At 35.2% G+C, this 238,741-nt stretch overlaps 4 protein-coding genes and 2 long non-coding RNA genes across 10 annotated transcripts; 5 read left to right on the top strand and 1 right to left on the bottom strand.

Annotated features, from left to right (window-relative positions):
* Positions 1-11,207: 11,207 nt before the first annotated feature.
* LOC123678239 lies at positions 11,208-13,824 on the top strand. The gene is made up of 2 exons (XM_045615145.1): positions 11,208-11,413; positions 11,756-13,824. Exons 1-2 carry the CDS (start codon positions 11,322-11,324, stop codon positions 13,707-13,709), a joined length of 2,046 nt encoding a protein of 681 aa, XP_045471101.1. The 5' UTR covers positions 11,208-11,321; the 3' UTR covers positions 13,710-13,824.
* A 41,741-nt stretch (positions 13,825-55,565) lies between these two features.
* On the top strand, positions 55,566-160,387 carry LOC123678079 (probable tubulin polyglutamylase TTLL2). Of its 5 annotated transcripts, none has more exons than XM_045614876.1 (12): positions 55,566-55,612; positions 60,264-60,358; positions 85,444-85,563; positions 85,792-85,895; positions 86,195-86,363; positions 102,453-102,729; positions 109,960-110,162; positions 141,519-141,676; positions 141,727-141,854; positions 143,359-143,432; positions 153,603-153,776; positions 160,099-160,387. In XM_045614876.1, the coding sequence occupies exons 2-12, from the start codon at positions 60,278-60,280 to the stop codon at positions 160,225-160,227; spliced, it is 1,617 nt and encodes a 538-aa protein (XP_045470832.1). In that variant the 5' UTR covers positions 55,566-55,612; positions 60,264-60,277; the 3' UTR covers positions 160,228-160,387. The 5 variants fall into 5 exon arrangements, with proteins under 5 accessions (XP_045470832.1, XP_045470829.1, XP_045470833.1 ...); XM_045614873.1 differs by lacking the exon at positions 55,566-55,612 and adding an exon at positions 60,067-60,222 and having other exon boundaries at positions 60,276-60,358; XM_045614874.1 differs by lacking the exon at positions 55,566-55,612 and adding an exon at positions 60,164-60,188.
* Positions 160,388-166,403: 6,016 nt separating this feature from the next.
* On the top strand, positions 166,404-225,355 carry LOC123677927 (probable cytochrome P450 4d14). Its single transcript, XM_045614667.1, has 8 exons — positions 166,404-166,658; positions 200,050-200,247; positions 200,346-200,531; positions 201,227-201,603; positions 201,663-201,731; positions 214,086-214,257; positions 223,642-223,815; positions 225,098-225,355. The coding sequence occupies exons 1-8, from the start codon at positions 166,514-166,516 to the stop codon at positions 225,253-225,255; spliced, it is 1,479 nt and encodes a 492-aa protein (XP_045470623.1). The 5' UTR covers positions 166,404-166,513; the 3' UTR covers positions 225,256-225,355.
* On the bottom strand, positions 175,842-176,121 carry LOC123677928. Its single transcript, XR_006747156.1, has 2 exons — positions 176,014-176,121; positions 175,842-175,954 (listed from the first exon to the last, which is right to left on the bottom strand). It is a non-coding gene; the product is annotated as an uncharacterized LOC123677928 (long non-coding RNA).
* On the top strand, positions 210,405-210,834 carry LOC123677929. Its single transcript, XR_006747157.1, has 2 exons — positions 210,405-210,690; positions 210,753-210,834. It is a non-coding gene; the product is annotated as an uncharacterized LOC123677929 (long non-coding RNA).
* Positions 225,356-226,601: 1,246 nt separating the features above from the next.
* LOC123678687 lies at positions 226,602-227,096 on the top strand. The gene has a single exon (XM_045615829.1). The coding sequence runs from the start codon at positions 226,602-226,604 to the stop codon at positions 227,094-227,096; it is 495 nt and encodes a 164-aa protein (XP_045471785.1).
* Positions 227,097-238,741: the final 11,645 nt, after the last annotated feature.

The following is a 238,741-nucleotide window of genomic DNA, read 5'->3' as shown; positions in this document are numbered from 1 at the left end:
TGCCTAGAACATATCGTTTCGCCCTTGCTCACATGAAAATATTTGATGCAAATAACTTTCCATGACGACAAACCAAGGGCGGTCCTAGCCTTAAATTTTGAGGGGGTTCGCCGTTAAGGGTTTCGAGTTTTTCTATGGGACCAAATCCCAGATTACACCGATATCGAGCTTAACCTATCAAAAATATTTATATTTAGATATTTATATGAATATTTATACAGGGTGTTTCAAGTTCGAAGGCCTATTAGACGTTTCTGGAGAACGAGGCCGATTTGAAATCTGAAAATTCAGAATATGACATTGTTCATGATGCCCTATTCAGCTAAAATATTTTAGAAGTTCTGGCACTTCCGGTTATACAAGAATTAAAAAAAAATTCTTCAAAAAAACCATTTTTTTTCATTTTATGTCTCAGATATTATGAAGATTTCCATTTTCAATTACTCTCTGCTAAAATTATTGCGTTAGTTCTCATAGTTTTCAAAATATCAAGAAAAAACCGTAAAAAAGAGAGAATTTCCATAGTCACTATCACGTGAATTATTTTCACTGTGAATATCCTATGCGTATACTCAATTCACTTTCACAAACTAGAATGATGTTGGAATATCGTGCATATCTTGAATTTGAAAAATATCATCACAGGGTGTTTCAAATATTGTGCCAAAAATTGTGAACAAAATTTGATCATAACTTTTGATTTTCAAATCAGAACCCTATTTTTTTGTGATTTCGTTGAATTCTACGGTAAAAATAAGGGTAGTGTTCAAACATGATTATGCTCTCAAATTCAATAATTCAAGAGTTATTCCAGATTTTATGAATTTATGTTATACGTAGGGTCAATTTCATTCAATCTGTTTCTAGAGTGCGTTTCAAATATTCAATTATTTCAAAGTGACAGGTGTACTCATTATTGAATCTAGTAGATTATAATTTGATGATATGAATCCCCGTTATTCAAATAATGAAATTCTGGATCTATTCCATATCCACGGTGAATGCAACAGAATTGTTTCGAGAACTTGTCGAGCATTCAATCAGAAATATCCACATTTACCACCAATTGACGAGAAGATAATTCGGAAGGATGTTTCAAACTTTCTGTTACTCCCTTTTCATCACCACGCTGATTTTTTCCTGAATTCATAAAATGTATTCTACCGCTTTTTCATATGAATAGAATTGGCACACAGGAGTCCTGCATGATTTTATTTCATTTGGTAGGTAGAGGTTTTTTTCTTCTAGGTAGGTACTCCATCCAGTATAATGGATATTCATGAAGTATGCAACATCCTTTCAAGTAGATGAGGAAATTTCTGATTTAAAATTTGATGAGTTCTACCAATAATTCTATTGCATTCATCGTGAATATGGAATTAGATATTTATAATACAAGTGCAGAACTTATTGATATTCTTCCAAGAGTTCAGAATGACCGAGTGGTAGAATGAGCCTTCTGTACGAGTTTTAAACATTATGTTCCCGAATTCACTGCCTTTTTATTGAAATTGACGGAAATTTCCATAAATATCTATTAGTGATTTTTGCATTGAAAAATGTTGGTTGGTAGAACAGTTTTCTGTATCACAAATTTGACAAATAATAGATAAATCCGTTCCAGTCTATTTTGTTCCACAAAATGTGCCGGAAAGAACTGATTTGCCACATAATTAGAGAAAAGTATATCCAGAATTTTGTCATTTGAATATCGGAAATTCAATTCGTGAAATCAAATTAGTGAAGCTTTGATAATGAAAATACCTGTCACATGTAAAGTAATTAGATATTTAACTTTCTATGGTCATAGAGTATTATTGCTAGTCTGTCTGGAAACAGATCGAATAAAATTGACCCTACGTATAACATAAATTCATAAAATCTCAAATAACTCTTGAATTATTGAATTTGAGAACATAATCACGTTTGGACACTACCCTTATTTTTTACCGTAGAATCCAGCGAAATCACAAAAAAATAGGGTTCTGATTTGAAAATCGAAAGTTATGATCAAATTTTGTTCACAATTTTTGGCACCCTGTGATGATATTTCTTAAATTCAAGATATGCACGATGTTCCAACATCATTTTAGTTTGAGAAAGTGAATTGAAATAGGCATAGGATATTCACAGTAAAAATAATTCAGGTAATTGTGAATAAGGAAATTCTCTCTTTTTTACGGTTTTTCCTTGATATTTTGAAAACTATGAGGATTAACACAATAATTTTAGCAAAGAGTAATTGAGAATGGAAATCTCGATAATATCTGAGACATAAAATGAAAAAAAAGTTTGTTTTGAAAAAAATTTTTTTAATTCTTATATAACCGGAAGCGCCTGAACTTCGAAAATATTTTAGCTGAACAATGTCATATTCCGAAATTTTAGATTTAGGCGTACAACTTTGCTCTTGCCGTTTTGCAATAGCTGGCTGTAACGGTAAGTGGTAGTCGAAATAAATATATCGTAGATGTCATACAATAAGTTTAGTTATTTGTGAACATTACGCCATCGACATGTTAGTCGATTTGTGTCTGCATCATAAAGATATTCACGATTAACCATGTCAGCTTACGAGTCAAATTCTCGTCATTTGAGGGAGGTTTTAATTTTCTACGGAAATATGAATAAATCTGCGGCTGAGGCTCATCGAATGCTCTCAAATACCTATGGTGAGGCCGCTATTAGTGAAAGAACGTGCCGAGAGTGGTTTCAACGCTTCAAGAATGGTGATTTTGATGTCGAAGACCAGCATCGCGGTGGAAGAGAGAAGGTTTTTGAAGATACAGAATTGGAGGCAATACTTGATCAAGACTCATTTCAAACGCAACAATAATTGACAGGATCATTAGGACTACAAGCCATTTCAAAACGCCTGAAAGTCATAGGAATGACACAGAAACAAGGAAATTGGGTGCGGTACGAGTTGAAGCCGCGAGGTGTTTGAACGACGTTTATTTACTTGTGAACAGCTGCTTGCAAGACAAAGACGGAAGGGGTTTCTGCATCGGATTGGGACTGGAGACGAAAAATGGGTTCATTACGATAATCCCAAGCGCATAAAATCATGAGGATATCCTGACAATGCTTCCACATCGACGGCCAAACCGAATATTCACGGTTCTAAGGTCATGCTCAGTATTTGGTGGGACCATTATTATTATTATTATCTCGGCGTAGTGTATTATGACTGAAAGAATCACAGGCGATCTTTATCGAACGCAATTAATGCGTTTGTACCGAGCATTGAAAAACAAACCGTCGCAATACAACGAGAAAGAAGATGAATTGATTTTACTGCATGACAATGTTCGACCCCATGTTGCGAAAGTAGTCAAGATATACTTGGAAACGTTAAAATGGGAATTCCTATCCCACAACCCTACCCGACGTATTCTCCAGACGTTGCTCCCACGGACTATCACTTGTTTCAATTAATAGCACACGGCCTGGCTGACCAACACTTCCGATCTTATGAAGAAGTAAAAACTTGAATCGATTCGTGGATCGCTTCAAAAGATGACCAGTTCTTTCAATTCGTACGCTGTCCGAAAGATGGGAGAAAGTAGTGACCAGCGTTGGCAATACTTTGAATTATAAATGTATAACCAGTTTTTTACAATAAAGCCTCGAATTTCGCAAAAAAAAAGTTGTACCCTTATGTATTTGTTGTATTATAATAGCATTATTTACTAATCAGGGTTTTAACCATTCGGGTAGAAATTTAAAAAAAATTAGATTGTTTAATATGAAAAAAAGAAGACAATTGGCAACTACATCACAAAATCTAATTTGGTCTTTGAAACTTTGAACCCTTTGAAAACCTTGTAATCACAGCGTCCTCGTCAACATCAATGTCCCTATAAATGTTCAGGACGACAAAATACTCCATAAAATTGGAAGCAAACTACTGAATATGTCGTTTTCCACTGAATCTTATTATTATCCTCTATGATAGAAAAACTTTATTCAAATCAACAGAATTTTCTCACACCAAAATATCACAGCGATATATATCGATATTTAACTTTTACATATTTCGATACATTTCGATAGTGTCAGAAAATATCGATACAATATATAGATATCGATAATTTTCTGACCTTTGCCCATCCCTAGTGTGGATTTGCCGAACGCAGTCATAACCATAAACAAAGATTTCTCTATGATCATAGTTGTCAGTCAAACGCATGTCTTAAAATTTTGTTCAAATATAAATCGTATATTGTATTCTTTAATAATGAATAAAAAATAACCGATATCAACCAAATTCTCAGATCTCATTTTTCCAGAAATGGCAATTTCTTTCTTTGAAGAATTTGGGAGAAATGAATAATCAAAATGTGAGCGTCAGTCTTTCAAGACAGTTATTCATGCTTATAGGTTTGTAAAAAATTTTTAGAGAATATTGAATAATAATATAATCCCAACATTAAGATTTTAAATTAGCACATTTCTTCTTTATAGAGACATGTATGATGCATAAGTCCAAATTTAATTGATGATTGGGTGGGAAAAATTGACAAATATTGATATTCTTGTAAGTCAATTCAAAATGAATAATAGATATATTTTAAGGGCTATCATTCCATTGGATATTTACTTGTGAGCCCTAAACTGAAGTTACATTCATTCCATTGACTCATTAATAGAAATACTACCTGAATTAAAGAAATTGCATTCAATGTTTATTTTCAGTTTTGACAAATATTGAATTTACATAATCGTTCGATAAGATCTATGAAAAGACCTACAGTGAGATTTTGTTTTAGGAATATTCAGTATAGCTGTAATAAACAAACTGAAAAGAGGCAGAATGAATAATAGATCTACCTTTCGGATACCCATATCTGAGAAATCAGGTTATAAGAAGTCCCTCATTTCCAAGGTTTATCAATACATTTTTCAGTTGAGCAGCAAATTATTCTTCTATTCCATATTTTGTGAAGAAATACAATATAATTGCAACAATTTGAAGGACCTATTGGAAATTCCTGAGGAACTAAGGAGTTTTTTAGTATCTGAAGATTGTATTGATGCTATGTTATAGAACGAGACTTGTGGCTCTGGGTTTTACTCAGAAGTGAATTAAACAGGGCAATTTATGTCCTATATAGTAAATAAAATTTTGATAGATATAAGTTTCAAAAGATCAACAATATTGATCATAGTATTTACATAAATCAAAAAATAACTGGCTTACTATTGTTGCATTGTACGTGGATGACTTTTTTGTTTTAACTAATGTTAATTCTGAATGAATTTTCTGATAGAAAATTTTATGAAAAAGAAATTAGGGGAAGCTAAAAAATGATTAGGGATGAATATTACTAGAAATTATGGAAAAGGTAGTAAAGCTATCGATTATATTCTTCAAATATGTATTGCAACAATTCAACATGTCTGATTGTGAACATGTGAAAACTAAATTGAATTTTGATTCAACAAAAAAGAGTTGTAATGATGAACCATATAAGAAATTAATAGGTTTATTAACATCTTTAGCAGTATTAACTAGTCCTGATATAGCATACTCTGTTAATTTCTTGAGTCAATTTAATAATTATCTCATTGTTGAACACTGGAAAATTGCAAAACTCATTTCAAGATACAAAGATCATTGTTCAAATTTTACTTCAGTCAAAAGGAACTGAGTATTTGAAATCGGTACTAAAATTGTATCGGTCAATACTATTGACCCATATTAGTGGGTTCGATGAAATGGCCATATAGCACCTATTCCTATAACGATTAAAAGATTGGAAACTTTAGTGAACAAATAGGTACCTATCTACATTTTTATACAAGTTTGATCATTCATTCATGACATGGAAATTTTCAATAAATAGTTGCTTTTTCAAGTATTCTATACCTTCATTGAATTGCTGGAAAATTGATACCAATTTCGAAAGTAACTGTCATGTTAAAATTCTTCATATTTCTTGAGTCAATTTAATAATTATCTCATTGTTGAACACTGGAAAAGTGCAAAATTCATTTCAAGATAGAAAGATCATTGTTCAATTTTTACTTCAGTCAAAAGTATTTGAACTGAGTATTTGAAATCGGTACTAAAATTGTATCGGTCAATACTATTGACCCATATTAGTGGGTTCGATGAAATGGCCATATAGCACCTATTCCTATAACGATTAAAAGATTGGAAACTTTAGTGAACAAATAGGTAGGTATCTACATTATACAAATTTGATCATTCATGAAATGGAAATTTTCAATAAATAGTTGCTTTTTAAAGTATTTTATACCTTCATTGAATTGCTGGAAAATTGATACCAATTTCGAAAGTGACTGCCATGTTAAAATTCTTCATATACTGAATGATCCTTCAAAATTTATTTCTGTCGTAACATTTTGACTAGTATTTCAACTGATATATTCCATACGTTATTGAAATCAATATCTTCAAAGTACTATTCAAAAGACTTATTATGGAATTTAGAAGAATATGTCTTTCTCAATTTCATAGTCATATATAATATGATGCATAAGTCCAAATTTAATTAATTCACATCTAAAGTGAATGTTATTTTTAGAAATATTCAGTATAGCTATAATAAACGAACTAAAAAGAGACATAATGAATAGACTTGCCTTTCAAATACCCATGGCCTATGTTACCTCATAAGCAATTACCTATAATATCTTATCTTGGTGAAACCTTTTTGAGAAATCAGGTTATAAGTTTGAGAGTCTCTAATTTCCAAGGTTTATTAATACATGTTTCAGTTGAGCGGAAAATAATATAACAGGGTATATATAGTTGAAATTATTAGTATGAAAGATTTGACTTATTCATTATAAATTCAACAGCACTGCACTCAAATTCTTCAAAAACGGAGTGGTCACTTATATTTTTGCACTCCTCTGTCGTAAAAGTGTATATTTTAGATATTCAAAAAACTCATGGAAACTTGACTGTTATCTGACTAACTTGGCTCTTTTTTTCCAGTAATAAAGCCAATTGTGAATTATCTATAAGGAGTCTTTCTATCTGTTTAATACTGTTTCATAGTAGCATAACTTTTACTCCAATCCAAGACTGAATTGATGAATGAAGCTTCTGTTCTCTTTGGTAGTTCCATCTTCTGTCGCAATAAATTCAAATTCTCACGAAAGGAAATGTAGTTTTATAGATTGTGGAAAATAAACGAAAAATTCCTGAAATAAAGTAACATTCATCCAATTAATTCCAAATAATACAAACCCTTCAAACAAACCTGAATTGAGGAAAATGCATTCGATGATATAAATGTTCATTTCCAAATTTTGACAAATATCTATCGAATTTTCGATTCGCCGAAGACTTTGCATTTTATCTGTCGGCATTTATTTAAATATTGAATAACAATTTTGGAAACTGCAAACTTTTTCAAGAACTTTCATATATCGAAATGGAATATTTATTATTAACATGACACTGACAGTCAAATTGTCCACAGATACCACAGAAATATGGGACTTGAAATGTCAAAATGATCCGAAACACCCCGTATACTCGAAAACCGCGGGGAGAATCGAAGGTTTGGGATTTTTCCCGGGATCTCCAGACGATTTTGAGGGGGGTCTTATTCTTGTCATTTTTGCTCTAGATGGTCCCGTTTGGGCTGTGATTTTACGTTTAAAGTTTGACGTATATGTGCAAGCGGTTTTATATATACTTAGACTCGCTCTGCTCGCCGAAGGGGCTCCGCCCCTTGGACCCCGTCACTATGCCGGTAGATCCTTCACTGGCTATCCGGCTAGAAAATAAAAGCTTTTTTTCCGAAACCTTGTATCGTTAGCTGATTTCAGACGATTCACTCGGTATACTATGCTGATTCTAGGTTGGAATTCTATATGATTTTTTTCCTAGAATATACCGTTTCGCCCTTGCTCACATGAAAATATTTGATGCAAATAACTTTTCATGACGACAAATCAAGGGCGGTCCTAGCCTTAAATTTTGAGGGGGTTCGCCATTTTGGGCTTCGAGTTTTTCTATGGGACCAAATCCCATATTACACCGATATCAAGCCTAACCTCTCAAAAATATTTATATTTAGATATTCATATAAATATTTATATAAGGCGTACAACTTTGCTTCCGCCGCGGCAACGGCGCGCCGTTTTGCAATAGATGGCTGTAACGGTAAGTGGTAGTAGAAATAAATATAACGTAGATGTCACACAATAAGCCATAATGAACTGAAAAGAGGCAGAATGAATAGATCTACCTTTCAAAAACCCATGGCTTATGTTGCCTTACAAGGGCAACATCTTTGAGAAATCAGGTTATAAGAAGTCCCTTATTTGCAAGGTTCATCAATACTTTTTTCAGTTGAGCAACAAATTATTCTTCTATTCCATAATTTATTAAGAAATACAATATATAATCAACAATTATATAGGGTGTATATATTTAGAATACAAGGAAGGACACCTTTTGAAATCTAAAAATTTGGTTAATAGTAGGTTATTTTCAATAATTTATAATACTGAAAGACCAATTGGACATTCCTGAAGAATTAAGGCGTTTTTAGAATCTGAAAATTGTATCGATGAATTTTGCATACTCTTCTGTTGCATATTTCTTGAAGGTATAGGGTTTTATGGGTTCTGGTGAATGATCAAAGGGATACAGGTAACAATTTCATTAATACCAGTCGAGATGTAGTTATCATAGATAAGGGATGATATAGAAATTTCACTAGATAATTCTGATTTAGTGGAGGACAGCTGAATGATGGTTCGCTACGTTATAGAGCAAGCTTGTAGCTCTGGGTTTTACTCAGAAGTAAATTGAACAGGGCAATATATATAGTAAATAAAATTTTGATAGATATTAGTTAAAAAAGATCAACAATTGAGCATTGTATCTACATAAAATCAAAAAATAACTTACTAACTGTTGTTGCATTGTACGTGGATTACTTTTTCGTTTTAACTAATGTTAATTCTGAATGAATATAATATCTGATAGAAAATTCAAATGATAATTTTATCATAAAGAATTTAGGGAAAGCTAAAAAATGTTTAGGGCTGAATATCACTCCTTTGAAAACTTAATTGAAATTTGATTCAACAAAAGAGAGTTGTAATGATGAACCATATAAGAAATTAATAGGTTTATTAACGTCTTTAGCAGTATTAACTAATCCTGATAAAGCATATTGTTAATCTCTTGAGTCAATTTAATAATTATCTCATTATTGAACACTGAAAAAGTGCAAAATTCATTTCAAGATGCAAGTAACAAAAGATCATTGTTCAAGTTTTACTTCAGTCAGAAGATGTGTTCAGTATTTGAAATGACTGCCTCGGTATCTACTAAAATTGTATCAGCCAATACTATTGACCCATGTTGGTGAGTTCGATAACTATACACTGAATTGATTTTCTTCAAATGTTAACTTTGGATCTGAATCAATTAATAATTTAATTTTTACCAAAATTAAAAGCAATGAATAAATCAGTAGGATAGCATTTTCGAACTGGCCATAGAGCAACTATTCCTATAACGATTGAAAACTTTAGTGAAATAGGTATCTACATGTTTATACGAGTTTAATCATTCATTCATTAAATGGAAAGTTTTAAAGAATAGTTACTTTTTAAAGTATTTTATACCTACATTGAATTGCTGGAAAATTGATACCAATTTCAAAAGTAACTGCCATGTTGGAATTCTTCATATACTGAATGATCCTTTAAATTTTATTTCTGTCGTAACATTTTGACTAGTATTTCAACTGATTTTTTATATGTATATCCTAGTATAGCTTTAATAAACAAACGAAAAAGAGACAGAATGAATAGACTTGCCTTTCAAATACCCATGGCTTATGTTACCTCATAAGAAATTTTAATATCTTGGTGGAACCTTTTTGAGAAATCAGGTAAAAAGTTTGAGTCTCTAATTTCCAAGGTTTATTAATACATGTTTCAGTTGAGCGGCAAATAATATAATAGATAATATACATATAGTTGAAATTATTCGTATGGAAGATTTCACAACGATTTGACTTATTCATTATAAATTCAACAGCACTGCACTCAAATTCTTCAAAAACGGATTGATCATTTATATTTTTGCACTCTTCTGTCGTAAAAGTGTATATTTTAGATATTCCAAAAACACATGGAAATTTTTGAATGTCATCTGACTAACTTGGCTCTTTTTCCAGTAATAAAGCCAATTGTGAATTATCTATAAGGAGTTTTTCTATCTGTTTAATACATGATCAGATGAAGCTTCTGTTCTCTTTTGTAGTTCCCTCTTCTATCGCAATAGATTCAAATTCTCACGAAAGAGAATGTAGTTTTATAGTTTGTGGAAAATAAACGAAAAATTCCTGAAATGAAGTAACATTCATATCCAATTGAATGATACAAACACTTAAAAAAACCTGAATTGGGGAAAATGCATTCGATGATATCAATGTTCATTTCAAAATTTTGACAAATATCTATCGAATTTTCGATTCGCCGAAGACTTTGCATTTTATCTGTCGGCATTTATTTAAATATTGAATAACAATTTTGGAAACTACAAACTTTTTCAAGAAGTTTCATATATGGAAATGAAATATTTATTATTAACATGACACTGACAGTCAAATTGTCCACAGATACCACAGAAATATGGGACTTGAAATGTCAAAATGATCCGAAACACCCCGTATACTCGAAAACCGCGAGGAGAATCGAAGGTTTGGGATTTTTCCCGGGATCTCCAGACGATTTTGAGGGGGGTCTTATTCTTGTCATTTTTGCTCTAGATGGTCCCGTTTGGGCTGTGATTTTACGTTTAAAGTTTGACGTAAATGTGCAAGCGGTTTTATATATACTTAGATACTGAAAATATAATAAAACTCAGTATGGCCAGATTTAGTAGAAATCTACTTTTTCAGTAGATTTTTCGCATTTTCATTTTTTGAAAAAAACGTATATTCAGAAATTTGGTAATGGGTTCAAACGTGAGCCTAAAAGGAGCCTAAAATTATGGTGTTGTCAGATTTTCCATAAGATATCGATTGGCTTGGTGGCTCTGCTAGCTTAGGGCTGCCATAAATGTTGAAACATCGACCGGGACAAAAATTAAAACCTCATCTGAGAGGTATTCATTTATTTTTTTCCAAGGTTTCTAGGATTATTGACTTATTTGCACGTTGAATCATAACACATTCCCCAATAAAATAAGATTTATTCGGACATATCAACTGTAGGGGAGAGCGGGGCTGAAAGTGCCGCGGGTAAATTGTGCCGACGCGAATATCTCGTAAACAGAAAGAGATAGATATAAGATAGCAGTTATTCACGTAATGCCTAACAGTCCGGGACATGCGCATGCCAGTTTAATTCCGTCCGCCGAAGGGACAGGGTGTCAGTGCATGTGTGTGTATTCGAGCTCTACGTAAGTAAATATTTTCGTCTCAATACTTTTTGGTCACAAGCTGGCATTTTTCGTCCTTTTAATATGAAAGTTTTAGTAAAATGTTTGTCGTTTATCCTAGTTTGTTATGCAGTATGATTATAATGCTTAGAGCGCTTTGATATTTATATGTAGGGCAAAATATCACACTCGCATAAACGGGGTAAAATGTGCCGTTCATGGGGGGCTGCTTGTGCCGCGGCACAACCAACCCCACGGCAACCTTCATTGTTTCTGTAATACTTAAGTTTATGCGAGCACTTGTGGAAGATATAAAATACTTTTTGCCATGATACTTCATCCTGTATTTATTGTCTTTGACAGAATGAGGAATTACAAGCGGAAAACTCAAAGGGGAACTACATCCCAAGATCTTCTAAAAAGAGCGGCTGATGCAGTCATCAAGGATGGACGTAAATTAAAAACAGTTGCACGTGAATTGGAAATTTGCCATACAACTCTTCAAAGGTATGTCAAAAAAATTAAAAGTGGACTTACTCCTTCGGTTGGTTTTAAATCTAGAATGGTGTTTAGTGAAGATCAAGAGGCACAACTGTCTGAGTACATTTTGAAAAGTGCCTCTATTTATTTTGGTCTTCTACCAGAAGAAGTACGACAACTTGCTTACCAGTGTGCCGTGAAGTTTAATGTTCAACACATCCCACCATCTTGGCATACCAATGGTAAGGCTGGCAAGGATTGGTTTACAAACTTCCTGAAGAGGAACTCTACTCTTGCAATAAGAACACCAGAAGCTACCAGTGCCGGACGCGCGAGCTCGTTCAACAGATATAATGTAAATCAATTTTTCGAAAAACTTGGCGACTTGATTACAAAATATAATCTTACTCCTTCACGTATATGGAATTTGGACGAGACTGGTGTCACAACTGTGTTAAAACCGAAAAAAATTTTGGCTGAAAAAGGAACAAAGCAAGTAGGAGCAATTGTTTCATCTGAACGTGGAACTTTAGTCACTGTTGAGCTAGCGGTGAGTGCTCTGGGAAACTCGATTCCGCCGATGTTTGTTTTCCCGCGTTTGAAATTTAAGGACCTGTTTATCCGAGGTGGTCCTCCTGAGTGTATTGGGGCTGGTAATCAATCCGGTTGGATGACAAACAAAGAGTTCTTAGTGTTTATGGATCATTTCATAAAGCATACTAAGCCTAGTCCTGATGAACCAGTGTTATTACTACTAGACAATCATTCATCTCATATTGATATTGATGTGATCGAAAAGGCCAAGAAAAACTCTGTTATATTATTATCATTCCCACCACACTGCACCCACCGTCTGCAACCCCTGGATGTTGGTGTCAACGGCCCATTCAAAGCATACTGTTCTAAAGCTCAAAACAACTGGCTGAGAACTAATCCCGGGAAAACTATGAGCATTTATGAAATACCAGGTATTGTAAAATACGCTTTGCCGCTTGCAGCAACTCCTATCAATATAAGCAACGCATTTAAAAAGGCTGGCATTTGGCCCTATGACCCAAATATCTTCACAGACAAAGATTATGCGCCGTCTTCTGTCACTGACCGCCCGATGCCAGAAAATCGACCCTCACAAGATACAGACCACTTTCCTGTCCCTCTAAACAATCAAGAAAGGACTGCTGAATATCTTAATGACTCAAATAATGTCGGCTGCAATATAGAGATTGAGACTACTCCATCAATTCTACAGCAAAGCGACTGCAGCGTTGAACCATCAGGTAATCCAGAACATGTGGGACGTCAATGCTCTCAGGAGACTACCCCTTGTTGCAGCTTCCAACTTCCTCAATCATCAGCTGATAACAACGCGGGAGATGAAAATACAATAATTTTCTCACCAGACCTCATAAGACCACTGCCTAAAGCACCTCCTCGATTAGTTGGACGCAATAAAGGACGTAAAAGAAAGACAGCTGTTCTTACGGACACTCCAGAGAAGGATGCTTTGGCCGAAGAACATGCTAATAAAAAGAAGAAAAAAGAGATTGAAACTACAAAGAAGGGTAAAGGAAAATGCACGGGACAAGGTAAACAAGCAAAAAGAACGACTAAGAACCCCGCTAAGAGAAGAGTCTTGCAAGATGATGACACTTCTGATGAGGAACAAGATTGGTATTGCATCATATGTTGTGACGCATATTCTAATTCTGCCCCTAGAGAAAAATGGATTCAATGCATAGAATGCAAGAATTGGGCCCATTCACAATGTATTGACGATGAAGAAAGCCCAGCATTTGTATGTCCAAATTGCTATTCTGATCAGTCATCTATAGAGTAACTGGTTTTGTTTTCTCTAAAAGACCAAATATAAGTTTTTTAATTTACAATTCGGAAGAAATCTTCTTTATTTTTTTTAATGTAGTCCTGAGAGACTGATATATTCAATAATTGATCTCATTTGTTCAAAAATAAGTTCAAATTGTTGACTGAAATGTGTTTTTATATTTGCAATAGCTAAATAAGTAAAGATATTATGTTTTTCTTTATTATTATGCTTATTGTTATATATAACTGAATTTTAAGTTATGTTGATTAGTTAAAAGTATAAGCAATAAATATATTGTTGAAAAAAATTGTGTTTTTAAATCCTAAATTAATTTTCATTCACGTAAAACACCTTTAATTATCAACGGCACAACCGACCTCAGCTACGGCACAACTCGCCCCAAAGTGGGGTTGGTAGTGCCTTCCCGACTTTGCTTAAAAAAATGACCTTTTCTTGAAAACCATTGAAATTGTGTCAAATCTGTGAGTGAATTCTTATTGTAGATTAAATTTGGCTTATGATGAACTACTTCTTTCAGAAATAGTACTTTTCTTATCCGAATCATATGAGAATTTGTCAAAATCGGCACGTTCAGCCCCGCTCTCCCCTAATAATTTATAAAGAAGAAAAATAATATCAACTCGCAATAAAATAAAATAAAGTCGCAACAATAAACAAGTAGGTATGGTACCCTTTTTTTTAGGCTTGAGCATCGGTGCCATTTTTTTAGCCCATTTATATATTTCAAAGTGCTGGCCTTCTCAAGTAATTTTTTCTGACATAATTATAAAATTCTACGTATGTCATTTTATAATTATGAATAACTTGAATTATGCTCTTCAATGTGCTTACTGTGCTTGAATCTTGATGCATTTCATTCTTAAACCACTGTGAAGATCTCATAGAAAAGAGAACACACGTTCCACATGAACATGGTGTTCCAGAATTGCGAGAATATATTGGCACATTTTGATGAGATTCGACCTTATTTCATGTTCTCTTGTTTTATTGAGAAATAACATCTATTTATCGTGTATGTTTTTAGCTTTCCACTCGTCTGAAATTTCTGCGAAAATGAAAGAATTCAATTAGGTAGGACTTAAATTTTTCATAGACGGAATTTTCGAGCGTGAAACCTTTCCCATTCAATATACAAAAGTTTCTTCTACTAGATTTCAGGAACAGCATTCAAAAACAGTCATACAAATATATGGAATTTTGTCATTGGCCGAGTCCATTATATTCGAGATATCGGGTGCTGTGAAAAAACTCCGACCACACTGTAAAATTTAACTTATTGCATTGTATATTCATCTTGCTTTAGTTTGTTATAGACTTATCTTGTTTGGTTCCCAAAATATTTATTTAGTAATCTTCCATTCAACTCTTTCTTAGTACCTATCCTCTCAATTAATTTTTACTTTAATAACAGTAATTAATGATTTTTCAATCCTTTCAATCGGTTTGTCAATCAGAAATGCTTGACTGTTTAGAAATAGAGTATAAAGTTCTAATAAAGAGTCAAAAAAAAATCAGCTTTTAAGGCCCTTTTTCAGCTAAGAAATTTTTTCAATGACACACATAGCTTTAGCAAGCGTTCAATAGCTAGAAGTAGTGAAAGCCATCGAATTCTAGAATGAATGCATATTCACGAAAACCTTTCATCATTCGACCCTTACAGAAAATATCGAAAAATATTTGAAAATTTTAAGACCAATAGACTGCACAGAAATTGATATCATATATCGGCGGAAGTGGAAACAGTATTGTGAAGGCACTGAACAATCGATAGTTTTGTTGTCTTCGGATAAAATCTCTTCTAATTAAAAAAAATCGCCTTTATTTTATTTCGATGTAAGTACCTATTTGTTTTATCGGCACTGACAGCGAAAATATTTTATATGGAAATATTAAGGTCCTCTAAGGATTCAATACGTAATGAAGTGATTATATAAGACGATTCATTTGGCCATTGGTCCAATTTTAATAATTTTATTTTCAATACTTCGGTTTCTGAAAAATAATGTTTGAGCAACGGAAACAGCATTTCAGATTTATGATTACTGGAATCCGTTGAGATTCTATGAAAACAAATTTCGTCTCACCTACTCTATATAAGGAAATATGAATCTCATAACGGTCAAATTACTGACCGGGACAATTGAATAACTAACCGGGACACGGGGACTCAATGGCCCATTCCGGGACATGTCCCGGTGTACCGGGACGTATGGCAGCCCTATGCTAGCTTAATGTTAAGCTAGCAGAACCCGCGATTTCTCCGACAATTAAGGAGCAAAAAATTTTTGAATAGGGTAATAAATTAGCCTAAAATGAGCCTAAAATTATGGCCAAAAAAAAAATCGAAAATTCGAAAGTGGTTCTGCTTTCTGCTAGCTTAACCGGGGTTTGAAAAGAGACTCTCAAACCAACCGGAAAAGTTCAATTCTCATCAAAACTTAATGACAGAGTATTTGAATCTTGGTCACATGTTCATTGCTACCTCCACTTCTTCGTATATAATCCCTCATCACGCTGTCATGAAAGAGACAAGTTCCACCAGAAAATTGAGAGTGGTGTTCAATGCTTCCGATCCAGACTCGTCAGGAATTCTTTGAATGATCGTCTTCTAAAAGGTCCAAAATTACAATCTGACATCCAAGATATCATTACCGAATTTTCTTTACAAGCAATTGCTTTATGTGCGGACATACAAAAAATGTATCGTCAGACCCTTCTTGCTCCGGATCACAGAATTTTCCAGCATATTTATTGGCATCCCCCGGGTTCGGATACAATCGTGGAGTTCGAACTGAATACCATTACCTACAGATTGACTCTTTCTACGTATTTGGCACAATGAGTCTCAAAACAATTGTCGAAAGATGAAGGTGAACGCTTCCCCCTGGCCTCGTATGCTATAACGAACCAGATATACATATATTGACGACGTAATATCCGGATCCCGAATTACTTTCGAGTCTCCCAATGGATCACAAAGAAAGTCCTATATGTTTCTCAGATGGCTACGAATCCCTAAAGATATTAGGATTATCTTGGGAACCTTTCATAGATGCATTCACTTTTCATACCAACCTTTCAATTCAACATGTACTAAACGTAATATATTGTCCTTCATTGCCAAAACTTTTGATCCCTTAAGCTAGGTTGATATGGGTAGTGCATTGCGTTCGATGATTTCACTACTTTTTCACGGGAACGAAATAACGTATATATTCGTATCTCCAGAACCTATTTGTCAAATTTATGTTGTTTCTTCGTCGGCACAAAGGGATGCCGACCAGCCCTGATGACTGCACATGTCTTTCTGCGTCAATCTAGATATTTATGACTATGATGCGGCTCCTTTTTGATGGGAATTAACTTTGTCGGTATTCCTGCCTGTTGTTTATCGCCGAATTAAATCTCATTCCGAACTTCTAAACATGTGATATTTGTTGATCAATCGCAAAACGTTTGTAGCTCTATTTTCATAGGACTTTCTTTAACCAAAGAATCTCGCTTTTTCGTTTTCTCTTGCCGTTAATATTTCCACAAAAGTTTTTGTCTGAGAATATTTTTATATAGTTAGGCTATATGCAAGGTATCCCGGGAAGAATGTGACAAATGGATGCATAAATGAAGGTCATCATGAAGGACTCGTTTCAAGATCGCCGTTTGCTATATACAGGGTGATGTTTACCTTATAAGTGAAATTTCATAGTTCAATAACTCTTCAACTAATCGACCGAATAATTTCAAATTTTGAACTGTAGTCACTCTACTATCGCCTCCCTTCAATATTTCTGAAATTGCGAACAAATCAGATCCTGACTTTGTCTATTTTCGGAAATATTGGATCACCCTGTATGTGTTTTATGATTTCATCTCGAATTCGTAACCACAAATAATTGATTCATAGAGAAAATTCAAAAATCATTATTGGCACTGTCATACAGGATGATCAATAAACATTGCCTTATGAGCGGATTTTCATTGTGCGATAAACTTATCAGTAGAATTAGATTCGAAATTTGCAGATCACAATTCCTGACGTCAAAGGAAATACTTTATTCTTGCACCATTTTTTCCGAAGCGGCTCGGTTGAAAAGATATGGACTGTTGAAAATCCATAAAAAGAATGTAATTTTCTCGCAAATGGAATGGAATCGGACATGTACAAGCAAAGACTCACCCTTAATAGTTGGACTTTATATTTCAGCTGACTAATGTCTGTCAGATTTTCAAAAAATTTACTGATTTCCATCCTTTGAAGGAAAAGTAGAGAGTTATTTCTGAAAATCTGACCAGAACAAAGCAACTGCACAAATGTAGCAAAAATATCTGAAGCAATTTTGGCCGAAGAAAAACGAAAATGCAGGAATAAATTTCTTCAATTTTTTTTTACGGAAATGTCAGGGGCACAACTTCCCATAAGTGCAGCACAAAATCGAAATATATATAAAAAAAATACACATGTGCTGGGATGAGTGTTTTTTTTTTAATTTTTGAGTATTCCTGTGAAACCCGAAAAATTTATGACATATGTGCTGACCTGGCTTTTAATTGAATTTTGTGATATTTAGTACAAGTACTAAAAATTTATTTCATCCGTTCAAACCCAATAAACATATTTTGGGAAATATTTTCATTAGATAAGTCGGTGACTGTTGGCCGTGTGTGTTGGACCTTAGCTAATGATTGTCCAATATTCAACCGCGAATAAATCTTTCATCACCGATCTCACTATGTTCAATTTTATTATTGAGAAAGCAATAAATGTGAAATGTAATCATGTACCTACCATTATGATTGTACTGATAAACTCAAATATTAATAATTAATCTACATACCTAACTGATGATCATCTGCATTTTGAATGAATTAGGATTGCGTAATGTTCTATTCCGCATCATAATGTTCTTTCTCCTTTATTCCCTTGCACTATGACTTATAAGGGAGTGTTGGTGCCCCTTTCTATCAATTTCAAATTCAGTAACTTTTTAGGATTCACACTACACGAATTCAAAATTCTTTATGAGGAAAAACAATTGAAATTGCAATTGAAACAGTTACTTCGAGTGATACGTAAGAAGACTTGTTTTCCTGTTCTCTTTCTGCATGAACTGTTTGGTTTGTTCTGTGGAATATACATTTTTAATATCTAAGGTTTTTCATTGAAGATTCTCAAAATGTAATTATTTTATTTTTGCTTTCCAAATGAATTATAAAAATAGAAAAACAAGTAGTATTAACGGTGCAAACTTCAAACAAATAATGAGGGAAATTAGAAATGTTACGCCCAGAAGAGCACTTTTTATGAATTGACTGTATGGTTGCAAGACATTTCACATTTTTATTTTTACATTGAACCCGATGATCAATTATGTGTTTGGTGACCCTCCAGGTGCGTATACTAATGTTCATGTTAGGCATCGCATACTTTGCTTCTGACATTTTACTTGAACTACTACACTATAGGACAGAGTCAGAGTCTGTGAAAAAAAAACGGTAGGTACGCTAAGTCTAAAAAGACGTATGGTCGATCAACTGTATACCGAAGCCAGTATAGATATTAAAATACTATTTAAGAGAAAGAGACTAGGTCACTATTAGGGGGATGTGGATGCCATAGGCAATAGCTCATCAAACCTACTGCAGTTTTTTGTCCAAACGTTGATGATACAAAAGGCCGAAGGCTCTAAAAGGTAATAGGTTTACCTTTTCCTATGCACCAATGATCAACGATCCAACATGTAAAAACAAAATAGTCTCGTAGAGCTATCAGGGCCGGCGTTAGGGGTGAAATAGTGAAGCGACTGTTTCAGGCGCCTCCATTCGAGGGGCGGCAATTTAGGCCAGTTTTGTGGCCGCATTTTCATATTTCTGAAAAAATATAGTCTTGATTCTTAAAAACAACATGAGGTTGGTCCGCTCAGCTGCGTTTATCGATATTCCATGCAATAAAAATCTCCAAACCGTCTTTACTAAGCCGCATGTTCAATAAATAACACATGGCAACCCAACCAATATAAGCAGCATTGCCTATTACCCTAATTGAAAGAGGGATAAAATGTGTTTCTCAAAGGCGAAAATCAACACTATCTTCGCTTTCGAATTATGTGGAAGTTGTTTACACATTGAACATATGGAAAATTCCTACGATTTTGCATTCGAAACTAGTTACTGTTAAATGCCAAATGTTTTCAGCGAAACACATGTTTGTAATCCCATTTAGTTTTCGAAGCTTTGCATGCCCTACCGCCTGAAAAAAATCCGGTATAATATTATATATCAAAAAATTCCAATGTTCTGCATTCACTAGAATTTAATTTTTTTTAAGGACGATTACAAGATTCTTTATCGGAAGTAGAATGTTCTGTATTATCATCGGAGCAGGTGATGTTCTTCGGTTGGTGGGAGGTTATGTTGTTGCTTTTTTAGCAGGGGCGCAAAAAATTCTTTGCTTCAGGCGACAAAATTTCTCGCGCCGGCCCTGAGAGCTAGTTATCTAAGAAGTTTATAATGACGCTCTATGATACGCCTAGGTTGATCACTTGGTTGTTTACTTCTATATTCTGTATCCTAGTTAAAGTGTATTTCTACCATTCTACTGCTGCCAAAGATACCAGCAAAGTGGAAGTGTAGACATACTCGAAGTGAGGGTATTTTCCAAGGCTCAACATTAGTAAAGGGAGTGAAAATAAATATTAAATATTGAAATAATATTTCAAATTTAGTTATTATGTTGCCAAAAACTATGTTCTATTGAGCTGTTCTCGACGTTAGTCGTCGTAGTCTACAGCTCGTTTTCCAGTTTCAGAGTTCTGATGAACTCCGATAACTGGGATGGCTTCAAGGAGTTTACTAACTTCTTCACTTCTACAAGTCTCTTGTATGGAGTATGTTTTGCACTGGCTAGCGATGGCAATTCCGTCACCAGGTAATCCGAAGTTTCTTCCTGCTGCCCACAGAATCTGCACTGGATATTTTCTGCTAGACTTATTCTCATGAGGTAGTTCCTGAGGGTGCAATGCTCTGTAAGGATTCTAGTGAGGAGGTGAAGCATATTTTTGCTAAGATCCAGATACTTCTTAGATCTCGCTGATCAAAGTTTCGAGGGAAATTTTTGGAATGATCCAACCCAGGAAGATTCCTCCAGAGTGTTTCTCTTTCGGTTTTTTTCCTTCTCCTAAAACTCTTGAAAGATGGTTGTGCTCCTTCTCTGGCAAGTGACTTCTTCAATTTCCGAGTGAATTAAAGGAAATTAAATATTTCATTATGATATGTGTTCCCAACAATTGTTGCAACAAGTTTTGTAGGTAATAAATGAATGATGTAGGAAAGAATATAGAACAAGCAGAAATTAATTAATTTTTGGATTAATAGGTACGATTTCGTGTAAAATATTATATTTTTCAGTGTTCGCTATTCTGATGTTGGTTCCTTACATGAAGTATTTGGAAAACGAATTCCAAAAATCATCCACTACCCTCAAACTGTTGGCTTTGGTGGATGGAATGCGAGTGTTGGGATGTATTGGCGTATTAATATCAGATCTGCACAATCAATTTTACCTAATCGAAGCCACAAAATACTTGAATCATGTTGATGAAGAGCTGCCAAATTGGGGCAAACCTATTTCTTACAAAATCTACTCTAGGCTTCTATTAATCGGCTGTTCTTCAGTGTTCATTTGCGTAATTTTTTCAAGAATAGGATTTGTCATAGCTGGTGAACCATTTTGGTCAATATTTATGGATTTTTTTATTACAGGATATCCATTTTTAATATTGAGTATGAATACTTTTTATCTTATGTTTTTTCTGGCCATCATACGACAGCGTTTTGCATCGCTCATATCGATAATGAGGCTTAATAGAAAAAAAATTGCTACAGAAAATGAAGACGAACTATTAAAAACCTTTTTGGCAGTAACCCGAATGTACAATAATTTATATAACTGTGCAACAAGCATTAATAAATTCGTATCTTTGTCAAGCTTCATCTGTGTCATGTGCAATTTACTGGAAGCTATGCTAGTTGCAAATTTAATGTATCAAGGAGAAGGCACCTTCAAACATGTATACTTGGTTGTGACATATTTATGGTTAACCTTGAGCACATTACTTGCACCGATGTTTGTAGAGAAAATGGTAAGATTGATTATTTCTTTTTGAAGACCATTTCACGTACTGGAATGTATTGATCCAAAAATTATATTTAATGAAAAAAAACTAGCTATTTCAACAGAAATTGAGATACAAATATCTGTTGCTATACTTTATTTAGCTTTCTGGGTCGAGAATCTGATCCATTCGAAGGTGAAAAATGAAATAAAAAATCCATTCCTGAAAAACTTTACATCTATACAGTGGTATAGTCTATATAGTTATACAATAGTGAAGTAGAAGTAGTAGAAAACATTTTTCTTCATTGAATAAAATCGATTCAAAAATGAGTAAGGGTGGTAAAAGAAAAAAGGAAAACTAAAGAGGTATTTCTTCAAATTCTTATTTGTCTAATATCTGTTGGCTAATCTTAAGAACCACATTCAAGGTATTTTCCTGTATTTTCACAGGTAGATTAAGCTTAATCTGAGACAAAATTGAAATCGGATCAAGTGAAATGTGACGAAGATGCAAAATCATTGTCAAAATTTTTTCACTTCAAAATCGAAAAAAAGAAGAATTCTCTATGATAGTGTGTAAGCTTAGATAAAATACATTTTTTAGCGCTTGTTCACATTCACAGATCGCAAATCATTTCGTCAAAATGTCTCCAATTTTAGAATTTCGAGCCAGAAATGGTCTCAAACGATAAGGTTTGACTCGCTCATGATGAATCTGATGTTCGGAAAAAATGAATAAGGAATGCAAGGTAGAGCAGAATGCACACCTTTGTTTCAAAAAAAAAAAAAAAGGGCAGGACAGTTGCTGTTAGCTCGGTAGAAAGCTCAGTTCTTCTTAAAAGAGTATTGTGACTAGATTTTATAGGAACTGCGTCTGTTCACCTTATAATAATAAAGTTTATTCATTTATAGCGAGAAATAAACATGGTTTGTGTTATAGAGATCATAGCAGGTCCAAATCACAGTACTTTCAGGGAGTCAGTTGGTATGGCTTGAAACTTGATTCATATAGAATAGACAAACTGGATGGTAGTTTATCTATATGTCTTGATTATGTTGCTATGATTGGTTGTTTCCATTGGTTTAATTCTACAAATGCATCGCGTGCCAGTCTTCACCAAATTGGAAGCAACCAAATCCAAAATACGGTGAATCTTTAGGCAGTGGAGTCTGTGGAAGCACTTTAAATCGAATCGAGTATATTGAAGAATTTAGTGTTTTTGATTATCACTGTATGAAGACTATTTTGGAATTATTGAAGTCACAATGAATATGCAGCATTTAGGTTATCTCGAATTTGTACGCAAAGATACACATATCAATTATTTATTTAATTTCTCATTTATGTAATTATTTAAATATTTATTTATTCATTAATTTATTCATTAATTTCAATATTCATTTACTCGTTCATTGATTCATTTATTCTATTATTCATTCATTTATTGTTATTTATTTATCCATTTATTTATATATTTATTATTCATTTTGTTGGAGTTCAGGTTTTGGAATACGCAGAGGATCACCAATACACAGTTTTAAGTTTTATAGTTTAATATAATCTCTAGGATATCTCTCTCAGAGCGGACTCGTGATCGAAGGACTGATGTTGTAGGTTAGACGTCAGTCGTACGCTCGAGATCATTGAAGATCTATTCTTGTTCTTCCTCTCGATAGCCTTCGATGGCCTCGTTAACCCGCGCAGCGCTGTGAGCGTTAAACGGAGGTGGGATGCAATGTTGGTCCTCTCTCGTAATTTGTTCGGATGAAGTACCTAATACTCTAACACTCCCTCCCTTCATCGAACTACAACCAGCATTATCCACTCTAAGATTAATCTATAAACTGATTTCAATTAGTTTGTACTCTAGTCTCCAAGAATAATCTGAAAACAAAGATTCAATGATTTTGTATTCTAAGATTATTGAATCATAAGTTAATCTCTTATGACCATCTGATGGTAAAGGTTTTGTCATTATGTCCACCACATTCTCTTTGGTTGGAATCTATCTCACCGTGGTTCTCTTATCTTCAACACATTGTTTTTGAAATCACCACGTGTTTGAGCCATATGTAGTCTAAGTCCAGATTTCTCTCTATGTAGTAGGTCGTCATTTATTACCTCTAAACGATCATCGAATACCTTTAGTTTGTGACTACCATCTCTCTTGGTGCAGTCTCCAGCGGATTCGTTATCACACCAGACTGTTATAGGAAACGTCATTTTTCCTATCACAAATCTAAGTGCCTTATCAAGAGAGATTAATACTTAACAGGCATCACTCATAGCTAGGTATTCAGCTTGACAAGTGGACAATGTGACATAGGTTTGTTTATGGCTCTCAAAGCATCTCCAAACAATCTGAAAACATACCCTCCAGTTGATGAAGAGTCTGTATGGTCTCTAAAAGTTGCATCGGTAAATGGCTCTAAGTCTTGAGTTTGAGCAGTGAATTTAAGGCCTAAATTCACAGTACTTTTCAAATACCCGAAGATTCTCTTTACATCTTTCCAATCAGCTTCGGTGGGTTTTTTTTGTTTTCCCGCTAAATAGTAAACGGCAAACGTAATGTCTGGCCGTGTACAGTTTGAGAGATACATTAAGCTACCAATCGCTTCTCTATAAGGAACTCTTTTCATCTCTTGTTTATCTGAGGCATCTTGTAGATTCTCTGATTGATTTCTCTTAATCCTATTTTCAACCTGGAGTATTTTGGACATTGTAGTAATTTATATTGAATCTCTCTAATATATTTATGGTAAAATTTGATTGATATATTTATACCTAGAAAGTTTTCAAGTTTTCCAAGATCCTTCATTTCAAATACTGCTATCGAGTGGTCTTTTATTTCTTGCAGCTTTTGTATGTTATTACTAGCTAGAAATATATCATCTACATATAAGACCAGTAGTGCCACTTTGCTATTTCTCCTCCAAGTATATAAGCAAGGTTCATGTAAATCATTCTCTAAACTAAGTTTCTTGATCTCTTCAGTGAATCTCTTATTCCACCTCTTTGGACTTATCTTCAGTCCATAGAGGGCCTTATGGAGTTTACATACATAGATGCTTAAGAGAATTATACCGGACTAGACGTGTGTGTATTACTGTGCAGATTAATAGCTGAAATTCTGGTAAATTACCATAAAACCTTACTATAACTTTTCAATTAGTGTTTCGAACTTCGCCAATAACCCTGTTAAATTTTGGATTTTTCGTTTACACAGAAACTGGGGGTCTAATTTATGATATAATTCATTGTTATTGTTTACGTTTCTTTCTGTTTCGTTTTCGCGTTGGGTGACCTTGAGTTGCTCCCGCTGCACTGTGGACTCGCTGCTTCCTAAAGGTGCGTACCCCTGGTCCAGCTTGTCACCGTTATCTGTGGGAGTTGTCTCCGTCAGCTGAAATTAGCTGGTATACCGGGTATTCATTTTTCAGATTTCAATATACTGTGTGTTAGCAGTGTGACTTGTCGGAATTCTGCAACACTATTCTATTTCGTGCTGGCATAACCTATCCTCCATTCTGTTTGTTATCCGTGGCCCTCTTGTTTGTCTGTTAGTCACCGGCTATCGGCCCAGCCGTTGTGAAGGGTGTCCCAGTTTAATCCTTTTAGCCAGTACGTTTTTGTTGTTAATGTTTGTTTGTTTTGTTCATAGTATATAACGTACACGTACACGAACAATATCAGCTCTGTGAAAAAACTATTTTTCTGGTGACAAAACTGAGAAACAAAATTTGGAATTTATATCAATGTGTTTATAAGTTAATAATCTATTCGATACCAAAAAAGAAACCAAGTGTGAAAGACCCAAAAACGGTAACAGAAGTAATAATCAATAAAAGTGCCAGGCTCGTGAAAAAAGGAGCTGAACAATACAAGTTTTTTTACGAGTGCGAGTGTAATTTGGATGAACCATAGGCGTGCCGGAAATAAATCATTCGAAGGATGGATAAATCAGAGGTTACCATAAAAGACGTCTGCATACTTATAAAAGAGGTAAATGTAAATCTTAGTCAGAGAATCGAGAGAATTGAAGAAGTTACAAACAATTTATCAACGGCTATATACGCAGAGGTTGAAACTGTCAAAACTAAAGTACACTATCTTGAAGAAGAAAATAAAGAAGTGAAAAACCTATTGTCTAAAATAGAGAAAAAGACTGTCGCTAACAACCTGATATTTTACTGTATACTCGAAGATCCTGAAGATCTCCCAGAAAATCTAGAGGAGAAAATTAGAGAACTGGTAATGAACAGATTGAAGGTTTCTCTGGAAAAGACAGAAATAAATAATATATTCAGATTGGGAAAACGAAGCAACCATACAAGACCAATCCTACTATCCCCCACAACCTACCTTAAAAAACGGGAAATACTGAAAAACGGCTCGAAACTGAAAGGAAGCAAGATATTTGTGAGTGAGGAGTTGCTTAAGGAAGAATTGAAAGAAAGAAAGATATTACTAGAAGGATTGAAAGAGGCGAGAAATAACTCTCAGAAAGCAAATATAAAAGGAAATAAACTGATTGTAGAAGACAAGATATACTCAGTTGCCGAAGTGAAAAATACCCTCAGAAATCCTAAAGACGATTTTTCCAATATATCAACAAGAGAGACTTCAAGTGAACCGAAGAAATACGAAATAGAGGAAGAAATTATAATATCAACACAACCATCACAGGTCGAAACCAAATTAGCAGAAGGATCCAAGTACAGGAACGAAGAAAGAGTTGGGAGAGAAAAACAGAAAGTACATTCGTATAAAACCCACCAAGTATCAACGAATGACACGCCCAAAAAACCAATGGCTATAACTCGGACACTAAGAACACAGAAAAAACAGTAGTTACATTATTCGCAGGTACATTTTTTGCATACATGATTTTTCTTTTTTTTTTCTGTTTGTGTCTATTTATGTCTGAATATGGACCAATACATAAGAGATTTCAGAATAGACTCGATAGAAACGTTTACTCTGAATAAACCCGATGAATGCAAAACAGTTTTGAAAGAAAACGAAAAAAAATCAAAATTTTAAAATTATTCATAATAATATTCGCAGTTTAAATAAGAATATTGATGACTTTAAAATAATGTTGGAGGAATTGGGCTCTGATTTCGATTGCGTTGTACTAACTGAGACCTGGCAATTACTGGACCCTTATATATACCGGGTACAAACCAATTTATAACGAGGGGGGATATAATCAAAACGATGGAATAATGATGTATATAAAGGAAGATCACGTATTTGACAGCGAAATTGTTGCGATAGAAAGAGTTAAATTTCTCAAAACAAAGATAAAAATCGGGAAACGAAACGATATACTTGTCACTAGCTGCTACCGATCACCTTCAATGAGCATTAATGAATTCAACCAAATCTTAATCAGATACTTTGAGAATATTGAAAAGGAGAAATATGATTTTTATCTCTTCATAGGCGACATAAATATAAATTTGTTAGTGGAAGATGACAACACAACCGAATATCTCAGTATATTGCATGCACTTGGGTACATATCCAGCATCAACGATCCCACAAGAATACATTATAACCAAATATCTTGTATCGATCACATTTTTATCAAGAGTAAATGGAATATACTGGATATGACAATACCCATTGTTCTGAAAAGCGACATCACCGATCATTTTACAACTATACTACAAATTGTTATGGACTACAAAATAACAAAAAGGGGGTATGAAATAAGATACAAAGAATTTGTGAATGTTGGAAAGCTGAATGATACATTGCAGCTGAAAAACTGGGAGTCTGTATACTCAACAGAAGATCCCAATTTGGCTATGGAAAACTTTATTGATGTTCTAACAAGGGCTATTGAACAATGTACTGAAAATAAACAATGCTCTAGGAAAAACACAAAATTTGCACCATGGTTGACGACTGCTCTATTGAAGTCCATCAACCAAAAAAACAATTTGTTGCGGAACTACACAGAAACCCGTACAACGAACAATTGAGAAATTATTACAAAAGATATAAAAATAAACTCACCAATTTAATAAATATAACCAAACGCGACTACTACAAACGACAAATTCAAATCAACGTGGGCAATAAAAAAAATCTCTGGAATATAATGCAGGATATCAGTGGCAAAAATCAATCAGACAAACAAATACAGGATATAAAAAGTGAAAATGGTGAATTACTGAACGAAAATATAGATATTGCGAACGAGTTCAATAATACATTCATTGAAACTGGTAAAAAACTTGCTGAAAAAATCAAAAGAAATCCGAAATTCAAATCAAACACTAAAAGACTAACAAATTCCATAGTTATCCTTCCTACCGACCCGGCTGAGTTGAAGGATCTTATTAATGACCTGAAAAACAAAAAATCTGTAGGTGAAGACCAAATTCGAGCTGAAACACTAAAACAAATTTCAGGCAACATCGTAATCCCTCTTGCTTATATCTTGAATCGATGTATAGATAAGGCAATATGGCCAACTTGTTTCAAAAACTCAGTTGTCATTCCAATACATAAAAATGGGGATGAATCCGCCGTTTCCAATTATAGACCCATTTCACTGATAACGAATCTATCAAAAGTATTCGAAAAATTATTAAAAGAAAGACTTTTATCTTTCATAAATAAATACGGCCTGTTTTCTCCCAGACAATTTGGCTTTAGAGAAAAAATTTCCACAGAAGATGCTATACTACATATCACAGAGAAAATACACCAAGCTCTTGAAATGGGAAATCCATGTTTATGCTTATTCGTCGACCTAAAAAAGGCATTCGATACTGTCAGCCATAAACTGCTCTTGGAGACACTAGAAAAAATTGGAATAAGAGGAAATGGTCATAAGCTCATGGAGAGCTATTTGGATAAAAGGACCCAGACAGTAAAAATTGGTGATGTCTCAAGTGACTCAAAAATCATAGAGTATGGAATACCCCAAGGAACAGTCCTAGGACCAGTGTTATTCAACTTATATGTAAATGAGCTGTTCTCAGTTGATAGTAAAGGTGACATCATAGGATATGCTGATGACACTGTTATTTTTTATCAGGCCCCCACGTGGCAAGAAATAAAAAGTACTGCAGAAAAAGACTTCGAATTTATCAAAGATTGGTTTGATGACAAATTATTAACAGTAAATTTTGAAAAAACCCACGTTTTACCTTTCAGTTGCAATAAATCAGGCGTCCCTCCTTTTCACCAACAAGAAATAAATACTGAGGGAAAAATATTGACATTAAAATCCGTAACTGCAACCAAATACCTCGGAATATACATTGACACACATCTCAAATGGTACTGCCATAAAAAATATGTAACTAGAAAGCTCCAAACCATTTTGTATAAATTTAAATATCTAAACAATTACTTACCTATTGGAGAAATGAGATTGATCTATTTCTCCCTCGTAGAAAGTCATATACGTTACGGTATTACAGCTTGGGGTGGTGCGCTTAAAACACATCTCAACCAATTGGAGGTAATACAAAGACGGTTTCTGAAGTTGATCCTACATAAAAACTCTAGATACAATTCCAATAGCCTCTATAAAGAGTTAAAAGTCATGGATATCAGGCAATTGTTCTACCTTTGTGTGAATATGAGGTACCACTTCCAGAAAAATAAAGCTGAGATTCCTAACCATGAGCACAACACACGGAATCGAAATAAACACATAATCCCGCTTGTTACAAAATCCAAAACGCAAAGGGCATATTCCTATATCTCAATAAAAATGTACAATTCGCTGCCTGAGGAGATAAAAAATTGCAAGACCACACAGAATTTTAAAGGAGAATTAAAGATATACATATATGAAAATGAAAGAGAATGGTTCTCCCAACTCACTGAAATCTAATGTATATGTTCGTTATATTTCGTTGTATTTCGTTGTATTTTATAATATTTTGATATGTTGTACTATATTGCATTTTATTGCAGTTTATTATTGTGAGTTCATTGTGATGCTGTTTTTTTTTATATTTTATATATTTTTTTATATTTTCATACTTAAACAGTGTCTCTTTAAGGTCATACATATTTTTGTCCTTAAATCCTCGTATGACTAATCTTGCCTTGTATCGTGTAATTTGTAACCATTTGCCTCTAATTATCTCTTAAATACCCATTCCGAGTCTATAATAATGTCCCGTTTTCCAGATATTTGAAGATCCTCTTTATCTACCAATATCTAAACCTTATTTTGTATCATGGAATCAATTTCTTCTTTTATAGTTCTCTTCCATAAGTGGCTTTCTCTAGAATTTATAGCTTCCTAGAAATTTATGGGTTCTCTATTCAATGAAGCAATAAGGCAAAGCCTCATTTCTTCTTCTCGGTTTTTTCATATTCCTCTAAAATATTAGTCTCTGAGTGTGAAAATGTGAGGAATTTTCAATAACAATAAGAACAATCAGCAACACTAATATTGTTTATTCCCTTTGTTTACCATCGTTACATCAACTCGTACATTTATGATATATTGACTTACGTCAACTTCACTACGGAACATAGAAGAACATAAATGTCATGCTTGAACCATAGAATACAAATTTACTTACAACTTGACACACCTCCTTAAATTTGTATTACAATAATAATTAAACTCTTATTTCAGGCCTAATGCCTTCCTAAATTTTTCAAATTTAACATAGCCTAGAGCTTTCGTCAATATGTCTGCAGTATTATTCTCTGAATCAATCTTTACTACATCTATAAGTCTGTTCAAATAATTCTCATTAACAAAATGAAAATGTGTTACAATATATTTAGAGTTTTTCGTAAAATTCCCATGTTTAGCTATACTAATAGCACCTGAATTATCTTCAAAAATTTTTATTGGTTCAGAGAATTCAACTCCAAAATCAAACAAAATATCTTTTACAATTTTTAACTCACTAACACATTCAGATAAAGCGACATACTCAGCAGACGTAGAGGATTTTGTTACACTACCTTGTTTCTTTGACTTCCAAAAAATTACATTGTCATACATTTTAATTAAGTAACCAGTTGTGGACTTTCTGTCATTTATATCGCCTGCCCAATCGGCATCTACATAACATTTTAATATTTCAGAATTTTCATTTTTATGATACATCAACTTTAAATTTTTTGTTAGCATTAAATACTTGAGAACTCTTAGGGCATATTTATAATGAGTATCATCATAACAGTTTTGGAATCTACTTAGGTAGTTAACACTGAAACTTATATCAGGTCTTGTACCTGAACTAATGTACAATAAAGCTCCTATAAATTTCTATATCTAATATTTTCATTTTCTGATTCTGCAGGTAACAATTTCAAATTTTGTTCCATTGGCGTTGCAAACAATTTAGAATTTTTTAGATCATACCTTTTCCCTGATGAATTCATATATTTGGTTTGGTCTAAAGACAGTTCTCCAATTTTGAAGTCATAATCTATATCTGTTCTCTTGTATCATACGTTGAAATGTATGATGCCCCGTTACATTTCCTCTGCTAATACTGAGATTCATCGAAACATATGCTTGATTGTTTGAAATTAATATTTTGTATTGCTCTTTCTCAAAAGAATATATATATATATATACCTAAATATGTCTTAATAATGCCTAAATCTTTCATCTTGAATCTCATTTGTAACAAGCATTTTATTTCATTCAACCTTTCTTTATCTCTACAACAAATCAGTAGGTCATCAACAAAAAGAATTATGTGAATATCATTTTCTTCTTTCAATATAAACAAACAGTTATCATTTTTGCTTCTTTCCAATTTCAAATCTCTTAAATATTCATCGAAACAGTCATACCATGCTCTTGGACTCTCCCTTAGACCGTATAAAGCTTTATCAAGTTTTAATACTTCATTCGTTCCATCCTCAAAACCTGGAGGTTGTTTTACATATACCTCAGATTTGACTTTGCCATTTAAAAACGCTGTTTCCACATCCATTTGATGAATAATTAACCCATTATTACAACAATACGATAGAAGTATTTTCAATGATTGCATTTTAGCAACTGGTGAATAAATATCATCAATAAACTCACTTTGTTGATATCCCCTGACAACTAATCTTGCTTTATAAACTTCACCATTTTTTATAGTATAAACCCATTTTGTATCAAGAATTTTTTTGTCTTTAGGTTTTTCAACAGATACCCATGTTTTATTATTCAGCAAACTATGCATTTTCCTAGTCATAGCTTCTGTCCATTTCTCATGATTTTCATTTGTCATGGCTTCATTATATGAATTTGGAATGTTCGCATTTACATAATTAACATAAACAAAATCATTATCATAGACAAAATTGTCATCGTTAAATTTAGCTGGTTTTCTTTTTTCCCTAGTTGACCGTCTTAAATCATTTTCCCTGTTAGTACTATCCTCAGAATGTTCACTTTCATTTAATCTAATTTCACTAATATTTTCAAACTTGTTTTCTGAATCAAAATCTATATATGTTGTTCCTTCTTCTATGAAATCAACATGTCTAGCCACTATTATTTTATTATTCACTAGAACTCTGTAACCAACATTTTCAAACCCTAACAAAATTCCTAAATCCGCTTTTCTATCCCATTTTGAATTTCTTTTTTGTTCTGGCACTCTCACAAAAACTCTACTGCCATAAAATTTCAAATATTTTACACTAGGTTTTTCTCCAAACATTATTTCATATGGAGTTTTATCTTTGACAACTGTATTAGTTAAAATTCTGTTTTTCAAATAAGTCGCAGTTTTGATTACCTCTGGCCAAAAACGATTATGTACTTTAGCTTCATCTAACAAACATCTTGCCATATCCATTATATCTCTATTGTATTTTTCTGCTGTACCATTCAATTCATGAACGTATACGGTGGACAAGGTTCAATATGAATCCCTTTCTCGCTCGCAAATTTAGATATGTTACTATTCAAGTATTCTGTACCGTTATCACATCGTAACTTTTTAATTTTCTTATTTGTCTTATTTTCAATCAAATTAACGTATTTGACAAAGCAATCATAAACTTCATTCTTTGACTTAATAACATAGACTTGAGCAACCTTACTGAAATCGTCAATGAATGTTAAAAAATATTTTTCGCCGTTTAAACCAGTAGTATAATGTGGGCCATTTAAGTCAGTATGTATAATTTCTAGAATTTCTTTTGCTCTGGTTCTTTCATTGTTAAATGATAAATTATGCATTTTATTTTTCAAACATATACCGCATTTAAAAATGTCACATTCTAAATCACTTGGTAGACCTTCTAATACTTGTTTTCTACACATAGCTTTCAAATAATTAAAATTTACATGTCCTAATGTTCTATGAAATCTTTCTTCTACAGAAATATTATTCTTCGATGTATAGTTTATTTCCACTTTAATTATTTGGCTTGTCATAATATGATATATACCATTTGTTCTGTATGCTACAGCAATAACATAACCCTTATCATTGTAAATTTTCGAGATATTACCAATTGATACAATTTTGTTTTTCTTTGTAACTTTTCCATAACTAATTAAATTTTTATCCATTTCTTTCACATAGAAAACATTCAACAATTTATTTTCAACTATGTTTCCAAAAACATTGAATCCATGTAAAATAGTACCTACTTTAGTTGCTTTCAATATACGACCATCAGCTACTTTGACACTAATTGGTGTTTTGAGAACAATACATTCATGAAAATATTCATCATTATTGACGATATGGTCTGAACATCCACTATCTAACAACCACTCGATTTTATCAGTGCAATTATTTGCTTCAAGTAAAGAGTATTCTGAATTAGATTTTACCTCAGTAACCTCTGTATTGAAACTGCTCATACCAGCTTCTGGATTTCTCTGTTGCCAACCACCTGTTCGATGATGTTGACCTGCACCTCGACTATTACTGTTGTAACGACTACCTCGACTACTACCATTTCCTTGGTTCTGCCAATATTGTTGAGAACCACCTCCTCGATATTGCATACCTTGGCTGCCAAGAATTTCCATCCGGCTTCATATTTGGGCATTGAGCTTTGAAATGTCCATACCTTCCACATTTGAAACAGTTTCGTTCTTTTTTTCTTTCGGTCTTGAATACGCTTGCACTGTGTTTACCAGTTTCTTCTTGTTCTTTTAGTTCCAACATTCTGATTTTACTTTTCACAAAATCTACATTTTGTTCATCTTCTTTCAACACATCGACTAAGTCTCCAACATAGCTCAATGAACTTGGTAACATTTTGATCATATTGCTCAGCTTCTCCTTCTCGGTAACAGTGGCCCCAGCACTCTTTAACTCATTTATAAGTTTTTCAAATTCGGTGAAAAATGTAGCAGTATCTTCAAAGTCTTTTAACCGCAATCTTTCTAATTTATTTCTCACACAAATTTGTAGAGCTGTCGATTCCTTCAAATACATCTCATCAAACTTCTTCATGATCTCGAATGAAGTTTCTTCATCTTGGATAAATTGTAATTGATCATTACTAATTCCGCTATATATTATATTGATAGCCTTCAAGTCCTTACCATTCCATTCATCTTCTTTGTCGGTCGTTCTAATTCTTCTGGATACGACGTCTTGACAATTCTTCATTTTCAGGATCATTTCAATTCTTCTCTTCCAGCATCCATAATCTTTTCCATCGAAAATGGGAATTTTTATAATTTCATCGGCCATTTTGTCGAAGCGTCCTTTTGGAATATTCTGATTCTTGAAATAAACTTAATCTGACTTTACCTTCAACTATTCGATTAATCGTAATGAAATTTTCAAACCACTGCCTGCTATCATGTGAAAATGTGAGGATTTTTCCGGGATTTTTCAATAATATCATAATAAGAACAATCAGCAACACTAATATTGTTTATTCCCTTTGTTTACCATCGTACATCAACTCGTACATTTATGATATATTGACTTACGTCAACTTCACTACGGAACATAGAAGAACATAAATGTCATGCTTGAACCATAGAATACAAATTTACTTACAACTTGACACTGAGTAATTACGAAACCTTGCATAGCTTACGTCCTCTACGGTTTCCTCTAAGTGTAGCCGGGTACTTGCCTTTTTATCGGCAGTTCCCTTATTTTAGGAATATTGATTTAGTTATTAAGCAATTTATCACAGGAATTTGGACAGAAATAATAAATAATCAACTATGATTTTGCCAACGTTTCGGAACTTCTTGTTCCTTTTTCAAGGCTGAAAATAAAGCATTTATTAATCTTAAATAGAAACATTGAACATAGGATTTCATACATCATTATACAATTAATAAAATATATATTTAAAATAGTTAGCCAAAGTTAAAAAGAAACCAACGGTTTCGACGTACGTCAGTCAATAGATTAAAAACAAAGGAACTGAATCGAAACTACATATGATGTGGTGCGATGTATCGTTGACACATCGTCGGTTGAATGCAGAACTATTACATGTCCATTTTTCCCGAAAATGGATTTATAGCTTAAAATGATACTTGATTTGGCTCTCTATCTCGTGCAGAAGTATTGCAAGTCCAAATGATATTCTTACCCCACTTTTTCAATTTTGACTAAACTCACGTGATAGTTCAATCGCGCTTCAGTTGAGTGCAGAACTATAACCAGTGTGGATGTATGATACTTTCTACCGATTGAGTGGACATAGCATAGTTCTGACCCATATCATAAGGACCTAGCTCTGATGATAGTGGACTTAGTATACTTCTGCGTATTACTGATATAACAGTATGGCTTGCAGCAGGGCTCAGAAAATTCTCAACCTCTTGGCAGCAGAGGATACCATCATTCATGGTTTGTAATTCAAGAAAAAATCAAAATTCGTACGAATAATCTAAATTTTTCAGATGCAGAAAATGATAGAACAAACATAATTAAGACGATTCCGGTTCAAAAACAAGTGATGGATTTTGTAGGTAAGTAGTCATGATAAATTTGGAGGTTTTTTCCTAAAAACACATAAGTTTCAGTGTTTGTAATATAAAATAATATATGAATCAATACATAAATATAAATTTCTATTACTTTTGCCTGCAGTTCCCGTAGGTCAAGATCCAGTGGATGCCGATAAAATGGAGCATCTGATGAAAAAATCTTCAGATCTTCAAATTCCTGATCATTTATTGCCATATGAAAGTCTCAATTTCAGTACAGACTCATATTATCTAACCAATTTCGATATTCTTAAAAGAAATGAATTCATTCCTCCAAAGTCCCAGTCAAACTTAACCATCCTGAAAAATGTGAATTACTATGGAGATAACATAGTATCTCCAGAACCAGATCCATATGCAACTGATCATGATAGCAGTGATCCAGATTTCATACCTATCCATGAAGAGATGGAAAGACATGAAGATAATGAGGAAGGTGAAAACCAGAACCATGGGAAGTTAACAAAAATAAAGCGAAGATGTGTTGAGACGTGGAGAAGATCTGAAATTAAAGAATCTAGGAATACCGGAAAAGAATATATCAACTGGAAAGGAAACCTGCAGTCTGAAAGGAAACTGAAACCACCTTGTAAAAACTGCCGAAAAAAGTGTGCAGAAAAATTGTCGGAGGAGGATCGGAGAAATATTTTCACAAATTTCTGGGAACTAGGAGACATTAATCGTCAACGTGATTTTATTTCCAAATTCGTAGCCACTGAAGAAAAAAAGAGACATCGCCAACGAAAGAAAACAAAAATTAATGTTGATGAGAATAGTGGCCAAGGTAAAAGAAACTATACTTTCAACTATTATTTGCCGTCAAAAGGAAAAAGTAGTTCTGTATGCAAAACGTTCTTCCTGAATACTTTGAGTATCAGTGGCCAAATGGTACGTACTGTGGTATCAAAATTGACTATGTCAGGAGTAGTAATAGCTGATAGAAGAGGAAGAGCTCGCAAAAATTCGGCTTTGGACGAATCAGTCAAAGACTCAGTTCGCCATCACATTAATGCCTTCGAAACAGTAGAGAGTCATTATTGCAGAAAAAGCACTCAAAAGAAATATTTGCCTGCCACACTCAATGTAGCAAGAATGTATAGTCTCTACTTGGAATACTGTCAAGAGAAAAATATGGAAAGTGTTGCTACTGAAAGTATTTATCGTCAAATATTCAACACAGAGTTTAATCTTTCGTTCTTTGTTCCAAAAAAAGATTTATGCGACTATTGCCATAATTATGAAAATGCAGAAAATAAAGCTGAGTTGGAAGAAGGGTATCAGCAGCATCAAAGGAACAAAGAATTGTCACGTAAATTGAAAAATGACGCCAAAGATTTTGCCAAAAACGAACCCCATTATTGTACTGCCGTCTTTGATTTGCAGCAGGTGCTCCCTGTTCCAAAATCTAATGTGGGTCTGACATATTATAAACTGAAATTATCGACTTATAATTTCACAGTTTATAATTTATCTTCAAAGGAATGTGATTGTTTCATGTGGTACGAATGCATTGCCCGAAGAGGTTCTTCAGAAATAGGTAGCTGCCTATTAAAATTTATAAAAGCTGGCATTGACAATTCTATCACCGAATTTTCATTTTTCTCTGACAATTGCTCGGGTCAGAACCGAAACAAATTCCTGTTTGCGTTTTATAGTTATGCATCTATGAAATTCAATATCAAAATACGACACACCTATTTGGAAGCAGGACACACCCAAAGTGAAGGAGATAGTGTTCACAGTGTGATTGAAAAAGCAGCACGAAATATTCCTATTTATACGCCAGAGCAGTGGTACTACAGAGTACCACTGCTCTACGAACTGCTAAAAAGAAACGTCCTTTATATACAGTTCATGAAATATCTCAAGAAGTTGTATTTGATTTAAAAAATCTTCAATCCAAAATTGCCATTAACTTCGACAAAGATGAAGATAATAACAAGGTTCTTATTAGCAAATTCAAAATAATCGAGTTCAATCCAGAATTTCCTTTTTTTTTGTTTTTCAAGACAGGATATGAAGATGACCAGTTCAGAAAGCTAAATTTAGCTCAACGTGGGAGAAAACGTTTATCCATCGGCAGTATAAACGATATTGATCTCGTGCGTCTCTATCCAACAAAGTTACCATTAACAAAAAAAAAGTATGACCATTTACAATTTCTCTGTGCCAAAGGTGTTATATCTCAAGTTTATCACGAGTTTTTCAAAGACTTACCATTTACAACTCACCAAATGGATGAAGAAGATAATGAGCAATGAAAGTTCCTAATCATATCTAGCTGATGCTCATCACTAAATAATGATCTCACAACAATTTTTTTGTTATTTTTAATATTTTTTTACTTTATGCAGAGTTTAATTTAAATTCCTTCAAATTTCAGATGAAATTTATTCTTTCTGATCTCACAAGATGTTTATTTAATATTTTCAAGACTGTTTCGTTAAAAGACTGAAATAATCCAAATGTATAGGATTTAGTTAATAAATTATATTTGAATCCTTTATTTCAACTTTACCATGACCATTACGTGAAAAATATTATATTCAACCAAAACTCTCCGTTTTCATCTTGTTCGTTTGTTCAAGAAGAAAACTATTCATAGTATTCTAATGATGGGTTTCACGAAGCTTTGACAGCTCATAATTGCCTAATTAGTGCGATTCTATGTCGATTCCCAGTTCATTTTTGATGGAACCTTCGAATTAAATCCACAATTAAGCTAATCGAGGCTTCGTGAAACCCGCTATAGGTGTATTATTGTGGACATAGAATAGTTCGAATATGAAGAACTAACGTATGTCCATACAAAACTATATTATGTCCCAATTTTTCAAAAATTACAATTTGAACGGATTTTGAAACTCACAAAACAATCAGGATATTGAAGGTGAATGTCTAAATGAAAGAATTTTTGAAGATTTTTAATCAGCTCTTGACTTATTCAAAATAATGTGTCTCCTGAAAAGTATGAATTTCGGACTTAGTATAGTTCTGCATTCAACCGACGACATATTCTCAAATTTAGTCTCGGCTTATTCAACTATTCCAACCAGCAAATATACAGCACAAAAAATAAAACAAACACAAACACAGGAGGCGAACATCAATCTGGCGACAAACACGAAATTACTATCCGTTAGGTACCGTTATCCTGGATATCATGTAATCATATACAGTACTTAAGTTATTTGTATCCTCTCTATAATTTACTGTCTTGTTTCTTCTTATGTATATCATTTCACTCAAACGACGTCTAATGTAATGCTGTTCTCTATCTAGGATAGTTACATTTTCAAAATTAAATCTGTGTCCCTCTCTATGTGTATGCTGTGTGAGGGCAGTTTTGTTCTCGGCTTCTAAAAGTTTTCCATCATTCTTGTGTTGTATAACCCTGTCTTTTAAGTATTGTTTTGTCTAGCCCACCTACACCTTATCACAATCCCGACATGGAATTTTATATACTAGGCCAGATTGCATGGAAGGGGGGGTTTTGTCTTTTATGTTGGTGAAAATTTTTTTATTATTGTCAACGATGTTGTAGAATGAGGTCTTGCAACCAAATCCCTTGAATACATTATGTAGGACAATCCAGGGAAAAATGCGAGCTTGAAATATTTCAACTTTGCTGTCACCTCAGTCTGTGAGACAATGTGTATGCTGTTCACCGTATTAGCCATTGTATTGACGTCTCCACTATTGTTAACAAGGCAAACCTGATCCTGCTTAAGTTTGTAGTTATTTACAAACAAAACCCCCCCTTCCATGCAATCTGGCCTAGTATATAAAATTCCATGTCGGGAGACTAAATTTGAGAATATGTGTCAACGATACATCGCACCACATCATATGTAGTTCCGATTCAGTTCCATTGTTTTTAATCTATTGACTGACATACGTCGAAACCGTTCGTATGTTTTTAACTTTGGCTAACTTTTTTAAATATATGTATATTTTATTAATTGTATAATGAGGTATGAAATCCAATGTTCAATGTTTCTATTTAAGATTAATATTTGGCGAGTCTTTCTCGAGCCAATATTTAGGTGCGCCCTCTCCCGGGGGTATTGTGTTTCGTCCCGAGATCGCTGATGGACTCATCGGTTAGGCTATCCAGCGATCTCTGCCTAAGACATACCTTCCCACACCATTTGGTGAGAAGTGAATCCACAGATTACGGATAACATAGATAGAACACTCGCCTTCCCCTACCCGAAATTAAGTTTAAGTTCTTGTCCCGGTTGCTTGAAACCGCTGCAAGTCATTTGTTTACGTTTGGTTTGCTCTTGCAATATTATTTCAACCTAGAAGCTGAAAATGGACGTTTGTCATTGAAGTTCTTCAACTAAGTACAATTCTCGTACGCCGTAGAAATTCATTTGAAGAAAAAAATATACTTCCAAATTTCGAGGTAAGTGCTTCAATCTAACAAGTTTCAATTGAATAAATAATGCATATATCATTTTATCAGAATGCCTAGACTAAAGAAATGTTGTGTACAAGGATGTACCGATGAGACAAGTACAAGAAATCATTTCCCTAAGAGTAATTTGGATTAATTCAATAACTGGCTCCAAATGATCCAACCAAGAAATTGGCAACAATTCAGTAGGCATCGAATTTATGAAGGTTATTTTGTGTGCCATTCACATTTTGATAAAAAATATCATCTTCCAGGAAGCCATCGTGGTCTTACTTACAATGCCATACCTACAATCAGTATTCCAGGAAATTTTATCGAATTACTCAATTTTATTCAAATTTAAACCCCTTAAATTTTTGTTCCATGTGTAATGTCCAATGGAGCTGTAGTATATTCTGGTTTAAACGATACTAAGAATTAGGCGTTACATAGTATATATTTCAGTAATAGTTATAGGATGTAGTATGTTTCTAGTTTGTTGGTTTTTGAATTCTGATGAACATTTGATTTTTTGTAGGTACTGTATGCACTGATTGATTCTCTCAATGTATCAAAGATTCGAAATACACAGGGTAAGTTTTTGAAGGAACCAATAACCACAAAATCAGAACATGAAATCTTTTGGAAAAAATCAATAAAATTTTTTGAAAACATGTATTTTTATGATGAAAAAAAAAATTGTGGTGGTACCTACCATAAAAAATTTTATTTTGACTTTGAAAGCTTTCGTTTACTTTAAGAGGAGGTTGTTAACTGAAAAAAGTTTCAAGTATATCTTGACTGGTGCTTTCAATCAAGATTGCCTTGAAATTTTTTTCAGTTATATCCGAGGGCATGGTGTAAGGAACACTAATCCAAATATTGGCCAGTTTATGTCCTCTTTTAAATGCCTTACTTTGAATAACTTCATGTCCTCCCATTCTGTAGGTTCCAACTGTGAAGATAATTTGGATAATCTAAAATCATTTGTTTTATCAAAATTTCCTTAACCTCTTCTTTACCTCAAAATGTTGTGCTTGAAGATTTAAATATAGTTATTCCGAAATTATTAGTCCTTGAACAAAAATCAAAATTTAGTAGATGTACTTTAGTTTATATGTGTGGATTCATTTGTAAAATTTCATTTAAAGATAAATTGATCAAACAATGTGATAAGTGTAAAAAAAATTTAACCTTTAACAGTGAAGAATTGGGGGACATGGATTTTATTCAGGTAAGGCAGTATAAACACGGAAAGTTGACAAAACCTGGGCAATGTGTATTATTTTTATTTCGGCACTCTCTGAATTACCTTTTCTATATTATTCCGCGAATTTGTGAAAAAAAAAACATTTCCCCCTATTTAAAACGTTTTTAATGAAATATTTGGACTTCAAAATGTTAAATTGTAATGAACATATGTTGGGGGAAAAGTATGTGAGACAATAATAAGGTGTTCCTTGCACTGGTGGTGCAAGCAGGTAAACGAAATTATGAGTGGTACCGACACAAAATTTTCCAAGTTCCTTCTAACTTCCCCTAGTGAAGAAGTAATTGATCCTATCAAAATAGGGGCAAAAAGGATCTTTGATACAAAGAGAAAAAAGAAATGATTTATTTATTCAATTTTATATTCATTTATTTATTTATTCATATATTTATTTATTTATTCAAATTAATTTATTCATGTTATTCATTTTTGTTGAAAGTAATTTTATTATTGTTGAAACTAATTTATTCTTTTATTGTTTGAACTAATTTATTTATTTAATGTTGATGCTCCTTTATTATTTCAATGTTGATATATTGATACATATATTGTTTTTTTTTATTTTGTTTACTGCTAATAAATTATATGTTTATTCTACTATCGACTTTTATTTGCACAAAATGTAATATCATCACATATTATACCAGTTATTTATAAAAAAATTCGAATGGTTTTTGGTTATCATAGCACCAAACTCCATTTGAATTGCTTAATATTTCGTTAATAAATTCAAAACAAGTATAGGAAAACCACTCACTTCAAATTTCCCGCGTTTGTCGAGTTTGTTCTTGTCCCGGTCGCCAGGGGGAGTTAATTTCAAATGATTCTACTTTAGGTAGGGGAGTGTCCCATCTATGTTATCCGTAATCTGTGAGTGAATCGGTTGCTTCGCGTCGACCCCTTTAAATACGCCGGGGCCGATGTTGTGTGGCGCATTACCACCATGGCGCCATCTCTGAGCAAACCGAGTCACTACAAATAAATGCTTTATTTTCAGCCTTGAAAAAGGAACAAGAAGTTCCGAAACGTTGGCAAAATCATAGTTGATTATTTATTATTTCTGTCCAAATTCCTGTGATAAATTGCTTAATTTTTAAACATGGACGTGAATAGTATGGAATATTTGATTTAGTTTCTTTTCTAGGACTGCCTCGTTTCCTCGGCTCAGCCTTCTCTATCTTTTGTTGTACCTCATTGATCTCTTTGGATTTTTTCATCCAATCCCAGTCAATTATATTCTTCTAGGTATCTAATTTTTCTCTATTGTCATAGTAGTTTTCTTTAAACATCTTTGTAGACAAGTTTCTCGTTAGATCTCACATGTCGAGATTCGAAGAGCTCTCCCGAGCTTGGATGCCACATCAATAATCCTGTAGCGGTGTAACCCACTAGGACAGCTTTCAGTGCACGTTCGCAAAATTTCAAGCTGAAACTACTTCTGAACTAGACGTATCAAACAAATTTCAGCTTCTTGAAACTCAATAGAGGATAGGAAACCTGGGCGAGGGAAAGATGGACTATGAGCATTTACCATCAAACGTCGACAAAAGGCAGTTACGCGCTTGAGTCGAAGATACGAAGAGAAACATTCTATCACAGTGGGTTCATTGGAGATGGCTGCTAACATTAAGGAGGAGATCGGCTTTGCTTCGTCGTCCACCTGTTCAGTTTGAGATGAATCGACAGAGGAAAGAGGCCACGAGGATGAGTCGAGAGACAACCAAGAAGGACCGCGCCACCACAATGGGTGGTGATGAATATCTGTGGGCATCAATCCTCGAGAGGCGCAATCAGCTGGATTGTCTTCAGATATAATATGCCTCCCGCAATTAGAAAGAATCAAATCCTGTATCTCAGCGACTCGATTGCCAACAAATGTCTTCCACCTGTGACTCTCACAACGGATCCACGACAAGGCAACGGAAGAATCGCAAAAGGCAATGCAGTCAGCACTGAGATTCTGAAAAACGCGGGTAGACAAATGATGCATGAGTTTTGCGAGAAGATGGGCACGCACAGTTCTAGGCAGGGAAATTGCCTCACAAGGAGAAATTTTGGATTTGGCCGCTAGAAGAGACACGTGGAATCGACTGGACGATGCAGGAGTGCTTAGGTAAACGACTGCAGCAAAGCCGGATTCAGAGGCATCACAGAAGCCGATGAAGCGATGAGCAGAAGAAGAAACGGCAGGGATGAATTGTGGTATGTGAAGCTCTGTCAGAGTGGGAAGCTGGGATTGAAACTGCAACCACCGGTTTTGAATCTCGGAAGTTGATCCCATTCTAGATGAAGTAGACAGAGCTGACGAAAGAAGATTTTGGCATAGAAGGTGACTGGAGTTAACCATCTCATAGGATCGAAGATTCTGGGCATCTGACTCAGCACATTCCGTTTGGTGACGTCGTTGAGTTTAAACGGACGGAATAAAAGAAGTGATCAGATGCAGGATTCCATCCAAGTCCCAGAATTTTGAGACTTGGTTCACGGTCAAGAAGAAGGGGGTCAAAAGAGGAGGATTCCCTACGATGATCAGATGGGATACCGTCTAGCAGAGGAAGATGATTAGTAGCCCATTTGCACAGCTCAAAACCAACCGCCATGAGCAGGTCTTGAACTTGCTTTCGCAATTCAAGAGCTTCAGATTCGGATGAACAGCCGGTCAAGATGTCATCGACATAAATCTCATTCAGTAAGACTTGCCTTGCCGGAGGAAATCTGAGTCCGTCGTCCGAAGCTAGCTGATGAAGGGTTCTAAGTGCTAGGTAAGGAGTCGAGGAAACTCCATAGGTGACTGTGTTCAGACGATAATATTGGAGGGGTTCCTGTTTGGAGAAACGCCAGACGATGCGTTGATAATCCCTTTGCTCAGGGCGTATCAGGATCTGTCGATACATCTGTCTAATATCGGCAGTAAAAACAAATTGATGTAGACGAAAACGAAGCAGAAGAGTGGAAATGTCCGCTTGCAACTTCGGGCCGGTAAGCAGAAGATCGTTGAGGGATTTGCCATTAGCAGATGCGCAAGAGGCGTTGAAGACAACTCGAATTTTATTAGCAGGATCATCTGGACGGTGTACAGGATGATGAGGAATATAATAAGGTTCATATCGAGGATGGTCAAATGTTTCAGAAACCAATTCCATGTGACCACTTGAGAGATAATCTCGCATAAACTTATGATAGGCGACACGAAGATCAGGGTTATTTTCTAGACGATGTTCTAATCGAAGAAACTGCCTAGTCGCCAGATTGATAGAGGTACCCAGACGACAAGATTACAAGGGCAAACCAACAGTGTATCTGCTAGTGGAGTCACTAGTGACTTCAGCGCGATACAGAACTTCACACTCCTTCTCGGCAGGGGTCAAAGGAAGCACGTCAGGTACTTTATCGAGTTCCCAAAAACGCCGAACGATGTTGACAAATTCCTGATCTGAATGAGGCGGGGAGCTCAGAGGGTCCGTGACAACAGGAGAACTTATCACATCAGATGATGAGATACGGGCAGAAGCATCAGAAGAATCAGTCTTGTCCGAAGGAACATGGCAGGCGGCCTCTGAGAAGGACTTTGGGCTGAGAAGGGGATGGAGAAGACACATCAGATGATGACCCTGCTGAAAATGAAGGAAAAGTGTTTTGACTAGAGGCCTGATGATAACAAGGTCGAATGCGATCATGAACAGTGGTCGGTGAAAAGGACACGTGTACTGCTGGCAGCCGGAATCCAGGAGAGCACGGCCGAACACGATATTCCGCTGGTTATCAAGACGTATCCCAGCGGTAGGCATGAGATAGTCAGATAATTGGTCTGACGCAAGGAAGACCGCGGAGATGAAGACAGATGATAAGAAGAGAACAGACGGGAAGACGAAGACAGATGTTTGTTTGACGGAGTGAGACAACCGCGAGATGACCAGTGCAGTCATTCGGAACCACTTCCAGAGGAGTGGGAAAAAAGAAGGAGTGGTGAAGCTGGCGAAGCTCGAGACGATACTGAACCTGCCGCCTCAGGGCTCCGGCGCATCGAAATCCTCGCTGATCGAGCAATTGGCTGCTCTGATGAAACAGAGGTCGACGAAGGACGTTCTTCCGTTGAAAGGGATTTCCTTCCAGAATGGGAAACGGAAGGGAATACAGTGGCAGCAGATGCCGCGGCAGCATTCATGGCCTTGAACTCACGACACCGGCGAACAGAATGATTCGCCGAGCAAAACACACACGCGGAAGACGACGAAGGGCACGCACAAGCGTAAGCAGGGCGGCGAGGGTAAACATCAGAGGATGAAGGCACAGACCATGGGGGAACAGATGCCCTGTCTGCTGGAGATTGAGGTCTCAATGATCCCTTCGGCGCACTGGATGAGGTGACGGAAGCGCTCTCCAACACTCGCAACTGTCGATTGGTGAATTCCAGCAATTGAGCGAGAGTGGGAAAGTCATCAGAGGATAACTGCCCCTCAAACAAGTGGCGACATGGTATATCGAGGTTGCGCAAAGCTAGAGAAAACAAGGGGAAGTCAGCCAGATCTGAAATGGGTAATGCCTTGATGGCATGAATGGCATTCTGATGCGTCGGTCGCGACGAATTTCTTCAACTGTGGCAAGGAAGACACATATGCTGGCCGTGAATCCAAGATCTGATTCACATAAAGATTCGCCAACCGACGAGGGTTTTGATACCGGGAGTGAAGGGCTTGATAGGCCAGAGGGTAATTCACCGAATTTAATTCGAAGCCAGAGATGACAGATGTTGCTTCACCAGAGATGGCAGATGCCAAGAGGTGGAACTTCTGAACGGGCACCAGGGAATTGTTTTGATGCACTAAGGCATCGAATAGAGTGATGAATCCGGGCCATTCCTCAACCTTGCCCTGAAAGCAAGGCAGGTCCACTCGCGGAATAGGTAGCTCAGCCGATAACAATGATGGCGCCTTAACAGACGTAGATGCGGTTAGACGACTATGGGCATGGTCCGCAAAAGGGGTTTGTGGTCAATTTCTGATGAATTTTGCTTATAATATTGAACAACCGAAAACTTGTGAAATGCAACTTACCCCAACGGGCTGCAGAAGAAACCTAGGCGAATCATCGCTAAGTTGGTTCCAAAAGGAAGGTTCCAAGGAAGGGAATTCAGGGGAATTTACCTCCCTTGAGTACCCTTGGCTTCACTTGGTTGATAACAAATTCAGGGCACTTCACGAAAAGTTGTTCAATATTTTTTTTCACTAACACTAGTAGATGACGATGCAGAAGATAGATGAAAATAAATTAAAATTAATTATGATGATTTATCAGAAGATTGATTGATTTGTCTCTTTTGAAACTTATCTATATTTATTAGCACGAACGATCGATATAAAATCTGTTTTAATTCTCTCCGCTGACAGGCGATACGAAATCATATTTTCATTCTACCGGGGTCGGTCGAGAAGAAATACGACCGCAGTTCACGACTGAACAATACAGATTCAGATAATTCACTCGGAAATATCGGATTTTAACGTCTGTGTTAATAAATATTAATATATGAAATTAATTTCACGGCATTCAGACAATTTTTCAATTATGGAAAAAGTACCTCCTTGGAGGATACGGGTTCGAGTCCCATTCGAGGAGGCACAATTTCCAGGATTGAAAAATCGCCTGAATCCCGTGAAATTAATTTCAGATGAAATAATGTTATGAATATGTTGAATTGAATTCAATTCATATTCAAAATCGCGAATACTCTCAATCCTTCGTAACTGAATTTGATTAAAAACAGATTCATCATCAGTTGAACCTTATGGTTTGAAACAGATTCAAAATTCTTAAATTAAAGATTCTCGGACGAGATTGCTCTTTTACCGAATATACTAAACAAGCTCTCAAAAAAGGTGTCATGTGTATTTTTGAGTTTGAAACAATTTTTTCAACCTACTCTTCAAATTGAGGATTCCATTCTGGTTCAACTAATAAATATTCGATCAACGCGAAAATAATTCCTGTGTAAAGATTGCAATCATTGTGTTGAATAATTTCAATAACTTTTTTGTTATAGCCTGGAAAACTTTGCAGAATGTTGACAGGCATTGAAATTCCTCATTACTATAAGGAAATTAAGGGAGTTGTAAGTATTGAATGCAGTTTTCCATCAGATCTTGAAAATTGAATTCAAATGTAATGATAATAATCTATCATTTTTTATCTATCACATTATATCGAATATATGTATAGAGTGACTTGAATTCATGGTTAATTGTAATTTTAATATAAAAATTTGCAATCCAAGTATGTTCTATATTTTCATATGTTTGAATGTAACTCAATTTGTTAAGAACTTTCATAAAAAAATCACAGGTATATTTGTTCATTTAGGAGTTAAATGGCCAACTTGATGTAATGTTTACAAATCTATATTGATTCGGAGTTGCCTTTTGGTCTCAGATTCAGGAATGCAGGATTAGTTTTTTTTTTACTAGAAAAAGATACATCTTTTTGGAAAAAATATTCGAACGAAAATTGTTGTTCATATAAAACCTGTAAATGAATTATGTATACAATGCACTATAAGTGCTTCCCTTACCTATTTTTATTATTTCCCCTCCGAGTGTTTTTCATTGTGGAAAAATGAAATTTCTGCAATCATTGAATGACAATTAAGGTGTAAACGATGAATTTTTTTCTGATATTCCTAATTTTTTTTCAGAAAAATACCTTTTTATACCAAGCTTTACATACCAAAATAGAATTCACTGTATGTGGAATGTTTCCCATGTCTATGTCATCTTTACCAGAGGTAAGAGATCAATAGGGAATTTTCAAAATTATAAAAGAAGTTCCACGATGGAAACATCAATACTCTGTAAAAGACTTGGTAAAAGACGTATGCCAGAAGTAGAAAAAACAAAATTAATGAGAATCACAGAGCTATAGGGAGTTAATAAAAGGACCTAGGAAAATGGAAATTGTGCATCGGATTTTTCTTTTCCTCAACACTGTTATTATTCATTTCAGCAACTACCTATGTCTTTCCTCGAATGTGATTGATTCTTTTTGATCATTTCAGCAATTTTCATTCTGCATATCTTTAGTTCTGGTTATGTATCAAATCGCTGGATGAATAATGAAAACACAACTGATGATAAAGGACCGATTTTAGACTATTCAGCAATTACCTATGACATTGCTATTGATAAATATGATAAAGATATCTGCCTGATATTGTTGTTTGAAATTTAAGTACATAATTGAAATATATATAAATTGTTCTTTGAAGATATTTTTCCTTACTTCTCCTTCATCTTCTCAGTAGATTTCCATGAAAATATTTTGTATATCACTGGGTGATTAAGAAAAATACTGCGAATTTCAAAAAATAATTTATGAGTGGAAATTCATCAGCCAAGAATGTAGCTTGATGAAGCCACAGTGTGGCGGAACAATTGTTACTATTTAGATTTATGTTGCTCTTTGAAAAAGGTCAATTCTGTAGTTGAAAAGAAGAAATGGGTAACACCAGAAATATTACAGAGTTAAAAAAGGCTGATCTTTACTGGCTTCACGTTAATATTGGTTCCAAGAACACCTACGAAAAGTATAAAAAACAGAAATACCAGCACAACTTACTAATAAAATTCACCAAATACAATGCTCACTGTTCGACTATAGCCTAGGGCTGCCATAAATGTTAGAACATCGACCGGGACAAGTGGCACAGAAATAGGTTAAAAAACATATAAAAATTAAAAACTCATCTGACAGGTATTCATTTAATAATAATCCGGGGTTTCTAGGATTATTGACTTTTTTGCACTTGGTAGTTGAATTATAACACATTCCCCAATAAAATAGGACTCATTCATTCAGACATATCCACTGAAATAATTCATAAAGAATAAAAACAATATCAACTCGCAATAAAAACAACATAAAGTCGCAACAATAAACAAGTAGGTTGGTACCTTTTTTAGGCTTGATCCTCGTTTCCATTTTTCTTAGCCCATTTATATATTTCAAAGTTTTGTCCTTCTCAAGTAATTTTTTCTAGCGTGAAACCTTTCCCATTCAAATATCCAACAGTTTTTTTCACTAGATTTCATTAAGGAACAGCAAATCAAAACCATTCATGCAAATATATCGAATTTTGTCATTGGCCGAGTCGATTATATTCGAGATATCGGGTGTTGTGAAAAATCTCTGACGTAACTGTCAAATTTAACTTATTGCACTGTAGTCATCGTGCCATCATTCTTTAGTTCGTTGTAGAGTTGTCTTGTTTGGTTCCCAAAATATTTATTTAGTAATCTTACATTCAACTGTTTCTTAGTATCCTCTCAATTAATTTTTTTCAAAAACAGTAATTAATGATTTTTCAATCCTTTAAATCTAATCGTCAATCAGAAATTCTTGACTGTGTAGAAATAGAGTATAAAGTTCGAATAAAGAGTCTAAACAAAATCGGTTACAGCTTTTGAGGCCCTTTTTTCAGCTAAGAAATTTTTTTCAATGGCACCCATTGCTTCAGCAAGCGTTCAATATATAGAATAAGTGAAAGCCATCCAATTCCTGAATGAGAGTACATTGCTGTAAGTTGTTTCTCCATTCTCATGAAAACCTTTTATCGGTCGACCTTACAGAAAATATCGAAAAATATTTTTAAATTTTAAGACCAATAGACTGCACAGAAATTGACATCATATCGGCGGAATTGGAAGCAGTATTGTGAAGTATGTGCGCTGGGCAACCGATAGTTCTGATGTCTTTGGAAAAAATCTCTTCTAATTCAAAAGAAACTCGGCTTTATTCTACTTCAAATTAAGTACCTTTTATTTATATTTGTGTTATCCGCGCTGACAGCGAAAATATTTTATATGGAAATATTAAGGTCCTCTCAGGATTCAATACAAAATGCAGTGATTGTATAAGGTGATTTATTTGGCAATGTTTCTAATTTCAATAATTATATTTTTAATCCTTCTGTTTCTGAAAAATAATGTTTGAGCAACGGAAACAGCTTTTCAGCTTCATGATTACTGGAATCCGTTGGGATTCCATGAAAACTATTTTTTTCTACATAAGAAAATATGAATCTCATAACGGTCAAATTACTGACCGGGACAAATTAATAACTGACCGGGACACGGGGACACAATGGTCCAAACCGGGACATGTCCCGGCGTACCGGGACGTATGGCAGCCCTACTATAGCCAAGAGTAAGGCGGTCTGGAATATTGTTAACAATACAATTGAAAAATCTCTGTAAGATGTCATAATCACATTTTCATTGAAGTAGATGGCACAACGTTCAATAACCCTCATGAAATTTCTGACTTTTTTGCGAATTATTTTGCCACTATACAGTAAAAAACAGACTGCATACGGTAACGATTTATCACTTGCTTGTACTGTCATATCATCCTTTTAGTAAGCAATTTCTTTTTTATCCTGTTTCTCATTCTGAGATTGAAGAAACCGTAAAAAATTTGAAAAATTAAAAGAGTGTAGGATCTGATCGCATTTCAGTTAGAATCCTCAAGGAGATTGCCCCAGCAATCAGCAGTCACTTTGCAAGTTTAATCAACTTATCCGTCACATCGGGTAAGTTTCGGAAGAGTTTCAAAAACTCTATTGTTGTAACGGTGTTCAAGAACGAAAATATACATTATATAACTAACTACCGTCCAATATCAATTTTGAGCGTTAATCCAAATTTTTCGAAAAAATCGTTTTTGCGAGAATGTTGGATTATCTTTAACAAGTTCAAAATATTGAACTCAGCTCAGTATGGCTTCAGAAACGGTCGCTCTACTCAATCGGCTGCACTTCGTGGAATCGATTTATCAATGCTTAGATGTGGGGGTGCAAGTGGCAGGGATTTTCTTTGACCTCTCTTGTACCTTCGACACTCTCAGCTTCAGTTTCATTCTTGAGAAGTGTTACAATGTAGGTTTCAGAGGAATATTCTTGGACTGGTTGCGCAGTTTTCTAAACGATAGAACCATGTCAGTTAGATTGGAAGAATGCTTTTCGAGAGAGAGAAATATAGAGCTGGGTGTTCCTCAGGGTTCCGTATTGGGACCCTTGCTCTTTTCGTTGTTCATAAATGATTTGCCCTATCATCTGGCTTGTCTTTTGTTGATACTTTTTGCCGACGTCACATCGGTGGTTGTTTCGGCGCGGAATCGTCGGGAGTTACAGCAGGCTTGTGAAAGCTTGATAGCAGAGTTTTTCAGGTAGTGTCGTGTCAACAACTTGATTGTGAATATCGGAAAGACCGATTGTCTGCATTTCGGCCTGAATAGCCTTGCTTCTGATCCTCTAAGATTGAGTTTTTTAAATAATGTTATAACCTCAGCTTATTGTACAAAATTTCTTGGAATCCATATTAACAGGAATCTCAGTTGGTCAACACATATTGACATTGTATGCGAAAAAGTTCACAGTTCATTCTTTGCAATTAGTAGGCTTAAAAACACTCTGCCTCATAGTTCTCTTCTTGACATTTATTATAGTCTTGTTCACAGCCACCTTATAAATAACATCTTGCTCTGGGGCAACAGCACTACTGTTTCAAGAGTGTTCATTATACAAAAAAGAGTTATACGGTTAATTTTCAATTTGACACCAGGTTCATCGTGCAAATCCATATTTGTATTGAATAAAATATTACCACTGCAATTGTAATTTAATTTTTCTTCTCTTTAACCTGTCCTATTCTTTTGTATTGTCTTACAGGATCAATAAAGTATGTTATGTTATCTTGTAAGCAATAACATGTCTGAATAGAGAATGAAGAATCAGGGCCGTCGCTAGCCAAAATGCCGCCCTAGACAGAGACCCATTTTGCCGCCCTAACAAAAGCCAACTCTGCAGAATGCTAAAAATTAATATTGGATAATCGGAGTCCAGCGCCTGCTCAAGCGTTTCTACAACCCTGCCAAAAATACAAATCGGCAGCCTTTCAGGTTTGGGATTTTGTTCTAAGCAAAAGAGGGGGAGGTGGTTTTTGGGTTGGATGTTGATTTGGTGAATTTGTTCTCAAAGATTCAGTATGGAAGTTTGAAAAACTTCGCACTTTATCATAAAAAGTATTTTACGGAGGAAAAAATGTATTTTAAGTGTAATTATTTTTTATGGATTCAAATTTCAATCCATTAGATGATTTAGGATAAGTGGAATGCAATAAACAATAAACGTGCTCAACTGAATTCTAATGAATAATAATAAAATATATGAATTGAATTCAGGTTTCAGATTCTTCTGCTGAGTTTTGACTACATATAACGCTCGAACATTACTTTTTTTTTCTTTGATATGTTTGAAGTAATCATATCTCATTTAAATTAATTCGAAGATTAATTGATAAGAGTAGTTTTCCTCCACGATTTCGTGCCAACATATAATTGAATTGAACAACCGGATGATGCAAATGAACAATTATTTAAAATTCGAATAGATGTTTCAGATATTCACGATGCAACTATGTTTAAGATTAGTAAATTTGATAAAAAAAAACAATAATCATAAATAATTGGTGAAATTCGTTTAAATAAAAAAAATTCGTCCTTCCAGTAATACAGATTCTCTAGAAAAAGTAGATAATGCCGCCCTCGGCGCCCTCCATTATTTGCCGCCCCTCTAGAGTGGGCCCTGCAGTTTCATGTTCTTAGCTCAGTTTCGATTTTAGAAAAAGCTCGAGATTTTGTTTTTTTTTAAAGATTATCGGATGATGCGGATGAACCATTATTTAATTCGAATGCGTTTACGTCCAACACTAGTTAATTTGATATCACCTGGATCTGGAGCTACCCGTCGGCAATGGGCAAAACACCACCAAGATTGGCTTTTACCATAAGGGCGCAACGTACTTTTATCGGACGATTCGAGATAAAGCGTATAAGTAAGTTACCTCAAATATTTTGTCAGAAAAATAAAAAGCTTAATTCTTAAGTTGGACTGTGCTGCGTTCATCTCTGTTGATAAGGGGAAACAATATTATGTGAGAAAAGAAAAATTATGAAAGCTGTTGAAATTAATAATTTAAATAGGTTCATGTATATTTATAAATTTTGTAACTATTGCTTAGAAATACAGGCACAAACTATATAGAAATGTCTGCTTTCCATATATGATTTGGCATCTTTTTTATCCATTGCGTTGATTTGGATTTCAAGTGAGGTGATATGATACCATCTTGTTTCCATAGATTGTAGTTTGATCTTCAGGAGTTCAATGTTCTTTGATTGTTCCAGCAAGCTTTCAATTTTTGCTAGCTGACTCATGAACATTTCGATGCTTGAAATTTGGTGTTTGATGATTGGACAATTGGTGTTCATCTTTTTCTTTTCTTCTGCATTCTCTTGTTCTTCTTGAAGTTCATCTTGTATTTTCGTGAGGTAGGCTAATGCCTGGTTGTATATCTTTTCTGCTTGCCCGTATATGTTTTTGGTGAAGTATTCATCAGTTTCTGGTATATTATCCTCTAAATTTTGATGCGTTTCATTGAAGTAATTTCATTCGTCTTCCAGTATTTCCATTTTCATTTGGTAGTATTCTTCGTTTCTTCTTTCTTCTTCCTTCTTCAAGTAATAAAGAATTCTTTCGGTGACTTCTGTCGTTCTGATCTGCTCTGCGACGAGATTCTCCATTTTGGATTAGGTGATTGGGTCTAGTTATATGAGGTTTGTTTTATAAGGTTAAAGGATCGGTTCGAATGATAAGGAATTTTGAACAACCAGGCTCAGAAGTTCAAGGGCAGTCTTAATTCCACAGCTTGTCAACAAGGTAAAAGGTTACAGAATCGGTTCGAATAAGAAGGAATTTTGTTCGACAAACTGAATAACCAGGCTCAGAAGTTCAAGGGCAGTCTTAATTCCACAGCTTGTCAACAAAATTGAAGGATTGGTTCGAAAGAATGATGGAATGTGATAGCAAAGATAACTACTGGTGATTATTGGTTATGGGGTGCAGTGGTTGTGGTTCCAAAGTCCCTGGTAGTTGGTGCCAATGGGTCGTAAATCCAATGACTGGTAGTTCTGGGGTGCAGTGGTTGTGGTTCCAAGGTCCCTGATAGTTGGTGCCAATGGGTCGTAAATCCAATGACTTGTAGTTCTGGGGTGCAGTGGTTGAAGTTCCAAAGTTCCTGGTAGTTGGTGCCAATGGGTCGTAAATCCAATGACTGGTAGTTCTGGGGTGCAGTGGTTGTATTTCCAAAGTCCCTGGTAGTTTTTGTGTTAGCTCGAAAGACCAATGTTGGGTTGTAATCCGGCTCGAAGGACCAATGTTGGGGTAGCGTCACGTTACCTTGAGTTTCAAGATAGAGGATTTGTTAAGGACTCAAAGGTTATGACTGAAAGGTAGATCGTGTGTAAAATGCACTTTATTTCTAAAACTAAAACCTATTTATAATATAATTCTAGTGACGTCAAGATAAAGCGTAAATATGATGACAATAGATTTATTGATACAATACAAATTCCACAGTTCACCGGAAATTGGTATTTCTCTGGTTAACGTACTTCGAACAGAAATGAAAATGCTGATTTTATAAACAAATTGAAGACACACATCCTTCAATCAACGTTTGATTGAGAAATATGAAATACCTTCTGAAATTATTTTGTATGAATATCATTAGAAAATAATGATATGAATAAGATTTTCTGTACACGTAGGTTTAATTAACAGTATCTCTAGAAAGTTACCGTACTTAATTTGGTAAAATAAATTTAATTGATTGATTGAATATATTCCCGCACGATTTTGTTGTATGAAGTATGACAAAATGAATTGTTTTATCACATAATTGAAGACTTTTTAATTGTTCCATTTTCCAATTTATACCTTCTGAGAATTTGCGCGAAACTTAATATCAGAAAAATCAGCCTGTATCGAAGCGTGCGACTCGAGACTTTTTCCAGATGCCTTTATCAGAGTCTAATCACCCTTTCAACAGATATAACTCCCCACTATCATTCCGTCACATTTCAGTCGGGGGTGTATCAGACCGACTACATCTGGAGACTGGTACACCGGAGTTATGAATGGTGAAACTCTGTCATTGGCGTAAAACGTTAGTCAACTTGGGAGGCACGAGTATCCTAGGGGGCTATTTCAGTTCCGTATTGTGCACGGTCTGAACAATTTACTCTCCTCCAAGTTCACGCTGCTGTTGCTGGTTATGTACCGTTGAGGTAATTTCTTTCACTGTTGTTATCCACACATTGAATTTGTGTATGAGTTTGAATATTTTTGACAGACGCCGTTTTCAGTTTCAACAAGTGATAATTTTGAAATTCAAACTTTCCGTATAGAAGTTTTAGAGCGCTGCCTGTCTTAATATAAAACCGCTTGTCCTTTGTCTTCAAAACGTGTATTCACAGTTACATTCTGTTCAGTTTGAATATGAAATACGAAAAATCGAAGAAAAGCGTTCTACAAAAGTTGTTGATTCATATTATTTTTCCATATGCTTTTTCAGAATTGAAATTGGCTAGATGTTTATTCGCGGAAGCAAATTTATACCCATTTATTCAAATTGGTACGATTCTGGGGTGAATCTTCATTGAATAACTTTTTAAAATAATACAATGGCCTTTATTAACAACTTTTCACTGAATTAACGCATTCCTTCAGATCTAAATTACACTTGTTTCTACTACTAGTCAACAACTACTGATTTCAACAATCTCTGATCTATATTATCCCCGACTTTAGCCTATCAGCGTAGAAGAGAAAACTCCCCTCGCAGTCGGCTTCCTCACTACACACTAAGGAGAACATTCACTCAATCCCGAATATTTGAAATATTAGAAGGATAGAGCTCGGTCGTGTCCGGTCTTTGTAGTATTTCTGGTCTTCATCGAGCTTCTTGTCCTCTTACTCGAGATCCCGCCGATCCTTGGACACGTCCATTGCCTCCTAGGAATTTTCTCACCATCCTTGCTGTACCTAAAAGAATAGTTTTTGCATTATATTACATATACAGGGCCCTGCAATAGTGCGTTAGGCTTTCATAGCTGCCAAATCAGATGTTTTAGGTATTCAGTTGAGAAACATTCCCTTTGTACTTTCGACGTTTCTGCATCTCTGGAAAGTATTTTCTGTTATACAGGATGTTCCCAAATAAAATTATTCAACAAATTAGTGATTTTTTAAATGGAACACCCCTTATATTTTTGCATATTTTCAATGCTCTTCAATACCTCTATCATGATGCGAAATATTAGGGATATTTTTCCAACGGTAGATACGGATCTTATTAAAAACAAACTGCAAAATTTCAACAAAACAGTAGTTCGGTAAAAGCGCTTTACCAATTTTCAGAAGCGATAGAAACATGAATTTGATTAGAATTTCTTTCAACTCAAGACTTTGCCTAGTCATCTTTCCTAAATGATCAACTTCTCTTATACAGGGTATCCGTTATCAATGTCCAAATATGAAGAATTCAAAATTTGTTTTTTCTCGAGTTTTTCAAATGTAACACCCTGCATTTTTTTCATGATGATGTACACAGTTTAAAACTTTTTCAGAATGAATTAGTCCTTATATGGTTGCAAATTCTTGGTGCTCGTGTCTATCCTTATATTCGTTTCCTGAAAAGATATGACATGCACCTGTGATAATTTGGATTGTTTCTACATCGATCGTCATTGTCATTTTTCATGATATGATGGCAGTAGTTTCTCATTGAAATCTCTTGGTCTTGGATGGCAAGAAGAAAACCTTCTGTTCCTGGATACATTCCACTTGATTCGAGCAAATAGTTCGATGCTTCAATCAATGTCGACATGATCTCGATTCATCTCGTTGAATTGTCGGCCATGTAGGGGATTCTTTCTCCATTTTTTGTAATTTTATAATTATTTCTATTTACGTATAAGTATAACAATTCTTATTCTTTGAGTTCCTCTTCTATCGAAGAAGTAAAATCATCATTGCGATACGAATTTTGCTAGCCACCGCCATGAACAATTCTACGCTTCTGCATCCAAATCACGTTCTCAAGTAAAACAATACCAATACGCAAAGGAATATTTTTATGTTCTGTTAATGTTTTTCTTTCCCGACTCAGACTAATAGATGGTAGTAAGGGTCCCGCAACATTAACATAACATCTCCCCCTCTCCCTTTAGTTTTGGTCGTCCAATTAAAAGTCATAGATTCACGATGCAGTGTTTCAATCTTTCAAAATGTACAACCTTCATCTTGGCCTTGGGGATGCGTTGTCTTCATGGATTCCATTGTCATGGTTGATTGGCGGCACTGATTTTCCAGGATTCCATTTTTTCTAGTGTCTTGAGTGTCTGTGATATACTCTTGCTCTGGTTATTTTTCTGGAGTAGATCTTCGATTGAAATCGCTCTCACTTCACGCCTTGTGAAGTTATTGAAATCTGCTTTCACCTCTAATGAGCGAACTAGACCATCACTGCATCTCTATAAGTGCGTTAGTCTCAGAGTCCTCTGAATTTTTATGTCCTTTAACCTATAATGAATTATTGTACTCTCAGCTGTTATTTGAAATCGTCTGGGGCTTTTGAGTATGCAAACTGGATAAATCTCTGAATATCTGCTGCAAACTGCAGGTGTTCACAAGATTTTTGGACTTGAGTTTTTAGTTGTGCTAAACATCAGCGAAATGATTTTTTCAAGTTTTTCTCTCACCTTCTTCGATACTACTCGTGCCACTAAAACTTTCATCTTCGCATACTCTTCTACCATCAAAACATCTTTCTTTGTTTCTTCCCGTATCATACTGATTTCTTCCTGCAGATTTTTACTTTGGCTTTCTGAAACACCTAATCGAGTTGCTCCCGTTATTCCTTCTCCTCTTGTTTTTCTTTTTCTCCTTGTTCCTTATCCTCTTATTTTTCTTTGAACATTTTTTTTTCATCAAACTATTGTTTGATCCTTTTCAATCAGAATTTTCTTTTCCAAAAAATTGCACTTGTTTTTACTACTGTCAGCAACTACTGATTTACTACTGATTTTCACAATTTCAGATGGCAGCAACAATATTCGTTAGCAGTAAAAGAATCAAACGCTCCGGTAGTTGATAATTTTTATTTTTAATGGCAGGATTGGCAAATTTTTGGACTAGATATAACTTAATCTACGATAGATGATTTCTCAAAAACATTTTAATATTGTTTTTCAAGCTATCTAAAATTACAACAGCAACAACGAGGATAGTTATCAATTCCATCCAAGATTCATCACACCATGTCACTTTATAGGTATATCGATACCAAATTCAGTAGAAAGTTCTGTTAATATTTAATATAGTTAATATTTCTGAAATTGTTGAAATAAGTTTTGCTCTTTACCAGCACAGAAAAAAAAGACTACTGTTTGATGGTTACCATTTATATTTCACCTGAAAAAAATCTTTAGAGATCTGCCTAGAAGAATATTCCACTAAAAATTTGACAATGTACCTAATATACTTGTAGTAGATAGTCATGTCAACATTAAATTTGCAGATCTAACATTAATCGATTCTTTTAACGAGCGTTCATTAAAATTCGTGGTCAAAAGTGCTGTGGAGAAATTAGAGTTGATTTTCTGTGATTACAAATAGCGCTTAGCTTAGGTAGGTATTCACCATAAAAATATTGAAAGGCGCGGGTAGTTTCCATGATTTTATGAAAGTATATATTATTACGCACAAGTAAATATTTCGCGAAAAAATACCTCTGTAATTTTTTTATGATTATTTTGAATAAACATTGTTATTATTATCATCACGGTACTCGGTAACCTTTTCTTGGCCAAATCAATGGCATTGATATCAGAATATCGAAAGCAAACTTGAAAATTAAAATCTATATTATAACAGAAAATTGTTTCTCATCATAACGTAACATTCAAGAAGGACCCACAGAACCTATTCACAGAGTAGAGAAGTATACTTCTCTATTCCGTGACCTATTGCTGTCAAGAAAAGGAGCAACCCGTCCAGCAGAGAATACTAACATTACCAAACTGATACCTATCAGTAGCGCCACCGATCTTTCTGCTATCTTCAATAAACAGCGTTGATTTCAACATTAAATATTCGAATCAGAAACTTGCTGGCGATTTTATTATTTGGCTTTTTTCTATGAAATATGCCAGCATATTTTTCCGATATTTTGGTTAATTGAATTCATTTTTATCGATTTCTATGCACCACTTTTTGAATCTCTTATATGCTGTTAAGTACCGTTTCTTTGAAGTCTCTAGTGAAAGGAGATCTCATACAGCATTTGTTGCTCCTTGAATTCCATTTTCTTTGGAATTGATTTTAGAGAAGGAAATGTAGTTTTGACACTTAATTGTACAGATGAAAACCTTAGTAACCTAAGGCAAATCGATATTTTGTTGGAAGTTAATAAATTACAGACTAAATTCAAAAACAGAAAAGAAATTAAAAATCAACTATCTTAGTGGAAAAAATATAATACACAATTCAAGAGGAAAGTTATTTGATCTGCCTCGAACTTCATTGCTTGCCCTCGCTATTGCTTGGGTGCAAACTACGTCCTCATCTAATAACTGATACTTGCATTCCTTATAGTGTAAACAACTATTAATTTCAATTCGTTTCCACGATATTGAAGTAACATCAATAGAAAACGATGAGTGAAAACCCCAACAGCGGCGGCAATGTGACCATAATTAAAAATATGCCATATTTATAAAATTTCATTTATGAAAATAATGTATTCTATACGTCATTAACCCAGTTGTCAGATCATAACTCAATAGTCGAACTCTAGTAGGAGTAAATATATTTAGATTAATTAAGTTTAATCTAGGTGAACATTCAAATTGACGTGCATTTGAAATTTTGTTTCAGATTCTATTTTAGGTATGTACGACAACTGCTTCGGAAATGGACCATTTTTGTTCAGATTGAATGACAATGGATGTGGCCCCAATTTATTAAGTCAGGTGAGTGATTCTTTAATTCTTCTGTGGTTCAGCTCAATTTTCTGAAATGTTGAATGTTGACGTTGTGTCGAAAAAGGAGATATGGGTATGCACATTCTGTCTATGATGGCAGCTATATACCAAAAGAATAGAATGATTAAACGATGAAATGACATAAAATATTTGAAGAAAACATCATTTTGAAAACGATATTATCGATGACAGTTGTTTTCATTTGTCCATTGTATATTATCTCTGACCATATTATCAGGAAACACCAAGCAGTAGTCTGTGTCTGTGGCGGAAGTCACACTTGTTCACTTGGAAGATACTTCAAGATATTGCTTAAAGTGTTACATAGATACAACCATTACGTTGAAATAAGACAATATACCTGTATGGTAGGACAACCGAGGTTTCGCAAAAATTATTTTGATTTTGATTCCCGCGTCAATATAAATGGCCTAATAATAGGGTGAATAACCCCAGTACATATTTTCGTAAGTAGTAAACACAGTTCCCGAGAGAGATTTATTTCTGGATAGCATTTTGAATTCTTCCTAGGATTCAATTATGGACGTTGAAATCATATTTCTACTCAATTATTCGACTATGTAGCTAACAAAGCAACTGCATACCTCCCTATGTAGAAATTGAGCCTATTTAAAACTGTTTGGTTTTCAGATTTTATAAAGTTTATTTTCTTTTCATACGGATTGACTTTATACCAGGAACTCATTTTATTGAAGCCTCATACACATAAATTTTGGCAAAATTTTTGCAGATAGAATGAATGATGCTCAGATAGAATTACCTACGAATATTACAGGATTAGTATTTCTTGAAATATTCGATGACTAACATAAATCACACTACCAGCTAAAAAACCGCACCAAACAGCGACACGTTGAGGATGGAGAGGATTTCCAACAATAATTCTTGAATTTTTGGAGTTCCAAATCTGACAGTTCTGCTTATTAACATAGCCTCCAGTCCAAGGTAGAGATGAACGATATCGTGATTTGAAAATCACATTGTGAATCGTGACTGTGATTTTTCAATATCAGTGATATTGAACATTGATGTGATCTCGGGTTCAAAATTATTTCTGATACAGATATGATGTTGCTGGTTGATCGGCCTGAGTTATTGTTAAACTGAATTTGAAAGATTTAAGTGTTCATGCAAAATACGGTGTCCTGTGGTTTGTGGAATGACTACTCGTTAATTCAACGAGGAATCGAAAAACCTGGGTTTTTGTCAATACTACGAGCTATAGCAGCAATATTCCCAATTATTCTTGACCGACCCAGACGGTTTCAATTCTAACTCTCTCACTAACTTGTCTCAAAATCTCAAATTTTTTCACTAGTTGCGCTCCAAGAAGGTGCTAGACGACGACTCAACAGTTTTGCGTTGATGTTGAAGCTTGTATCGTTCCATTTTTACTCATTCAATGTCAAAATTTAATAGCTTCAAAAGAGACAGCGTCCAGATAGCGGGCTATTCAAAATGAAACCTCTTATCAGAAAATCCTTTTCATGGATATGAAGAAATCAAGCTTATTCAATTTATTAACTATTTTGGAAAATTTATTTTTCTCTTGGTTGATTCAGATAAAGAGGAGATGTCTTGATTTTTGCAGTTCAACCACGCCCCATAAAATTAGGACCTTGCTTTTCGTTTCGAGAATTCGTGAGAACTACCCCTGCATTTCCGAATGCAGAATTATGTCCTGTTCGACGTAATTAATAACGACATAACCCGCTCGAGGAAATCATTTCGGAAATTATCATGCACATTCCAATGGTCCGCCTCGATTTATTGCCCTAAGATACTGATAAACGGGCCGCAGTCTATAAAGGGCAACCTTTTAATGGAAGTATGGAAAGACAGTAGTAAACTTAGAGAGTCCGATGCGGTTTTATTATTCCCGTTAATTCGAAGGAAATTCCGGGAAATTTATTCGCGAAATGCGTGACTTGTCAACAACGTAAGACGTGGAATTTAAATGGGGAACTCAGGGCCGTCGCTAGCCAAACTGCCGCCCTGATAGAAGTCAATTCTGCAGAATGCAACCAAATTAATATTGATTAATCGGGATCTTCTATCGAAAGATGAAACAATGGAAGGCATCTCTGAAAAATATTGATAATAACTAAGGGGAAAATATTCGGGATGGCCTATTAGACGTTTATGGAAAACCAATCATAATCTTGAGCTGAAAATTTGCACATTGGGGTTTCAAACAATGATCTTTCCCGCTAAAATATTTTCAGATCTCTACAACTTCCGGTTATACCGAAAACAGTTATCGAGGAAGTACATTTTTGGTCCAAACCGCAAACAGTCTTATAATACTACGTATTTGCAGAATCGAAAAAGGACATTTTTTTTTCGAAAAAAGCTCTTTCTGCCGAAAAATTCAAAAAAAGAATCCTATTATATTAACTCATGAACTGTTGAGTTTTCACCAAAGGTATGGAATATTGCCGGAATTGTCCCAAAAAAGCTTTCCAATGATGGAATAATATACTGGGTGTGTTATTTGAAATAAGGAAGTAGTAATCTGTTTCCAGTATAACCGAAAGTTATAGAGATCTGAAAATATTTCAGGTAGAAAGATCTTTTTCTCAAACCCCAATATGCAAATTTTCAGCTCAAAATTATAATTAGTTTTCCATAAACGTCTAATAGGCCATCCCGGTGAATCACCCTGAATATCCATGATAATTTTAGTTTGACAACTTATGAAATATCTGACAGTTTTTGGGAAAAATATCGGATATATTTATATTATAGTCACTGATAGTAGAGGTATTGATTGTAAGAAAATGCCGAATGTTACATTTCCATTGAGAATAATCACTTTGCTGCCTAGGCAAGAAAATAGTTACTTCGCTGCCTAGGCAGGAAAAGTAATTGCTGATTGATATAGAATAGAATCGAGTTTATTTAGTACAAATACAAAATAAACCGAAAATATAGCTGTGAGTTATTCACACTGAGGTAATACCCGTGTACAGCATTCAAATTATTATTTATTCTCTATTTCACGGCTACAAAAAAACTGGAAAACTAGCAACTATACATAATAAATGATATATTAGTTCCAACTCTAAGTGATCCCTGTCTCAGTCGGTATTGGTATGTCTCTTCATCAGTTTTATTTCGTCTTCATCGGTGAATCTTCTTTCTCGGATCTTCCCCCCCCCCCTCCTGTCGTTTTTAGCGGTGTGTTTTTTCTCTTCATCGTTTCTCCCCTCTTTTTCTCTTTTTAAGTGGAATTTATAATTTTATGTATCACAGTTCGGTCTTGTTCAATCCGCCATATATGTGTCTGCAAAATCAACCAATCAAAAAATATGTGTCTGCAAAATCAATATTTGCTGTCGATCAGAGAAAAACTATTTTTCCATCTAAAAACCATATGTAATTTAAAATTGAGCATTTGGGGGAAATTCATAAAATAACCAAATCGTCCCAAATTCGATTTCTTGTGAGGGAATCCCAGAATCCCTTTGAGCTAGAAAAAATTAATTGCATATTTTCAGGCTTGATTTTTGATTGATTTGGGGAAAGTCGCAACCGTACAGGTTCAACTGTTTTCAAGCTATTAGAGAAAATTGAAAAGTGGCTTGAAATGGTAAGTTCTCATAACACGTTTCATTTGTTTTATTTCGAAAAAAAATCACATATTCACTTGCCACCAGTAGATTATATGAAGGGCATCATGATTTCTTTTCTCTCCTATTTTTTAAGTCATTGATGAAAAAATGATTATTCTCAATGAGAATAAAACATTCCTTATTTTCTGACAATCAATATTTTTTGCAAACTCCCAAATTTCTGGAGGACTAAGTACTTTAAGTCGCTATCACTGACCATAATATGATGAATATATCCGATATTTTTTCAAAAAAACTGTCAGATATTTCATGAAATGTCAAACTATAATTATTATGGACATATACATTCCCATAGAAACCAATCATTCCAACAATTTCGTTTCAATTTATCACTAGAGGAAAAATAAAAAGATTGTGGGAATTGTTATAATTTGTAAATACAACATCTTACATATATCATTATAAACAATCGAAGAAAAAATTATATGTTCAACTCGGCAGCAAAGTAGATTTACTACTTTGCAGCAGTAAAACAAAATACTACAAAACCAAAAACTATTACAATCCCAATTACTGGTCCAAATAACGATCGGATATTCAACCAAAAAAAAATAATGACACTTTCACAAGCAATTTCTCACAAAGCTGTTTTCTTGCAGAGGTACAAGAAGAATAGCTGAATGAAAACGCTTTAAGAAAACTAGAATTCATTTTTCTCAACAGGGTTAGAGCTTGTATCCAAATAATAACTTCGGACAGTTTATGAGATAAAATGATATTGAAGAAATTGGTCAATGAATAACTTCTGGGGTCTTCTATTGTTTTTTTTTTTTTTTTGATAAATTACCATGACACATCTATGCCAGTGTGGAAACAGATTTTGTTTTTCAAAAAAGATTGATTACCCATTGGAGGGTTTCAACAACACCATAAACCCTGGAAGAAAGCAGCTTTGGAGAAAATATACAGGGTATTTCCTAAACATGCGGCAAAAATTCAGGGGGTTGTTCCTTGGACTATTCTAAGAATATTTTGTCCTTTGATGATTTTTGAAAAACCTCTTTGTTTCGAAGATACAGGGCGAACAACATTTTTCATATTTTTAAAATTAATAATAGTTTAAATAAAAATGCGTACAGCACTGTGTTTACTAAGTAGGTACAATTTATTTTTGAATTTGTTTAACAACATTCCAATTACTAAAAACGGCCAGTTTTTTGACTAAAAATTGATAAGTGCAGATGGTAAAGGAATACAGATTAAACACGGTTTTCATTTGAATTCGTTTTGTGATGTATTAGCAATTTTTAGTCAAAAAACTGGCCGTTTTTAGTAATTGGAATGTTGTTAAACAAATTTAAAAATAAATTGTACCTACTTAGTAAACACAGTGCGGTACGCATTTTTATTTAAACTATTATTAATTTTAAAAATATGAAAAATGTTGTTCGCCCTGTATCTTCGAAACAAAGAGGTTTTTCAAAAATCATCCAAGGACAAAACATGCTTAAAATAGTCCAAGGAACAACCCCCTGAATTTTTGCCGCATGTTTAGGAAACACCCTGTATATGTGCAAAAAGCAGCTTTGTTGAAAAAGTATATGTGATTATATGTGGAAGTGCCATTATTTTTTTGGTGAATATCCGATTGTTATTAGGATTATCAAATGTGGTAATAAAATCAATTTCTGCCGAACAAATTTTTTACTAGGTACCTACTAATGTGTTTGTATACTTGAAAGCGCAAATATTTTGAAAGCGGTTAGTTTTTCAGGATTCAAACATTATTCATTTTTTACTCAAAATTGAATGGGGAAATCGTGAAATGCATAATTCGTTTGATTTTACCAGTGACGTAAAAAAAGGGTAGAAAAACGGAAAATTATATCCTTTTTGTACGCCACTACTGGTAACTGATAATGTGATTGAATTCTTCCAAATTTAATTGAAAAATTTCGGAAATGGTGTGAGTTATGTATAGAAATTACTTTTAATTTTTCATATTCAACGCCCTGTATCTCTGCAACGAGCGAGATTTGAGAAACGAACTATTAGGAACGTCTTATTCATTTTTCAAGGAAAATCTCCTGTTTAAATTTGGCAGCACTGTATATAACAGTCACGTCATCCGACTTAATTTTTTCATGCACGTTAAATATGAAAAAACGTTCGGCCGAATGGACATCTTTTTTTTTTTAATGATTTATTCAATGAAATTATATACGTACAAAAAATCAACATTCATAATTTTCTAAATAAAACTTATTTGTGACATGAAAAACGCTTTGTGCACCTGAAGTTTACTTTTTTTTGATTAATAACATCAAACCTTACATATAGCTGAAACCATCGGTATTATCTTCTTGACCATGAAATCAATGTGGCTTTTCCAGCTCAAATTTGAGTCTAACATCAGACCCAAGTACCTCGCCTCGCAGACTTTGTGATGTTCAATATTACTAATGATTAAGTTCAAACTTGCTCGTTTTTTGTTCTTAAGCTTGAATACCATATACTTTTATCAATATTAATTTTCAATTTAATGTAAATACCGTTGTAGATCTTTATTAATTTGTTAATACAATTGATCCACGTTATTACCTGAATATATCAAGACAGTGTTGTGTGCAAAAGTGAAATACCCGGCCCGGATATCCGACTTACTCAAGTTAAGTACATTCAAAAAATAGATGAGAGGACTCAGAATCGACCCTTGGGGAACACCATACATAAATACATATTGACGGCGATCGGTTCAATAGGACTTAATCAAGTTATATGTTTTTCCTCTGAATCCCCTTCGTTGGAGCTTATTGATAAGAATATCTATGCTTATTGCGTCAAAATCCTTTCTCAAGGCTACCATACGGCTATTTTTCCATCTTGCCTCTATCTGAACATACATCCTGCCTACCCCCTAGCGACGGCCCTGGGCAAATTCCATTATTTATGCACAATAACAAGTCGCATATAACCGGCCTTGTGTTTATTCGAAACCGCGCGTGTGATTTTTTCCGGTTGTAATTCATTTCGATCGCCCCGTAGGTGAGGCGACTGATGCACGTGACCATCGCCGTCGGGACGACTTTCGGTTTATTATTTCTCGTAATTTATTCGGGGGATGGAGCTGGCGAAAAAAAATTCGATTCCGCACGAAGCTGTATTATTTTTATGCGGACGCCATAATATCTACGTCATACAGAGAGATTTATGGCGTCGACGTGGATCTATGATGATATAAAGTATGGGTAGGGTGTTAGTTAAAACCTCAGAGTAATAAACATAAATAGAGCGAGCATGTCATTTTCAGTAAGCAAATTTTGTCCCCAATATGAACTATCAAATTTGACAGGCAGCGCGCGGAAATGAATATATATCAGTGATACGATATTTCACTCAATTCGCAAGCTCCTCCAGAAAGAACGCACTTCTCATGTGTAATAGGGAATCGCTCAAATAAATATATTTCATTCAATATAAGATAAATTAATATCGATATAGTAAAATTGTGGATTTGAAAATATATATATATATATATATACAGGGTGAGTCTTTGACTTGTACATATATTTTAACCGAAGGTTCTTGAGGTCAAAAGAAACACTTTTTTCATTTACCATTTTTTCCGATTCGGCCCTGTTAAAAAGATATAGCCATTTTAAATTTTCAAAATGAGCTAATTCACCCCTGAAAACCGGAACACTGAAGTTTTCTCAAGCATAAGATATACCTCTTGAACCTTGGAAATAAGCTACTAAATTAGAAAAACCATCATAAACTCACGTTTAACATTCCATTTGTTGAACAAAGTAGTGTTTATAATCAAATAAATGAGTTATTCCAATTTCGTTGACGCTAAAGATTAAATATTCTTCTCTTGATTTCTATTTCATTTTCGATAATTATAACGAATTGAGCTCGCTACCACCCATATTAGCTCTGATACTCATATCCATTCATTCATTATATTTCATTTATATGATATCGTTGTTTATTTTTCGTGCAAGAATTAACCTTAAAATCTCAAATGAATAATATTCATCTATGAAAGATCTAACACAGACTATAGTAATCTGTGGTTTTAAGTTTGAATTTCAAATTTCGAGTGATGCCAAATATAAACACAGCAGTTCGGTTCGACTAATCTATGTTCTAAGTTCTAACCTAAAATTTTCATTTACAGTTTAGTTTACACTGTTATTGTTATAAGATATTTGTTATGAAATGAAGCATTTGATTTGTTCCAACTATCTCATAAAAATATTGAAATGCATCAATATTTTTGAAACCATCAGTATGAAAATATGGAAATATGTAAAATATTCTGGCTCTGTAATCAATGGAAAATGTTAGACTCCACTTGTAATCAAATTTGTTGTTAATGTGTACCTACATTATAGCCAACTTTACTACTTAATTCATCTTGATTTTGGCATTGAAAATAAATGAGAAGTATTCAATGTAAATATCCACAATAGAATATTTGGTTTCTTTCAACTCACCTAATTTGTTTTCACATTAAAACAATTATGGCCCTCTTAGAATGAATTTATGGAATAGCAAAAGAATAAAAGTATTCAATCTCAATCACATGAAAATTTGTCTAGTATGTACCTAGTCCTAGTGATATGTTTCGATGTGAGTTTGAATGAGCCGAAGAAGAATACAGTATTGTTCGATAGCAGCAGTCTTTAGTGGGATATTGATTGTTGTCATTATAATGAGACTATTTTGTGAAAACTTTTTTAAACATGGGTTTTATGAATGATCTGGACTTTTCAAAAAGAATGTTGATTTTAGTGAAGTATCTTCTTATTATCAGAGCTGTGCCAAAGCTCAGTGATTTTTAATCAAATCGAGGAGTTGAGGTGAGCTTATTCAAATAACTTCATTTTCAAACTAAGTTGGCTAGTACTTCAATTCTTAAATCTGAGACATGACTTCATAGTAAATATTCATTTCTGTGGTTTTTTTTTCCACAATAGAACAGAGTTGCATTCAGCCAAAGTACCCAATTTTTTGAATTTCACAGATATTTTTTTTTTTTTAAGATCAAGTTATTCGAAAACGGCGCTTTGTACGAGAAAATATGAAGAATACTTTTATTTTTCAAATTAGCCAAATATTCTTCAATGAACGTTCAAATTACTATTAAGAGTTGGTTTCTTCGAATTTCTGGTATTTTTATGGTATGTTATGTTCATAACAAAGAAACAGAAGAATGTGTATGGAATCTGGTGTTCGGAGAAGATGTATCACATCAAAAAAAAGCTATATTTCAAAAATCATTTCCTTCGATACAACCATTTACGAGATATAGCCGAAAATCACATTTTTTTAACGATTTTCAACAGCCTGTATCTTTTTAACCGGGCCGAATCGGAAAAAATGGTAAAGGAAAAAAGTGTTTCTTTTGACCTCAGGAATCTTGGGTTAAAATATATGTACAAGTCAAAGACTCACCCTGTATATCAAAATCCGACAACATAATCTAACCATGTTGGGGACGTGTAAAAATTGCGTATACTCTCTCTATCTATGTTTATTATTCTATGGTTAAAACGTTCCATATTCCCTTCTTCGTGTTCTCAGATTGAATAATAAATCTATGTTTTGAGGGCAGGCCAAATAAAAAAATCCTCATAGAATAGTCGACGTTTCGATTCCAAGTTTGTTCTTCTTGAAGAGTTTTCAAATGGATTTATGAAGTACTATGATGTGGATATGAAACAAATAGGTCACAACTTATGAAATTAATCACTTCATATTAAAATTCGAAAACAATATTTACTTTTGTCAATCTGAATGTAAACAATGTGATGGGACGGATGTAACATATTTTCGACCTCTTTTCGGCATATCTCGGGCGCTATGGTCCGGATTTCTTTGTTTATTCGTGCTTGAGTTTTGACAGGGCGTGTGGACGAAGTTTGAAGACCTAATATTTAAGGAAGAAGTCGCAGATGCTCAAGTCTGTTGAGCGCGCTGGCCAACCCTCGTCCCCTCTCAGCGAGACCAGTCTTCCTGGGAACATCTGTCTCAAAACAACTAATGAAGTTCAAGCTGTATGAGCTGCAGCGCCATCCTGCTGGAACCAGATATCACCCAGATTGTGTTCTTCAGCAAGTTCTTCCAATTCAGGCGCTAGGAAGGTTTCGAACATTGACACATAACGCTGGGAAGTTACTGTGACGGTGACATTTTCCTCCTCCAAAAAATAAGGGCCTTTCACTCCAAATTGGGACACAGCACAACAAACTGGTACTTTAGATGAATGAAATGGTCTTTCATGGAGTTGAAGAAGATTATATGCAGCCTGTACCGAAAATTTGCTCATTCACTGTTCCAGAAAAATGAAAATCCTCAAAAATCGGTATGACATTCCCAAAGCTATCGAAAGCCTTCATGCAGAACGTCTTGGAGAAAGCTCGATTGCTACTCGAACAGCTCTGCACATTTTCCGGTGTTCTTACCGTTCTCGGTTGTCCATGTCCTCGCCCTCGTCGTGTACTTCCTGTGTCCTCAAGTTGACGAGTCCAAGTTTTGATTGTGTTGGCAGAAGGGACTATATCGAATGCCGAATGCCCGATGGGTCGCGATCACAGAACGGTTATTTTCGTAAATCGTGCGTTCCGCAAAGCCTCGATGCACCCCGGTCCAAATCATGGTGCTGACCAAGAACCACTGACTCTAAGGAACACACAACATAAAGAACCCTTCTGCACCTACTGACCTGTCAAAACTTGTCAATCGTCTCTGCCGTATGTTTTATCTTAAAGTTTGGTTTTTATAACATTTTATTTTGTGTTGCTAAAGCAAGTACTTGGACACTATTGTATTGTTCGTAATTTTTATGTCAGAGTCAATATTTATAATAAATTAATGAATGTTCCAGTCTTGAAAAAGATCCAAAATTGGCATCAAAACGTTGACGATTCTATTAGAATTTGTCCTGTCATCAAGTCAAAAATGTATTATCCAATAAATAAAACTTACCTACTTGAGAATTCCACTCAAATGAAAATATTACTTTCAGAAAATATCAGGAATTGATTGAGGTTCCAAAGGTTAACGTAAATAAAACACATTCTTATTTAGGATGTAGATAAAATTATCGGACCTTGCTATTGAATTAAGAAGACTGTAACGTTACAATTGCCACATGAGACTCTAAAGACTAATTTCTAGGGGTGGTTTGGCTTATTTGGCAACAAAACTCCGATCCTTTTCACTCTAAACAAATAATGAAATAAAAACTTAACTTAAATCGGTTTTAAATGAGTTACTCTGCAAATAGGATGGAACCTCTTCTGTAAATTATTTTCAGTCTTCTGAACATCAGATCTTATCAGGAAGCTATAGTACTCCAATCCCCATTCAACGAAGTTGATGTGATAATGCCAGGTATTACGCAGGTATTCTTTCAGATTCAGGAACTAAAGTGGTTTAACATACGTACTATTCCAAATTCTGTATTTCAAGGGAGCACTTCTTGATATTTTTCAATTCGAAGAAAGGTTTCTGTTGTTCCAATTCCACGGGAGGTGCTTTGAGAAAATGAACAACGATATTAGAAAATGTTAACTGAATTTACAACTCCTTCTCGGATTTCTAACCAAGAAATTACAAAGAAATCATTACACTCATTATCAAATAAACCTGAGAAGGAGTTTTGTTGAAATTGTTTGACACAAAAAGAATCCCACCAAACTTGAAATACGTTTCGGCAAGATGGATGACTCTAAAAAAAAACGACTGTTTCAAATTAAATTAATTCGTTCTGGCGAGATTATCACTTGTTGAATACAAATATTCATGTGAACACTTACCGAGAATCCCGACACAATTCTCGCCGATAAATTAGATTCCAAATCTCAAATTAAATTAATAATGACTGAAATCTAAATCTTAGGTACGTATCCTTGCTGAAGTCTTGACAACAATTGAAAATCTCTGAATGGATTCTCTCTAGATCCGCGCATCCGCGCTCCGACCGATGGTACACGATCAACTGACAAATTACCGCGTCTTCGAAAATTCCAGTAGCGTAACATGAACCGAAGGGTGCAAAATCGTTGCAAGACAACATATTTCAAATGTCCTCAGCGTGATCTCTTAAAGGACTCGCTCCTTGTGAAGTAATTTGCGTTGACACGTCGACACATGGAAAACGATATCATCCAAATGGCCGTTACAACTATGGTTGCAGGTGCAGCACCATATCCTTTTTATGAAACTGTCCATAAAAATTCATACATTTGCGGCTGTGTCCCCGATAACTTCACGAATTCCATCTTTAAGGTTTTAAATCGATTGTGTAGTATTGGTATACTATCATTATTACCTTTCACATGGCCCCAAAAAAAGTCTTGAGGTATCAAATCACAAAATCTCGGTGGTCAATTAGGATGATCTCATCGAGAAATAATACAAAATTGCTTTTGCCTTGCGAAATGTGATAGCAGATTTTCAACCTTTTTAGTAGTGAATTTTAACGATTTTGATGTGTTATTGAAGTGTATATCTTTCATTTTTAGTAATGGCGTAGTTTTATTTCTCAAAATTCATAAGATGTAGACCTCTAATGTGATAGCTGACCAGATAGCCGCCAGACGTTTTGGCGCCCTGGAAAATACAATTTCGGCGCCCTTATTTATAGGCAATACTCAACAAAAAAAACCTATTTCTGGATATTGTTAGAATATTGTAGGTTTGGTTTTGAATGACCAAAGATGAAACTAACACGTAGACGTCCGATCAGTTCCCTATTTGTTATTAACATACCTACATAGCTAGAATGCTTATTTTAATAGATGAGTGAATAATTTAAGTTGATCCGGCCTTTTTGAATATTGTATCCAAAACCAACAATAGGAAATGAAACAAAACATTAGGTTACACGAGAGAACTTACCTTCATTTTGAATCCCTGAAATCCAAAGATACAAAAAATATTGAATAATTCAACTCTGAATACATACTCTCAACTTAGTTTCGCGTATTTATTTCTCTAGAATAGGAAATGAACTGAAAAGGTTGTGCAATATCAACCTCCTTTTCGGAAAACAATATCGTGATTGGATAATGGATAATTATTTAAGAAGCCGCCTTAAGAATATACCTTATTCTAAAGAGAATAATAAAGCAATCATCTGGTGAAGTTTAGTGAGATAACAGATAATGCCGACGATAATTTATGATCGTAAAACACATGTGTAAAAAGGAGAGCGCAGGGAGCGTAATGCCGACTGGAACTTGTAATTTTAAATATAATTGAGGAATATTTTCTCTATATTTCCCCTCCAATTAACTGCTATTGTTTTGAATTTTTATAACTAGTTGTGAGAGCCTATTCGATTTATTTTTACAACAAAGAGTGGTAATTTAATTAAGAAATTTTTAATTTTAATTGCGCCCCTAGAATTTGGCGCCCTGGCAAAATGTCCGGTATGTCGATCCTGGCGGCGGCCCTGAAGCCTCTTATTGGAGGCGCATTCGCCATTTTGCAATGGAAATACAATGAATCATATAATATTTCAACTTTTTTATTTCATTAATTTTTAATATATTTGATAATTATGAGGATGAATTGAAAAATTTGATGGTCTTCTTTGACAAACCCAAATTTGTCAAAAAAACTAACCTAAGAGATCTTGAATAGTACCAGATGCATAACGGCGCATCCAGTATTTTATTTTGGGGTAACATCAAACTAGTTAGGCGACAACAGTGGGTTGGGTTGTAAGCTATAGGTTGTCTGTTGTATAGAGAATTTAAATTAGGAAAAATTCATTCTATAGTTCGGAGATTGAATTGAAGGTCAAAGTAAATACGAAAGATAATAAAAATAAATAATTTTAAATATTCAATTTTCTTTCAGATATTCCTAGAATATTCAATACATTCTCAATATCGAATTCAGAATCATAATGAATATTCAACAGCGCAGTCAATCTCTCACTAAACATTGTACTTTTTGAATATGTTTTCTGTCCCTTGAGGGTAGAATAAAATCTTTGCGGCGTAGATACTGGTAACCTCGCTGGTAACGTACAAAATATTTCGCTTAATATAGATATTATTTTATTATTATTATGACTCAACAGAAAAGAGTTTTCTCAACTCATATGCAAATTTTAAAAGAAAAACTACAGAGTGTGAAACTTAAATTAATACAGAATTCAAAAACAAAAGAAACTAGTGAAATCACAAAAAAAAACCGAATGTCAACTCACACCGGTTCGCCACCAAGAGTCAAAATTTTTCTTGAAGGATTTGCGCCAACGACCTCATCAGGAAGACTGTTCCAATTATGGAATATTCTATTCCGAAAAGGCCATCCTGCTCAACTCGTATTGCTGATACGTCTGCAGCAATCGAAGAAATCTTCCTCATTAGTCTTTCAAACTCCACCATAGTGATCTGCTGCGATGTAGCCGAAGTTGAGTTGCTCGAAGTAGAACCAGATCGAGTGGAACAGGCATTCGAAGAACGTGGAGGACACTTCCACAGAATGGACTTGTCAGAGAGGCATTGATGATCAACCCCACTCAGGTTTACAGATCTTGAATGAAAAACACTGGAACCGTGAGTCGCAAGTGACGGAAAGCTGAGTCGCACCGAGCTTAGTTGAGCATATATGTTATATATGTTGAGAATATGTCACGAAATAACTGCACATATCGAAATGGTACTAATAGCGTATTCTCCGAATTGTTGGTATTTTTGGGGGAGGGGGGTCTGCAGTCCTCCCAAGCTGCTTCAGTGCAGATTCATAAAGAATAGGTTATCATTAGAATCTAGTTATGGCGTTCAGATAAATACCATGGGTCTGTGTATTACTTTACTCTTTCTACTGATACCAATGGGTATGCTATGTATGTGTATGTACTATGCTTTTTCGTTCAATTCTCCTAGTAAAAGCAGCTCTCTATCATAGGTACTTTATTATCGGTCTTGAAATACTAATAATTAATTATTAATTTTGATAGAAACAGTTGAAATTGCTGTATACAAATTCTTATATCTTATCAAACTCCATCAATACTTCATAAGTAGAATTAATCGAAATATTGAAGTCCGGGAAATTTCACATATATTGCAAAAAGCATATCCGAAAAGTTAAAATTCCATTAGTACCACTTATGAACGAAATTCCTTTACCAAAATCATAACATCCTTTATAAGTCTAATGTCAAGAAGTTGTCATATTTTCTTAGTATTTTTGTAAGGCTTTTTCTAAGGAATACAATCAGTATAAATCTATTGGAGACTCGATGGGAGATGATTCCTCAATATAAGGGACCTATAGTGATCCTGAGGATTCGAAACATAATCATTTGGAGAATTGGTGTTGGCTGAAGAACCCTCCCCCCCCCCGATTTTGGAGCAATTTGATATTATTTATTGGAATCTTAGACCCATACCGGATATCTATTTGAAGTTTTATTAAAATCAGATGATAATTGTAGAAGTTGAGAGTGTTGAAGAGAGTGTTGAAATCATTTATAGAACCAAGGGCGTAGAAATAGGGGGGGGGGGGGGTACTGGGGGTAATTAACCCCCCCCCCCCAAGATTTCCAAAATATGAAATTGCAATATTCTCGCAAAGACGAAGAACGAAAATTTTTCCATAAAATGATCCAATAATCATTTCACTTTTCTTCCAAAATCACACGGCAGTAAAAAATCGGACCCTTTAACGGTTTATGAGTTTATTATCGCTTTCAAGATGAGTACTTTTATTGCACTACGAGCTCGTATTTATTATAATTATATTATTATAATTAGGTTTATTATTTTCCTTCATCCATCCGCTTTATTGGCTTCTCATTTGCCATCTGCGATTTTTGCATTCGTCATCAGTATACACTTACCCGTTGTTTGCGGTTTTTTGTATCATTCTCCTCACAAAATTTCAATAGTGTTGTTATCAAAGAACTGAACTGAGTAATTCACATAGAAAAATTTGTGAATACATCAATTTTGAATTGGCTATATCTACACAGTGTTCCTCAATTGGAAGTAAAAATAAAAATGACAGATTTCTCGGATCATTTCAAGAAAAACAGTCCTATAACATGAGTCCTCAAACACTTGTTAAAGTTTAAGTTTTTGTTCTCATAGAACCTTCCTTTCACAAGATATTTAATTTGAATTGGCCATAGATATTCTAGTTCAATGTTTTCATAATGTTATATGCTAATTTTGAATGCAAATCCACAGGGTGATATTTTTTCTTGAAGAGTGCCTTGAGTACTGTTTTTTAGTTTAGAAAAATGTGAATAGAAACTCTGGTCCAGTACTACATTTTTTGGTTTGTTATGGTTGTATCGTATCTGCTATCGATTTCGAGAAAAACATTTCAAACAGCTCCGTAGTAATCCTCGGGAAAATTATTATAAAGATCCAGCTAAATTGATTATAAACTTTGGTACTTATTTACCCACTCTGTAGCAATTATTAATGAAGATTTGATAAACTGATTTAAGTATCACTAAAAAGTACGACACACTAGTATCTCAAAAGAAAGCTTTTGCGGGCTCTTATTCATGAGACTTTTGATTTTTAAAATTATCCAAGGAATCTTTTTTTTTTCCTCCGTAACTCTAATTAAGGAACATCCAGTATAAGGTAAGAACAATCGAATTGGTAATGAAAAAAATTATTTCGAGTAATTTAGTTCAAACTTCTTTTTCTCATATTACAGATATGAGTAAACGTTTTCGTCAAAAAAATTTTTTCTCAAGTCATTTAAGTGAGATATCTCTAAAGGTAAAGGACCAGGCACCTGAATGTATCATATTAAAATGGTTATCGGTTAATTTCAAATATTAGTATTGCTTTCTGTAGACCTTCAGGCCCCTAATAAGGACAGGTGGCTATGACAATAGCAGAAAGATAGTATTCATTAAATGAAGAATTTTTCATTGATCTATTGGATTCCATTACCTGCTAATGACCACCTCCATATAGTTGATAAATGTTGATATCAGTTGTTTATTAGTATTCTTACTTACACTCAACAGATTACATGGATTTCTACCTGATTGCAGTCAATTATGAATTTACTCAAATGAGAACTTTCTTATCTTCAAATCATCTATTCCGAAATCACGAACAATTCCTGTCGCCCAAGATCGATAATTACATTAATTCTGAATCTCATTTTATGGTCCCTGATCCTGATAATATTACGAACCGTTCTTCAAGACATGAAAATGCAACGGCGGGGAAAATAAATGAAACGACATTTTGGTAGTTAATAAATCCTTTCTCGAAGGGCCATAAACGGAATACAAAATCCCGAATCAACTTTACGTCATATCATGGTCGAATCCATCGAAAAACTAATAATAATTCTGCTGCCCGCCTCGAGTGAATGAGAATTACGTTCGATGCTCCGAAAACGGAAGTTTGGGAATTATTTGAGGTATAATTTATGTACAATTTCGGCAGTTACTTACACGATACCAGAAATGAATACCTTCCTGATCCATTCAGGAATTGCGTTCACTCTTTTGGAAACGCAGATGAAAATAGAACTTTGCGTGCCGAGAACGTTTTCAAGGTTGCTACAGGAGACTCCAAGAATGGCGAGAAATATGAGCCAGTTTGGTAGTTTATTTCTTCCACGATAATTCAGAATGAAATAACAAGGGGAGGTTTCATTAGGTCATGTTAGGTATTATGGAGGCCCAAAAGGCGATAATAACAGTGGATGTAAACCAGATCATATCGTAGAAACTTACTATTATAAGGTACAGCGGCAAACTTAGAGGAATGGACAAAATCACAACGAAGTTTGTAGTTGATTTTCTCTTGAACCCTTCCGCCCATTTGAGCAATTATTATTTGAATTGTAGCTTGATTTTTCGGCAGAATTGCTGTTCAAATGCCGTCCTCATTTACATCCAGGGTGTTTCAAGTTCGACTGCCTATTAGAAGTTTCTGGAGAACCGGGCCTATTTGAAATCTGAAAATTCGGAATATGATATTGTTCACGATTTCCTATATTCTGCTAAAATATTTCCGAAGCTCTGGCACTTCCGATTATTAATGAAAATATTACTTGTATGATAGGTTGAGTAAATTGAATCATTCAATTCATACATAAATTTTCACATACATATTCATAATAAACATTCATAATCTTGTATAATGACAATTAACTTAGTTCAGTATGCGTCATTGGCAGATGTCTCACGCTGAGCATGAAAGTACTATGAGGATTTCAGCTCGTGTTGTGAAACATTTGCCCATTTACAAACTGAAAAACGCAGATGCAAAAACACGGCGTCTGGGTAAAAGACGAGACAAGAGCCGCCAAACCAAAGAGCCAGGCGGAAAAGCGTGAAAGAGAGGAAAACCTCAAATATTGGTGAAACTATAAGTTATTATCGTATAATGACTTAGCAAGATCAAATACATCTTACTTACATAAGAGTAATGAAAGATATATAATGTTCCTGGATATATATTTGAGTTAGATTGTTGAATTTTTTTTGTTATTTATTGAGGATTTAATATTATCAGGAAGTATATTGAAGAATTTTGGAGCGAAGAATGTGACAACTCTTTGAGTATGGGACTTCATAAATAGTCGGGTTCTCAAAGATTCTGTTCTAATATTGTATTTAATGGTGTTATTAGGTAATAGTATTTTGATTCTAGATAGTTAAGACAACTACGGACATATAGGGCTCTCAGCGCTAGGATATTCGTCTCCCTATAGAGTGAGTCTGTAGGATATGTACGTTTTTTCCTATATGTAATTTTGAGACATAATTTTGAGTTATGAATACATTTCTCATAGCGTTTCTAAAACAGCCTCCCCATACAACCAAGCAATAGCGCAACACCGATTCCGCCAATGCCATGTAAATTGTCCCGAGCATCTTTGCATTTAAGATTTGCCTCAATTGATAAAATCTGAAGAGCAACCCTCTAATTTTCCCATTGAGGTAAGAACAGTGATCACTCCACCTCAGGTTGATCTACTATAATGCCCAAATATTTATTTTTTTTACATTTTTTATTGATTCACAATGACAGCTTGTATTCGAGCTTTGTTCTGTTGAGCACATCAGTGACGAAAAAAGTGATGTATTGAGTTTTCTTCAAATTAATGCTCAGTAAACTATTATTCGGCCAGTTATACAATGATCTAAGTCCCTCTTCCGCCTTCCTGAATACTTATTCCCAACCGTAATCTCTGAACACCACAACTGTATCATCAGCATATGAAATGACTACAGCGTTATCCAAAATTGATCCTATTTCATTCACATATATAGGGAATAAAAGAGGTCCCAAAACAGTACCCTGAGGTATACCAATAGTTATCTTCTCTGGTTTGCTGTAGGCATCTTCATTCCTTACCTTTTGCCTCCGGTCTAACAAATATATTTTGAGAAGTCAGTTCGTATCCCCTCTGAATCCTAGGTATTCCATTCTTTTTAAAATAGCTCATGAGGTATTGTATCGAATGCCTTAGCTAAGTCAACAGAGCCGTATCTAGGTACAATTGCGCCTGTGGCAATATGTTAGACAGCGCCCCCCATTTTGGAAGTTTTTTTTTCACCCATTATATTTTCTCATAGTATTTTTTTATTCATAATTTGAGTCATTTACTTTCGTTGAAGTTTCAAAATAATAAACAATATTATATATATGTATATGAAAAAATTCAGGGAGAAATTACTTGTCAAAAAATAGGTTTAGTTTTCAATTTGTAAAAAGTTTATAATTTGTTTTTTTTTGTTTCATTCATTTTATATTTGTACCATTTTTCGCTAAAAATATCGTTTTGACATCCGCCTATTGGATGAATTTGAGGTCGAAAATAATTCCAACCTCCACAACTCAGACGTATTATTTGTTGATGTTTTTTTTTCGAAAACTTTGAATAAAAGCAAAAAATTACAAGAGACATTATTTGTTAAGAATGGATTAGTCTATCCAAAATTAATTTACTCATTGTAATATATGAATAAAGAAAAAGTTATCGCATAACAAGTTTGGAGGGTGGCTTCTTCTACCCCTTGGAATCATAGAGAAACACCCCCAACAATTTTTTCGAATGCCTTCTCACTCGCATGAAATGTCAGCTCAACTTTATTTTTGTGAATTTTTTGGTTTTCAAGAGATAAATTATGTCAAAACGATATTTTCATTGAGAACTGGTACAAATTTAAAATGAATGTGACAAAAAAAAAACATTTGTCAACTTTTCACAAATTAAAAACTACTTTTCCCACTAAGCGGGAGAGAGCTCAACCCTATTATTTGAAAACGAATCTCCCCCTAATTTTTTCGCACCTAATCATAAACACCCTGTATATTTACTCCTTTCAATTGAAACCATCGATATTCATATAGGTACATATAAAGACTATAAAAAGATAACTCCTGAAGATCTAAAAAACCGATCCTTATAAATTGTATGAAAGAAAAAGAAGCCGCCGCACTTCATTCAAAAATAGATGGTACCGTTTGTCGAAGAAATACCGAGAAGTTTGATGAAGCGCAAAACATTCGTTAGAATAGGGGTAATAACACGAAGCTCGACCCAAATATTTATGATCTGAATGCGGCACCTTTGAACATACCGACGCTCAACAGATATATTTATGACTAGATTACGGCACGCTTGAACATAGCCATATTTATATTATTTCTTCCCTTAAATTAAAGTTTTGTTGATTTTGAGATCATTTTGGGCAAATTCTATGGAAGGCTAGCAATATTTTAAATGTTTCCAGATTTATTGGCATCGCTCGTTGCGAGGCGTATATAGGTTTAACATGAAAACCGAATTGTGATATTTCGAATTATTTCGCCTGGAGCTCCAATATTTTTTCTTTTGATATTTTTGGGCGCCCCTGTGGGCCTTGCGCCCGTGGCAAGTGCCACCTTTGCCACGCCCTAGATACGGTACTGTAAGTCAATAAATACTGCAAGGCTCTTTTCGTTTGAATTCAAGGTGTTGTTTATCTCATTAATTAAATTGAATACTGCGTCCTCTGTGCTTAGTTCAGATCTAAAACCGTATTGATTTTTATTTAGTAAATTGTTAGTTTCTAAAATTCATGATACGTTACTGCATCGGCCTCTCTGTGTCTTGAATCATTATTTACATTATTTACAAATTTCGGATACAAGTTAGAGGATGGTACTTTACTACCGTTATTTATGATCAAAAGCCCATTTCCAACTAATTTCAAAAAACCGTGTAATTGTAAAAAAGCTTGTAAAACGAAAGCTTGTTATTGTCAAAAAAATAACATTAGTTGCATACTAATGTGGTTGTGATTCAGAAGACTGTAAGAATATGATTTATAAAAAGGACGTTGATGATAAATAAATACTTATTTTTCGATCTTGTTTCATTATTTCATAATTCACCATCTATAACCTTCGTTTGAAAAAATTATTTAATGTAATTATTCTCTGTTTTACCATAAAAAAATAACATAAACTTATAAAAAAGTAATTTTAATTACATGTTCCGATTTATGCTTAAATAACTTTTGAAAAATTGATTTCAGAAAAAAATTTATACAAAACAAATTGTAGAAAATTTAATTAATAATAACATTGCTCTCCTTAAAAATCTTGATAAAGTTGATAGTTTTTAAGATAGATGATAAATAATGATTCAAGACACAGAGAGGCCGATGCAGCGCATGAGTCAGAGAGAGATGGCGATACTTAAAGGTAAGCGACGCATACTTGTGAGTGTGCGAAATTAAAAATTGAAAAACAGGTATAAACAATGAAATTTTTTAAGATCTCTATTTACAATATTATTAACTACTGTATGAAGAATTAATAAAAAAATATTATTAATATTTATTTTTTTTTTTAATATATTTTTCATGGGTCGAATGTACCCAAATTTGAGATTTTTCGAATCTTTAAAAATATTAATTTTATCGTAAAAAGTCAAAGGGCCTTCTTTATTTGTATTTGAATACAGAATATAAAAAAAAATTGTCCGGTTGAAAAATAACAATTACTTCCAATTGTTTAAACAATTTCGGTTTAAACAATATGGTCCGGGGTTGCCCCATGGCAACATGCATTTATATTATCAGTAGGACAATTTGAAGAGGATCACATACAAAAATTGAGGTGAAATAGTTTTCGGTACTCATGCGCCGATTCCTCCTGGACTACTTCCCTACTTTTTAAAAGTAGTTGTTGTGTTTTGATCTCATTTACCGAAAGAGAATTGTATCTGAACCAATTTCTATCTTCCATCAATACTTTTTCTTTAAACTGCTCAATCTCAAATTTGACACCCTGGGGACGTGGTGTCATCAGCAAAAATCAGTGTAATTAACAAAATAAAGAGATTATCTACAATTATTTGTAGGTCATTCATAAAAATTATAAACAATATGGGCCCCAAGATTGACCCCTGAGGAACCCCAAAGTTTACTTATGTTATTTAATTTTGCAATTGAACTTGCTGTTGTTCGTCGTCAAGGAATGACGTTATCATGAACAATAGTGGTCCATCCAGGCCATACCTATAGAGTTTCTCAATCAGTAATTCATGACTCATACTGTCGAATGCTATTGTTAGATCGCAAGACTCAATCTCAAACCCTCATTGTTGATCAATTGCTGAAATAATGTTCCTTATAAGCTCCAAAAGCATTGTTGTTGACAATCTGTTGACGAAACTCTTAATCAAAAGTTTCGTTGGCCATGTTGTTGCTCGCCGACGAATCTATTCTCTTCAAAATACTCAAAGAGTCTTTTCTTCACAATTTCTTCAAGAATTTTTGAAAAGGCTGACAGTATAGAAATTGGACGATAATTTGCCGGGTTACTCTTATTTCCTTTCTTGTATATGGGCAACACTTTTGCTATCTTTATTGTTTCTGGGAAGACGCCTACCCTAAAACATTTATTCAATATCTTTTAATATTTAAGTTGCATATTTGCATGCATATATTGCACGTTTTTAATGCATATTTATCCTAAACCTAGTAATTACTCTTATCTTAGTATCAATCACGAGGATAACAGCGATGACCTTAAAGATTCAGAACCACATCGGACCAAACCCCACGATAGCGAACAACGCAATGCATCCACGTCTAAATATAGAACGCAGTCTCGAAAGATTTCCGCGATAATCGCCATAGCGTGCTATTCTATATATCTCAGCCATCCTACCAGCTATATGGCATCCCTCAAGATTCACGTGCACGTACAACTTCATTTGCCGATGCCTGGCTGCATACTTCCTCATGTCCTTGCCGCCTGATTAGAACACGCAATTTTGGATTTATTGAATTCTTCCATCAAATACATAATAATATTCATTATGGTGCTGTGGGTACCGGTCTTCGGACTGTCGCGTGTCCCGTAGACTCTGGGTAGTTTTTGACAACAAATTAGTATAGGTAAGAACGCATCTCGCCTATATACGAAGTGAAATGTCAGATAATATACGTTTTTTGATGGCGAATTATAAAAAAATCAATGAAAACCAGTTTCAACATTCTCTTAGGTAAATGTAATTAGAATAGATTATATAAAAAGCTCAATTCTATCTGTTCATTCCAAGTGTATTTCAATGATTTTACTTCTTCTTCCTCTTATTGTGAGATTCATGTCCAGAAATCTTTCCATCTTTTGGGAGGTCTCCTCCTTTATCCGGGCTTGGGACCGTCTTCGGTGATTGCTGAGCTACTCACTCCACCCAGTTCACATCACAGGCGGAGTTCCTGATTTCACAATGGATTAAAATACAAAAAATATGTCTCACATTTTGTATTACGGATATAATATCGTGGGCATTCACTACGTTGCTGAATAGAAAAAAAGATTGGGAAATAGAGTCCACAATCCGAAATGTAATCAAATAAGGTCATTTTAAGACTATTCATAGAAAATAGTGTCTGATCCTCTCTGACCATCAGCGGACCTTTCCAGTGACGAGGTGGTTAATGCTAAATAGGAAAGACGATTGGGAAAGGGAACCCATAATCCCAACTCCGAAAATACCTAAGTATCCATTATTTTGAAAAAACCTGCAAAACCAAATTGCGAACGGCCAAAATTACGGAATCCTTAGTCGGATTATATCGAGATCTTACCCTGATTATTTTCCAGGATTTTCCGTTCGAGATTTATGGTGTTTACGGGCGGACATAATTGAATGTGAGAACGGAATTTTCATCAGTCATCCGAACCTTATCATTTGAGTCCATCCCAAGCATAAAATCTCTAATTTTAGACATCCCGACCGATCTGTTCGTCCTCCCAAAAAGCTCCGAGTCAAGATACAGGTTTGTTCGAAAGGGAAATTGATTGCTCTACATTGAACAGAGGCGGTTGTTTTTGTATGTAGTTTGTGAATGGTAGAACTTTGTGTAGTTGTACATGATGGCCGTAGAAGGTTAAGTAGCAACTGTAGAGAACGCATGTCATGAAACTCATTTAAATTAATTTCTATTGTGATTTCATACAATAGAGATTAATGATCAAAATGAGACCGCCCACCTTTATTATTTTTTTCTTCTTCCAGCGTCCAAATAGGCATGTTCTGGCATGTTCTCCTGACGGCCTCGCTTCTCTATCTATCTTATAAATTATTATTATATATTATAATTATATATTATATAAGGTTATTCTTCCAACTATTTTCATTTCTGACACATCCATTATCTGGCGTGTCTTCAATGTTTCAGGTCTTGTTTCTGCTGTATATGTTAGAATGAGTCTTATAGTGCTCTTGTAAATACATACAGCTTTTTGTGTCAATTCTTGGATGTTTGTTGCGGAACAACATTGAGTCATTGAGCTGTGAGGCTTCTGCACGTTTTCAACACAGTTGCTCAATCCCTTGGTGTGGTAATATCTACATCCAAGACTAGACGCATGATCAAAAGTGGTTAAGACAACCTATATTATCAAAAATTTTGTTTATCCAGTCTTCATAAGACAAGTGGAATAAATTCGATGAAAAAAAAATAGGAAATCACTGACTTCAAGTCATGCATGCGTGAATCGCTCTCTCGGAGACCACATAACTTTATTCAGGTATATATGTAGTTTTCAAGGGTGCAATTGGCTAATGAATAAACAGCGTTCAAAAACAACATTTACTTTCAACTTGATTTAACTGATAACTGAATAAAATGCTTAGGTTTGGAACTGACGTAATCATTTTTACAAATACAAAGATGATTATATGAATGATCTTATCCAACTAAGCTTAGGAACCTATTTCCTAGTTGATCATTGAATTATTGATTTCGGGTTAATCCTTTCACTTTTTTGCTTTAGCTTCCTGGAGCTATTTATAAGCGACCTGGTCACTGTTTTGAGTTCTCTGGACTATACATATACAAAACTTAACGAGGGAGCTCAGATCCTTTATTATTGTTCCATATTAATGTCTTCCATATTTCCTAATTATTAATTTGCAGTTGAACTGATTGACTTTTCTTTCCAGGTATGCTTGGAACGTGGATGGAGAGAATATAGTTCAGAAAATGGGGAAGAAAACTGGAATTTATGGTGGAAAACGAACAGCTTCACTGTGGCTCATACCAAATCACTTTCAGCATGGCAGGTTTGTTCTTTTCGTATTCTTCCTTTGTTCAGTTATACATATTCAAATTAAGGGTCTTTTAATCTAATCAATATCAGTATATTAGTTGATATACTGCAAGTAAGACATCTATCACTCCGTTTTACCTGTAGATGTATAGGCCTAATCAGTTTATGTGCCCTTCTTCTTCTAAATGTATACAATAATACATTTATTGGCAATTGATTCATTATTTTGTCATAATTTCAGTTCACGAACCACATACCAAAGGGTTCAGCAATATGTAGGAAGGATAATTTAGTTAGATACCTAAGATGTATGAAAAGTGTATACGGTTCAATTTATGATTTTAGGTAAGTTAGAAAATTTTCTTGCTGGTTTGGTGCAATTTGATTCAAATTTCTGAATTAATTATAACAATTTGAAGTTTTACTCATTGAAGTTCATCTATGACACAAATGCAGAAAAATGAATATTGCATGCTACATGAGATTGTGAAAATGTAATACTATCTCATAGAAAATGGTTCAATATGCCCTGGATTTGCTATAGTAGAATTACGAAAAATTGTAAATCTTTCATTCATTTATTAATACCCTGTTCAACACCGCAACTCAATATTAACGACAAAAAACATATATCTCTCCTTCAGTCCAGATGGTTATAATCTACCTTTGGAATACACGAAGTTAGCAGCTGAATGCAATCGGATAAAAATCATGCCCTACGACAAAAATTGCAACAAATATCCAGAAGATAAGCCAATCTGGATATGTAAACCTGTTTCGAAAAGTCAGGGAAGAGGAATATTTTTATTTCGAGTGAGTTTTTCCTGTATAAATACATCTTTGGTTCGATAGATATGTGCTTTTGTAATTTACTAATCATATTATAATTTTTCCACTACTGACATAGTAAGTAGTCTGTTACAACATTGATTTGATTGAAGTCAGTACCGCTTCCTGAGAATACTTGGGTTACATACGTACTATTCACATCAACGAGAAGTGAGTGAAAACTCCCCTAAAGAAGTGAGTAAAAACCGAGTTAAAATCTGAATCAGAACTTTAAAAATTCTGTATGAGCAATACGTATTTATTTACATTACTAAATGATATATCTGTTGATTTTCTCGATATTTTTGATATTAGGTCCGATGTATGATTACTATTATTGTACAAAATCCTATTGGCCATCTTATGTTTGTTAGAAAGGCTGTCTGCGACATAACTTTCTGAAATGGTATCCGATTTCCAGCCCCCATATCTCTTCAGTGCAAGGACTTTGACTCCAGTATTGGCTAACAAATTAGCTGAATTTCTCCTAAATTAATGCCCAATGTTAGTCTCACTATTCGGCAAACCCAGAAAACAATTTTTCATAGAATTGACGAGTCCTGATCATTCGCCATTTTGAATTTTTGTATTTTTTGAATCTGATATACTGATAATGGCTATATTAGGTGTAAAAGAGGAAATCCCTTATTTTTCCAAAAGATGGTTTTATTTATCTGTACCTCGTGTTGTTTGAGTCCGATGGGGTTGCATTTTTTCGTTTCCTATGTGGCTAGCGCAACCAGTTGCTCTAATCCATTATATGACAGTTGTCATATATTAGGGAAAGGAGACGCGCGAGACAACTCCGTTTTCTATGTGGCTAGCTCAACTCGTACATTAATTAACCATACTTTCTGCGTACATGCAAAAAAAAAATCCATATACACCTATATTGTTATATTTATGTTTAAAATGATAATTTAAATTTTTCCTTGAGATCAGGCTTATTTCAGTTGGGTTTTTATTTAATTTCTCAATTTGGCTCCCTCATTTAATAAGTTCTGCATTTATAATTCTCTAAATCTTTGGGCATTTAATTTCTCCCCACGTTACATTGGCAACACAATTTAATTTTTTATTCTTCTATGAATAGTTGGTTTATGCAAAAGTAATAAATAGTATTTGATATTGGGATTTCACGTTAACTTCAATAATATTTGATTTCAACTGTAGGTATAAATGTAAATGAAAGCCGGTATTCATAGTAAACAAGGTACCTGTGCAAAGTTATTTGAATATCTAATTTTTGAGAATAACAATCCTAATTATTATACTCTACCTACAGAAATTTTATTGAATAATTTAAAATCTCAAATTGATCCGTTCTTTTCCATAAAAATTTCATATTTGACGACAGTTAATTTGGGCTGTTTTAGTTGATAAAATTACTTGAAAAAAGTCAGTTCAAATAAATAAAATCTATCTGGCACCCCTTCTTATATTGTGCAATTATAAGACCTAATACCTTTCGACTGAAGTAAAGCACACTTCTGACTTAATATTTTTGATAAATAGGTAATCGTTTCCGTGACAATGCCATGACCTTATCGATGTGTTCATTTCGAATGTAGAGGATGTCCCGAATTCGAAGCTAACTGAAAGTATCTCGAGAACTAGAAAAGACTTAGGACCGGTTTTTTCACATGCGAATGAATAAATTTATATGATAGTCACAAAAGATAATAGAAATCAATTACCATTTTACAGGTATAAAGGAGAGTTGGCGTTTCTTAAATAGGAGACCTATATTTTTTAGAGCAGTTTTTCAACCAAGATTTTTCGAAAAGAATCGGGTTTTCAAAAATATCAGACGTTTCAGAGATATTGAGTTTTTCATTAAATTTTTGATGGGACACCTTATATATATATATATATATATATATATATATAAATATTTTTCATTTATTCCGATATTATTCCATATAAATTGAAAAATTAAATAAAAACCCAACTAAAATAAGCCTGATCTCAATAAAAAATTTGAATTATCATTTTAAAATTTCAAATCATATATAAAGATGTCGTCAAGCAAAAAGGTTGTGGCGAGCGGGTCTCTTCAAATTTCGATTCCCGAGTGCGCTTCTTGTAAACGAACAATAATTAAAAGTAATGCAAAATGTAATATTTGCAATAAAGTTTACCATCCTAGTTGTTCAAGTAGAATTAAGAAGTGTTGTGATAAAGATTTCTCCGATTGCACTTTTGGAAATGTATCTCCGATTGCCGAGATTGTAAATAAAAGTATATCTAGTGTTTGATTGTCTCAGTCTTTACTTGTCGGAAATTCATCTTGATGATAAAAAAGTAAAATAACTTATTTCTGCTTTATATATTTATTTTCACAACAATTGTTTCGTCATGATTACATGACTTCGTCAGGTGAGCATGGTAACTAACTACATATCTGGGATTCAGTTCTTTAAATAGTTGAAAAAATATGGTGTGAAATATAATAAAATCATGGAAATTCTTGGGTTTCAAAACAGGTTGAGTAAGTTGGACGTTGAGGAGAATCTGTTTTTTTATTTTTTATATAAAAAACAGATTCTCCTCAACGACCAAACGGACCTAAATAAATCTCCCTTACTCAACCTGTTTTGAAACCCAAGAATTTCCATGATTTTATTATATTTCACACCATATTTTTTCAACTATTTAAAGAACTGTATCCCAAATATGTAGTTAGTTACCATGCTCACCTGACGAAGTCATGTTATCATGAGGAAACAATTATTGTGAAAATAAATATATAAAGCGGAAATAAGTTATTTTACTTTTTAATCATAAAAGTATATCTAATGAGTCTACTCAACAAGAACTGCTTTTCGAGATTATATACGAATTGGAGGCGAAAAACACACTACTCATGGAAAATAATCACCTTTTGAAGTTCAGGATTTCCACCCTCGAGGCTGAAATTTCAAATAAGAACGCCGTGATTACTGATTTAAAGAAAAAACACAAAACAAACATAAATATGAGAACGGATTTAATTGCACCAGTTCAATCAAGTGCAGCAGGGAGCGAGAATGCTTCTGGTTCTGCAATTGGTGCTCTCACTGTTCCGGAGATTGTCAAAGTACCAGACGCGATTGCGGGTGCGACAACTTCTGGCGCTCCTGTGGCGAAGGCTAGAGCCAAATAATAATAATAATATAATAATAATAATTAGATTCCAGGAGCTCCCTGACCCGGGAAGCTGAAACCTGTCGAAGGGTCCCTGTCCAGGGTAACGGAAGAAGCCGTGTGGAAAGCAGCTCAAGAATTCTCCCACCGTAGCTCTGCGGATCGTAAAAAGCGATCAAAGGCCGTCTCCCCCACGACACGGGGAAACCCATGAATGATGGTGAATTTGAGGAATAGGAATATAGAGCCGCTGCCTGAGGTTCGTCAGGGCGTGTCTGGAGCCGGCGCTGGACATGACAGTATGCGGGACGTCGGTGACAGAGTGCTTAGGAGACGGGCGTCTGTCGAACAAAATGCTACGCCTCCACAATCTCAACATTCTAGGAGAAGAATAACACGAGTTTCTCCGACCGCTGAAGGTGCTGCGCAGGATCCCCAACCAGCACTCACCCAAGCAGGTCTACCAAGAAGACGCATGAAATGGACAAGTTCGATAAATGAAACGATCATGCGCATATACTATGAAGTGACTAATATGGAAGAGGATAAAATAGGCTACCGGCAAAAATTATTTGCAGAATTCCAAAGAAACTATCCCGAACTCCAAGTTTCTGAGCAAAGAGTAGCCGACCAATACCGGGTCATATTGAGAAATAAACTTGTACCCGATGAGAGACTTAACACCATAAAAAATGAAGTCCAACTGAGGCTACAGAATAGAGACCTCACTAACAACGAAAGGACAATTGAAGAAAACTACGATTGTGCTGAAAACCAACAGAACATCAATGCACAAATGAACACTGAGGAACAAAACAACGCAGATGTGATAGCAATAAGTGATGCTCAACGACGGAATATATATGCTGCACCCGTCGAAAATCCAGAAGAAGACCAAAGAGAACTACTGGAGCGATTATCTGCCACAATGAATAGATGCGTTATAGATTTTGAGGGCACAGATCCATTGAGACGACCGATTCTACCAAGATTGAGGACATCCAAGAAACTATCTCATCTTCTGGTCATGACCAACAAGGAGATTATACCAAAGTATCTTTCTGACTACCATGATCTCGAATCATTACACCTCATCATATACTGTGCAGCATTTTCAATAGCAACAGTGCTAGGTGTGAAGCCAAAACCTAAAAGTCAGCAACCAGCCAGAGAAAAACAACAAAATAAACCACATTGGCAAAAAAGGCTAGAAAATAAAGTGCACAGCATCCGCCAAGATATTGGAAGGCTCACCCAATTTGCAAAAGGTTCACCGTCTAGAAAATTACAAAAAATGGTGAATATAATAATGGATCGTCACCGGCAACATTCAACATATGATCCAAACAATGAAAATGCTCAACAAATTTTAGACACACTGAAACAAAAACTTAGTGTGTACTCCGAAAGACTCAGAAGATACAATGAGAGCTATAGAAGAAAACAGGATAATATGATTTTTGAAAACTCCGAAAGAAAATTCTATAGAATGTTAAACAACAATATGTCAGCAACACCAGGTAGTTATCCAATCGTCGAGGATATTGAGAATTTTTGGACAGATCAACTGGCTTCACCAACCCCCTACAACTCCCAGGCTGATTGGATAAGAAGTGAAGAGAAATCCTGTGAGACAATAGAACACATGCCGCATAACGCAGTTTCTATAGAAGAATTCCATGAAATATTGAAAAACGCACACAATTGGAAATCACCCGGCCCAGATGGAATCCACAACTTTTGGTTGAAGAGATTTTGGTGTATACACGGCAGGCTAGTTGAAACCATAAATGAGGTTATGAGGAATCCAACGGAAATGCCCAAATTTCTAACAACAGGGACCACTTATCTCCTACCGAAGGATCTGCAACACACAGCGGATCCATCGAAATACAGACCCATTACATGTCTACCAACAATATATAAAATCATCACATCATGTATAGCATCTCGTATCTACAAGCATTGCGAGACAAATAACATAATGACAGCACAGCAGAAAGGATGTTCCCAGAATGCACTAGGATCGAAGGAACTGCTGATCATAGATTCCATCATATGTAACCAAGCCTTCAAAAAACACAGAAATCTTTTTATGACATATTTTGACTATAAGAAGGCCTTCGACTCTATTCCACATGGGTGGCTGACAAAAATTTTGGAAATATACAAGATCGATCCAATTACAATAAACTTTCTGAGGTATGCAATGTGCAACTGGAGAACGAATATCGAACTCTCTACGGCGAACATAACTACTAAAGAGATTCCAATAAAAAGGGGAATTTTCCAAGGAGATTCATTGAGTCCCTTATGGTTCTGCTTGGCGCTGAACCCCCTTCTAAACAACTGAATGCTACTGAAAAAGGTTTCAATGTCAAAGGAAATAGAAATACCATTGCACTCAATCATTTGCTATACATGGATGACCTAAAACTTATAACAGGCAACAAAAACCACTTGCAAATTATGGTCAAACAAGTGGAAAATTTTTCGAAAGACGTGGGGATGAAATTCGGATTGGACAAGTGTCGTACGATTAGCGTAGTGCGTGGAAAAATCCAAGATGAACCGATAGCTCTCTCCAATGGACAGGAGATAGAAGCAATGAAATCGGACGATCTTTATAAATACTTAGGAATGAAACAGAACCGACGAATAAACCATCAAAGAATGAAGGAAGACTTAACAACTGAGTTCATTAGGAGAATCAACAAAATTTTAAAAACAAACCTCAACAGCAAGAACATGACGAGAGCAATCAACACATATGCATGTTCAATTCTCACATACTCTTTCGGTATCATTCCATGGAGCAAAACAGATATGGAAAACCTGCAGCGCAAAATGAGAACCTTGATGACAAAAGCACACAAGCACCATCCGAAAAGTAGCATTGAGAGGACGACACTGCCGAGGAATAAAGGAGGCAGAGGTCTGCTAGACATCATGGAACTTGCCCATGGTCAAATTGAATGCCTACGAACATACTTCAAAGACAAATCAGGCACGTCGGAGATCTACAAAGTACTGTGTGAAGCAGACGAATCAACACCTTTGCAACTGCACAAGGAGCAATTGTCATGCAACCACCAGACAATCCAAGAAAAAATGCAAAGATGGAGAGAAAAGCCCCTACATGGACGACATTTCAACGAGGTGAACCAGGATCATGTCGACATTGAAGCGTCGAACTATTGGCTCACATCAGGTGCGATGTATCCAGAAACGGAAGGATTTCTTTTAGCCATCCAAGATCAAGTGATCTCAACAAGAAATTACTGCAAGCATATCATAAAGGATCGAACTATTACTGACGATCGATGCCGTTATGGGTGTCCAACGAATGAGACAATCCAACATATCACGGGAGGATGTCAAATGTTTGCAGGAAATGAATATAAAGAGAGACACGATGCAGTAGGAAAGATACTACACCAAGAAATGGCAACTAAATTAACACTAATTCATTCTGAAAAAGTGCCATACTACAAATACCGACCGGAAACGATCCTGGAAAACGAACGCTATAAACTGTACTGGGATCGTACAGTTTTGACTGATAAAACAGTCCCTCACAACAGGCCAGATATATTGCTAGTTGATAAACATCAAAAGGCAGCAATACTCATCGACGTAGCAATACCCAATAACAACAACATGCGTCAAAAAGAGGTCGAAAAAATTTCAAAATATAGGGACCTCGAATTTCAGATAAAGCGCCAGTGGGGAATGATATCAACGAGAATTATTCCAATTATCATCTCAACAACAGGAATAGTACCCAAAAATCTCAAGAGAAATATCAAGCAACTAGGTCTTAGTGAGTATGTATGTAATATAATGCAAAAAGCTGTTCTTTTAGGTACTGCAAGGACGGTGAGAAAATTCCTAGGAAGCGAAGGACAGGTCCAAGGATCACGTGTGAGAGGACCAGAAGTTCGACGAGAACCAGGGGGACCACAACGACCGGACACGACCGAGCTCTGCCCTTCTGATATTTTAAATATCTGGGATTGAGTGAATGTTCCTCTTAGCGAGGAGTGAGAAGCCGACGGCGAGGAAAAATCCTACGCGTATAGGCAAAAGTCGGATAATAATAATAAGTTTATTCACCAAAAAAATATAATACAAGATCTATAGGTCAATTTTAACCATCTACGCGGCCAAAATTGGATTTTAGAAACTAACGATAATCATTTGAAACAAATTATCGTTGATTAGAAAACATTCCAGGTAATCCTAAATCACTCATTATAACCTCCCTAGGTACATCCTCAGCGTGCACAGATAGTTGGAACTTGACCATCAACCAGTGCGCCCTTCTTCGAGATCACAGAGTTAAAAACAACAACAAATTTGAACATAATTATTTCTTTACCAGTGTCAGTTTTTGGATTGAAAGTGATGGATTTCGATAACCCAGGATATATTCTTCATCTCTAATATAATTTACTTAGCCTCAATGCAAAATTAGTATATTTAGGTAGTATATAACAAAGAGTTTTTTCTTAAACAAATTTTGAAGTAACTTTGAGCTTCAAAAGTCAATTTGTTGTAGTCCTCCGTTAAACCCCGTAATTATTCTTTTTTATCATGAAGTTCCATCCTTTCCTTAGTGAATGTTACAAAAATTTCCTGCAGAAAGTTGCAGATGATAAAATTAGGGCGATTTTTAACGACATAGTTTTTTTCAACAAAAATTTCACTTTTCTTATTATTTCGCTAATCATTGTTTTTCGTTATGTTAGAAACTGCCGGAACATCAGGTGTGAAAACTGTTACCCGGAAATACCTTTATGCAATAATGAAAGACCAAAATTTACCAAATACTGAAGCAAAACTCGATTATCTGGAAAATCACTTACTATCGAACTATGGCACTAAAGATGATTTTTTTTTTTTTATACGCATCTCTCGGAAAAAGACTGAGCTTATAACGCCCTTTCAAGCGCCCCGAGATGAATTTAGAAGAAATCGGTTTGTGCGTGTCTTAAACTGCTGTAAGTTGATAATTTAAAAACAACGATTTTCTTCATTCAAAGCAAAATTAAAGGAAAGGTAACAGAAATAATTTCGAACGATATCAAATTTACATTTATCCAGACTTTTGAGATGATTATGGTGGACGAAAAAATATGTAAAGGTGCAACCGAAACTAAGTCTACTAGTCGGTGCTATATCTGTGGTGCAACATCGAAAGACTTCAACAAAATTGATAAAAAGGAGACATCAAGTTCAACCGGATTTAATTTTGGACTCTCGGTCTTGCACGCCAGAATTAGACTATTTGAAAGTGTTTTATATTTGGCGCATAAATTACCTGTTAAAAAATATAGAGAGAGAAGGACTGACCAAGAGAAAGAACAAGAAGCACAAACAAAAAAGCACATCCAAAAGAGGTTTCGGATTGAAACTGGATTACTCGTGGACATGCCTAAAACAAATTTTGGAAATACCAATGATGGTAATAACAGTAGAGGATTTTTCGCAAATCCCCAATTGGCGGCAGACATAACCAGTATAAACTACGAATTAATTTACAGATTAAAAGTTATATTAGAGACTATTTCAAGTGGCCATAGAATTGATACTCAAAAATACGAAAAATACGCAGAAGAAACTGCATTATAGACTTATATGGATGGCACCCTATGACACCGACTATGCATAAAATTTTAATACATGGAGCAACTATCATTGAAAAAGCTTTGCTACCAATAGGTCAATTATCGGAGGAGGCTGTAGAAGCGCGTAATAAATATTTCCGCGTGTATCGTGAGAAATTCGCTAGAAAATTTTTTAGAGAATAATGCAACCTTGATGTATATCACAGATTACTATTGACTTCGGCTCCATTGATAAGCAGTCTGAGGCCCAAAAAAAAATCAATATCAAAAAGTTTTTGTCCTGAAACAATAGAAATGCTATTGGCGGAAGATTCCAACTCGAACCCGATTCAGATTGCGAGGAAGATGACTCTTTAATAGAATAAAAATATTATTACTGTATAAAGATAATTATATGTATTTTTTATGTTATTTTGAGGAGAAATTGTTTCACTCAACGTGAAAATGAAATAAATCCAACATTTGTATTGAATATCACGGCTTTTTATTTACGGAATCCCAAGACGACTTTTTTTTTCTATTCCAATGTTTTTTTATTTATATTTTACGAGATGGACTGATTAAAAAATCTTTAATCAGACATATAATACTACATAGAAACGATAAATACCGAATATAAATGATAAAAGTGAGAAAATATTTTTGGCCGCGTAGATCGTTAAAATTGACCTATGTGCACCGTAGCTATTGTTTGATTTGATAAATTGTTATCATCTTAGTCTTTCCACACAAGATCCAACTAGGATGTTTACTGATATAACTGGTCATACGTCCATCTCCAAAGTCGACTATGTTCTTACCATTGCTAACCAATCTGATTTTGATGTAGAAGTTTTTGAACCTTGTATTAGTGTCCACCGAGCTATATTGTTGCGATTTCATGTTAGATTAAGTATAGATAGTCCAAGTTCGTTGAAATATTTTAGGAGCCAGGAAACCTCCACAACGTTGTATCTCAGATTTCAAATTGCGATTTTCATGCAATTTATGAAAATGTTGATGTTGATAAGTGTTTCGAAGCATTTGTTTCCACAATACGTGACACTTTTGAACTTTGTTGTCCCCTAATGAAGTCAACTATTTGCAATCACCAAGCGAAGAGATGGATTACTAAAGAGATAGTTCTTGCTAAACGCGAACTTATGAACATATACTGGTTACACTTGAATATCAAAAGTCAGATTTCTTTTAATACAAGCAGGCCAATTTGTCCTATATTTCAATGATCAAATATGCCAAACTTAAGTTTCATAGTGAAATAATCAATAATTCTGACAACAAGAATCGAACACTCTGATCGATTGTGAATAACTTAACAGGACGAGGTGGTAGAATCAAGCCTATCTCACTCAATATCGACGGCGTCCTACATGATGATGCTAGTGAATTGGCGGAGGTGTTCGCCGATTACTTTTCAACAATAACAGAAACCGCACTCCACCGTTATCACCAGGGCTCTTTGTCGTCTTCATGCACCACCTCATGTTTGTTGAATACAACATTTTTCTTTCATCCTGTGTTGCAGTGTGAGGTATTAGATGTGATAAAATCTCTGAAGAAAAATAAGGCCCGGTGCACACATCCGACTTTTGTAGTTGCAACACCGTTGCTGTGTCGTACTTGCGGCCTGTGGTACAAAGAATCAAATGGGAGCATGCACACTACCCGCCGTGCCGTTGCGACGTCGTAACTGCCATCATGCGGTCGTTTTTTCTTAGCATGTCCCTCTAGGCCGCAACTGGGCCGCAGTCGTACATGCGATCTCTCAGTACTCTTTTCTATATTGGGCCCGGTGCACACATCCGACTTTTGCAGTTACGACACCCGTTGCGGTGTCGTACCTATTCAATGCACACTACATACTAACCGTCGTGGTTGCGGAGCCGGATCAATTCAATGCGCACTAGTTTCCCATTCAGCATCGTGAATGTAATATTTTCTGGACTTATTTGATTATAATCAAATAAGTCCAGAAAGTATTACATTCACGATGCTGAATGGGAAACTAGTGCGCATTGTATTTGTTGGATCATAAAAATTTAAAACTTTTTCAGTTTTTCATGATTTCTACGAAACTGTCACTCATATGATCTTGAAATCTCTAGCTGTTTCAAAAATTGAATTTAAATTTTTATAAGAGTTTAAAATAAGACACTTTATTACTTTCGCAATAACTATAGACAATGATAAAATCGTTCGGAAGCAAATATATAGGCTACCAGCGGACTCACCGATCATGAGAAATAGAGATGAATTGTTGAAAATCCTGTTGTTCGAAGAATTGATGAGAACAACATAGTACTACCCAATAAATTTTTCTGATGACATCATCTCATCTTCAATGAAGAAATCGATATCCAATTCCCTCTCTGCCATTGTGCGAACTCACGACAAAAGTCGTATGTGTGCACAGGCCAATATAGAAAAGAGTACTGAGAGATCGCATGTACGACTGCGGCACAGTTGCGGCCTAGAGGGACATGCTACCAAAAAACGACCGTAGGCTGGCAGTTACGACGTCGCAACTGCACGGCGGGTAGTGTGCATGCTCCCATTTGATTCTTTGTACCACAGGTCGCAAGTACGACACAGCAACGGTGTCGTGACTGCAAAAGTCGGATGTGTGCACCGGGCCTTGATCTGTGCACACATACGATTTTAGTCGTGAGTTCGCACAATGGTATAGAGGAAATTGCAATATAAAATTCGATCTCTGAACTATGTGGAGTTCAAAAAATCTATCAACAACTTATCGATACAGAAGTGTTATTACAGAGTAAACGATTACTTTGATGATTGTATTGTTGAATGATTGTATTGTTGAATGATTGTATTTTGTTTCTATTTTATGACTTATCCTTTAGATGTAAGTTCATGTCACGAAGGATCTTCTTCTTCTTCTTCTTCATTCTTCATTTTAGGCGATTCGCCTGTTTCTTTCCGTCGAATCTCTGCCTACACTGACAAATTGTCGCTCCATCGCTTTCGAGGGCGTCCTAAACTTCTGCGACCTAGTGGTGATTTATCGCGTGCAATTCTGACCATCCTTTCCTCGTCCATTCTACTTATGTGGTCGTTCCATTCTCTCTTTCGACCCAATACCCACTCATTGATATTTTACACCCCGCATGTTCTCCTTATATTTTCACTTCTCTCCCGGTCGAATAGTGTCTTTCCAGCTATTCTGCGAAGTACCCTCATTTCGGTGGTCTCCAGTAGTTGTCTTGTCCTCGCTGTGTCTGGTCGAGTTTCAGCGGTGTATGTCATAGTTGGTCTTACTACTGCTTTATAAATTCTCGCCTTTGTTTCCACTTCGATATTTTTAATTCGCCATACCGTGTCACTCAAACATCCCGCAACTCTTGTTGCCCTCACAGTTTGTGCCCTCACTTTCTCCTCAACATCACCACAGCCTGATGGTGTTTTTGATGTTGTCATGCATTTGGTTTTCTGGGTTGATATTGTCATATTGAATGATTTGGCAGTGCAATTGAATCGATGTAACAGCCGTTGGAGGTCGTCTTCACTCTCAGCCACCAGTACGGCGTCGTCGGCATAGCAGAGAATTTTCATTTCACGGTCGCCCATTCCGTATCCCTTTAGTGTCCGTACATTCCCTATCACCTCGTCCATAATGATGTAAAAGAGGAGAGGGCTCAAGGAATCTCCCTGTCGAATGCCACGGCACTGCAATTGGCTCAGTCAAGGTCCCGTTTATTCTCGCCCGAATCCAATTTTCCTTGTATACGTTCTGAACGGTCTGAATGAGGTTATGCGGTATCTGCCTGTTGTAAAGTAGGTGCAAGACGTCCTTTAACTGCACACGATCGAACGCTTTTTCTAAGTCAACAAAGCACATATATGCTGGCCTGTTATATTCTATTGATTTTTCCTTGATTTGTCTTAAAACAAACACCGCATCCGTGAATCATCTACCCGTTCTGAATCCCTGCTGTTCGTCTGCTAAGGATGTTAAGCTGATAATTTTGTTGGCCATGACTTTAGTGGTAAGTTCCAGTGTGGTGCTGAGAAGATTAATACCTCTGTAATTCGAGGGCACTTTTTTGTCTCCTTTTTTAAATATCAGGATGGTGTCGCTTCTTCGCCATCGTCAGGTATTCTATGATGGTAGATGATACTTTTAATGAGTGATACTAACTGCTGAGTGAGATGTTGTCCCCCATATTTGAGTAATTCGTTAGGAATTCCATCCGGTCCTGGGCTCTTTCTGTTCTTCAATTTTCGGAGAGCTGTAAGTACATCGGCTGTCTCAATTTGAATGTTGTTGTCCATTACTATTTCGGGTACATTTAGTGCAGTCTCAATTTCTTCTGCCTTATACAATTCAGTTGGGTATTCAACCCAGGTTTGTCGTTCTATCTGATTCGTTTCGACCAGATCATTAATCTCTTTTCTCTGGGTTCGAATGAAACGCCAAATTTGTTTTTGTACTCCGTAAAAATCATCCTCCAAGCGTCTTGAGAAAATTTCCAGTGATGGGTTTTTATTCGTCTCACCAGTGCTGTGGTCTCATGTCGGATTTGTTTATATCTTTCGTAGGATTCTGATGTTTTCAATGTTCTTCAAGTCAGATGTGCTTTTTTCTTTTCTTTACATTTTTCTTTAATCTCTGGGCGAAAATATGGGGTCCTGTCTGTTCTAGTGTTCTTATTCCTTTTTAGAATTCGGGTGCCTAGGGCTTCATGGGCGGCTGATCTAATGTTGTTCTTTAGTTTCTCCCAGGAAGCGTTAATATTATCCTCTTCTCCTATTGGGTTTTCGAGAATTTTCTCTTTCAATCTATCTTCGTATAATTGCCTAATTGACGAGTCCCACAGTGATTCGATGTTTATTTTTGCTTCCTCATATACTTGTACTGGACTCTTTTTGGGTATGAATTTCATTCTGATCTTTGCAAGTAATAAACTGTGATCGCTGCCTACATTGACCGAATTCAGAGTTCTGACGTCCAGTATCTGAAGTGGGTGTATGCATCTGTTAGTAACAACATAATCAATTGTAGATCTCTGGCCCCTGGAGTTACAGAACGTGAATTTATATTGGTCTTTATGGTCATAAAAGGTGTTGTTGATTCGTAACTCGTTGAAAGTACATAGGTACATTAGGTCTCCATTATTATTCAAAATGGTTTCATTGAATTTCTGCTTGATTCCAGGCACTATCCCATTTCCGATGCGGGCGTTGAAATCACCAAGTATTACCAACGGTTGGTCAGTTGGAAGTGACTGAACTATATTTTGCAACTGATCATAGAAATTCTCCCTCTCTTCTCTAGGCTTGTTGTCCTCAGGAGAATAAATCGATAATATATTCAAGATTTGGCCTTCCGCTTCCATCCTTAAGACCAGAATTCTCGAAGACACGTAATTGCATTCTTTAATATTGCTTTGGTACCTCACAGATACTGCGATTGCCACTCCTTCCTTCCCCCTTGTTTGCTTTTCCACTCCACTGTAAATCATTATACAGGGTGGCCATTTGAAAACGAAACAGATGAGATAAAGTTTTTCGATAGAAATGCTCGGACAGGTCGATATTAATTTCAAACAACTGTCATTGGATCGAATTAGATTTTATTACCGTACAGAACACATACGACAACGTCAAGCGAAAAGGGTCGTGGTCGAAACGCGGTGAGCCGGTGAAATTAGCTACTATGAGCTGCTTCCCTACGGCACAATTGTTAACTCAGAACTGTACTGTCAATAATTAGACCGTTTGAAGGAAACAATCGCCCAGAAGCGGCCAGCTTTGGCCAATAGGAGAGAAATTGTGTTCACTCAGGATAATGCCAGGCCACACATAGATATAGTGACTCGCCAGAAGCTCCGGGAGCTTGGTTGGGAGGTTCTTATGCATCTACCTTATAGTTCGGACCTGGCACCAAGTGATTACCATCTGTTCCTGTCCATGGCGAACATGCTGGTGAAAAATTCGCTTCTACAGAGGCTTGTGTAAATCGACTGTGTCAATTTTTTCCCAATAGGGACGAGGGCTTCTATGAGAAAAGCATAATGTTATTACTTTCAAAATAGCAACAAGTTATCGAACAAAACAGCTCATATTTTACCTAACTATGGTTATTAAAGCGTTGTTTTTCATGCAAAATTAATGCATTTCTTTTTACTGCACCTTGTCATTCTCAAATTTTGAACATTATTCACAAACATGTAATATAGTACCTGAGAACAAAAAGCACCGGCTATTTCTATTATATAACTACCTTCATCAATAGAAAATTAGGTAATCTTGCCGAATCTACAAGTGACCGTGAGAGATCATTGGGCGTTACGTCGAATCATTGACATCAGTCTCCACAAAAAATCTATTTATTTCTTCACTGGTAAAAAAAATCGATTTTCTAGAATTATACTCTCATTCTTCAAAAAAGTTATTAGTTTTGCAAATTTCGAAATACTTATTCATATTGTCTTCAATGAACACCATTGACATCAACATGGAAAATTCGCACCTTAAACTTGCTGGCGACTTTAATTATTTGACCATGAACTAGGCCAGCATTATTGTACCTGATATAATCGCTTATAATATCACAAGAGCATAGACAATATTCGATTATACACCGATTCGCGAATTACGTCGAGTGAAGAGGTTCGTATAATCGAAAAATATTGTCTATGCTCATGTGGTATTCGTTACGATTATATAACGAATAATTTCAATAATTATAACCAAAGCACTGCATTTTGATGATTCAATGACATTTCACTAAGCTTGACTTCTATTTTTTGGCGAACGTCCAAGAATGGTACTATGGAAACCACAATATTGCAGGAGGCGAAACACCAAAACAATTAAGCCACATCTTCAAGTGGTATATTCACTTATCAATACGCCGTAACTATGGGAAATTTACGGATTCTATAGGTTTATCAGAACGTGAGTTGTATAATCTGTTGAATTCATTTATAGGCACCACATTTTAAAACATGCTGTTTGGTAACGTTTTTTAGAGTTCTCCGGTAAAAGGAATTCACATACAGTATTTGCTGCTTCTTGAATTTCATTTTCTTTGGAATTAAATGAAAGTATATGAATTCTTAAATGAATTAATCAAAAAGAAAGTAACTGAAAATCAATTTTCGTAGTGGAAAAAATATAATACACAACTCAAGATGCAAGTTTCTTGACCAGCCTTTAATTTCATTGCTTACACTAGCTATTGCTCGAGCACAAACAACGTCTGGTAACTGTCAGTTGCCTCTCTTATAGTGTATATAACTATCAATAAAATCGTATAATTCACTTACCACAATTACTATTATATTTTTTGAAGCGGTTGAGTGATCTCAACTACGATAACAACACTATCGTTCAGAAGTACATCGAGAAACCCCTTCTGATCGGTGGTTACAAATTCGACCTGAGATTGTATGTGTGCATACCATCGTATCATCCAATGACCATATACATGTACAAAGAGGGCTTGGCTAGGTTCGGAACTGACAAATTTAACTTGAAGGATTTGACGAACCCATTCCGACACCTCACGAACTGCTCCATAAACAAACTGGGACCAAACTACACGGAAATGAAGGATAGGATAGGAGCTGGTGAGAAGAAATATCTTTTTTTATAAATAAAATGTGTCGAAATAACATATTTTTTTTAAATGAGTTTTGGTGCTATCCATATTTCTGGATTACTTACGGTATCAGTCTTCAGGACGACAGGTCTTGTTTACCGGTTGATAGACCGAAGGCGTCTGTAAAATGATTTTCCAAAGCTTAAATCACTTACTGGCGTCTGCATAATAATATATTTCATTTGACCAAAATAAGAACCGAAAATTAACAAATTTTAATGAATTCTTTAAGGAAACGAATAATTATGCATTAAATAGTGCCTACCTACAGTTGGTACATAAGTCTACATAAGAACTGTTAACAGGCTGTTTCACCATTGTTCTCTATTACTGTTATGAGCTGAAATTTTCAATTTTTTTTTCGACATAGTATCGTTTGGCTCGTTCAAAACTCATCTGTGTTCATTTTTGACACTTCTATAGATTTCAAGCTACAATCATCGAGTTGATCGATCAATCAAAGTCTTATAAAACCCTTCGAAAATTGAACGAAAGCGTATTCATATTAGTGCTTTTCTCATTTGAACCGAAATTCTGCTTGGATTTTATGGTTCTTACTTCTGACGTCGCTACAGACACTAACTTTTACGCGAATGATTTTTGAGCGTCTGTTGTCCGAACGTGAATTCGTCCCAATGTCTATGATTTTCGAATTCTGAGCCGAGAATAGTCCTAAACGATAAATCTCAAACTTTGATTATCCGTCTGACTTTCTGTCTGTAACAAGATAACGGCCGAACGAAAAGAACTGAAAACTTGAAATTTTTGACATAAAGGTTCACATCTCAAAAGCGTTTTAAATATTGTTTACCTGATTATTTCGAAACTACATAACCGATCAACATGAAAATTCGCATTTGGATGAAGAATGGCAATTTCAAACTCAATGCAAAATTTCAGATTGATCGCGTAGCCAGAAACATAGAATTTTCTTCAAGAATATAAAAAAAGTACTGAATATTAACGTGAATACAACGTGTACACGCCGACAAATTTGAGCAGAATATCCTTACAAAAATCTAATATTAGTTACATTTTAAATTCTACATGTATAGACCGGGTGAATATTCCAAATTGAATCAGTAAAAAAAATCTCAAAAAGCATACATCTTACGGAAAAAAATTTCGAACAAAAGATTGATGGTTTTGAGGGGGAAGTCTACTTATGCTAAAACCTCTACCAATCAACCTTGTTGGGGGTCAACTTTGAAATTTCGAATGGGAATTCCGGTTTTTTTTTGTGTTTTTGTGTATATAGACGTGAGGGGACGAACAATTTTCACGATTTATCACAGACAGCTTTGCATAGAATTTAAATTTACCGCCTGAATGTCCCTAACGTACCTATCTATCATATTAATAATCATTCACATGAAATTTTGAAGTTTTCCAATGAACTGTTTGTTTTCACTACATGTTGGTACAATCATTGATCATGTGAAAATGGCGACATTAGTTGTTCTTTGTATTTTTTGTTCAAAACACCTCATCAATTAAAAATGATTTCTTTGGCTGATTCAACTCAAAACATTCAGCCGGTACAGAATAAAAATTCCAAGCTTCGAGCAAAATTTCATGTTAATAGTGGCGTCAGAATCAAAGAAAATTCAAACAGAATATAGAAAAAATTAGGAAATCACTAAAATAATGCCAGTAGCCTTCGTTCATTTATTGCGCCCTTGGATGCCACATACACCTATACATATAAAGTCATCTGGTACCCAAGAGTATACAATTGGTGCATGAATGAAAAAGCGCCCAAAAATTCAGGACCTCACGTCAGTGCTTCGCATTTTTCTTAATCTATCGAGCACTTCATTCACGCACCAAATGCGCCCATGAAGATCAGAGGTTTGTGTTTAAGGCCCAGTTTCACCAAACAGCACTTGATCCCAGATTGATTAAACTCCGCTTGTTACTAAAGCAGGCTTAACAGTGTTTTCTGTTTCACCAAGCATCAACCCGTCCGAAGATGATCGCGATTAACCAAATCGCGATTAAATAGTCAAACCATTTGGCAACGTTGTGAACAAAAAGTTATACAGTGTTCTGTATCGTATAAGCAGTGATGACCACCATTGGCGCTAGGTGTCAGGTGTCATTCATACATAACTCATAACATTTCAAATCATTTGTCATCTTGTAAACAAAAAACAAAGTTAATTTTTGCCGAAAATGTCGAGTGATGTGCTGCGAAATGTCGGAAACTTGCAGAAGTTAAAAAGAAATTATCCCATTTCACAAAACCACACAGTCTGGAAAAAAAACTATATAAGTAATTTTATTAACTTATTTATTTTGATTAACAAGTTTAACTGCTTCTTGAATAATATTTCAATCAAACATATCAATAAATTATTCTTTGCAATAAATTTCATAAAACACAAAAACAAAGTTTACGTGTATTTTGAATGGGAAATATTGAGCCTATACATATAGTCATATTTCGATAAAATTGACCCAAAAATTAGAAAATTCCAGAAAAATCATTACATAGACAAGAGTTCCATACTGATACATAATTATTAATCTCAACTTTAAAGGTTATAATCCTCCAAAAATGGCCGATTAGTGCTAAATCGCGATTGGTCGATTAAATGGCGCTTTGGAGTGTGGTGAAACGCTACATTACATTAATCGTGATCTAAGGCCTCACTTAAGAGCTAAGTCAAGATTAAAGCATTTGGTGAAACTGGGCCTAAGAGTATAAAAGAGCCTGCGGACTAACATGAGGAAAACAAAGACCAGACGTCAGGAGCTTTTGAACGCTCGTCATTCATGTGCGAATTGCACCCTTTGAGACTAAAGTAGTGTTTTCCTCATATTCAGTTCCAATAACGGAATCATAAGTGAAGAAAGAGGGTTTTAAAAGTGCTATATTTTCTTAAAAATTCATTTTAGAAGTATCTAATATTAATAGAAATTTTTTCTAATATAATATATCGATATATACAAGGTTTTTCAAGTTTTTCGACGGCCTATTAGACGTTTCTGGAGAATGGGGCCGATTTGGAATCTAAAAATTCGAAATATGACACATTGTTCATGATGCCCTATTCAGCTAAAATATTTTCGAAGTTCCGGCACTTCCGGTTATGGAAGAATTACAAATTTTTTTTCAAAAAGAACTTTCTTTTTCATTTTATGACTAAGATATTATCAAGATTCTTATTCTCAATTACTCTTTGCTAAAGTTATTGCGTTAGTCCTCATAGTTTTCAAAATATTAAGAAAAAACCGTAAAAAAGATCGAATTTCCTTAGTCAAACTTACGTGAATTATTTTTAATGTGAATATCCAATGCTTATTCTCAATTCACTTTCTCAAACAAGAATGTTGGAATATCGTGCATATATTGAATTTGAAAAATATCATAACAGGGTGTTTCAAATATAGTGCCAAAAATTGTGAACAAAATTTGATCATAACTTTCGATTTTCAAATTAGAACCCTATTTTTTGTGATTTCGTATGATTATGCTCTCAAATTCAATAATTCAAGAGTTATTCGAGATTTTATGAATTTATGGTATACGTAGGGTCAATTTCATTCAATTTGTTTCAAGAATGCGTTTCAAATCAGTATTCTATGATCATAGAAATTAAAATATGCAATTATTTCGAAGTGACAGGTGTACTTATTATTGAAGCTATAGTCCATTCAGGAATTATTGACATCGAAGTAGGCCTTGAACGTCTAGTCGCGGCTTTATTTCTATTTACAAAAATATCACTGAAAATTGCTATGATCCATCATAGAAATAATCAGTTTATATTATTTTCATAATTTTTTTATTCCAAAAATCCCATACTTTTTAAATTACGAAGGGGCGCATACAGTTATGATTCCATAAAATGGAATTCAGGTTCTATAATGTAAAAATTTAATGGAATGCTATCATATTTCAAGGAAATCCAATGAAGAGATATCAATTCTTTAAAGAATCGACAATGGAAGATCCCATTGAATATCATTAAATATGCATATTCCTTTTCACCAAAGGCTCTTCAATAATTGTTGCATTCTTGATGGGCACTGGATACCAACCTGCTTGCAAAATTCTAATCATATAACTCTTATGGATCATTTTAACTGTGGTGTCCAAACTGGTGAAGAAAACAGAAAAAACTGGTTGATAAATTTAAATAGTGTAGCTTAGTGAATGGAAGAGCCATATCATAATAAGACAGAAATAAAATTCAAAGAATTCATTTAGTATATAAAGAATTTTAACATCACAGTTATACTGTTACTTTTAAAATTGGAACCAATTTATCAGCCGATGTGTAAATTACTTTCTAAAGTCACTATTTATTGAATCTGGTCATGACATGAATGATTGATTAAAATTGTATGAAAATTATAGATACTATTTGTACACTCAAGTTTTTTATTGAAATGCTTTTATACCATTTACTAATCAATTACATCAAGTATTTTCCCCATAACAGCTTTGATTCACTCACTGAAAGCATTTTTGCAAATTATTTTTAATTTGTGAATTTTAAAATTTTATTGCATTCTGTTATTATCTTTAAGTTTTTACGATGTGAAGAAATTCTTAAATTTACTCTTCTGAATATATTTTTCAATTGAATACCAAAAAAATTCTATGAAGCAATTAGAATTTATTAGATTTTTGAATTACTCATTGAAGAACAAGAAACAGATAAAACAATACTTAATTTCAAAATATAATATAAATAAACTATAGAGGCAATGCCTTTGATCTTTTTCATGAAGCTTGGTATAATATAACTTCGGTCATATTCCATGAATTTTTGAAATTCATCATTTGAGCTGTGAACACATTATTTCAATTATATGCAGAAAAGGTATTAATTTAGCAATCCAATTATAAAATAATTCTCCCTTCATAAATTTATATAATGCTCATGATCACAACTGTCAAATCAAAACATCCAGGTAAAATCCATCAATCCGGCATTCAAAATAGTGTTCCTTCTACTTTGACCCTTGAATATACTCGAAAAACTTTTTGTTTTCTTTCTAGAGTTCACTGTTGAATAAGACTGCCATTTTCAATAAGTTTCCTCCAAATAAATGAATTTCACATTTTGTTGCAAATATTCTCTGTATTCGCCATAAAATCGTACTCAACTTATTATATTTTTCTGTTTATCAATAAGAATTTTCCTTTTATTAACTGTTTTGAATTTGTAACCCATTAATTTTATGTATGTTGTCTTTGATTGATTAAAATCCAGATGCTTTTTGGTCAAATTTTATCCAGACTAATATATTGGTAGCTTTTGGAAAAAATCAAATCATTCAATGATTCTTTGAATGTAAAATCGTATTGCACAGGTTTTCTTCAACTAATAATCCAGGCTGTAATAACTTGCCTTCTTCTTTTTTCAAACAGTACTGTGAGAAATACTCAAATAAACTAATCAATGTGTGTTTCAAATTGATACAACTTTTTAGTTTCAAAATTTCTTGGATCAAAACCAATAACACAAACAAACTCAACAATCTAACCTCCTGTATATGACATTTTCAATGCCAACCCGAAATCTGCAATTTAAAATGTTACTGAATGAGCCAGTAACAACTTTATTTCGATTTTCCACAGCCACCCGGGATGTCAATAATTCCTGAATGGACTATAGTAGATTATAATTTCACGATATGAATCCCCGTTATTCAAATAATGAAATTCTGGATCTATTCCATATCCACGGTGAATGCAACATAATTGTTTCGAGAACTTGTCGAGCATTCAATCAGAAATATCCACATTTACCACCAATTGACGAGAAGATATTTCGGAAGTATGTTTCAAACTTTCTGTTACTTCCTTTTCATCACCACTCTGATTTTCTCTGAATTCATAAAATGTATTCTACCACTTTTTATATGAATTGAATTGGCACAAAGAAGTCCTGCATGATTTTATCTCATTTGGTAGGTACAGGTTTTTATCTTCTAGGTAGGTAGTCCAGTATCTATAATGGATATTCATAAAGTATGAAACATCCTTTCAAGAAGATGAGGAAATTTCTGATTTAAAATTCGATGAGTTCTACCAATAATTCTATTGCATTCATCGTGAATATAGAATTAGATATTTATAATACAAGTGCAGAAGTTATTGATATTCTTCCAAGAGTTCAAAATGAACGAGTGGTAGAATAAGCCTTCTGTACGAGTTTTAAACATTATTTCCCGAATTCACTGCATTTTTATTGAAATTAACGTAAATTTCCATAAACATATATTAGTGATTTTTGCATTGAAAAATGTTGGGTGAGAACAGTTTTCTGTATAACAAATTTGACAGATAATAGATAAATCCGTTCCAGTCTATTTTGTTCCACAAGATGTGCCGAAATGAACTGGTTTGCCACATAATTGGAGAGAAGTATATCCAAAATGTTGTTAATTCATTATCGGAAATTCAATTCGTGAAATGAAATTAGTGTAGCTTTGAGAAAACACCTGTCACATGTAAAGTAATGAGATATTTAAATTTCTATGGTCATAGAGTATTTTTGCTAGTTTGTCTGGAAACAGATCGAAGGAAATTGAACCTACGTATTACATAAATTCATAAAATCTCGAATAACTCTTGAATTATTGAATTTGGGAGCATAATTTTGTTTGGACACTATCCTTATTTTTTACCGTAGAATCCAACGAAATCACAAAAAAATAGGGTTCTAATTGGAAAATCGAAAGTTATGATAAATTTTGTTCACAATTTTGGCACACTATTTGAAACACCCTGTGATAATATTTCTCAAGTTCAAGATATGCACGGTATTCCTACATCATTCTAGTCTGAGAAAGTAAATTGAGTATACGCATAGGATATTCACAGTAAAAATAATTCACGTGATAGTGACTATGGAAATTCTCCCTTTTTTTCGGTTTTTTCTTAATATTTTGAAAACTATAAGGACTAACGCAATAATTTTAGCAAAGTGTAATTGAGAATAGAAATTTTGATAATATCTAAGACATAAAATGAAAAAAAAAATTTTTGAGAAAATTTTTTTTAATTCTTGTATAACCGGAGGGGCCGGAACTTCGAAAATATTTTAGCTGGATAGAGCGTCATGAATGTCAATGTCATATTCCGAATTTGCAGATTTCAAATCGGCCCCGTTCTCCAGAAACGTCTAAAAGGCCGTCGAACTTGAAACACCCTCTATATGGACAAATTTTATTCTAGGTTGTAAATGGACTTTGAAACACCTGAGGAGATATTTCATCCAAGCCGGTATTCACGATTGGCTGTTGTGGCAGAAAATTTCAAATCTGGTAATATTGACTGTACTCAGCCACGCAACTCAAGTTCCGGAAACGGTCAACTGCTTCGACTTCTTTGGATTCGACGTCCTCATCGACGAGGATTTGAGACCTTGGCTGCTCGAAGTGAGTTTTTAAGTGTTTTCACGATTTTTCAGTGAAACTTGCTCCCATTATAAATAATTGATTAGATTCCCCTCGAAAAAAATCGATATTGCCACGTGTACGAAAAATGACGGAAAACCCAGAATATCGAGCTTTTTGGAAACTTCAGCATATTTTTTCGATTGAAATGTGCCAAACCCATAGAGTAATAAACATTGATAGAGGAAGTATACGCAATTTTCACAAGTTTCCAATATGGTTAGATTACGTTGTCGGATTGTGATATATTTTCAAATCTACAATTTTACTATGATAATAATAATAATAATATAATTTATTCTCTCAATCTAAATACAATTCGAAAAAAAAACATGTCTAACTAAATACAGATATGAAAATGAGATATGACCGAAAGAGACAGATCAGACTTGGCAATCGCAATACTCAGTTATAGAGCATGGTTCAATTCTTATCAAGAAAGTTCTTACAGCATCTTCGTACTTCTTTATATCAGACTGGATATCTCTTGGTAGATTGTTATAAAGCTTGAGGCACATATACTCTACATTTCTCTGAGACAACATGAGAGAATTTTTCGGAAGATGAAAGAAATTAATTCTTCTAGTGTTATTCATGTTATTATACTTTTCGAAGTAATGAATATTCTTTCGGAGAAAAACTAGACATTTCAATATATAAAGTCCCACTGTTGTTAATATTCTCTGAGCTCCAAATATCCCACGACACGAGGCTCTAAAAGATAGTCGGAGAATCACTCTCAATGCGCGTTTTTGTATGATAAATAGCTTATTGATATCAGAGTGTAACGAGTTCGCAAGCCCTACGCCACTGCCTCTTTCTAGAAGGTACCGGAAGCACCGGGAGCTGGATAGAAAGATCGAGACGCTTCTAGAGAGAGATGCGAGCGGTATATAACCAATCGAAGCCGCAGAGCAGGGCAGTGCGACGGAAAACGGCGGTCAGTGCCGTACACTCAATTAGATATAAGTTGTAGAAATAAATTAATATAGTAGTGAAAATAAATTAGTGTAATAGTTGAAATAAATCATCTGTAAATAGTTATTTATAGTTGTGTACCTGAAATAAATTAGTGTTAGCCAGAAGTACCGATTTAATTAACCGAAAAACGTTACAATTGGTGTCAGGTGTGGGGTTCGCGTGTGTTTTCGAACCGAGAGTTAATTAAATCGTGAACATTTCTGTGGACATTATCGTGGACATTTTTTTAGTGGACATTCTCGTCAAAATTTCTGTGGGCAGTAGTGTGAATATTTTTGTGACCATATTGTTGAATGCCATTTACGAGAATCGCAGTCAAGTAAAATGGATCAGACAACCTTGGATTTCTTTAAGCAAGCTTTTGAACAACTGACCAAGGAAGTGCAGGACTATACCACAGAAATAAAGGAAAGTTTCAAATCGTGTAGAAATGAAATAAAGGATAATTGTATAAGAATGATGGATAACACGAAAAGGTTAGAGAATACTAGGAATGAGGTTGAATCCAAGGAACTGAAGGACCATGAAAGGAACCAGAATAATCAGGAAGTGTCTATACCAGATAGAAAAAAAGAACGTTTGCAAATGACGGGAGCCAGAAGACTGAAACTAGAAGAATACAGGGCTTTTCAGAAATTCCTGAAGAATGTTTGCAGCGTGGAGATCTGGTTGAATCAAAAGCTTCATATAGCGGCAGATGAGAGCTATAGGGAACCTCATAACCTGGAAAGTGAAATCCAGAAGCATTCTTCATTCGAGGCAGAGGTTATGGACAGCGATGAAAGAGTGCAAAGCGTAATAAACGAGGGAGAACAGTTACTACATTCGAATCACTATGCCAAAGATGAAATAGTCATAAGGCTGGAAGAAATCAAAGAGGATTGGAAGAGACTGTTGGAACTCAAGCAGATCAAACGGGAAAAGCTGAACGAGGTATATCAAGCACTGCTCTTCAGGAGGTCCGTCGAAGAGTTTGAGGTTTGGCTAGGTGAAGTCGAGATTCAAGTTAGTAACGATTTCGGAAACGACTTGGCTTCAGACAACAACATCCTAAGATGCCACCCCGCTCTGGAAAATGACTACCAACAGCGCCTAGAGAAGTACGAGAGCATCAACGAGATAGACGGAGAGGTACAGTGGTTGAGCGACAGGAAATCGCTGGCAGCGTCTTTGGACCTGGATATCAGTCTTACCGTGGTCCAGAGCTTACAGAAAAAGTATCGGACGCTGGAGGTCGAGCTGAACTCGAGGGAACACATCGTAAAGAGTTTGATGGATAGGGCGGTCAACATGATGAGATCCGGTCATGAGTTCTCCAATGATATCAGTGTGAAGGTGAAGGAATTGGAGAATCGATTTGTGATGGTAAAGGATATGGCCAGTCTGAAGATGTTGAGGTTGCAAGATGCCCTGGAATCGGAAAAGTTTTACGAGGAGAGTTCAGAAGCTGAGGCCTGGATTGATGACAAGTTGTCGGCGTTGGCAACAAGTGAGGTTGGTAGAGATGAGATTTCCATTCAGATGTTGCAGGGAGAGCTGAGTATAATAACTGCTGAAGTTGAAGCTTACCAGGAAACGATCGATAAATTATCTCAGAGGTGTAGCAATCTTGTGAAAAGAGAGCACTACGATGCAGATAACATCAAGAAAAGAGAGGAAGAAATAGTGCACGAGTACAAGAAGTTACGTCAGCTAGTGGCTCAGAGGGAAGTATCCCTCTCTGAAGCCTTCCAGTATTTCGGATTCCTCCAAGAGTGCACCAAGCTTCAAGAATGGATCAAGGACCAGATGACCAATTCCAAAATTGAAAAGCATGGAGTTGATGTCGAGCATGCGGAACTTCTAATTCATGCCTTCGACACTTTTTACGCTAGTTTAATGAATAGCGAGGCAAGGCTCCAATCATGTTTAATCAGTGGAAATGCTCTGATAGAAGCTAAATGCAGATATAGCGCCAAGATCCAGGAGAAGATGATTGAGGTCCAGACTCAATGGAAGGATCTCTTGGAGCTGGTAAACGGTCTGAATGAACTCTTGGTCGGAGCAAAACAGGTGCATATGTTCGATAGAAGAGCTGAAGAAATAATCTCTTGGATAAGCGAGAAAGAGGTTGACTTATGCTACGATACCAATAGTCAAGACTCGGAAAGTAACCAAGATTTGCTCAGAAAATCTCAGACTTTCGAAGGCGAGTTGGAAGTGATCGAGGACAAGGCGAACTTTAGAGAGCAAGAGGCCAAGAAACTTGTCGAGGAATTCACAGAAATCAATGAGCACATTGACAGCAAGAGGGAAGATACGCTGGAAGCTTACAAATATCTTGCTGTGTGCGCAGAGAGGAAGAAATATAACTTGCAGCAATTGGAACCATCCCGAGGTTATATTAACCAAGACATTGCCGAGAAGTTAAAAATCCTGAAGCTTGGATTAGGGACTTGGAAGAAGCGAAAGGATATCTGCGATCAGAACCTGGACGTTCAGTTATTCAAGAAGGAGGTGTCCGTATTCGTGAATTGGCTGATAACGAGGGACGACGCTCTCAAGGAAGAGAAACTGGAAGATCTGATCGGGAGGTATTGCGACTTTGAGGAGAGGTTCAAAGTTCAAGAGAAGACTGTTAGGTGCTATTTCTGTGAACCAGGAAATTGCAGAAACGGAGAATCCTGTAGTTTCAGCCACCGTGCCGGATATGTTCAGGGACTGAACATCCTAGGAAGGGGGCAGTGTAACGAGTTCGCAAGCCCTACGCCACTGCCTCTTTCTAGAAGGTACCGGAAGCACCGGGAGCTGGATAGAAAGATCGAGACGCTTCTAGAGAGAGATGCGAGCGGTATATAACCAATCGAAGCCGCAGAGCAGGGCAGTGCGACGGAAAACGGCGGTCAGTGCCGTACACTCAATTAGATATAAGTTGTAGAAATAAATTAATATAGTAGTGAAAATAAATTAGTGTAATAGTTGAAATAAATCATCTGTAAATAGTTATTTATAGTTGTGTACCTGAAATAAATTAGTGTTAGCCAGAAGTACCGATTTAATTAACCGAAAAACGTTACAAGAGCTATTTAACCGAATAATAAAACCGTAAGACAGAATAGAGTTGAAGTTTATTTATATATTTTATTCGAAAAAAATATGTAAATTTGAATATTTGGAATACGATATTTTTCCTAATTGTCGAATTTATAATGAACCGAATATTTATTATTTTCTGAATCTACCTACTGAAATCAAAGATTTGGCAACTTTTGCTTTCCTAGTGTCATCGGTTCATACACATCGTTTGGCGCGCTTGAAGTTTGTTTTCTGAATTTCTGATATATAGGTATTTATATCATCATATTTTGATTTGATATGAAACGTTGATTCAGTGTTGGACATAATAAGTGCGTTCTTTGTGAAGAAACTCCCGAATTGAGTGAAATATCGTGTATCACTGATATGTTTTCATTTTCGCGCGCTTCATGTCAAATTTGATATTTCATGAAAATCACTGAAAATGAAATATGATCCCTCTATCTTTCTTTATTACTCTGAGGCCAAACCTGATCATTTTAATCAACTTTTATGTGGTTTGACATATAATATTTATTATTTGCTACAGAAAAATTTTGGAAATCGAGGGCTACCTATTTGAGCGCTCCTCTCCGAACAGATAAAATGATTTCGTCACAATGTCTGTTATTTTAGAATTTTGAACCGGGGATCTTCTCAAACAATATGATTCGGCTCAGTGATGAAGAATCCGTATTTAAATTGGTACCCAAGTTATGAGGTGTTCAATGTAGGCATAGCGATAAAAGATACAAATGTAATATTATCATACCTTTTTAACCAAGGAACATATTTGAGTAGTTTTTACGCTTCACAAGACGAACAAGCCATCAACTATGGATGAAGTACAGGTCAAGTCATGTCATCGATTATGACGAAATGGAAGATCTAGTTGAAGGTTTTTATTGAAGGAGCCAGAACGATGGGAATCTGGACTCATATCGCATTTATTTATGGTTTCTGGAATACGCGCGTCATCAACTGGACACGAAGTATCCTAACATTTGCTAACACAGCTTTGCAGAAAATATTCAAGATGCCCCCTCACGAAACACCGTGCAAGACCTTTAAGTTGATGACAATAATGTATGATAAAAAAGGAAAAAAGTAACTCATATCAACTTTGTAGCAGATGAAACTGACTGAATCCCGCTTCAGAGCAGATATAGTTGATGGATAGTATGGTATTCAAGAATGCTCTGTTATAATATACCTTTACCTTCAATATTCCAATATAAATAGCAGCATAATGTTGAAAATAAAACATTTAACATGCAAAACAGCTTAACATTTACGTTTTCCGCCTAGTTATGTAACTAAAACATAATAATTAAAAAGGATAATTACCCCTAAAAACCTTAGCGATCAATGAAAAATAGCCCTTTTAGCTGCAAATTAACGAAAATACTATTCAAATATGTTCCCTGGTTACAAATGATATGATGATAGTTTATTTGTAGCTTTTAACGTTTGTACGCCCTATAAATTGGAACCAGGGTTGATCAGCTTTTTTTATTGAGGGAATAAAGATCTACAAAAAATTATATTAACAATTAAATAAGCCGGTAACCATGTTACATTCAGGTGCTTGGACCTTTCAATTCGCATATATTATGACATATTATACAAATAAAGTGGACACCTTATTGAACGCTGGCAGACGCGAAGCAGTATGATTACTGCGATGCAGTGCGCCACCCAGTTAGGTTTTTGTCCGCTGGGTGGCGCACCGCAGTAATCATACTGCTTTGCGTCTGCCAGCGTTCAATGAGGTGCCTGCTATTTCGTTTGTTTGTCATCTTGGGGTGAGTTATGCGGTACTGATGATCCCAAACAGTGTCAGTGAGTAATGTGATTTAAAAGCTTGGTTCTATTGCCTAGACTTCAATTAGTGTCAGCACCGTAAGTGTAGTGTCGTGAGTAAGAAACAAAGACTTAAGTGTTTAAGTTTTTCGAAACCAGCCAATACAAAATGAGTGTGAGCCCTACGAAGAGGAAAAAAGTTAAACTCCGCGATGAGGAGAATCCTAACCAAACGCACCCAGGAGGAGAATTTCCGCCACTACCAATGGAAATTTCAAGTCCCCCGCGCATAACATTGAAGAATCGTTTCGAACCCCTAGGAAACGACATTCCCGAACCGTCAGCCCCTACAAAACCTAAATTGAGAATACCCCCAATAGTTGTAGATGGGATTTTCGAAAAACACTCCGAAACGGTGAATATAATCAAAAAAATTATTGGCGAAGAGACAAAATTCCATATCCGATATGGGAAAAATACATCGAACGTCTTTGTGGAAACCGAAGAGGCGTTCAACAACCTAAAGAAATATTTCTTATCCGACGACCTGGATTTCCACACATTTACCAGGAGGGACAAAAAATCCCATGCATTCGTCGTACGAGGCCTAAACGATGACCAAAACCTTGAAGACCTGAGAACAGATCTGTCGGAGAGTAACCTAAATATAAAAGACATCTTCAAAATGAAAGGAACCAGAAATCCAGCGTACTTGGTCATAACCGACAGAAAAACCACACTTCGATACCTGAAACAACATGTCAGGATTGTTAACTACACCGTCGTATCATGGGAACGACATTACTCTAACAGAAAGATCACGCAGTGTAGGAGATGTCAAAATTGGGGCCATGCTACCTCAAATTGTTTCAGATCCTATCAATGTCTGAAATGTGCAGAGGGACATCTGACGAAAGACTGTACGAAAACAATGGACACACCTGCGAAATGTGCGAACTGCGGTGGGGATCATCCAGCAAATTCCATAAAGTGTGAGGTATATATAAACCTTTTGGAGAAACTGCACAAAACCTCCAACAAGAAGCAAGAAGAACCAAAAAAATATATACCAGCGCCTTTGCCGAAAGAGAACCCTTGGGAGGAACGCCTGAGAAGACGGGAGGAGAAAGAGAACATCCGTCAAAATAGTTCAAAAGAAATAGAAGAACGCAAAATTCCAAAACAACCCACAGGTGAATTCGGTACATTTACAGAACTTAAAAATGAATTCAACAAATTGAATAACTTCATCAATATCTCAGACTTTCTGCAAAAAATTAGAACTTTAAACGAAAAATTGGCTAGATGCGAATCTGGCTATGAAAAATTCCAAACTTTTCATTCTTTTCTTGATAGCATATAATGACTAGTAAACCAGCACATAGACTTAATTTAGCTTCCTGGAACGCCAACGGAGTTCGTGATAAGGAGTACGAAATTTCGTATTTCTTAAAACAACATTCCATCAAAATTTTTCTTATAAACGAAACAAGGTTAACATCATCGGATAATTTTAAAATAAAAGGCTTCCACGTGGCTAGAATGGATCGTTCAAATAATACTCACAACGGAGGTGTTGCCATTCTCGTACATACTTCAATTCCATATAAAATTTTACCTAGTACTAGTTGTTCAATAGAGAATGTAGGTATACAAGTGGGAAATGGTCCTAAAATAATTTGTGTTTATAATAGCCCTTCGAATAAATTCAGAGAAACCTGCTTAGAAAGTCTTTTAAATAACAGAGAAACTCTTGTAATTGGAGACCTAAATGCCAAACATCGTGTTTGGGGAAATCTCAATAATAATACAAACGGAAGAACCCTGTTGGAATTCTTGGAAAAAAATCCAGACTGTAATCTACATTACTCACCCAGTCCTACCCTATTTCCGTATAACAGCACCACTCCCTCAACAATAGATATTTTATTAGCAAAATCCTTTACCCGTATTAGTGAACTCGAATCTTTACCTGAGTTAAATTCAGACCATAATGTCATAAAGTTTGAAATATTCGGAAACTTTCGTAACAATACTTCCAAAAACATCTTTGACTATTCAACTACAAACTGGAAGGAATTTCGGAGAATTCTCAATGAAAAAATAGTCATCAATAATGCCGTTAACTCCGCTGAATGTTTAGAGCAAGAACTATTGAAATTTTCAGAGTGTCTCACTTACGCACGGAACCGTACGACAAAATCCAAAAGAATCTATCCATTCGCCGAATCACTCCCCTCATATATTGTTGACTTAATTAGACTTAGGAATAGAACTCGCAAACGTTGGCAACGCTTTCGTGATCCCCTAGAAAAAATCAATTCTGAATCACTTTCCGCAATGATAAAAAGAGAAATCCAAATTTATAAAAATCAAGAATGGAATAATAAACTTCAAAAACTCAATCCATCGGACGGTTCCTTGTGGAAAGTAACAAAGACTCTGAAGAAAAAAGATACTACCATACCCCAATTGAATTACGATTCAAATTTCTTTGTCACAGACGGACAGAAAGCCGAGTTAATGGCCAAAACCTTCGAAAAAATTCACAATTTAGATCATTCTGATACTGATCGTCTCATAGAAAATACCGTGTCTGACTTTTTACGAAATTCCAACCAAAGTGACACCGAATCCAATAAATACCTAACAAATCCCTCAGATCTTCAAGAACTAATTAAAACCCTCCCACCCAATAAATCCCCAGGACTCGATGACATCGACAACAAATTAATAAAAAATCTTTCTAAAAAAGCTTTGGTACAATTGACCTATATAGTGAACGCTATCATAAAATTGAGTTATTGGCCCAGAATATGGAATACCGCAATGGTGATACCTATTCATAAAGCAGGTAAAGACAAACACTCGCCTTTAAGCTACAGGCCTATTAGTTTGTTGCCGATGTTGAGTAAACTTAAAGAAAAAGTAATTTTTAACATACTCAAAAAAACGCTTGAGAGGTCGGAAATGCGAGACTCATTTCAATTCGGATTCAAAGAAAAGCACAGTTCAACCCACCAATTAGCAAGAATCATAACCGACACCATCAATGCATTCAATAAAAAACAGAATACAGTGATGGTACTATTAGACATAGAAAAAGCGTTTGATCGAGTTTGGATCCAAGGACTACTATACAAAATGATCAAACTTAAACTCCCCACATTCATCATAAAATTAATTAATTCTTATCTATTAGAGAGAAAATTCATGGTCAAATTGAACCAAACATTATCAAATCCAATCACAATTTCGGCAGGTGTACCTCAAGGCTCCGTCCTTGGGCCCAAACTATTCAACTATACAACTATTGTATATACACGATCTCCCACCATTTCCCAATACGAAAACTGCACTTTTTGCGGATGATACCGCGATTTACGCTCATTCTTTCAGTGCAATAGTGGCTTCGAAATTATTACAATACCATTTACGAATATTGATGAACTACTATAATAGGTGGAAAATTAAAGTAAATGGAAATAAAACCGAAATGATCGTTTTCAGTAGGAAAATTAATGATAGAAATTTAGTTTCGCCTCTCACTTTTAATAATCACATCATCAAACAGAAAGAGTCTGTGAAATATCTAGGATTAACACTAGATTCAAGATTAAACTTCCACAAACACATCGATAATACATTAAGAAAAGCGTACGCCGTTAAAAGGACCCTACATTCTCTGTTGCACAAAAACAGTTTAGTAAATACAGAAAACAAGAAACTGATTTATACTGCACTGATCCGCCCAATTATTACATACGCAGCACCTACTTGGTGTCATTTAAAACCTACACCATTAAGCCCACTACAAAAATTCCAAAACCAAATACTGAGGATGGTTTTGAAGAAAAATAGGTAAAAAAGGGTGACAACACTCCATGACGCCTCAGGAATTGAAACTCTGAAGGAATACATAGATGGCATAGCCTCCAAATTTTATGAAAAATCCTGTTATGTGAGCGATCCGGTTAGTCGGATAACAAAAATTCGATTCTGTGATAAGAATCGAAATGGTCGGCATGTTCTTCCCTATGAACACCTACCAATTTTCTACGAAGAATATAAACAGTATTCTAAAAAATAGTCATAAAACCCCGAAAGGTAAAACTTAAAACCCCACATCAATAATTTATATTGAACAAATTAAAGCAGGTTTTTTCTTATTTTATTTCCCTGTAAAAACAATGAAAACTTAAATTTATAAAAGAATACTCGACTTGTATGAAATGTCAACTATTGTAAGGTAATATAATACCACATAAAAAGAAAGATAGGTAAACATCTTATGTAGGAACTATCATTGTATAAGAAAATATGAAAACAATTATGTATATTGTGTGTATTGTATATATTTTAATGTTTAATAAATGTTTTTCTGATTCTGATTCTGATTCTGATGATCCCAAATAAGAATGAGACCAGTATATCGCTACTCTCCCTCGATGACATGCAGTCCCTTGGGTTACTTTCGATTATGATTCCTACGTAATAACGTGGAGGTCTTCTGTTTGAAAATGGTTATATTGATGGCATTTGTGCTGATACATTAACCAGATAGATAATTAATATCGTATGATATTACAGGCTTGAAATTTTACTTCTTCTTTTTGTATTTTCTTCATTCATTACCAAGTATTTACTATATGGGGCATAAATTGACCTGTTCAATTCACTTCTGAGTAAAACCCAGAGCTACAAGTCTTGCTCTATAACGCAGCGAACCATCACTATTAAGCATTTTCTTAAACACCCAGTAATAGTCCATTACACTGCCACCTTCAATTTCCCAGGCATTATTCCTGATGAACGAATCATATCGCTGGCTTCCATTGCTCTCCGTGCCATCTAGATAAGTCTTCGTCAACAGTAACTAGATCTTCAATGTATTTCCTATCTTCTCAATTGTCTGAAACATACATGTACGTTATGTGATCTGGAGCTGTCTTTGTCTTTGATTCTCATGTCGATCTTCTCAAATCCTGATTAGTACTGGTGACTGGTATTTGGACATCTGATATATAGTCATTATCATGATTCATTTCATCACTAGCTTCTTCTATATCATTACCCGTACATACTAACTCTCCATTTTTCATCTCGACTGGTACTAATGACATTGTAACCTGTATTCTGTATCCCTTTGATCGTTCACCAGAAACCACAAAAATAATTTTTGTCCATATACCTTCAGAAATTTGCAAAAGGAGAGTATGCAAAATATATCGATACAATATTCAGATCCTGAAAACGCCTTAGATCTTCAGGAATGTCCGTTTGGTCCTTCGAATGAAGAATACCTTCTATTCAATAGGGGGCTCTCTCTAGAAATCACTATTTGGTATTCTAAATCTATGCAAATTGTATACAGGGTGAGTCTTTGACTTGTACATATATTTTAACCCAAGATTCCTGAGGTCAAAAGAAACACTTTTTTCCTTTACCATTTTTTCCGATTCGGCCCGGTTAAAAAGATACAGGCTGTTGAAAATCGTTAAAAAAATGTGATTTTCGGCTATATCTCGTAAATGGTTGTATCGAAGGAAATGATTTTTGAAATATAGCTTTTTTTTGATGTGATACATCTTATCCGAACACCAGATTCCATACACATTCTTCTGTTTCTTTGTTATGAACATAACATACCATAAAAATACCAGAAATTCGAAGAAACCAACTCTTAATAGTAATTTGAACCTTCATTGAAGAATATTTGGCTAATTTGAAAAATAAAAGTATTCTTCATATTTTCTCGTACAAAGCGCCGTTTTCGAATAACTTGATCTTAAAAAAAAAAAATTATCTGTGAAATTCAAAAAATTGGGTACTTTGGCTGAATGCAACTCTGTTCTATTGTGGAAAAAAAACCACAGAAATGAATATTTACTATGAAGTCATGTCTCAGATTTAAGAATTGAAGTACTAGCCAACTTAGTTTGAAAATGAAGTTATTTGAATAAGCTCACCTCAACTCCTCGATTTGATTAAAAATCTCTGAGCTTTGGCACAGCTCTGATAATAAGAAGATACTCCACTAAAATCAACATTCTTTTTGAAAAGTCCAGATTATTCATAAAACCCATGTTTAAAAAAGTTTTCACAAAATAGTCCCATTATAATGACAACAATCAATATCCCACTAAAGACTGCTGCTATCGAACAATACTGTATTCTTCTTCGGCTCATTCAAACTCACATCGAAACATATCACTAGGACTAGGTACATACTAGACAAATTTTCATGTGATTGAGATTGAATACTTTTATTCTTTTGCTATTCCATAAATTCATCCTAAGAGCTTATGATTGACATACTTCCAAGAGGGCCATAATTGTTTTAATGTGAAAACAAATTAGGTGAGTTGAAAGAAACCAAATATTCTATTGTGGATATTTACATTGAATACTTCTCATTTATTTTCAATGCCAAAATCAAGATGAATTAAGTAGTAAAGTTGGCTATAATGTAGGTACACATTAACAACAAATTTGATTACAAGTGGAGTCTAACATTTTCCATTGATTACAGAGCCAGAATATTTTACATATTTCCATATTTTCATACTGATGGTTTCAAAAATATTGATGCATTTCAATATTTTTATGAGATAGTTGGAACAAATCAAATGCTTCATTTCATAACAAATATCTTATAACAATAACAGTGTAAACTGTAAATGAAAATTTTAGGTTAGAACTTAGAACATAGATTATTCGAACCGAACTGCTGTGTTTATATTTCGCATCACTCGAAATTTGAAATTCAAACTTAAAACCACAGATTACTATAGTCTGTGTTAGATCTTTCATAGATGAATATTATTTATTTGAGATTTTAAGGTTAATTCTTGCACGAAAAATAAACAACGATATCATATAAATGAAATATAATGAATGAATGGATATGAGTATCAGAGCTAATATGGGTGGTAGCGAGCTCAATTCGTTATAATTATCGAAAATGAAATAGAAATCAAGAGAAGAATATTTAATCTTTAGCGTCAACGAAATTGGAATAACTCATTTATTTGATTATAAACACTACTTTGTTCAACAAATGGAATGTTAAACGTGAGTTTATGATGGTTTTTCTAATTTAGTAGCTTATTTCCAAGGTTCAAGAGGTATATCTTATGCTTGAGAAAACTTCAGTGTTCCGGTTTTCAGGGGTGAATTAGCTCATTTTGAAAATTTAAAATGGCTATATCTTTTTAACAGGGCCGAATCGGAAAAAATGGTAAATGAAAAAAGTGTTTCTTTTGACCTCAGGAATCTTGGGTTAAAATATATGTACAAGTCAAAGACTCACCCTGTATTGTATTATTTTATAAATTATGAAAAATAACCTATTATTAACCAAATTTTTAGATTTCAAAAGTGTCCTTCCTTGTTTTCTAAATATATACACCCTATATTATTGATCATATATTGCATTTCTTGAAAAATTATGGAATAGAAGAATAATTTGCTGCTCAACAGAAAAAAGTATTGATAAACCTTGGAATTGAGGGACTTCTTAGAACCTGATTTCTCAAAGATGTTAAACCTAGATATGATATTACGATTGCTTGTGAGGCAATATAAGCCATGGGTAGATCTATTCATTCTGCCTCTTTTCAGTTTGTTTATTATAGCTATACTGAATATTCCTTAAACAAAAATTTCACTGTAGGTCTTTTAATAGATCTTATCAAATAATTATGTAAATTCAATATTTGTCAAAACTGAAAATAAACATTGAATGCAGTTTCTTCATTTCAGGTAGTAATTCTATTGATTCAATTGAATAAATGTAACTTCATTTCAGGGCTTGAAAGTGAATATCGAATGGAATGATAGCCATTAAAATATATCTATTCTTCATTTTGAATTGACTTACTGACTTACAAGAATATCAATATTTTCATCGGCAAGACATAAAATGCCAAATTTTCTTTCAAAGTTGAAATTCAGAGAAAAATGTGCTAATAATTGTGTATTGTAACTATTGAATAAACAAAGAAAAGGGATCATACAAAGCATTACAACTTGACTAACAAACAGAAACTTATTTGGAAATTTTGCCCACCCAATCATTAATTATATTTGGACTTATGCATCATACATGACTCTATAATGAAGGAATGTGCTAATTTGAAATCTGATGATTGGGATTGTATTATTATTCATTCAATATTCTCTAAAATTTTTTTACAAACCTATAAGAATGAATAACCTTCTTGAAAGACTGATAATAACGCTCACATTTTGATTATGCATTTTTCCCCAATTTTTCAAAGAAGAAAGAAATTGCCATTTCTAGAGAAATGAGATCGGAGAATTTCAGATTTCAAAATGTCTCATTTCTCCAAAAATGACTAATTTATACTTCAAATATATGCACCCTGTATAATTGTTGATCAAATATTGTATTTCTTCACAAACTAGTTAATAACTTGAGGCTTTAATCTCAATTTTAAGACTTGAATTGGTCCAAGATCTCTAGATACTTCTAATTGATATTGGACAAATGAATATCCTGTATAATAATCCATCCAAACAAAAAAAATCCATCTTCCGAAAATTAAAACATAACAATGTGAGAAACCGAATAATTTTCACATCAAATCATCAAGTTTTAAGTGTTTCTGCATTCAGCTTTCCAGTTATTGAGAATATTCTCTACTTATGTTGTATATTTTGAATGAGTGAATTGAAAGTCTAAAATTATCATCAAAGACGATTCATGAAATATTTTTGTATTAGTTTAATTAGATTTCTTTTTATTTTCTGAATAAGAGAAAATTTTTTAAAACGCTTGACATGCGTCTGACTGACAGTTGTGATGGAATCGTTACAGCAACAACAGAACAGGTCAGAACTGTTTTCATTATACCTGTTCTTCAAATCTAGTCGCGGCATCATTTCAAGTTACAAATTTTCTACGGATAATTAGAGATATGGTCTGTGGAGAACTTTGAGTATATAATAACGGGAGGAAGCATAAGACCAGAAGACCAAAAAGGTTTCCGCATTTAACCGACTCAAGTTTACGTAAGCAGTGGGGTAGAAACTTTTTCAATAACGAATGTCAGCATTGAGTATCAAAGCAGATATATCAAAATCAAACTTAACTTAATGTTTATCATGGAAGAGGAAGATGAAGTTGGGTTGATATAGCAAAAGAGACTTTATGCAATCCAAAAAAATAATTTAACGTGTAATAAGAGGACAATGATTCTTTTCAAAAATCATTGATATGAATTGAAATACTAGTAAAATGAATTGACTGTCATTAAACTCGTAAATGATTTTTGAAATGAATAAACGGTAGTTCAAATAGTGTTATTCTGGTTTTTCCAAGATTGGCATCGGGTTCAGTTTAGTCCTCCTGAACATTCGGACATTGATGTTGACGAGTACGCTGTGATTACAAGGTTCTCAAAGGGTTCAAAGACCAAATTAGATTTTATTTTGTAGTTGCCAATTATCTTGTTTTTTTCATATTAAACAATCGATTTACTATTTAATTTTTTTAATTTCTACCTGAGTGGTTAAAACCATGATAAGTAAATAAATATATTATAATACAACAAATACATAAGCGTACAACTTTTTTTGCTAAATTCGAGGCTTTATTGTAAAAATCTAGTTATACATCTATGATTCAAAGTATTGTCCATCGCTGGCCACTATTTTATTCCATCTTTCGGGCAGCGTACGAATCCCTCGTTGACAAAGCTTGTCATCTTTTGAAGCGATCCACGAATCGATCCAATTTTTTACTTCTTCATAAGATCGGAAGTGTTGGTCAGCCTGGCCGTATGCAATTGATCGAAACAAATGATAGTCTGAGGAAGCAACGTCTGAAGAATACGGTGGGTGGGGTAGTAGTTCCCATTTCAACTTTTCAAGTATGTCTTGACTACTTTCGCAACATGGGGTCGAGCATTGTCATGCTGTAAAATCACTTTATCTTCTCTCTCGTTGTATTGCGGCCGTTTTTTTCAATGCTCGGTTCAAACGCATTAATTGCATTCGATAACGATCGCCTGTGATAGTTTCAGTCGGGTTTAACAACTCATAATACTCTACGCCGAGATGGTCCCACCAAATACTGAGCATGACCTTAGAACTGTGATTATTCGGTTTGGCAGTACACGTGGAAGCATGGCCGGGATATCCCGATGATTTTATGCGTTTGGGATTGACGTAATGAACCCATTTTTCGTCTCCAGTCCCAATCCAATGCAGAAATCCATTCCGTCTTTGCTTTGCAAGTAGCTGTTCACAAGCAAACAAACGCCGTTCAAACACCTCCCGGCTTCAATTCGTACGGCACCCATTTTTTTTCTGAATCATTCCCATGACTTTCAGGCGTTTTGGATTAGCTTGTAGTGTGACTTCTAATGATTCTGCCAATTATTGTTGCGTTTGACATGACTCTTGATCAAGTATTGCCTCCAATTCTGCATCTTCAAAAACCTTTTCTCTTCCACCGCGAAGCTGGTTTTCGACGACAAAATCACCATTCTTGAAGCGTTGAAACCACTCTCGGCATGTTCTTTCACTAGTAAATAGTAAAGCAGAAAATTAAAGCCTCCCGCAAATCACGAGGATTTGGCTCGTTAGCTGACATGGTTAATCGTGAATACCTTTATGATGCAGACACAAATCCAATAACATGTCGATGGAGTTATAGTCTAAGATCTCGATATAAAACGACCTTCACCGAGATGCTTATTTGATAAAACGTATTTTATATTTAATTTAACATGTCAATAAATATATCACATATGGGTTGCCTAACAAATTTTAGTCCAGAGTAGGTTTAATTAATAATTGAAAAAAATTTTTTTTTCGAACATTGCACCGGTTTGCTTATTAGATAAATTCTATACCAATCGAGAGTATGAAGCCCAAAGAAAGTGCAAACGTTAGGTTGCCTATTTTTTTCCGGTCACAACTCTCTGGTTGCCAGGTATAAACAGGTCAATCTATACTAGCATTTTGCAACGGTCTGACTATTTAATCAAAATCAATAAAATTAAAGATTATTTCATTATGAACACGGTGGTATAGGGTTGCCTGCGAAAAATCAGTCCAGAATCCCGGTTGTCGAATTTTAAAAAGTTGAATATTGCTGCGAGTGAGGACACAGCATAGCAGCTGTTTGAAGTCCGTCCAGTGAAAGAAAGAGAGTGCGCATGCTATTTGTTCTTGGAAATGAAAAGGATAGCGATAGACTCGTATACAGTGTGACCAGATTTAGTAGAAATCTACTTTTTTAGTAGATTTTTCGCATTTTCATGGAGTTTTTAGTAGGAAGAAATCCTTTGGTAGATTTTAGTAGATTTTGGTAGTTTTAAAAAATATAACCGAGACGATTGGGAATATGGAAATTCGGATGTCTAGACTGTTTCTGTGAAACAATTCATTGTTCATTCTCATTGACGTTCTACGTTCTACGTATTTCTAGAAGAACGTACCTACTTAAACATAATAAAATCATAAAACTTCTGTCGGCTGAGAATAAATACGAAGAATGATGGAATATCCGAAGGGTGCCTCATTGAAAACAGATGGTGTGTAAACTTCCGTTGAAAATATACCATTATCTTACATTTGGTATTCTATTCAGTGGAAAAAAATATGTCTAACTGGAATTTCATCGACAAATTTGGGTGGCTGCATATTTCAGATTTCGAATACCAAATGCAAGAGAATATTTTTGGCTATTAACCGCATCAAAACAAAAAATAGAAACAGATTTCTAAAAAAAAATATAGCATTATTATAACATGCTAAAGAAGGACTTAAAGAGATAGGTGATTGTTGTCGTTTTCAACCTACAAAAAATATGCTCGATTCGATGGATAGTGAAAATTTATGTATGGATGTTAAAGCATTGAAGTTAGGAATCAAATTATGCCAAAGTCTTCCTGCCTTCCATGCATTTACAGGTTGCGATTACACGGCAGCATTTTATAATAAAGGAAAAGTAAAACCTTTTCAGCTATGATATTTTCGAAAAATGAAAAATATCAATCAGTTTTCGCATCATTAACAGATGCTGCTGATATTTTCATTGATGAAAAAATGAAGACCGTTCAAGAAATTACGGCTAGTATGTATGGTATCAGGAACTGCACCAGTGTGAATGATGCGAGATATCGCATTTTTATGAAAAATTATTCTGCCAAAGAAGACAGCGAGCAATTCTTAGAAAAAATAAAAGGCTTCGACTCCAACTCTATACCACCATGCTGGATATCATTAATTCGAACAATTTCACAAACTATTTTTGTAAATTCCATGTGGCTTAATGCAACGGATCCAATATGCGTGAAACTTCAGCCTGAGAACTGCGGTTGGTCCTTAGATGAATATTTTAAACCAGTAGGATTCATTGGGGATCATACACCTTTGAAGATAGAAGACATTGTCGAAAGAACTGAAACGGAGAGTGATGATGACGAAGAAGATTCAGAAGTTGGAGATCATAGTTATATGTCCGATGACTCGGAACCTGAATGATTTAAAAAAAATTTTGTATTTATAACTTTTTATGATAAACAGAAGTAGGTATTTTTTTAATTGTTGTTTTTCATTTTGTCGTCTAATAATAAAGATGAAATTTGCAAGATTAGTATTATATATGTATTACTATAACCTTCTTTTTTAGTAAAGATACTTTAGTGTCACAAATATACACACATAAATAATTAATTGATTAAAAAAAAATTGAATAACTATTCCTCTATTTCAAAAATTATCTACTCCAAAATGATGCACGCATACACGAGTCTATCGCTATCCTTTTCATTTAGTGTCACATAAAAATATACACACATAAATAATTAATTGATTAAAAATAAATTAAATAACTATTCATCTATTTTGATAATTATCTGCTGCAAAATGATGCACGCATATACGAGTCTATCGCTATCCTTTTCATTTCCAAGAACAAATAGCATGCGCACTCTCTTTCTTTCACTGGACGGACTTCAAACAGCTGCTATGCTGTGTCCTCACTCGCAGCAATATTCAACTTTTTAAAATTCGACAACCGGGATTCTGGACTGATTTTTCGCAGGCAACCCTATACCACCGTGTTCATAATGAAATAATCTTTAATTTTATTGATTTTGATTAAATAGTCAGACCGTTGCAAAATGCTAGTATAGATTGACCTGTTTATACCTGGCAACCCGAGAGTTGTGACCGGAAAAAACTAGGCAACCTAACGTTTGCACATTCTTTGGGCTTCATACTTTCGATTGGTATAGAATTTATCTAATGAGCAAACCGGTGCAATGTTCGAAAAAAAAATTTTTTTAATTATTAATTAAACCTACTCTGGACTAAAATTTGGTCGGCAACCCATATGTGATATATTTATTGACATGTTAAATTAAATATAAAATACGTTTTATCAAATAAGCATCTCGGTGAAGGTCGTTTTATATCGGGATCCTATACTATTATGTTCACAAATACCTTAACTTATGATATGACATCTACGATATATTTATTTCGACTACCACTTACCGTTACAGTCATCTATTGCAAAACGGCGGAAGCAAAGTTGTAGGCCTTATTTTTGAGAGGTTAGGCTTGATATCGGTGTAATCTAGGAATTGGTTCCATAGAGAAACTCGAAGTCCATAACGCCACCCCTTCCAAAAGTTAGGTCTAGGACCGCCCTTGATTTGTCGTAATGGAAAGTTATTTGAATCAAATATTTTCATGTGAGCAAGAGCGAAACACCCCCGTTAAGCTAGCAGAACCAATTTCAAATTTTCGATTTTTTTTTGGCCATGATTTCAGGCTAATTTATTACCCTATTCAAAAATTTTTTGCTCCTGAATTGTCGGGAAAATTGCGGGTTCTGCTAGCTTAACGTTAAGCTAGCAGAACCACCAAGCTAATCGATATCTTATTGAAAATCTGATTACCCAATAATTTTTGGCTCTTTTTAGGCTCACGTTTGAACCCATTACCAAATTTCTGAATTTACGTTTTTTAAAAAGAACCCTGGGTTCTGCTAGCTTAACGGTTAAGCTAGCAGAACCCAATCGTAAATAAACACCTAAGAATAATTTGAATATCATAATAATTTTAGGCTCTATTCAAACTAATTAATTACCCTATTCTGGAATTTTTTGCTCCTCATATTACCGAGAACTCATGAGTACTTCTACAGCATTCATCCCATTCAGTCAGTACGTGAAAACAGCAAATCTCATATGAATATGAAAAAAATGATAACGCCATAATTTTAGGCTCTATTCAAACTAATTAATTACCCTATTCTGGAATTTTTTGCTCCTCAGATTACCGAGATCTCATGAGTTCTACTACTATATTCATCCAATTCCGTCAGTAGATGAAAACTGCAAATCTCATATGAATATGGAAAAAATTATTACGGCACAATTTTAGGCTCTATTCGAACTAATTAATTACCCTATTCCGGATTTTTTTGCTCCTCAGATTACCCAGATCTCATGAGTTCTACTACTACATTCATCCAATTCCGTCAGTACGTGAAAAACGCAAATCTCATATGAATATGGAGAAAATTATTATGGCATTATTAGGCTCTATTCAAACTAATTAATTACCCTATTCCAGAATGTTTTGCTTCTCAGATAACCGAGAACTCATGAGTTCTTCTACTGCATTCATCCCATTCCGTCAGTACGTGAAAACAGCAAATCTCATATGAATATGAAAAAAATGATTACGCCATAAGTTTAGGCTCTACTCAAACTAATTAATTACCCTATTCCGAAATTTTTTGCTCCTCAGATTACCGAGATCTCATGAGTTCTACTACTTCATTCATCCGATTCCGTCAGTAGATGAAAACTGCAAATCTCATATGAATATGGAAAAAATTATTACGGCACAATTTTAGGCTCTATTCAAACTAATAAATTACCCTATTCCGGCAATTTTTGCTCCTCAGAATACCGAGAACTCATGAGTTCTACTACTATATTCATGACTCGGTGTTTTATCGAATATTGTCTATGCTCTCATGATATAATAACTGATTATTCAGTTAATACTCATTCGAATATTCCACCCATGACCGGACTGGATCTTCGTTGATATCTAGCAAAAAAATATGCATAACTTTTTAACAGCTCTATTTAACGAACATATAATTCTGTTATCTGATGATAAATGTAAAAACGTTCGTTATTTTTGGAAAGTCCAAACCCCTGTTTTCACCGATAACATTGTGATATTTTCATAATCAAATTGTCGTTTGTAAAATCCAGAAATTAGTTTCATTACATGAGAACCTACAAAATATAATAGATTTTCAAATCATCATCATCATCATCAATCAGCCCTTTGTACCACTGCTGGATATAGGCCTCCCTCATTTCTGCCCACTGTCCTCTATTCTGAGCACTCCGCATCCAGTCTGTGGTCATCCTCTTGATGTCGTCAGTCCATCGCGTGGGAGGTCTTCCCCTGCTTCTTTTGTCGGCTCTTGGTCTCCACTCGAGCAGCCTCTTTGTCCATCGTCCATCTACCATTCGTGCTACATGCCCAGCCCAGTTCCACTTGAGCCTAGCTATCTGGTAAATAACATCTGTGACTCCTGTTCTCACCCGTAAGTCCTCATTTTTAACGTGGTCACGAAGTGACACACCGAGCATCGATCTTTCCATCTTACGTTGCGCAACTCTGAGCTTCTTAGCAGATGTGACGGTTAGAGTTAAGATTTCGGCGCCGTAGGTCATAACCGGCAAAATGCACTGATCAAATACCCTTCGCTTCAGACAAACCGGGAGGTTACTCTTAAACACACCCCCAAGTCTGCCATACGCAGCCCAAGAAAGCGTTATTCTTCTCTTCAACTCGCATGTTTGGTTGTCTCTCGAGATTCGTATTTCATGACCCAGATATATGTATCTATCCACCAAATTCACATCATGGTCACCAATGGCAATATTTGCACTAGGGACCAGATTCGTCATGAATTTTGTCTTGGAGATATTAATTTTCAGCCCGACCTGAACACATACTTCCTGAAGATCTTCCAACATTTTCCTGATATCTTGTAGGTTGTCAGCGAACAGAGCTATATCATCCGCGAAGCGCAGATCTGTTAAGTTCAAGCCATCTATATTTAAACCCCTTCCGCTCCATTCAAGCATTTTGAAGGCGCTCTCCAAAACAGTGATAAATAATTTGGGTGACATAGTATCCCCCTGTCGTACACCTCTACCGATTCTTATGGGGTTGGTGTTTTCGTGCAATCTAACCATCATGGTAGCATTTTTATATATATTATATATTAATTTTGTATAACGATAGTCCACCCTGCACTTTTGTATGGAGTCCAAGACTGCACTCAACTCAACAGTATCAAAGGCCTTGTGGAAGTCCAAAAAGGCAATGACTAGCGGCCTATTATATTCTATGGACTTCTCGATCACAGTTTTGATGCTCTGAAGATGGTCATTGGTTCCAAAACCTCTGCGGAACCCAGCCTGTTCTATGGGTTGATAAAAATCTAATTTGTTCTCTAAGCGTGCAGTTATAATTCTCGAGAAGAGTTTATAAAGATGGCTAAGTAAGCTTATTGGTCGATAGTTCTCCAGTTCCGCTGAATCTCCTTTCTTGTGAATCAAGATCACGATGGCGTTGTACCACTTTTCTGGTATGGTGCTGTTAAAGAGACAGAGATTAAAAAGCCTTGCTATTTTCCTGAGTAGACAGTGACCACCTATCTTAACTGCATCGGCAACCACACAGTCCTCTCCAGGGGCTTTGTTGTTTTTTGTTTTCCTCAGAGCCAGATTTATTTCGTCGAGAGTAATATCAGGCATTTCTTCTGACCCTTGATTAACGATGCCTTCTTTACTCGTCAGGAGCTCTAATTCTGTTCCCGAGTCTGAGTTAACTTCATTCTGGCTTGTATATAGTAGGTGGTAAAAGTCCTCAACTATCCTCAAAATATCCTCTCTGTTTGTTGTAATATGCCCGTTTTTGTCCTTTACCTTCGTCATTTGCTTTTTTCCAGCTTCCAATCCTCTACGTAAGACCTTCATGCTTTTGTTGTTTTCTATTGTTTTTTCGATCTTATCTTGGTTATACGCTCTAATGTCACGTCTGATAGCTTTTGATACCTCTCTGTTAATCTGTCTTAGTTCTTCAGCAGTAGTCATTTCTTCACTTCTCATGTCTCTTCTTTCTTTCATTTTCCGCATAGTGGCTTCGCTTAATTTCGATTCTTTCTTGGTTCTTGGGCAGTATATATTTTGACTCTCTATCAGGGCAGTAGTGATGGTCTCGTTCAGGACATTGATATCCTCTTCTGGTTTGGTGTCATCCAGCCTATTTGAGATGTATTGCTGGAAGCAGACCGTGTCCGGTGGGCTCCTCCATGGTCTGTCGCTGTTAGTCTTCTTGATCAGCCTATGCCGTTCTTTACCGACGTCAATCATTAATTTAGCTCTTACAATCCTGTGGTCACTTCCGGTTGATACCTTGTTCAATACTGACACGTCTTTAACTATGTGACTTCTGTCGGTGATTATGAAATCTATTTCATTTTTTGTTCGTCCATTCGGACTCCTCCATGTCCATCTCCTATTTGGTCTCTTAGGAAAGAAGCTATTCATTTGGAATAAGTTGTTCTGCAGCAGGAAACCAAGCAATGTTTCACCTCTATATTTCTTCCCTCCAGTCCATAGTTTCCCAGTGAGAACTCAGCAGCATCCGACCTCGTTCCCACCTTGGCATTGGAATCACCACATAGAATACTATAATGTGCCTGCTGATCGCTAAGAGCATTTTTGATGTCGTCATAAAACAAATCTACTTTTTCGTCAGTATGATCCGAGGTAGGCGCGTAAACTTGTATAATTTTTATATTGTATCTTGTGTTAAGTTTAAGGACAAGGCATATTACTCTTGTGGAGAATTTCTTCAGAGACAAAATGCTTGTTCTGTGACGCTTATGTATCAGAAAACCAGTTCCTCCCACTGAGCTATTTTCATCTCCTACGTAATAGAAACTGTGGCCAGATTTTAAAGTAATGAGTCGTTCTTCCGACAGCAATGACAGTACATTGTATGTTGCTATGTACAAAATTTTATTACTTTTACTTTTCTTAGGTTTCTTCGCCAAATAATTGTCCCCCCCAGAATCCATGGGACAGACTGATTTAACATCAGTGCGAGATTCTGAAGATAGTCTTCTACTCGCCTGGGGTACTTGAGTGTTTTTACCTGGCATTTTCATAAGGGGTATTTAGCCATAGAACACCACGTTGGCTAGACGTCTTGGTGAGCGCATATTTCAGCCGCCCAATCTGGGTCAGACGCTGTTTGCTGCCGCCCATTATGGGTCAGACGCCGCAATGCTAGTTTTGGTCCGCCCCGGCTATTTGATTTCACCGGTACCACCCATATCTGGGAGGCTTTCCCCTATCCGCCACCTGGGGAGGCGCCCGATGGAGGACTAGCAACCCCACACGGGCGATTTTCAAATAGACGCCAGAAAACCTTCGCTGGGACACTACAATCTACATAGACCCATTACAGGTATTTATTTATTTCACTTGGAATTCGGAGAAGTACAGATTTCTATACTTTCAACTTGAATTTGCTAGAAACCCAGAATAATCATGTTTATTAGTTTTTATTGCTCTGAGACTGAAAAAACCAGATGCGGACTGCTATTTTTTGTTATATAATGCGTAATACTCTATGTTAAAAAATTATCTTCAGTAGAAGTACTCATGAGATCTCGGTAATCTGAGGAGCAAAAAATTCCGGAATAGGGTAATTAATTAGTTTGAATAGAGCCTAAAATTATGCCATAATAATTTTCTCCATATTCATATAAGATTTGCATTTTTCACGTACTGACGAAATGGAATGAATGCAGTAGAAGTACTCGTGAGTTCTCGGTAATCTGAGCCTGAAATTATGCAGTAATAATTTTTTCCATATTCATATGAGATTTGCATTTTTCACGTACTGACGGAATTGGATGAATGTAGGAGTAGAACTCATGAGATCTCGGTAATTTGAGCAGCAAAAAATTCCGGAATGGGGTAATTAATTAGTTTGAATAGAGCCTAAAATCATTGCGTAATAAATTTTATCTACTCCTATTGAATTATATATTCATTATTCAACTGCTTTTGAGCAATTAATAGTATCAACATCGTGAGTTATAATAACTCACTGCTATAACTCACTATAATAAATCGAAAATATGGATCTGTGCTTCTATACTTCTCTGTTTCTATTCGATTGGCCGAAAGGGAACATTCCATTATTGTTATTGAGGGGAGGAATGTCCGAGGTAATGTCACTTTAATAATTTTGACGTTTTCAAATTAAGTTGATATCTGATTATTGTGAATGTTTTGCTGAAAACGATTAATTCAGATAGTGAAGATGAAATATTATATAGGTAAACATTTCCAAAAGACAAACAGCTAATGTTACCATACAGAATTACTTGCCCGAAAAAAATATAAAGGAGTTTGTAGCAGTAAGGTCATTAAGTCGTCGTTTACAGGGAATGTTTTTTGGTATATTTTAATGCATTTTTATAGGCAACTATTGAGGGTTTTCGATATAGTTCTATGTCTGTACTCTGTACTGGACTCGAGCTAGCCGAAGCTAGTTCGATTGTGATTGATGACACTAAGTTTCCATCTCTCTTGTAGTCGGGATCGAGCACATGTTTATTTCCCGTTCCTTCTGTCTATATTCTAAGTCTGTATTTTTTTCTTAGTATTTATTGATATAGTCGAAGATAAAGTATAGTATTCAACTTGCGGTAATGGTCATAACTCACTTGATGAATTACAGCACTCGCCTGCGGCTCGTGCTGCAAACTTCATCTGCGTGAGTTATGACCTACATTACCGCTCGTTGAATAATATACTATTTTCATATTCATATGAGATTTGCTGTTTTCACGTACTGACGGAATGGGATGAATGCAGTTGAAGTACTCATGAGTTCTCGGTTATCTGAGGAGCAAAAAATTCCGGAATAGGGTAATTAATTAGTTTGAATAGAGCCTAAAATTATTATGTTATTCAAATTATTCTGAGGAGTTTATTTACGAATGGGTTCTGATAGCTTAACCGTTAAGCTAGCAGAACCCAGGGTTTCAAAAAAAAAAAGTGAATTCAGAAATTTAGTAATGGGTTCAAACGTGAGCCTAAGAAGAGCCTAAAATTATGGTGTATTCAGATTTTCAATAAGATATCGATTAGCTTGGTGATTCTGTTAGCTTAACGTTAAGCTAGCAGAACCCGCAATTTCTCCGACAATTCAGGAGCAAAAAATTTTTGAATAGGGTAATAAATTAGACTAAAATGAGCCTAAAATTATGGCCAAAAAAAAAATCGAAAATTCGAAAGTGGTTCTGTTAGCTTAACGGGCACGGGCGAAACGGTATGTTCTAGGAAAAAAATGGCATGGACCCCTTAGAATCAGCATGGTATACCAAGTGAATCGTCTAAAATCAGCTAACGATACAAGGTTTCCGAAAGAATTCTTTCATTTTCTTATCGGATACCCAGTGAAGGATCTACCGGCATAGTGACGGGGTCCAAGGAGCGGAGCCACTTCGGCGAGCAAAGCGAGTACCTATACAGGATGTTTCAAGTTCGACGGCCTATTAGACGTTTCTGGAGAACGGGGCCGATTTGAAATCTGAAAATTCGGAATATGACATAGTTCATGATGCTCTATTCAGCTAAAATATTTTCGAAGCTCCGGAACTTTTTCGGTTATACGAGAATTGAAAAAAAAATGTTCAAAAAAAAATATTTTTTTTCATTTCATGTGTTAGATATTATCAAGATTTCCATTTTCAATTACACTTTTTTAATATTATTGCGTTAGTCCTCATAGATTTCAAAATATTAAGAAAAAACCGTAAAAAAGAGAGAATTTCCTCAGTCACACTTACGTGAATTATTTTGACTGTGAATATCCTATGCGTATACTCAATTAATTTTCTCAAACTAGAACGATGTAGGAATATCGTGCATATCTTGAATTTGAAAAATATCATCACAGGTTGTTTCAAATATTGTGCCAAAAATTGGGAACAAAATTTGATCATAACTTTCGATTTTCAAATTAGAACCTAATTTTTTTGTGATTTCGTTGGATTCTACGGTGAAAAATAAGGGTAGTGTCCAAACATGATTATGTTCTCAAATTCAATAATTCGAGAGTTATTCGAGATTTTATGATTTATGTTATACGTAGGGTCAATTTCATTCAATCTATTTCTAAAGTGCGTTTCAAATCAGTATTCTATGATCATAGAACTTAAAATATGCAATTATTTCAAAGTGACAGGTGTGCTCATTATTGAAGCTAGTAAATTATGATTTCACAATATGAATCCCCGTTATTCAAATAATGAAATTCTGGATCTATTGCATATCCACGGTGAATGCAATAGAATTGTTTCGAGAACTTGTCGAGCATTCAATCAGAAATATCCACATTTAACACCAATTGACAAGAAGATATTTCGGAAGTATGTTTCAAACATTCTGTCATTCCCTTTTCACACCACGCTGAATTTTTTCTGAATTCATAAAATGTATTATACCGTTTTTTATATGAATAGAAATGGCACACAGGAGTCCTGCATGATTTTATCTCATTTAGTCATTTGGTAGGTACAGGTTTTTTTCTTCTAGGTTTGATGGAGATTCATAAAGTATGAAACATCCTTTCAAGAAGATGAGGAAATTTCTGATTTGAAATTCGAAGAGTTCTACCAATAATTCTATTGCATTCATCGTGAATATGGAATTAGATATTTATAATATAAGTGCAGAAGTTATTGATATTCTTCCAAGAGTTCAAAATGAACGAGTGGTAGAATAAGCCTTCTGTACGAGTTTTAAACATTATTTTCCCGAATTCACTGCCTTTTTATTGAAATTAACGGAAATTTCCATAAATATCTATTAGTGATTTTTGTATTGAAAAATGTTGGTTGGCAGAGCAGTTCTCTGTATCACAAATTTGACAGATAATAGATAAATCCGTTCCAGTCTATTTTGTTCCACAGATGTGCCGGAATGAACTGATTTGCCACATAATTAGAGAAAAGTATATCCGGAATTTTGTTATTTGAATATCGGAAACTCAATTCGTGAAATCAAATTAGTGTAGCTTCGATAATGAAAACACCTGTCACATGTAAAGTAATTAGATATTCAAATTTCTATGGTCATAGAATATTATTGCTAGTCTGTCTAGAAACAGATGAATGAATTTGACCCTACGTATAACATAAATTCATACAATCTTGAATAACTCTTGAATTATTGAATTTGGGAGCATAATCATGTTTGGATACTACCCTTATTTTTTATCGTAGAATCCAACGAAATCTCAAAAAATAGGGTTCTAATTTGAAAATCGAAAGTTGTGATCAAATTTTGTTCACAATTTTTGGCACAATATTTGAAAAAAGTTTTTTTTGAGATTTTTTTTTCAATTCTTGTATAACCGGAAGTGCCGGAACTTCGAAAATATTTTAGCTGAATAGGGCATCATGAACAATGTCATATTCCGATTTTTCAAATTTCAAATCGGCCCCGTTCTCCAGAAACGTCTAATGGCCGTCGAACTTGAAACACCCTGTATAAAGCCTTTTGCAAAATTTCGTGCTGATAACGTATCATCACATACAAAAATTGAAAAATAAATAGTCAGGAACTTTTGAGCATTCATTCATTATTTGCACCATTGCACTATACAGGATGTTTGATTATAAAATGGACAAACATATTTATAGTCGTGTAGATGACACAAGGATAATCATTTTGCCTTATGACATATACCTCGATTTCAGAGCATAAGCGAGATTCAGGGTGTGCTACGTCATTTCTGATCAATATTCAATTGAGTGTGGTCAGTTATACAGGGTGGCAGGTTTTCAATACGGACCTGCATATTTTATGACACTTTTCGAAATAACTTTTAACGCTGAATTCAACGATATATCATACGATGTCATTAAAATTTGATTTTCAGGTGATTTTGACCCTTATCCAAATTTCTTTGGGTCAGATCTGTATAACATTTAGGTATTTTTAATTTAATTATTAACATGCAATACATTTCGATAAGAAAATCAACTAACTCATCTTGAACTGAATGGAACATATTAGAATCAAAGCAAGAAACAAGTAAAAATTATTTACATATTTCACTTCATACTTATTAAACGGAACTTTCATTTAATCAAAGAAAATCAAATGATTATTCGGAACTGAAATATGTAAATAATTTTTACTTGTTTCTTGCTTTGATTCTGATATGTTCCATTCAGTTCAAGATGAGTTAGTTGATTTTCTTATCGAAATGTATTGCATGTTGTTAATTAAACTAAAAGTAGGGTAGGGCGGGGCTAGTTGAGCAATTTTTTTTTTTTATTTGAGCGGATGTAGCTCCTCAATAAAAAGGCTCAATGAGTCGTTATGTGGCTTGATGGATTAGTAATTTATCCCTTAGCAAAAGTGTCCTTAGTATATTTTTTGTAACAAGTCGAATTTAAGAGTTACCGCTGTTTAAATGCAGAAAGTCAAGTATGCTCAATGTACCCCATAGGTGAGGTAAGTTGAGCAAGGGTATGGGGCAAGTTGAGCACTAAGAATGTCTTACCAAAGCATGGGTGCAATGTTGACTAGAGAAGTAAAATATGTGTTTGACGATCAGTTCTTTATTTATAGTATTTTAGTGACAGAACAACAAAACTTAAAGTAATTTTCTTTGACTAATTAACCAAAACTAGAATCAACAAAACATTAACGTATCTTAAGATAAACTTCAGCAATAGAACTTTGAAACTTAATGGTCATCAATGAAATTAAATTTATATATTCTTAGTGACAGAAAAACAAAACTTAACGTAATTTCTTTGGATAATTAACTAAAAATAGAATAAACAAAACATCAACGTATCTTAAGATTAACTTCAGGATTAGATTCAGTCTTTTTGTTTAAAATCAGACTTGAATATCTTAAAAAATATATATTAATAAGATCTTAGCAACTTAATCGTCATTGTCACTGTTGCAATTGACACAAACGAAAGTAAGACCAGCACCTGGAACACATTTTGTATGTGCCCATTCCCTGCAAGCTTGACACTGGGTCCAATTTTCTCCTGGTAAACTTTCAGCATAGCCTTCGCAACAAATCAGAAAGGAATAATCATTATCATCACTTTCATCACTTGACTGGAGTCTTCCTCTTGTAAGTCCGCATCCTAACAAAAAATAAAACATTCATTACTTTACTTGTTTGAGTCGTGGGGTAAGTTGAGCAACTATAGCTCAACTAACCCCAATCCGGAATTTTAAAACAAAAGTGAGGTTATAAAAAAATCGTAAGAATTACCCAGAACCTCTCTCTACATATCAAAAGTATAATAATTATATGGAAGATTAACACTTACCTGATTGAAAACAGACAACAATTGATTAATATAGACGAAAACTTGCGATAGACAACGTTTTTACTTTTTGGGCACAAAATAAACAAAACGCACGGGCGCTTCACTCGTTCGTCCAGCCGCCACTAGTGATCGCGTGGTGATTACCCCTCCCGCGACTTCTTCTTTCCGCCATACGATGCCTATGCGTATGGTGAATAGTTTGCGAGATATTTCGATTTCCCAACTTGCCCCTATGCCCAACTAGTCCCGCCCTACCCTACCTTAGTGTTATACAGATCCGACCCAAAGAAATTTGGATAAGGGTCAAAATCACCGGAAAATCAACTTTGAATGACATCGTATGATATATCGTTGAATTTAGCGTTAAAAGTTATTTCGAAAAGTGTCATAAAATATGCAGGTCCGTATTGAAAATAATGTGGTTGAGGGTGGATACGAAACGTTGGATACGAAATCTGATTACGTCAAATTGAGGATAATTTACTGTCGAATAAAAAATTCCTGAAACATTTTTTGATAATATTTGAAATAAAGTGGGGAAAAAAGAAAAATCAAAATGACAGAATTTACTTTTTATATGATATCTCAATAACCGGCCCTGATAATCTCGAATTGTTTGAACCGCTTGACAATGCTCCTATGAATGCAACTTTTTCTCCATTTGACCGACCTTCTAACTCTTATGGTTCGAAGTTACGATTTCTGGTCATATTAAAGTATATTTCAGTGCTCAATTCAGAAAAGGTGGAGAACTCTGAAAAGAAAATTAGAAAATGACGGAAAACCTGCAACGTTCGAGATTTTTCTCTCAGTTGCCAAATTGAATTGAATTTCTTATAAACCCAGTTTTCTAAGAATTTCTGTGAAATTATTTTTTCATAAATCCAAGAAAGCCCCCCTAGCTGCGCTAGTAATTATGTCGTCTCGAAGCGCGGAATTCGCGTCAGTGCTTTCCTAATTATTTTTCAGAACTAGTTAAATCATAGGATACTCAACATATTTCTCTGATTTCATATCAGGTCAATCTCAGTCCGGCTTTGAGCAACGATTGCGATGCAGATAGAGCCGTGAAGAAACCGATGTTACATGATATGTTTGATCTCCTGGGTTTGCCCATACATAACACTGGACTTGGCTCTTTTGATTTATGGCTGGGCACAGACCAAGGTTCAGAAGGGTGAGCAGTATTTTTTCCAAATAATTGCGAAATAACAAAATGCTTTGCAGAGAAGATAAGTCCGAAGATCTCCAAAAACAAAACCGATATTCGAGGACTGATATATCAAAGAAGCGGAAGAAGAAAACACCTAAGAAGACAAAATCCAGGGGAGCCAATGCCGCTAAAATCAGCGCAAGTATATAAAGTTTATTGAAACTATCTTTTTCGTGGTTTCCTTGGCCATATTATTGCGCAATATTTATATCTACAAATTTTTCGAGTAATTTGACATTGAGTCAGCAGATAAAAAGAAAAGAGATTTGAAATTAATTACGATTTCAAGAAAAATGGAAACAAACAACTGTTCACTTTTTACTATTTCAATAGACCATTCAACTTTTTTCTTGAAGAAACTCTACACTGAAACAGAATATCTGCTGAAAAAACAAAAAACTAGAAAAAATAGAACCTATAGATCACCTGAGGTCTACAAAATCTGCAAACCTTATTTGAAGAGAAGTCGGGCAAAATCTTGCATTTGATTCTTCCAACTGTTTTTATATTCTATTCACTTGTCTTCTCAATTTCAATGTAATAACAAAAATTTATTCATCTGATTTTACTACTCTCATAACCTTTCATTAGAATATCGGAAATACAAGGTGGAAAGTTATTATGTAAATTCAGATCAAAAAAATTATTTAGGGATAAGTTAAAATTACCTTGCTTCATCATTTGATCTATAATGAATTTCCTTTGATAAAAATAAATATAAGCACTTTTTAATTCCACAGATTTTTATTCGACAATTGTTTCCGCGTAGACGGCGAAACAATTGTTGAAAAATGGAAATTTAAAAGTGCTTTTATTTATGTTCATCAAGTCAAAATGACTTTGCATCAATTACATCAAATAATGAATTTCCATTAAGTAAGAACCGAATTAATTAAATAAAAATTGACCGTTTGTCGAAAAAATGTTCCTTAATTATTAAAAAGACACTATTAGCAAAATTATTTCTTGAATATACTGTCGTCCAAATGTCCCCCCTCAAGGAAATTCCACAGGTAAAAGTACATAGGTGTCGAATCAGGACTGCGATGGCTCAATTAATGTGCTGAAGATTAAAATGTCTGAAAAAATTTCACATGGCAGATAAACATTGGACCTGTGTGAATTCGTTCCATCCTGCTGGATACATATTTTGTGGTTATAGCAAGAAAAGTTCTGTTGTTCACGTAGTATGCTTCCGAATAGATAGGTCGAGATCATCATGTACAGACTGATTAACCCGTTTCAAGTTCTTTTTCGTTAACAATAACCTTGGGCGCTCGGGTTCATTTAGTGTTGAACCGGTCTTCCCAAACTTTTTATTCATTACCATTTTTGTAAAATTCGTGTTCACACAATGCGCGATTTACTCCCTAGAAACGCTCCAAAGCTTCTAAATTCCAAGCGCCTGGCTCATGCAGTAAGCTAAACAAATATAACTTTCTTTTGGGACACCTTGTATTTCATTAGCTTTTAGGTTGAATCTTCATATTATGTGTTTTTTCATTTACCATATGAACAATTATGGTTTTTATTTTAATATTTTATATCTTATAAAGAATAATATCAATCTGTCTCAGCTAACTTTATTCTCGACTGATATCGCCTTCCATAGTTTGAAATAGTTCACAAATTATCTAATCTTTCAGGTTTGACCGATTCCTTCTCGAAGAAGCCTTTAAATTTGGCCAGACATACACTTATCCTCGATAGTCATAAGATGGTAAGTTGGAATATACTAAGTTATATTTGAATAACTCATAATTCAACGAAGGGCATGAGCTTTTTGAGTAAATTTCAACCAAGTCCGATATATTATCAATTTTTTCGATCGTCGATGGTTCTGATAAGCACATATTACAGATACCATAGATGGGACACTCCCCTCCCTAAAGCGAATTATTTGTAACATAGCTCCCCCTGGCGTCTGGTTCTCGAACAAACTCGACAAACGCGGGAAGTTTGAAATGAGTGATTTTCCTATACTTGTTTTGAATTTGAAAGCAAATGGTTTTCGGTTATCGCAGCACCACACTCCATTTGAATTGCTCAATACAGATATTGAGCAATTCAAATAAAAAAAATATATTGAAATGGCAGTAATTAAAAATGAATAAATCAGTTTCAACAATAATATATAACAAATAAACAATATATATATATATATGTATAAATGTCGACAATGAATAAGTATCACCAACAAATAATTAACATAAACAAATAAATTAATATGAATCATTAAATAATTTTTTTTTTCTCATTGTATCAAAGATTCTTTTCGTCTTCAATTTGATGGGATCTAAAAATTTTTCACAAGGAGAAGTTTGAAGGAATTTACAAAATTTGTATTTCGGTACCATTCATAATTTCATTTACCTGCTTGCACCACCATTGAAAGGAACACCGTATAATGGTTTCACATACTTTTTCCCGCGAACTGTGTTCATTACAGTTTAAAATTATGAATTCTAAATTTTTCATTGAAAACGATTTTAAATAGAGGGAAATGTTTTTTTTCCACAAATTCGCGGAATAATATAAAAAAGGTAATTTTAAGAATGCCTAAATAAAAATGATACATACTGCCCAGGTTTTGTCAACTTTCCATATTTGTACTGCCGTACCTGAATAAAATCCATGTCCCCCAATTCTTGACCAAAATTTGTTTCCTACTTAATTTTTGCCAAATTTTTTGATAATTTGAAGCCAGTTATCGAAAATATCCAAATTTCTCTTAGGGAAACGATGTCTTAAACTTGTCTCATCGGTACATCCAGTGACACAACTTTATTTTCGGCATTCTGATAAAATAAAATATGCATTATTTATCATACTGAAACTTGTTTGATTGAAACACTCACCTACCTTGAAATTTGGAATTATATTTCTTTCTTGGAATTAATTCATACGAAGTGTGGCAATTCTACTTACTTCAACGAACAAAGTCTTGTTTCAGCTTCTAGTTTGAAATGAAAATGACAGCAAACGAAACGTAAACAAATTACTAAGATGCATAGAAAACCTGGTGTGTCTACTTATACCTGTAAAACTTTCAGACAAAACGGGAGATTTTTCAGATTTATATCTACTTGATTTCGAGAGATCGCGGTCTGTTTCAGATGGCGCATTCATCGTTTACATTTGACATTTCTCTTAAGATGTCTAAAAACCAGGTGTATGAACTGATTAGCTTTTGTTTTGCCAATTTTGAGAATATTAGTTAAGCTTCGTTATGTCAACTGTAGGTAGCGCTATCAACAAATTAACTCTCTCTCTCTCTCTATTACAAATATTTGAATTCATTCCAGCAAACGTTTCGTGTTTTGTTTCACGACTTTGCACGGTCATACTCGATTACACATCGCTTTTGATTGGTCAGTATCGGGTTTTAATTAATGTATCCAATCAAAATCAACGGAAATGACAAGTATGACATTGCGGCGCCGCCACGAACTAAAACTAATATTTTCAATTTGGTCGAATGTCATTGCATTCAAAATTTGACGAGTGCATTCACCATGTTTTTAGACATCTTAATTTCTCTCAATTCTCGACTCTTGTGAACCAAGAGCGTAGATCTTTTTTTTCTTGGGGAGGGATAATCGAAAAAAAAATTTTGACGACAACTTTTTTTCATATCTGTAATGTTATAAAAAGAAGTTTGATAATTAAGTTTGAACCAAATTACTCGAAATAATTTTTGTTGTTACTAATTCGGTTGTTCTTACCTTATACTGGGTGTTCTCAAATAAGAGTTACGAAGGAAAATGAGAAATTACTTGGATAAATTTGAAGGAAAAAAGTTTCATGAATATGAGCCCACAAACGCTTTGATTTCAATATACAGGTTGTTTTTAGTGTGTCGTACAGTTTATCAAATATTTATTAATCTTCGCAACAGATTGGGTAAATGAATACCAAAACTGATAATTAATGCATTCATTAGAGCTTACTAGCTGGATCTTTATAATAATTTGGATTTTCCTGAGGATTACTAGAGATTTTTTCTCGAAATCGATAGCAGATACGACAAAACTATAACAAACCAAAAATTGTAGTACTGGACCAAAGTTTTTTCCTACATTTTTCTAAGAGCCATTCACCAAAATATAGTTTTGGAGGAAGGAAGCAGGCATCCTTCCAGAAAAATTATCATCCAGTATATTTGCATTCAAAATTAGCATATCAAATGGTGAAAACTTTAAACTGGAATATCTATGGCCAATTCAAATTGAATATCTTGTGAAGGGAAGGTTATACGAGAAAAAAACTTAAACTTTAACATATGTATCTCAAAACATATGTTGTTGTTGTTTGTTGTTGAGTGCACACGTTTCAGTTAACTTCTCCATTCAATTTCAAATAAGTTGGTCAAAGTCTTAAAGCCGATCGTTGATTTGTGCGGTTTCTGCGGAGTTTTGTTTGTGAGATTTCTTCAAAAATGCCCTTAACACGAGAGCAGTTGAGCGAGGTGAAAAACGCGACCGATGTGATGGTGAAGACGATAAGTGGAGATAAGGCATTCATAAAAAGATTAGTCGATTCTGTTTCATCCGGCATATTAGAAATTCTGGGTGAAAAACTAGGTGTACTCGAAAAGAAGGTGGATACCTTAAACAATGAAATGCGTCATATGAGGCTGACTCATGAAAAGGAAATAAAAACCCTCAATGATAAAATCGAGCAGCTGAAGCAGATGATGTTGAATTCTCCGAGGGATTCCACACATACTATTCAGATATTGGAAGAAATCGAGGAAATTAAACGTAGAGAGAATAATGTTGTAATTTTTGGAGTTCCGGAGGACGAGGACGATCCGGTCGTGGTTGTACGTGATATAATTACCAATATTATCCCTAACGTCAATATGAATAACCCGCAAATGCATAGATTGGGTAAACGGTTTCCCGGGAAGTCAAGGCTGATAAAACTCACTATACCTAACAAAGCAGATATACCTCCTCTTATTAAGAATAATAAAACTCTGCAAAATAATGAAAAATTCCGAGGTGTATACATCACTCATCAGACCCGACCAAACGGTGAGACAGCGTGACTATACTTCTTGACACTTCGTCGAGAATTGATGGAACGTCAAAAAAGTGGAGAAAATGATGTTATGATAAAATATCGAAATGGAAACCCACATATAGTAAAGAAAAAAAACCTGTAAACTCATCCAGCAGACGTTCAGACGAGAAGACATATACCAGCGCACTAAAAATTTATTACCAAAACTGTAGGGGATTGAATACCAAGACGCACATATTTTTGCAAAATGTACTGACCAGTGTGGTTGCTATTACTGAGAGCTGGTTGGGGGAGGGTGTACTCGATGGTGAGTTATTTCCACAAAACTATGCAGTTTATCGTGAAGATCGTAGTACAGGAACTCGCGGAGGAGGAGTTTTGCTGGCAGTTAACAGTGATGAATACAATTCGGAAATCTACGAGATTGACTGTCCTATTCAGAAAATTGATGTCCTGGCGGTGAAAATTTCTGGAGCTTATTATATTTCAGTGATTATATTATTAGTATACATTCCACCAAATATTTCTATGAATGAGTATGATGAATTTTTTGAATCAATAGAAAATAAGGAAGATATAGGCAGGATAGCAATTATGGGTGACTTCAATATTCCAGAACTTCGGAATTTTTATAATTGTGATCTCCAAACTAACTTGACAGCCCGTTTCAACAGCTTTCTCAATTTTTGTGATATGAAGCAATGTAACGAGGTTAGGAACCATAATAATAGAATGCTGGATTTGGTTCTCACAAATAAAGAAGCAATTTGTGAAGTGCTACCTCATGACGATCTATTGGTGCCAGTTGATGCCTATCATCCAAGTTGTTGTGCAAGTTCCAGCATGCCCCACTGTCCCTAGAAATTTCTCCTCCAGAGCAAAACGGTATGATTTTAGAAATTTAGATGATCGAAAATTTTGTCGGCTTCTCAGTGAGGTGGACTGGTGTCAACAATTAGGTAAAATCAAAGATGTAAACTATGCTAGTGATATTTTTGACCATATTATTCAGAATATAATTGCAAAGTGTGTACCCTTAAAAAATGCTGCTCCCGTAATTATCCATTGTGGTATTCAAATGAATTAATTACTCAAATAAAGACGAAAAATCATTACCTAAAAATGTACAGAAAACACAAATTATCTTTTTATCTCGAGCGGTTCAAAAGTCTGAGACGTTCGGTTAAGCGCAGTGTTGGATTTTCTTACAGAGAGTTCATTCAAAGGTCTGAGAACGATTTGAAGGGGGATCCTCGGGGATTTTGGAACTACGTAAATTCTAAAAAACAATTCTCGAATTCCCGGACAAATGCACTTTGATGAGGAGACTTTAACAACTCCAGAGTCGATAGTCAATGCATTTGCAAAAAGTTTTAGAAGTGTATACGTCATGAATGACGATACTAATCTGTCAGATATCAACGGTGGAAATGAGAAACTTGTTAACTCCTACAGTTTTTTGGATATTTCTAACGTTTCCGAGCACCTCGTCATATCAGCATAAAAAAGGCTTAAGAACAAACTGACTGTGGGACCAGATGGTATCCCGGTTAGACTCGTAAAGTCTCATATAGATTTGTTCGCCCGACCTCTATGCATCATATATAATTTGATGATAAAATCCGGCATTTTTCCGAATATCTGGAAAATTTCGCAAATTTGTCCAATTTTAAAGTCGGGAAAGAATTCGGAGATTGTTAATTACAGGCCAATTGCTCTTATATCAGTTTTTTCTAAGTTGATCGAGGTAGTTTTGCCTGATATAATTTATGACCACGTTAGAACATCATTATCTGAGTAATAACACGGTTTTGTCAGGTCTTGGAGCACTGCATCGAATCTGTGTATTTTCACTCAATATGTTTCCAAGTCACTCGATTCTCGAAATCAGGTATATGTGGTTTATACGGACTTTAGCAAGGCGTTCGATCGTGTCTCGCATCAACAACTGCTGAGGAAGCTGTCCAACTTTGGTAGTAATAGTAATAGTAATTTATTAATTCCAAAAGATTACACATGTATAAAAATGGAACAAGTCAAATCAAAACAAAAAATTCAACAATTATTGATTCCTGCAATATGCTCTAAATTCCTCTAAATTATATTGTTATATTATAAATTCATTTCATCTCTCGTTGGTTCCTGAAAAAATTTGGTGAGAAATTGAAAGGTCTCAGTAATACACCTTCTGGCCAAAATGATGCATTGAAGACCTTAGAGAATGTAACCTCATCACTCAAGCATATGCTAAATGCAGAGTTACTACCCAAAGTCCTTAGTTTTTTTACTGATACTTGCTGAATCTCTTGGTCGCCAAGATAGTCTTCAATATCCTTTTCTGCTATGTCCTTGCCGACTATTCTACCAACATAGAGCCATTTCTTCTTAGAGGCACCCACAATTTTCATTTCCTCTTTTGTTTTCGTTCCATTACAAACAATCTGGTTTTTCGGTTTATTTTTTGATATACGCCTATGATTTTTAACTTCCTTCCAACCATTCCCCTCAGAAATCGATTTCTGTTCTCCAGGGATATCCTCATCATGTTTATTTTCCTCGATTTGTTTTTGTTTTTGTTCCAATTCCAGGTTAACAGCTTCATTTAATTTGACACTGCTGACATTTGTAACCGACTGTTGAGATACCGTCATTACCGACCAAGGTACTGTGTTCTTGATCTTTGAATTATCTCTATCAGAGATGGCACCGCTGTACTCTCCTGCATCAGAAGCTTTCTTTGTTGGGTGATGAACTTGTTTACGAAATTCATCTGGAAGTTTTGAATTTCTGTTATCAGAAACAACAATGTTTTTTTTAACGTTAGATTCAAGACGTTGGATTTTTTCCATAAGAAGTGCATTATTGTCTATCAAAATCGAATTTTTGCTACGGATTTCGGTAATTAATACATTCAGATACTCAACTTGCATTTTAAGGATTGTATTTTCGGTTTTGTGGTCGGGAACTTCCTCTACCATCTCGTCATTCTCATTTTCTTTACTGGCTACGTGGAAACATGGTGTTGTTTTTCTATTTGCAGCCATCGTAAGACACGAGGGATGAAAAATTCTTGCACATTTAGCGCACTTCACTGTATCTTTCACCTTTCTACCACAGTAATCGCAAATAATCTCAATATTTTCGTGAGATTTCTCACTATCGAGCGGGAGCTCATCGGATACGTCGTTACTTGTATTACGGGTGCTCTCCTGTCTCTGCTGGAATCTTATCTAAGAGATCGGAAACAATTTGTAGAATATGAGGGAGTAAGGTCGTTTTCATTTGTTTCGACCTCGGGCGTACCACAGGGTTCTAATTTAGGTCCACTGTTATTTCTCCTGTTCATCAATGACATTCCGGATATTTTTTGTTCTCAAAAATTACTTTTTGCGGAAGATTTAAAGGGAGATTGGGAACGCTGGGATTGTTTATTGTTGCAAGGTGACCTCGACAGATTGCATACATGGTGTGTGGAGAATAAGTTATTCCTAAACATAAATAAGTGTAAAACTATGACGTTCACTAGGAGGTTATCCCCTATTGTTTATGATTACCACCTTAATAACACGCTATTACGAAAAGTAAATGAGTCAAGGGACTTGGGTACAGTTTTCGATCCGAAACTCATGTTTTCTTCCCATATTGCAAATATAACGGCAAGTGCTATGAGGATGATGGGTTTTGTGATTCGTAATTGTAGGGAATTTTCATCCTTTGAAGCAATTTCCTCTGTGTACCAAGCTTTGGTGAGGAGTAAATTGACATATTGCAGTTCAGTGTGGAATCCTTGCCAGGCAAAATATGTAACTTGCATTGAGGGTGTACACAGGAGGTTTCTCAAATTCGGTTTTCAGAGAAAACATGGTTTTTATCCCGATAGAGGATACAGTTACGACTCTCTTTTGGATGAGTTCAGTTTCATTTCGCTCAGAAAGGTCCGCGAAATTAATGATTTGGTCTTCCTTTATAAAATAATTCTCGGACGGATTGATTCGACAATTCTTCTTTCGTCAATATATTTGAATGTTCCTCGATTTACATCCAGATCACATTTAACTTTTCATATTGATGTACCTACCTAATACTCAGCATCATTTTTATAGTCCACTTACGTCAATGTTCAGAGTGTGGATATATTTTTCTTGTCTTTATACCAATTTAGGCACTTATTGTTCAGTGCACTTCAGAATTAAATTATATTTTTGAATATTTTTTTGTAGTAGGCTTATCATAATTTGTTTCTTTTTGTTTTGATAGTATAATTATTGTATAATTTTATAAGATAGTTTAATTATGTACACCTGTAATTGGGCTTTACGGATGGTGGATGTATTATTTTCAAAATAAAATAAAATAAAAATAAATAAAACAAAATGTTTGAGGACTCATGTTATAGGACTTTTTTTCTTAAAATGATCCGGAAATCTGTCATTTTCATTTGTATCTCCAATTTAGGAACACCGCGTTATTACCCTCAGTATCCCTCCATTTCTACGCTCTTGTGGTGAACTTTGAGTATAGAACAATAATATTTTGATTTCTATGGTCTGACATTATATTCCATTCATTTGATTGAAAATTTGAAATGAACTGAATTGTAATTTATTGTGAATGTTTGCACTGTCTAAAATCAGTATTTCCTTTATAAACACCACCAGGCAGATGCGGGAATTCGAAAAATTTTAAAGAGCGCCACCTTACAGAACTCTGGTTAAGCTGCACACCAAAGCAACAGGTGGGTCTCTCAAAAAGTCTGAAACACAATTGAATCAGTAAACACACCAGGTATTCTATGCATCTTACAAATTACTAACAGCGCCACAGATTGGTATCTGTCTCAGAACATAAATAATATATATTCTAAGGTATCTGTAATCTGTGAACAGCGCCCACAGCGGTGCCAATCAACCGGTTCCTGAACTAAAACTTAATTTCGAGTGGGGGAAGGCGAGTGTTCTATCTATATTATCTATATTACATATCTGCAATCTGTGCTGATAAGACGATACTTATACTAAATATCAAGTCGGATGTTTCCTATTAACGAACTTAACCACGGCAATTTTGATCCGAACGTACCTTAAACTTTTCTATTTCGAGAATTCAAGATTTTAGATTAGGATATGTGGAAGAAGAAGAAGATTTTTTTTTGAAACCTTTTTCAATGTCCAGAAATACGTCTACTGTGCATATTAATATATTCTATTTCTCTCTCCTTCTCGTCTCCTAAATCTTCTATTAATCCGGTGGACCTTGGAGTGATTTTCCTGTAATCCGAATTGGTAGTGGGGAATTTTTTTTTTTCTCAAACGAACAATATGAACGTCATATTTTGACTGACAGGATCATCGAAAAGTTCTACTTCCATCTACCGGAGGGAAAAGTGTTGCTATGCCAATGATCAATTACTTTTGCGTCTGCCGGGGGGGAAAGTGTTTCCTAGCAATGATAACTATCAATATATTTCGTGTGTGTCAAAATTTCAAGCATGGCAACCGTAACTAGGCAAATTTTCCTTTGATCAATCAATTAATACGATCATTAATAAAATCTGATTCAAAGTTGAATTTTTATGAATTGGAAAAAGGTTTGAAAAAAATAACATATTTTATTCGCAGGAAAATGACTTTTCATGACTCGCCTTCAATCCTGTCTCACTACATTTGGCGGGTAAACACAGGCCCGCCATGAAACTTCTCTTTCTTATGAAATGATATACTACTCCGTATTTCAGAAGCACCAATTTTTCATTGATCGTATCAATAGAATCATCAAAAATTCAAGAAAAATATCGGAAAAACACTTTATATCTAAGTGATAACAGATTCAATCGGGTGGAGATTCTGCATGAAGATATAAAACAAACAATTTTGAACTTCGTGCGAAATCTCTTTGGTCGTCTTATTAGAACCATAGTATTAAATTCGATCAGAACGCTCGTTTATCATGCGCCAATTGCGCCCTTAGGAACCACAGACCGGTATATCTAGGTCTATTCAAGGGTGCATTCGGCGCATGAATTAACGAGCGCTCAAAAGTTCCTGACACTAGATCTTTCCTCATGATCGCATAATCATTCTCTTTATATTTTTTTCTTTCTATTTGGATAAACTGTGTTTGAGGATTAATTTTGGTATATAACTATTTTTGACATATTAATTCGTTTGGGTGGCAGTTCAAAAAGTTATTTCCATCTTGACCCGTTCAGAAAGTATTTTTCAGTTTGTTATGGATTCTCATGAAAATAACGAATAACGAAAGCTCTAAAATCGTGTTTTGTATTGGAATCATTATTGTTTATATGTTTATATTTGTTACACCCATTCTGTTTAATGTTTTCTTTTGAGATTTTCCTAGGCTTCTGGGAGATATCCAATAGTATGAGCTTTGACGAATCAGGAGAACCACAATTTGAAATTTTAGGTTTTTTTTTCAAAAAACCGTGAAAATTTTTGAAAAATCGCCTCCTTTGGAATAACTCTTGCAAGACGACCTTTTACATGTATTGCCTTATAAAAAGTTCACATATTTCACCACCCATCTTCGCATTATCGGTGGACTATCAGTCATTATCATTATCAAATATAATTTGAATTGTCACCAAACAGTCATATTAATTGCTGCTACTTCCAGCGTTGTCGTAGTCTGTGCAACAAGCAAATAGGTTTACATATGTTCATGAATGAAGGCTAACACTAAATAAAGATGGTATGACTATAGTATAAAGCTATTCGTACTGATATTATATAAAAAATGATCTTCTGATTAGCTTGTTACTGAAAACATTGGTATCGAAAATAATTTAAATAACTTAATGTATGGTGTGTCTCATTGATTGAGTATCTTTTTTTGTATTTCATAGAGAGATGAGGAATGGAAGAAATCTAAATCGAAAACTTGGGGAAATGGAACAGACTGGAGCTTTCCGAAGACATATGAAGGTGATTGGATAAGAATATGGCCTATAAAACCGATTTCCACCACCTTAAGACAATTTATGGAACCTCTCAAGGAAGTTAGAAACGTTGTTATGGAGGTGAGAAGAATGTCAGTGTCATGATTTTCATTTTGAGAATAAGCTACACAGTTATCGATTATGATGAAACCGATTTTTTAGCGTTTGTTTTCCGAATAGATCCCATTTCAGTTTCTACTCCTCCAGATGGGTATAGAATGAGATATACAGAGTTACATGAGTGGTTTATCATAGCCTAGTGCTCAATACAGGATACAGGTCATCCAGGCCTGTCAGAAAAGTAGCTCGTTGTGTATCCTAAAGCTACTATTATATTAGTTTCGAAGATACAGGTTGAATCATAAAAGGTTTTAGAGGAATGCCGTTATTGCCATGAAAAATACATAATAACTTTGAATGGTTCATTTTTCAAAAAAAGGAGCAAATAAAATATTTTATATCTTGTGTTGCGTCGAGTGAATTTCACGCAAACTTTACGGGCAGTTGAATATTCAGAAAAACGCATTTAGGTCGAAAAACCAACCCCAGCAGGTACAGCGATGGCTAAAAATAGAACAAGAGCATCCTTGGCGCCACATTGGCGCTACATATGGTCATCCTGAAGTCACATCTGAGGGCAAGGAACAAAGACGTGGACCAATCAGGGTACTTCGAGCCGGATAGTGAACATTGCGAAAGATTTCGATGGGTAGTGTTGTAAAATCGAAAAACAACGCTAAGGTGAACAAGTGCAAACGGTAGCAGAGTTCAGTGTATTCAAGGCATTTTGGTGTTCCACTTGGGGAGAACACAGCAACACAATCAAGCATAATCAAGGAAGTTTTTTGAAGTTCCACTTGGGGGACGACACAGCAACAAAAAACTTACAATAAAAACAACAGCGATTTCAAGGCATTTGTAGGAGTTCCACCTGGGGGACAATACAAACGGACACATAGGATTACTGGTTACCCAACAGCAGATTGGTAGCTAGCTATAATCATTCACGGTACAGAAAAAGGACGGATTGTGAGTACATTTTCCTTTCCTTCCTCATATACTTTGGCACAATTTACCAGTACATTGACTGGTTGAAATTATTAAATAACTTAGACTCTCATTATTTCACACAAAATGTCGGAATTGAATGTTTTAATTGAACGCAGAGGTGTAGTTGAAGCTCAATCAACTAGATTTGAAGCCTTTTTGAAGACTATCGATTCAGAAAAGGCAGGTCAAATCCCGGCACGGGTAGAAAGATGCAAGGAGTTGTGGAACGAATTCGAAAATTTGCAAATACAGATTGAAGAACTCGACATCAATCATCCTGACTTGCAGCAACAAGAGAGAATCACGTTTCAGGATGCGTATTTCGAATTGATTGCTCTCGCGGATACAAAGGTCTCGCAATTCATGAAGGGTTCACTTTTCTCAAGTGAAAATATCATTGCAGAAAGGAATGTTAAATTGCCCACAATGCAAATTCCAGAGTTTCAAGGTTCTTACAAAAACTGGTTAGAATTTTATAATAGTTTTAATGCGTTAATTCATTCAAACAAGGGATTAACGGACATCCAAAAATTCTACTATCTAAAGAATGCTCTTAAAGGCGATGCTGCGGAAGTCATTCGGTCTTTAGAAGTTTCGTCTAAAAACTATAATGAGGCCTGGTCATTGCTTAAGACCAGATTTGAGAACAAAAAGATGATCGCGTTAAACCACATAGAATCTCTCCATAAATTTCCGCCCATATTGAAGGAATCATATGGTCGAATCAGGAAATTTTTAGACGAAATCAGAAGGGATTTGAGGTCATTGGGTCAACCGGTAGACCATTAGGATACTTTACTGATTTTTACTCTCGAGGCCAAACTAGATCCTGTCACAAGGAGGGAATGGCAAAAATCGGGTTAACAAATTCGCAAGCATGGAAGACTTTTTACAATTTTTAGAGGAAAGGTGCGTTCTTCTTGAAACAATAGAGTCTGATAGAACAGGGGACAAAGCGATAAACCAAGGTTGGAAAGAACATCGAAGGCGTTCATGTCATCTTTCAAGTCATGTATAATTTGTAAGGAAAACCATTCTCTATTTATTTGTGAAAAATTTTTGGGACTATCAATCAGTGATAGGAGAAATGAAGTAAGACGGTCAAATTCTTGTTGGAACTGTCTTCAACAGGGACATAGGGCGCAAGACTGCAAACGCGGCGTTTGCAGGAACTGCAGAAATAAGCACAACACATTGTTGCATGCAATTACTCAACCACAAGTATCAAAACAAAATGAAGATATTCCGGAAATGGAAACTTCAGGGGGTACCTCTCACAATTATTCATGTGTGACGGTAAGGCATCCCTCAATTCAGGTTCTTAAAAATACAGATGGTCAAAGAGTTCCAAAGGTCGTTAAGGAAGAGTCGGTACACAATTTTATGGTCAGACAGGGATCAGACGTTCTATTGTCAACGGCAATTGTTTACTTTGCGGGTTCGGACGGAAATCTACATCGGGGTAGAATTCTTTTAGATTCGGGAAGTCAGTCGAATTTTATAACGAGAGAATTCGCTGAAAAACTAAACCCGTCACGGAATCGGGTGAATATACCAGTTGTTGGTATTGGAAACGTAACGTCTCAGAATAGATATTCGATTAACATGTTGGTTCATTCAAATTTCAAGAACTTTAAATTTAATTCTACGTTTCTAGTTATAGAAGAAATTTCTGGCAATATTCCATCAAGAAAAATCGATACAAGTCCATTCACCATTCCGAAAAATATCAACTTGGCAGATGAGTCTTTCGCAGAACCCGATAAAATGGATGGGGTATTGGGTGGCTCTATATTTTGGGATTTAATCTGTGCGGGTCATACCAATTTTGGCAGGGAAAAACCAACATTACAAAAAACGAAGTTGGGATGGATAATAGCAGGGCAAATATATGGAAAAAAGGGGAATTCAAAGACGAAGAAAGTGGTTTGCAATTTTTCAACAAATGTTGCTGTAAAGGAGCGAATTCAACAAATTTGGGAACCTGAGGAATTCGGTCATTCGATGAAGCACAAGATGACAAATCTTAACTTCAAGCATGAGCATAACGGGAATATGCATTTGGGAGCACAAGCTCTTCTTTCATTGAAACGAATTAAATATAGGGTGTTATCAGGACACAGTACGGTCAGAAAGAGAGAGATATAAATTTCTAACTTGTTTCTGCATCAAACCTTCAAGATGGAATTACATTATGGGCGATCTATCGGGGAAAAAATACGTTAATTCATATTTATACTTATTTGTTTACATTTCGACAAAGGCAGTTCATTTGGAACTAGCTCCGGACTTGAGCAGAGAACCATTTATGAAGGGTTTCAGGCGATTTATTTCAAGCAGAGGTTTGATTCAAAACATATATTCGGATAACGGGACGAATTTTATTGGAGCAAATAGGGAACTCCGGGAGTTATACGATTTTTTTAAATCGGATAAAAATTTTCGGAGTATTTTTCAAGTGAAATGATAAAATGGCATTTTATTCCACTACGAGCACCTCACTTTGGCGGTATGTGGGAAGCGGCAGTAAAATCAGCTGAATTTCATATTAAAAGAGTTTTAGGTAATGAGAGGCTAACTTATGATGAGTTTCAGACAGCCATTGTACAGGTAGAGGAGTGCTTAAACTCTCGACCTTTAACACCTCTATCCTATGATCCTTTGGACCTGAATGTATTCACATTAGGTCATTTTCGTGTATCGCCACTATCAACACCGCAATAAGATCTACGATTCGAGACTACAAATCGAATCAAGAAGTTTCTTCAGGTGGCGATCGAGTCAAGGAACTAGCAACCAGGGACAATGGTATTATTGAAGGAGAACAACTCACCTCCTAGAAAATGGGACTTAGCCAGAAGCACCGAAACGCACCATAGTAAGGGAAGTATAGTGCATGTCGTGACAGTGGAACCTGCTAAAGGGTTATTTAAATGACCGGTATCGAGGCTTTGTGTTTCACCGATCGAAAATTGATATTTTTTTTGAGTGCTAGGGATCTCTGCCTGCAATTTCGGACGTTGTTGAAAGGCAGAGCTTTCAAGGGGGGCGGTATGTTGCGTCAAGTGAATTTCACGCAAACTTTATGGGCAGTTGAATATTCAGAAAGACGCATTTAGGTCGAAAAACAAACCCCAGCAGGTACAGCGAGGGCTAAAAATAGAACAAGAGCATCCTTGGCGCCACATTGGCGCTACATATGGTCATCCTGAAGTCACATCTAAGGGCAAGGAACGAAGACGTGGACCAAACAGGGACCTGGATTGCGCTTTGGTATGGAAAATCCTTAGCGACGCTCAACATCCCCAGGAAATGTGGGTACCATATTGAGTACGCTCGTAGCTGTTACCTTGTAAACACATAACTTGTACAGCCAAATTCAATATATTAGTTAAGAAATCCGGTGTTTCATGATCCCAATTTAATAGAATTAAAGTTGATCGATTCAACCAAAAACATCTTGTTTCAGAAGAATTCACAATTTTATCATGCATACTTCTAAATTCTAATTAATATTCTACAGAACTTGGTATCTACAACAAACAGTAGGTGCTGAGGTTTTCAGTTTGAGGAGAAGTTGAACAGAAAGCTATACAATCCAAAATTTCAGCTGATAACATCAAATATAATCACGGAAGAAATAAAAACAGGACCGTATTTCAAGAAGTTACATGTACGATTTACTTAATTTCGAAAATTAACCGGTGAGAGGATTTTCCTCAAAAATTATTTGTACAATAATTATGGCCTGATTGCAGTATTCTCCAATCACAAATTGTCAATTTCTTCCTTATGTTTAAATAAAAGATTTTATCTGCACCGGGGTAATCGAATGACCTTTCATTTGACATATCACAATCCATATTTCCATTTGAAAAAAAGCTATGGGATGTTGAGAGTGGTTGTAAGAAATATCGAATTAATAAAAAATTCTAAATAATTCGTACAAGAATTTTGAGCTTGTTGCGTACTTTGTTGGCATGTTGTATGTCGAATAATTTTTTAGTATGAGGTAGACGATCTATGTTTTTTCTGAAAAAAATGAAAGCAATGTACCTCTTGTAGCATGCTACATTTCAACTTTAATATATTCAACGAAACAAAAAAGTTGACAAAAATCTGGGCGTACGCCAATGAGTATCTTCGTGCATGTGTATCCGATACAGTGAAACTGTCATATCATTTATATTCCTGGTTTTTTGGAATGATAATTATCGCAGCGAAATTTATATAATTGTTTTCCTCTATTATATTTGTAAAACCCTCAAAAAAGGTTTTTTTTTTCTATACTGAATTCCCGATTGGAGTTCCTGATAAAAGCAGAAAGTTAGTTATTACATTGAGATTCAAAAGACAGCCCAACATCATTGTCAATTGTCAGCTTACAAGCCGCAGTATTTACTCTCCTTGCTATTTAAGAACTGTCAGACCTAAGTTCTTATCAACTTCGGTGGAGGAAGATTGGCTCAGTATAGAGCTAGGACTTTTATCTCTTCAGGGAAGTAAATTGTGAATTTGAAAAATTTTTTTACATACATTTATAAATTTCGGATTCACTTATATATATTTCCATTTTGTAATATATTGTATCTCAATTTTTCTGGTACCAGATATTTTAAAGATTCAGATTGTGAAATAGGTACTTGTGTGAATATAAGAAGTGTTTGATCGACCTGGGTTTTCATCTCTTTCATTTGGTGAATTCAGAGATCAGAACCACAACTCAAAACAAACGACTCTGCTCGGGCATTTTGAGTTGTAACAAAGAGCTTACACTATATGGTTTTTTTCCTTTATATGTGCTTGGCTACTAAAGCCATCTACACAGCGAATATTTCATTTTCTCTATCGAGTTCATAAACCACCAGCAGACATTCACAACATCCATGACCTAGCCAGGATTCGAACCCGATACCTTCGGCACCACAGCCAACTTTTCAGTCCACTGTACTACCGAGGTAGTCTATACTATATGACTATATATCATTCGTAGGTACTTAGGCAAGACAAATTTATTGACCCCTTTTCGAACACGAAGATCTTGCCTGGCGCAAATCTAAATGATTTATACACTGCCGAAGTGAAAGTAATGGGTATCAAGAAAATTGAGGCATCATCTGCAAAGCGAAATTCATAACCTTCAAGACAAAAATTGCCTCACTAAAATGAAATTTTCTCATCATATTTTATGAAGATATATGTCATGAAATATCGCTTATTTCTTATTTCATATATGTATATGTATAGTCGTAGGATATTCAATCAACACTAGAGGAAGTAATAATATTCTGAATAACATAAAAATAGAAAAACCATACGATACACAGATGCACTTTATATTTATTCATTGCAGGTGTCCAAGTACTCCAAGGTGGCAAAAGAACTCACAAGAAAGCACTCAACGGCCTCTGATAAATTTCTGAATCAACGTCTTGCTGAACAACTAAACATCACCGGGGAAGTATGGTTGCCACCATCATGATTCCAGGTTTTCTGCCAGCTGATATGAAATTCAATTCTGAACTGCCATTTTCGCCAAATCTGATCAGCATCTTTTACGTATTTACAATGCTTTAAACTCGCTCTATTCGTTTTATTATGAAGTATTCTTCAACATATACATAAACACATCTTTTTACGATTACACGTGTATGAATTACTTTTAAGTATGGTTTGCGGTACTATGTTTCGACAACATTATTAGCAATCAGGATGAAGGAATAACATATCCCAGTTCTTCAAAAAATATCCAAGATTTTCCTCATTCGAAGTAAACAATAGAATTATGTTAAGGGGATTTATACCTAGTGGCATTATTGTGATCTGCCAAAATTTAACTACTTCTCAGCGTTTCTGAGATCTCACCACTTTTCAGGATTAATGAAGCAATCTCAAACGTTCCTCTGATTTGCAGTCCTTTTCTTATAGGTAGGTACAAGCAAGAATTCAAAATACGTTTTTTTTTGTGTCAAAAAGAATACTAAAGCGACTTAATAATGGGCCTTACATTTTGAATAAATCCCAAAAATCAGATGAACTGAGAATGTAAACAATAGCCGCCATATTCAGGCTCAGTCAATCAAAAACGAGTCCACGAGTGTCGCCACTGTGGTTTATAATGTCACTGTACATTCAAGTACCTGGTGATGTGATCTCCAAGGATGTAATTGGTATACATGAACAAACGAGCGTTGAAAAACTATATATTTTACATCAGAGCTTTTTTCATTTTGTTAATCTTATTCGTTGATGCTGTGCAATAAACAATAATTCATTTAGTTTCCAGGTGTAGGTACCTAATTTTCATTGGAAAAATAGCATTCAATTATCCATCCATAGTTCAAATCAAAACTAATTAAATATCAACTTTGACAATGGAAGAAAATTATTCTCTAATTTCAAGAATTTAAGAATAATAAATAATAAAACATTGCCTTCAATTGAAATGATTTTATCTAGATAGCATTTCCAAAGAGTATATTAGCGATACATGAAAAATTGACGCAACGTTCACAAAGAAACTCCTTTGTAGTTTGTATTTTCAATAATAAGTACTTACTCAAATTCTTCCCGATTCTGTGTATAGTCTAATTTATCCAGGAAAATATTTCCGGTTAGTTTTCCAGAATAATTGAATATGCTTTCTAGATCATAATCTTTTTACGATGGTTTCATATTTCAACTAGTGTGAGCCCGCGACTTCGCTCACCTTAAAGTCTTTTTTAAATGACAATTAGTTTTTTCTATTTCATCCGATTTCAATGAAACAATGCCTAAATATGTCGACACATCGGTTTCTACTTCTTCATTATGTGTATAAATTGACATTTCTTTTTTTTTGTGGGACATGATATTTTTCATATTATTAACACATAATTAGTTATTCCTTGCATCGACAGAGAGGTCGAATAATGATGTTGTCACGATATGGTACCTGCAAACAAATTAAACCCATTCAAAATAATTATCAGAAAAAAAATAACCGTTGAACTTTCAATCCTTCTCCTGGCTTAAATGCGAAATATCTTTCACCTTTACAATTAATTAAGCTTTCATCGTAATTGAAAGAAGAATGAAAACACTCATTAGCTAATGTTCAAAATAATGGATTTTCAGGTTTTCTTGCAATCTTCAATGTCATTTGAATAATTGTGAATTTCAACTCTGACATACCCAAATATACTTATCTATAAGTAAATATGCTTTCATTTCCATCACCTTATAGTAACATTTAAGGCATATTTAATATACTTCAGAAAGAAGTACTAGCTATCCAATGGAATATGTGAATAAAAGTAAATGATTGTACCAAAATGAATGTACTAATTTTGTTAACTAGGCACGCCTATTGGAGGATTTGTAGAAATAAACAGAATTTAGTATGTCTCACCTAAGGCATGTAATTTTATGTGATAACAATAGCAACCTCATTTTTAATAAGTAGAAAAAGTTTTCTATATGCATGATACAATTCCTAAAATTGTCTAGTTTGCGTTCACGAGAGCAATAATTATTGCTTCATTGTACTAGAAAATATATGTAATAGGGTTTAAAGGCATCAATATAATTGATCATGTGATTTGTTTAAAATTTGACACGGGGTTTTTCAGTATTTTGGTCATGAATTGACAAAATTGGGCGCATTCAGCAGAAAGATCGGTAGCGTAAGTAGCTTCGCTAATGATAGGTATCAGTTTGGTAACGTTAGTATTCTCTACTGCACTGAAAAAAATGTACACTGTAACATAGACTCATATATCCGCATATATCATATATCCGCAGAGATAACTCTACTCAATTCAAAGAGCACCTTATTCTAATACCTAATTGAAACTCACATTTGTTTGCATGAAAAATAATATTGGATAAAGTAGAGTACTTTTCGTTTCACAATCTGAAAATACTTCAATTACAAATGAGTTTCATTGAAATGCATATAACATAGTCTTCAAGCAAAACTTCCCTGAGTTTCTGATTGAATTATGAATACTCCAAATAAGTATAAGAGTAAAAACAGCTTCACTTCAAACAAGAATAAGTATGTTTAAAAGAACCCTAGTTACATTTGTATTGAATTATCTCTCTTCTCAAGGCGAAGATAGGAATACTTCAATTGAGTATACTCTTTCTCTGAACAACTTCATTATACTTTCAGAACAATAGTCAATAGGGTTGAAATAAGAATATATAGAATTAAAACAATACTTTCCATGAATTGAATGGAAATTGAATTCCATTTGTTTGAAAATCATCTAATTTCGGCCCAAGCATAGCAAAACTCAAATCAATCCATAAGTGCTCTTAGAAAATGAAATATCTATTCTTAGTTGAACTCTTATTTTGTTTTCAACGTACAAATATGGAACAAGAACTATATTGAGTGATATCACCAATATTACTTTCTGAAATGAACAACATTGTACTGGCTTGATATTTAAAGGGTATCTAATGAAGTCATTTTTGATGTTTAAATATCAGTATTCAAGTATCACATTGTTGAACAAATTGGAAGAAGTTACATTTTACCCAATTATCATTAAAACTTTTCAATGCAGTATATAAAGTCGCTATAGTTGTACCACCAACTGTCAAGCAATCACATTCAGTCAGTTATTCCAAAAAGTAGAATCGGTTATGTCACTCAATGGAATCTATTCCATTTCTGTTTTCTGTGAATTGAATTTTAAACAGAAGAAAAAAGTTGGACTGTATACTGATCAGTAATGTAGGTGTGTATAAATACTGCATTATGGAGTATTATTATTATGAGAAAATTCTTGATATCTCTGCAACCGGAAAACAGCTAAAAATACATTTTTATGAGTGATACACATTTTGAGAGGTATGGATAGGAGGGTTTCAATGAAATAAGACAAAGGTTAATTTTCAACTTCTTTCTATTTTGAAAATCAGAAATCCACTCATGAATAATACTGTTTTGTTAGAAAATATAAAATAACTAAATTAAATCAATAATTTTGAGGCTATTACCGACAAATTATATTGGAACTAAATAAGAATCTCCAATGTAATGCACTATTGCGGGAAAGACTTGCTTAATATCATCTAGTGGAAATATCAAATAATTTCCTGTTTTTTTTACCTCAAAGGATTGGAAGTGCTTGTTGATATGAGTGATTTCGAATGCCTCATATATAATTCCCATTCTTGAAGAAGGCTTTCCATGATTCACACAAATAATTATTACACAAGAAACTTAACACATGTTGTTGGTCATGCACATGCCCAGTGAAGAATGGCGTATTGCGTTTGTGCAAGACGCACGCTCAGTTTCAATATGAATTCTGAAAATCTGCGATCTTGGCCGACATCGACCGACGAGAGTTACGATCGTTCCACTATACTTACAATAAGTAAAGTAAGACTTCATCTAACTATAAAATATTTCTTATAATAATTGCTTATTCTTCAACGAAACAATAGCTGTTCTCAACATAATTATTAGAAATATAACATTAAGAGTATGTTTGCTGCAATGAAGAATTGGTATTTTGAATTTGAGGATATGTATTTCTTTTCATTCAACATTAAAATTATAAACGATCTTGACGTAAATGTCGCATTTTCTTGAAGAAATACAAAATAACTTTCAATTGAAAATTATACTGAATCTTGCTCTGAAACGAGAGGTCCTGTTAAAAGGAGATTACTACATATCAAATAAAATATTTCCTAATCATGGAGATAAGTATATGACCCGTTTGGAGATGAGAATAGGATTTTCTCCTTTCAAAAATATGATAATTTTCTGTTATAATATAGATTTTTTTTTCTAAGTTTGCTTACGGTATTAAAACTTTTTATTCTTCAATAGAGGTATGGGAAATTTAGTAGTATTATTTCAGATTGTTAATGAACGTATCTGTTTCAGTTTCCATTATTGCTATACTTGAAATTTGAATTTCATCCCAGAATCACTGTCACTAATGTCGGTTACTCATCATATTACCAAAAAGTAGCATAAAATAAATTCACTACCAAAGATGGCGACCGCTCCGTAGCGGAAACTGATAAAATGCGTTCAGCAGAAAATTCATAGAATATTGACAACTGTTCCCCAACTGTTGAGTCTGCTGAACGCACCCATATTATAATTGACAAAAAATGTATTATGTTTCGGCCTCATGTTGAGGTATTGTCGAATTATTTTTAAAAGAGTCACTCCTTCGCAAAGTTTGTCTGTAACTTTAAAAACTGATTACAAGCATGTTGCTTTGATCAATAATCAATAACTTTGGTAGTCATTTTACGTAGTTCATATCTACGACAAGCCCCCAACAAATCCATTAATTAAACAGAGCTGTAATAATATAATGATAAATACATAAGCGAAATAAATTAAAACATTTTACAATTTTTACTTTGTGCAAAAGATAAGATACCTTCATCTGGGGGCATCACAAAGAAATTTGTTTAAGTATTTCATTTCGACTAAATACTCTAGATATTTTCGCTTTGTATTCAACGTTTTATTTTTTCAAAAATGCATTGGGTTTCTGAAATGTTGATATGTTAACATTCTCTTTATTGGATAATGTGGATTTGGGCATAGAGTATATTGATCATAAGTTTCATGACTTGTAATATTGCTAGAAAAATAGGACAGAAGAACAATTCCCGAGTTAAGTTCGCCAGTTCTTGAACGTGTTTTATTATTTTTCGAATATAGGGGAGGGTGAAAAGACAAGAGTTTTATTACCATAAATCTCCATATCTACTTGAGTGTCACCATTTATCATAAGATTTTTCATTGACACCCAGTGGCGTACCCAGACATAAGCCTTGGGCGGGAATAAAAAAAAAAAAATTCACATTTTCCTTCTTTTGAAGAAGTTTCCCAAAGAATGTTGCATAATTAGATTGCGATATATAAGGTTGTTACATATAATGGATATTCCTTCTGGGGGGGGATATATCCCCCTTATCCCCCCTTGGGTACGCCACTGTTGACACCACGAGTTAATTGATCACTCGTGAACTGTATTCATGGTTGCCGGTTATATTGCCGGTCAAGGGAGATATTGCGAAAGACGCACAAGCCCCCTCAGAACATAAAATTATTCTATACTCTAAGCAAGCCCACTGCCCAGTATGGCTCACTTACCCCACTCACGCCGAATTCGTGATTTCTGGGGGAGTAAGTCCAATATCTAATCACACTACAGTCTCATTCAAGCGTAAAATTTCGTGATTAATTAATTTGAAAACAGCAAATCGTGAAAGGAGTTTCCGAACGAAGAATACTATTATAAATAATTTCAATAAAAGTCGATTTTTCAGCCGACCATTAGAATGAAAAATGTCACTCTTTTCAGAGGTCGTCGAAAAAAGTTATTCTCATATGTGTGAATCAGAATAACCTTATTCAACTCTGAACTATGAATTGAAAATTTAATTTTTTGTTACCTGAGAAACTTCACTCGAATCAAAACCTGAATCTGAACTTACCCATGAATAACGACTACTTTGCTAAATAAGATTAATTTTATTGAATATTCGATTTTTTGTTATAAAGAATTTCATTCAAATTAATGAATCTGAACCTATCTATATAGAATGAATAACCAAGATTGGGAATTCCTAATCGACCTTGGATCAAATCTATAGACACTGTGCGAGATTTATTTATATTTCCAAAGTGCTACGATAATGATACAGTCTATGCGCTACATGGAATTCAGTAAACAATTCATTATTTCATCGAACTTGCTATGAGAAATTAAAAGTGCGGTTAGCTCTGTTCAAAAATGATTCTAGAAGCGCTTGTAGTGATTGCGATAGTTTGTGTCTGTTATTGGTACACCAGTTCTCCCAAGTATAGAATAGGAAATTTTCCAAAACCCCCTGGATATTTTTTAATAGGACACGCTCCTTACATCAACTCTTCTGAAAGTAAGTTAATCGCAGAAAATAGGTATATGTATATACATATATCAGATAACGAAATATAAGATCCTCATATTTTCTACATATATCAGATAACGAAATACAAGATCCTCACATTTTCTACCCTTTTTTTCGTTATGAAATTTTCAAAATTGAAAATGACATTACAGAATTCAGACCATCAGCATTGGCGGAAAGATCTTACGTCATATGATACTGATATTTAATTCGTTGGAATTTGAAAATTAATAAATACACGTGACGACTTAGTACTGTGGGCCATACCACTATGTCATTGATCTAGCCAAAACAAATCTGCAGCCAATAACATTAGAAATTTCTTGAAATGTCAGTCACTCGAAATTTCAGAACGTTTTCATTCATAAAGATAGAGAAATAAGTGGAGGATATGAAAAGGATAGATCAGATATTTCAACGATGGCTTACAATGTAATTATAAAAAAAAAATCGAAAATTATATAAATTTCGTTATTTCATTCAATTTTACAAAATTTATCAACAAATTGTCTAAAACGAAAAATCACAAAAAACCTAATAATAACATAGGGGAACAGCTGTTTTGGTGTCTAGGTTTTTTGAGCTGAGTAATATCAATTTTATGTCCTGAATTCAAATAACGTATTCATTTTCACCTATTAAACACCTGAAAATCAACTTTGAATGACATTGTATGATATATCGTTGAAATCAGCGTTGGAAGTTATTTCGAAAAGTGTCATAAAATATGCAGGTCCGTATTGAAAAAAATGAGGTTGAGGGTGGCCCAGAGAGTACGAAACGTTGGATACGAAATCTGATTACGTCAAATTGAGGATAATTTACTGTCGAATAAAAAATTCTTGTAACATTTTTTGATAATATTCGAAATAAATTGGGAAAAAAAGAAAAATCAAAATGACAAAATTTACATTTCTTATGATATCTCAATAATCGGCCCTGATTATCTCGATTTGTTCGAACTGCTTGATGATGCTTCTATGCATGCAACTTTTTCTCCATTTGACCGACCTTCTAACTGTTATCGTTTAAAAGTTACCAATACAATCCCATTAAAAAAGTTAACACTCTGTATATGGCATTTGCCATTCAGTTTTAAGATGCACACGGTATATTGTGTATAAACTATCTTGACAAAAAAAAACCGTCAAAAATGAATATCACATAACGTTATTGGATCGATTGAGTGTAGGAATTAATCAAAAACGTCCTCAAATCCTAAAGAAATAAATTCTTTCACCAAGACAATGCTCGATGAAAATCGACGAAACGAAAAAACGATGTTAAAAGAAAAGAATAGCTCTTTCTATTGCTTGACAACCCTGCTTTTACTTCAGATCTGATCCCCAGTGATTACTTTCTTTTTGCAGACCTCAAAAAATTCCTGAACCAATAATCCAAGTATTAATCAAGTTTCAAATTGTGCTAGATCAGGTCTTTCGTTGAATAACGTTTGAAGGTGGGTCTTTCTATAAAGTCAGAGCTGAAAGCGTAATGTCGTGTTATTGGAGATGTTTAAAGGAAGTAGGTACCCCCAAGTACTCATAAGAGGCTCAACATCAGAATACCCTTAGGTATTACTTATAGCACTGAACTAGTAAGATTTTCAGCATTTTATTTTAAACAATTAGCCATCCAATTCTCAAGTAATGGTAGAATTAACCTTCTGTGAGAGTATTATAATTTTTTTTTCTCTAAATTTCAATTGAAATTAATGAAATATTTCCACTATTTGATATCGTTTAGTGATTTTTGCATTGCAAAATTTGGGTTGGCAGAACAGTTTGACAGATAATTGATAAATCCGTGGCAGGAAAGTTCCGAGTATGTACCAACATATAATAATAAACTTCACGATTTGTAGGTGGTGTAGGATCAGAGAAACAGGAAAATGATACTCAGTTAGTTCGCCGACGTTTCGGAAAAATTTATTTCCATCCTCAGGGCTCTACAAAATTCATGGAAAACATCATTTGTAACATTGATGAAGGTGTTCACAAAAATAAAGGAAAGATGAGCATTACTAAATGTTATTGACTAGAAAATATCACAGAAAAGATGGTATAATTTAGATATACAAGGAAACATTATATAATTCGAAACATTTTAAGTTCAAAACAAGAATAAAAATAAAAAGCAATATACACACATATAGGTACAAACAGAGTACTTACAACCTAGAACTAAATGTTATTGACTAGAAAATATCACAGAAAAGATGGTATAATTTAGATATACAAGGAAACATTATATAATTCGAAACATTTTAAGTTCAAAACAAGAATAAAAATAAAAAGCAATATACACACATATAGGTACAAACAGAGTACTTACAACCTAGACAAATGTATCTTCCCAAAATCATCTCATTAAAATTCAAATCAATTCTCCAATATTTCACTTAAAAAGAAATCATAATAAGTTAAAAAGCAGGGACAAACAATGCGACCGATGCATAGACAGTACGCCGACAGACGGAGGTGAAATCAAAGAACAGCGGACTCGAAACAAATTAGGGTAAAAAACTTAGATGTATGTATGTGATGCGCTGAAGTAATGAAGTCGATAGGGGCTAGAAATCTTTATTTCATTTTATTTTTATTCATTCCGCAGTTGGATATTTGTTTTTAATAAGGAATAATAAAATAGGCTTAGTTGTTGGATGTCAGCTCTAGAATTTACTGAGTCATGGATACTTATTTGTAACATTTCAAAAATTAGCCGATTGCTCAAGTATGGCTCCCTCTTCAATATTTTGACGTCTTCAAAATTAAAGCTGTGATTTTCGTTCAGGCAATGTTCGGCCAAGGCTGTTTTAGGGTTGGAGATCGGCAAACGGACAGACCTAATTGGTTCCTGTATTCTGGATTTCAGATATCGGCCCGTCTGTCCTATGTAAACGCGAGAACAATTTAGACAACTGATTTTATAAACAACGTTGGAGTTCAGAAGAGTTGGTGTCGGGTTTTTGACAATACTGAAAAAATATTGCCTAAGGTATTTGAATTTTGAAAGACACCCTGACGTTCTCCTTTTGAAAAATCTTGGATAGTCTCTCTGAGAGGCCTTTGATATATATGAGTTTGTACTCGAAAGTTCCCCAAATGAAATGATCTGTGGTGGAGAGGGTTTGAGAGACTCCCTAATATTTTGTTTATGAGAAGCGCCGGATAGCTGTTGCTTAGTAAAATGGATCTGATCTCTTTCAGGTTTTTTCATGATACCTTTTGTCAGAGAGGTTCAAGGCTCTGAACTGAGATTTCGTATGATGTTAACTTTATGTATCATGGCATGATGAGAGTGAAAACCTATATACCTTCCAGAAAAAGTAGGTTTATGATACCAATCAACGTACAAAACATTTCCATCCATGCGTTCAACTCTCATGTCAAGGAAATTCAGAGCGCTTTTTGATTCCAATTCTAAAGTGAACTGTAATTTTGGGTGGAAAGAGTTGAAAGTGTCCCACACGAGTTGTTCAGTGTTAACAGGAATAGAAGTGAAAATATCATCGACATAACTTTTGAAAATTGGTATACTAAAAGGCAACCGAGAGAGACAATAATCTTGAAGCTTCTCCATTACAATGTCACAGCAAATCTGCGAAACACAATTCCCCATCCCGAAACCAAAGATCTGCCGAACAAATTGTCCGTTGAAACAGAAATAACTGATAGTTATCAAAAAATTATATATCTTCTTGAAGGTTTCGAAATCAAATGAGGGGTCAGAAACCAAGGGGTCAGAAACCATATTCCAATTTTCTTCAATGATTTGTAGTGCTAAATCTGTAGGCGTGTTAGTGTGAAGAGAAACGACATCAAGTGATAGTAATACATACTCAGGTGGCAATCTGGTCTTATTGATTGAATTGAAGAAGTCGAAAGAATTCCGGACATAGTGTTCGTCGGCTTTAATAGATCAGCGATGAACTTTGATAGCTCATATAGGGGAACCAACAAAGCTTAAAAGAGGTCTCAGCGGTATGCCTGTTTTTTGTATTTTTGGTAGAAAGTACATCTTAGGCAAAATGCAATCATTAGAAGTCAATTTCTTTGCAACAGGTTCCGGTACTAGGTCCTTGTTCAACAGGACTTTGACGAATCTGTTGTTCTTGTTTTGGACGCGAACAGTGGGGTCAGATTCCAATTTTTCATAGGTTTGCGAATCGTCAAGAAGTTCTGTACACTTTTTAGAATATTCATCCTTATTCATAACAACAGGATCGTTCCCTTTATCAGCTCTCAAAATAACTACATGATCTTTATTGTTCAAGAGGAACGCCCGAGTATCTCTCATATCCCGATACAAGGAGGGACTAAAAGATTTTGAATATTGATTCGAATTCAAAAAATTCATGATAGTGTTGACAACTCTTCCCCTGACTAAATCTCTATTCTCAAAATCATGTCTACGGATAACTCTCTCACAGTCAACAATTATGTTCATCACCGGTATTTAGTTGGTGTAAGGAAGATTAAACTGATGACCCAAGCTAAGAAAACACTCTACATTATTAGGTATGGAGATGTTGCCGATCTCCAACCCTAAAACAGCCTTGGCCGAACATTGCCTGAACGAAAATCACAGCTTTAATTTTGAAGACGTCAAAATATTGAAGAGGGAGCCATACTTGAGCAATCGGCTAATTGTTGAAATGTTACAAATAAGTATCCATGACTCAGTAAATTCTAGAGCTGACATCCAACAACTAAGCCGATTTTATTATTTCTTATTAAAAATAAATATCCAACTATGGAATGAATAAAAATAAAATAAAATAAAGATTTTTAGCCCCTACCGACTTCATTACTTCAGCGCATCACATACATACATTTAAGTTCTTTACCCTAATTTGTTTCGAGTCCGCTGTTCTTTGATTTCACCTCCGTCTGTCGGCGTACTGTCTATGCATCGGTCGCATTGTTTGTCCCCGCTTTTTAACTTATTATGATTTCTTTTTACGTGAAATATTGGAGAATTGATTTGAATTTTAATGAGATCATTTTGGAAAGATACATTTGTCTAGCTTGTTGATGATGTTTTCCATAAATTTTGTAGAGCCCTGAGGATGGAAATAAATTTTTCCGAAACGTCGGCGAACTAACAGAGTATCATTTTCCTGTTTCTCTGATCCTACACCACCAATCTATCGTGAAGAAAATTTTTTGGATCACCACTTCAGATTTTGTATAATAATAAAATATAACCATGAAATATTTGTGAATCTGAGATATTTTCGCACGATTTTGTTCTACAAGATGTGGCAGAGTGAACACGATAGCCACAGAATTATAGAAAATTTATTCTCGCGTGCAAGGTTACCTATTGAACAGGAAACGTCGTTGATTTGATCACTGGTGCCAAACCATTTTCTGAAGCATTTACGTTGAAAAATAAATAGTTGAAATACTAGAGGCAGGAATAAATTTCTATTGTGTAAATCACTCGGGGTCTTTAATGAATTCGGAAACCTGTCTGATTATAAAATATCCAAAGATGAAACTGCTGAAACGCTAGAACACGTATCATAATAATCATAATAGTGGTTTATTCTCATTCACAATTGATATAGGTAATATAAATCTATAAAACGACTGGGTTACTAAAGGTGCAATTTTGTCAACCATAAGATTTTCGATCCATTAGGTTTAGTGAGCCCTTTGGTGATCCAATCATCGTCGTAGAAAATTGCTTCTTCAATAGTTTTGGTACCTACGTTGTATTTGGGATTAATCAATTTAGATTTGGACAGCACTTGCTAACAACTCTTTCAGTAATTTCCTAGAATCCATAAAATTCCTATTCTTTGTGTAAGCAAGAGCTAGGGGAAGGGGTACTGGGGGTAATTACCCATCCCAAGATTTCCAAAATATAAAATTTCATAATTCTTTCAAAGAAGAAGAAGGAAAAATCCATAAAATGAACCAATATATTGTTTATACTTTTCTTTAAAATCGACACGTCAGCAAAAAATCGGGCCCGTTTACGGTTTATGAGTTTATTGTCGCGATCAAGATGATTACTTTTATTGCACTACGAGCACGTCTATGTTCGAGGTTTATTATTTTTCGTTATCAACCCCTTTTGTCGGCGTCCCCCTTGTTTTGCCATCTGCATGTTTTGCATTCGTCATCGGTATACACTTACCCGTTGTTTTCAGTTTTTGTATGATTTTCCTCACAAAATTTTGATACGACAGTTATCAAAGAACTGAACTGAGTTATTATAGCGTGAAAAAGTTGTCTGTGCTGTGTTTTACAATTTGATGTATTTAATTCAAATTGCAATTTATTTTTAAAGACATCAGTTTTGAATTGACTGTACCTACAGAGTATTCCTATATTGGAGGTACAAACGAAAATGACAAATTCCTCTGATCATTTTAAGAAATAAAGTCCTATAACATGGGTCCGGAAATGATTTGATTTCGAAATACAAATTCTAAAGTTTAAGTATTTTTTCCGTAGCACCTTCTTCAAAAGATATTTCAAATTTAAATTTTAAATTTGGCATAGATATTACAATTTTAAGTTTTCATTATGTGATATGCTCATTTTGAATGCAAATCTACAGGGTGATATTTTTTCTGGGAGAGTGCCCGCTTCTTTCCACCAGAACTAGTTTTGGTGAACTACTGGTAGTTTAGAGAAGTGTAAATAGAAACTGTGGTCCAGAACTACACTTTATGGTTTTTTGTCTGTTCTTGTCAAACAATTCTTCAATAATCCTTAGGAAAATTAAAATGATTATGAGATCCAGTGAGTTGTGATGAATAAATAATTAATTATAAGTTTTGGTACTTATTTATATTTACCCAATTTTTAGAAAAGATCAATAAAGATTAGTTAAACTGTTATATGCATCACAAAATAGTAGGACTACAAGAAACACCCTGCATCTCGAAAACAAAGCATTTGCGGGCCCATGAAGAGGACATTCCATTCTTAAGATTATTCAAGGAAGTTTTCATTTTTCTTTGTACCTCCAATTTAGGAACAATTGAATGGTATGAACAATCGAATCAAAAATGCTACTATTTCGAGTCATTTTTGGTTTTAACTTCGTTATGAAACTTTTCTTTAGCATATTACAGATATAAGTAAACGTTGTCTTAAAAAAAAAGTTTTTTTATTACCCCCCGCAGGAAAAAAAAAAGATTTACCCCTTTGTGTGAATGAGTTTCTTGGAGAGTGAGGTAGGTATGTCTGTGTTAAGTAATAACCGTCCGTTCATTCATTGATATTCAAATGCACGGCTCTTGCAAAATTTTAAAAATGGCATGCGGTGCATTATGGTGTTCAATACTCGAAATTATTTTGCACAAATTTTACAACCTCTCAAGAATATTACACTAACACGTTTGGAGCATTTATGGTATGTTACTTGTACGATTAGCCCAACTAAGTATTAGTTATTATATAATCAATTATAATTGTTATGCAAATTGTATCAACAAATTATTCGGAGGTCAACCAGTTCGTATTTACATTTATTTAATGTGAACTCAATATTGGTCATTGTCCTATATATAGATGTTGATAAGAGAAGTATTGTGGTCTTGATAACAATTTCTTGTCTTCTCTTGTTAACAGCTTCTTGTCTTGTCTTGATAAAGGGTCAAGAAATTTTAAAAATTTTGTCTTGTGTTTTCTTGACCAATTATATCATGCCTTGAATCAAGAAATTTCAAGATCTGTAAAATTCTTGATCAAACGGTGATACCGTAGGTATATAATGTTTCTCCGACTAACTTTTTATGACTTTCCATGCTTACACGGCCATCTGGTGATTCCCCCATCTCTATTTGAAATTCTGTGATTATACTTGATAGGAGGAGAAGATACGAAAATATCTACCCATCGTTGTCGAAATGAAGAAGGATTTTCTTGGAACGCTAGCAATATTCGTACTTGGAGATAGCCTTGACAAGACCTTGACATTTTCAAGAACTTATCTTAATTTTGTCTTCAAATGAAGACAAGCTCTTATAATTTTCAAGAACTGATCCTAAACCTACTTAATTCTTGAAAATTTTATTGAATCTATGAAAATTTTCAAGACTCCTACCGTTGAAATTCTATGATAAAATGAATAAAACGCCATATACAGGGTGTTTCAAGTTCGACGGCCTATTAGACGTTTCTGGAGAACGGGGGCGATTTGAAATCTGAAAATTCGGAATATGACATTGTTCATGATGCTCTATTCAGCTAAAATATTTTCCGGCACTTCCGGTTATACAATAATTGAAAAAAAAATTTTCAAAAAAAACTTTTTTTTTCTTTTTATGTCTTAGATATTATCAAGATTTTTATTTTCAATTACTCTTTTCTGAAATTATTGCGTTAGTCCTCATAGTTTTTAAAATATTAAGGAAAAACCGAAAAAAAAGAAAGAATTTCCATAGTCACTATTACGTGAATTATTTTTACTGTATGCGTATACTCAATTCGCTTTCTCAAAGTAGAATGATGTAGGAATATCGTGCATATCTTGAACTTGAGAAATATCATCACAGGGTGTTTCAAATATTGTGCCAAAAATTGTGAACAAAATTTGATCATAACATGATTATGCTCTCAAATTCAATAATTCAAGAGTTATTCAAGATTTTATGAATTTATGTTATACGTAGGGTCAATTTCATTCGATCTGTTTCCAGACGGACTAGCAATAATACTCTATGACCATAGAAATTTAAATATCTAATTACTTTACATGTGACAGGTATTTTCATTATCAAAGCTACTTTAATTTGATTTCACGAATTGAATTTCCGATATTCAAATAACAAAATTCTGGATATACTTTTCTCTAATTATGTGGCAAATCAGTTCATTCCGGCACTTCTTGTGGAACAAAATAGACTGGAACGGATTTATCTATTATTTACGTGAGATGATCTGTTCGATATATCGCAATATTTTAAAGCCTGCCATTTGGCGCGCATTTCTGCCGTGGAATACTGGAGGCTGGGTGGAGAGTCCATGAATGAGGTGTACTATCGACAAATATAGAGCACTTTTTTCTGAGCAATATTTTATTTGTTTCTTCTGATTTTTTGGTTGACAGTAAAGAGAGAAAATTAGTGGAAAATTCATTCGTAGCTTTTGGTTTCAGGAAAAGTTTCAGTGAAGGATCGAGAGTAAGCATCTATAAAACAAAAACTTGTATTGATAATGTATTTCTAAATACAGTTTATCAGAAATGCACGACAATAGAGCTCCATATGTCGGATCACCTGGCACAGGTACTTGCTTTTCCGGCTTCCATCAATGGACCTGAAAATAACAGAAAAATTACTACCATAAAGAGAAAAATAACAGAGGAAAATATCTACCAGCTTAAACAGGATATCTTGGAATGAGGTTTTGGGCCAGAAGGATGCGGAAGAAGCTTTCTCTTGGTTTCATCAATACTTCTTAAAGGCTATAGACCAAAGAATGCCAATGAAAGAAAACGTTGTAAAATTAGGAAATTATAAAAAATTAAGATGGAAAACTGAGAAAATCAGTTTGGAGGCAGGGAAAATCGAGCTTCTGTGAAGTTTTTAGGAGTTATAATGGACAATAAATTGAATTGGGCTGTGCATGTTGATTATGTTTGTGGTAAATTGTCTAAGTGTATCTTTTGAGAAGACTGAAGAAATGTGGTACTGAAGAATTTGTCAAAATAGCGTATTTTGCAAATTTCCAGAGCATACTTCTATATGGTATCCTTCTATATGGGGAAATGCTTCAGATGCTTCTAAAGTTTTCATTCTGCGAGAAAAAAGCAATACGTATTATGAATGGAGTGACAAGTAGAATTTCATGTAAAACATACTTCAAAGATCATCAAATATTAACTTTAACATGTCTACTCATCAGAGAATGTTTGAAATATGTGTATCACAGAGAAAATAATATGCCAAGAAATGGAACTTATCACAGGTTCAACACTCGACACGGAACAAACTTCTCACTCCACTCCACAGAAAAAAGAACACTCAGAATATTTCGAGTAATTGGGAAATAAAGATTTTCAATAGGCTTCCAAATGAAATAAAGAAGTTACCGGAAAAAAATTCGAAAGCAAAATTAATGAAATATTGGTGAAGGGTGCATTTTATTCATTAGAAGAATTTTATGTTTCAAATTTTAATATTATTGTTATTTTTGACGAACCATGTATAATTTGATGGTGAATAAATATTATTATTATTATATCCCGACTTTTGCCTATACGCATAGGATTTCTCCTCGCCGTCGGCTTCTCACTTCTCGCTAAGAGGAACATTCACTCAATCCCAGATATTTAAAATATCAGAAGGGTAGAGCTCGGTCGTGTCCGGCCTTTGTGGTCCGCCTGGTTCTTGTCGAACTTCTGGTCCTCTTACACGCGATCCTTGGACCTGTCCTTCGCTTCCTAGGAATTTTCTCACCGTCCTTGCAGTACCTAAAAGAACAGCTTTTTGCATTATATTACATATATACTCACTAAGTCCTAGTTGCTTGATATTTCTCTTGAGATTTTTGGGTACTATTTCTGTTGTTGAGATGATAATTGGAATAGTTCTCGTTGATATCATTCCCCACTGGCGCTTTATCTGAAATTCGAGGTCCCTATATTTTGAAATTTTTTCGACCTCTTTTTGACGCATGTTGTTGTTATTAGGTATTGCTACGTCGATGAGTATTGCTGCCTTTTGATGTTTATCAACTAGCAATATATCTGGTCTGTTGTGAGCCACTGTTTTATCAGTCAAAACTGTACGATCCAAGAACATTTTATAGCGTTCGTTTTCCAGGATGGTTTCCGGTCGGTACTTGTAGTATGGCACTTTTTCAGAATGAATTAGTGTTAATTTAGTTGCCATTTCTTAGTGTAATATCTTTCCTACTGCATCGTGTCTCTCTTTATATTCATTTCCTGCAAACATTTGACATCCTCCCGTGATATGTTGGATTGTCTCATTCGTTGGACACCCATAACGGCATCGATCGTCAGTAATAGTTCCTTTATGATATGCTTGCAGTAATTTTTTGTTGAGATCACTTGATCTTGGATGGCTAAAAGAAATCCTTCCGTTTCTGGATACATCGCACCTGATGTGAGCCAATAGTTCGACGCTTCAATGTCGACATGATCCTGGTTCACCTCGTTGAAATGTCGTCCATGTAGGGGCTTTTCTCTCCATCTTTGCAGTTTTTCTTGGATTGTCTGGTGGTTGTATGACAATTGCTCAATTGCTCCTTGTGCAGTTGTAAAGGTGTTGATTCGTCTGCTTCACACAGTACTGTGTAGGTTTATGACATGTCTGATTTGTCTTTGAAGTATGTTCGTAGACATTCATTGTAGTAGATGTTGTAGTGTTGGTAGTGTTTTAGTCAGCTCTCGTGAGAAGTTCGAATTCAAGTTTGATAAAATCGAAGGAAAATATTCAGAGTTGATATTTAGTTGGAATAATAGTAAAGGTACCCTGTGATACATAAGAAGCGTGCAAATATTACACCTGAATGAAACCAACTGCTCACACTTTCAGCAGTGTAAATCAGAATTCACCCACAAAAAACGTAAACAACGATTCATACAGAAGAACAACAATCGATTTATAAAGGTGACCATACACTACGTCTAACGGCACTGAGTAAAATGCTAGAATTGGATGCTGCGGTCAAAAACATCAAAGAGGAGATCCTAAATACCCGCATCGACATAAAAAACTGTATAAAAGCTAGTGAGGCTCGACTTCAGCTGAAAATAGAGCAACTTAAAAAAACAGTGTCAAAACTTGAGAAAGAGAATACGGAACTTAAAGAAGAAGTGGAAAACCTCAAAAGAGTTCAGAACAAGAAAAATATATTGATATTCGGACTAAAAAAAAAGCGAGAAGAGATTACGGCGGAAGGTCTATGTAAGGATCTGAGGGAGTTGCTTGGTGTTGATCTGAAAGGTAGTGATTTTGGTGACTTCTATCCACTGGGAAAATCAAAATCAATCAAAATTGTCCCATAAAAATTGAATTTAACTCAAATCCCAAGAAGAGAGAGGTTCTCAAGAGTTGCAACAAGTTGAAGGGAAAAAATATATCTATAGCTAACAACCTAACCCATAACCAAAGACAAGAATTTAAAATATTGAGGAAGCATCTCTTTCTTGCCAAGCAAGAGGAGAAATATAAGGATTGTTTCATAAGAGGAAACAAACTCATCGTTAACGGAATTGCATATGGAATTGAAGACCTCGAGAGAGACGAAAACTTGAAGCCTAGACACAACAGTGCACCTTCCACTCCCACGATCGATGCTTTGAAGAAAGTGGTTCCTGAACAAGCGAAAGCTCCCAGTACCCCCAAGGCCTCAACAACAAAAAAACCGATTCCAAACCTAGAAGCGACACAGGATAAGCCAAGAACAAGGTCAGTAAACAAAAATTCCTCTACAGTACTAAGACTTCAGTTTTCTGTTCCGTGGTTGATTTCTCTCATAATTTCTCACTATCTGTGAATATTTTCTGTCGAAAGATGAACCCATACATACGCGATTACGAATATAGAGTGAAGGTAGCTAAAGAGTTTGATTCTTTCAGTGAATTTAACTTACATTCGGAGCAACTGGAAAATATTCCAGAATTTAATATAATACATCAAAATATCTGCAGTCTTTCCAAAAATTTGGATGAATTCAAGATCTATTTAGCTCAAGTTCATAAGCAGTTTGACTGTATCATCTTAACAGAGACGTTCAAGCTACCCTGCCTGGGAGTGTTCGGTTTGGATGATTATTATATGATTTACAATGAAGGTGATGTTAACAGAAACGATGGCGTGGTTGTGTATATAAAAAATGGCTACGACTTCAACTATTCAATAGTAAATATTGGAGGATGCAAGTCTGTAGAATTGGAGGTAAAATCCAAGGCTGAACAAAATATTTTAATTTCAGCTATTTATAGATCGCCTGCAAATGATGTGAATGACTTCGTTGTGGAACTCAGGGACTATCTGTTAAAAACGTCATCTAGGAATTGCAGTTACCATGTTTTTGCGGGTGAAATAAATGTGAATATTTCAGAGGAAGATCAAGCGGTTGCCGAATATTTGAATATTTTTTACGAGTTTGATTTTATGTCGTACATCAATAACGTTACGAGACCAAGAAGCGGAACCTGCTTGGATCATTTCTTTATTAAAGCAAAACGAGAAAACGGTAATATCAATTCATACGTGATAAAAACTAACGTAACCGATCATTACACTATCATGGCGAAAATACAAATGAATAAAGATTTTCAGCGAAACCACCGTAAACAAATGACAAAATGTATCAATTATCCAGGTTTGAAACAAGACCTACAGGATTTCGATTGGAAACAGTTCGTGTCAATTGATAACATAGATGATGCAACAGTATTCTTTCTCGACGTGTTGAAGAAAAAAATTGAGAAAAATACAAAACACAAAAAAATCAAACACAAATTTATCAAAAGGAAAGCTTGGATTACTGATGGCCTAGTGCGGTCCATTAACAAAAGGGATAGATTACTGAGGGAGTACAAAGATAACATGTCTGATACAGTTTTGAGGGGGGAATATTTGAACTATAGAAATACACTGAATTGTTTGATAAAAACCAGAAAAAAAAAATACTATAGGGAAAAAATTGAAAACAATAAAAATAGTAGTAAAGCATTGTGGAACACAATAAAAACATTTGATGAAAAGCAAAATAATGGGGGGATAGCACAGATAATGGATGAAAATGGCCAACTCACAGATGATAGAGAAGAAATTTCTGATGTTTTTAACAACTGTTATATAAATGTCGGTGAAAATCTTGCCAGGCAGGTCATACTTCCGGAGACTCCTCCTCTGAATAGATATTCGTCCCGTCAATCTATGTTTTTTCGGCCAACCGATGAAGGAGAAGTTATTAATCTAACCAACTCCCTTAAATCCAATAAAGCACCAGGAATTGATGGAATCAAATCGGAAACATTAAAAGAGATAAGAAATGAAATTGCAATTCCGCTGACACATCTGATAAACAAAGTATTAATAGAGGGCCATTTTCCATCAATTTTCAAAGAAGGTGTTGTCCAACCTCTATTTAAAAAAGCCCTGGTAACTATCGCCCAATTTCTCTTATAAGTAATCTATCGAAAATACTGGAAAAGGTTATAAAAATAAGAATGATGCAGTATATAGAAAAAAATGATTTGATATCAAATAGACAATTCGGGTTTCGGGATGGTAAATCTGCAGAAGATGCAATTCACTTACTTACAACTAAAATCTATGAAGATTTGGATAGAGGCAGACCATCCTTATGTGTTTTTTAGATCTTGCAAAAGCCTTCGACACTGTCAATCACACACAGTTGTTGGAGGTATTGCAGGATCTAGGGTTTAGAGGAAAAGCCCTTGAATTGTTGGAAACTTACCTTCTTAATAGAGAACAATGTGTTAAAATTGATGAAACATTGAGCAAAAAACTAAAAATAAGATATGGAGTACCACAAGGAACTGTACTAGGTCCAGTACTTTTTATAATTTATATAAACTCCATACTTACCTTCAATAGCTCCGGTACGGTTTCCAGTTTTGCAGACGACACTATCGTCATATATGAGGATGAAACTTGGAACGGGTTGAAAGAAAAAGCAGAAAGAGATATGGGAAATTTAATCAAGTGTTTTGGCCAAAAAGTGCTTTCAATAAATTATGAGAAAACCTGTTTCGTTCCCTTTTCTTGTTACGCCAGTGGCCTTCCTGAATATGACACTTTACAGATTGATATAAGTTCTGAGGAAACCATTACGATACAAAGAGCCAATAACGTGAAATATCTGGGCATTATAGTTGATAGTCATCTTCGGTGGGATAAACATCTGGTGCAGGTCTGCAAAACTCTTCGTTCGCTACTTTATAAGTTCAAACACTTCCAGCAAATATTGGAATTCAAATATCTTAAAATTCTCTTTCAAGCATTGGTGGAAACACGACTTACCTATGGTATTTTGGCTTGGGGGGCAGCAGCAGATGCACACTTGCACAATCTCGAAGTTATTCAAAAAAGATTTTTGAAAATTATATCATCCAAACCAATCAGGTACTCATCCGACCGGATATTTGCGGAGGCGGAAGTTCTTGATTTGCGTCAGCACTATTTCCATAAAGTTGTGATAAGACAATTCAAAAGCAGATTTAATCTACCACTCATCAGCCACAACTACCAAACTCGTCTAAAAACGAATAACTCTCTGAGAATGATATCATCTAGAACGAAAATAGGACAGAGAAATCATATTTTTTTGGCTAGTAGATTTTATAACTTTCTCCCGACTGAAATCAAAGAAGTCTCAAACATATACTCCTTCAAAAAAAGGACTAGATGTTATCTTCTTTCTTTAGAACGTATGGTTGTCCATTCATTGTTTAAATGTTAGAATAATACAATATCTTATAGATCTGTTTATCGTTGTTGTTCGTTACCTGCATTGTGATATTTATGTTTCAATATTTACATGTATCTCTTTATCCCTGTTTTATTATATTTAGTAGACTTTCATTATGTTATGATTATATTAGCAAATTTTACACCATAATTTTAGATATATTTTCTACATGGAAATTTAACTGAACCCCATTTTGAAGTGTCCTGTACAGGTGTTTATAGGTGTTTTAGAATGGGTAACTCGCCCACGCACAGGCTCTGCCTTAGTGGATACTTGTTTATTCGAGAATATCTTTTACCAGATTATACTTGACATGTAAAAAACATTACTTACTCAAATTTGAAATTTTTGAATAAACTTATTATTATTATTATTATTCAATTTGCCTATAGGCAAGTTCCATGATGTCTAGCAGACCTCTGCCTCCTTTATTCCTCGGCAGTGTCGTCCTTTCAATGCTACTTTTTGGGTGGTGCTTGTGTGCTTTCGTCATCCAGGGTCTCATTTTGCGTTGCAGGTTTTCTATATCTGTTTTGTTCCATGGAATGATACCGAAAGAGTATGTAAGAATTGAACATGCATATGTATTGATAGCTCTCGTCATGTTCTTGCTGTTGAGGTTTGTTTTTAAAATTTTGTTGATTCTCCTAATGAACTCAGTTGTTAAGTCTTCCTTCATTCTTTGATGGTTTATTCGTCTGTTTTGTTTCATTCCTAGGTATTTATAAAGATCGTCCGATTTCATTGCTTCTATCTCCTGTCCATTGGAGAGAGCTATCGGTTCATCTTGCGCACTACGCTACTACGCTAATAGTACGACACTTGTCCAATCCGAATTTCATCCCCACGTCTTTCGAAAAATTTTCCACCAGTTTGACCATAATTTGCAAGTGGATTTGTTGCCTGTTATAAGTTTTAGGTCATCCATGTATAGCAAATGATTGAGTGCAATAGTATTTCTATTTCCTTCGACATTGAAACCTTTTTCAGTAGCATTCAGTTGTTTAGAAAGGGGGTCCAACGCCAAGCAGAACCATAAGCGACTCAATGAATCTATTTGGAAAATTCCCCTTTTTATTGGAATCTCTTTAGTAGTTATGTTCGCCGTAGAGAGTTCGATATTCATTCTCCAGTTGCACATTGCATACTTCAGAAAGTTTATTGTAATTGGATCGATCTTGTATCTTGTATATTTCCAAAATTTTTATCAGCCACCCATGTGGAATAGAGTCGAAGGCCTTCTTATAATCAAAATATGTCATAAAAAGATTTCTGTGTTTTTTGAAGGCTTGGTTGCATCTGATGGAATCTATTATCAGCAGTTCCTTCGATCCTAGTGCATTCTTGGAACATCCTTTCTGCTGTGCTGTCATTATATTATTTGTCTCGCAATGTTTGTAGATACGAGATGCTATATATGATGTGATGATTTTATATATTGTTGGTAGACATGTAATTAGTCTGTATTTTGATGGATCCGCTGTATGTTGCAGATCCTTCGGTAAGAGGTAAGTGGTCCCTGTTGTTAAAAATTTGTGCATTTCCATTGGATTACTTATAACACCATTTATGGTTTCAACTAGCCTGCCGTGTATATACCAAAATTTTTTCAACCAAAAGTTGTGGATTCTATCTGGGCCGGGTGATTTCCAATTGTGTGTTTTTCAATATTTCATAGAATTCTTCTATAGAAACTGCGTTATGCGGCATGTGTTCCATTGTCTCACAGGATTTCTCTTCACTTCTTTTCCAATCAGTCTGGGAGTTGTAGGGGGTTGGTGTAGCCAATTGATCTGTCCAAAAATTCTCAATATCCTCGACTGTTGGGTAACTTCCTGGTGTTGCTGACATATTATTGTTTAACATTCTATAGAATTTTCTTTCGGAGTTTTCAAAAATCATATTATCCTGTTTTCTTCTATAGCTCTCATTGTATCTTCTGAGTCTTTCGGAGTACAAACTTAGTTTTTGTTTTAGTGTGTCTAAAATTTTTTGAGCATTTTCATTGTTTGGATGCCGGTGACGTTCCATTATTATATTCACCATTTTTTGTAATTTTCTAGTCGGCGAACCTTTTGCAAATTGGGTGAGCCTCCCAATATCTTGGCGGATGCTATGAACTTTGTCTTCTAGCCTTTTTTGCCGATGTGGTTTATTTTGTTGTTTTTCTCTGGCTGGTTGCTGACTTTCAGGTTTTGGCTTCACACCTAGCACTGTTGCTATTGAAAATGCTGCACAGTATATGATGAGGTGTAATGATTCGAGATCATGGTAGTCAGAAAGATACTTGGGTATAATCTCCTTGTTGGTCATGACCAGAAGATGAGATAGTTTCTTGGATGTCATCAATCTTGGCAGAATCGGTCGTCTCAATGGATCTGTGCCCTCAAAATCTTTAACGCATCTATTCATTTTGGCAGATAATCGCTCCAGTAGTTCTCTTTGGTCTTCTTTTGGATTTTCGATGGGTGCAGCATATATATTCTGTCGTTGAGCATCACTTATTGCTATCACACCTGCGTTGTTTTGTTCCTCAGAGTTCATTTGTGCATTGATGTTGTGTTGGTTTTCAGCACAATCATAGTTTTCTTCAATTGTCGTTTCGTTGTTAGTGAGGTTCCTATTCTGTAACCTCAGTTGGACTTCATTTTTTATGGTGTTAAGTCTTTCATCGGGTACAAGTTTATTTCTCAATGTGACCCGGTATTGGTCGGCTACTCTTTGCTCAGAAACTTGGAGTTCGGGATAGTTTCTGTGGAATTCTGCAAATAATTTTTGCCGGTAGCCCATTTTATCCTCTTCCATATTAGTCACTTCATTATATATGCGCATGATCGTTTCATTTATCGAACTTGTCCATTTCTTGGTAGACCTGCTTGGGTCAGTGCTGGTTGGGGATCCTACGCAGCACCTTCAGCGGTCGGAGATACTCGTGTTATACTTCTCCTAGAATGTTGAGATTGTGGAGGAGTAGCATTTTGTTCGACAGACGCCCGTCTCCTTAGCACTCTGTCACCGACGTCCCGCATACTGTCATGTCCTGCGCCGGCTACAGACACGCCCTGACGAACCTCAGGCAGCGGTTCTATATTTCTATTCCTCAAATTCACCATCATTCATGGGTTTCTCCGTGTCGTGAGGGAGACGGTCTTTGATCGCTTTTTACGATCCGCAGAGCTACGGGAGAAGAATTCTTGAGCTGCTTTCCACACGGCTTCGTCCGTTACCCTGAACAGGGACCCTTCGACAGGTTCCAGCTTCCCGGGTCAGGGAGCTCCTGGAATCTGCGGTGGGCACGAGTCGATTCAACTCTCCTGATAGGTGAATCGCTAGGGATTCACCTACCGCTACCTGAGTACCGAAGGATTTATTTCTTGATATTTCGAATCCTCGGTAATTTTTATTTTTCAGTACAGTATTTATTGCTATTTGCAGATAATCTTCTGTCTCTTGAATAATAGTTGTGGAAAGAAAGATAGCCAAGTCGTCTACAAACATACTCTTTCCTATTATCGAATCCAAGTTATCAAGGATTGGATTCATTGCTACCAAAAACAAACTGACGCTTAGAGTGGATCCCTGTACTATTCCGTTCTCAAGGGTGAATGTTTCTGAAACATGTTCGCCCACCTTTAAACTGCCTTCTGGTTAGAAAACTGCTGACGAACTTGAGCAATCTTTCCTTCAATCCCCATTCTTGCAAAGTATGTAAGATACCATATCATCATGTGAGATCATATGCACACTCCAGGTCGAAAAATACGGCGACTAGGTGTTTTCTCTCTGCGAAGCTATTTTGAATTGCATTTTCAAGCATACACAAATTATCCATAGTTGACCTATTTTTACGAAAGCCCATTTGGAATTCATTCAACAATTGATTTTTTCTGTAGATACCATACAACCGAACATTTACCATTTTTTCAAGTATCTGTCTCAAACAGGAAGTCAGGGATATCGGTCTGTAACTAGTTGCACATGTTGGGTCTTTGCCTGGTTTCAGTATGGGTATCACTAGTGTTTCCCTCCAGGTATCTGGGTAATCAGATGTTTGCCATATTTTGTTGTAAATATTTAATAATTTTTGTTTTATTTATATGATGATATTTCATATTATTTTACTATTGTCGAAAATTTTATTTTCAAATATTATTTTTACAATTTGGTGATAAATAATTAAATTTCAATAATATAAAATTCTAACAGTATTGAAATATTCCATTTTTTTCATAAACAATTTATGAGCCTACGGTAATTTTTTTTTGAGTTCAATTTCAATGAATCTATAAATCAAACTAGAACTTCATGAAACGTTATTTCTTAGAATATATAAGAAAAGATATTTGTAGATAATTCACTGTTGAAGGCATAACTCATTCCATTTATGAAAAGGAACTGTGTCATTAGTATATTTTCTATATGATGAGTACCTATATATTCGAATGGATGATACAAACAATATTAGTTTACCTGTGGCTGTTCAACTTGAAGCTATAAGCTATTCGAAAAACGTGTGAAGAACAGTGCATTTATTTGTGATATTTTTTATATTATGATATTATTTTCTACCTCAATTATGGCGAAGCGCCCTAATTCATCAAGAGTGCATAACGCGTAGGGCATACCAAAAAAAAGTTCTTGAAATTTAAATACACATGTAAAATATTTTTTCTCCGATTGACAGCAAATATTAATTTTGCAGTCACATATAATCAGTAAAGTATTACTTTTCCTGTCTAGGAAGCAAAGTAAGTACTTTCATGCCTAGGCATCATCAGAATTGATTAATGGGAATAAAACATTCCATAAAGTCGTTAAACTATAATTATTATGGACATAGAGGAGAGTTGCCAAAATCGTACCGCCTATGGTACTTTAGCACTGGTTTTTCATATAAGGTAGAAAAAAAATAAAATGTAAAAAGTGGTACGATTTAGGCAACCTTCCTATATACATTTCCATAGCAACCAACCATACCAACAATTGCAATTTGTATCAAATTTTATTATTAATTTATCACTAAAAAAAAATGAAAAGATCAATATTCAAACTTTGTTTCATCGAAATCGGATGAAAATAGTTATTGTCAAATAAAAGTTACTTTCAATAGTTATTTATTTCACTATAGGTAGCAAAGTAGTAGATTGATTGCCGCGGCTGATAGTTCATAGCCGAGTCATAGTATAAAAAATACTTATACATGGCTGAGCGTAGCGTGGCTAGGAATTCAGCTGAGGTAGTCAATCTAATACTCTGTCGCCTAGAAAAACAAATTATTGTGTGTTTTTCATTTGACAATAACCCTTTTCATCCGATTTCGATTAAACAAAGCTTAAACATTGAACTTAGATGAGCTGAATATATCTGTAAAAACCCCAAGTGACACCCGATAGACAGAACAAAATACAAATTTTTATTCCTATTCTGTTACTCTTTCTTATTGCCCTCACATATGTTTTTTTACGACTTATAATACGTGTCAAATGTCAAATAATCATTCTGAATTTACATATTTACATATAATGGATATTCCTCCTGGGGGGGATATATCCCCCCTTTAAACCCCCCCCCTTTGGGTACGTCACTGTATTTATACTGAACTGAATTTCTCAAGTTTAGAGAAACACAAATTTACACTTTGCTGGGCTTCATCGAGAGTTGAGATTTTATTAGGGGCAATAAATACCAAGCAGGCGGTTTCTTCAAGTATAATGGGTGTGTCAGGTACAAATCTACCAGAAATTTTTAGGTATCTATTCGAGGGGCGACAATTCAGCCCAGAGTGTGGCCGCCTTTTCATATTTTTAAAAAAATATAGTCGTGATTCTTAAAAACACTTGAGTTTGTTCCGCTCCGCTGCGTTCATCAACATTCCCTGCAATAAGAATCCCCAGACCGTCTTTATCAAGCCGCCTGTTCAATAAGTAACACATGGCAACCCAACCAATATACGCAGCATTGACTATTACCCTAATTGAAAGAGGGATGAAATGTATTTCACAAAGATGAAAAACAACACTATCTTCGCTTTCGAATTATGTGGAAGTTGTTTACACATTTAACATATTGAAAATTGCTACGATTCTGCATTCGAAACTAGTTACTAATAATAGTAACTAGTTTCGAATGCAGAATCGCACTTGACTGGAAAGCAGCTATAAAGCTGCTTTCCAGTCAGGTGCGTGTCACCCCGGGGCTCAGCGCACTAGAGCTTCGAGCCCTTGCTATGAGTGGAACGCGCTAAAACGAAACTGTCAAATTCAACGTAAACAAACCAGTGTTCTACAGCTGTCTCGTACTTTATGCGAAGTAACGGTCTTCTTTCTCTCTCACACCTGTCAGGGCTCAAAGCCCCGCAAATGCGGGGGGTGCTTCAGGGAAAAGGGGAAGGTAACGCGAGGGCTCGACGTCCTGTTTACTGGAACACTACAAGTGCGCTTCGGTACGCTTCGGAGCTGTACCGAGGAGCTCTGGACGTTGGCTGGAAAGCACCTTATATGCCTAATGTTTTCGGCGGAACATATGTTTTCACATTTAGTTTTCGCTTTGCGTGCGATCGTACGCAGTTAATATTTCTTGTGTCTTGTGAATGTGAAAATCAGATATATTACTTACAAGGGCGTAGATCTTTTTTTTTCCTGGGGGGGGGGGGTAATCGAAAAAAAATTTTTTGAAGACATTGCTTACTCATATCTATAATGTGGGAAAAAGAGGTTTGATAACGAAGTTGGAACCAAATTACTCGAAATATTTTTTTTTATTAATTATTGGAGAAATTTTAGTTCTTCGTCTTTGCGAGATTTCTGAAATTTTATATTTCGAAAATCTTGGGTGGGGGGAAATAATCCTCAGACCCCTCCCCCCCATTTCGGTTCGATTGATACTTTTTCAGCAGGGACGCTTAAAAATTCTTTGCTTCAGGCGCCAAAAATTTTAGCGCCGGCCCTATTCAGAGACTCCACTATTTGATAACTTCACTCGAAACCGATGAAAAACTTTTTATCTAATCTTCAGAAATCACTTCAGAAATTCACGAACGATTTGATAATAATGAACTTATCATTTATAATCATCAATTATAATATCACAAGAGCATAGACAATATTCGATTATCCACTGAGTCACGAGACGTAATTCACGAAACGTAATTCACGAAACGCTGTTTAAGATAATGTATATAGTTAAGTGTAAGTCTTAGGTCGAGTTGTACGAAACAACGTTCATCAGAAGATCAACAGAACTGTTAGTTATTGGTGATATCAGTTCAAAAGAACGTGCGTTGTTCCAACTCGTATCGACTTTAGTTCAACTGATCGGCGATTTCTAGTGACATTTCTATTGTTTCTTGGCAGTTGGTGTTATTTAAGATGTCTAAAAACATGGTGTATGCACTCCTCAAATTTTGAATGCAATGACATTCGACCAAATTGAAAATATTAGTTTTAGTTCGTGGAGGCGCCGCAATGTCATACTTGTCATTTCGATCTTTTTCCGTTGATTTTGATTGGATACATTAATTAAAACCCGATACTGACCAATCGAAAGCGATGTGTAACCGAGTATGATAGTGCAAAGTCGTGAAACAAAACACGAAACGTTTACTGGAATGAATTCAAATATTTGAAATAGAGAGAGAGAAAGAGAGTTTATTGGTATTTTAATTACAAGAATTGCTTCCATGGATCATAACGAAAGATATAGTTATATAGGTACATAATGGCACAAAACTCTTAAATGATAAATAACAAGAATTTTAATTTGTTGATAGTTGACATAACGAAGCTTAACTAATATTCTCAAAATTGGCAAAACAAAAGCTAATCAGTCCATACACCTGGTTTTTAGACATCTTAGTGTGACTGTTACGAAAATTGACAGATTACGAAATATAAATTTGAATCAAACGTTTCGGATTTTGAAATAATTTATAATTACGCATTAAATTCGTGAATTATGTCTGCCGAAATTGATTTAACAACAGAATCAAGAGAAATTGCGAATAATGCCGCAAAACATTTTACTTGATCCAAATCATATTATATTGAATATTTCCCTCCTGTCAAAAATTCTATGTAAATGGAGAACAATTATCGAAAATTACAGCGAATATTTCCCTCATGTCAAAAATTCTATGTAAATAGAATGCAATTATCGAAAATTACAGCGAATATTTCCCTCCTGTCAAAAATTCTATGTATATGGAGAACAATTATCGAAAATTACAGCGATAATTGCATTGTAGGAAGCGAAACTGCACTGCGATAATTGTTCTGTTCATAGATGCATAGTTTCTATGCATCTTACACAGTTCGAATCTATGGCAATTCCATTCTACATCAGTTTGACAAGTGATGTAACAGTTTATTCGGGAAATATTCCCCCAAATTACACTCGTGCATCAAAATTACCGGATAATTTCGCATTCCAGCGTGTTTTCTTTGAAAAACTGCATTCGGTCATTTTCATTTTTGGAGAAAGAGCCCGACACCGAAGGTGGAGGGCTCTTTCTCCAAAAATGAAAATGAACTCATGCAGTTTTTATGACAACACGCTGTCATGCAAAATTATCGGTAATTTTGATGCACTTGTGCAATTACCTACGATAATTGCATTGTAGGAAGCGAAATAGCACTGCGATAATTGTTCTGTTCATAGATGCATAGTTTCTATGAATCTTACACAGTTCGAATCTATGGCAGCTATAGTATCTATGTCACTTTGACAAGTTAACAGTTTATTCGGGAAATATTCCCCCGAATTACACTCGTTCATCAAAATGACCGGATAATTTCGCATTCCAGCGTGTTTTCTTTGGAAAACTGCATTCGGCCATTTTCATTTTTGGAGAAAGAGCCCGAGACCGAAGATGGAGGGCTCTTTCTTCAAAAATAAAAATGAACTCTGCTGTAATGAGTTCATTACAGCACTGTTTTTAGAACTGTAATGAACTCATTACGATACTGAAATAGAAAGAATAACTTCTTTGCTTGTCATATAAATCATAGGTCAGGATAATATAAACGTTGTCATGAACATATGGAGTATTTTAAAAAATTTAGCAAGAACCACAAATTTCACTGCAAGAGGAGAAAATGTGTTGTTAAGTTTGGTGAAGAAATATAAGGAATTAATCGAAACTAAGAAAACAGATAAGAACAATAACAAAATAAAAGGTGATTCCACTTTGTAAAATGATTTGAGCGTTCTATATACGTCTGTATCAATCTCGGATTTTGTATGTTATCAATTGGCTCCAAAAAATCTTCATTTTCAGTTAATTCTATATAATATATAAATATGAATAACTTATGAGTAAAATACCAATAATGTCAAAAAATATATAAAGGTCAATAAAATGAAGGATCAAGCCACATATTACGGATAAAATATTATCCGTAATCTGTGGATCAAGCTTTGAACCGACAAGGTATCAGCCTTCAACTGATCTTGGTTATGAACTGTCGATCAATAGTGAACGAGGTTGGTATAACTGAATTTTGTCATTAAACCACAATCAACATTGAACTGTTGGTGAACTTGAAATGTACAACTGGCCCTTAGATAAGTTGAAAATTTTTTTATTACCAAAGAAACAACTTTTTTTTCAAGTGGGAGAGGTGTAATATAGGACAAATTCCAATATCCATGTCAATAGCGATATTTCCGCAAGGTAGCTACAATTGGAATTCATTGTTGAATTACCAATATTTTGTTACTACTAGGCCAATTGAAAAGTCCCTGGTCTGATGCACAGATGGCGGTGCAAGTATTGAATCCATTTAATTTTCAGTTGTACAATAGACCTATAATAACATGGACTAGCCCTCACGTGACTTCTACTCGCTTCGCTCTGCAGACTATCAAAGAGACAGAGGTATTGTGAAGGATGGAAATCAGAAAGGCAGTAAATGCGAATTTACTATAGGAATAACGCGTTTTTAATTTTTTTTGGAGGAATATTGAGTTTTTCGCATTAGTTGATTATTGAAATAGCTGAATGGCTATGGGAATAAAGCGTTTTTTAATTTTTTTAATGAGAAATATTGAGTTATTCGGATGGAAAAAGTATTGAAATTACTCTATATGGCTATGGTAATAACGCGCTTTTAATTTTTTTTTGAGAAAAATATTGAGATATTCGGATGAGAACAGTATTGAAATTGCTAAATGAATTACATTTAGGATACCGAAACAGATTATGAACTGGAGTCCATTGGAGCGACGAAAACAGGGAAGACCGAAGATAACTTGGATACAGGGGGTGAGCAAAGCAATGTCCGAGAGAGATCTCAGACCAGGAGATTGGGAGAATTGACAGAGATGGTGACTGGACTCCGCAAGGCGTACAAAGCTATAGAGCGGATATATATAATTACATTTAGGAATTGTATGATACAGATTTTCATGTTATCTAAAATTTCTTTCAGAAAAGGGTGGATTTTATTGAGAGCTACCTTAAAGAAAATATTTTTTAATATCTATTCAAAAGTTTTAGATAGTTCAGTATATCAATAATATATATTATATGTATAATCTGATGTATTGGGTATTTGATCTGTAGGGGAAAGAAAGTGCTATATTTTTCCTATCAAAGGACAATTCAGCCTTACGTTCCAAAAGGAAACATCTTCCTCTACTTTAACGGTTTAAAAAAGTAGTGCAAATTTCATACATGTTTTTATTATATTACCTTTTATCATCAAATATGTAAGCACATATAAAAAAAAATTAATAAATATCAATATAAAAAAATTATGATTAACATCAGACGAAGAGATTCGAATCAGGGCTTCGAAACTGGAATAACATGGTCAAAAATTCATAAATCCGTATCTATGAAGGGCAGGAATTTGCTGTATAGTATTCATTATTATTGTAGTAACACATGTTCTCAATATCGTAATTGTATGGCTCTTTCCTTCAAAACTTTGGTTCCATATAGGGATTGGCATAATAGTCCTCTGTTTTGAAGTGATTACTACATATTACTGTTGTGAGAGAAGGTTTTTTGTCTTTACTCCATATTTCCACCACCCATTCAATTTAATTATTATTATTATTATTAATTACATGATATGAGTTGAGGTAATCCTATATAACTCATTTAATACAAAAAATTAACAGTAAGCAACAAACAACACTCAGCCAAAGTTATCATAATTATTCTTGAAAGAGTTCACGCTTTGGGATGCAATGATCTCGACGGGCAGTCTGTTCCACTCTTAAAAAACTCTGTTGGACAAAAATTGTTGACGGGCTCTTGTCCTGAACTGCTCTCTGTATAGTTTCAGATGGTGACCTCTCAGGTGACTATGAGGATTCAGGACAAAAAGACTGGACAGGTCAACACCGAAAAATCCGTTAGTTAGAATGGACCTGCCAGGGACAAAACCATGTTGTGCTGGAGGTATTAACCCGTTCTCCAGGGCAAACTTAAGTAGTTGTTTTTGTATAATCCGCTCTAATACCTTACATGGAACCGATGTCAAGCTTATAGGTCGATAATTTGCTGCAGATTCTCTATCGCCCTTCTTATAAATTGGTGTTACAGAGGCTGAGACCCAGGAAGATGGCAGACAATGCGAGCGGAGCGACTCCTGATAAATAATAGATAGAGGTAACTCAAGTGAACTCGCACATTTTCGTAAAATGGCAGGAGATAATCCATCGCGCCCTGGTGAGGAATCCTTGAGGGCAGAGAGATGTCTCAACACCATATCCTGAGAAATCTCCACGAAATCAAAGGTGGGAACACACCTGGGGATCCCTAGCCCCGGCATTGGTCCGTCTGGTTCTCGGGAGAAAGAAGCCTCGAAACTATCTGCAAAAACTTCCGCGGATTCTTGATGCAGCTCACACAGTGTTCCATCAGCTCTACGAATCCTGGGCGTCGAAACCTTCGTCTTGATGGTGGACCTCACGAATTTATAGAATTTCCTTCTGTCTCGTGATGAAGCTATCTTATCTTCGAACTGCCCTTTCGACGACTTTAACATACTCTTGAGCTCCCTAGAGTAAATCCGGTGATTCTCATAATCTTGAGAACGGAGGTGACGTCTATATTTCTGCCATAATGCTTTTTTGTGACGAATCATTTGCAATATATCCCTGCCGATCCAAGGCTTCAAGGGGTTCCGTTTAGATGTTTTTATTGAGGTGTTAGTAGACATTGAACTGTTGAGAACCTCCAAGAATGCCCCCCACATGCTCTCAACATTTCCGACCAACAAGTTTCGCCAATCTATTTTCTCCAGATCTCGATTGAGGTCGTGATAGTTTATTTATTTGAAGGTTTTATTCGTACATTTTGGAGGATTGGTTGTGAATAAATGGAGGTTTGATTTCAGCACCAAATGATCAGACTTACCAAATGGTGGTAAATATTCCAAATCAGAGAGGATGTTCTCATCTGTCGTCATTAAAAGGTCTAGTAAGGAAGGCCGCTGTCCCATACGAATTCGGGTTGGCTCAGTCACAATTCGTGAAAAACTGGAACTAATGATAACATTCACAAACTCTGATGCGGGTGAGTTTACAGGTGGTAATGTTGTTAAAGGCCAGGAAATGTCAGGAAAGTTGAAATCACCTGCTACTACAACAGATTGCTTAGTGTTGGATAAATGAGAAAGATGCCGAAATAATGTATCATCGTGGCTGGACTGACGAGAGCGATATATGCAGGCCAGTGTTACTGATATTCCTAGTCCACAAATATCCAGAAAAATATTATCAATTCCAGGTGTATTGATACTAGATACAGACAGATGAAAGTCAAGTAAATTCTCATCTCTCACGAAAACACAGACTCCAGCATGTCCCGGGGTTACAACACTATCGCTGCGGAAAATAGAATAACCAGGTATTGATACAGCTACATCAGGAATAGATGGTTTGAGCCAAGTCTCAATAAACAGCAAAAATGTAGGAGAATTAAGTTGGACGAATGCTAAGATTTCATTTAATTTAGATGGTAAACTTTGCACATTAGAGTATACAATATTCCAGTACAAATTGATATTTAGTTTTTTGATGCCACAGTAGGTTGAACGGGAACAATCTTCGGCGAACCTTTAACATATTTTATGGTAATTCCTTTCTCTCCAGCAGCTTCTCTACGCTTTAGATCCTCCCTCACTTTTTTGATCTCATTCAACTGGGTTGGTGTCATATCATCAGAGATTTTTATTTTAGAATATGTAGTATTTTGAGTAAGTTTGATTTTATTTCGCAAAATCTTGGAAGGAATACTCGAACTAGAGAACTCGACCTTTATTGGCCTGTCTCCTTTGGCTTGTTTTCGCCCCAATCGTGATATACCAGTTATATGATCACCTGCTCCAACGGTCACACACTCAACTATATTTCTAACTGTAGATGAATTAGATTCGACATTTATGTCCTCGGAAATTCCTCTTATTTTAATATTATTGAATCTTTTGACTCTTTCTAAAATTTCATTGGGCGCCAAATAAGTAGCAAGATCGGAGTTCGACGACGACCTCTCGGAGCACACAGACTGCAATTTCTTCACCTCTCTCTCGATAGATGCAACACTTGACACAAGTGACCCATGCGAAGATTGCAGATCGTTAATTTCTGCTCTCTGGCGAGCTATGAAAGAATTATGCTCTGATAATAACTCAGAATGCTCGTCAAGTCTTGTCACACATCCATCAAGACGAGTAGACATATCTTGCTGGGATTTCTTTATAGCTGAAATATCCTCTCCAATTAACGTTATCTTTTCCATAATCATTCTAAAGTACTCAGCAGTGGCTGCAGCACTAGATGTTGAACTAGCAGAATTGCTACGGAGCCTTCTTGTGTTGGATAAGCAATTTGGACAATTCCACTTATTATTGCTGTCGGAAAAAAGTTGAGTTCAGTCGATGTTAAATTTACGCACCGACCATGATACACCTTATTACAAGAAGAACACGAGAAGGTGTTATGTGCGCTTGAGATATCCTTATGACAAACTTCGCATTCTGCCGAAATTTTGACTCAAAAATTATAGGAATTGAGGATTTGGAAAAAAAACAATGGTCACACGCTTCACTCTGTACGGGTCTTTGTAAGAGACTTCAGTTTACGAACACGGGCAGACCACGGAGAAAAAGGAAAAACAAGGAATGGTCAAATACAGAGGAAACAAAAATGTATTTCGAAATATCGAATTGATTAATTTCTCGGAAACTTGTGAAAATATTCAATAAAATAAACGATAAATCCCTTCTTGTTTTTTTACCAATGAAATGTTACGACCAACCCTTTTTTGGATATAACAACACAATTATAAGCTACACACGAAGCAGAGATACTTAAAATTGTTTCTTCTTCTTCTTCTAGTTCCATCTCCTATCGGAGGTTGGAAACCATCATAACAATGCGGATTTTGTTAACCACCGCTCTAAATAGTTCTGAGCTGCTAAAATTGTTTATTAGTACTAAGATAAGCACCAGAACACCAAAAAACTCAGTGAATTGTTTAAAAATCAGTAATCACTACAAGAAAACACATACAATCAGTTCAGAAAACCAATGTTTTGCCATTAAAGCTTCCATCCTTGTCACAATACACCGATATCAATGGTCTCTCTCTAACATCCAGTCCATATTATTATAGGTCTATGGTATCAACCTTCAAACGATACGTGTCAAAATTTGACAGCAGTCCAACCATTAGTTTGTGAGGTATTGCGTTGTGAGTGTAGCTATTTTTGTTATTTGAAAAAGATGAAAAAAAAAGAATTTCGTGTGCTGATAAAATAATCCTTTTTGAAGGGAAAAATACAGTTGAAGCAAAATTTTGGCTTGATGAAGGGTTTCCGGGGTCTGCACGTGGTGAACTGAGCACCGAAGACGGCGAACGGAGTGGACGCCCAAAAGAAGCTGTCACCGACGAAAAAATAAAAAAAGTTCACGAAAGTTTCCAATCGACAGTCATCTGAGTGGACTGCACACGATGAACCGAATCCAAATCTAGGAAAAACATAACAGTCAGCTGACAAGGTCATGACAACAGTATTCTGGGATGCGCAAGGTATAATATTGATTGAATCCTCCAAGTGGGCCAGTCCATCAATAACAATTATTATATAACGTTATTGGATCGTTTAAAGGATGAAATCATTAAAAAAGGCCACATTTGAAGAAAAAAAAGTGCTATTTCATCAAGACAATGAGTCGTGTCACAAATCAATGAAAACAATGGCAAAATTGCATGAATTGGGCTTCGAATTGCTTCTGCATCCACCGCATTCGCCAGATCTGGCCCCCAGCGACTTTTTCCTGTTCTCAGACCTCGAAAAAAATTTAGCGCCAATGAAGAAGTAATCGCCGAAACTGAGGCCTATTTTGAAGCGAGAGACAAATCGTAATATACAAAAATGGTATCGAAAAGTTGGAAGATCGCTATAATCGCTGTATCGCCCTTGAAGGCAACTATGTTGAATGATAAAATTGAATTTTGCGAAAAAATTATGTGTTTTACTATGGTAGAACGGGGACTTTTCAATGTCGTCATTGATTATTTGTAAACTACATCCTGATATTAATAACAACTATCCATATAAGCCGATGTAGACAGTTCCATAATGAATGTGCTAGTGAGTTCTAGATTTGGCATTATTGTTCTTTACTAGATAACAGATAACTTATGTATCTCGTGTAATGTACAAGTTGGTGATTCTATGAATAAACCTTCATCTGATCCTCCCATGAGTGTGCGTCTTATTTTCAACCTGCATGTAAGATAAGACTGGAACCTGGTAAAAACATCAAAGTTCCCCGCATTTAGGTCGTCTGTGGGAGACAGGCGTCAAGAGTAGGAAAAATCACTTGTGTTTGTAAACGAATGATTCAATACCTATTTACTTTCGAATAAAGGAGCACTTCACTCTTAGAAATAGAGGTCATTTTCTCTTTACCTTTGACATTCATATGATTCATCCTACTTTCCTTAACCCTACCACATTTCCTCATCATGATCGTCATTCTCGATAAAAGAACAAGATTGAATACATGTGTTAGCCGACAGAATGTCGCTATATCAGCATTCTACCCAAGCAGCACATCTGGGAAAGATGGTGCAAGGAATACGTCAGCGAACTACAACAGCGGTAATGCCGTAACCAGGAGTTATCAACAGGAATAAAAAAAGATTATATACACACATCATCAAAAGTCTTGTCCCTCCTATCAACTCTCAACTTGTTGAAAGTAACATGACAATTTTGTGTGTGGAATCTTCACTATCTTATCACTTTAATGAAAACAATAAACCTGCAAACAATATTTCTGGTTCAGGAGAATACAGTAGGTTTATTCGAAGTTGAGAATATTCCTTGTAAAACATCCAATTTCTCAGTTTGAGCGGACAAGAATAGTAGCCCTATATCAAGAAGCTTTGTCAAACTACTATATTGCGCACCGTTCGAAAATTTCACGGACTTCAGTAAGACGCATAGTAGCCCTTTTCCTGGAAACCGGCAGCGTTGCCCGCAGACCGATGCCTGGTCGACCCAGAGCAAATTTTACTCGAAGGAATATAACGGTTTCGGTACCTATAGATGGGTAGTCTCAACCAGTACCATAAGGAGACGGTTGCATTTTTTAAATTTAAGGGCAAGAAGACCCCTAAGCCCCGACTATCACCTAGACATAGAACTACCCGTCGGCAAATGGCCAGAGCAAACCAAGACTGTCCAACTAGACTAGAGCGACTCACTTTTGCCTGGGAAGTTGTGCCCTTTCAAAGCGGATCAATTATGTGCTGGGAGTATAATGTTCCATCGCCGTACCCCTCTTATTATTGCACGAACAATGACTGGTGCTATCTACGTAGAAAACATCATTGAACCAATCATTGCTCTTCTGCGCAACGAATTTGGGGATAATTTCATTTATCATGATGATAACGAAGGGTTCAAAATATTCTTCAAAAGATTGATATGGGATTACTTAGGGAGAGCAATATCCAATCGCCAAAACTCACCTTCAATTGTTCAGGAATTGAGTTTAGCCCTTCAGGAAGAATGGAACGATATGCCTGAAAATTTAATTGATGACTTGATTCGTGAGATGCCTAGGCGTATTGGACAGCTGATTGGAAAAATAAGCAATGCGGACTAATGAATACAGATTCAGTTCCTATTTTGTCTCATTCTGCATAAAGCAAAGAGTAACAAACAAATATTTTCTATCAAATACATTGCAATTGAAATACAGAAAAATTTTCATCTCATTTCCAGAAAATAGATTGTTTATTTCTTGAGAAACCTAGGGGAACCAATATTTTTGACGATGTGTGTATATTGAGTGCACCAATCTCGCTCTGCAGTTAAAGGGCTTTCACACGAACAAAATTTTTGATAGTGTAAGGACAAATATTGTGCAATATGTTGGTGCACTTTTGAAGATAAAAAAATATAAACAGATATTTCGAAAAGAAAATATTTTCATCAGAACCTAGTGAGTCTACCTGTGTATTGAAAGATATATGTAGATAACGTATTTTATATTTTGACTGGCTTATCTTCAGAAATAGAATCGCTTTTACAAATAATTGATTCATTTTATCACTCTTTTCCAAAGGCAATGCTAGAGGTGGGAGAGCGGAAGCCTAATTTTTTTTTGCTACCCCCTCGTGAAATATCGCGTAAGCAAAAAAATATAACATGAATTTAACGTAAACTAGATGAACCTCCTTAAAAAATCCTTGACCCCTCTATTGATGAAAGGTGGCGAGTTATTAGAACCCTGAACTTACCTTCGACATTTCAAGAGTTCACCTCATTATTCATCAAGTCAAATCTTATCATTTAATACCGCTCTAAACTTAAAATTCGGAAATCAAATTTGAACAAAATATGTGCAAAAAGTATTCTTTGTCAACTGATTGTTGAACTCATTTATAATTTTGAATTTATGATTCCTAGAATTACTACCTTATCTTCATAAACAACTCGACAAGTTCGATGGACTTATGCAGATTCATATTGGAACAGAAGTGATGCTCACTGCTTCCAACTACAAATTCGTGCAATGGCTCATGACCAGCACAACAATAATTACCAAATCACTTCAATACTCTTTCTTTAATGAATGGCTTGGTCATGCTCTTCTGATCACATCAGGTGAGTCCTTCTATGAGTTCTTTGTCTTTAGGACAAATACACATTCTTCAAATAAAGCTACCCTTATTTACTAACAACTCTATGCAAATTTGTTTTAGGTTCTCGCTGGAAGTCATACAGGAAAATTTTGACTCCGGCCTTTCATTTCAAGAGAATAGAAAATCTCATCAGTGTATGCCAGAAAGCCAGTGATGACCTTATAAAGAAAATGTCAAATAATCTGGACAAAGATTGTTTCGATGTCTACCCTATAATATCCAATTTTTCTTTAGATGTTTTATGTGGTAAGTATTGTCAAAATTAAGTTGAAACTTCATTAATCAGAAGCAGATGAAATATACAGTTTCGGCTATATTATGATTGTACCTTCAAGTTATGAGAGCTAACAAAATCCCAGGCTGCCTCAGCTACGATATGAAGGGATAAACATGTGAACATGAAAACAAAGGCAAGAATCTACATTCAATCGATAATTATCTACTTGGCCGAAACTAGACCCGTCACATCTAAGGCAAGGAATAAATATTTTGGAATCAGCGATAGAATAAGGAGTGAAGTTATATGTGTAGTGCAAAACCTCCTGGAGTGGATAACCAACAGAGAAAATGGAACGCGCATATAGAGAGAATGAGGCAGGATATCAGAGTAATCAAAGGAAGACATAATTTTTGACACAAAAATGTTTTCTTAGTGATACCACTTTGAAGTAAAATTAAAAATTTGCCAAGCGCCAATTTTATTGAAGAAATCGAACAAGCGCTCTCATCTAGTTATACATAGAACATCTGTATGGCCTTTTACTACAGTATCGCTTAGTTATTAGGTAAAATCTTGGCTTATATTCTTTATGAGTGCCTATGTGATATTTATCCTTTGCGAAGATCATTAACCGAACTCAATCAGGCGTTCACAAATTCAAATATCTACATATTTTAAAGTCGAAGAATCGGTGGATATTTCATTTTATTTTTGCTTTCAGAAAGCTCAATGGCAACATCTATCAATGCTCAAGAAGAAGAGTCCGAATACCGTAGCTGCATCCGAACATTGTGTCAAATTATATTAGAAAGGGCAATGGATCCACTGTACATGCACGATTTACTATTTTACTTTCATCCACAATACCAAAATTTCCAAAAATCAATTAAAACCATCCACGAGTTCGATCAGACTGTGATAGAGAAGAGAAGAAAACTTCTTCAGAATGTTCATGAGAAAAATGATGATGATCTTGAGAATGTTTACGGGAAAAAGAAAACGCCATTTTTGGACATACTTCTGAAAGCGAGAGATGAGGATGGAAATCCCTTATCTAATAAAGATATAAGAGATCAAGTAGACGGAATCATGTTTGCTGTAAATGAACTGAATACCTATATACTCTTGTTTCGATATTTTCAATTGGCTGTTTTCAGGGTCACGATACAACTGCATCCGCTATAAGCTTCATTTTATATAATTTATCCGTCCATCCTGATGTTCAGGTATGTACTACAGAAATGCCGAAAAAGCATGATAATTTTTGCACGTTTATCGTAGAAAACAAAACGCTAAATTTTTTTCCGTTAATTTCGAATTTTTTAGGTTAGACTAATTGCCCTTACTGAAGTTCGCATTAGTGGGCAAAACCCGCAAGGAGGTCATTTTTATTGATGATTCGAAAAATGCGCCAATCTTTATCATATTCCACTCCGCAGAAATTTCGTGTAATCAGAGAAACATATAACTCTTCCACTCAAGTTATTATTATCAAATATTATTTTCCAAAAAGAAGTTTTATCTTAAATAGGCCGCTATCTTGGCATATGTCCCTTATGGAGCTGTAATCTTTTGACATTTGACAAGTGAAACCTATGCGATTACTAAAAATGGAAGATACCTGATTTAACAATGCTTTGAATTTGTTCATTTTTACAGCCACATTTCGCAAAACTAATGAATTTTTGGGTAGTCGTGAAGTACCTTTTCAGCCGGCAAAAGTGAAAATGGTGGAAAAATGTTAGCTGTTGGCATGTTAGGGATGTGTGCATGGCTCAAAAACAACTGGAATATTGCTGCTGTAACCCTAAGGCGAAAAACAATAGAAAGCAACAAAAGCATAAAGGTCTTACGTAGAGGATTGGAAGCTGGAAAAAAAGCAAATGACGAAGATAAAGAACAAAAACAGGAGTATTACAACAAACAGAGAGGATATTTTGAGGATGGTTGAGGACTTTTACCACCTACTATATAACAGCCAGAATGAAGTTAACTCAGACTCGGGAACAGAATTAGAGATACTGACGAGTAAAGAAGGCATCGTTAATCAAGGGTCAGAAGAAATGCCTGATATTACTCTCGACTAAATAAAGTTGGCTCTGAGGAAAACAAAAAACAACAAAGCCCCTGGAGAGGACTGTGTGGTTGCCGATGCAGTTAAGATAGGTGGTCACTGTCTACTCAAGAAAATAGAGAAGCTTTTTAATCTCTGTCTCTTTAATAGCATCATACCAGAGAAGTGATACAACGCCATCGTGATCTCGATTCACAAGAAAGGAGATTCAGCGGAACTGGAAAACTATCGACCAATAAACTTACTCAGTCATCTTTATAAACTCTTCACGAGAATTATTACTGCACGCTTAGAGAACAACTAAGATTTTTATCAACCCATAGGACAGGCTGGGTTCCGCAGAGGTTTTGGAACCAATGACCATCTTCAGAGCATCAAAACTGTGATCGAGAAATCCATAGAAGACTTCCACAAGGTCTTTGATACTGTTGAGTTGAGTGCAGTCTTGGACTCCTTACAAAAGTGCAGGGTGGACTATCGTTATACAAAACTAATATATAATATATAAAATGCCACCATGATGGTTAGATTGCACGAAAACACCAACCCCATAAGAATCGGTAGACGAGTACGACAGAGGGATACTATGTCACCCAAATTATTTATCGCTGTTTTGGAGAGCGCCTTCAAGATGCTCGAATGGAGTGCAAAGGTTTTAAATATAGATGGCTTGAACTTAACAGATCTGCGCTTAGCGGATGATATAGCTCTGTTCGCTGATAACCTACAAGATATTAGGAAAATGTTGGAAGATCTTCGGGAAGTATGTGCTCAGGTCGGGCAGAAAATTAATATATCCAAAACAAAATTCATGACGAATCTGGTCCCTAGTGCAAATATTGCCATTGGTGACCATGATGTCGATATGGTGGATTGATACATATATCTGGTTCATGAAATACGAATCTCGAGAGACAACCAAACATGCGAGTTGAAAAGAAGATAACGCTTTCTTTGGCTGCATATGGCAGACTTGGGGATGTGTTTAAGAGTAACCTCCCAGTTTGTCTGAAGCGAAGGGTATTTGATAATTGCATTTTACCGGTTATGACCTACGGCGCCGAAACCTTAACTCTAACTGTCACATTTGCTAAAAAGCTCAGAGTTGCGCAACGTAAGATGGAAAGATCGATGCTCGGTGTGTCACTGCGTGACCACGTTAGAAAGAGCCGACAAAAGTAACAGGGGAAGACCTCCCACGCGATGGACTGACGACATCAAAAGGATGACCACAAACTGTGTGCATAGTGCTCAGAATAGAGGACAGTGGGCAGAAATGAGGGAGGCCTATATCCAGTAGTGGATGCAAAGGGCTGGTTGATGATGATGATGATGAACCCTAAGGCTAGCCCCACATTGAGGGCAGCGTAGCCTAGCAAATCAGAGCGGAGTTACTACTACTAGTTACACTAGTTCCTGTGCTCTGCCTGAACGATGCCCGCATATTGAGAGTAGTGAAACCTAGCACAGCACATGGGAGAAGCACCGCAACTATAAAAAACTAATTTATGCGATCCAAATGCGCGCATACTGCACCTAGACAGTTAGTTGTTTCTGTGTGTTTTGGTTTGTTTCTTACAAAAATATGTTAAACTATATTTTGGAGTCGAAAATAGAAAATATTTTGTTTTTATATAGTTTGTCCGAAAAGCATAAAAAATCAATATATAAAAATGATTATTTGAGGAAAAGATATAGCCATTTTAAATTTTCATAATGAGCTAATTCACCCCTGGAAACCGGAACACTGAAGTTTTTGCAAGTATAAGATATACCATTTGATCCTTGGAAATAAGCTACTAAATTAGAAAAACCATCATAAACTCACTTTTAACATTCCGTTTGTTGAACAAAGTATCGTTGTTTATTTCATTTCGTACAAGAATTGCCATTTAACCTTACATTTTCAAATGAATAATATTCATCTGTCATTCATCGACACATATGTTTCATTGTTTGAAATTAATAATTTGTATTGCTCTTCCTCACAAGAATATATATTCCATATATATATATATATATATATATATATATATATATATATTTCGTAAGAAAATTATTGATCGCAATATATCTAATAGATAAGAATGTTAGGATGTTTCGATCTAGGAAATTCAGTGATACACTTTTATATCATCCAAGCTTTCGGTAAGACTTCCTACCTTTCTCAAGGATCTGCAATATATATTAAATATAAACATTACAAAAAGCAAGTTCACAAAACTAACGTACATATATTGTGGTTTTATTCCTTCCTGTTGATCTTATTTCAAAATATTCAAAAAACAAAATAGTTCAACCCAACTACTCTCTCACAGTAATAAAGATTAAACAAGTAACTAATATTATTGATAACACTCATATATTCTGTCAGACATCAATACGTGTAAGGTAAACAAACCATGACACCATCCGTCAAAGAGAGATATAAATGACAACTGTTTAGTTCCACAGAATTATATTCACTTTCTTAATTTTGTTTATTATTTTCAGGTGTTGAAACTACGAATTGGTGTATGCGAAATTTTTAGATAATTCTATCAAGTAGGAGTAGATGTTATTAAGATTGTTAGTATCTTGTTTTGTATTCATAGTATTGTCAGTCACTGCTATTGATAACATCTCCAAGAATAATCTTTTATGGTAATGGGGTTCCTTAAAGAGTAGTTTTGTGTTAGAATAATCTATTACATGGTCATTGTTGTTCACATGTATAGCCAAGGCACAAGTTCTTAAATTTCTTCTTGCATCACTCTTATGAGATGTTATTCTTTCTTTGATCCATCTGGAAGTCTGTCCTATGTATGTTCTCTCACAACTGCCACAAGGTACTATACACGACTCCAGATTCATATTCTTCTTTTTCTTTGTCTTTCAAGCGGCTGAATACTAACTTAAATAATGGATGTTTCATAGTTTTAACAATCTTGATATGTTTGTAGTCTTTGAAAATCAGGGAAATCTTATCAGAGAGTACTGGTATGTATGGTATAGTGGCGTAAACGATGTCAGCTCGGTCTATCATGGCATCGGTGTTTAATGACATGGTGACTTCGACTGGGGGTGAAGATGATGTATTGCAAAGTAACTTATTAAGTAATTTTATCGGGTATCCATTCATTACAAATAGCTTTTTCAGTTTGAAAATACATTGACTATGAAAAGTTGGATGTGTCAACCTTAAGACTCTAGTTTTCATCTGTGTGACTAGATTTAGCTTCATATTTTGTGGATGGCAAGATCTATAATGCAAATATCTGCCAGAGCTACTAGGCTTGTTATACCAATCAGTCCTCAACACTTCTCCCCACCCTGATGTCTAAAAAAGGTATGGAGTTGTCAACCTCTTCTTCTGCCGTGAATTGTAGGTGGGTGTTATAACTGTTGAAATGTTCCAGAACTGTAGCAAGTGATCCCTCTGGAATCATAGATATCAGATCGTCGACATACTTTTTTAAAAAGGGCATAACAAAAGGCAAACCGGGCAGTACCGAAGTCAAAAGATCATCCAGCACGTATTGTGCCAAAATAGGGGAAAGTTTACCTCCCATTGGAGCACCTAAGGTCTGCCTGTAATATCTTCCTTGATATGTGAAATAGGTGTTGTCGAAGATGAACCTTACTAATTCCAACAGGTCGCTCTGTGACATCTGAGTATGCCGAGAAATTTCATTCCAATGTCTGACAACGCTCAGCTCTATCCATCAAAACCGTAACATAGCCTTTATCAGCCCGTAACACAAGCAATTCTTGATGTTCATTTAGGTATCTCTTACAGTGGTAAAATTCTCTGTGGAAAACATTATTAGTCCTTTTTCCAGGTTTGATGTAGTTTGTTATAATATTAACAGCTTGGGAACGTTTGATGTTCTTTCCCTCATCAAACGTTCCCATCAAACGTTCCCTCATCAAACGTTCCCTCATCAAACGTTTCCCTCAACAAACGTTCCCAAGCTGTTAATATTATAACAAACTACATCAAACCTGGAAAAAGGACTAATAATGTTTTCCAGAGAGAATTTTACCACTGTAAGAGATACCTAAATGAACATCAAGAATTGCTTGTGTTACGGGCTGATAAAGGCAATGTTACGGTTTTGATGGATAAGGATCAGTACATAGAGCTCTCCAACGAAATTTTACTTAATGAACAATATTACCAACTTCTTACTAACAGAGATCCAACCGTTACAATACAAGGTAAATGTAATGCATTGATTAAACGATGGGTCAGTGAGGGCCACATAACACAAATACAAGGTAAATCACTGTACATTTACAATTCAGTTCCAGCTAGATTCTACGGTTTACCAAAAATCCACAAACCCATTCTTGCCTTGAGACCAATAATATCATCTGTTAACACCCCCACATCCAAACTGTCAGTTTTTGTTTCAGACATCCTGTCTAAATATCTTTCTTCTACCAGAAGTAGATATTTTATTGAAGATTCCTTTGCTTTTGCCCAGTATGTGAATGATTTCCAGTTACCTGTTGATTATGTCCTGATCAGCCTGGACGTTGTATCTCTTTTCACCAACATTCCTGTCGAGTTGGCAGTTTCAGCTGTTGAGAACAAGTGGGATACTATCAGAAACCACACAAGTCTACCGAAAGAAGAATTCATCCATGCCATCAAATTCCTGTTTTCTTCAAACTATTTTCTTTTTAATGGTAGGTTCTTCAAGCAGGTGCTCGGTTCCCCTATGGGTTCCAACTTCAGTCCATCCATTGCTGAATTAGTAATGGATTTCCTTCTGGACAGCATTCTTGTTAGTATTCCTTTTGACATTCCTTTCATCAAGAAATATGTTGATGATCTAATATGTGCTGTACCTAAAGACCAGGTTGCTTTCGTTCTAGACAAGTTTAACAGTGAACATGAAAGTATACAGTTTACTTTGGAGGAAGAAACAGCGAATGGAGTCCCATTCCTGGATACAAGGGTGATTCGAACACTGGAAAATAGGCTGATTCTAGATTGGTACCGAAAACCAACAAGTTCAGGGAGATACATACACTATTTTTCTAATCATTCACATGGACAAAAAGGTAAACATGATTTTAGGATTGAAGAATCGCATAGAAAAGGTTGCCCATCCAAGTCTAAGGCGGCAGAATCTGAGGTTGTTGATGCAGTTGATGCTAGAGAATGGATACCCAAAAAGGTTATTGTCCAGATTGATTTATAATACCACTCCTTCGACACGGCCAACGAATGGAGAGAGGAGCGCATCCACCACTGTGGACACTGAGAACACGGGTAGAATTCTTTACTTGTCTATTCCCCTAATTAATGGTATGACAAACGCATTAATTAACCTCTTAAAGACCACAGAAATTATGTTGATTCAGAAATCTTATTTTAAAATTGACAGATTATACAGTCGAGTGAAAGATAGGATGACTGTTGATAACATGAGTGGTGTGGTATATTGTATTCCTTGTTCAATATGCAGTGAGGTGTACATTGGTCAGACGTCTCAGCTTCTGAAGAGAAGGATTGCTCAACACAAAAGCGACATCAAAAATTCAAGTAAGATTTGTGCCCTAGCAGACCATACCCGGGACAAAGATCATCCAATGAATTATGATTCCACCAAAATCCTAGAAATTGAAGTTAGTGGAAGAAAGAGATGTTTCTTAGAGATGTATCATATTAAACGTCAAACCTGTTCGATGAACTACAGAAGGGATGTAAATAATATCAGCTCCATCTATTCTTATTTGATTCATTATGACCGTTTCGGTGGGAGAGAATTGAATGGATCACATACAGAAAGAATTTCAACAAGTTCAGCAGTCGTAGGGATAACGTGAAAATGAATTTTGTGTTCTAGGCCATTTCTGTGAGAGGGGATTGGTTTCGGTTCATGGAATCTTTCAAAAAATCGCATTTGTTCTGAGTTCGGTGAGAGTGAATTGATGCGACCAATGTGATTTAATGCTACTCTATGTTTCATCTGTCATGTGCGTGTATTCTGTGGCAAGTCTGGTTGACAACATTTTTGACAACCTCTCATTTTGTTGATTATTCTGTTTACCTTATTTACTTATTATAATTGATTTCTACTCCTTTACTAACGAAGTATCAGATCTTTTTTCGCTGAGGTTGTTGATGTTCTTGCTAGTTGCTTTCTTGAGAGCTATTGATTTGTGTTCAAATAAGATCTTTACAACTCTGTATTTCGGTATGTACTATTTTTACATGTTTCGTGATTGCCTTATTTTGACTGTTTTTTATTGCTATTGTAGAGTCCTGAAGAAGGTCCCCATCGGGATCGAAACGTCGACTAAATGAAATAAAGAAGAGTGACATTATAACACTTATCAATTTTCCCACACCCCTTATCTAACTTATAACTATTGTTGTATATTGGGAATTAAAATTGTTGATATATATATATATATATAATGTTCAAGATAATGATCGTTGAAAATGATAATATATACTATATAAGGGATATCGATCAGCAATTAACGAGATATATTTACTCTTTATTCATGTAAAGCCTAGCTTTCGAAGCTTATTTTGCTTCTTCCTCAGGGCAACTGTAAAATACAACAAAACACATCATCAACAATAAAACAAAAAACAGAGTACAACAACTTACTGAATGCGAGGTTAATCTCTAAGTCTAAGAAATGTACAAAATCAGACACAAGCATCAAACAGGGTAATATCAAATGATTATCAATTAAGAAACGCAATATCATAATACGCAATAAACAAAGTTAGGTTAAATGTCATTCATCAACTGGACCATCGAAAAATGGTCTGTTAGAAAATTCTATGAGATATGCATATATTGGACTTAATCTTTGCGTGTCCGTTTTTTTGTTAATTTTACTTTTTTGAGTTTGTATGTGGATCATTTCTAGTATACATCTTTTTTTATAATTTACATTTACATCTAGAATTTTTACGTTATTAAAATCGACACTGTGTGAGTACTTATTAGCATGAACAGATAATGCACATCTCAGGTTATTTGTTCTAATATCACTTTTATGTAAGTTCATGCGATTTCTAAGCCACTGAGAGGTTTGACCTACGTAGGTTTCATGACAGTCAGTACATTCCAGTTCGTACACCACATTCGATTTTATTTCTTTTGGTATAGGGTCCTTCAGTTTTGAATATAAATTTGCCACTTTCTTTTTGCACTGTGCTACTATTTTCACTTTTTTATTATAATCTTTAAAACAATTCTTAATTTTGTAGGTAAGGTAAGGGATGTTAGGGATGCTTCTATATTTCACAACTTCTGTTTCTCCCACCATATCAGGTTGTGTTTGACTTTCAGTCGAAGGCAACATTGAAGTAGAATATAGAAGTTTTTTCAACATTGTTTTAGGATAGGCATTCTCAACTAAAAGATCAAACAGTATTTTCATGCTTCCATCTCTGAATGTTGGATCACAGATTTTATAAATCCTGTTTTTTTGTTCTTTAATGAAATTTAATTTTATGCTCATTGGATGGTCAGATAAAAAATGTATAAACTTTCCTGCAGAAGTCGTCTTTCTATACCAATTTAATTTTACTTTATTATCCACTCGGCATACCTTGGTATCTAAGAACGGAACAGAGTTGTAACAATCTTCTGTTTCAATCGTGAACTTTAATTTAGGGTCGAAGCTGTTGAAAACTTGCAATATCTCCTCAGTTCCCGTTGATGGTAGGGATATTATAACATAACATAACTTACATAAAAGTGATATTAGAACAAATAACCTGAGATGTGCATTATCTGTTCATGCTAATAAGTACTCACACAGTGTCGATTTTAATAACGTAAAAATTCTAGATGTAAATGTAAATTATAAAAAAAGATGTATACTAGAAATGATCCACATACAAACTCAAAAAAGTAAAATTAACAAAAAAACGGACACGCAAAGATTAAGTCCAATATATGCATATCTCATAGAATTTTCTAACAGACCATTTTTCGATGGTCCAGTTGATGAATGACATTTAACCTAACTTTGTTTATTGCGTATTATGATATTGCGTTTCTTAATTGATAATCATTTGATATTACCCTGTTTGATGCTTGTGTCTGATTTTGTACATTTCTTAGACTTAGAGATTAACCTCGCATTCAGTAAGTTGTTGTACTCTGTTTTTTGTTTTATTGTTGATGATGTGTTTTGTTGTATTTTACAGTTGCCCTGAGGAAGAAGCAAAATAAGCTTCGAAAGCTAGGCTTTACATGAATAAAGAGTAAATATATCTCGTTAATTGCTGATCGATATCCCTTATATAGTATATATTATATATATATATATATATATATATATATCATATTTCACAAACTGGAGAACAAGGTCACAATAATAGACGTCACCATTCCGGCGGATGACAACATCGAGAAAGCCTATGCTGAAAAAAGGATGAAGTACCATGATCTTGCATTCGAGCTGAAAGAAATTTATAAACTTACCAACACGACGATACTCCCACTGATCATAAGCACCAAGGGAATGGTTGAAGGACATTTGGATGAGCATACTTACCAGCTCGGATTAGAGGAGAGGCTTGTCACAGACGCACAGAGAGAGGTTATCCTGTGGACGACGAGGATCGTTCGGGCGTTTCTGACCAGTGCGTGAGGATGCCTTGGCCCACCATAGCCCGGAATTCTCACTACGAAACCCTATAAAGGTGGTACAAAAAAAAAAAAATATATATATATATATATATTCTTTTGAGGAAGATCAATACAAATTATTAATTTCAACAATGAAGCATACAGAGGAAATCTAATGGGCATCATAGTATGTATCAGTATGAAGAACCTGTTTATTTTCAATACTTGAGACGACAAGATCCGTATAACCAAACACCATCTTAAAATATAAATATATTTACTATGTTTACCCTTGTCGATCGTGTTGTATTTATCAACTCGCAAGGTTGTTGTGAATATACAATATAAATACTAAATATATATCATGTCGATAGATACATAAAGCGAGAATGATTTTATTCGGTAGTAGTCTGTAATTCATTCATTTGATGCTCACATTCTTGAATTATATCATGCAAGTTTTCATCTGTGATCAGTACAGTGTGCAGTAAGAAATAAATACCCTTTGATGAGTCTGGAGAGTATTAATTAACCATTCCTTCAACTGTATAACGATTGACCGAACCTACCCTAGCTGGGTACATCACATGGCGATCCTGCCAGTCCTATACAGTTAGAGGACTATGGTTCTTATCAACATATGGGTATGTGACTCCAGTAGAAGATCCTAGTTCCACCGCCAATCCAAGATGGGATCTTCAGAGATTCCAGCCAAGTTCCTGTCAGTACCAGACATCCTGGGAGTTGGAGGCGTCCTGTATGTATATTGGAAAGTGAAATGGGCCATCAAGAAGAAGATCAGGAGAAGCCATCAAGATTTGGTATAAAACCGTAAGAAAAATGTAGTCCCCTCATTGTTATCTCCGATTGTGGAAAAGTGATAAACTATTTGCGGAGTTACGTGGTGAACGTAGGGAACCACAACCGTCACAGGGCAGACAGAGTACTCCGTTACTACGTCGCATAGGTATCTGCTCTGCTACGTCCAATATGGGTCGTTCTCTTTAATTACATTTGTTACAAAATCCTCTACTAGGCTAGGGTCTGTGGTGTTGTGCTGGGCTGCCCTCAATGTGCGGCTAGCGTTAATGTTGACGGAAACACAGGTTTGTCGATTCCTCGTCGATCTTAGGAAATATGATTAATGATTTTTATGGCCGGAATTGAAAGATATTGATATGAACAACGTTGAAGACGGCGCTACGTTCCACACAAACAACGAAATAATCGCAATTTTGCAATAAAAGTTTCCTGGATGTATTATTTCTCAAAGAGGTGATCACAATTGGCCATCGCAATCTTGTGATTTGACACGTTCAGACTTTTATTTTTTGGAGCCACGTGAAAGATAAGATCTCCACAAACGATTCAAAACTTTAAAGATGGAATTCGTGAAGTTATCAAGGTCATATGGAAAATTTCATAAAAAGCATAGATATGGTGCTACTGCTGCAACCATAGCCGTGGCAGCCATTTGGCTGATACCATTTTCTATAGTTAATGACGCACCTTCCTCTTGACAATGAAATAAACATTCATTGATTTCTTTCAAAATAGACTCGTTCATTTTCAATATGCGAAGAATGATCACTGGAAATTTCCTCGAAAAAGATGGAGTCAGATTTTTCGGTCTACAAAAGCAAATGTGGAGATTTATGAGGCATCAGAGAAAAGAAGTTAGCGAACTCGAAGAAAAGAATCCAACGACAAAAATACCTGGGTACACTATCTCACGAAATCGTTCCAAGATGACGGTATACAAGAAAATGAACCAGAGAACGTTAAAATAAACGACGATATAACAGTTGAATAGCAAGATATTAGAGCGGTACTGCGGAGGGTGAAAAACAGATAGTGTAAAAATCAACGGAAAATAATAGACCCGCGTTCATATGTTTCGTTGACCTACACAAATCATTTGATAAAGTACTACTAAGGGACGTCATATACCTTCTGAAAAACCGTGTATAACGACGACTCTGATTGAGGCCATCAAGAACATATATGCAGAATATAGCGTACAAATCCAAATAAATGGCAAACTGTCTAGACAAACACCTGTCAACAGCGGAATCCAACAGGGCGACTCCTTAGGCCCAATCCTTTTTAACATTATAATGTTATAATGATGAGATTATATAAAAGGTGAAAACTGGAAGGGGTTACAGATTGGGTGACCTCTGTTATGCCGATGGTGTACTCTTCGCGGAAAATGATGACCTTCAGAGAATCCTCCAACTCTCCTTCAATATCGCGAAGCAATTAAATATGGACATAGCTACTGAAAAAACTGAATGCATGACAACAGCAAAAGAAGCTCTCCGATGTAAACTGGAAGTGAATCAGAAGATAATAGAACAAATAATGTCATTCAAATACTTGGGGGTCGAATTATCCAGTTTCGGCTGACCCACACGGCTGAAACCAGACCAGACACTTCGAAGACAAGGCGTATGCTGTAAACAGCGGAAATGAAGATTCTCTGCAGAATTTCCGAAAAAACTCGATATGACAGAGAAAGGAGTGATGACATCAGAAAGCTTTGTGAAGTGGAGAAAAACGGGGAGTGGATAGACAACAGAAAGGAAGAATGGAACGCGCACATAGAAAGAATGGGGCAAGACAGTATGGTGAGGAAGGCAAGAGATAAATCCCCTCTAGGAAGGATGAGAAGTATCGGTCGACACAGAAAGAGACTGAGCTATAACTTACGCACCGAATAGACATCATCGATGAAGAACAGGCTCCAAGCCTATGTGGAAGAGGGAAGAAGAACATGATTATCAATATGAAAATGAGACATCTTACTGGAAAACCCTTTATTCACTTGATCTGAATACATCCAAAAGCTAAACAGTTATCTTTATACCTTTTCTTGCCAAAATATCAACTATATTATTTATTTCCAGGAGAAAGTTTTCAACGAACAAAGTGAAATATATTCGAAAAAAACTGATGCGCAGATTACATATGCCGACTTGGTTGAAATGAAGTATTTGGAAATGGTGATAAAGGAGTCTCTGAGGATACACACCCCAATTCCATTCTTTGCTAGGAAATTAGAGGAAGATACATATTATGGTGAGATTTCTTTTACGGTTTTGATAGCTTTTCAAATTAACTCATTAATGCCCAGAACTATCAACTCGTTTTAAAATGATAAAGTTTTGTCAGAAAATGATTGAATATGACCTAGAAAAATGCGAGGAAAAATGTTTAAAAAAATCTTCGACTTGTCATTTATGATTTAGAACATGAGTCGTTAATGACCCCTTGGGCACTTACAGGACAAAAAAAGTATATAATATATTTTTTATTCAGATGATTCAAAGTGAAAATAAGAAGGAAAAATCATTCAAATTCATGAAAGTCAAAAAAATTATCATGTAGTGGATATTTACTTCTTCCACATGCCTTAGTTAATTTTTTTTACAAAGCGAGCATCTTACTTGGCGACAGATTATCATGGGGAGGTCCATCCAAAGTAGTAAAAAATTTCGAAGCCCTCCTCGGTTTCATTATATGCCTATAATAAATTTTTTTCTCTACAAATCATATGAGTTCTACTTCTGCTCTAAGCTGTTGGCAGCTCAATCTAGCTGAATATGTTTCCTCCTCGTCTCCTGAATCACAATCTGTAGTTTTGCCATTATTTGCAGGGGAAGTTATATGTATATATTTCATCAGGAAGAATTGGTGGAACTTTGATATCCAAATTCTCCACGTCTTCTAGAAGTTCAGTCAATCTTCCTGAAAATAAATCAGAAATATGAATAGTTTGATAGATGCCCAAGGGGTCGTTAACGATCCATAAGACCAAAATGACTTGTCATCCACGTATAACGAACTCAAATCAAATCAATTAAAAACATATATTCACAAAAACATCTGACAGATATACAGGGTGCTGCAATAGTGCGTTAGGCTTCCATTACTGCCAAACCAGACGTTTTAGGAATTTAGTTGAAAAGCGATATCTCATGCTCAAAATCAATCGCTTCGTTTTTTCATCATTCATACTGAGTCTATTCGCAGTAAACCACTCCAATGCTGCTGACTTAGCCCTCTCAGAGATACTGCCCAACTCGGTTATATCGGGACCCAACTGCAATGGTAGTGTCATCTACAAACAAAGTCGTTTTAGCATCAGGCACAAAATCAGGAAAATCATTAACATATACCAAGAACAGTAAAGGTCCCAATATGGACCCCTGGGGTACACCGAATTTTATTGGTTTCAGTTCCGAATACTTGCCATCAACAAACACCGTTTGATATCTACCACTCAAAAATGAATGGATAAGTTTCACCGCATTATGTTCCAATCCGTATTTCTTCATTTTCATTATTAGTTCTTCATGCGGGACTCAGTCGAAGGCCCTCGATAAATCAATAAATAAAGAAAGACAATGTTCTCCTTTCTCGAAGCAATCCACAACAAAGTCTAGAAACTCCATCACTGCTTTGGTAGTACTCATATTCTTTCTATATCCAAGTTGCCTGCCCGAAAATAGACCATTCTCCTCAAAATATGTTACCAGTTGCTTTGAAATTATTTTTTCGTATATTTTTGATATGACAGGTGTCAACGAAATTGGCCGATAATTTTTTATATTTTTTCTGTCCCCTTTCTTTAGTACTGGGATTACTTTAGATATCTTCAATGTTTAGGGAAAACAACCAGTGAATAGGCATCGATTGATCAATTTGGTCAATGGTGATATAATAGAGCTTATGTTCGCTTCTATGGCCTTAACATAGAAGTCAGTTGATTTACTTGGATTAAGTTTCCTCACTACGCCTCTTACCTCAACAGAACTAATCTCATGGAATCACATACTGATACTATTTGATACGTTCTTTCTAAAAGTATCCTCAGAACTCAACAAGAAATGTGGCAGTTTTTGTGATGTATTTTCAGCTATAGTAAAAATGTTCATTAAAAGTACCCGAATCAATTCTAATTTTTGTATTTATGTTTTTTTTTCTTGGAATGACTACTTACAAGCTGCCAAGCAGTCCTGGATTCAGTTGCTGACTTTTCTATAATGTTATTGAAATATTCAGTTTTCGAATTTCTAAAAGCCATTTTATAGCACTTCGTTAAGTGGTTTTTGAGCGAATACAAACTTTCTGACTCATATTTACCACCCATTGCTCTCACCAGAAGAAGTTGTTCTCTCATTCTTCTATGCTCATCAGTAAACCAACCACCCTGAGACCCCGATTTCGTAGGCTTCACCTGTCTTTCCGGCAAAGGGAATCGAAACACATCCACCAATGCTCGATGGAACATGTTAAAACAAGCATTCTCATCCAAATCACTGTCATCCATGAAAGCCCATTCCACCTTTCCATGCAGCTGATGCATCGTATTGAAACCATTTATGGTAAGAGGTCTAATCACTCTGCTGGTTTGAATAGAACGACCAGGCACACTCACCTGAAAAAACTGTGCGTCATGATCAGAAAAATCAGTCAAAACAACACCGGCACTCTCTTTTCCCGCACGTTTAGTATGGAAAATGGCTTTCCGTGAATTTGGCTGAATTTTTGATATGTTGTAGTTCTTGATGAACTGATCAGAAAAGTCCTCAGCCATAAAGCTCAAAAATGGACAGTTTTCGAGATATGGAGCTTTGAAAATGGATTTTTTGCAATTTTCGGGGTTTTTGCTCATCAATCAGGGAGCTCTCATTTCTGGTTTTGATGGAATTTGGATGTTCGGCGGCCAGAACCCGACTGAGAAAAGATCTCCCTTGGTTATATTAGGCACCGCCATCGATAATTTTTTATACACTGCCCCACATTGGCTATGAAATGAGATACAAAATCCAAGATCTTCCATACATCTTTCCATGTCACAAAATGACGCCAGAATAATTCACATGACCGAGAAACGACATATTGTGAGATTTTTTTAAGAGAGACCATAATAACTGAATCTTCATATATCTGATGTCCAATAATATCAAATATGTCAGCCGAAATGTTCATAACCAGGCATTCCGAGCTGTAATGGGGGAAAATGGGAAAATAATTATCATATATCCTCAGGGATAACAATTGTGATCATTATTGATGTCATTTACATATGATATGTGATTTGTTTCTCACAAATCTCGATAATCTGACAATGGGGTGCCAAGACATTTTCCTCAGAATGTCTCGAAATTGATGATAGCATCTCACAGACAAACGAATCCGTGAAAATGTCTGCAGTTTTGATGCAATATAGTACTATACGGGTAGAATATAGAAGTCCAAGTGTTGGAAGCTAACTATGAATGGAACTTCCGATATTAACCCACGAATTCTTGAAAATATTTTTTTTTTCTATGAACTTTTTGAACTTCACACATACGAATGAATACTATCTAATAATATGATCGTTGGCAAAATGAATGAGAAGATCAATCAAAAACAATATAATAATGAGAGTAACATTCATAATAATAATAACAATAATGATAATAAACAAAAAACTTTCAAAATCATATTAGCAATCGCAAGAAATCATTTAGAATATTATGAATCGAATCGGGGGCAAAATTAATGATTTGATAACATAAAACTATATCAACGAACGTAACACAATCACAAATCATCTCAAAAATAAGAAGAAAAATCAAGCCTTTCACGCCATGTAAACTCCTATCTAACTACCCGATCTTTGGTTGGGTGGATACTACCTCATCAAATCATAATATCATTCTGTTGGCAGCATCGATCACATAGTTCAATAAATCGGAATTTGGATACTTGACTCCTTGGTTATGGCGAGCATAACCAAGGAACCATAAAACGCTAGCAATGTGAGCACAGCATCCTACGTTGATATAGTTTTATGTTATCAAATCATTAATTTTGCCCCCAATTCGATTCATAATATTCTGAATGATTTCTTGCGATTGCTAATATGATTTTGAAAGTTTTTTGTTTATTATCATTATTGTTATTATTATTATGAATGTTACTCTCATTATTATATTGTTTTTGATTGATCTTCTCATTCATTTTGCCAACGATCATATTATTAGATAGTATTCATTCGTATGTGTGAAGTTCAAAAAGTTCATAGAAAAAAAAAATATTTTCAAGAATTCGTGGGTTAATATCGGAAGTTCCATTCATAGTTAGCTTCCAACACTTGGACTTCTATATTCTACCCGTATAGTACTATATTGCATCAAAACTGCAGACATTTTCACGGATTCGTTTGTCTGTGAGATGCTATCATCAATTTCGAGACATTCTGAGGAAAATGTCTTGGCACCCCATTGTCAGATTATCGAGATTTGTGAGAAACAAATCACATATCATATGTAAATGACATCAATAGTGATCACAATTGTTATCCCTGAGGATATATGATATTGATTTTCCCATTTTCCCCCATTACAGCTCGGAATGCCTGGTTATGAACATTTCGGCTGACATATTTGATATTATTGGACATCAGATATATGAGGATTCAGTTATTATGGTCTCTCTTAAAAAGATCTCACAATATGTCGTTTCTCGGTCATGTGAATTATTCTGGCGTCATTTTGTGGCATGGAAAGATGTATGGAAGATCTTGGATTTTGTATCTCATTTCATAGCCAATGTGGAGCAGTGTATAAAAAATTATATTGATGGCGTTGCCTAATATAACCAACGGAGATCATTTCTCAGTCGGGTTCTGGCCGCCGAACATCCAAATTCCATCAAAACCAGAAATGAGAGCTCCCTGATTGATGAGCAAAAACCCCGAAAATTGCAAAAAATCCATTTTCAAGGCTCCATATCTCGAAAACTGTCCATTTTTGAGCTTAATGGCTGAGGACTTTTCTGATCAGTTCATCAAGAACAACAACATATCAAAAATTCAGCCAAATTCACGGAAAGCCATTTTCCATACTAAACGTGCGGGGTCCTTTGTAAAAATATTGTCAAGACAATTGATATTATTATACTGGGTGTTCCCAAATAAAATTATTCAACAAATGAGTTATTTTTTAAATGGAATACTCCTTATATGTTTGCATGTTTTCAATGCTCTTCAATACCTCTATCATGATATTATGGATATTTTTTCAACGGTACTGATTTTATTCAGAAAAAACTGCAAAATTTCGACGAAACAGTAGTTCGGTAAAAGCCCTTTACCGATTTCCAGAAGCGATAGAAACATGAATTTGATCAGAATTTCTTTTAACTTAAAAATTTGCTTAGTCATCGTTCCTAAATGATCAACGTCTCTTAAACAGGGTGTCCGTTATCAATGTCCACATATGAAGAATTTAAAATTGTTTGTTCTCGAGTTTTCCAAATGTAACACCCTGTATTTTTTTTCATCACACTCACACAGTTTGAAACCATAAATTTTTTCAGAAGTAACCAAAGGGCTAGTTTCACTCCTGCGTCCAGCAGGCACGAAAAATGAAATCAGAACGGAAAATTCTATTCAAATATTTGATATAAAAACAAACGGACGTTGAAGAAGACAAAGAAAAATTGTGTTAATGATCTAAGAGATGTTAAAAGTGTCGTCCGCCTTCTCTGGAACACAAAGCGATCCGATCGTTTAATGACCCACCAACCTTCATCAGCATGGCTGAAGTAATGCTTCGGAAGGCAGTCACAATTCTCTCTTGCATATTGGAAGCTGTTGTTCAAACTTCATCATACACGATTCCCTTTATGTATCCCCACAAAAAATAATCTATTTTGGTGAGATCCGGTGATCTAGCAGGCCATCTTGTCGGTCCGCACCTACCAATCCATCTTTTTGGAAACTATTGGTCCAGTAAATCCCTCACAGGACGAGAATAATGAGCGGGTGCTTTATAATGCTCAAACCATATTTCATTTCGTATTTCCGTAGATAACACTGCCTACATTCCGGGAAGAATGTTCTGAATGAAATTCAAATATGCAGCTCCATCAAATGCACTGCAAAAAACCAAATTGTGTCCTCAAATTCTGACAGAAACAGAAATCCCATCAAATTTGTATGAAAAAACCAAAAGGTCGCAAAGCGATAGCTTCAGGCGTTCTGGAGTTATGGCCGAAAAAAGATATTTTTGATGCACTGAAAAACTAAATTGTGTCTCCTTTCGGCAATAACTCCAGAACGCCTGAAGCTATCGCTTAGCGACCTTTTGATTTTTTTGTACAAATTTGATGGGATTTCTGTTTCTGTCAGAACACAATTTGGTTTTTCGCAGTGCATCAGTTGAAGAATATCTTCTTTCGGCCATTACTTCAGAACGCCTGAAACTATCGCTTTGCGACCTTCAGGTTTTTTCATGCAAATTTGATGGAATTTCTGTTTCCTATCATTAAATTTGAAATTTCGGAGTAAAATGAACAAAACAATGAACTTCTGACTCAGCGCCCCCTATCGAAAGTAGCAAAAACAAATTTATCATGAGTATATTTTGTACTCAATCAACAAGATATTATCTTTCAGACGACATCTAATTTGCACAAAAATGTTGAGCTAAAGTGAAGTTACAGGCATTTCAATCAGTCAGATCTCCCTTATTTGATATCGTAAAATCGAAAGTGACAATTCAAAAAGAAATAGAATTTTCCAAGGATTACAGTGATGATATTTTTTCTTCAACTTCTTATGAAACATTTTCGAGTAAAATTCATTTTTCTACTCGACGGTAGCTATTACGCCCCCTAGCGGTAGAGGTATGAACTTCAAAACAATTTCTAGTATGTTTTCTTGTACACTTTAGTGTTAAAATTGTTTACCGCAAGTCTCTACGATGAGTGGATCCTGAGATATAGCCGCTTACCTCGCTTATTGGCCCACCCTGCACCAGGCGCGGATCCACGGGGGGGGAACTGGGGAAACGTTCCCCCCCCCAAATGGCCCAGGCACCTCTTAAATTTTGCCGTCCCTCCTAGAATTTGACATACTAAGGTTCAAATAATTACAAGATCAGCAAAAATTTCACCTTCAATACATTTTGGGAAGACCCATATCTACGGCAAAAAAATGACGTCCCAAAATGGCGCAAGTGTCTGGGGTCCACATTTTCAGTATTTTGAGTATCTAAAAGTTCCCCCCCCAAAAGTTGCGCCTGGATCCGCGCCTGCCCTGCACAATCATATTTGATTGATGTAATTTTACTACAACGTTTCCTTTTCTGTAAATACTTGTAAATATTTTATAAAAATTGTTACCTGTAATGGAATAGTATACATTGTTCCATATGTCGAGACACGTTAATTTAAATTGAAAGAAAAATAGAATGAAAACATATTTGAAAAGAGGACTCGCGACTAAATATGGTAGGTTGAATTTGTATGTATTTATTCCAACCACGTTGAATACATATTCCTATTGTATAGAATTCTTCGAATAGTCAGGTACCGGGTTTTTCACCATAAATTGACCCCCCCTTTAACTTTGTTACTGGGAGAGGTACAAAAAAATAAATAGTAAAAAAATGTTTACTACAAAAGTTTCACGAAATCAACTAGTGTTTTTTAAAATGATTTCACAAAACGAAATATATACAGAGTGGGCAACATATTGATAGCAACTTCATTTTTTCAAATGGAACACCCTGTATATTCTTTTATATTTGACTAGCTCTTTTTCCCCTGATTTCTTATATATAACATATGTTTGGCTTATTTCTCTCATTCTGAGTACCACAGAGTTTCAAATTTTAAGAACCACCTGGCAAAAGTAATCAATGTGGAAGGCTGCGATAACTCAAAATGCCCATTTTTTGAGTTATCTCGTTGGCAACGATATGACATACGTTTTTCACTATAAATTGGAATTGGATCATTTGGATGCAACTCCATATATTCTCTCCTTGTAGCTTTATTATTTTTATTGGTCTCCACATAAAGCGAAAATATTTCAAATTTTTCCGCTTCTGTGTAGTGCATATTCGGTGAATAGTTTTATCCAATGACAAACGTATGTGTGACACCGTGATAATAAAATCTCACAAAAGTTGAATGTAAAACCGGAAAAGGCTCTCGCTTATGTGCGAGAGCCGTACGTCTCACCGTGTGAAAGGATTGCATGTATGAGCAGAAAACGCTCTCGCTCATGAGCGAGAGCCGTACGGCTCACCTTGTGAAAGGAACCTTAGAATACACAATCTGCCAATAATACCTATGTATGTGTTACTTATTCGGTCAAATATTATAATTTTCATGTTTTGAACTTCAATGATTATGGTTTTGGAAGAGTTTTAAAGTTTTTCAAAAATTGGTCTCTCAGTTTGGTTTCATTGTGTGACTCATTTAAAATATCCCTTAGTTATTATGTTCATTATTCCTGAAATTTTTGGTTGAAATCTACGTTTTCGTGTCTGCTGGATACAGTAGTGAAAATAATCCTAAGGTTACTTCTGAAAAAATGTAAGGTTTTAAACTGTGTACATCATCATGGAAAAAAATACAGGGTGTTACATTTGAAAAAATCGAAAAAAAATAATTTGAAATTCTTCATATTTGGACATTGATAACGGATACCCTGTATAAAAGAGGTTGATTATTTACGAACGATGACTAGGCAAATTCTTAAGTTAAAAGAAATCCTGATCAAATTCATATTTCTATCGCTTCCGGAAAATGGGTAAAGGGCTTTCACCGAACTACTGTTCCGTCGAAATTTTGCAGTTTTTTCTGAATAAGATCCGTACCGTTGGAAAAATATCCCTAATATTTTGCATCAAGTTAGAGGTTTTGAAGAGCATTGAAAATATCCAAAAATATAAGTGGTGTTCCATTCAAAAAAATCACTCATTTGTTGAATGACTTCATTTGGGAATTAATTAATTTCCAGAGATGCAGAATTGAAAGTACAAAGGGAATGCTTTTCAACTAAATTTCTAAAACGTCTGGTTTGGTTTGGCAGCTATGGAAGCCTAACGCACTATTGTTTTCGTTTATTTCAATGAGAACGAATAAACTATCTATCTATCCTTTGCAGGACCCTGTATAAGTAAAAATTAAACAAAAAAGTAATAACATGGATCAACTTACCAATAATAATTCGTACACCTGATCACTTTTCTCATTTTCGTCTTTGTTTACAAGCACCTAGAAAAAACGAAGTATAATTTGTTTATATCAATGCAATAGTCGCACCATCTACCACAGCGTGATAGAATAATTCCTAATTCATGGGTCATTAACGACCCCTTGGGCATTAATGGGTTGAAGATCTGGTTAATTATTTCCTTTAATAAACTTCTGGAATCATTCGGAAAAGAATATTTTTTCACGTTCATATTTGGCCCAAAAAATTTCAAGATTTTATCAATTACCCGGTAGTAGACTTTTTCTATTAAGTTAATAATAACCTTAAAAAAATGCAAAAAAAAAAACTGAAAGAAAAAACTGCATATTTCGCATGAAATTAATAATAACCTTCATGCGGAATATGCAGTTTTTTTTTCAACAAGCACATAGCTAGACGAGATTTCAATTTTTCAGATGGCAAACTGATTCCGAAGAATACAACGATCTTGATATTATTGCATCATCTCCATAGAAATGCAGAGGTGTTCCCTGATCCTGAAAAATTTGACCCAACAAGATTCGATGATAATTCAAAAATTCCTAATTTCGCCTTTTTACCATTTAGTGCTGGACTGAGGAACTGTATTGGTAAGCTGAAAATTAAATGGTTTTTTATGGGACCATTATATTCTTAGAATTGAATTAAGTGCTCCATTATACTTATCTAGTTCATGAATTATTTTTCGACTTTTTTGTTCGATTCCCAGCATATTTCTTACGAAAATATAATAATAATTATTCAATAATCAATGAAAAAAATTTTATACTATCGTTTATTACCTATTTTGTCTTTCGAAGCAAAATATATTACGACGTGAGAAAACATTTGAAAAATATCAATTTAAAAATTTATATGGCAGTGGAATTTGAACTTGAGTCAGTTCAAAATCCAAATCAAAATGTCATTACCCTAAAACTATGAAAGATAAAACTTTGCCGTAATTTGGTGAGGCATTATCCAGCTAATTTCGAAGGTGCCCTCTCTCTCTGATGATTGCGGTGTTTCATCCTTAGATCACCGATAGAATCATCAGTTTGGTTCTCAGAGATCTCTGCCAAATACACGTTACTCCTCGCCTTGCTTCCATAGTGGAGCATGGTGACTCTGCCGTAGTGCAGTGGGTTTATATACCCAGCGGTGACAAATTAGAGAGTGATGCCAGCCCACGATGCCATTTCTCGGTCAAGCACAGAGTCACTACTGTAAAATATTGTATAATGAGAAATGACTTTTGTTTCAATTCGATTCCTCAATTTTGCCTTCACAACTAATTGATAAATTTCTGGAAATAGGAGAATCAAGGCGGTATAGCACCTGAATGTATGAAAAATGATTGATGGTTGATTTCTAATGTTAGTATTGTTTATTATAGACTTTTATCATTATTAATTATTATTATTATTATTTAATCATAAAGGCTGATCAGAAGACTTTGGTTTCCAAGTTATATGGTGTTCTAAGTGAACTTATCGGTAAAAGCTACAAATATACCAAATATTATCATAACTTTTCAACAAAGGAACATACTTTGAATTAATTTTTCGCTACTTTATAGCTGAAAAGACTATTCTTCTTTGATCCGTTAGATTTTTCTGATTTTTTCATGGGTACTCATCGTATTTACTTATGAGTTACATGACTAGGCAGAAAACGTATCTGCTTATAATCACCAAATCAACACTTTATTGAGCATATAGCGAATCAATTTTAATCGTTTGTTCACTACAAGATAGGTGTAAATTATTTCTGAAATAAAATCATATCTAATGGGTGTTTTTATATCACTAAGTATATTGCAAAAGTCAAATAAATTCATGGAGCTTGTGAAAAGGTATGAATAATAAATCATTATGCGTTTCGTTATTATAGGACAAAGATTTGCCATGCTCGAGATAAAAGTTGCAGTTGCAGAACTAGTGAGGAATTTTGAGTTTCTACCAGCCCCCAACTATAAACCCAACGTGATTTCAGAAATATCTCTGAAATCTTCAAATGGAATTTGCATAAGACTGAAGAAAAGGCAGTAGTGAATACACCCATAGTAGGGACATCCTGGAAAATAAAGTAAAAACAGGAAAACTATATTGTGAACAATTCTGAATCAATAAAGCCGGATATATTAAATAATTACTGATGTATCATATCACCATTCTTATTCAAAATGATTAGACCAAAAAAAATGAACTAATCGCCATACCTAAACTATTCTCATAACTAAAATAAAACTATAGAAAATATTTGATCAAAAATTGAATTCTCTCAAATACAGGCTTACTCATATCGATATTACTCTCTACTCATATTCTCAGTATTAGCAGAATAAATGTAAGCGAATCATCATACATTTCAACGAATAATAAAAGAATACAGATAAAAACCACAGCAAAAACTCTGTCCCCCCGATTAGGCGTATAGTGATTGGTTTGTGTATTTTTTTGCAGAATAAGCTGACATCATTTCCTAGGATCTACATCAAATATCCTGCTCAGAATTGCTCAAGGCATAATAAGCTTGTAAAAATAAGACTGTTAATTTTAGGGAAAACAACTTTATAACTTCTATGTTCTATGTTCTATGATCTATGTTCTATGATCTACGTTCTATGTCTGAGATTCTAACCTAAGACTAGTTCATGTGGTATTTGTGAGTTATTTTAGAATCCCGAAGAAGTGGCATTGTTTTTGATTTCTTACAGGTTAGTAAGCTATTTCTTTTTATTTATTTTTATTTTATTTCTTTGTATTACTTTGTATAATATTATTTCTTTTTTGTATGTTATTATGTTATATTTTAAACTAAACAAAATAAATCTTACAGATTCAAGACATTGTAGGGAATCTATCGATTCCCTCGAAAATATTCTGTCCGAGAACGAAAATCTTAAAAACAGAAGAATTCGGTGTAAAAGCTTGGAATAATTAAAGCCACACCCCTTAGGGATCCGTAGAAAGGCGTTGTGAATGGCGAATAGAAAACTGCCTGAATGCCCATAAAACTCGGCATTTCAGGGAGAATAATTCAATAGAGTCCAGACCATTCTACAAGAAACTACGACTTCCCCAGATGTTCCACACTTGCAGCGACAACCAGAAGATTGAAGAATATCACATCTGTTCCCGACCGGCGAAAAACTACCTGCAACCGAGCCACAACGACCCAAGCGTCCAGCGACCCTAAGAATCTAGACAAATACTCATCTTCTTCAAACTCTTTTAGTGGGTTGAAATAAATCGAATACGTTTTTTTTTATCCCGTTCTTTTATTTCCCTAAATTCCTTGGCAGTGAACTACTTGATAGTCACCGTATAAGGACCACAGCCCACAAATTGGTGACCCCGACGTGATTTGAAGAAGAAGCGAATCCCGAAGAAAAATGCCACAAGAAACCGAGGTATCAAGAGTCGCCGTACGGATGCCAGAATTTGTCGTCACCGATCCTGAGTTATGGTTCGCTATGGCTGAAGGAAGTTTCCACAGCGCGGGGGTGACACAGGACCGGACTAAGTTTGGATATATTGTGGGTGCCCTACCAGCTAAGTACGCAACGGAGGTGAAGGACATTATATTGAATCCACCTACCGACGAGGCCTTCCACAAATTGAAGACGGAGCTAATTCGACGTTTAAGTGCCACGCAAGAGGAGAAGACCCGACGCCTTCTGGAGCGAGAAGAAATGGGAGACCGTAAGCCCTCACAGTTTCTTCGTCATTTACAGAACCTTGCTGATCCAGCCGTTCCGGAGAGCCTCATGAAATCCCTCTGGATGAACCGTCTACCCAGAAGTGTCCAGGTGTCGTTGGCCATTGTGCAAGACAGCAGCCTCCAAGAGTTAGCTGTCCATGCAGACCACATCATAGAAGCAATCTGACCTCCCGTACAACTGGTGAACGAGACCACCAGCATCGAGGCCATCCTCAGTGCCAAGTTTGCCCAGCTCACACTCGGACTCAACCAGGAGATAGCAACCCTGAGAGCTGAACTGGCAACCCAATCCAACCGATCCCGGAGAGACAGGAGCAGAGGCCAATCCCAGCATCGCCCAAGAAGTCTTAGTCGAGGCCGACAGCCAATCGACGGTAAGTGCTGGTATCATTGGAGATTTGGAGCCAGGTCCACTAGATGCAGACAGCCCTGCAACTACGCATCGGGAAACGAGGGGGGCCTTCACTAGAAGCGGCCAGTGATCCCAGCCCATCGACGCGCCGCCTGTTCATCACCGATAGGGACTCCAAGCTGCAGTTCCTGGTCGACACTGGAGCAGATCTGTGCGTCTTCCCACGAAGTGCAGTCCACGGTAGAAGAGAGAAGTCTGACTACGTCCTATCAGCAGCCAATGGTACTCCCATCGCAACGTATGGTACAATTACCCTCACGCTGAACTTAGGACTACGCCGAGATTTCACCTGGAGGTTTGTCATAGCAGATGTATCCAAACCCATCATCGGTGTCGACTTCCTGAGCTTCTACAACCTACTCGTGGACGTAAGAAACCAAAGACTTTTGGACGGAACCACCCAACTCACTACTCGAGGAGAAGTGACTGAGTGCAACATCCCAGAAGTCAAGACAGTCAACGGATCATCCAGATACCATCAGCTATTAATGGCTTTCCCAGAAATCACTCGACCAGAAGGAGCCCCCGGACGAATCACACACCAGATCAGGCATCACATCAAAACGACCAATGGACCACCAGTTGCATCGAGACCACGGCGTTTGGCACCGGAGAAGTTCAAGGCAGCCAAAAAGGAGTTCGAAGCAATGCTCCGGCTAGGAATCGCCCGTCCATCCAACAGTCCATGGTCGTCCCCGCTACACCTCGCACCGAAGAAGGGATCAGAAAAATGGAGACCATGCGGAGATTACCGAGCTTTGAACGCCCGGACTATCCCCGACCAGTATCCTGTTAGGCACATACAGGACTATGCTCACATCTTCCAAGGGAAGAAGATCTTCTCTACCCTCGATCTAGTACGAGCGTACAACCAGATTCCCCTAGCCGAAGAAGACATACTTAAGACCGCCATCACGACTCCATTTGGGTTATTCGAGTTCCCATTCATGACTTTTGGACTCAGGAACGCTGCACAGACCTTCCAGAGATTCATCGATGGAGTTCTACGAGGACTAGACTTCTGCTTCAGTTACATCGATGACGTGCTGATCGCCTCATCGTCCGAAGAGGAGCATATGGAACACCTTCGCACCATATTCGAAAGATTCCGAGAATACTCCATCGTCCTCAATCCAGCAAAGTGTAGTTTCGGACAACAAGAAGTGAAGTTCCTAGGCTACCTTGTCTCTGCTGAAGGTACGAAACCACTTCCAGATAGAGTCCGAGACATTCTGGAGTACAGCCAACCGTCAACCGCCAAAGACCTTCGAAGATTCTTGGGTATGTTAAACTTCTATCGTCATTTCATACCCAGAGCATCACAGACATTGGCGCCACTCAACGATCTACTAGTTCCAACGTTGAAAGGAAAAGCGAAAATCCAGTGGACCCCAGAAGCCACTACAGCATTTGCAGAAGGGAAGAAGATGCTAGCCTCAGCAACATTGCTGGCGCACCCCAAGGATGGTGCACCTTTAGCCCTGGTGACCGACGCATCAGACATTGCAGTCGGAGCTACCCTTCAGCAAATGGTCAACAGCGAATGGCAACCACTGGCATTCTTTTCGAAGAAGCTGTCACCACCAGAAACTCGATATGGAGCCTACGACCGAGAACTGTTAGCCATATACCTAGCTATCAAACATTTCAGGCACATGGTAGAAGCACGAAACTTTACGATCTTCACGGATCACAAACCCCTAACATTTGCCTTCAAGCAGAAGCCAGAGAAGTGCTCGCCCAGACAGTTCAGACATCTGGACTACATCTCCCAGTTCTCCACCGACATACGCTACGTCCCAGGAGATCAGAACGTCGTCGCCGATGCCCTTTCAAGAGTGGATGAAATTACTCCCACCTTGGACTATGCAGCATTAGCCAGATCACAAGAGGACGACGACGAGCTACGGAGATATCTGCGAGGCGATACAGGTTTGCTGATCCGGAAGATGAAGCCGCACGGATCAACCATCTTGGTGTACTGCGACACGTCGACCCCCCAAGCACGTCCATTCCTGACGAAGCCATTCCGGAGAGTAGCATTCGACACGATCCACAGACTGGCACACCCTGGCACCAATGCGACTACGAAGATGGTGAAGCAACGTTTCGTTTGGCCTTCAGTTAACGCAGATTGCAGGAAATGGTCCCGCACCTGCTTAGAGTGTCAGCGATCCAAAGTTACTCGTCACGTCATCACTCCACCAGGGTCATTTACGCCACCGGTACGTCGATTCGATCATGTACACATGGACATTATCACCATGCCATACGCCGAAGGCTACCGATACTGCCTCACCTGTGTCGACCGATTTACCAGATGGCCAGAAGCAATTCCCCTGCAGAACCAGGAAGCATCCACCATCGCTAAGGAGTTCTACACGAATTGGATAGCGAGGTTCGGCACTCCACTCCGGATCACCACAGATCAAGGGAGACAATTCGAGTCAAGCCTGTTCAACGAGCTATGTAAGTTGACTGGCACGAACCACATCCGAACCACCGCCTACCACCCAGCAGCCAACGGTATGGTAGAAAGAATCCATCGACAGTTTAAGGCAGCAATCAAATGCCACAACAACGACAGATGGACCGAAACGCTTCCCAGTGTCCTCCTAGGGATGAGAGCAGCCTGGCGGGAAGACATGAAAGCAACCGCTGCAGAAATGGTATACGGAGAGCCATTAAGATTGCCTGGAGAATTTCTATCTACAAGTACGGATGACGGTGCGGATACAGCCGACTTCGTAGTGGATCTGAGGCAACAAATAAGAAGAATTAGACCTATCAACGCCAACCACCACGGAGAACGACCCAGCTTCGTGTTCAAGGAATTGGATACGTCACCGTTCGTTTTCGTCCGACATGAGGGCCCAAAGTTAGGCTTGCAGAAACCCTACGACGGACCATACGAAGTTTTGAGGAGAGACCCAAAACATTTCATCATCAAGATCAATAACAAGGAAACGACGGTGACCATCGACCGATTAAAACCAGCCTACATATTTGACAATCTCGAAAATGAAGAGCATGAGGAAGATCACACAGAAGATCCAGTAGAAAACGAAGCCAATGATCAATCTATATCCCCGGAAACGAGGAAAACCAGATCCGGTAGGAAGGTACATTTCCCAAAGAAGTACCTAACAATGATTTCGTAACTTCGTTACTGGTGGGTGACTGTGTAGGGAATCTATCGATTCCCTCGAAAATATTCTGTCCGAGAACGAAAATCTTAAAAACAGAAGAATTCGGTGTAAAAGCTTGGAATAATTAAAGCCACACCCCTTAGGGATCCGTAGAAAGGCGTTGTGAATGGCGAATAGAAAACTGCCTGAATGCCCATAAAACTCGGCATTTCAGGGAGAATAATTCAATAGAGTCCAGACCATTCTACAAGAAACTACGACTTCCCCAGATGTTCCACACTTGCAGCGACAACCAGAAGATTGAAGAATATCACATCTGTTCCCGACCGGCGAAAAACTACCTGCGACCGAGCCACAACGACCCAAGCGTCCAGCGACCCTAAGAATCTAGACAAATACTCATCTTCTTCAAACTCTTTTAGTGGGTTGAAATAAATCGAATACGTATTTTTTTATCCCGTTCTTTTATTTCCCTAAATTCCTTGGCAGCATGGGCGCCCGCAGGGGAGGGCCAGGGGGGGCCATGGCCCCCCCTGAGATTTTGATTACATCATTTTTCAGCACATCACCCTCAATATTACTTTATCAATCCATAGAGCAAGGAAAAAAGGAAAGTAATGGATCCACAACAATTTTCCGGTTTTCAATGGAATGACTATACATATATTCATAATATACATATCCATAATCGGCAGAAGTATTTTTTGAATTGAAAACTTTTTTGGGCGCGTTGAGTACTTCTTGGGTGCAGAAAAATCGTGGAACCGAACGCGATCCATGCGTCTCAATTCTTTTAAAAAACCTTATATATACTCTCCTATTGTCTTTAATAGATGAAGGTAATAAAAAAAGTGTTGCAGAAAATAGAAAAAAAAAATTACAGGTTATAAAACAATATTCCTTTGTTTTGTGGAACTCGTTGGTCAGCTAAATATAAATCTTTGCGAGTTTTCGCTGAGAACTTTAATACTATATTCAAAACTCTCTTTGCTATAATATCTGGAGAAATTTCAATGAATTCTTCAAGAACAAAAAGAACTGCTCAGTTATGGGCTGCAATAAACTCTTTCACTTTTGTGATTTGTTTGACGGTAGTAAGTAAATATTCAAATATATTGGAACCAATAGCAAATACACTACAAGGTGTGTTTCTATTAATTTTGTAAATTTTCACCGTCTTATAAACTTAATTATAGAAATATGTGGAAAATATCGCTCAGATGATGCATGCTTCACAGAAATTTTTACCAAAGCATCATCTATTGCTTAGAGTATCAATATAGAGATTGGAACCACGAATTTGCGGTAGACAAATGTATAGATCTAACTATGAAGCAGATTCAGCTGAAGATTACTTCAAAAATATTCATCCCATATTTAGATCATTTGATTTCAGCCCTTGAAACGAGATTCTCGAAAGAACATGTACCTAATGCTTTTTTCTTTGTTCAATTTTTTGCCAAAGAATCTTTTGCATCTTAAAGTCAGCAATATGTATAATATTGAAAATTTAGAAAGTGAATTGAACATTTGGAATGAGTATTTATCTGAATCACAAATGGATGAAAACATAAAAATTGAAGATCTTATCGGACAATGTAAATTTTTGTCCTGCTGTCAAAGAATGCCTTATTCTTCTCCTTACAATTCCATGTACTACTTGTACTATAGAGCGTAGTTTCAGCACTTTGCGCAGAATTATATTTTAGTTTAGAATAAAATATGCCGTCTCTGTTGTATAGCGATTAAGTATTTTGTCTTCAGAATTAATATTGTTTTTATGAGTTGTTTTTTGCAATTAATGATTTGTTAATTTTGATAATATGCTTATTTGTTGTTTTTACAATCTAGCATTCTGTGTTATTTTGAATCATATTTTAGTATTAAATTTTGAACTTCATTGTTTGCGTGTATATTTCAAGAATTATTATCTTTATAAACATAGTTTTATCGAGCGTTTATGTATATATTTTTTATTTCGTTATTACTCGTTGATTTTTCTTTATTTATCAGCAATTATAATAATTAATTTATTCCGTTCTCCAAATTTTTTATATTTTATTTTTTTGTGAATTGTTCCGTTGAATGTGACTCGTTTTGAAAAGAGTTACCGTATTATTTTACATCACCCTATGTTGATGTTTTAAAAAAAATGTTGAAGTGGAAAACTTCATAATTTTCATTTTGCACAGTCCCCCCCCACTTATGAATATAAATACAGGAATAGAAAGAAACGGAATACTAATATCGCCTACGACAATCATGGACGCCTTATCGTTTTTCAATAATTTTCATTTTGCCCCCCCTGAGAAAAATTTCTGCGGGCGCCCATGCTTGGCAGTGAACTACTTGATAGTCACCTTATAAGGACCACAGCCCACAACATCAAATCGTCTATTTCTTTGATTATAAAAATAAGAATTGATTACATTCTTATAAATCAAAAACGTAAGCTATAATGACGACAACCATGAAAATTTGCATCGCTTTGGAAGCATCAAATACTGATAAGAAGAAAAATACATACCAATTCAAATGGATCCAAACTACGGGAACAGAAAAAACATATTATGAAATACCAGAGGACAAACAGGATATATCTGACCATCATGAACTTTTGGCTCTACCGAAGGTGAAGAATATCTTGAAATCGATTAAAGCAAGAGGTTCATTTCGTACGAGCGTCATTTCATTAACCCCGGAGTTGAAAGAAATATATTTTGATGCCGAAGAAGATGTGATGTTTAAGGATGAATATTTACAACTGATTTATTCACCCGCATACGTGAGAACAGTATTTGGACAAGAATCATCAGAACCACAGGATACGGTAGAACTTCCAAGAAAAAGCAAGGAGAATAAAAAGGATTTCAAGAAGATAAAGGAGGATTTTGTGCTGAATAATTTTGATGGTAAGAGTGTTTCAGTTAATTTATGGTTAGAAAAATTCGAGACGGAATGCACGCGTTGTGAAGTAGAAGAAGATAGAGACATAATTTTGATTTTACGGTTGTTTATGAATGGAATAGCGAAAGAATGGTTTGATTCTAAATTAATTAGATTAGGTTTAGACAAAAGTTTTCAAATATGGAAAGAAAATTGCTTAGAGAGTTTTTGTGAAACGACTTGGCATAAATATAGAGAGGCGTATTCATTTAGGTATATAGGAGGAAGTTTAGTGGACTATGCTTTTAGGAAAGAAAATTTGTTGTTAAATCTCCGAAATGATTTTTCAACTGACATATTAATTGATTTAATTGTCACGAGTTTGCCAGATATCTTACAAGATAGAATTAATCGATCAAAAGTAACAACTTTCGAGAAATTATTGCTTGAATTGCGAAAGCTAGAAAGTTCAAAAAAATATGATAACGGTCGAAATAAAGATAATCATAGAATGACTAAATCTGCCGAACAAATTCCTTCCTATTCACAAACAAATAGAAAACCAATTAAGAAGGAACCATGCTCAATTTGTGAGAAGAAGGGCTTCTCAGGTAGATTTCACCTAAAAACAGTCTGTCGGCTAAGGAATAAATCCAATAATGTCGAACAAAAGAACATACCTGGAAACATAAGAACGGTAAACAATGTTGGGATACAGGATGAATTGAATGAGACCATTTCAAACCAAAAAAACTAAGACTGTTGCCATTGATAAAATTGAAGGTGTTTATAAATAATAATGAATTATGTGGAATTTATGATTCGGGCTCAAATGTTAGTCTTCTGAATTCCAAAGTAGCAGAAAAGTTATGTCTACAAATTCAAGAGAATAGAAACACATTCAAAACAGTCAGTGGCAGGGCAAATTTTTCAGGAAAAATAATTACAAAAATGAGAATCGATAATATCGAAAAAGAAGTTGTACTTTTTGTGGTTAATGAGAAAAATTTCGAGTATGATATTCTACTCGGACTAGATTCTATTTCCAATTTTCAATTAAAACAAGATTTTGATTTGAATATTTATCAAAGATTAGATATGAATGAAGAGAGAAAGATCGATTATCTCAATAATAATAATAATAATGATTACACCATCAATTTCAATGAAGGGATACCAACAGAACTTTTCGAAGCAAAATTAGACCATTTGGAAACAAATCAGAGAAGTAAAATTGAAGTTTTAATAAATAAATATGACCATATTTTTGCAAAACACAAGTTTGATATTGGTCAGGTGCAAAATAATGAGGCACATATAAAACTTTTAGAACACAAATTTATAGCAAAAAAACCGTACAGATGCTCAATGGAGGATCAAAAAGAGATAGAATTCCAAATAGGAAGATTGTCGAAAGCGAATCTGATTGAGGAGTCCTCCTCACCTTTTGCATCACCAGTCACTTAGCATATAAGAGAGATGAAGGGTCTAAAACCAGATTGTGTGTCGATTTTCGTGAACTCAATAAATTAATTGTTCCCGAACCACAGCCTTTGCTATTAATTGATGAAATCTTAGCCAAGACCCGAAATGCAAAATTCTTTACAACATTAGATGTAAATTCTGCCTTTTGGTCGATTCCTATTCGCATCAAAGATAGATATAAGACTGCTTTTGTGACACAGAATGGTCACTGGCAATGGACATGTTTACCTTTCGGACTTAAAACATCCCCGGCCATATTTCAACGTATATTGAATAATATAATCAGAAAATATAACCTGAATTTATTCTGCCTAAATTATATAGATGATATTCTAATATTTTCTTCAACATTTGACGAACATATAGAACATTTGGACAATCTCTTGAATGCAATATGTAATGAAGGATTCAGACTTAAATTTATCAAGTGTAATTTTGCAGAAGAAGAAGTCAAATATTTAGGACATATTGTAGGAAACAATACAGTACGACCTATAAATGACAATTTAATTTCCATTAGGAATTTTTCACCACCAGATACTCGGAAGAAGATAAGGCAATTTTTGGGTAAAGTTAATTTTTATCACAAATATATAAAAGATTCAGCTAGATTATTAAAACCGTTGCATAATTTACTGAGAAAAGATGTAAATTTCAATTGGTCATTGGCTTGTCAGGAAGCTTTCAATAAGGTTAAGGACATCCTTTGTTCTGAGCCAATTCTTGCAATTTTCGACCCAAGTGCCTATACTACTATATATACTGATGCCAGTATTCAAGGAGTAGGAGCTGTTCTTAAACAAAAACAGATTAATGGTGAAATGAAACCCGTAGCGTATTTTTCTAAAAAACTGAATAAATATCAAAAAAAAGAGAAAGCAATATTCCTAGAATGTCTGGCAATTGAAGAGGCAATTAAATTTTGGAAATATTGGCTAATGGGACATAAATTTATTGTTGTTACTGACCATAAGTCATTAGAAGGGAAAGAATTTCGTACAAGACCAGATGAAGAGCTGGGTGACATGATGAATTTTCTATCACAATTCGATTTTGAGATTAGATATGAACCAGGAAAAGGAAATGTGGAAGCAGATTGCCTTTCTAGAAACCCAGTTCTGGAAGAAACGGAGAATATGGACGAATGTATAAGAACAGTTAATTTGGTAGAATTAAATGAAATAAAAAACGATCAACAGAATAATCTCTTAAAGATAAATAGTATGAGAAAAACGGTTGTAGAGAAAGAGATACATTACAAATTGTACAAAAATAACAAAAAAATAATTTTGTCGAATGATTTTGGAAAAGATTCGATTAGAAAAGTGCACAAGCATTATGGCCATATTTGTGCTAGTAAGATAAATAATAAAATCAGGAAGTTTTATTACATTCAGAACATGGATTCACTCACAAAAGAGGTTTGTGGATCATGTGACATATGTTGTAAAAATAAAACGAGAGTAGGTCAAAAGTATGGTCTCCTTTCTCAACTGGGCCCAGCAAAGGAACCATTTGAAATAATGTCATTAGACACAATTGGAGGTTTTGCTGGAAACCGCTCTTCAAAAAGATACCTTCATCTCCTAGTCGATCATTTTACTAGATATGCATTTGCGAGCACTTCAAAACACCAAACAACCGAAGATTTCATCAAATTAATTAATAAAATTCAAGATAAACGACCGATCAAAACATTATTAACAGATCAATACCCAGGAATAAATTCGGAAAAATTCAGACCACATATGAGAAGTTTAAATATACAATTGATTTTCACAACAGTAGATTGTCCTTCTTCTAATGGTCTGAATGAACGACTGAATCAGACATTAGTGAACAGAATAAGGTGCAAACAAAACGAAACGAAAACTAGGGCATGGACGAAAATAGCCGATGAATGTATTGAAGAATACAATAGAACAGACCATTCTACAACGGGATATAGCCCAGAATATTTACTTTGTGGCAGAACTGATCCCATTGCTCCAGAAGAACTTATAGAAGAGAGAAATTTACCAAAAGATAGGGAAATAGCATATAAAAATTCTTTACGCTATCATGAATACAATAAAAAACTGATCGACAAGAATAGGAAACATTATGATTTTAAAATTGGAGACTATGTTCACGTTGAAAATAAATCAAAATTAAATAGAAAAAAAATTGATGAAATAAGAATAGGACCTTTTCCAATAGTGAAAAAAATTTCTAACACTATATATGAGATAAATATTGGAAATAAAAGAAAGGACAATAATTATTTTCATGTAACTAAGTTGCTCCCATGTGAAAACGCAAACATGTAATGTAACATGTAATATACTTTGTGTGGGGGGATGTAAAAATAAGACTGTTATTTTTAGGGAAAACAACTTTATAACTTCTATGTTCTATGATCTATGTTCTATGATCTACGTTCTATGTCTGAGATTCTAACCTAAGACTAGTTCATGTGGTATTTGTGAGTTATTTTAGAATCCCGAAGAAGTGGCATTGTTTTTGATTTCTTACAGGTTAGTAAGCTATTTCTTTTTATTTATTTTTATTTTATTTCTTAGTATTACTTTGTATAATATTATTTCTTTTTTGTATGTTATTATGTTATATTTTAAACTAAACAAAATAAATCTTACAGATTCAAGACATCAAATCGTCTATTACTCTGATTATAAAAATAAGAATTGATTACATTCTTATATACTTAACATGTTAATTTCCAGTACTTTCTTCATGACAATATTTCCAAATCGGTTCTGCTTTTTTGTTGAAGAGCTTTTATGAGGAATTGGTATTTATAATATGGAATTATAGAGGAATAGAATTACTTGAAAATAATTCATCAAATATTAGTTGCAAGCCAAATGTTAATAATAAAAGTTTCATTGATTTATTGAAAAGTATTTTAGAGGAAAAAATTGCATTTTGTATGAGATAATTATGAAATACATCCTTATTTCTAGTGTCATTATAATAAATACAACTAACCATTGGAACATGAAATCTAAAAATACTGAAAAAAGACTTCTAAAGCCACTCTCCTTATTGAATATCTTAAGCTATCTACGACAATTCTAATATACTTTTGAATTCCCGCTCAAATGAATGAAGATCCTAATGGCTTCTTCCTGCGCTGGGAGAAATGCGCGAATTCTCGATTTGAACAAAATTTCAGTTCATTTTATCGAGAGTGTTACTACTGTGTAGTTCCTATACTGTGGAACTAGTTTATCTATGTTCTAAGGTTGCCATATATATATTTAGTATTCTGTCGTTGCCAGGATACATTAATTCATCCCTGGAATAGACCAATCACAAGAGGATAAAAAATCAACCAATCAAAGACAAGTATCATCCGTCTGGCGGGAAGTATATCTTCTTCTTCCTTTGTTAATATGCCATGGCTGTTCACCAGTTACACATCTAACAAACCCGTTGTTCTTGGAATTGATTAGTTGTTTTTAGATGCTTGTGTTCCGGTTCTTGTGACTTCAATATTGGAATTTTTTTTTTTTGCACTTCACATATATGTACCATGAAAACCCAAGGTTAACCATAAGTTCTATAGTCTGATATTAGAGTTGATCAAGAATTGGATTCGGAGGTTAACCGTTGACATAAGCGCGTGCTTCCTTTAAATTTTCCTTTAAATTAATTAAATAATCTAAGCATATACTGATATTTGTGTGAGTAAATTTCTCAATTCCCACTAATTATTTGTGGTATATTGAATTTTCAAGGTAGGACTTTCTGGGGTCAGTTATATTAACTCTGGTGTCATCTCTACCTACTGATAAGAGTTCCTTTCTTAATGGATTGGAACCCGGGGGGGTCTGATGACCCCCCTAGATCGCCTTTGTCTCCCAAAGCGTTTAATGC

The sequence above is a fragment of the Harmonia axyridis genome, chromosome 4, assembly GCF_914767665.1.
Source record: "Harmonia axyridis chromosome 4, icHarAxyr1.1, whole genome shotgun sequence".
Taxonomy (NCBI): Eukaryota; Metazoa; Arthropoda; class Insecta; order Coleoptera; family Coccinellidae; genus Harmonia; species Harmonia axyridis.
Note: the sequence above shows the minus strand (reverse complement) of the source record. Positions and strands in the feature narration are given on the sequence as shown.

What these genes read in the sequence shown, in the direction of transcription:
- LOC123678687 (XM_045615829.1), top strand. Translation starts at nt 226,602, where the DNA reads ATGCCACAAGAAACCGAGGTATCAAGAGTCGCCGTACGGATGCCAGAA.
- LOC123678079 (XM_045614876.1), top strand. Translation starts at nt 60,278, where the DNA reads ATGTACGACAACTGCTTCGGAAATGGACCATTTTTGTTCAGATTGAAT. An exon ending in GGTTCAATTTATGATTTTAG is followed by an intron (nt 85,896 to 86,194) that starts GTAAGTTAGAAA and finishes TCTCTCCTTCAG; the next exon opens with TCCAGATGGTTATAATCTAC. An exon ending in GAAGGATAGGATAGGAGCTG is followed by an intron (nt 102,730 to 109,959) that starts GTGAGAAGAAAT and finishes ATTTTATTCTAG; the next exon opens with GTTGTAAATGGACTTTGAAA.
- LOC123677927 (XM_045614667.1), top strand. Translation starts at nt 166,514, where the DNA reads ATGATTCTAGAAGCGCTTGTAGTGATTGCGATAGTTTGTGTCTGTTAT. An exon ending in TAGACGGAATCATGTTTGCT is followed by an intron (nt 201,604 to 201,662) that starts GTAAATGAACTG and finishes GGCTGTTTTCAG; the next exon opens with GGTCACGATACAACTGCATC. An exon ending in AGAGGAAGATACATATTATG is followed by an intron (nt 214,258 to 223,641) that starts GTGAGATTTCTT and finishes TCAATTTTTCAG; the next exon opens with ATGGCAAACTGATTCCGAAG.
- LOC123678239 (XM_045615145.1), top strand. Translation starts at nt 11,322, where the DNA reads ATGCCTAACAGTCCGGGACATGCGCATGCCAGTTTAATTCCGTCCGCC. An exon ending in TGTGTGTATTCGAGCTCTAC is followed by an intron (nt 11,414 to 11,755) that starts GTAAGTAAATAT and finishes TGTCTTTGACAG; the next exon opens with AATGAGGAATTACAAGCGGA.